General features: G+C 53.2%; 34 protein-coding genes and 3 long non-coding RNA genes across 72 annotated transcripts in view; 36 read left to right on the top strand and 1 right to left on the bottom strand.

Moving 5' to 3' along the window:
- PLSCR3 (phospholipid scramblase 3) overlaps positions 1-7,701 on the bottom strand; it is an 11,753-nt gene extending 4,052 nt beyond the window's left edge. For 4 of the 8 annotated variants that reach the window (XM_057536100.1, XM_057536102.1, XM_057536101.1 and 1 more), the window contains exons 1-4: positions 7,559-7,701; positions 7,226-7,257; positions 6,890-6,970; positions 48-225 (exon numbers count right to left, since the gene is read on the bottom strand). In XM_057536100.1, coding sequence (XP_057392083.1) covers positions 48-225; positions 6,890-6,970; positions 7,226-7,257; positions 7,559-7,643 — 376 coding nt within the window. In that variant the 5' untranslated portion in view covers positions 7,644-7,701. Of the gene's footprint in view, positions 1-47; positions 230-437; positions 5,759-6,555; positions 6,793-6,889; positions 6,971-7,225; positions 7,258-7,558 lie in introns of those variants that run through there. The other 4 variants (XM_007166442.2, XM_007166447.3, XM_007166446.2 and 1 more) reach the window with 4 other exon arrangements.
- Positions 7,702-8,483: 782 nt separating this feature from the next.
- On the top strand, positions 8,484-23,605 carry NLGN2 (neuroligin 2). Of its 3 annotated transcripts, none has more exons than XM_057536096.1 (8): positions 8,484-9,187; positions 11,622-12,322; positions 15,833-15,883; positions 18,018-18,167; positions 18,341-18,526; positions 18,649-18,841; positions 19,223-19,819; positions 20,621-23,605. In XM_057536096.1, the coding sequence occupies exons 2-8, from the start codon at positions 11,866-11,868 to the stop codon at positions 21,498-21,500; spliced, it is 2,514 nt and encodes an 837-aa protein (XP_057392079.1). In that variant the 5' UTR covers positions 8,484-9,187; positions 11,622-11,865; the 3' UTR covers positions 21,501-23,605. The 3 variants fall into 3 exon arrangements, with proteins under 3 accessions (XP_057392079.1, XP_057392078.1, XP_057392080.1); XM_057536095.1 differs by lacking the exon at positions 8,484-9,187 and adding an exon at positions 11,221-11,303; XM_057536097.1 differs by lacking the exons at positions 8,484-9,187; positions 15,833-15,883 and adding an exon at positions 11,221-11,303.
- A 545-nt stretch (positions 23,606-24,150) lies between these two features.
- Positions 24,151-25,473, top strand: SPEM1 (spermatid maturation 1). The gene is made up of 3 exons (XM_057536716.1): positions 24,151-24,294; positions 24,394-24,451; positions 24,651-25,473. Exons 1-3 carry the CDS (start codon positions 24,151-24,153, stop codon positions 25,373-25,375), a joined length of 927 nt encoding a protein of 308 aa, XP_057392699.1. The 3' UTR covers positions 25,376-25,473.
- Positions 25,474-27,494: 2,021 nt separating this feature from the next.
- On the top strand, positions 27,495-29,227 carry SPEM2 (SPEM family member 2). Its single transcript, XM_057535417.1, has 3 exons — positions 27,495-27,632; positions 27,784-27,841; positions 27,975-29,227. Exons 1-3 carry the CDS (start codon positions 27,495-27,497, stop codon positions 29,225-29,227), a joined length of 1,449 nt encoding a protein of 482 aa, XP_057391400.1.
- A 204-nt stretch (positions 29,228-29,431) lies between these two features.
- LOC130705924 (uncharacterized protein SPEM3-like) lies at positions 29,432-32,853 on the top strand. Its single transcript, XM_057536199.1, has 3 exons — positions 29,432-29,736; positions 30,279-30,336; positions 30,455-32,853. Exon 3 carries the CDS (start codon positions 30,487-30,489, stop codon positions 32,851-32,853), a length of 2,367 nt encoding a protein of 788 aa, XP_057392182.1. The 5' UTR covers positions 29,432-29,736; positions 30,279-30,336; positions 30,455-30,486.
- Positions 32,854-35,083: 2,230 nt separating this feature from the next.
- On the top strand, positions 35,084-37,970 carry LOC130705853 (transmembrane protein 102-like). Its single transcript, XM_057535389.1, has 2 exons — positions 35,084-35,865; positions 35,967-37,970. The coding sequence occupies exons 1-2, from the start codon at positions 35,652-35,654 to the stop codon at positions 37,286-37,288; spliced, it is 1,536 nt and encodes a 511-aa protein (XP_057391372.1). The 5' UTR covers positions 35,084-35,651; the 3' UTR covers positions 37,289-37,970.
- Positions 37,971-38,454: 484 nt separating this feature from the next.
- Positions 38,455-44,393, top strand: LOC130705854 (fibroblast growth factor 11). 3 transcript variants are annotated; one of them, XM_057535398.1, is made up of 6 exons: positions 38,455-38,710; positions 39,379-39,619; positions 41,273-41,383; positions 41,588-41,691; positions 42,313-42,511; positions 42,779-44,393. In XM_057535398.1, the coding sequence occupies exons 2-6, from the start codon at positions 39,427-39,429 to the stop codon at positions 42,955-42,957; spliced, it is 786 nt and encodes a 261-aa protein (XP_057391381.1). In that variant the 5' UTR covers positions 38,455-38,710; positions 39,379-39,426; the 3' UTR covers positions 42,958-44,393. The 3 variants fall into 3 exon arrangements, with proteins under 3 accessions (XP_057391381.1, XP_057391382.1, XP_057391383.1); XM_057535399.1 differs by having other exon boundaries at positions 38,455-39,619; positions 42,397-42,511; XM_057535400.1 differs by lacking the exon at positions 41,588-41,691 and having other exon boundaries at positions 38,455-39,573.
- A 157-nt stretch (positions 44,394-44,550) lies between these two features.
- On the top strand, positions 44,551-46,296 carry LOC130705923 (thialysine N-epsilon-acetyltransferase-like). The gene is made up of 4 exons (XM_057536198.1): positions 44,551-44,669; positions 45,664-45,777; positions 45,948-45,999; positions 46,136-46,296. Exons 2-4 carry the CDS (start codon positions 45,712-45,714, stop codon positions 46,294-46,296), a joined length of 279 nt encoding a protein of 92 aa, XP_057392181.1. The 5' UTR covers positions 44,551-44,669; positions 45,664-45,711.
- Positions 46,297-46,571: 275 nt separating this feature from the next.
- LOC130705855 (uncharacterized) lies at positions 46,572-48,496 on the top strand. The gene is made up of 3 exons (XR_009006234.1): positions 46,572-46,603; positions 46,737-47,048; positions 48,158-48,496. It is a non-coding gene; the product is annotated as an uncharacterized LOC130705855 (long non-coding RNA).
- A 6,534-nt stretch (positions 48,497-55,030) lies between these two features.
- Positions 55,031-66,151, top strand: LOC103012543 (RNA-binding protein FXR2-like). Of its 6 annotated transcripts, none has more exons than XR_009006233.1 (8): positions 55,040-55,486; positions 61,227-61,279; positions 61,630-61,723; positions 62,523-62,594; positions 62,709-62,857; positions 63,112-63,205; positions 64,093-64,169; positions 64,490-64,599. XR_009006233.1 is itself a non-coding variant. In XM_057535393.1 (8 exons), the coding sequence occupies exons 1-7, from the start codon at positions 55,406-55,408 to the stop codon at positions 63,322-63,324; spliced, it is 564 nt and encodes a 187-aa protein (XP_057391376.1). In that variant the 5' UTR covers positions 55,040-55,405; the 3' UTR covers positions 63,325-63,339; positions 64,093-64,239. The 6 variants fall into 6 exon arrangements, 5 of the variants coding, with proteins under 5 accessions (XP_057391373.1, XP_057391378.1, XP_057391376.1 ...); XM_057535393.1 differs by lacking the exon at positions 64,490-64,599 and adding an exon at positions 63,304-63,339 and having other exon boundaries at positions 64,093-64,239; XM_057535390.1 differs by lacking the exon at positions 64,093-64,169 and having other exon boundaries at positions 55,031-55,486; positions 64,490-65,766.
- A 4,122-nt stretch (positions 66,152-70,273) lies between these two features.
- On the top strand, positions 70,274-73,207 carry LOC130705852 (transmembrane protein 102). Its single transcript, XM_057535388.1, has 2 exons — positions 70,274-71,050; positions 71,152-73,207. The coding sequence occupies exons 1-2, from the start codon at positions 70,837-70,839 to the stop codon at positions 72,471-72,473; spliced, it is 1,536 nt and encodes a 511-aa protein (XP_057391371.1). The 5' UTR covers positions 70,274-70,836; the 3' UTR covers positions 72,474-73,207.
- A 1,376-nt stretch (positions 73,208-74,583) lies between these two features.
- On the top strand, positions 74,584-78,484 carry LOC130704555 (fibroblast growth factor 11). Of its 2 annotated transcripts, none has more exons than XM_057535397.1 (5): positions 74,584-74,802; positions 76,454-76,564; positions 76,769-76,872; positions 77,578-77,692; positions 77,960-78,484. In XM_057535397.1, exons 1-5 carry the CDS (start codon positions 74,610-74,612, stop codon positions 78,136-78,138), a joined length of 702 nt encoding a protein of 233 aa, XP_057391380.1. In that variant the 5' UTR covers positions 74,584-74,609; the 3' UTR covers positions 78,139-78,484. The 2 variants fall into 2 exon arrangements, with proteins under 2 accessions (XP_057391380.1, XP_057391379.1); XM_057535396.1 differs by having other exon boundaries at positions 77,494-77,692.
- A 1,779-nt stretch (positions 78,485-80,263) lies between these two features.
- On the top strand, positions 80,264-83,210 carry LOC130705929 (thialysine N-epsilon-acetyltransferase-like). Its single transcript, XM_057536229.1, has 6 exons — positions 80,264-80,844; positions 81,015-81,066; positions 81,203-81,286; positions 81,386-81,487; positions 81,630-81,670; positions 81,804-83,210. The coding sequence occupies exons 1-6, from the start codon at positions 80,779-80,781 to the stop codon at positions 81,969-81,971; spliced, it is 513 nt and encodes a 170-aa protein (XP_057392212.1). The 5' UTR covers positions 80,264-80,778; the 3' UTR covers positions 81,972-83,210.
- Positions 83,211-90,098: 6,888 nt separating this feature from the next.
- Positions 90,099-100,835, top strand: LOC130705953 (RNA-binding protein FXR2-like). 6 transcript variants are annotated; one of them, XM_057536398.1, is made up of 8 exons: positions 90,107-90,552; positions 96,307-96,359; positions 96,710-96,803; positions 97,206-97,277; positions 97,392-97,540; positions 97,795-97,888; positions 97,987-98,022; positions 98,777-98,923. In XM_057536398.1, the coding sequence occupies exons 1-7, from the start codon at positions 90,472-90,474 to the stop codon at positions 98,005-98,007; spliced, it is 564 nt and encodes a 187-aa protein (XP_057392381.1). In that variant the 5' UTR covers positions 90,107-90,471; the 3' UTR covers positions 98,008-98,022; positions 98,777-98,923. The 6 variants fall into 6 exon arrangements, 5 of the variants coding, with proteins under 5 accessions (XP_057392378.1, XP_057392381.1, XP_057392382.1 ...); XR_009006353.1 differs by lacking the exon at positions 97,987-98,022 and adding an exon at positions 99,174-99,308 and having other exon boundaries at positions 90,108-90,552; positions 98,777-98,853; XM_057536395.1 differs by lacking the exons at positions 97,987-98,022; positions 98,777-98,923 and adding an exon at positions 99,174-100,440 and having other exon boundaries at positions 90,099-90,552.
- A 4,122-nt stretch (positions 100,836-104,957) lies between these two features.
- LOC130705856 (transmembrane protein 102) lies at positions 104,958-107,871 on the top strand. The gene is made up of 2 exons (XM_057535401.1): positions 104,958-105,734; positions 105,836-107,871. Exons 1-2 carry the CDS (start codon positions 105,521-105,523, stop codon positions 107,155-107,157), a joined length of 1,536 nt encoding a protein of 511 aa, XP_057391384.1. The 5' UTR covers positions 104,958-105,520; the 3' UTR covers positions 107,158-107,871.
- A 1,396-nt stretch (positions 107,872-109,267) lies between these two features.
- Positions 109,268-113,169, top strand: LOC103011271 (fibroblast growth factor 11). 2 transcript variants are annotated; one of them, XM_057535409.1, is made up of 5 exons: positions 109,268-109,486; positions 111,138-111,248; positions 111,453-111,556; positions 112,262-112,376; positions 112,644-113,169. In XM_057535409.1, the coding sequence occupies exons 1-5, from the start codon at positions 109,294-109,296 to the stop codon at positions 112,820-112,822; spliced, it is 702 nt and encodes a 233-aa protein (XP_057391392.1). In that variant the 5' UTR covers positions 109,268-109,293; the 3' UTR covers positions 112,823-113,169. The 2 variants fall into 2 exon arrangements, with proteins under 2 accessions (XP_057391392.1, XP_007166475.2); XM_007166413.2 differs by having other exon boundaries at positions 112,178-112,376.
- Positions 113,170-114,789: 1,620 nt separating this feature from the next.
- On the top strand, positions 114,790-117,736 carry LOC103017109 (thialysine N-epsilon-acetyltransferase). Its single transcript, XM_007166433.3, has 6 exons — positions 114,790-115,370; positions 115,541-115,592; positions 115,729-115,812; positions 115,912-116,013; positions 116,156-116,196; positions 116,330-117,736. Exons 1-6 carry the CDS (start codon positions 115,305-115,307, stop codon positions 116,495-116,497), a joined length of 513 nt encoding a protein of 170 aa, XP_007166495.2. The 5' UTR covers positions 114,790-115,304; the 3' UTR covers positions 116,498-117,736.
- A 6,887-nt stretch (positions 117,737-124,623) lies between these two features.
- LOC130705858 (RNA-binding protein FXR2-like) lies at positions 124,624-135,360 on the top strand. 6 transcript variants are annotated; one of them, XM_057535407.1, is made up of 8 exons: positions 124,632-125,077; positions 130,833-130,885; positions 131,236-131,329; positions 131,732-131,803; positions 131,918-132,066; positions 132,321-132,414; positions 132,513-132,548; positions 133,302-133,448. In XM_057535407.1, exons 1-7 carry the CDS (start codon positions 124,997-124,999, stop codon positions 132,531-132,533), a joined length of 564 nt encoding a protein of 187 aa, XP_057391390.1. In that variant the 5' UTR covers positions 124,632-124,996; the 3' UTR covers positions 132,534-132,548; positions 133,302-133,448. The 6 variants fall into 6 exon arrangements, 5 of the variants coding, with proteins under 5 accessions (XP_057391387.1, XP_057391390.1, XP_057391391.1 ...); XR_009006235.1 differs by lacking the exon at positions 132,513-132,548 and adding an exon at positions 133,699-133,833 and having other exon boundaries at positions 124,633-125,077; positions 133,302-133,378; XM_057535404.1 differs by lacking the exons at positions 132,513-132,548; positions 133,302-133,448 and adding an exon at positions 133,699-134,965 and having other exon boundaries at positions 124,624-125,077.
- Positions 135,361-139,482: 4,122 nt separating this feature from the next.
- On the top strand, positions 139,483-142,416 carry LOC130705857 (transmembrane protein 102-like). Its single transcript, XM_057535403.1, has 2 exons — positions 139,483-140,259; positions 140,361-142,416. The coding sequence occupies exons 1-2, from the start codon at positions 140,046-140,048 to the stop codon at positions 141,680-141,682; spliced, it is 1,536 nt and encodes a 511-aa protein (XP_057391386.1). The 5' UTR covers positions 139,483-140,045; the 3' UTR covers positions 141,683-142,416.
- Positions 142,417-143,792: 1,376 nt separating this feature from the next.
- On the top strand, positions 143,793-147,694 carry LOC130704563 (fibroblast growth factor 11). Of its 2 annotated transcripts, none has more exons than XM_057535411.1 (5): positions 143,793-144,011; positions 145,663-145,773; positions 145,978-146,081; positions 146,787-146,901; positions 147,169-147,694. In XM_057535411.1, exons 1-5 carry the CDS (start codon positions 143,819-143,821, stop codon positions 147,345-147,347), a joined length of 702 nt encoding a protein of 233 aa, XP_057391394.1. In that variant the 5' UTR covers positions 143,793-143,818; the 3' UTR covers positions 147,348-147,694. The 2 variants fall into 2 exon arrangements, with proteins under 2 accessions (XP_057391394.1, XP_057391393.1); XM_057535410.1 differs by having other exon boundaries at positions 146,703-146,901.
- Positions 147,695-149,313: 1,619 nt separating this feature from the next.
- LOC103012822 (thialysine N-epsilon-acetyltransferase) lies at positions 149,314-150,414 on the top strand. Its single transcript, XM_007166421.3, has 3 exons — positions 149,314-149,895; positions 150,066-150,117; positions 150,254-150,414. The coding sequence occupies exons 1-3, from the start codon at positions 149,830-149,832 to the stop codon at positions 150,412-150,414; spliced, it is 279 nt and encodes a 92-aa protein (XP_007166483.2). The 5' UTR covers positions 149,314-149,829.
- Positions 150,415-150,689: 275 nt separating this feature from the next.
- On the top strand, positions 150,690-152,615 carry LOC130705934 (uncharacterized). The gene is made up of 3 exons (XR_009006332.1): positions 150,690-150,721; positions 150,855-151,166; positions 152,276-152,615. It is a non-coding gene; the product is annotated as an uncharacterized LOC130705934 (long non-coding RNA).
- A 6,478-nt stretch (positions 152,616-159,093) lies between these two features.
- LOC130705875 (neuroligin-2-like) lies at positions 159,094-180,463 on the top strand. Of its 2 annotated transcripts, XM_057535766.1 has the most exons (13): positions 159,094-159,599; positions 165,347-165,399; positions 165,750-165,843; positions 166,246-166,317; positions 166,432-166,580; positions 166,835-166,928; positions 168,695-168,827; positions 172,338-172,388; positions 174,876-175,025; positions 175,199-175,384; positions 175,507-175,699; positions 176,081-176,677; positions 177,479-180,463. In XM_057535766.1, the coding sequence occupies exons 1-13, from the start codon at positions 159,519-159,521 to the stop codon at positions 178,356-178,358; spliced, it is 2,733 nt and encodes a 910-aa protein (XP_057391749.1). In that variant the 5' UTR covers positions 159,094-159,518; the 3' UTR covers positions 178,359-180,463. The 2 variants fall into 2 exon arrangements, with proteins under 2 accessions (XP_057391749.1, XP_057391750.1); XM_057535767.1 differs by lacking the exon at positions 172,338-172,388.
- A 179-nt stretch (positions 180,464-180,642) lies between these two features.
- Positions 180,643-183,598, top strand: LOC130705922 (spermatid maturation protein 1-like). Its single transcript, XM_057536193.1, has 4 exons — positions 180,643-180,799; positions 180,923-181,143; positions 181,252-181,309; positions 181,509-183,598. Exons 1-4 carry the CDS (start codon positions 180,643-180,645, stop codon positions 182,231-182,233), a joined length of 1,161 nt encoding a protein of 386 aa, XP_057392176.1. The 3' UTR covers positions 182,234-183,598.
- A 752-nt stretch (positions 183,599-184,350) lies between these two features.
- LOC130705862 (uncharacterized protein SPEM2-like) lies at positions 184,351-186,098 on the top strand. Its single transcript, XM_057535419.1, has 3 exons — positions 184,351-184,488; positions 184,640-184,697; positions 184,831-186,098. Exons 1-3 carry the CDS (start codon positions 184,351-184,353, stop codon positions 186,096-186,098), a joined length of 1,464 nt encoding a protein of 487 aa, XP_057391402.1.
- A 765-nt stretch (positions 186,099-186,863) lies between these two features.
- On the top strand, positions 186,864-190,136 carry LOC130705921 (uncharacterized protein SPEM3-like). The gene is made up of 3 exons (XM_057536192.1): positions 186,864-186,867; positions 187,061-187,207; positions 187,326-190,136. The coding sequence occupies exons 1-3, from the start codon at positions 186,864-186,866 to the stop codon at positions 189,722-189,724; spliced, it is 2,550 nt and encodes an 849-aa protein (XP_057392175.1). The 3' UTR covers positions 189,725-190,136.
- A 516-nt stretch (positions 190,137-190,652) lies between these two features.
- On the top strand, positions 190,653-194,500 carry LOC103011967 (transmembrane protein 102). The gene is made up of 2 exons (XM_007166415.2): positions 190,653-192,343; positions 192,445-194,500. The coding sequence occupies exons 1-2, from the start codon at positions 192,130-192,132 to the stop codon at positions 193,764-193,766; spliced, it is 1,536 nt and encodes a 511-aa protein (XP_007166477.2). The 5' UTR covers positions 190,653-192,129; the 3' UTR covers positions 193,767-194,500.
- Positions 194,501-195,902: 1,402 nt separating this feature from the next.
- LOC130706015 (fibroblast growth factor 11) lies at positions 195,903-199,778 on the top strand. Of its 2 annotated transcripts, none has more exons than XM_057536879.1 (5): positions 195,903-196,095; positions 197,747-197,857; positions 198,062-198,165; positions 198,871-198,985; positions 199,253-199,778. In XM_057536879.1, exons 1-5 carry the CDS (start codon positions 195,903-195,905, stop codon positions 199,429-199,431), a joined length of 702 nt encoding a protein of 233 aa, XP_057392862.1. In that variant the 3' UTR covers positions 199,432-199,778. The 2 variants fall into 2 exon arrangements, with proteins under 2 accessions (XP_057392862.1, XP_057392861.1); XM_057536878.1 differs by having other exon boundaries at positions 198,787-198,985.
- Positions 199,779-201,399: 1,621 nt separating this feature from the next.
- Positions 201,400-203,852, top strand: LOC130705933 (thialysine N-epsilon-acetyltransferase). 3 transcript variants are annotated; one of them, XM_057536253.1, is made up of 7 exons: positions 201,400-201,979; positions 202,150-202,201; positions 202,338-202,421; positions 202,521-202,622; positions 202,765-202,805; positions 202,939-203,050; positions 203,135-203,852. In XM_057536253.1, exons 1-7 carry the CDS (start codon positions 201,914-201,916, stop codon positions 203,182-203,184), a joined length of 507 nt encoding a protein of 168 aa, XP_057392236.1. In that variant the 5' UTR covers positions 201,400-201,913; the 3' UTR covers positions 203,185-203,852. The 3 variants fall into 3 exon arrangements, with proteins under 3 accessions (XP_057392236.1, XP_057392237.1, XP_057392235.1); XM_057536252.1 differs by having other exon boundaries at positions 201,405-201,979; positions 202,939-203,852; XM_057536254.1 differs by lacking the exon at positions 202,338-202,421 and having other exon boundaries at positions 201,402-201,979; positions 202,939-203,852.
- Positions 203,853-211,261: 7,409 nt separating this feature from the next.
- On the top strand, positions 211,262-232,162 carry LOC130705881 (neuroligin-2-like). 2 transcript variants are annotated; one of them, XM_057535797.1, is made up of 13 exons: positions 211,262-211,681; positions 217,419-217,471; positions 217,822-217,915; positions 218,318-218,389; positions 218,504-218,652; positions 218,907-219,000; positions 220,765-220,897; positions 224,401-224,451; positions 226,575-226,724; positions 226,898-227,083; positions 227,206-227,398; positions 227,780-228,376; positions 229,178-232,162. In XM_057535797.1, the coding sequence occupies exons 1-13, from the start codon at positions 211,601-211,603 to the stop codon at positions 230,055-230,057; spliced, it is 2,733 nt and encodes a 910-aa protein (XP_057391780.1). In that variant the 5' UTR covers positions 211,262-211,600; the 3' UTR covers positions 230,058-232,162. The 2 variants fall into 2 exon arrangements, with proteins under 2 accessions (XP_057391780.1, XP_057391781.1); XM_057535798.1 differs by lacking the exon at positions 224,401-224,451.
- A 545-nt stretch (positions 232,163-232,707) lies between these two features.
- On the top strand, positions 232,708-234,030 carry LOC130705980 (spermatid maturation protein 1-like). Its single transcript, XM_057536717.1, has 3 exons — positions 232,708-232,851; positions 232,951-233,008; positions 233,208-234,030. The coding sequence occupies exons 1-3, from the start codon at positions 232,708-232,710 to the stop codon at positions 233,930-233,932; spliced, it is 927 nt and encodes a 308-aa protein (XP_057392700.1). The 3' UTR covers positions 233,933-234,030.
- Positions 234,031-236,051: 2,021 nt separating this feature from the next.
- On the top strand, positions 236,052-237,784 carry LOC130705861 (uncharacterized protein SPEM2-like). The gene is made up of 3 exons (XM_057535418.1): positions 236,052-236,189; positions 236,341-236,398; positions 236,532-237,784. Exons 1-3 carry the CDS (start codon positions 236,052-236,054, stop codon positions 237,782-237,784), a joined length of 1,449 nt encoding a protein of 482 aa, XP_057391401.1.
- A 204-nt stretch (positions 237,785-237,988) lies between these two features.
- LOC130705920 (uncharacterized protein SPEM3-like) lies at positions 237,989-241,410 on the top strand. Its single transcript, XM_057536189.1, has 3 exons — positions 237,989-238,293; positions 238,836-238,893; positions 239,012-241,410. The coding sequence occupies exon 3, from the start codon at positions 239,044-239,046 to the stop codon at positions 241,408-241,410; it is 2,367 nt and encodes a 788-aa protein (XP_057392172.1). The 5' UTR covers positions 237,989-238,293; positions 238,836-238,893; positions 239,012-239,043.
- Positions 241,411-243,641: 2,231 nt separating this feature from the next.
- On the top strand, positions 243,642-246,528 carry LOC130705957 (transmembrane protein 102-like). The gene is made up of 2 exons (XM_057536480.1): positions 243,642-244,423; positions 244,525-246,528. The coding sequence occupies exons 1-2, from the start codon at positions 244,210-244,212 to the stop codon at positions 245,844-245,846; spliced, it is 1,536 nt and encodes a 511-aa protein (XP_057392463.1). The 5' UTR covers positions 243,642-244,209; the 3' UTR covers positions 245,847-246,528.
- Positions 246,529-247,012: 484 nt separating this feature from the next.
- Positions 247,013-252,951, top strand: LOC103014123 (fibroblast growth factor 11). 2 transcript variants are annotated; one of them, XM_057536483.1, is made up of 6 exons: positions 247,013-247,268; positions 247,937-248,177; positions 249,831-249,941; positions 250,146-250,249; positions 250,871-251,069; positions 251,337-252,951. In XM_057536483.1, exons 2-6 carry the CDS (start codon positions 247,985-247,987, stop codon positions 251,513-251,515), a joined length of 786 nt encoding a protein of 261 aa, XP_057392466.1. In that variant the 5' UTR covers positions 247,013-247,268; positions 247,937-247,984; the 3' UTR covers positions 251,516-252,951. The 2 variants fall into 2 exon arrangements, with proteins under 2 accessions (XP_057392466.1, XP_057392468.1); XM_057536485.1 differs by having other exon boundaries at positions 247,013-248,177; positions 250,955-251,069.
- Positions 252,952-253,108: 157 nt separating this feature from the next.
- Positions 253,109-254,854, top strand: LOC130705918 (thialysine N-epsilon-acetyltransferase-like). The gene is made up of 4 exons (XM_057536186.1): positions 253,109-253,227; positions 254,222-254,335; positions 254,506-254,557; positions 254,694-254,854. The coding sequence occupies exons 2-4, from the start codon at positions 254,270-254,272 to the stop codon at positions 254,852-254,854; spliced, it is 279 nt and encodes a 92-aa protein (XP_057392169.1). The 5' UTR covers positions 253,109-253,227; positions 254,222-254,269.
- A 275-nt stretch (positions 254,855-255,129) lies between these two features.
- LOC130705958 (uncharacterized) lies at positions 255,130-257,054 on the top strand. Its single transcript, XR_009006360.1, has 3 exons — positions 255,130-255,161; positions 255,295-255,606; positions 256,716-257,054. It is a non-coding gene; the product is annotated as an uncharacterized LOC130705958 (long non-coding RNA).
- The last annotated feature ends 5,205 nt before the right edge of the window (positions 257,055-262,259 follow it).

The following is a 262,259-nucleotide window of genomic DNA, read 5'->3' as shown; positions in this document are numbered from 1 at the left end:
CCGTGGGGGGTAGGATAACGGAGACCCTCGGCCTTGCGCCCACTTACCTGCCATGGGAGAGGGGCGAGGGTTCGCGGGATGTCGGTGTCCCGCAGGCTTAGTTCTAGAAGTGGAGGCAAGCTCGGAGACAGCCAGACAGACACAAAGACAGACACAAAGATGGACAGGCAAACGCAGAGAGGCAGCTGCGCCCAGCGCCGGCCCAGGGTCTCTAGGGCGGCGCGTCTGACTCGGGGAGAAACCGAAAGTGTCAGCGGGCAAGGCGGGGGCCCTGGGACCCTGGATTCCCTCAGGGGCCCCAGAACCGCCCCCTCCCTTTGTTCTCCCATTCTCCGCGGAGGCGGCTGTTGGCAGACGGCAGGACAGATGGACCCGCGGTCAGACCGACGGCCCCACCTCGAGGGAGGTCTCCTGACCCCTCTGTTCCCCCTGCTCACCTGAAGCCCCTAGAATAGCCCGGGTGCCCAGCACTCGGCTGCTCTCGGGAGCTGGTGGAGGCGGGCCCCGGAGCTGACTCCACCCCGCGACCCGTCCAGGCCCCGCCCCTCCCAACCTGAGCAGAGCGCCTGCGCAGGAAGAATGCCGGCTCTCCTGCGGCGCCGGGGACTCCAGGCCACCCGCTCCACGTCTTGGCGGGCGTCCCCGCCCTTTCCGCTCGGATGCAGAAGCCCAGAGAGGAAGCTCGCCTGGGAGGGTAGCCGGGTGAGCCCTAGCCCTGCGACTCCCGCCAGGCCTGCGAGCGTAGAGTGGTCAGTGCCCCTTGGTGGGAACGAGGGCCGCTTGCGCGGCGCTGGAGCCCAGGCTCCTCCTCCCGAGGGCGGTTCGGGCCTCGCTGACGCAGCGGAACACCCTGCACGCTCACCCATTGGCTTCTAGGACTGACTCCTGGCTCCCCTTCTGCCTCCCTGGGGCTACCTTGCCAGTCTCCTTTCCCTGACGTAGCAGTGACCCACACAGACCCGTTGCAATTATAGTACTTCCTTCAGGCGCCCCCAGCCACACGGGGGATAGACTGCCAGACAGTGTCAGTAACGAGTGGGCGTGAGGTGAGGCTCAGGGGGGCCAGAGGAGGCAGCGCGGTCCGCAGGAAAGCCTTCTCCCAACAAGAATCGCTTCTTTCGCTTTGAGTCCTGAGCCCAGGCCCGCAGGTGTGAGGAAGTCCTGCGCCTTGGGGGCCTATAGGCTGAGCGGCAAGAGATGAGTTCAGAGAGAGTCCGGCCCACGTGCACAGAGGGCCTTGTGGGAGCTGCGCTTTGGCCCCCAGGGCAGCGGGGAGCCCACTGAAAGATTTTCAGACAGAGTGAGGAGGTCAGATGTTTTAGGAAAACCATTTAACCTGCATGGTGGAGACCAACAGAGGCCCCCAGGCTGGGTTGGCAGTAGTCTGGGGGAGAGGATGGTTGTGATAGTGTGGACAGACAGAAGTGGCAGATTTTGGAGATATTTAGACAATAATATAGAACTTGTTTGGGAAGTGAGATGTGGAGGTGAGGAGTCCAGGATGACCTCAGGTGCCTGTCTGGTGACCAGGCAGATGGAGGTCTCACCCATCAAGATGAACATGGGGAGAAGCAGGTTTGGCGGCTCCTTTGTCCCTATGTCCATGTTCCTCTGGGCTGGTCCTACAGCTTCAGTCATCATCTTCAAACCCAAATGCTGGACCTCTCCCCTGGTATCCCTTAGTGCCTCAGATTCTACCTGGCCCAAACCACGCGCCAGCCTCCACCAAAACATACAGACATACAGAAGTTCAGTTATTCAACAGAGATTTAATGAGCCCCTACTATATGTCAGACAGGTAATAGAAGTATTTAGCAGTTTAAAAAAATTCCCAGTCTCCTGGGGTTTACATTTTAGTGGGGAAGAGACAGACAATGTACATAAAATACATCAGAAGTCAGACGGTGACACGTGCTATAAAGAAAAATAGAGCAGGATAAGAAGGACAGAGAATGGTGGACAAGAGTTGCAATTTTATAGGGGGCAGACTAGAAGGTGATGGCTGAGCAAAGACCTAAAGGAGGTCAAGGATTAAGCCATGCAGACTTCTGGGTGAAGAGCTTTTCAGGCAGAGGGAACAAGGGCAAAGGCTCTGAGGTAGAAGTGTGCCTTGTTTGTTCAGTGAACCAAAAGGCCAGTGTGGCTGGAATGGAATGAATGAGGGGGAGGAAAGAGAGGTCACAGGAGGCCAGATCACATACAGCCCTATAGACCATTGGCTTCTACTCTGAGTGAAATGGAAAGTGTTGGAGGGTTTGGCCAGAGAAGAGACATGAGATTTACATACTGAAACAGTGGTCCTCAACCCTGGCCACAAGTTCGAATCATCTGGGGTGCTGTAAAAATACCTCTAGCTGGGCCCTGCTTCATATCAATTACATTAGAATATCTGGGGTGAGGTGCAGACATAGGAACTTTTTGAGAATTCCCCAGCAGATTTTAAATTGCAGCTAAGGCTGAGGATGACAGTGTTAGAAGGATTTCTCTCTGTCTCTCTCTCAGGCTGCTTTGTCCGCAGTACGCTGTAGGTAGGCAAGGGCAGAGGGAAGTTCTTTCAGAAAGCTAGATGAGATTCGCAGGTGGCGTGGACCAGCTGCCAGAGTGGTAGCAATGGATGTGGTGAGAAATGGTCAGTTTCCAGTTATGTATTTGAGCCAACAGGACTTAATGATGGCTTGAATATAGGATGTGAGGAAAAGGGAAGTCAAAGTTGACTCAGGCTTGGCCCAGGAGAACCTTCACTCTTACTGCTTTGTCATTTCCTGCTTGCCCACTCCATCCTGAGCTCCAGGCACTCCAGTTCTCCTCTTGACTTGTTACCAGTATAATCTTGTCCCTTTTTTTGGTGAACTATGCATGCTGAAAACCCAGCAAATGCGCCAAAGTCTTACCAGTCCCCTAAGGCAAACAAGCCCACCTCAGTATCTACTTGTAACACTGAACACATTGTATCAAATTATTTTTTAAAGGGTCTGTCTCCACTGCTGAAATCTGAGTTTCTTGGTATGTACAAGAAGGAAAAAACTCAGCCTTGGGAACTGGACAGAAGAGAGTTTGAATCACAGCTTCCCCAGGTCCTGGCTGTATGATACAGAAGTTGCTTCACCTCTCTTAGCTTCACTTTCCACTGACTTGCAGGACTGTTGAGAAGACTGGACACAATGTGCAGCAATAATAGGGACCAATTACCACGTGGTCCTTATTTATCTTGGTTTCCCAAGAGTCTGACCCACAGGGAGGATCAAAGCAAAGGTATTAGGGATATATTACATGGACAGTGGCCATGCCAAATGTCAGGGTCTCCTCCAGCTGGAGGTTCCCTGTGCTCCAGATGCTGCCTGAGATAAAGGGTGGATGGAAATGCAGCAAGGGCACTGGACTGGGAGGTAGGAGCCAGGGGATCCAGTGTCGGCTCTGCCACTGGCACTCTGGGCCACTCTGGAGGTCCCCCTGAGGCCTTATTTTACTCTATTTTATTTTATTTTGGCCGCACCGTGCGGCTCGTAGGATCTTAGTTCCCCGACCAGGGATTGAACCCAGGCCCACAGCAGTGAACTCACAGAGCCCTAACCACTGGACTGCCAGGGAATTCCTTTTTTTTTTTTTTTTTTCATTTACTTATTTGGCTGCACTGGGTCTTGGTTGCGGCACGCGGGACCTTCATTCCAGCATGTGGGATCTTTTTTTTAGTTGTGGCCTGTGGGCTCTTTAGCTGCAGCATGCGAACTCTCAGTTGCACATGTGGGGTCTAGTTCCCTGACCAGGGATCGAACCCAGGCCCCCTGCATTGGGAGCGTGGAGTCTTAGCCACTGGACCACCAGGGAAGTCCCTCCCCTCATCTTTAAAATGAAGTGATATTGTGATCCTCTACTAATACACCTCAAGTATATGCCTCCTCCCTGGATATAAATGCTTCAGTGGCTCCCCATTGCCCTCAGAAGGGTCCAACCTGTCAGCACAAGGCATTCCACCATTTGGCCCCGTCTGTTCTCATCTTTCACTACTGACCCTCTCATGATCTTCAAGCCAGCCACCAGCAATTCTTTCTGGTCTTGAAGGCACAGGGCTCTCTTGCCTCCAAAGCTCTTGCCTTGGTCTGGAACACGCCGCTCTCCCTCATCATCACTTAACTCCTGCAGGTCTCCACTGTACACTGTACTACACTGCAGCTGCTACAGGGATCTGGAACTTAGCCAGGACTAGGGTCGGAGAGAAATTCTGGATTTAGAAATATGCAGACTGTAATTAAAGCTATGGGGCCAAATGAAATTACCTAGAAATCATCTCACTCAGCTAAACGGTCTGCACTTTTTTGAATGCACACCGTCAGAAAAATTAAGTATGTGCCCCCCAGTATACTATACAGATATGTACGTTTATAAAATATACACAAAAACAGAAATTTTAAAAGGTGAAATTAAAATATGTATACCTATGAGTTCTACTTTTTTTAAAATTAAAATTTGGAAACCATTGATTTAAACTGGGTATAGACAAGAAGCTGGCAAAGGAGCCACAGAGATAGGGAAGACCAGGAGTGGTGTCAGAGAAGGAACAGGATGTGTTTGAGGACAGTGTGGCCAACTGTGTCAAATGCTGCAGAGGCTGAGGAAGATGAGACTGAAAATCATCCACTGGGTCTGGCAACCAAGAGGTCATAGTGATTCATGGGATCCTTCCAAGGGCATCTATGGGGAAGAGATGGGATAGAAGACTGACCAGAGTGGGTTGCAGAGTAAACTTGAGGCCAGATCTCTCTCCTGAGCTCAGACACCTCCTTGAGCTCCCAACTACCTGCTTGGTGCCTCCACTTGGTTGTCTCCCAGGCATTTCAGAAGCAACATGTCCAAAACTGACCTCCTGATCTGCCTCCCTCTAATCTGCCCCACCCTTCAGTGTTTCTCATCTAAGTCACAGCACCTCCATCCAACCTGGTGCGTAAACCAGAAATCTCCCTCTCATTCACCCCTTCTGAATTGAACATTTTTACCACCTCTTCCACCCTCGGCCAAGCCACCATCACCATCTCACACCTGGACCTCTTTAGTGGCCTCCTGGCTGGTTTCCCTGTTGCCATCCTTGCTGTCCTCTGATTGGTTCTCCAGATCTTTTAAACACATAAATCAGATCCTAGCACTCTCTCACTTTAAACCTTTCAGTGACTTACTGTTGCGCTGCAAATAAATTCCGAGTGCCTCACCACACCACACGTCAGCCACGCTGCTTTTGCTCTTTCTCCAACCCGCCCAGTTCTATCCTGCCTCAAGGATTTCAAACTGCTCCATTTCGGCCTGTTTGCCAGGTATTCTTTCTGCCAAAAACACACTTCCCCTCCGCTCTGCGCATGGTTAGTTCCAGCTTCAACAGGACCTCCTCTGCGAGGCCTTCCCATCTAAAGGGGCACACCCTCCACTGCCCCATTGTTCCAGCCCCCCTGTTCTTTTCTTTCAAGCACATAGCATACCTCACAGTGATATATTTGTGTTTAGTTGTTTAAGGTCTGTTACCAGTACCAGATGGGAAACCCCACGAGGGAAACACGGTGTCTGTCTCACGCACGGTTCAATTTCCTTGTAACATGTGTCTGTCTGACACATGACCAACACTTGATGAGCACTGGTTTAATAAAAATTGCCCACTAAATACCCTCCAGTTCTCTGCTGTAGGTGCTACTCCAGCCCGCCTTGCCACCTTTTCTCACTCCTCTTCTGCCTAAGTCAGAAACTCATCCCACACCGAGGACTCAGGTGGCCCCATACCCCTCCCCTCCCACCTCTGTCTCTTTGTTCACTGTTTCAGCCACACAACAGAGCTCTTTTAAGAATCATCTCAAGCACTGTGAAGCATTTTCTGACCCCCAATACATGATGTTCTGTCTCTGCTTTGAACCCCAGAGTATTCTGTAACTAATGACACCTCGTCCCGCCTTGCCTTAACCCTGACTTCTAGAGTAAGTGGGTGCTCAGAAAACCCTCTACCCGGATACCAAGGGGGAAAGGGGTGGGGTGGGAAGAATTGGGAGACTGGGATGGACACATATACATTATTGATATTATGTATAACATAGACAACTGATGGGAACATACTGTAGAGCACAGGGAATCCTACCTAATGCACCGTGGTAACCTAAATGGGAGGGAAGTCCAAAAGGGAGGGGATATCTGTATGTATACAGCTGATTCATTTTGTTGTGCAGTGGAGGCTAACACAACATTGTAAAGCAACTATACTCCAATAAAAAATTAAAAAGAAAAGAAAACCCACTACCCTACAGAAATCTAGTATTAATGCTAGTGAGCATTAGAACCACTAGATGAGCTTATTAGAATACAGACTGCCAGGCCCTGAGAGGGCTTTGGTAAGAATCTGCATTATTTCAAGCATTCTTTATGACTCTAATGTCCACCAGTTTAAGAACCTTATAACAAGTTAACTTGAAGTGAACCCTGACTCTCCACCCGGACCCAAGTCTCGCTGATGCGGTCTTAGGAAAGGGAAGGAGTTCAAAGGTTGACAATCCCTACCCTTCCTCCTTTAAGAGGTTAAGATGAACAAAGACTCCAAAGTTCTTTATTTGCCTTTCTCTTTTAATCTACTCCCTGCTCCACTTCTAAAAAGAAATACCCAGAAATTAAACACAAGGAAGCTCAAAGAGCCAAGGCAAGCCAGCCCAAGAGTAGCAGGCTCCCTCCCACAGGGGCCAAAGTCTGGACGCTGGGGTCTCCACTCAGAGCCTGGTAGTAAAACGTGGTGCAGAATAAGGTAGTTCCAGAAGCTAGCAGTAACCCGGCCTGAAGGAGATACAAGGTGGAATTCAGGCCAGTAAGAACAGGGCAGGCTAGAGGGAGTGGGTGGGGCTTGGTCAGGGTTAGGGGTGGGGGGAATTACCCAGAGGGGCTTTCTGCACAGGGGCACCCCTAACAGGGCCAGGCTGTGTAAGAAGTGGTGTTTGTTGGTCTTGTCAAAGAGCTGTAAGAAAAGGAGAAATGGGGGGACTTCCTAAGCAACGCAGGATCCCGGGGGGACACAACGGACAAGAGTTCGTCCTCCAACCCCACCTCTCAAGTCCCAGCTTGCCCCTCCCTCAGGCACCAGGCCTCAAGAATTGCATCCCTTGCCGCTACAAAGACCCGCGCCCCGTCCCTCCCCTCCTTCCCTCAGGGACCCCAGACTTTGTGCCCTCATAGGCCCCGAAGCCTAGGAGCCCCAGCGCAGTTACTTCACCTCCTTCCCGTAGGCATCCGGAAACTGGGCTCCTGTGGAAAGGAGAAGCAAAGGTTACCAGTCCTAGCGCCAACCTCGACCGCCACCACTCCCAGGGGGACCCAGGTGGACGCAGGAGAGAAAGGGCGCCCCCAGTAGGCTTCTAATTGGTGGAAGCACGCATTGGGCAGTTCTGGGAACCAACTGGGCCGGGCTGAGGGACTTTAAAAGGTTTAGGGCTCCGCGGGCCGTCTGGTCGATGGGAGGACCGACACTTCCCATAGACTCCGCCTCTGCACCAAACCCTAAAGATCGCCCCCAACACAATCCCAGCTCCATCCACAGCCCCCTGACCGTGCGCCCCGTAGGAGGCCAAGCCTAAGGCCCCAGCTCCGGACAAGGCGCCAAAGCGGCGGAAAGCAGCCCCCGGACCAGCCATGGCAGTGGACGGTCACGCGCCGGACGAACACCGCCCGGGCCACCCAAGAAGCCAGCCAATCCCGATCTCCCATGCAAATAAGGTCCACAGGTGCCCAATCCGGGCCGTGTTCATTTCAGCGTACAGGTCCTCACCCGGGTACTTGGGCCTTTGTAAAACCTCTGTTGAGTGGCGAAGACTTCTGGCGGGCGGAGAAACCAGAACCAATTAGGAGCTGAGGAGCGGAGCAGTGGAGGCGGGGTTGGGGGGCGGGAATAGAGGATTTGCGTCACGGATTGGCCCACTTTCCAAGTTGATAGCCTCTTTTAACACCTCGCCCCCCCACACACACCTCCGGCCAATTTCCAAAGATCCCGGTCCCCTTGCGAAGTTCCGCCCCTTTCCCCACAAGCTCCTCCTTTTCAGCTTTAAACCAGACCCACTCCCAAAAAGAGGCGGCCCCACGGATAGCGAAGCCCCACCCACCACCGTCAAATCCCGCCCACTACCCAAATGGCCCCTCCTCCAGAACCGAAGGCTCCGCCTTCATACGATGCACCGCCCCTTAGAGTTCACCCCCCTCCTTCCCCCCCACCCCCGGACTAACTGCGAGAACCCGGAGGGTGGGAGATAACGGTGTGTGTGGGGGGTGTCTCCACCCCGCCCTGCTGGCCTGCTTCGTCCATCCGTCGGTCTGTCCACTCCCGTCCCCTTCCACCTTCTCCAATCCCCCCCCCACAGTCTGGAGGGCGGGTGGGCAGGCGGGTGCGAGCGAGGGGTGTGCGCCGCTCTCTCGGCAGGGGGCGGGGGAGGCGGCCGCGCGGTGACGCGCGGGGCTGCTGCGGCTGCTCAGCCGGCGGATCATCACTCTCTGGCTGGGATGGACGCGGGGCGGGCGGGCCCTGGCGCGCGAGGCCAGGAGTCCGGGCCTCCCGGCTGCTGAGCGTTCCCCGAAGCCTACCCCTTACCTCCGCTTTCCCTCCTAGGATCTGTGCCGACCCCAGCCCCGGGGCTCCAGACTCGGCTCCCGCCCTCCTCTGACTCCCCGGACCTCCCCCTCCCTCCCGCCCTCGGGATCGACTAGATCCCTCCCCCTCCCTGAGGATTCCGGCTGGATCCCTGCCCCTGCACCGCGGATCCTGCGCTCCCGGGTTTTGGCCCTCTGGGGATTGCCGTGGACTCCTCCTCCCGTACCCGATCCCTTAGGATCCTCCGCCTGTACCGCCTTCTGGTCCCTCGAAGCCAGCCCACGGAGCCAGTGGATCCCCAATCCAGCCCTGTCCCGTTGCCTCCTCCTCCCTCCGCCGTCCCCACTGCGGGGTTCCCTGTTCTTGGGCTCCTCCTGACCCCATCCCCTACCTCTCCTTTCCCCGGGGATCGACTGGATCCCGGCCCCGCCCCCGGGGGCTGGGGCGATCTCCCTCCCCCGCCGGGTGAGGCGCTGCGGGCGGGGGCTGGGCCTGCGGGGCCGCGGGGGCTCAGAGGCCGCCGCCCCCCTCCCGAAGCCCGTCCGCCCCCTACTCAGAGCCCTGGATGGAAGCACCACGGCCCCAGGGCTGAGCCAGGTAGGAGCTAAGCCGGGCCGGGTGGAGGGGGCTGCGTGGCGGTCCATTGGGGTCTCCCTCTCCCCATCTCTCTCCCTGCGCCTGGTTTCCCCCAGCCTGCTCTGTCTGCGTGTCTCCGCCTAGGGATGCTCTCGCCGTGTCTCTGCGTCTCGGTCTCTTTGTCTCTGCCTCTCTCCAGCCCATGAATGATCCTTTGAATGGGCCCACAGACCCCGTGTGTTCCCATCTCCCCCTCCCCCTCCTTCTCCCCTTCCCGGCCAAGCCATTTTCCCCACTGCAGGAAGAAGGGGGGGCCTATGGCCTAAGCCCCCGTCCCTCAACTCTCCCCGACCGGGGGAGTCAGGCCTGGGCAGGAATGGAGCGAATAAGGCAGAGGGATGGGGGGGGGCAAGATGTGGCAGACAGAGATGAGGAGAGCAGCGGAGAGAAAATGGGGGAGACAGAAATAGGCAAAGAGAGAGAGAAATAGAAAGGGCTTGAGAGAGAAATTTGGGGAAGGGATTTGAAGGAGACAGAAAGATGAGAAACACCAAAGAGGGAGGTGTAGAAGAGAGAGATGAGAAAAGACTGAGGGGCGAGAGACTGAAGGCAAGAGCTGGAGCAAGCTGGAAGAGGCCGTGGAAAGATGCTCTGAGGGAGCGCTATGGAGAGGAGAGAGATGGGGGGGGGGGCTCCAGTGGGAGGGAAGAAAGGAGAGAAGCTGGCAGGGAGGAGGCCAGGGGCCCAAAGTACCTTAAGGGAGGGGGCTGACAGAGGCAGACCTTGTTCGCGGGAGGCGGAGGGGGCGAGTGGGGGAGGGGTGGCAAGGCCATGGAAGCAGAGTCCAGCCTGGCATAGGCAGAGGAGAACCTGGAGGAGCCAGCCCCAAGCCCTCTCCAGGTGATGGGGGAACAGGAGCTTAAGAGGACCTGAAGAAAGGGAGGGCATGACTGGGTGTGTGTGGTAAGGATTCCTGTGTCCTCATCTCTGGAATAAATTGACACCTGCAGAGAGCCAACCGCGGGCTGGTGCCTGGCTCTGAAAACCCTGCGTCAGCAAACAGCTCTGGCGGCTGTGGGGGGGACGGCGGGGGCTTGCTGAGATGACCTGGGTGTCTGCCCCTTCAGTCCGATCTGTTCCCTTGTCCTGCTCCTGCTGCCCTGAGCACCCAGGCATCAAGGCAGCAACTGTGGGGGCTAGCAAGGGGAAGGGGAGGTGAATAGCTGGGATGGGATGAGAAGAAGCCAAGGTTTGTCCCCAGGGCATGGGTCAAAATGCCATGCATGGAAGAAGAGGTGTCTGGGGTTCAAGGCTGTTCAAAACTGTGGGAGGGGAGCCATTGGTGGGTGCTTCTGATTCCCCCTAAAGCCACCTCAGCACCCCTTCTCCCTAGCCAGAGGCCTGGTCACTAGGGCTAGGTTCTGACTGGCCAACAAGGGGCAAGAGGCAGCTCTTTTAGGGTTCTCTAGGCCCCTAGTCTCCAGCTCCCCTCAACATATATACTTCTCCCTCTATGCAAAGGCTGGGGGAAACTCTAGCATTCTGACTCATGCCTCTGCTCTCCTCCTCATGCCCTGAATGGACCCCATAACCAACCCAGCCCCTTCCCCTCTTCTTCCAGACCCCCCCCCACCCCTACTCCAGGGTTAAAGCTGCAGCCTGTTGCCGAGGTAGCATTGCATTGCGGGGCAGCATCCTGTCGCCCGGCAACCGGCTGCAGAATCAGGCACCTGTCCCTGGATTTGCCCCTCCAGCATCCCCTCCCTGTCTAGCCCCTGCCTCAAGGCACCTTAACTTCTGAGGGGAGAAATGGAGAGGGCCTGGGGTGCAGGGGTCTCCCCCACTACACAAATCCTGCTAGAATGAGATGTTGAAGGGAGGGTAAGGTGCTGGGCTTGTGCAGTCCCAAGAAAGACCCAAGTCTGGCCTGGGGTGGGAGTTCAGTGCCATGAAATTACAGCTCAGGAGTGATTAACACGTATAAACAAACCCACCACTTCCTGCTAATTAATGACTTGGTATTTTTATTTTCTCTTCCTTGTCTATCTCATCCCTTCCAGGGAGGTGGGAACTGGGACTCCTGAGTCCCTGAGGAGAACCTGCCTGGGAGGGATAAACAGCTGGAAGGGGAAGTACTGTACTGGGTCTGGGGAGCTGACCCTCCTTCCCCTCTGGCGGTCCTAGACATTTAACACATCTGGACCTCACCCCGGCCTCAGACTTTTCTATCTGGGTCCCTGCTGAGGGGAGGGGTGGCTGGGGTGGGGGGGGGAGGTGCCAAGGGGCCTGAGGATGGAAGGAGGGGGGCGACTTGGTCTGAATTCCGAGCCACTAACCACCTTTCTCTTCTGTTTCCCCATTCTTGTCTGTCTGCCCCATCCAACTTCCCTTCCCTTCTTGCACCTCTTCTCTGTACTTTTCTGTCCGTCCGTCTGTCTGTCCCTCCTCCCCGCAGGTCGGGCCTGCCTTCACCTTCTCCCACTTCCTTCCCCTTCCCCACCCCTCGCCCCCTCCATGGAGAGGAACAGACCCCTTCTCTGTCCCGTCTAACCCAGGTCCCTCCCCACCCCCCTCCTCCCTCCCTTTCCCCCACCCCCTCCTCCCTCCTGGGGCGAGGGGGGCCTCCCTCCCTCTCCCCCCCCTTCTCTCTCTCTCCGAGGGGGGGGGTCCCGGGGAGGGAGGGGGGGTCCCCGATCAGCATGTGGCTCCTGGCGCTGTGTCTGGTGGGGCTGGCGGGGGCTCAGCGCGGGGGAGGGGGTCCCAGCGGCGGCGCCCCGGGCGGCCCGGGCCTGGGTCTCGGCAGCCTCGGGGAGGAGCGCTTCCCAGTGGTGAACACGGCCTACGGGCGAGTGCGCGGCGTGCGGCGCGAGCTCAACAACGAGATCCTGGGCCCGGTCGTGCAGTTCCTGGGCGTGCCCTACGCCACGCCCCCCCTGGGCGCCCGCCGCTTCCAGCCGCCCGAGGCCCCCGCCTCGTGGCCCGGCGTGCGCAACGCCACCACCCTGCCGCCCGCCTGCCCGCAGAACCTGCACGGGGCGCTGCCCGCCATCATGCTACCCGTGTGGTTCACCGACAACCTGGAGGCGGCCGCCACCTACGTGCAGAACCAGAGCGAGGACTGCCTGTACCTCAACCTCTACGTGCCCACCGAGGACGGTAAGGGCGCGGGCACCGGGTCGGGCCCCCGGTGGACACAGCCCACAGACGTCCATGCATACCCTCAGGCGCCGGCACGCCCCGGGCCGGGAGCTGGGCCTTCGCTGGGGCCGTGAGGGGCAGTGCGTCCCTGCGGGCTCTGCGTGGCCTCCCAGGGTGGTACGGGTCCCTGCTAGGCAGTCCCAGGAACGAATCCCACAGTCAGCCCAGAAGCTCTTTGTGCGCCCAGAGAGCCGATGGTGAGGGCAGCAGGCACTAGGCTGGGCCTACCCACCCCCTGCCCACAGAGGCACACACAGAGGGGACACTGAGGGCGATCAGGTGGTGGAGGCACCCATCATCAGCTGCCTAGACAGCCACTCCGGCTCTGCCGCATCTCCTGCGCCCAGGCCTGGGCTTGTCCCCAGCCACTACCCACTTGAGCTGCACCTCCACCTCAAGGACAGCAAAGACTCCTTCTCCCCAGGCCAGAATGGGCAGACGTCCTTCTGTCACATGCAGGGCCCCTCACCTGTGCTGAGTGCCTCTTCCCCAGGATGCTCTGTCCCCTGATCCCTATACACTCCTGAAGGATCAGGGAAGCTCCTTGCCAAGGGCCCCTCCACTCACAGCACAGCCCGCCCATCCCCAGCAGAACGCCTTCCGCGGGGCTCTGAGCTGGCTCTTCTTGACAATGAACTCTCTAGTTCACTACAGCACTGCTCATAGTCGCCAGCAGCAGTTCCCCACCAGCCAGCCTTCAGCACATCGAGACCAACCAGAGTCAGTACCTTCCAGCAGCCCACGGCAGAGGGTAATCAGCAGGCCTGCAGCCACCCCGACAGACCATCCTCACAAAGAGCCCCCACGTTATCCTTCCTACTCCCCGTGTCACCACTCCAAAACACCCGACACACACAGAGACCATCCACTCTGATAACACCCGCCACAGGCCATTTTCCAACAACTTTACATATAGGCTTGGTACCCAGGAACCCCACTGTACACCCTACACACCCAACACCCGCACATCATGAACTCAAGTCCCACTACAAGACCAGGAATTTCAAATACTCAACACTCAGGTCATGTACCCAACCGACCGGCACACTGACCTTGTGCTCTAGAATCCCACGTATCAAAATTCCCAGCACTTTCACACAGCATGGACGCCAACACTTGTCTGGAATTGTGTACCCTGTCACCCATCTAGACCTGTGCTCCCCAGTATCTCTGGGTATAGATCATGTACCCTAGTAACACCCATACACAGACCTTTACCCCAGTAACCCTGCTGCTGGATCATGTGCTCCAACAGGCTACTCACACCACAGTCCCCTACGTTCTCAACACCTCTCAGACATCACTTACCCCAACTCCTGCCTAGAGGTCATCAGTATCATACCTCAGGCTGTGACAGCACAGGTGGCAACCCTACACCCTACTCACACATCAAGTACTCCAACACCTCGCTCCCTGCACCCAGAGGACATGCCAATCACAGAACACCTCATGCACCTCAACACCATCACTACCCCTCCCCGTATAAGCCACGCCCCCTAGCCACCCATACACACAATGCACAGGAGTTTCTACTCCAATCCTGTTCAGATTCCAAGCACTCTGATAGACCACTTACCCCAATACATTCCACACATCTTCCCCAATATCCCAACACCCTCTGCCTCAGAGCCGTCCACTCTACCTTCCCTTGCCCTCTCATGGACCACCTACCCCAGCGCCCTCCTACCAGTGAATCATTCACCCCAGTGCCTCCAATAGGCCACCCATCTCAATGCTCTCCACTCGTGGACTCTCCACCCACATCTTCAGGTAGAAAGCTGTCTCGCCTGCAACGCCCCACTCAGTGGGCTATTGGCTCGTCACCCCTCATGTGAAACATTCACCCAGCACTTCCCACTAATGGACTGTCCACCCCAACACCTCCACACAAATTTCCCACCCTGCCCCCACCCCACCCATGCCCACACCTTCTGTATTTTTAACCATCGCTTATTGCAGACCTGCTTGGGGCTTGACACATTCAGGTGATCTCACTGAATCTTCACACTAGCTCTGGGAGGAAGAGGTTGACTCAGGCACACACACACACACACACACACACACACACACACACACAGTCATACACACTCACACACCCGCACACTTAATATTCTCACGCGCACATATGCCCTGCTGACTTCATCCCCATCCCCATCCCTATCCTGTCAGAGAAGAACAGGCCCTGATCCTAATGGGTCCCCTTGGGGCCATCACCACCATCTGGGAGAAGCCTTGCAGAGGCTGGCCTCAGCCTTACTGACCCATCCCTCCGCATGCTGGTCCCCAGGCCACTGAGGAGAAATTGATCAGCCTGGGGGAACCCCTCAGGCCTCTGGGTTCCAGCTCTCCCTTGACTAATCCCCCAATCTGAAAGAAGCCTAGAGCCAAACTCTGAGCCCAGTCTGGGGCCTTTCCTTGACAGGGGGCACACTTTGTGCCTCCCTGCACCTCCTGGCACCTTATATGTCGGGCTGGCTCAGGGCACTGTGTTTCCTATTCCCTATTTGTGGACTGAACCCCCAATTGGGGAGGGGGGCTTTTGGCATTAGAGCAGGGGTTGGTGGGGGGCTGGCGCCCCTGGTGGGGAGTTTACCATTTGTGGGGGAGGAGAGCAGGCCTGGGTAAGGGATGAGGTTGGAGAGGGGGGTCAGAGGGAAGAGGTGGAGTGGAGGGCAAGACCTGATGACCCCTTTCCCTGCTTCACCCCACACTGGGGAGATGGGGTGAGAAGTCAGGCTTGTGAGTGCGGATGGAAGAGAAATGCTGGCTGGTGAGAGGCTGGGATGTGGGCAGGCATCCCTCGCTGACCACCCCCCCGCTGGCCAGTGGAGAGCTGACGGCTTCCAGGGGCTGTGAGCTGTGGGGACGGGCTGCCCCAGCCCCATCCTACCCTCTGCCCGCCAGATTGGTCCAGAGGGAAGCAGAGTCCTTTCTGCTGGGACCCCTCCTCTCTACAGCCTGGGGGAGCGGGCAGGTGCTTGGCTGGTCCTGAAGAGGGCCTGCGTGAGTGGTGGCGCCCCCCGCCCCGGGTGGGGCACAGCTGGCCTTGGGCTCCCAGGCTCCCTGGTTGGCTTCCCCTCCCCTCCCCCCCCCACCCCACCTCTAACACCGGTTCATTTCCAGCAATTAGCAAACACTTGGACAAGCCAAATCCTTTCCAGCCAAATCAATATGTCTTAAGACAGGCCTCAGCCCACTCAGGCGCCCCCCCCCCCAAAACCAGCCTTTTCTTTGGGGCATGACTTTTTCCAGGGAGGGGAACAAAATTTGGGTTGTAGAAACGTTTTTCTCTTTTCTTGGTTTCTTTTTCTTGCAAACAAATTTTGCTTTTTTTGGCTTATTTTTTCTGCCCCTCACCCTCCCCTTTTCTGCTTTCTCTCCTCCCCTCCCCATCCACCACCTCCCCTCGACCCCCATCTTTCCCCACAAAATTGTCCTTTTTTCTCTGTTTTGTGTTCCCGGTCTTAGGTCCGCTCACAAAAAAACGTGACGAGGCGACGCTCAATCCGCCAGACACAGGTAGATTTAAAAATCCCGCTGCTGCATGTGGTTGCTGATGAGAGGAAGTTCTCGGCCCTGCCCCTAACTAAATGCCCTCACAGCCCTCAAGGCCCCTCAGTCGTTTTCCCAACTAAAAACGAAAAAGAAAAGAAAAGAAAAATTTGTAATAATTGGAAAAAAGAATTATGAAAACTTCAAACGAAATTTGAACAATGTTGGACCCACTAGAAAACCGGCAAGAAAAGCTTAAACATGGCGAAAATAAAGTGCAAAAAGAAATTGGAATGTCAGAAAAAAAACAAAAACCAAAAGACACCAAAGAATTGGATAAAATGTTTAGCTTGACAGACATTTGGACTGTTTTGAAACTTGTGAAATATAACATTTGAAAAAACAATTTTAATTTGGAGCAAAATAACATTTGAAAAAAACAAATTTAAGTTGGCAAATTGAGGACACAATTGAAACAGCAGAAACCTGCTACAGTTTCCAAAAAAAAGCCTGTCCGATGCAGAAAACGCACATTTGAAGCAAATTAAAGAATTTGGACATTTTTGAAAACAGGGCCCAATATCTTGAAGTTTCACCACAAAATTTTGAAAAAGTGCAAAGAACTTTTTTCTTTTTTTCTTTTTTTCCAAAAATGGATCTTTTTGGTTTCTTGTTTTTTTGTTTTTTTTTTCTTTTCTTGTTGAATCTGCCCCGAGAGCTTCTTGTTTTTTGGTTGTTGTTTTTTCTTTCTTTCTTCTTTCTTGATCCTGTTTTTTGTTGTTGGTTTTGAATTCTTGTTGCCCCAGCCCCCCTTCCTGCTCCTTCCCTTTCTGACTCCCCCTCCCCCCTCGCTGGGAGTGGAGGTGCTGGGTGGGCAGGAGCGGGGAGGAGTGAGGACATTTAGGACAGGACCTCGGAGGGAAGGAGACCAGCCTGAACTGTTGGAAGACCACTGGAGGTTCAGGAACAAAGGGAAGAATAGGATTTGGGGAGGACACAGAGAGGGCACTGCCCACCTAGGAGCTCCTGGCCAAAGTCAGGTGGAAGGAGGTGTCAGAGAAGGTCCTAAGAGACAGGAGGCAGGAAGCTGTCGGGGGGGGGGGGTGGAGGGGAGTGTCTCAGTGACCTGTTGGTTGACCTTCTGCCAGGAGGGAAGTCTCTAGCGGGATGAGGGAGGCGGGCAGAGGCACTGGGGACCAGCTGTGGAGGCCCAGGCCTGGATCTTATTTGCCGAGTGCCCAGGCTGGTCAGAGATTGCAGGTGTCAAGAAAGAGGAGGGCCTGGAGGCCAGGGGTGGTACCAGCACGGGCACTGTGGCTGCATCGTGGAGGAGCTGCAGGGGCAGGGACCCTGGCAAGCCCTCTCAGACTCCCACCCTCTTCCGGAATTAGTTACCCCTCAGTCCGGTCTGTAGTGCCTCAAGAGCCTTCTACATATGGGAGTGATCATGGGATCCTTTGGGGACATGGCAAGAGAGGGGTCCAGAACTCAGGACTTAGGCCAGTTTGGGGGGTCCGAGACTAGAGCTGCACCCTGGCTTCATTAAGCAGACTCTTTCCCACCCTGCAGCCTCCTGCCACAGTAATTAGGCTGGGGGTTGCCATGGTAACTGGGGAGGTGACCTAGAAAGGAATTAGGGCGGGGAGGAGACCAAGCCCCCAGGGACCCTAGGGCCTGGCACCCCCTCACCCACAGACCAGGCTACCATGTGGAGCTGAGGCCCAAGGCCTGAGTCGAAGGAAACGCCAGGACCCTCCCAGGATCTCTAGCTCTAGTGGCAGCTTTGGGAGCTCGCTCTTCTTAGGAGCAGGAAGGAGATTTGCTGTGTGTGTGTGGGGAGGGGTTCCCCTGGGTCCAGCAGATGCCCTGAGGAGGGCCAGCCCCCACCCCTGCCTCTGCTAGGCTTCTTGGAAGGTCTGCCAGGCATGTGGAGAAGTGCTGTGGGGCACACCGGCAGGAGGTGGGGAGAGATCTTCTGCCAGGGCTAGCTGGGGAGGGAGGGAGGGGAATCCGGTCTTGCCCCCCAGGGATGGGAGTGACATGTCCCCTGAGCTCCGGGCTGGAACTCGGCAGGCCTGGGAGGTGGGCGGTGCTGCTTCTGGTCTGACTGTGTCCTTGTCCCCCATCTCCCGGCCCACCCACCCGCCCCCTCCCCATGCAGATATCCGGGACTCCGGGAAGAAGCCGGTGATGCTGTTTCTGCATGGCGGCTCCTACATGGAGGGCACCGGGAACATGTTCGATGGCTCTGTCCTGGCCGCCTACGGCAACGTCATTGTAGCCACACTCAACTACCGGCTTGGGGTGCTCGGTGAGGGTGGGCAGCCAACTCTAGGGGCTGGAGTCTGGGAGGAGGGCCTGCCGGCAGGGTTCCTCTAAACCCAGCAGAAGCAGAATGGCTTCTGGGCTGGACTGAGCTGCCCAGAAAGAGGGCAAGGGTGCTGTGACACCCCCAGGAAGCCCCCTTTCTTCCTCTACCCCCAGGTTTTCTCAGCACTGGGGACCAGGCTGCAAAAGGCAACTATGGGCTCCTGGACCAGATCCAGGCCCTGCGCTGGCTCAGTGAGAACATTGCCCACTTTGGGGGCGACCCCGAGCGCATCACCATCTTCGGATCTGGGGCAGGGGCCTCCTGTGTCAACCTTCTGATCCTCTCCCACCATTCAGAAGGTACCAGCCACCTCCTCAGCCTGTCCCTCCTGTCCCCTTTCCCACACCCCCGACCCCACCAGGTCCCCCTTCTCCTCCATCAGGCTGATACAGCCCAGCCTAAAGCCTGCCTGTCCCAGCAGGGCTGTTCCAGAAGGCCATCGCCCAGAGTGGCACTGCCATTTCTAGCTGGTCTGTCAACTACCAGCCGCTCAAGTACACGCGGCTGCTGGCGGCCAAGGTGGGCTGTGACCGGGAGGACAGCGCCGAGGCCGTGGAGTGTCTGCGCCGGAAGCCTTCTCGGGAGCTGGTGGACCAGGACGTGCAGCCCGCCCGGTATGGGGGTGGGAGAGGGCCAGGTCCAGGCCTCCATTCTCCTTGCTGGTTCCAAGGAGGTTGAGGGTGAGAGGTGCCCGCAGGCCACAGGCATGCCATTTAACCAGGAGAGGTGGGCTTCAGGCCCCTCCTGGGGCCCTGCCTTCTCCCAGAAGCCTTCCCTAAGCGGAGGTGCCTAAACAGAGCCAGTGTGCACGAAGCTCCGTGAAGTGCTTGAGGGAGGACTTCCCGTGCGGCCAAGTACCCTGAAGGGCTCAGAAGGTTTTAACTAGGGGAGAGGGGTCTTCTGAGCAGAGGACTCAGCAGGCTGTGAGCTGAGAGCAGGCCGGTGAACAGGAGAGCAGGCCGGTGAACAGGTTTTTTTGCTCCCCTTCTCCCCAGCTACCATATCGCCTTTGGGCCCGTGGTGGACGGTGACGTAGTCCCCGATGACCCTGAGATCCTCATGCAGCAGGGAGAATTCCTCAACTACGACATGCTCATCGGTGTCAACCAGGGAGAGGGCCTCAAGTTCGTGGAAGACTCAGCAGAGAGCGAGGACGGCGTGTCCGCCAGCGCCTTCGACTTCACCGTCTCCAACTTTGTGGACAACCTGTATGGCTACCCAGAGGGCAAGGATGTGCTGCGGGAGACCATCAAGTTTATGTACACGGACTGGGCCGACAGGGACAATGGCGAGATGCGGCGCAAGACCCTGCTGGCGCTCTTTACCGACCACCAGTGGGTGGCACCGGCTGTGGCCACCGCCAAGTTGCACGCTGACTACCAGTCCCCTGTCTACTTTTACACCTTCTACCACCACTGCCAGGCTGAGGGCCGGCCCGAGTGGGCAGACGCAGCGCACGGGGACGAGCTACCCTACGTCTTTGGTGTGCCCATGGTGGGCGCCACCGACCTCTTCCCCTGCAACTTCTCCAAGAATGATGTCATGCTCAGTGCCGTGGTCATGACCTACTGGACCAACTTCGCCAAGACTGGGTGAGGGCCAGAGGGGCTGGGTTGGGCATCCCTGCAGGTCAGGGCACACACCCCCTCCATCCTCAGCCCCTTCTCTCCCTCTCCTTCACACGGCCATCATTCCTCCATCAAGGCACTCTTGCCTTCTCGACTCAGACACCTGCCGGACAGCTCCTCTGTGTGTGTTGGAGATTCAGAAGAGTTGGACAGAGAGGTCCCTGTCTTTTCTGGGGGGGCGGGCTCACTTGGTGCCTTTGGCTCTGTGTCTGTCTCTCCTTCCCTCCCTTGCCCACCCAGCTCTCTCCTTCTTCTCCCAGAGCTCGGCCCTCTGTCTGAGTGCTCCCATCTGTGTATCTGAGTGTGTGTGAGGGTTTGTGTCTGTCTGTCTATTGCTGTCTCTGCCTCTCTCTCTTGAAATCCATTGATATCTCTGTTTGCTTTGATCTGGTTACCCTGTACTCGCTAGTTTCCCCCTGGCTGTCTCTCATGTCCTTTTGTGTCTCTGTTTCCATATGTCTCTATCTCATTCAGTCTCAGACTCTGCCTCTGTCACTGGTGGTCTGTCTCTGCCCTCTCTGCCCCTCTGTCCTCATCTCAGACTGTCTCTGGCAGTCTGGCTTCATCCCTATTTGTCTGTCCGTCCGTCCGTCTCTGGCAATTTCTCTGTCTCTTTGTATCCGTCTGTGTCTCTCTTCCCGTCTCCCCAGCTCTCTGCATCTCTGTCCGTCTCTCTCCCCATTCCTCCCATAGCACGCCCCCACCCCCGCCTTTCATGGGAGCCTCACCCTTACTCCTCCTTTCCCTGCCCCCCTGTGTCCACAGCGACCCCAACCAGCCGGTGCCACAGGACACCAAGTTCATCCACACCAAGCCCAACCGCTTCGAGGAGGTGGTGTGGAGCAAGTTCAACAGCAAGGAGAAGCAGTACCTGCACATCGGCTTGAAGCCGCGCGTGCGCGACAACTACCGCGCCAACAAGGTGGCCTTCTGGCTGGAGCTCGTGCCGCACCTGCACAACCTGCACACGGAGCTCTTCACCACCACCACGCGCCTCCCTCCCTACGCCACGCGCTGGCCGCCGCGCCCGCCCCCTGGTGCCCCAGGCACTCGCCGCCCGCCGCCTCCGGCCACCCTGCCGCCCGAGCCCGAGCCTGAGTCGGGCCCCCGGGCCTACGACCGCTTCCCCGGGGACTCCCGAGACTACTCCACGGAGCTCAGCGTCACCGTGGCCGTGGGCGCCTCCCTCCTCTTCCTCAACATCCTCGCCTTCGCCGCCCTCTACTACAAGCGGGACCGGCGGCAAGAGCTGCGGTGCAGGCGGCTCAGCCCCCCCGGCGGCTCAGGCTCTGGCGTGCCCGGTGGGGGCCCGGGCCCCCTGCTCCCTGCGGCCGGCCGTGAGCTGCCACCCGAGGAGGAGCTGGTGTCGCTGCAGCTGAAGCGGGGTGGGGGTGTCGGGGCGGACCCTGCGGAGGCCCTGCGCCCCACCTGCCCGCCTGACTACACCCTGGCCCTGCGCCGGGCGCCGGACGATGTGCCTCTCTTGGCCCCCGGGGCCCTGACCCTGCTGCCCAGCGGCCTGGGGCCACCCCCTCCCCCGCCGCCCCCCTCCCTCCATCCCTTTGGGCCCTTCCCCCCGCCTCCCCCCACCGTTACCAGCCACAACAACACACTCCCCCATCCCCACTCCACCACTCGGGTATAGGGGGCAGCTCGGGGAGGCCCCCCTCCCCGGCCCTCCCGGCCCGCTCAGAAGGCAGGGAGGAGGACTTGGCGACAGGCTTTTGTCGTGTGGAGCTGTCACACGTCGAGGAGCTTTAGGTGGACGTGGGTTTCCTCGCCGGGATGTGTGCGCTTCTCCGGCGCGGAGTGGCCCGTTCTCTTCTCCGGACCTGGGCCTTTGAACAACTGGGGGGGTGTTTTTTCCCCTCCGTCGTCTGGACACCCGTCTTCGATGTGTGGAGACATGGAAGTATTTTCCCACGTGGAGGTGTGCTTTCTCACGAGGGGGTGTGTTTTCCCATGTGCAGGGTGAGGTTTTTTTGCCGCCCTGGACACATGTTGGCTCCCTCAAAGAATTTCTGCGGGGATTTGTGCCCCAGAATCCTGTTCCCTCATGCCTTCTCCCACCTCCTCCCTCCTCCCACCCCCTGGAGACCCTGGAAGTGGTGTGTTCACAAACAGCGACCCTTGGCCACCGGACGACGCAGGGTGGTGCCTGGGAAGTAGCGAGGAAATCACAGCCCCCCTGCCCTGCCCCCAGCCCTCCCGCCCCGGCGAAGCATGTGTATCCCCCGTGGCACAAGTGAGGTGAAGCACGGTCTCCCCGGGCAGGCCTCGCCTTCCACAGATGACAGACACACATTCCCTGCCGCGGGGAAGGGAGGAGATCCTGCATCCCTGTGCTGCCTGGGAACTTGTCTTCCCCTGGGTCCAGGATGCATTTCTGAGTGGAAACATGTTCTTGCATGTGGATGTATGTTTTCCCATGCAGACGGCCCCTTTCTCTCCAGCACTTCCCCGCATCTTAGGGCCTCAGGCCCAGCACTTAACTTCTCACACAGCCGGTGTGAAAGGACTTCAAAGTGACAGAAGCCGAGGGGGAGGGACAAACCCTGAGGAGATGAGCAGACCCTAAGCTCTGCCCTTCCTTCCCCTCGAGTTCGGGGGGTGGGGGGCTGCGTGGCACCTGCCACCTGCCACCCACAGAGGCCGTGCATGTTTGACCACAGCCCTCACCGCGGTCTGAGGGCAGCCCTTCTTCCCTCCGTCCTCAGACCGTCGCTCATCCGTGCCAAATGGGTGAGGTGGGTTTGAGGGGCGAAGACCCCCCGAAACGTGCCAAGGATTCCTCAGTCCTGGGCCAGGGCAGGTAGGATACAGGAGAGGGGGAGGTGGCAGCTAAAGGGGTCCCACCTGCGTCCCTCTTCTCACCATGTCTCATCCCTCCCTCTCTGCCCCTGTTTTCCCTCCCCCCTTCACTGTCCCCCTCTGAAGCCATCCCTTCCTGGTCTCAAACCAGCTTCTCCCCTCAGCTGCCCACCCCCTCCTTTGACCTGCCCCCTCGTCCCTGGGCCACCAGGGCTGAAGGAAAGGAGCAGTGGAGGGGGGAGGGGAGGAGAGCAGGGGAGAAAGGCTTTCCCGGACAGGTTGGGGGAGAGAACGGGGTCAGCTGTAGTGAGGAACAGATGGAGGGGGCAGTGGGGGACGGCGCTGGGGCAGACACTAGCAGGAAAGAATTTGATTTGAAGGGATGTGTGTAAGGTGACTGCCCAAAGAGAAACGGTTTGGGCCTCTGGGGAAAGGAACAATGTCGGGAAGGGTTTCAAGGGACACCAGACGAGAAGGAGCCAATCCTTGTCTGCTGGCATTTTGTGGGTTCATTAGTGCCAAATTTGAATGGGGAGTGGAGTGCTGTCTTCCACTGACACCCAAATCCAGAATCCCTGGTCTTGGCTCCCCAGAACTTTGCCTCCTGACTGTCCCTTCTGCCCCCACCTCCACCCATGGAAACTTAGTTCTTTTCCCACCCCTTCCCCTGCCTGGTCTAGCTCCTTTCCAAACAGCCCTGCCCTCTAAATGCTAGGGACCTGGGCCCTGAACCCTGTAGACAGATGCCCCCCAAACTGGGGCATGGGCGGGGGGCTGGGGGACTCATGATTCAGCCACGGACTCCAATGCCCAGCCCCTGTCCCCAGAACAATTCCTTGACAATCCCATGTCCCCACCCCAACCCTTCGCGGCTCTGTACACATTTTTAAACCTGGCAAAAGATGAAGAGAATATTGTAAATATAAAAGTTTAACTGTTGGATTTGCCTGCTGTTATGTTGGGAGGTAGGGGTGGGGCTCTAAAGAAACAAACCTTGGAGAAGTGACTCTGCCAGTGAGGGAGGAGGAGGGGGTCCGAGCCCACAGCCCTTTCCAGTGAACAGCTCTGAGGTCAGAGAGAAAGGGGGACTGGGTGCTGGGGTGAGGTGGTCATTGGTAATGGGGTTGTTTGGGGAGTTAAGATCAGGACCAGTGTCTGTGCAGAGGTCAGAGCCTGGCGTAGAGGACCAGGCAGGGGCTGATGAGGACAGACACCGAACAGGCCAGAGGGCCTATGGGCTGGTGCAGGTGGCTGGCTACAGGAGAGACGCGCAAGGTGAAGGGTTTGGCCCCTGCTAAGCCCTGGCCCAGGCTGGAGGGTCAAACACAGGCCCAGGACTCTCCCTCTTGGCACATTGTGAGGGAGAGCCCCACATCATTGTGACCCGCTTACCCCCAGGAGCCTCTGGGACAGGAAGGCGGCTGGTGGCACTGTGGTCACAGTGGGCTGGGAGTCTAGGGGCTCCGGTGGCCCTAGGGACCCCAATGGCCATGGCTGAGCAGCCCCGGCCCGAGTGGGCCTTGTGTCACAGCCCCAGCACCAACAACTGCCAGGACCTGGGCAACTCCATCCTGTTGCTACTGGGCCTCATCATCTGCGTTAACTTTGGCATCAATACGGTGACACTGGTCAGAGTGGGGCTGGGTGGGAGGGTGCTGGCAGGATGGCTGGGGGGCAGGCCGGGTGGCCGGGGCCTGCCTGGGGTCACTGTGTCCTCCCCCACCTAGGTCTGGCACGGATTCCGTGGCTTCTTACACCACGAGTTTCGTATTATTTGTGAGAAAGGTAAGTGGAGGATGGGGAGGTTGGGGAATAGGAAAGGCAGAAACCAGGTGTTCTAGCCCTGACCCTAAGCGGGCCCCTTCCCCTCCCGCTCTCCCCGCTCAGACACCATAACTATGCAGCTTCTCTTCCTGCACCCTGCCTCTCCATCCCTGGAGGAGCCAGGCTCCCCACCAGCCTCTCACCTGCCCCCCATCCACAGAAGCTTCTAAGTTATGCTCACCTGGGAAGCAGACCCAGCCCCCGAAGCAGAGCGCCCCTGCAGTCCGCCTTCGGTGCACCATGGACCCTGTGAAAATGACTGTGTCCCCCCCACCCACTCGCCGCCGTCGCCGTCGAGACTCTTCAGCATGCCGCGCCCACCGCCCTACAGCCTGGGCCCCTGACACTGACAGTGATGACGAGAAGCCCCCGCGTCAGCAGACAACAATCTGCTCCCACAACTGGGATTGCCCCAGGGACTGGGAAGGCCTTCAGTCCACCCAGAGGTTCTGGACTCCCTGGGCCCAGGATGCTGTGGAGCCGCCTACCCAGACCATCCGCTTCCAGCAAACTGTAGAGGGAAGGCCGCTCAAAAGAGAGATGCAGTCAGAGCTGGGCCTAGAGGCCTACGTGTACCCTGTGAACCCCCCGCCCCACAGCCCTCAGGCCCTGAGCCACAGGAACAGTGGAGGGGGGCCCCAGGCAGAACAGGGGCAGTGCTCGCCAGCCCAGCCACCCATCCTGGGCCCGGCCCACGTCCCAGACATCCCCCGGCGCCACTCCTCAGGGCGCGTAGCCTATAATGCCAGAGACTTGAGGCGGCGGCTGCGGGAGCTGACCAGGGAGTTGGAGGCCCTGTCCCACTGTTACCCCCTGGCCTCTGGATCCAGCACGGCTGAGGGGACGGGAAAGGCCTGGGTATACCGTTCCCTGACAGAGAAGTGACTGGGAGAAGAATAAAAAGAAGAGAGGAGGTGGTTTGTTGTGGTGTGGGGGGTGCCAGGGCCCACACAGCACCCAGAAGCCTGGTTGCTAAGGAAATGATCTCCCTGGCAACAGGGCCTAGAGAGCCCTGAGGACCCTCATCAACTTCTTAGCCTCACCAGGCCCTGTCCTCAGCCCTTTCCCAAGCCCTTCTTGGTTCCAAGGCTCCCACCTGCCTCTACTCTGTTCTTTAGTGCCCAGGGAAGCCCCCCAAATCCCATTCCAGATCCCCAGGCAGTACTGCACTTGAGTGGAGACCCTCATCCCCATGGCCTCAGTCTCTCTGGTAGGTCCGGCTCCTACCAGAGCCCAGGTTTAGGTTGCAACTACAGGTGAGGTGTGGTCCCTCTGAAGCCCTGGTTTCTTTGGGGAGGGATGGCTGAGAGTGAGGGTACCCAGGCCCTCACAGTTCCCCAGTCAGAACCCGAAGCTCCTGTACACTCAAGAAGGCTTGGAGCGGAGGATAAAATATTGAGCACACTCGCAAGGGCTGCCTCCACACAGCCCTCTGTGACCTCACGCCTCTGATTAGCACTTCCATGTCACAAATGAGGAGACTGAGGCTCAGAGACACCAAGTGACTTATTCGTGGTCACACGGACACCAAGGATCAACCTCATGGTCTCAGACACTCCGTCCCCCTGCTCCCACAGGTAGACTCCCATTGCTACTGAGTCAGCCTGGCCCATCAGAGTCTCCTCCCACCTTCCTCAGTTTCCCATGTAAACTCATCAGAATATTGCATCCACTGGACAGCAGGGAAACCCAGGCCCTACCTACTTCTAGACGGTTGGGATCACACACACGCACACAACTTGGGAACAAGGAGCCAGGTCGAAGGGACTAGACCTCACCTTCCATACCAGATGGGTTCCTGGAATGTGAACAGATAGGCCTTTTATGAATCACCCTGCTTCTCTGTTCATTTTCATTTGACTAACGTTATTGATCATTTTAAGCTGATTCCATTAAGTGGGTCTATATTGAGCACCTGCTATGTGTTTGGAGTCTTGATGGAAAATGCCCACTGGCTGTTTCTATTTCTTTCTTTCTTTTTTTTCTTTTTGACCATGCAGTGTGGTTTGCAGGATCTTAGTTCGCCAACCAGGGATTGAACTGGGGCCCTCAGCAATGAAAGCACGGAGTCCTAATCACTGGACCTCCCGGGAACTCCCTGTTCCTCTATATCTGTTGAGATGTTCATTGTGCAAACAAAATGACTTGAGGTTCCCCCGGTACCACTTTCACAGACCCCAGCAATGAACCCGGTTTATAATAGTAGATTCCTTTTGTCATATCAACAATTACATCTATTTTGTGCTTTGTGACTTTCATGTGGTTTTCTTAAGACAGCAGCTAACCGTTTTTCAACTCGGAGGGTTGGCTCAGTGGGAGGGCAGTTGGTTAGGAAGGAGAGAAACCATGGTTGGGGGTGGTCTCTGGCAAAGGTGGCAAACCCTTGCTCTGAAGCGAAGGGGCCAGTGGGCTCAGTGACCACCAACACCTAAGGCTGCAACCCCTGGCCAGGAAGGGGTGGGTACGGTGGGTGCTAGAGGGGTTATGACAGGGAAATGGGCAGGACAAGGAGGGGATGGTGCAGTGGGGCGACCCCAGAGGGGACTCTTACTGTCACTCATCCATCTAGTCACCCTTGCTGCTGGCCCCAAGCAGGCGTGGGTGGGGAATCCCAACAGGCTACATAAGCTGCCATAATGTCTCGAACAATGAAATGGAGGAAATCCTTTATGCATGATTCAGTCCCGATGAAGACTGTCTCTCATCTGTAGCAACCATGTTTGCAAATCAAGTTAAGCATGGCCCCATGGAGACAGAAGGACAGACTGAACTCTGGGGACTAAGCTCCATGTAGTGGGGCCGAGGGCAGAGATGGCCACATAAAGGGCCAGCTGAGTGGATGAAAGATTGGCCACCTCTGCATTGTGACTCCCTGCTACGTGCCTCATTATGACCATGCTCCCTCACCTGTTGGTGGGTGACCCCAGGTCCTGGCATGAGTGCAGTGTGGGTCAGGGCCGGTGGGGGGGTGGGGCGGCCCAGGTGGCCCTAGGAGCCCCCCACCATGGAAAACCAGCTCTGGTATGACAACCTGGGGTGCTGCCATCAATACCAAGAAAGTACCCAGAATGTGGAGGACTGCCTACTCCTGCTGCTAGGCCTTGTCATTCTTGTCAACATTGGGATCAACATGGCAGCTATGGTCAGCGATGGTTGGGGACCACCAGTAGGGGTGAAGAGGGCTGAGGGTGGGAACCAGCTGCAGCCTGCACCTCCGTCTGCAGGAACGGTCTTGGCTGGGACGGGGGTGAGGGTAGAGAGCCTGGCCTTCATTTTCACACACCTCCCCCCAGATATGGCATGGGATCCAGAATGCCTTAGACAAGACCATCTATTGGATTAATCAGAAAAGTAAGTACGGAAGACAGGTAGGGGGCACCCCGCCCCCGCCATTCCCAGGGCCCTAGAAACCCAGGGCCCCAGGTTCCCAACCCTGAACTCTTCTGACAGTTGCCCTGCCCTCACGGACTCTCGCCTCCCCCAGATGAAATCTCGCAGGCTTGTGAAAGTTTTCCCAAATATCCTCCAGCCAAGGCCCGAGACGTCCACATCCACTGCACCCTGGACCCTGTGGAAGTGAAAATGGCCCGGCCCACTTGCTACTCCTCGTCCTCCTACCATCATCTCCACAACCGTAGCCGCAGCTGCAGCCGCCGCCCCTGCAGCCACCAGCGGAGACCGAAGAACCGCACACAATTCCCCTACAGCCGCTCGGTCTTCCATAGGCTGCATCGCAGCCACAGGATGTCACAGCTGCAGCTGATGCCCTCCTTTGATCGGCAGGACCCGGACTCCTACCTGGAGGAGGAGGATGACCTTTCCTTCCCACAACCCAAGTACCCGCGGGGGTGCTGGGGAGGGCTCTACCAGCGGATGGGCCTGCCCTCCAACATGGGCCTCTGGGGCCGCCAGGGTGGGATCCTGGCCAGCCTGCCACCACCCTGTCTCTACCTGTCGCCCGAGCCGCGCCGCATGCCCAAGCGTGTGGAGGCCAAGTCCGAGCTAAGGCTGCAGTCCCTCGGGGCCCCCTGCTCACCATCCCGCATCTGGGGCAACGTGGAGGCTGACCAGTTCCCCTTGTCTCCACCACCTCCCCGACGGCTGCCCCCTAACCCCTCGTGGGTCCCTGGGGGGCACAGCACTTACCCCTCAAGGGGCCAGCTCCCGTATGACTCCTGGAATCAGCGGCGGCGTGGTCTGGAAGGCTCTGAGCCTCCATCCGCTCTGGTGCCTCGGGGCTGCCGGCCCGAAGCCCGGCAGCGCAACTCCCCCCAGGCCCACAAACGGAGCCTCCCCAGCTGTGCTCACAGACAGCCCAACGGCAGCCCGCACCCCTCCACGGAACACTTGAACTATTCCCGGGATCCGCACGAGGTACGGCGCCGGGCGGCCGAATGGGCCGAGATGCTGCCCGTGCGGCGCCCTCTGACCACCTCCGCCTCCCTCACGGTGCTGGCCGAGGCCTCGGACCGGCGGGCCCCGGCTCCCAGCTCAGCCCTGCTCGTCCGCTCCTCCCAGCCCCTGCCCGACGTCCAGGCTACCGAGCACCTTCCGCCCCGGCCCACCTTCATGCCACTCAGCCGGAACCCGGGGGGCAATGCCAACTACCAGGTGTATGACAGCCTGGAGCTGAAGCGGCAAGTGCGGGAGAGCCGAGCGCGGGCCAACTCGCTGCCGCCTTCCACCTCGGCCTCGAGGCCCCCTCTGCACGGGAGCCAGACTGGGAAAATGAACTGACCAGCAGCAAACGGGGGCGGGGGCGGGGGGCGGCAGGGCATGGAGAGAGGAATAAAGAGTGCAAGAGTCCAGGAAACATTGGTGGTCTGTGGCTTGGAAGCGCCACTCCTTCTGCCAGCCTGGGTCCCTGCCCTTGGCTTCCTGCAATAAGAAGCCAGTGTCCCCTTCTTGGCCCGAGGGTCCCCTTGGTTTAGTGGCCACAGTCCTGCCAGCAAGCCCCTCCTGGTCCGATACCATGCACTAAGTAGATCTGCAGCTGCAGACTCCAAACCACTGGTCTCTGGGCACCTCCTCTGTGTCTCAGCTGTCCCTGTCCCCAAAGAGCCTCATACAAGAAGCTGCTTCCAAACTGGGAGGTTCCACATCTGGGCAGGTCCAGCTCCACGCCCAGTGAAGGGCATGAAGAAGGCTGAGGCTCTGGACTCCAGCCAGGCCTTCCCCAGGGCTCTGAGGCCAAGGTCTTCCTAGTCTCAGGAGCGGCCAAGAGATGGAATGTGTCATTTGAACAAGTGAGTCACAGGGTGGTGAGTGAATGATTGACCGCTCGAGGGGAGGTGGGCCGGCCTCCGGGCCCTGTTTGACTGTCCAGGCTCAGCTTACCTGACCCTGGTTACCAGCGAATGCCACCCTGGCCCCTCCTTTTCCTCCCCCTCCCTCATTGTGACCCCAACCACCTGCCCCATTATGACCCAGTCCTTCTCCCCCTCTGGCTCCCAGTGAGTATGTGGAGGCCAGGGGGCCCAGGCAGTCCTGGGACCCGCGGCCATGGGTGAGCAAACCCACGACCGAGCCCAGCCGTGCTCTGGCACCAACCCCAGGAAATGCCAGGAACTAGGAGACTCAATTCTTCTGATCCTGGGCAGCTTCATCTTGCTCAACGTGGGGATCAATGTGGTGACTCTGGTCAGGGCAGGATCTGGGCAGTGGGGTTGGGGGAGCCCTGGGGTCTTGAAGGGGCTGAGGTGGGAGGGCTGCTGGGGTGTGGCCGGACAAGGGGTGGATTTCAGGGCTCACCCTGCTCCCGGCCTCCCCCCTCCCCTGCTTCCCTCAGCTCTGGAGGCCTCTGAAGCGCTCCTTGCGGACGCTTTTTCACCGTGTTTTCCCCAAAGGTGAGTGGGCGCCAGCGTGGGCTCAGGGGATGTGGGCCTGTCCCCTTTCTTCTATCCCTGCCTCGATTCTCAGCCCCTCAGGAACCCAGGCCCTGTCCCATCTCGCCTTTCCCCGCAGACAAGCAAGCCAGCTGTGTAGGCAGCCATCGCATGTGCATGCGCTGCTCCGTGGATCCCATGAACCTGCGCTCAAGCGTGTCTTCCCGCTTCCGCCATCGCCCAAGCTTCCTGCTCGGGCACCCAAACCACCTTGACTCGTGGATACGAGACACAAAAAATGAGAAGGCTTCTGGGTGCTGCTGGATGCCGCCTCAGTGTGGACGGGCTGGGGCTCCCATGGAGGCTCCACGGGGACTGTGGAAGGAGGGGGTAGTGGGAGCTGGCGAGGCCCCTCCGGTCACAGCCTTAAAGTCCCGAGCCACCTTTTACTCCAGGCAAGAGACATCTTCCAAGCTCCGCAGGATGAGCAAGGTGGACGTGCTTCCACTCCGCCTGCCCCAAGAGAGCAAGACGAAGACCCCAGACTATGACCCAGCCCAGGCCCCAGCCCGGGCCCAGACCCGCCCCCCAGTTCAGCCCCCTGCGCATGCTCCTGCCAAGGCCCAGACCTTCTCCTCAGCCCACCCCCCTGAGCACACCCCCCCCCAGGCCGAGAGCTGCTCCCGAGGCCACGCCCATGAGCACACTTCCGCCCAGGCCCAGGCCTTCTCCCCAGTGGACCCCACTGGGCGCACACCTGCCAAGGCCCAGACCTTCTCCTCTACCCACCCCTCTGAGCAGGCCCCACCTCAGGCCCAGACTTGCTCCACGTTCCACCCCCCCGAGCACACCACCCCCCAGGCCCAGACCCCCTCCCCAGCCCTCACCCCTGAGCACAGCCCTGCCCAGGTCCATGGCCCTGAGCATACCTCAGCCCATACCCCAGCCCAGGCCTCAGCCCAGTCCCTGGGCCACACTTCCGTCTACACCCTGACCCATGTTCATCTGACCTATACCCATGCCAACACTCTGGTCCCTCCCCCACCTTTGGCCCCAGTCCCTCCCCCAACTTCTGCCCCTGCTACTACTCCTGCCCTAGCCCCTACACCAGCCCCTGTCCCGATCTCTGCCACAACCTCTGTCCCAGTGCTGGTCATGGCCCTGACGACCACTCCAGTCCCTTCCACCACCCCTACCCCCATCCTAGCTTCTATTCCCTCTACCTTGTCTGCCTTCAGCCAAGGCCTCTCCTCCGGCCAGGTGGTCTACGATGCCCTCAGGGTAAAGCAGAACGTGGACCATGTGTGTCCCCCTCAGAACTCTGGGTACTCCAGAAAGGACTTGGGTACCGTCTCCAGGCCCCAAGAGGGGCATGGTCTGGTGAGCTCTGGTACAGCTGAGCAAACACTGAAGCAGTGTAGTGGGGACAGTGCCAAGCCCTCCACAGGATCCATACTGGGTTACCTGGAGTTGGGGAATATGGAATGGAAGATCTCAAATGATGCCAAAGACAAATTTGTGCAGTCCAAGACCTTCCCTTACTGCAGCTTCCATCCTTGCAGTTCTGAGAAGAGAAACACGGACCCCCAGGCTCCAGTCTACCCCAAATTCCTGGTGTACTCCAAGGATGCTGCACCTTCTCAACCTTGCTTCCATTCTCCAACCAGTGCCCAGAGCTCACCATGCGCCATGCCTCCACCATGCACTCTTTCTCTGCCTCTTGTTTCTCCCAGATCCTTTGTCCTTCATCAACACAGCAACCACCAGAAGCCCTCCGCCTTAATACAACCCCCCACCTTTCCCCCAACCTCCAAGTCTCCTCCGTCTGCCCTCTCTTCCCAGGGCCCCATCCCTCCCCAGTTATCCACTACGTCCCAAACCCCAAACCAGCCCCAACCCCCTGAACTTCGTGAGAGTCTAGGCCTCAACCAAGGCTCTGTCCTCCAAAGGACCCCAGGCCCTGCAAGAGAGTGTAGGGTTTCCAGAAACCCAGGCCTTACCCCAAATCCAGGCCTCCACAAGAACCCTCTAGGAACTGACTCTGTCCAAGCTTTGGGCCCACATCAGACCCCAAAGCTATTTAGGTCTGAGGCAGTTCCTCGAAAGGAGGATGCAGGGCAGCACATACCATGGACTTCTGTCCCACCCAGTCAGAACTCCTGCTCTCCCAAGGCTCAGTTGACCTACAATGACCTGCAAACCTTCTCAGAGGTACCTGTGCTGATTGAGCTGCAATCATCCTCCCGGCGAGCAGGCAGCCAAGACTGGGTGTACCACCCCATGGATACAGTTCCTCCAGCCTGCCAGAACTATCGCCAGATGTCTACGCCTCCCAAGACCAGCTGGAAGCCCTACTGTCCTGGGTCAGGCACCCGGCTAGGGCATGTGGTCTTCGACGCCCGCCAGAGACAGTTCAGAGCGGGCAGGGACAAATGCGAAGCTCTGTCTCCCAGGCGCCTTCACCGAGAGACATCCAACAACTCACCGGAGACCATCAAGGAGTGGGGATATCAGGGGACAGATATGCATGAGGAATGAAGAGACAAGAGAAGTGTTCTGTGGTTGTGTGAGGACATCCACCCCAGCCCCATCCCACAGGGCCTGATGAGGACTTAAACTATCCCTGCTTTCCCTCCATCGCTGTCTAGCTAAATCCGTTATCCCCAAGGCCCTAGAGCTGCATTGTCAATTACCGTAGCCACTAGCCAAATATGCCTATTAGAATATAAATTAGTTAAAATTAAGGAAAAGTAGTTCTGTTAAAAATTAAGTTAAAAAGTTAAAAATTCTCTTCCTCAGGGAACAGAATTTCCCTGGCGTCCAATTCTGTTCCCTGGTGGTCCAGTTGTTGGGACTTGGCGCTTTCACTGCTGTGGCCGGGGTTCAATCCCTGGTCGGGGAACTCAGACCCTGCAAGCTTCATGGCTTGGCCAAAAAAGAAAAAAATTCTGTTCCTCAGTGTCATGATCTTCTAAGTGCTCAGTAGTCACATGGAGCTAGCGGATATTGTATTGGACGGCACAGATTTAGAATGTTTCCATCATCATGGAAAATGCTATTGGAGAGCAGTGCTTTAGAGTTCAGAGCAATTTTCCTTTCCCTGTCACCCACCCCCAGCATCTTAAAGCTCCCCCAGAGCCCAGGGAACTTAGTTCTTTTTAGGGTGGCTCAGAAGCCACCCTCTGGGGGGGAGGTAAGATGTAGGCATGGACACCCAACGCCTGATTTCCCCAGACTGTGAGAAAGAGCCCAGGCTTCAGTTTTCCTGATCTGGTCTCTTGGGTCACGACCAGAGGTATGGAAACTTGCCTCCCCCGTTCTGGGCTGTGTTTGGGGCTCTTGGTTACTGAGGGAGAAGACCTCTCTTGGTCAGTGACTAGGAAACCTTGTGTTTTAGGCTCCCCAAATTGAGCCTTGGATTCTGACGGTGCCCTCCTTCATAGGCCTCTAACTTTCTCGAGGTGTCTCCACTTAATTTTCTTTTCTTTTTTTTTTTTTTTTAAATCTGATGGAGACTTTTTTTTTTTTTTTTTTAAGGATTTTTTCTTTTTAATTAATTAATTTATTTATTTTTGTCTGTATTGGGTCTTCGGTTCGTGCGAGGGCTTTCTCCAGTTGCGGCAAGCGGGGGCCACTCTTCATCGCGGTGCGGGGACCGCTCTTCATCGCGGTGCGCGGGCCTTTCTCCATCGCGGCCCCTCCCGTTGCGGGGCACAGGCTCCAGACGCGCAGGCTCAGCAATTGTGGCTCACGGGCCCAGCTGCTCCGTGGCATGTGGGATCTTCCCAGACCAGGGCTCGAACCCGTGTCCCCTGCATTAGCAGGCAGATTCTCAACCACTGCGCCACCAGGGAAGCCCTCCACTTAATTTTCTTGCCCATGGACTTAGGCCTAGTTCACTGTGGAGACAGACCCCTGGGAAAAAGGAATGTAAGAATTCCTGGTCCAGCATGCATTGGTCTAATCTGTGAGCGTGTCTCTGGTGTCCTAGCTTTCTGTCCTATTATTCTGGCTCCTAGTTTCAGCCTGGACTTAAGCTGTGTCCATGATAGCACTGGCCGCTGAAAGCAATTTCCTTCCCCTCATAGTTTTTCATTGCCCTGCCCTAGCCCAGCTGGAGTTTCCTCTGGACTTGATTTTCAGTCCTGATAACTCTTCTGTATACACACATAAGCTGCGAGATTGCAAAGTGTTTTCCCTGCCACCACTTGTGTGTCTGAGGTGGGCAACACTAATATGTCCCTTCCCTGAGTCAGATGTCCATCCCTGGGTCACTACAGGCACACTATCGGTGTGTTCTTGTCTAACATTACCACCACCGATTCCAAGGAGATACGTCCCAGCGGGAGAGCCCATTTCCAACACCTCTCTGGCTCAGCTCTGACCTTGGACAAGTCATGTGCACCCTTTCTAGGCTTGCAGTCTCACCTCTAAAATGAAGTTATAATTGCATGCAAGAACCCTTCTAGATTTAAATGACCAGGGCTCCTCTGCTCCCAAGTGAGATGTAGAGTCCCCTATTTCTCCGCATGCCCTAGTGTCTGTCCCTCATTATTGTTTGCTATTCAGATCCATCCTATTAGGCCTCTGTTCTAACCCCAAGGAGTGTTTGTGCAGTTGACCTGGCCTTGTAAAGACACAGAATAGTTTATCTGCATGGAAACTACAGCTTCCATCAGGCACTACTTGAACGGAACCGGAAAGGATGTGGCGGCGTGGCCCCAACGCCCTGGTAGTTTTGAAGACAAACTACAACTCCCAGGATAGCCGCGAGATCTCTGCAGAGCGAAAGGATGGACTGAACTCTGACTGGAGGCCGGGCTGCTCCGGAACCACCCCGACAGCCTCCAGAAAGGGGCGTGGTTATAATTTAGGGGCGTGGCCTTGCAGGCAGCAGGAAGAAGTTACCTGTTGAATCTTCCTATCCATTCTCTTCCCAGCCTTTGTAGCTACCCCTAAGAGGGAAGCCGTAAACCACTAGCCTCTTCTGAAAAAGAGGTAAGGGGACGTAGACAAGGGGCAGCGAAGGAGGCTACTGCATTCCTTAGGAGGGGCCAAACAGCTACTTTCTACCTGCTGAGTCAGGTGAACCGTTCCATGGGGGCGGGGACCAGCATATGAGAAAAGGGCAAGGACGGAGGAGGTGTTTATTTGTTCCCTTTCAAGACTAAATTTAGGGCCCTTCGTCTGCAGACCCATTGGCGCACTGTGCCTTGGGAACCCTCTTGGCCTCTGGAAGAGAAAAGAACGGGGGCCAGTTTTCCGCAGCAAAAGGAACGGCCCCTCTGGGCTTCCTCCCGTCTGTGTATTTCCTAGCCCCAAAACGACAGAGCCATATGGCTTCCGCGGTCTGGGGGAGTGCTCCCTGGTGGGGCCCACCGCCCCCAGCCCCAGCCCGGCCGCTCACGGACATCGACTTCTGCTCTGGGGCGCAGCTGCAAGAACTAACCCAGCTGATCCAGGAGCTGGGTGTGCAGGAGAGCTGGAGTGAAGGTCCCAAGCCAGGACCAGATCTCCTCCAGGCCAAGGACTTTGTTTTCTCTTTGCTTGGTAAGTAACCCTCCCAGCCTTCGGGAACTTGCAGCTCTCAGCTCCGCCTCACCCCGCCCCGGCTCTGGATCACGCCTTTATGATCCCTTCTCTTTCCTTAGGTCTCGTTCACCGCCGGGACCCTCGCTTTCCTCCACAGGCAGAGCTCTTGCTGCTTCGTGGCGGGATTCGCGAGGGCTCCCTGGATCTGGGGCCTGCGCCTCTAGGTCCCTACGCTCGGGGACCTCACTACGACGCCAGCTTCACCCTCCTGGTGCCCGTGCTTTCGCTAGATGGCACTGGGCAGGAGCTGCAACCGGACGTGGGATCCTGTTACGCATGGCTCTTCCTCCCAGAGCAAGTACGCGGAACCTCGGTCCGGGAGGCATGGCAGGATTGCCTAGGACCCCCAGTCCCAGGAGGACGTGATTCGATCCACCCAGCCCAAAGCAAACAAACTCCCAAGGATCCGCAAATCTCCGTGGACCAGCTGCACGGTGACGTCACTGAGCCTGAGGCACACGAGTCTTTGGAAAAATCACCTAGTAATGTTTCAGTGCCAGAATTGCCTCAACAAGACGTAACCGATGTTGACTTTCCTTCACCACTGAAAAAAACGAATGGTGACGTCACCAAAGCAGCCGACGTTAGCCCAGTGCCACAGCCGTCGGAGGCTCGGGAGGCATGGCCCACATTGTGCCCCGCCCAGGTGGCTGCCTGGTTCTTCGCTTCGCTGGCTGCGGTCGCTGAGTCCCTGTTTCCGGTCCCGGGTGCCCCGCGCTTGGTCCACGCAGCCCGCCACGCGGGGGTCACCACCATCCTCCTGGCTACGCCCGGGTCCCCGCGCCGCCTCCTGCTTTTCGACTTGATCCCCGTGGTGTCCGTGGCCGGCTGGCCCCAGGAGGCTCGGAGCCACTCGTGGGCCGGCCCGCTGGCCTCGGAGTCGTCTTCCTTCTACCTGGTGCCCGGCGGCGGCGGCACAGAGCGGCCGGGCGCCTCCGGATGGCAGCTCTGCTTCGCCCGCCAAGAGCTGGCGCTCAAGATGCGCATACCCGTTCCCCTGCTGCAAGCGCACGCGGCGGCCCAGGCGCTGCTGCGCCCGCTGGTGGCCGGGATTAGGGTCGCGGCGCCCTATCTCCTGCGGACGTTGCTCTACTGGGCGTGCGAGCGGCTGCCCGCGCTCTATGTGGCGCGACCCGAGAATGCGGGCGCCTGCTGCCTCGGGCTGCTGGATGAGCTGGGCCGGGTGCTCGAGGCTGGGACGCTGCCCCACTATTTTCTGAGTGGCCAAAAGCTCGGTGCGGGGGACGGCGCCGCTTCGCTGCTTGGGGCGTTGGCCCTGCTTCGCAGGGACCCTGCCCGCGCCCTGCGCGCCGCTGTAGAAGAGGCCAAGGCTGCACGCAAGGGGGGCGGCTTAGCCGGCGTGGGAGGCGGGGCCCATTAAAGACGCTGTTCCTACTAACCTGGAATGTGCTTCTGTTGGCCAGCGGGATGTGGAGGGGACTGCTCTCCCCTCACCTGGGAGACAGGCTGAGCGCCTTGGGCCCGAAGAACCCGTTCTAGAAGGCCTCCTCGCCGGTTCCTCCGCTTCCTCCCACCCTCCTCCCGCCGCATCCCTGGCACAGGTCGTTCCATTCTGGCCTCTCCACTTTCCAAATCTGTGGCCAGCACCCCTCCTGCTCCCGTGCAGCCTCTGGCATCCATCTCCCGCCAGTTCTTATGGTCTTTTCTCTTAGGAGTCAATAGGGATGGGGGTAACATATTTGCTGAAAAAACGTGTAAAGGAGAAAGGTATGGAGACCAGGGACTGACCAATTTGTCTCACACAAAAGCAGAGATATTAAGGAGGCCGGATTTCACCCCAGGCTAGACCTCACCACCACCGCTATCTCTTCAGTTATTCCCCCCACCTTCCTCATCCAGTTCTGTCCTCCATCCCGGGCAGTAGGGTCCCTTTCTCCATTCTCGGGGCATCTGCCATTCCATCTATCTAAGCCCAACCTCTCCCCCAATCCAGAGTTCCATTCAGTGGAGTCGCCTCCTTGTCCCTCCTCCTCTGAACCCCGAGACATGCGAGACATGCGGCCTTGTCTCGGCTCCACCTGTCTCTAAGACCGTCCCCACTCCCTGCCTCCAAGGGACCCCAGGGTTCCTCCCGCTCAGCTTCACCCCCCCCCCACCTCTTTCCCGGAGTCTCCACCCCCTGCCCCGCCCCCGGGCCGGCTCTCGGAGGAGGGGAGAGCTGCTGTCGCCGCCGCCGCCTCAGCTTCCCACAGCCGCTCCCGCTGCCGCCGCTGCCGCCGCTGCCGCCGCTCCGCTTGGTCCAGCCGCCAGGCCCAGTGCTCACTTCGCCAGACCAGGGCGCTCTGCGGAGACACCCTCACTCCTTCCTGGGGTCCGGGACGCCTAGCCGGGCGTGGGGGGAAGCTCCGCTTGCGGGGTACAGGGAGGGAGGAGCCTGGAACCAGAGCCAGCGCCAGCCGTCCCCGGATCGACAAGACAGGACAGGTTGAGGGGCGTCGGGGAAGGAAGAGGGGGTGCTATAGGCAGTCCCGGGGAGGACAAGGAAGCCCTGACGCAGAAAGCTCTGATGCGCTCTGCCTTATAGCGGGTCTGTTCACAGTTGGGGACCCGTGACAACGTGGGTGCACTCCTCTCTCGGGGGGCTGGTTGGATTGGAGGGCGTGGGATCTAAACAGCACCAGCTGTCCCCGAGGAAATTAGGGGCTGCCAGAAAAAAACAAAAAAGCCAAAAACCTATGCTCCTTATTCCGAGGTGACAGAGGGCCCTCCAGACAACCACCTGGTGTAACCACTAGGAAGGGCGGATTTGGAGGTGACTTCAAAAGGAGTGGAGGGTAACAAGGTGAGGAAAGGGGCTCAGCAGCTGGAACCCTGTGCCACTAGAAATGGGGGTGACTTGGTAAAGACCGGTATCGTCCAGAGACAGGGTCTGGGAACCTCTTCTTGCTGATTGGCGACAGTCTGGATATTTCAAGGCATAGTTTTTGGGGGATTTCAGTGAAAAAAAGTGGGGGATTCTTCACTTAGAGGGTGGCAAAGGAAAAGACACCAAGGTTGGGTTCTTCCTAGACACTGGCAGCACCCCAGCAGGGGTGGGGTGAGCTAATATCCCCAAAGCTAAGGACCCACACCCTTAAAATTACAAGAGTGGCTTTGGCAGGAGTGCAGGGCCCGGAAATAGGGTGGAAAGGTGCCTGGGGATATTGGAACCACATCCTGGAAAATGTGAGGGTCTTGGCTTTGGGATAGTGTTAGTGGGGGACAGGGACACTGGAGATCAGAGAAGGGGGAGTTTTCTGTGGGGGGCAAAGGTCGAGGGTGGGGTCAACTGAGAGGTACATAGGCTGCTGGGTCTGGCGAAGCCAGCACGAGGCCCAAGGGTGGGAGCTGGTGCCTGGGGTGGGGGTCGTCTAGGGCTTATCCTCAGGTCCCGTGGGTGAGGCGGCGAGTCGGACCGGAGAGGCAAGACCATGTCCTGGTGAGCTAGCGGGCTTCTCTGGGGGGGCCCAGCGCGCTCCGGGAGCCTGCCGGTTTTGGGGTGTCTCCTCCCGGGGCGCCATGGCGGCACCGGCCAGCAGCCTGATCCGGCAGAAGCGGGAGGTCCGCGAGCCCGGGGGCAGCCGGCCCGTGTCAGCGCAGCGGCGCGTGTGTCCCCGCGGCACCAAGTCCCTTTGCCAGAAGCAGCTCCTCATCCTGCTGTCCAAGGTGCGACTGTGCGGGGGGCGGCCCGCGCGGCCGGACCGCTGCCCGGGTGAGTGGCTGGGGCGGGGTCTCCGGGCCGGGGGTCTCTCTGCCTGGGAGGTTGAGGCCAGGGACTCGGAAGCGCGGGGCCCGACTGACGGCGGCTCCCCGAAAGTGAAAGGGGGTGCGCCTGGACCACAAACCCTCGGCCAGACGATGCCTCAGTTTCCCTTCTCTCTCGCCCATAACCCCGAGTCTCCTTGCTTTCGAGGGCAAGGGGAAGGCTTGAGGGGCTAAGCCTGGTGCCCCGAAGCCTGGCAGCTCCCGCTCGCCCCCCGTCCCAACACACGAGTCCCCACCCCCACCGTCCTCTGCCTACGTGCGGTCTCTCGCGATTCTTTCAATGCCGAGCGGAGGGGCCTGGGGGTTCCGGACGCCTGGGTCACCCCGAGGGTTTCTGCGGCTCCGGCAGCCCCGCCCCCGCCCCGCTTCTCCCGCTCCTCCGAGCCTTGGCTCCGTTCCTCCTCGCCGAGCTTGCCTGGCTCGGTACCAATCTCCCCAGCTCTCCCCGGGGTGTCCTTGCAGCTACCTCGCCAGTCCGCCCCTCTGTGGGCCTTCCTCCCGTGACCTGCACTTCAAGAAGGGAGCTGGGCACTCCCCCATGACCGCCTACGCGACTCCGAAATCGGGTCCCACGGGCTCAGGGGACCCTCTGCCGCGAGCAACTCAGACAACACTACACGGCTGGATACCCGCACGGAGACTGGGGGTCGTACCATCTACGAGGGGGTACCGGGAACTCGGCCGCAAGCGCCGGGGGAGGAGAGTTGTGAGGGTTAGCGTGTGGTCCCCGTCCAGGTGCGACAGGCGGGAAGTCCCTCTGGCCTCGCTCCCGCCCGCTCCCAGCTCCCCTAGGGGGAGACCCCCCCGCCCCCCGCTGGCGTCCTCCTCCCCCCGCCGCCGGCCCTCCGCAGTGGTACGGTCCGCAGCCCACCCTTTGAGTGGGACCCAGCCCCCACGTGAGTCAGCCTGCCTCACCAGCTCCCTGGCCCCCTCCCCCATTTCCTTGGTTTGCTACCGAATATCCCCCATCCCAGGCGGGTTACCTGGCTGAAGGGGAGAGGCTGAGCCTCAGGGAGGGCTGGGCCCCCGCGAGCCAGCAGACTGACAGACAGACAGACAGGTGGGTCAGTGTCAGACAGGCCGGCGCTGGGCCAAGGCGAGGCCCGCGAGAAGCGAGCGGCAGCCGCAGCAGCAGGTGCTGAGTCAGCGTCAGGCCCAGTCCCACCCCCACTCCTGAGGGGGCGCCCCTACCCTGGGGTCACCTTACTGCCCCCGCCATTCGCAAACACACTGCCGCTTCAGCAGCTCTGCCTGTCTCCCTTTGTCCTCTGCCTTTCCATGTATCTCTCCCCTTCCTCTACCTTCTTCTCCCCTCCCCCCATTCTGGTTGAGCTGTAGAGTAGGAATTAAGCCTTTAAATAAATTTCAGTCAAGTAAACTGAAAGCTGGTTAGAGGAAGCAGAAGGGACCCACACCCCAGCTTCCTCTGGAGTCAAAGAGAGGTGGGAGAGACCTTGCTTAGAGGGTCAGGGAGCTGGGGCCCTGGGACCCTCTTCCTTCCCTCCATCCTCCTTTCTTTCTCTCCTCTGATCCCGCCAAGTGTAGCAATGTTTCTGGGAACAGAGGTGTCATGTTCCAAGATGAATGTCTCTTTCTCCAGAGCCTCAGCTCAAAGGCATCGTCACCAAACTGTTCTGCTGCCAGGGTTTCTACCTCCAGGCGAAGCCCGACGGGAGTATCCAGGGCACCCCAGAGGACACCAGCTCTTTCAGTGAGAGGGGAAGCCAGCTGCTGGGTGGGAAGGGGGAGAGCAGGCATAGGAGATGACAATCCTATTGTGGCTTCAGGTTCTGTTGTTTTCAGTCTGGCTCTTTGACCCCGCAAAGGAAGAAGTAGAACTGGGACCAGAATTGAGGGGGGGCTCAGATGGGGATTGGAGGCTTGGGGTACTGATACCTCTTCTCTCCACCCCCAGCCCACTTCAAACTGATCCCTGTGGGGCTCCGTGTAGTCACCATCCAGAGTGCCAAGCTGGGTCACTACATGGCCATGAACGCTGAGGGGCTGCTCTACAGCTCGGTGAGACAAGGGGGCAGAGTGGCCTGGAGTCAGGGGACTCCCCTAGCTACAGCCTTCCCAATTGCAGATATTTTGCAGCTCAGGGCTTCCTCTCCCTCCAGCTCTTGCCGACACCCTGTCCTCACTGCCCGCTCCCAAGCACCTCCTCTAGGGTCCCTCCAATCCCTTCTCCTCCAATAGCCTCCTAAACACCCCCAGGCTCTTTGAATGTCCAACTCTTTCAACCTTTTAGGACCCCTGTGTCTTCTCCAACCTCCTCTAGACCTCATTATTACTCACTTCCCCAGAGTCATTCAGGATACTGGGGAAGGATTCAGGAACTCCTCCAAGCAGAAATTCCCTCCAGGTCCCCTGGATGGTGAGAGGTTGGGAGTAGAGCAGAGAGAAGTTATCTTCTTATTCCAGGCCCCCAGAAGTCTAGTTCCTGGCCCTCGGGGGCCACCAGACTCTTCCTCATCCTCCCTTTCTCCCAGTTCCTGCGTGGGCTCAGAAGTTGGCTCTCCCAGGCTCAAACGTATGGATTATATCCTGCCTTGTTCTTCCCAGGGCTCCCTTCTGTTCAGTGATGTGTCTTTTTGTCTTTCTGTCTGTGTGTGCCTTTCTGGGTCTTTGTCTCCTCAGCCACATTTCACAGCTGAGTGTCGCTTTAAGGAGTGCGTCTCTGAGAATTACTATGTCCTGTACGCCTCTGCTCTCTATCGCCAGCGTCGTTCTGGCCGGTCCTGGTACCTGGGCCTGGACAAGGAGGGCCGAGTCATGAAGGGAAATCGAGTCAAGAAGACCAAGGCAGCCGCCCACTTTGTGCCCAAGCTCCTGGAGGGTGAGTATGGACCCCCAGGGAAGAGGTGGACCACATGGGACGGTATTGACCTTGACATGGACATTTAGTGACACACAGCTAAGGGGCTGTAAGTGTTTTAAGAGGACACATGCTATGACAGGTCAAGCCAGGAAGGCTCTGGCCTTTGGAGGTTTGGGAAGCTCTCCTTCTGTGGGTTCCCAGAGGAGGATTGTAGGGGAAGGGAGCCCTTTCAGAGCTCTCTTGGTGCCTAACTCTCCTTCCTGCTCCTCTCTCTCCCCTTCACAGTGGCTGTGTACCGGGAGCCTTCTCTCCACAGTGTCCCTGAGACCTCCCCTTCCAGGCCCCCTGCCCCCTGCCATGCAGTCCCCGGACTGGAGGCTCCCTGCCCTCGCCACCACCACAGCCTGTCTCCCAGCCCTGCTTCTGGCCCTGCTCTCACCCCTGCTGCCACGCTCATGCCCTGAGCAGCCAGGTCCCACCAGGTGCTCTACCCAGAGGGAGCCTAGGGGCCGGCCGTGACTTCCGGGGCTGCTGAGACCCTCAGATCCTTGGGCCCGGGAAAGGGGTCAGAGAGGGGGATGTCTGAAAATGGTCCTGGCTGATCACTTCTTTCCTTCCACACTCACACCCTCCAAAGCCTTTTCCCGAGATGGCGCGGGGGGTTCCAAAACTGACAAAACCAGGGCATAAATCTTCTGCACCCCGGGCTCAGCCAGTTCCTGGAGCCCTTTGCCCTTTTCATGGCCACCAAGCCATAGATTTATAGGTCCACTGGAGCTCAGGATTAGTTTCCTTCTTTCCCTACTCCACCTTTTGCCTTGTTCCAGACAGGTTCTGGAACACCAGGCACCCCAGCCAGGGCCATTTCTGCACTCAGGGTCTGTGCTGGAACACAGGCATGCTGCCAGGCTCTGTCCTGGATCCATCAGGCTTCTGTCCTTCACCCAGATGGACCCCTGGTTTCCAAGTGGAGAGAGGCTGGATTTGGGCCCTGTCCAGCTGTTGGTCTTGGCCTGAATTGAGCCAGTCTCAGATCACCACAGGTTTAACTTTCTTACCCCAGAGACGCCCAATTCTAGAGCGTGATGTTCTAGACACGTACGGAGCCATACTTCCTTCTGAATCTCAGCTCTAGGACATAGACCACGACTCTCAGCCCTTCCCTCTAGGATGGAACTAGAGCCTATATAGCCATGTTATTGCTCTAGAGTAAGAGTTCTAGACCCACGCTCCCACCTTCTCTAGTGATACCTGTTAAGCAGGAGCTCTGGAAAGGACACAGCTATGATTCACAAAGAACTAAGTTCTGGATGGATCAAGAACCACTTCTTGTTTTCCCTAGACAATTTTCCAAAAATCTTATTCTTCCTATAGAATGCTAACCTTATTTTTTACATGCAGTTTCTAGCTCCTGCAACTCAGCTGGGGTCCTGCCAGGGAACAGAGGCTGAGGAAGGGCAGAGGAATTTTGGAAGGAATCCCTGGCTCATAGAAGGGCAGCTAGGATGGGGAAGGGGCCAGAACTATGGCATGACTGGACCTGTGCCTGGGTTGGGGGGACATGAACACTTAGCTACCTCAGCAGGAATTCCTTCCAGGTCCCCCTTAAAGCTGAGGTCTTTAGGGTAATGGGTCTAGAATAAAAAAGACAAATGGGACATAGCTTTGACCCCCCCCAAATGAGGAGACCCCAATTCAGCAATAAGTCCCACCCTTCTCCCCTACGGGTCAGGCTAAGGAGGGTGAGGGCCTCTTGGTCTCTAGACCTCATACACCCCTCCAGCTTCTAACTGAACAGAACTTGCTTTACCTCAGCTGGATGTCAGGTACCCAAAAAGGCTCTGCTCCCAGGGGACCGGTCTCCACTCCATGCTTTCTCAATTAAAGACGATTTATACAATTGAAGTGTTATCTGCCATCTGTGGGTAGCAGGCTTTGGCCGTTGCTCGGGGAGGGATCAAGTCCCAGGGGCGGGGCGGGGCGGGGCGGGTGGGCTGGGCTGCCCCCCAATAACAGGTGCACATTCCTGGGCGCCTCGTCCCTTCCCCTGCGCTGGCTGTCCTGGCGGCTCACCCAAGCGGACTCACTGAGCGACGCGGGCGGGCTATGACACCAGGGGCGCTGCTGCTGCTGCTGCTGCTGCTGCTGGGGGCGTTGGGGGCGCCGTTCGCCCCGGGTAAGTCTGGGCCTCAAAGGGGTAAGGTAAACATGAGATCTAGAAACAGTCATGCCCGGATCCCCAAGCAGCATCCTCCGTAAGGCCTAGAGCTGAGACATGGAATCCCAAATACTAGCTGGGTGACTGTGGGCAAGTCACCCCACCTGTGTTCTTTAGTGTCCTTGTCTGCAAAATGTGAAAAAATACCTACTTTCCGGAGCTACTGTGAATGAGGATGAATCGAGATGATACAGGCACGGTGCCTGGTATCTACTCTGAGCTCCTCCCTCAGTATTTTCCCAGGCCTCTGAGGCTTGCTGCATAGGGAGGTGCTGTCTCTGAGTGTGATTCAGTGGATACTAAGAGTCCTGGTCCCTTCTCCCCATTATCTTCTCTTAGCCGTCTACTACAAGGCCTAACCATTTACCAGTAGAAATTCATCACCCTCTCCCTGACCCATCTTAAAATACAAATGCCCCCAAGAGAAGTAACACTTTGAGCCAGTAGGCAAGAGCTGGAGGTCTTGGGGCTCACCCCGAGTCTGGATGGGCTGGAATGGGTGAGTTGGGGTGAAGGGTAGAGCAGGTAATCACTGCACACTTCAGTTAAAGAAGGAGGTATCTTTCGAGCCGTGGGGTTTCTCCAACGGAGGCTGGAACACCCAGATAACAACAACGAGGAAGCCTCGGCAGTCCAGCCTTGACCCCTGCGGGGAGTGCGGTCAAGATACCCGGCCATAGGGGCAGAGCTGGCGGGTGGGCGGGGACATGCCTGCTCTGCAAGCTGATTGGCTGGCAGGTGCGCGCTGGCGGGGCCCGAAATTAGGGGCTACCAGGCCGTGAGGACCGCTAGTCCCACCGCTCTCTCGGCCCCGCGGCAGCCGGAATCGGGCTTCTGCTTCCCAGCCCGCGGCGCCCCCACCACCTCGCTCCCCACCACTCCCCCGGCTTTCCGGGATCCGAATTTGGAGGCCCCTTAAAGGGTCCCCGTTGCTCTTCGCCCGGTCCTGCAGAACGGAAGTGGGGATCCTGGACTTCGGTCCCAGACGGTGGAGATCGGGATGGCTTCCGTGCTGATCCGAGAAGCCAAGGAGGGAGACTGTGGAAATATCCTGAGGCTGATTCGGGTGAGGGCTGCAGGCCGGAAACCGGGGTCCCAGAGGGGGTCAGAGCGGCGCTGCTGGAGTGGGGGCGGGAAGGAGGAGGTGGGAGCAGAGGGAGGAGCGCGCCCAGGGCTCCTGCTCTGGGAGCAGCGAGGCCCTCCTGCCTTAATCTAGCCTCTGTCCGCACGCTGTAGGAACTCGCTGAGTACGAGAAACTCTCAGACCAGGTGAAGATCAGTGAAGAAGGTACGGGCCCAACACCTGAGTCCTGACGGAGGCTGGGGTGGAAGTGACGGATGGGTTCCCCAGGCAGTAACTCCAGACTGGGCACACACCCAGGCCTTCTGTCTCTATCTCTTTGTCACAACTCCGATCTCTGCAGCCCTGAGAGCAGATGGCTTTGGAGAGAATCCTTTCTATCACTGTTTGGTAGCAGAGATTCTTCCTGTCCCCGGGGAGCCACAGGGTAAGAGCACCCCTATCTCAGAGGTGCCCTCTCCAGTCAGCCTCAAAGGTCTCTCCCCCAGGTGCCCAGCGGCCTGACCCTTCTTTTTTTCTCTCTCAGGGCCCTGTGCGGTGGGCTATGGGCTATACTACTTCATCTACAGCACATGGAAGGGACGAAACATTTATCTGGAAGACATCTACGTGAAGCCAGAGTATCGGGGTACTGGGCAGAGGCCAGGCTGGGAGAAAAGCAACCCATAGACTGGACCACCATCCCTTGCCTCTTAATCCTAGCCTATGGTCTTTTCTGATCCCCTTCAACTCAGACAATCCCTCTTTTTGTCTTTTTCTCCCCACATCAGGTCAGGGGGTTGGCTCCAAAATAATCAAAAAAGTGGCTGAGGTGAGGAGAGGGATGGAGCTACAAGCTGGGACCTGGCAAAGCAAAGCTGTATGGGAGGCACCTGGGTTGAATGGAGGGCGAGAAAGTCTTTTCCTTTTTGACCCAGGAAAGTGAGTGGTGTCTTCTCCCACAGGTGGCCCTGGATAAGGGCTGCTCCCAGTTCCGCCTGGCAGTCCTAGACTGGAACAAGGGGGCTATGGACTTGTATAAGGCCCTAGGAGCCCAAGATCTGACGGAAGCTGAAGGTTGGCACTGCTTTCGCTTTGAAGGAGAGGCGATGAGGGAGTTGGCAGGAAAGTGACGCCATCCCTTGGGGATCTCCATTTCAGCTTCTTCATCCCCACCAGCTCAAGCAGTCCTCAGAGACTGTCTCCACTGACCAAGGCCTCCCGGAAGGAAGGGAAGGAGGGTTGGAGGTGAATATTCCCAGATGGAAAGAACAGAGGTGAGGAAGAGGCAAGCCTTCCCACCTCCTTGTTAAGGGTGAAAAATAAATGAGAATTCCCATGTGTTGATGTGGTGTTGGGTGGAGGAATTGAGGATGTGACAAGCTTCAGCTATTACGACCCTTCCTCAGTGTTTTCTGGTCAGTGGATATTGCTCCTGGGGATAAAAGTGGGCCTAAGATGACTTTCACCCACAATGGACCAGAATATTGGCTCTGGCCTCTAGCATATATATCAGGCTTGTTGGTCAGGTTTGGGACCCAGACAAAGGCCTCCAGTGTCTGGACTGGGCTGTGTGGAATCCGAGACTGAGGCAGGCCCACCGACTCAACAGATGGAACAGGCTGCCACCTGGTGGCGGCATTCTAGGGACACTGGGAAGGACCACTGGCCCCAACTTTTTAAAAAATCCGCTCAGCTAGCGAGTGCTTTTTCTTTTTCAAAAGTCACAAAGCCTTTTTTTTCAGTTCAGCAGAACCAAAACAAACCTTTAGGACCCATGGAGACAAGAAGGGAAACAGGTTCATTTCCTACTTTCATAATATTTTATTATACAAGTAATGCAGGTTTGTTGTAGAGAAGTTTGAAGGGACATATAAAAATAAAATCCATAGCCTTACTTACATCTCTACTCTTAACCCTTTGGTACTGATTCCTTAGATTTTTTCAATGTACATATATACATATAATTAGTTAAGTATGTGGGGATTTATGGGATCAACTCTTTTGCAACCTGTTTTTTCATTTAACAATAAATCAGAAACATCTTCCTAAGTTATTAAACACATCCTCACTTTCAGTGGTAACATATTATTCCTTTTGTGGAGGAACCATTGGTTAAATGGTCATAATTTAGACACTGAAAGTGGACAAGCAGGTAACATAAATGTGTAAATTGTAAAACACAGGATCAATGGAGTCTAGAGAGTTGAAGATCCATCTTAAAATTCAAAAAAAAAAAAAATACAATTCAGCCAAACAACACTTCAAAGGCCCAAATTCTTCCAGAGTGGTGCCAGTTTTGGGCCCTTAAAACGAGTTTACAACAGATGGGCCTTTAGGACAAACTTGATTGAGAAATAATGAAGCTTGTCTGCCCCTTCCACAGATGGGAGCAAGAAGAATCCAGTTTCATGCCCTTGGCTCATCTAATCTGGCAGGGATGAATATCTTTTAAACATGAACAAGTTATCTTTTGATGGCACTTTTTAAACTTAACTCAGAATGAATTATTTCTGGAAGGACACACAAACAAGCAGAGAGTGGTTGCTTCCAGGGAGAGGAACTGGGTGTCCAGGTAACGGAAGGAAGGGGACTTTTCCCCATGCCACTTTGGATCTTCTGAATTTTGTGCCTCGCCCATGTAGTACTTCAGAAAAATGAATAAATAAAACTTTAAATACTAATGCAGAAGAAAAGATTATGAACTAGGAAACAATATTTCCAAAATGTATCTTGCCCCCGTCCTGTTTTGTCTTTGCTTTTCAGAGTTTACACTTGTTTTTTTGTTATTCGCTCACCCTGACCCAGATCTTACCAGTTTTCATAGGGTGTCTTTGCACCCCGGCATCAATCCATTCTGCAGCCACCCCATGGTCTCCCACCCACTCATCACTTCATTAACCTCCTGTAGGGTGATTCTATTAAGTGCTGGGGCTGACTAGTATGGAGTGAAAATCACCTGGGTTCTGTCCATTCCAGGGAGAACAGAGGGGAGGGCATTTAGGGGGAGGGATTTTTAAAGAAAGAATAGAGATAACTTAAAATATCTCTCAAATCTGTCCACATCCCTAACCCCACTTCCACTATCACCTCTCTTTGAAAATTGCTATAACCTCCTAACTGATCTCCCAGCCTCCTTCTGTAACTACCCCCCTTCCATGGGGTTATTTTTTTTTTAATCATAGATATACAGTATACTATTTAAAGTGTCAACTATCTCTACAAGACCTATATAAGAAAACAGTAGTCTCCCAATTCCCCAGCTCTTCAGAGTCAATCACTTTCAATTGAGTTTTTAAATTGTATTGTTATGGGGGGGGGGGGTTTGTATTCACCTTCATATTTCAAATTCAAAATGGCATACAGATATTGCTACTTTTTTGTTTTTTTTTTGGCCACATTGGGTCTTCGTTGCTGCACACGGGCTTTCTCTAGTTGCGGCGAGTGGGAGCTACTCTTCGTTGCGGTGCGCAGGCTTCTCATCGCAGTGGCTTCTCTTGTTGCGGAGCACGGGCTCTAGGCGCGTGGGCTTCAGTAGTTGTGGCGCACGGGCTTAGTTGCTCCGAGGACGTGGGATCTTCCCGGACCAGGGTTCGAACCCGTGTCCCCTAGCATTGGCAGGCGGATTCTTAACCACTGCGCCACCAGGGAAGTCCAGTTATTGCTACTTCTTGATGTTTCTGTTTCGAGCACTAGTATTGACCTCCCATTGCTAACCCTCTTTTCCAACCCCTCTTTCACCCCATCCCTACTTCCCATCCTCCCATCCCTCCAATATTATATCATAACTCTGGATGGATCTGTGTTTCATGTTTACATGTTATGATTATGCAAATGTTCTTCACAGTTGAACCATGTGGATTGTTATAGGTGTTTTTCTTTCTTGCATCATTTTTGTTTTCCCTGAAATTAATACTTGCCTTGTATCTTTTATTCATTTGCTTAGTTTTCTGTGTACTCTAATTTATCCCCCAATTCTCCCCTAGTTATGTTAATCTCTTCTTAAGAATATACAAACACGTAAGGAATTTGATCTATTTCATTTTGAAGAACTTTCTCACGGAGCCCTTAGACCTGCTCCAGCACACAGTCTGATCTTTAGGCTGTACTTTTGGAGTCCCCTTTCACATCCATCTTAGGGACCTTTGCCCCTCTCTTGACAGCCTGTTTCCCAGAACCTATGTACTCACCTTTCTCGGTTTATTTTGATGGAGCTTCTTGAGAAAGGATGCCTGGGAGGTAAATTTGTTGGAATCTTACAAGTCTGAAAATGTCTGGTCTGCTCTTGTACTTAATTGACAGTGTGGATGGGTATCAAATATTAGATTGGAAATAACTTACCCTAAGAATTTTGAAGGCATTTCTCCATTGTCTTCAAGCTTCAGAAACTGAAAGTTTGCTGTATTGCTGTTCAGAAACCTGAAATTTTTCTTATTCTGAATCCTATGTATGAAGCTTATTTTTATTTTCCTTCCCTCTTTCCCCAACCACAGCTTTTAGGAGCGTCTCTTTATCCTAGAATTCTGAAATCTTCCATGGAAATGTCTTAGTGTTTTCTCAGTGGGTCTTTGCAATCTGGAAACTCACGTTCTTCAGTTATGGAAACATTTAAAATTTTTATTATTATTTTTTGGATGATTTTCTCCCTCCTTTATCTCTGTGATCTTTCTGGAACTTTTGTTGTTATTCAGATGTTGAATCCCATGGACTAATCCTATAATTTAAAAAGAAATTTTTTTTCTTTCCTTTCTCCCCATCTTCATTTTCTGGCTCTACTTTCTGGGAGATTTCTTTAATTTCTATTTTCCAACCCTTCTACTGAAATTTTTAAAATTCCCTAATTGATTTTATTTATTTATTTTTCTTCCAGTTTTAATGAGATATAATTGACATAGCAGCACTGTATAAGTTTGTGTGCAGCATAATCATTTGATTTACATACATCATGAAGTGATTATCACAATAAGTTTAGTGAACATCTATCATCTCATATAGCTACAAAATTAAAGAAATAAAATTTTTTTGTGATGAGAACTTAACTTTCATATATATAACGTACAGCAATGTTAATTATATTTATCATGTTGTACATTACATACCTCCTTCTACTGAATTTTTATTTTTGCTCTCATGTTTTTAATTTCTAAGAGCTCTCTTATTCTCTGCATTTTAAAAACATTCTGTTTTTGTTTCATGGACATATGTTCTTTTCTCATCTGAGAATATTCATCATAGGTTTTTTTAAAAATGTTTTTCTCCTTGTGTAGTCTGTATTTCTTCTAAACGTTCTTTCTTTGTTTTGGCCTCCATCTTTCATTTTAAAGGCTTTCCTCAAATGTCTGGTAATCCTCAGTTGTCTGCTCATATTTAAGATCGGGACACTAAGGTACTGATTGGAAACTGTGAGTGTGTCTGTATGGGATGTAGGGAGGCATGTGGACCGTGAACTTTACTATAGGGTGAGCCGTGAGGCCATTTCCTTGAGGAACCCCTGATGTCAGTACCATTAGGTCTTTTTCCTTGTCTGGTTAGATTTCCCAGAGAAGATGCTTCCAAACTCCTGCCTGGAGGGTGTAAGCCTGGTTGTAGGTAATCTCAGAGCTGGGTGAAGAGGGAGTCTGGGGCAAGTCTCAACATTCAATCTGTAAACTTTCATTTAATCCCCATTTTCAGGATCTATCTAGCCATCCATCTATCAATCTATCCATCTTTCTATCTTCCTCTCTCAATCTCTCTGTGTATTTAGAAGTCCTAAGGCAGGACTATCCTGGCGGTCCAGTGGTTAAGACTCCGTGCTTCCACTGCACAGTGCATGGGTTCGATCCCTGGTCCAGGAACTAAGATCCCACATGCCATGCGGTGCGGCCAAAAAAAAAGAAAAAGAAGTCCTAAGGCAAGCTGGGGCATTCTGCTGACACACTCTGTATAGTCCAGCTAGAGTAATTTCACCTACAGGCAATTTCACCTAAAGGCAAGTTGGCTGAAAATCCAGTCACAGCTCCCACTGCTGTCAGCACAAAGTCCAAACTTCTGGCTAATCCCTCCAGGCTCTGGCCCAAATCCCCATTATCTGAAACATTATTCCAGCCTTTTTTCCCCAGCAAGTCAGTTCTGACCATGTTAGACTCTTTCCAGTACCTCAAATGCACTGTAGTCTCCCTTCTGGGCCTTCCGTACATGCCATTTCCCCATCTGAAATGCTGTTCCCCCTTTTCCCACTCTCATCCTTGGCCTGAATGAACAATGACTAAAGCAGATGAAAAAGAGCAAAAGTCAAATCTGAGAGGACTGTTGCTGCCAGAGGCTTGGAAATTGATGATGGTGCCATTTCCAAGACAAAATTCAGCCACTCCTGTTGCTTAAGGGTCCAAACCCAAACATTTTAGTCTGACAGCCAGCACTCCTGATAATCTGTCCCACTTAATTTCTCTAATTCTCCCTCCCTACTCCTCATCAGAATCACTGCTGATAGTCTAGTCCCTTTTATTATTTCTTTTTTTTTTTTTAATTTTATTTATTTATTTATTTATGGCTGTCTTGGGTCTTCGTTTCTGTGCGAGGGCTTTCTCCAATTGTGGCAAGTGGGGACCACTCTTCATCGCAGTGCGCGGGCCTCTCACTATCGCGGCCTCTCTTGTCGCGGAGCACAGGCTCCAGACACGCAGGCTCAGTAATTGTGGCTCACGGGCCCAGCTGCTCCGCGGCATGTGGGATCTTCCCAGACCAGGGCTCGAACCCGTGTCCCCTGCATTGGCAGGCGGATTCTTAACCACTGCGCCACTAGGGAAGCCCCCCCTTTTATTATTTCTGCTACCCTCGTTACTGATGTTCCTTCTCAGGCACTCTTGAAGGCACCTCTTCTTTTGCCAGCCCTTTATTTATTTCTTTGTTTCTTTGTTTAATTTTTGGACACGCTGCACGGCATGTGGGATCTTAGTTCCCCAACCAGGGATCCAACCGGTACCCTGCAGTGGAAGCATGGAGTTCTAACCACTGGACCACCAGGGAATTCCCTGCCAGCCCTTTAAATACTGTTGTAGTTGAGAGTTTTATCATGGACCCAATCCATTTCTAAGTCACTTTTCTTTAGACATCTAATTTTCTCTTATAGCTTTAACTATGTCTAATACGCTGATAATTCTCACATTCACCTCTCTAGCCCAGACGTCTCCTGGGCCACACACTAGTGTGTCCATTGACCTACAGGACATTGGTTCCTTCAGTTAATATTTGCCGTGCCAGGAACTGTGCTAAGTACTGAGTATACAATGCTGGGGACAAACAGACCTGGAACCCAGTCTCTGATCTCATAGGGCTTACTCACAGTGTGATGGCAGAAGACAGACGCTGGATAAATGATTAACATTACAACCATGATGTGTGCCACAAAGGAGTATGGGATGCTTTGGCAGTGTAAGGCAGGGGACCTAAACCAGTGTGGGCATAATGGAAGGCTAATGAAATTATATTTAAATTGGGATCTGAAAGAGAAGTTTGTTGAAGACAAGGGAACATGACCACCTGGATGGTGGACCCTCAAACTCAAAGAGCGCAATCAAACTCATTGAACTCATCAACTTCTCCTCCAAAACTTTTTCTCGTATGTTCTCTCTTCCATGACTGGCATCACCATGCACTCAGCAATCCAAGGTAGAAATCTGTGTTCCTCCCACTTCTTCACTGACTCCACCCCATCCTTATCACCAATTCTTGTTGATTCTATTGCAAATTTAACAGGCTCAAATCAACCTGTACCTCTGTTGCCCACAGCCCTAATCCAAGGCGGTCCTCAGCATCTTCCTCACCTGCAACAGCTCCTCACAGCTCTCACTGCCTTCTGGGATGCCCTTTCTCTTTAATCTATTCCCCACAGTTGTAAAACATAAATCTTATTACATTATACTACTGCTTTAAATCTTTCAGTGGCTCTCCAGTATGGATAAAGTGAAGACCATTTTCCTTAACCTGATTTACAAGTCCTTCACAGTCTAGCTTCCCTACTTCAAGCCAAACGCTATTTGAACTAGTTGTGGTTCCCCAAAGGACATGTTCTTTCTGCTCCTCTGCACCATTGTAGTTCTTGTTCTCTCAAGAATACTCTTACTGCACTTTTCCTCTAGCAAATGCCTATTTATCCCTCAAATCTCAATTTGCATCACCTCCCCTGCAGTAGTCTTTCCCTATCACTCTGAAGAACAACTGACCATTGTTCGTCTCCTTGGGATTCCCTCAAAACTTAGTCCTTATCTTTATCCCATGTTCAAATGAACTCCATGCACTTACTTGTTTAAATGTGTTTGTCTGCTCCTTCCCCAATATATTATAAAATCCTTGTTTTGGGGACCACATCTTGTCTTTGTATCCTTACGACCTACCACAGTGGATGGAACACAGTGAGGGCTACATAAATATTTGCTAAATGATTACTGCACAACACATGATCCTAATTTCTTGGCTATTTTATTCACTTCTATCGAAATTTCTTACTTATCTTAGTTTACGAATCCTAAGTTTCCCTTCTACTATCCTTTCTCCGTAACAATTTTTCCTCTTTTGGATTTTCTCCGCATTTAGATATCAAATCTTGTGCTAAGTTGCATTTGCCTTTCGGTACTGCCTTGAAATCTTTCTTTAACCTTTCTTTGTATGCATGACCAGAATCTTCTCAAGGCAAGAACGTGACTCTTAAACCGCATTGTGCAGAGATACAGAGGCTCAAGAGAGTCCAGTCCGCCTTGTGGACTGTAAAGCCCAGCGCATGCGCACCAGGCCCCCCCTTTTTTTTTTTTTTTTTTTTTTGCCTTTCGACAACTTTTTTTTTTTTTTTCCTTCGGAGCGTGCGCACCAAGAAACACAAAGGTGGGGAAAGTGACCAAGCAATCATTCAGGCGCATGCCCATCCCTAATTTGTACACGCCTGCTGGAGCGCACCGTGGTGAAGTGGGTGTGGTCTGACCAGGAGCATCAGAAGTCCAATCCGATTGAGTGAGCTCTGTCCCTCCCTCCCCATGATTGGTTAGCTCTCAGTGTTGTGGGGCGGGAAAAGGAAGAGACAGGGGCCGTGGAGAGGTGGGGTGGCCAGGAAAGAGAACCAGTCGGGTTCTGCGCAAGCGCAAGTAAGCGACCAGGAGGGGGCGTGAGAGAGTGAAGAGGAGTGTGGAAGCCCTGATGCGCTGGCCAGCGCGAGCTGGGTCGCCAGCCTTGACGCCTGCGCCTTGGCCTTCGGGGCCCGCGCGCGGCGGGCGGGTGCCCGGTGCGCCTGCGCAGTAGGCGGCGGCGGCAGGGGCAGGTGAAGGCCGTGGAGCGGCAGCGGCAGCAGCGGGTCCCGGGACTGAGGCAGCAGCGGGGGCAGCGGCGGGCGGAAGCTGAGGTGACGAAGGCGGCGGCGGCGGCGGCGGCGGCCGTTTCCCTCACGGTGGCGGAGACCAAGGCGGCGGCGGCGGACGGGGAGCGGCCCGGCCCCGGCCCCCTGCTCGTTGGCTGTGGCAGGGCCGCCGTGGGGCCAGCCCGGCTCCCGCCCCCCGCGGCTCCCCCTCCGGCTCCTCCTCCGGGGAGACGCCGGGGACCTGGCCCGGCCCGTACTCAGAGCGCTGCTGCAGCCGCCGCCGGGGGAGTCGGAGGCGGTGGCGGCGCCATGGGCGGCCTGGCCTCTGGGGGGGATGTGGAGCCGGGACTGCCGGTCGAGGTGCGCGGCTCCAACGGGGCCTTCTACAAGGTGAGGCGGCGCGCTGGCCGGGGACGCGGTCTTCAGCCCCCTCCCTCCAGCCAGAGCAGGGAAGAGTGGGGCGGGATCGACATTCTGGAGCTAAGCCCTGACCCTTAGAACCTTAGACCCATGCTCCCACCCGCGTCCGTCCTGGGGGGAGACCTCTAGAAGTTAACCCCTTTCTCTTAGTTTTGACCCCTCTATTACACCTGCTTTTACCCGCATCTCCGGGATTGAGCATCAGGGCATTATTGTACTTGGTTCAGCTCCCCTCCCAACCCCCCAGAAGAGACCCCATTTACCCAGCGTCTCGTTGACTTTTCCTGTCTCTGGTAGAAGATCTGCCTTGGATCTGAATCACGTCTTCCCCACAGTCCAAGCACATGGAGAATTCTCTTTATTCTCCACTATTACCCCCTTGGGAAGGCCGTCCCATATTAGATCTTTTCATCTTCCTCGGAGAGGCCTCTGCTTACTGGCTCTGGAAGACTCACCCCACTTTCATCTTATATTTCTGTTCCCACCCCAAGGAGAAACGGTCAGACTCTGTTTATGACATTTAGTATCTCTGACCTCAGGAACTCTGGGCTGTAGCCGTCTAGTTGCCTCATAGCCATAAGGTGGCACCTTTTCTCAAGTCTCTCACCCCACCCCTTTATTCCAAGACTAGCTGGTCTACTGTTTTACCCAGGGATGGTTTTGTATTTGTCACCTCACTTTGACCTCATACATTTAGATCATTCATACAGTTTCTTCATCTTGAGGAGTGTAAGCTTCATATCCCTGATCTCTAAAAGGGGATCTCACAAGGATTCCATCTGTTAATCTTCTTCTTAAGGATTTCCACTTCTAGAAGACTTTTGGCCAACTCGCCCAGTTTGGGAATCCACTAGCCTTTTTTTAAAGGAGAAGGAGACTATCTTTAAAAGATCCTTGTTTACTTCAGCTCCCCCGTTGCCCAGGATTGGGTTTTTTAGAACTCCTTTTATTACCACCTTTTAAATCTGTTCTGAATCTTATTTTTTAGGACATTTTTTTCCCATTTAGATTAAGCCAGAGGGAGACCCCTCTTGCCTCTCAGGAATTTTTCTTTATGTGACTGTTGTTATTTTGAACCTCTTTGGACTTTATGCCTGGAATTGTCTCAGAGACTTTCCTGATTCCTGTCTTCTCTCATTTTACCCTGAGGAGCAAGAGCAGAGTTATCTTATCATAACATTACTTGTGAGGAGAAGAACCCCCTTTCCTTCACTTCCCCTCAAGCCTTTCCTCCCATAATAGACCTCTCCACCTTCGTGCCCTTGGAAATGACTTTCTTGAACTCCTTCCCTGTGAAGTCATATCTTGCTATAACTATTTGCCCTTGGAGTAGGTTTCTGCCCCAACTTCGACTGGTAAGCTCAGTGTAGTCATTTTTGACCCATTCTAAATGCCTATTCATTTCTGCCTTACTTCCCTCACCAGATTTCTTTATATTCTTCAGTGCCTGTGGGTACCCACATCTATCTTAACTTAACCTCTCAATATAAGTCTTTAGCTTTTTATCCTAATATTTCTGTGTAATACCCAGAAACTACCTATTCCATTAGCCAGCTAAGATGGAAGAAGGAAGCTCCCAGCTGATTCTTTCTGTCATTTTTTTTCTGCATACTTTCCTAACTCATGGGACTTTTTCTTCTAGCCTGCCTCCATAGCATTTCTGTTTTCTTTGGCAAAGTTTCTTAATTCCTTTCTGATTCTGATAGAGTGCATTTGTCTCTTATATCCTTTTCCCCCAAACTTGCATTACCTTTATTGAAGTACCCTTCCTCATAAGATTTTAGCCTCATTTCCCACAGTATCTTGTCCTTCATCTGGGTCCTTCCCATCCCTAAGAAAAGTGATTCTTAAACTGAGCCTGAGATCAAGATATGATGTTTGCTTTTGTTCTAGGAAGCATGGGAGTCAGACACAGCTGGGAAAGATTGGTATCCAGTTCAAATTAACTGTGTGAGACTGCTGGGAAGGGACATGTTTCCCTTCCCACATATAAGTGTCCAACAGAAAATGTGTCTCTGAATCTTTCTCTTTTCTCCTGTGGGCTATGGCAGTGATAGACTTGATTGAGTGAATTGGGGCTAGGATGCTTTGAATCAGAGAATAGAGTTTGGACTTGAGCTGGAAGCCAGGTAATGTGGATTTTGTGTCCTGGCCACTTTAGCATTTTCTGCCCCATGCCTCAGTTGAAAACAACAGTAAATCCTTAAATTCAGACTAATCTTTCTTCAACGTTGAGTGCCATATAGATACTTGCCCAATCTGTCCTTGCTGCTGATTTAATATTCATGACTCAGCAAACTTCAGTGTGGTTCAAGGAGTGTTTACATTGCTTCTAGAACTATAAATTTGGGAAGGTTCTTTTCATCCCTCTCAGAATTGGGTCCTAGTGTTGTTGATCTTCTTCCAGGATAGAACTGCAAATGTCAGATCTGGGATCTAAGTTATCTTTTAGCTATCCCATCAGCTCTTCCTTTTCTGTCAGAACTTAATGTGTTTTGTTCTCTAAGCGGTGCTCTCCCAAATGAAATATCTGTTCACCTTCCAGGGCACAGTCATCCAACTTTCCAGACCTTACCTGGCTATCCCAATTCCAATTTCTTTGTTAAGGAATATGGCATCCTCACCTTCAACACGTGATTTTTATCCAGACCCTTCCTGATTTTCTTCTAGAACTCCCTCCTTTATTTTGAGAACCCAGGACTAGAAGATAGGTTGAAGGTGGGACCTAATTTTGTATCTTATAATTTGAGGAAAGTGAAGTACTTAGGAACCTAGGACTCTCACTTCCTCTGTCCAGTCCTAGGCTCTATAAGCCAAAGCTCCATAAGCCCTGGCCATTGAATTGAATTGAGTTATTATCCTTTGGATCTAGGTAGCCTTCTAGAGATTCACTCCACTGCTCTTGCCCTCCTCTGCTTATCTTCTCAATGAGCATGGACTGAGCAGAACTAGGAGCTCACTTTATACCACTGGTATTTTTGGAGGAAAAATACTGGGGTCATGTGGGTGGAATTAAGGAGCAGAGACTGACTTGGAATGTGAAGTTGAGGAGAAAGCTTGTTTTGGAGAATCTTTGAAGGAAAAAGACCCTAGAAGTATAAGAATGAGTGACGTTTAGTTGAACTGCTGAGTTATGTGAGGGAAAACTCCATTCTGAGCTTTGCATTTCTGCCTTGGGATCATGGTAGCTTGAAAAACCAGGGTAATGTTGCTACCTCTGCCTGAGGGCCAACCCTGACATGTTGGAGGAGAATTGGATTAGAGCTTTAGACATATCCTTTGTGAATGAGTGTATCTAGGAGTGGGGAGCTCTTTACAAAAGAGGCAGGCAAGTGATTCTCTTCCACTATGTTTTATCTCATCCCTGAAATGTTTTGAAAATAGCTAACTCTCTCTTGATAAACTGTTTCTAAAGCTTAGAGATAGACATTTTGGATAAAGAATTGGATAAAGTCAGCTGTAGAGGCTAGATGAAATGTTTAGAGAAATCCTTATAAAGGAAGAAAAGAGGAGGACACTTAAAAAGGAGCTAAGGAAAAAAGAAGAAAAAGAAAAAAAAAAAAAAGGAGCTAAGAGAAGAACCCAAAAGGGAAGAGAGGGATTCGGGCAAATAGAAGATGTGAGTGGAGAAGAGTAGGAATGGGTATTGATGGAGCTGAATGAAGAGTGGAAAAAATATTACAGAAGAAGGGAATGGCAGAGAAGGCTAAAGCATGGGTAAGTAAGAGGCTAGGCAGTAACCAGGAGTACTAATGCTGTGGGCAGAAGTAAGGCTCTAAGTAGTAAGACTCCATAACAAGGTCCTTTCCCGAAAGAAGAGAAAGATGACTGGTATCAAGAGTGAAATTTTAGGTTTAGATTTAAGGAAAAAACAGTGTATTAAGTGTTTATGATTGATCAGTTCTCTGAGGTGGGAGTGACACAAGTGTACATTTTTGGTGTTTTCTCTCCTAAGCTCATATTTTGTTCCTACCTGCAAAGCTCAGGAATTGTTCTTCATATATTAGCTTTTTGAAACCCCTAATTTTTAAAAAAATCTAATGAGGCATAATTGACGTACAATGAAGTACACCTATTTAAAGCATACAATTTGTTAAGTTTTGACAGATATATAAAACAAACCATCGCCACAATTTCTATCAATCCCAAAAGTCTTCCACCAACCACCAATGCCTTTTGTCATTATACATTAGTTTGCATTTTCTGATTTTTGACAGAAGCGAAAAGGCAATTCAGTAGAGAAAGGATAGTCTTTCAACACATTGTGCTCAAAGAAGTGCATATTCATAGGTTAAAAATGAAGTTTGATTGTATCTGGCACCATATACAAAATTTAACTCAAAATGGATCATTGACCTAAATGTAAAATAAAAACTATAAAACTCTAGACAAGGACGTTAGGTAAAGATTTCTTAGATATAAAACCAAAAGCTCAGATACAAAAGAACAAGTTGAAAAATTGGACTTACTCAAAATTAGGGATTGCTAATTTTGATAATGTGAAAAACAGGAGAGAAGGTAGGAAAATTGGGAGCACAGGGTTGAACGCATAGCTTTGGCTTCCTCAGTGAAGACAGAAAATAGGAGGTGGGGAATTCCCTGGCAGTCCAGTGGTTAGGGCTCAGAGCTTTCACTGCCTTGGCCAAAAAAAGAGAGAGAGAGAAAATAGGAGGTAGACCAGCGATTCCAGCTATTCAGTCATCCCTGTTCCTCTCCCTTGTCATCATCTCAAGTTTGGGGTCTTCTACAAATTTTATTACTCTTTTCAAATTCTTAGCAGTGTCCTAGCATTTAGAAATCTCACATCTTTTATTTATTTAATGGGCCGCACCGCTCAGCTTACAGGATTGCAGGATCGTAGTTCCTGACCAGGGGTTGAACCCTGGCCCACGGCAGTGAAAGTCCTAACCACTGGACCATCAGGGAATTCCCTCACATCTTTTAAATCCTAATTTTTCCTTTAGTAAGTTGTGTTTGTTTTGAATTTCTCCAGTGTTCTGATTATTTTCTTACGACCCAGGCATCAAGGCACCAAGTTCGCTCAGGCCTCTTGCTGTATTAGGAGCTAGACCCTTCCTCTCTTGGCAGAGCCTGATGTCCTCTAGGTGTTCCAGGACAACCTCACACTGTCTCATGGGATATTCTTAGCTTTGCTGAATGTTGTTGGTATTTTAATTGAACTCTGGCAAGCTGCTCAGCACTGCGTGAGGCAGACAGATAGGGAGGCCTCTGTGGGAGCCGTAGGAGACCACTAGTTTCCCGGCTGTTCTGATGCAGGTGATGTTTCTCCCTTCTACTTAATTTCTGTCTCATCTTATTTCCGGATTTTGCAACATTTCTTGCTACCTCAACATTCGTATTCCTTCACCAATACAGCTTTTTCTAGCCCTGTTTTTAGATTGCTTGTGTCCCCATCTAAAACTCTAGTTTAAAAAAAGAAAAAAAAAAAGGAGTTTTCTGGTGGCCCAGTGGTTAGGACTCTTGGCTTTCACTGCTGTGGCCCCGGGTTCAGTCCCTGGTTGGGGAACTGAGATCCCGCAAGCCACAAGGTGCGGGCAAAAAGAAAGAAAAAAAAAAAGAAAAGCAAACAAAAAACCTCTAGTTTAAGGCCCTCTAAAACTGTCTGTTCCCTTGATGGCTGAGGTGGTGGTTGATTGTGTTTTTTTTTTTTTTTTTTTTTTTTTTTACTTTGTTCTAAAATCCATTCTAGGGCTTTGTGAAGGATGTCCATGAAGACTCTGTCACCATCTTCTTTGAAAACAAGTAAGACCTTGGGAATAGAGAATCCAGCATACTAGGTCCTAGAAGGAGAGTGGAGAAGAGGGGGCGGCTGAGTCCCATGAGGCATGTATAATAGGTGGGGGAGAGCCAAGGGTTTGGGTGGGCAACTTATATGGATCCCAGGAGAGGAAATGGTGAGAGTGGGGGTCATTTGACTCCATATTTAGATTCTAGCAAGAGATGGAAGGCACCACTATGGAGCAGGGCCTGGAGTTTAGCGTCTAATCACCAGGGAAGGTGGAAAATGCCCAGTGGAGGAAGTAACCTCTTCCTGAAGAAACGGGCAACCACACTAGCCTGAATAGCTTTCATATCACTGTTTTCCCTTGCAGCTGGCAGAGTGAGAGACAAATTCCTTTCGGGGATGTCCGGCTACCACCTCCAGCTGACTATAATAAGGAGATCACAGAAGGGGATGAAGTGGAGGTAAGGTCGTTGGAGTCCACCTTTTCTAAATGTCCCTTTTCCCAGGATTCTGCATCTCCCTTACCCTGATACCAGTACCCTAGGCTCCTCACTGGTTGGTTCACGCTCCTTCCTCCATCCAGCTAGGCAGCCTGTGGAAGAGTGAAATGCAGCAGTTTTCTGTCCATCATTGCTGTGATCAGTCAAGCTGTCAGGGAGCTTCCTGTTTTCAGGAGATTCACTTTTCTTCCATTTATGATAACAGCATCTAAAATCCAGTGTTCTCTGATTTTAATTAGCAGCTCCTTCCTCTAGATTCCTTTATCTTAGTTTAGGATGCCTCCCAAGTGTCTTAATGCTCATTCCATTCTTGATGTTTTTGGATGGTCCTCAATATCTCTTTTTTTTTTTTTTTTTTTTTTTTTTTTTTTAAAGCAACTCTTTTTTTTTTTTTTTTTTTTTTTTTAAATTAATTATTTATTTATTTACCTATTCATTTTTGGCTGTGTTGGGTCTTCGGTTCGTGCGAGGGCTTTTCTCCAGTTGCGGCAAGCGGGGGCCACTCTTCATCGCGGTGCGGGGACCGGTCTTCATCGCGGTGCGCGGGCCTTTCTCCATCGCGGCCCCTCCCGTCGCGGGGCACAGGCTCCAGACGCGCAGGCTCAGCAATTGTGGCTCACGGGCCCAGCCGCTCCGTGGCATGTGGGATCTTCCCAGACCAGGGCTCGAACCCGTGTCCCCTGCATTAGCAGGCAGATTCTCAACCACTGCGCCACCAGGGAAGCCCTCAATATCTCTTTTATTTTCAACTTCTCTTCAGGTTTATTCTCGAGCCAATGAGCAAGAACCTTGTGGCTGGTGGCTGGCCCGGGTGCGGATGATGAAGGGAGATGTGAGTGATTGTCAAGGCCTTTGGAGAACTGCTGAAACACATATTTTAGTCAGAGAAAGGTGGGAGATAGAAACTCAGGTCATCCACAGCTTCTCCTTTCTTTCCTTCTGCCAGTTCTATGTCATTGAATATGCTGCCTGTGATGCCACTTACAATGAGATTGTCACCCTGGAACGGCTTCGGCCAGTTAATCCCAATCCCCTTGCAACCAAAGGCAGCTTCTTCAAGGTTACCATGGCTGTGCCTGAGGATCTGAGAGAGGCGTGAGTGTTTGGGATGTCGGGAGTGGGGGGCCCTCTTTACGGTCCTCATCTCTGCCCTTGTTTGTCCCAGCCTCCGCTCCCAGTTTCAGTGTTCTGTGTTCCTTAGGCCCTCTAGAGTCCCTTTTGCTCCCAGTTCCTCTGTTTCCTCATCCCTGTTCTTTTACTGCAGTCCTTATTTTTCTCAGTCCCTCTCTCTCTCCCCTTCAACTGTACTCTACACTCTGCCCTCTGAGCACGGTTCTCTTTCTCTGCAGCTGCTCCAATGAAAACGTCCATAAAGAGTTCAAGAAAGCATTGGGAGCAAACTGCATCTTTCTCAACATCACAAATAGTGAGCTCTTCATTCTGGTGAGTTTATTCTGCCTGAATTTCACCTAAGCCCTTTTCCCCTTTTAACAACTTTGCAAGAAGAGAAGAGGTAAAATGTGCTTATATTTATTTGTCAGAGAGGACTTTATTGCTCCTGACCTCTGTGGACCCAGGTTAGCCCTACCTTTCCTTAGTCTTTCTCATGTATGACCTTAGTTCTGATTCCCCCTAAAGCCACCTCAGCACCCCTTCTCCCTAGCCAGAGGCCTGGTCACTAGGGCTAGGTTCTGACTGGCCAACAAGGGGCAAGAGGCAGCTCTTTTAGGGTTCTCTAGGCCCCTAGTCTCCAGCTCCCCTCAACATATATACTTCTCCCTCTATGCAAAGGCTGGGGGAAACTCTAGCATTCTGACTCATGCCTCTGCTCTCCTCCTCATGCCCTGAATGGACCCCATAACCAACCCAGCCCCTTCCCCTCTTCTTCCAGACCCCCCCCCACCCCTACTCCAGGGTTAAAGCTGCAGCCTGTTGCCGAGGTAGCATTGCATTGCGGGGCAGCATCCTGTCGCCCGGCAACCGGCTGCAGAATCAGGCACCTGTCCCTGGATTTGCCCCTCCAGCATCCCCTCCCTGTCTAGCCCCTGCCTCAAGGCACCTTAACTTCTGAGGGGAGAAATGGAGAGGGCCTGGGGTGCAGGGGTCTCCCCCACTACACAAATCCTGCTAGAATGAGATGTTGAAGGGAGGGTAAGGTGCTGGGCTTGTGCAGTCCCAAGAAAGACCCAAGTCTGGCCTGGGGTGGGAGTTCAGTGCCATGAAATTACAGCTCAGGAGTGATTAACACGTATAAACAAACCCACCACTTCCTGCTAATTAATGACTTGGTATTTTTATTTTCTCTTCCTTGTCTATCTCATCCCTTCCAGGGAGGTGGGAACTGGGACTCCTGAGTCCCTGAGGAGAACCTGCCTGGGAGGGATAAACAGCTGGAAGGGGAAGTACTGTACTGGGTCTGGGGAGCTGACCCTCCTTCCCCTCTGGCGGTCCTAGACATTTAACACATCTGGACCTCACCCCGGCCTCAGACTTTTCTATCTGGGTCCCTGCTGAGGGGAGGGGTGGCTGGGGTGGGGGGGGGGGAGGTGCCAAGGGGCCTGAGGATGGAAGGAGGGGGGCGACTTGGTCTGAATTCCGAGCCACTAACCACCTGTCTCTTCTGTTTCCCCATTCTTGTCTGTCTGCCCCGTCCAACTTCCCTTCCCTTCTTGCACCTCTTCTCTGTATTTTTCTGTCCGTCCGTCTGTCTGTCCCTCCTCCCCGCAGGTCGGGCCTGCCTTCACCTTCTCCCACTTCCTTCCCCTTCCCCACCCCTCGCCCCCTCCATGGAGAGGAACAGACCCCTTCTCTGTCCCGTCTAACCCAGGTCCCTCCCCACACCCCTCCTCCCTCCCTTTCCCCCACCCCCTCCTCCCTCCTGGGGCGAGGGGGGCCTCCCTCCCTCTCCCCCCCTTCTCTCTCTCTCCGAGGGGGGGGTCCCGGGGAGGGAGGGGGGGTCCCCGATCAGCATGTTCGCTGCCGCCTTCCACCTCGGCCTCGAGGCCCCCTCTGCACGGGAGCCAGACTGGGAAAAATGAACTGACCAGCAGCAAACGGGGGCGGGGGCGGGGGGCGGCAGGGCATGGAGAGAGGAATAAAGAGCGCCAGAGTCCAGGAAACATTGGTGGTCTGTGGCTTGGAAGCGCCACTCCTTCTGCCAGCCTGGGTCCCTGCCCTTGGCTTCCTGCAATAAGAAGCCAGTGTCCTCTTCTTGGCCTGAGGGTCCCCTTGGTTTAGTGGCCACAGTCCTGCCAGCAAGCCCCTCCTGGTCCGATACCATGCACTAAGTAGATCTGCAGCTGCAGACTCCAAACCACTGGTCTCTGGGCACCTCCTCTGTGTCTCAGCTGTCCCTGTCCCCAAAGAGCCTCATACAAGAAGCTGCTTCCAAACTGGGAGGTTCCACATCTGGGCAGGTCCAGCTCCACGCCCAGTGAAGGGCATGAAGAAGGCTGAGGCTCTGGACTCCAGCCAGGCCTTCCCCAGGGCTCTGAGGCCAAGGTCTTCCTAGTCTCAGGAGCGGCCAAGAGATGGAATGTGTCATTTGAACAAGTGAGTCACAGGGTGGTGAGTGAATGATTGACCGCTCGAGGGGAGGTGGGCCGGCCTCCGGGCCCTGTTTGACTGTCCAGGCTCAGCTTACCTGACCCTGGTTACCAGCGAATGCCACCCTGGCCCCTCCTTTTCCTCCCCCTCCCTCATTGTGACCCCAACCACCTGCCCCATTATGACCCAGTCCTTCTCCCCCTCTGGCTCCCAGTGAGTATGTGGAGGCCAGGGGGCCCAGGCAGTCCTGGGACCCGCGGCCATGGGTGAGCAAACCCACGACCGAGCCCAGCCGTGCTCTGGCACCAACCCCAGGAAATGCCAGGAACTAGGAGACTCAATTCTTCTGATCCTGGGCAGCTTCATCTTGCTCAACGTGGGGATCAATGTGGTGACTCTGGTCAGGGCAGGATCTGGGCAGTGGGGTTGGGGGAGCCCTGGGGTCTTGAAGGGGCTGAGGTGGGAGGGCTGCTGGGGTGTGGCCGGACAAGGGGTGGATTTCAGGGCTCACCCTGCTCCCGGCCTCCCCCCTCCCCTGCTTCCCTCAGCTCTGGAGGCCTCTGAAGCGCTCCTTGCGGACGCTTTTTCACCGTGTTTTCCCCAAAGGTGAGTGGGCGCCAGCGTGGGCTCAGGGGATGTGGGCCTGTCCCCTTTCTTCTATCCCTGCCTCGATTCTCAGCCCCTCAGGAACCCAGGCCCTGTCCCATCTCGCCTTTCCCCGCAGACAAGCAAGCCAGCTGTGTAGGCAGCCATCGCATGTGCATGCGCTGCTCCGTGGATCCCATGAACCTGCGCTCAAGCGTGTCTTCCCGCTTCCGCCATCGCCCAAGCTTCCTGCTCGGGCACCCAAACCACCTTGACTCGTGGATACGAGACACAAAAAATGAGAAGGCTTCTGGGTGCTGCTGGATGCCGCCTCAGTGTGGACGGGCTGGGGCTCCCATGGAGGCTCCACGGGGACTGTGGAAGGAGGGGGTAGTGGGAGCTGGCGAGGCCCCTCCGGTCACAGCCTTAAAGTCCCGAGCCACCTTTTACTCCAGGCAAGAGACATCTTCCAAGCTCCGCAGGATGAGCAAGGTGGACGTGCTTCCACTCCGCCTGCCCCAAGAGAGCAAGACGAAGACCCCAGACTATGACCCAGCCCAGGCCCCAGCCCGGGCCCAGACCCGCCCCCCAGTTCAGCCCCCTGCGCATGCTCCTGCCAAGGCCCAGACCTTCTCCTCAGCCCACCCCCCTGAGCACACCCCCCCCCAGGCCGAGAGCTGCTCCCGAGGCCACGCCCATGAGCACACTTCCGCCCAGGCCCAGGCCTTCTCCCCAGTGGACCCCACTGGGCGCACACCTGCCAAGGCCCAGACCTTCTCCTCTACCCACCCCTCTGAGCAGGCCCCACCTCAGGCCCAGACTTGCTCCACGTTCCACCCCCCCGAGCACACCACCCCCCAGGCCCAGACCCCCTCCCCAGCCCTCACCCCTGAGCACAGCCCTGCCCAGGTCCATGGCCCTGAGCATACCTCAGCCCATACCCCAGCCCAGGCCTCAGCCCAGTCCCTGGGCCACACTTCCGTCTACACCCTGACCCATGTTCATCTGACCTATACCCATGCCAACACTCTGGTCCCTCCCCCACCTTTGGCCCCAGTCCCTCCCCCAACTTCTGCCCCTGCTACTACTCCTGCCCTAGCCCCTACACCAGCCCCTGTCCCGATCTCTGCCACAACCTCTGTCCCAGTGCTGGTCATGGCCCTGACGACCACTCCAGTCCCTTCCACCACCCCTACCCCCATCCTAGCTTCTATTCCCTCTACCTTGTCTGCCTTCAGCCAAGGCCTCTCCTCCGGCCAGGTGGTCTACGATGCCCGCAGGGTAAAGCAGAACGTGGACCATGTGTGTCCCCCTCAGAACTCTGGGTACTCCAGAAAGGACTTGGGTACCGTCTCCAGGCCCCAAGAGGGGCATGGTCTGGTGAGCTCTGGTACAGCTGAGCAAACACTGAAGCAGTGTAGTGGGGACAGTGCCAAGCCCTCCACAGGATCCATACTGGGTTACCTGGAGTTGGGGAATATGGAATGGAAGATCTCAAATGATGCCAAAGACAAATTTGTGCAGTCCAAGACCTTCCCTTACTGCAGCTTCCATCCTTGCAGTTCTGAGAAGAGAAACACGGACCCCCAGGCTCCAGTCTACCCCAAATTCCTGGTGTACTCCAAGGATGCTGCACCTTCTCAACCTTGCTTCCATTCTCCAACCAGTGCCCAGAGCTCACCATGCGCCATGCCTCCACCATGCACTCTTTCTCTGCCTCTTGTTTCTCCCAGATCCTTTGTCCTTCATCAACACAGCAACCACCAGAAGCCCTCCGCCTTAATACAACCCCCCACCTTTCCCCCAACCTCCAAGTCTCCTCCGTCTGCCCTCTCTTCCCAGGGCCCCATCCCTCCCCAGTTATCCACTACGTCCCAAACCCCAAACCAGCCCCAACCCCCTGAACTTCGTGAGAGTCTAGGCCTCAACCAAGGCTCTGTCCTCCAAAGGACCCCAGGCCCTGCAAGAGAGTGTAGGGTTTCCAGAAACCCAGGCCTTACCCCAAATCCAGGCCTCCACAAGAACCCTCTAGGAACTGACTCTGTCCAAGCTTTGGGCCCACATCAGACCCCAAAGCTATTTAGGTCTGAGGCAGTTCCTCGAAAGGAGGATGCAGGGCAGCACATACCATGGACTTCTGTCCCACCCAGTCAGAACTCCTGCTCTCCCAAGGCTCAGTTGACCTACAATGACCTGCAAACCTTCTCAGAGGTACCTGTGCTGATTGAGCTGCAATCATCCTCCCGGCGAGCAGGCAGCCAAGACTGGGTGTACCACCCCATGGATACAGTTCCTCCAGCCTGCCAGAACTATCGCCAGATGTCTACGCCTCCCAAGACCAGCTGGAAGCCCTACTGTCCTGGGTCAGGAACCCGGCTAGGGCATGTGGTCTTCGACGCCCGCCAGAGACAGTTCAGAGCGGGCAGGGACAAATGCGAAGCTCTGTCTCCCAGGCGCCTTCACCGAGAGACATCCAACAACTCACCGGAGACCATCAAGGAGTGGGGATATCAGGGGACAGATATGCATGAGGAATAAAGAGACAAGAGAAGTGTTCTGTGGTTGTGTGAGGACATCCACCCCAGCCCCATCCCACAGGGCCTGATGAGGACTTAAACTATCCCTGCTTTCCCTCCATCGCTGTCTAGCTAAATCCGTTATCCCCAAGGCCCTAGAGCTGCATTGTCAATTACAGTAGCCACTAGCCAAATATGCCTATTAGAATATAAATTAGTTAAAATTAAGGGAAAGTAATTCTGTTAAAAATTAAGTTAAAAAGTTAAAAATTCTCTTCCTCAGGGAACAGAATTTCCCTGGCGTCCAATTCTGTTCCCTGGTGGTCCAGTTGTTGGGACTTGGCGCTTTCACTGCTGTGGCCGGGGTTCAATCCCTGGTCGGGGAACTCAGACCCTGCAAGCTTCATGGCTTGGCCAAAAAAGAAAAAAATTCTGTTCCTCAGTGTCATGATCTTCTAAGTGCTCAGTAGTCACATGGAGCTAGCGGGTACTGTATTGGACGGCACAGATTTAGAACGTTTCCATCATCATGGAAAATGCTATTGGAGAGCAGTGCTTTAGAGTTTAGAGCAATTTTCCTTTCCCTGTCACCCACCCCCAGCATCTTAAAGCTCCCCCAGAGCCCAGGGAACTTAGTTCTTTTTAGGGTGGCTCAGAAGCCACCCTCTGGGGAGGAGGTAAGATGTAGGCATGGACACCCAACGCCTGATTTCCCCAGACTGTGAGAAAGAGCCCAGGCTTCAGTTTTCCTGATCTGGTCTCTTGGGTCACGACCAGAGGTATGGAAACTTGCCTCCCCCGTTCTGGGCTGTGTTTGGGGCTCTTGGTTACTGAGGGAGAAGACCTCTCTTGGTCAGTGACTAGGAAACCTTGTGTTTTAGGCTCCCCAAATTGAGCCTTGGATTCTGACGGTGCCCTCCTTCATAGGCCTCTAACTTTCTCAAGGTGTCTCCACTTAATTTTCTTGCCCATGGACTTAGGCCTAGTTCACTGTGGAGACAGACCCCTGGGAAAAAGGAATGTAAGAATTCCTGGTCCAGCATGCATTGGTCTAATCTGTGAGCGTGTCTCTGGTGTCCTAGCTTTCTGTCCTATTATTCTGGCTCCTAGTTTCAGCCTGGACTTAAGCTGTGTCCATGATAGCACTGGCCGCTGAAAGCAATTTCCTTCCCCTCATAATTTTTCATTGCCCTGCCCTAGCCCAGCTGGAGTTTCCTCTGGACTTGATTTTCAGTCCTGATAACTCTTCTGTATACACACATAAGCTGCGAGATTGCAAAGTGTTTTCCCTGCCACCACTTGTGTGTCTGAGGTGGGCAACACTAATATGTCCCTTCCCTGAGTCAGATGTCCATCCCTGGGTCACTACAGGCACACTATCGGTGTGTTCTTGTCTAACATTACCACCACCGATTCCAAGGAGATACGTCCCAGCGGGAGAGCCCATTTCCAACACCTCTCTGGCTCAGCTCTGACCTTGGACAAGTCATGTGCACCCTTTCTAGGCTTGCAGTCTCACCTCTAAAATGAAGTTATAATTGCATGCAAGAACCCTTCTAGATTTAAATGACCAGGGCTCCTCTGCTCCCAAGTGCGATGTAGAGTCCCCTATTTCTCCGCATGCCCTAGTGTCTGTCCCTCATTATTGTTTGCTATTCAGATCCATCCTATTAGGCCTCTGTTCTAACCCCAAGGAGTGTTTGTGCAGTTGACCTAGCCTTATAAAGACACAGAATAGTTTATCTGCATAGAAACTACAGCTTCCATCAGGCACTACTTGAACGGAACCGGAAAGGATGTGGCGGCGTGGCCCCAACGCCCTGGTAGTTTTGAAGACAAACTACAACCCCCCAGATAGCCGCGAAATCTCTGCAGAGCGAAAGGATGGACTGAACTCTGACTGGAGGCCGGGCTGCTCCGGAACCACCCCGACAGCCTCCAGAAAGGGGCGTGGTTATAATTTAGGGGCGTGGCCTTGCAGGCAGCAGGAAGAAGTTACCTGTTGAATCTTCCTATCCATTCTCTTCCCAGCCTTTGTAGCTACCCCTAAGAGGGAAGCCGTAAACCACTAGCCTCTTCTGAAAAAGAGGTAAGGGGACGTAGACAAGGGGCAGCGAAGGAGGCTACTGCATTCCTTAGGAGGGGCCAAACAGCTACTTTCTACCTGCTGAGTCAGGTGAACCGTTCCATGGGGGCGGGGACCAGCATATGAGAAAAGGGCAAGGACGGAGGAGGTGTTTATTTGTTCCCTTTCAAGACTAAATTTAGGGCCCTTCGTCTGCAGACCCATTGGCGCACTGTGCCTTGGGAACCCTCTTGGCCTCTGGAAGAGAAAAGAACGGGGGCCAGTTTTCCGCAGCAAAAGGAACGGCCCCTCTGGGCTTCCTCCCGTCTGTGTATTTCCTAGCCCCAAAACGACAGAGCCATATGGCTTCCGCGGTCTGGGGGAGTGCTCCCTGGTGGGGCCCACCGCCCCCAGCCCCAGCCCGGCCGCTCACGGACATCGACTTCTGCTCTGGGGCGCAGCTGCAAGAACTAACCCAGCTGATCCAGGAGCTGGGTGTGCAGGAGAGCTGGAGTGAAGGTCCCAAGCCAGGACCAGATCTCCTCCAGGCCAAGGACTTTGTTTTCTCTTTGCTTGGTAAGTAACCCTCCCAGCCTTCGGGAACTTGCAGCTCTCAGCTCCGCCTCACCCCGCCCCGGCTCTGGATCACGCCTTTATGATCCCTTCTCTTTCCTTAGGTCTCGTTCACCGCCGGGACCCTCGCTTTCCTCCACAGGCAGAGCTCTTGCTGCTTCGTGGCGGGATTCGCGAGGGCTCCCTGGATCTGGGGCCTGCGCCTCTAGGTCCCTACGCTCGGGGACCTCACTACGACGCCAGCTTCACCCTCCTGGTGCCCGTGCTTTCGCTAGATGGCACTGGGCAGGAGCTGCAACCGGACGTGGGATCCTGTTACGCATGGCTCTTCCTCCCAGAGCAAGTACGCGGAACCTCGGTCCGGGAGGCATGGCAGGATTGCCTAGGACCCCCAGTCCCAGGAGGACGTGATTCGATCCACCCAGCCCAAAGCAAACAAACTCCCAAGGATCCGCAAATCTCCGTGGACCAGCTGCACGGTGACGTCACTGAGCCTGAGGCACACGAGTCTTTGGAAAAATCACCTAGTAATGTTTCAGTGCCAGAATTGCCTCAACAAGACGTAACCGATGTTGACTTCCCCTCACCACTGAAAAAAACGAATGGTGACGTCACCAAAGCAGCCGACGTTAGCCCAGTGCCACAGCCGTCGGAGGCTCGGGAGGCATGGCCCACATTGTGCCCCGCCCAGGTGGCTGCCTGGTTCTTTGCTTCGCTGGCTGCGGTCGCTGAGTCCCTGTTTCCGGTCCCGGGTGCCCCGCGCTTGGTCCACGCAGCCCGCCACGCGGGGGTCACCACCATCCTCCTGGCTACGCCCGGGTCCCCGCGCCGCCTCCTGCTATTCGACCTGATCCCCGTGGTGTCCGTGGCCGGCTGGCCCCAGGAGGCTCGGAGCCACTCGTGGGCCGGCCCGCTGGCCTCGGAGTCGTCTTCCTTCTACCTGGTGCCCGGCGGCGGCGGCACAGAGCGGCCGGGCGCCTCCGGATGGCAGCTCTGCTTCGCCCGCCAAGAGCTGGCGCTCAAGATGCGCATACCCGTTCCCCTGCTGCAAGCGCACGCGGCGGCCCAGGCGCTGCTGCGCCCGCTGGTGGCCGGGACTAGGGTCGCGGCGCCCTATCTCCTGCGGACGTTGCTCTACTGGGCGTGCGAGCGGCTGCCCGCGCTCTATCTGGCGCGACCCGAGAATGCGGGCGCCTGCTGCCTCGGGCTGCTGGATGAGCTGGGCCGGGTGCTCGAGGCTGGGACGCTGCCCCACTATTTTCTGAGTGGCCAAAAGCTCGGTGCGGGGGACGGCGCCGCTTCGTTGCTCGGGGCGTTGGCCCTGCTTCGCAGGGACCCTGCCCGCGCCCTGCGCGCCGCTGTAGAAGAGGCCAAGGCTGCACGCAAGGGGGGCGGCTTAGCCGGCGTGGGAGGCGGCGCCCATTAAAGACGCTGTTCCTACTAACCTGGAATGTGCTTCTGTTGGCCAGCGGGATGTGGAGGGGACTGCTCTCCCCTCACCTGGGAGACAGGCTGAGCGCCTTGGGCCCGAAGAACCCGTTCTAGAAGGCCTCCTCGCCGGTTCCTCCGCTTCCTCCCACCCTCCTCCCGCCGCATCCCTGGCACAGGTCGTTCCATTCTGGCCTCTCCACTTTCCAAATCTGTGGCCAGCACCCCTCCTGCTCCCGTGCAGCCTCTGGCATCCATCTCCCGCCAGTTCTTATGGTCTTTTCTCTTAGGAGTCAATAGGGATGGGGGTAACATATTTGCTGAAAAAACGTGTAAAGGAGAAAGGTATGGAGACCAGGGACTGACCAATTTGTCTCACACAAAAGCAGAGATATTAAGGAGGCCGGATTTCACCCCAGGCTAGACCTCACCACCACCGCTATCTCTTCAGTTATTCCCCCCACCTTCCTCATCCAGTTCTGTCCTCCATCCCGGGCAGTAGGGTCCCTTTCTCCATTCTCGGGGCATCTGCCATTCCATCTATCTAAGCCCAACCTCTCCCCCAATCCAGAGTTCCATTCAGTGGAGTCGCCTCCTTGTCCCTCCTCCTCTGAACCCCGAGACATGCGAGACATGCGGCCTTGTCTCGGCTCCACCTGTCTCTAAGACCGTCCCCACTCCCTGCCTCCAAGGAACCCCAGGGTTCCTCCCGCCCAGCTTCACCCCCCCCACCTCTTTCCCGGAGTCTCCACCCCCTGCCCCGCCCCCGGGCCGGCTCTCGGAGGAGGGGAGAGCTGCTGTCGCCGCCGCCGCCTCAGCTTCCCACAGCCGCTCCCGCTGCCGCCGCTGCCGCCGCTGCCGCCGCTCCGCTTGGTCCAGCCGCCAGGCCCAGTGCTCACTTCGCCAGACCAGGGCGCTCTGCGGAGACACCCTCACTCCTTCCTGGGGTCCGGGACGCCTAGCCGGGCGTGGGGGGAAGCTCCGCTTGCGGGGTACAGGGAGGGAGGAGCCTGGAACCAGAGCCAGCGCCAGCCGTCCCCGGATCGACAAGACAGGACAGGTTGAGGGGCGTCGGGGAAGGAAGAGGGGGTGCTATAGGCAGTCCCGGGGAGGACAAGGAAGCCCTGTCGCAGAAAGCTCTGATGCGCTCTGCCTTATAGCGGGTCTGTTCACAGTTGGGGACCCGTGACAACGTGGGTGCACTCCTCTCTCGGGGGGCTGGTTGGATTGGAGGGCGTGGGATCTAAACAGCACCAGCTGTCCCCGAGGAAATTAGGGGCTGCCAGAAAAAAACAAAAAAGCCAAAAACCTATGCTCCTTATTCCGAGGTGACAGAGGGCCCTCCAGACAACCACCTGGTGTAACCACTAGGAAGGGCGGATTTGGAGGTGACTTCAAAAGGAGTGGAGGGTAACAAGGTGAGGAAAGGGGCTCAGCAGCTGGAACCCTGTGCCACTAGAAATGGGGGTGACTTGGTAAAAACCGGTATCGTCCAGAGACAGGGTCTGGGAACCTCTTCTTGCTGATTGGCGACAGTCTGGATATTTCAAGGCATAGTTTTTGGGGGATTTCAGTGAAAAAAAGTGGGGGATTCCTCACGTAGAGGGTGGCAAAGGAAAAGACACCAAGGTTGGGTTCTTCCTAGACACTGGCAGCACCCCAGCAGGGGTGGGGTGAGCTAATATCCCCAAAGCTAAGGACCCACACCCTTAAAATTACAAGAGTGGCTTTGGCAGGAGTGCAGGGCCCGGAAATAGGGTGGAAAGGTGCCTGGGGATATTGGAACCACATCCTGGAAAATGTGAGGGTCTTGGCTTTGGGATAGTGTTAGTGGGGGACAGGGACACTGGAGATCAGAGAAGGGGGAGTTTTCTGTGGGGGGCAAAGGTCGAGGGTGGGGTCAACTGAGAGGTACATAGGCTGCTGGGTCTGGCGAAGCTAGCACGAGGCCCAAGGGTGGGAGCTGGTGCCTGGGGTGGGGGTCGTCTAGGGCTTATCCTCAGGTCCCGTGGGTGAGGCGGCGAGTCGGACCGGAGAGGCAAGACCATGTCCTGGTGAGCTAGCGGGCTTCTCTGGGGGCGCCCAGCGCGCTCCGGGAGCCTGCCGGTTTTGGGGTGTCTCCTCCGGGGGCGCCATGGCGGCACCGGCCAGCAGCCTGATCCGGCAGAAGCGGGAGGTCCGCGAGCCCGGGGGCAGCCGGCCCGTGTCAGCGCAGCGGCGCGTGTGTCCCCGCGGCACCAAGTCCCTTTGCCAGAAGCAGCTCCTCATCCTGCTGTCCAAGGTGCGACTGTGCGGGGGGCGGCCCGCGCGGCCGGACCGCTGCCCGGGTGAGTGGCTGGGGCGGGGTCTCCGGGCCGGGGGTCTCTCTGCCTGGGAGGTTGAGGCCAGGGACTCGGAAGAGCGGGGCCCGACTGACGGCGGCTCCCCGAAAGTGAAAGGGGGTGCGCCTGGACCACAAACCCTCGGCCAGACGATGCCTCAGTTTCCCTTCTCTCTCGCCCATAACCCCGAGTCTCCTTGCTTTCGAGGGCAAGGGGAAGGCTTGAGGGGCTAAGCCTGGTGCCCCGAAGCCTGGCAGCTCCCGCTCGCCCCCCTCCCAACACACGAGTCCCCACCCCCACCGTCCTCTGCCTACGTGCGGTCTCTCGCGATTCTTTCAATGCCGAGCGGAGGGGCCTGGGGGTTCCGGACGCCTGGGTCACCCCGAGGGTTTCTGCGGCTCCGGCAGCCCCGCCCCCGCCCCGCTTCTCTCGCTCCTCCGAGCCTTGGCTCCGTTCCTCCTCGCCGAGCTTGCCTGGCTCGGTACCAATCTCCCCAGCTCTCCCCGGGGTGTCCTTGCAGCTACCTCGCCAGTCCGCCCCTCTGTGCGCCCTCCTCCCGTGACCTGCACTTCAAGAAGGGAGCTGGGCACTCCCCCATGACCGCCTACGCGACTCCGAAATCGGGTCCCACGGGCTCAGGGGACCCTCTGCCGCGAGCAACTCAGACAACACTACACGGCTGGATACCCGCACGGAGACTGGGGGTCGTACCATCTACGAGGGGGTACCGGGAACTCGGCCGCAAGCGCCGGGGGAGGAGAGTTGTGAGGGTTAGCGTGTGGTCCCCGTCCAGGTGCGACAGGCGGGAAGTCCCTCTGGCCTCGCTCCCGCCCGCTCCCAGCTCCCCTAGGGGGAGACCCCCCCGCCCCCCGCTGGCGTCCTCCTCCCCCCGCCGCCGGCCCTCCGCAGTGGTACGGTCCGCAGCCCACCCTTTGAGTGGGACCCAGCCCCCACGTGAGTCAGCCTGCCTCACCAGCTCCCTGGCCCCTCCCCCATTTCCTTGGTTTGCTACCGAATATCCCCCATCCCAGGCGGGTTACCTGGCTGAAGGGGAGAGGCTGAGCCTCAGGGAGGGCTGGGCCCCCGCGAGCCAGCAGACTGACAGACAGACAGACAGGTGGGTCAGTGTCAGACAGGCCGGCGCTGGGCCAAGGCGAGGCCCGCGAGAAGCGAGCGGCAGCCGCAGCAGCAGGTGCTGAGTCAGCGTCAGGCCCAGTCCCACCCCCACTCCTGAGGGGGCGCCCCTACCCTGGGGTCACCTTACTGCCCCCGCCATTCGCAAACACACTGCCGCTTCAGCAGCTCTGCCTGTCTCCCTTTGTCCTCTGCCTTTCCATGTATCTCTCCCCTTCCTCTACCTTCTTCTCCCCTCCCCCCATTCTGGTTGAGCTGTAGAGTAGGAATTAAGCCTTTAAATAAATTTCAGTCAAGTAAACTGAAAGCTGGTTAGAGGAAGCAGAAGGGACCCACACCCCAGCTTCCTCTGGAGTCAAAGAGAGGTGGGAGAGACCTTGCTTAGAGGGTCAGGGAGCTGGGGCCCTGGGACCCTCTTCCTTCCCTCCATCCTCCTTTCTTTCTCTCCTCTGATCCCGCCAAGTGTAGCAATGTTTCTGGGAACAGAGGTGTCATGTTCCAAGATGAATGTCTCTTTCTCCAGAGCCTCAGCTCAAAGGCATCGTCACCAAACTGTTCTGCTGCCAGGGTTTCTACCTCCAGGCGAAGCCCGACGGGAGTATCCAGGGCACCCCAGAGGACACCAGCTCTTTCAGTGAGAGGGGAAGCCAGCTGCTGGGTGGGAAGGGGGAGAGCAGGCATAGGAGATGACAATCCTATTGTGGCTTCAGGTTCTGTTGTTTTCAGTCTGGCTCTTTGACCCCGCAAAGGAAGAAGTAGAACTGGGACCAGAATTGAGGGGGGGCTCAGATGGGGATTGGAGGCTTGGGGTACTGATACCTCTTCTCTCCACCCCCAGCCCACTTCAAACTGATCCCTGTGGGGCTCCGTGTAGTCACCATCCAGAGTGCCAAGCTGGGTCACTACATGGCCATGAACGCTGAGGGGCTGCTCTACAGCTCGGTGAGACAAGGGGGCAGAGTGGCCTGGAGTCAGGGGACTCCCCTAGCTACAGCCTTCCCAATTGCAGATATTTTGCAGCTCAGGGCTTCCTCTCCCTCCAGCTCTTGCCGACACCCTGTCCTCACTGCCCGCTCCCAAGCACCTCCTCTAGGGTCCCTCCAATCCCTTCTCCTCCAATAGCCTCCTAAACACCCCCAGGCTCTTTGAATGTCCAACTCTTTCAACCTTTTAGGACCCCTGTGTCTTCTCCAACCTCCTCTAGACCTCATTATTACTCACTTCCCCAGAGTCATTCAGGATACTGGGGAAGGATTCAGGAACTCCTCCAAGCAGAAATTCCCTCCAGGTCCCCTGGATGGTGAGAGGTTGGGAGTAGAGCAGAGAGAAGTTATCTTCTTATTCCAGGCCCCCAGAAGTCTAGTTCCTGGCCCTCGGGGGCCACCAGACTCTTCCTCATCCTCCCTTTCTCCCAGTTCCTGCGTGGGCTCAGAAGTTGGCTCTCCCAGGCTCAAACGTATGGATTATATCCTGCCTTGTTCTTCCCAGGGCTCCCTTCTGTTCAGTGATGTGTCTTTTTGTCTTTCTGTCTGTGTGTGCCTTTCTGGGTCTTTGTCTCCTCAGCCACATTTCACAGCTGAGTGTCGCTTTAAGGAGTGCGTCTCTGAGAATTACTATGTCCTGTACGCCTCTGCTCTCTATCGCCAGCGTCGTTCTGGCCGGTCCTGGTACCTGGGCCTGGACAAGGAGGGCCGAGTCATGAAGGGAAATCGAGTCAAGAAGACCAAGGCAGCCGCCCACTTTGTGCCCAAGCTCCTGGAGGGTGAGTATGGACCCCCAGGGAAGAGGTGGACCACATGGGACGGTATTGACCTTGACATGGACATTTAGTGACACACAGCTAAGGGGCTGTAAGTGTTTTAAGAGGACACATGCTATGACAGGTCAAGCCAGGAAGGCTCTGGCCTTTGGAGGTTTGGGAAGCTCTCCTTCTGTGGGTTCCCAGAGGAGGATTGTAGGGGAAGGGAGCCCTTTCAGAGCTCTCTTGGTGCCTAACTCTCCTTCCTGCTCCTCTCTCTCCCCTTCACAGTGGCTGTGTACCGGGAGCCTTCTCTCCACAGTGTCCCTGAGACCTCCCCTTCCAGGCCCCCTGCCCCCTGCCATGCAGTCCCCGGACTGGAGGCTCCCTGCCCTCGCCACCACCACAGCCTGTCTCCCAGCCCTGCTTCTGGCCCTGCTCTAACCCCTGCTGCCACGCTCATGCCCTGAGCAGCCAGGTCCCACCAGGTGCTCTACCCAGAGGGAGCCTAGGGGCCGGCCGTGACTTCCGGGGCTGCTGAGACCCTCAGATCCTTGGGCCCGGGAAAGGGGTCAGAGAGGGGGCTGTCTGAAAATGGTCCTGGCTGATCACTTCTTTCCTTCCACACTCACACCCTCCAAAGCCTTTTCCCGAGATGGCGCGGGGGGTTCCAAAACTGACAAAACCAGGGCATAAATCTTCTGCACCCCGGGCTCAGCCAGTTCCTGGAGCCCTTTGCCCTTTTCATGGCCACCAAGCCATAGATTTATAGGTCCACTGGAGCTCAGGATTAGTTTCCTTCTTTCCCTACTCCACCTTTTGCCTGGTTCCAGACAGGTTCTGGAACACCAGGCACCCCAGCCAGGGCCATTTCTTTTTTTTTTTTTTTTTCCACACACACACACTGTATTTTATTTTTACAAGAGATAGATAGACTGACACCAAGCATTGTACATGGATGACCACAACAAAAGCAACAATGATTGCAATTACCAAACATGAAACACACTTATACTATGTCATAATATTGACATTCAGTCCAGTAATCCTCCACTGTAACAGCTCCTTTACTTTGCAGTGAAAATTGATTTGTATATTCTTTTCCTCTGAGTCCTTGTGGGATTTTTTTTTTTTTAATTCAGACAGAAAGTCACAAAAATTATACTCATCCTCATCAGTTCACTCAGTCCCATGTAATTAATTTCTTTTTTTTCATCTTGATCTTTTGTTAGCAGTTTTATGAGTTCATCAGTTTTTCATTAGAGTTCTGAAAATGCTTATTCATTCAGTTCAGCAGTACAGTCAGTTACCAGAAACCTGTACTTGTCAGAGTCTTTTCCATGAATTTCTTGGAGATGAAACTCTTTTATAGGAACATATTTGCAAAATCATCAGAGTACACCCAGAACTGTCTGTAAATGACAAAAGACTTAAAAATGACCATGGTTAAAGATTTGATGAAAGTTCATAATAATGCAGTTGACAAGAAAATTAGTTATTTCTGAGATATACATTTTAAAGTAATAACTAGGATTATTACTTATAACATTATACCAGAACATATAAGATTTTTAGACGTTTCCTGTAATGTCTGAAACATTTATATTAACATATTTCCATACATATTTCCATACAAATACAAATATAAGATTTTTAGAAATTTCATGTAATGTCTGAAACATTTATATTAACATATTTCCATACATATTTCCATACAAATACAAATATAAGATTTTTAGAAATTTCATGTAATGTCTGAAACATTTATATTAACATATTTCCATACATATTTCCATACAAATACAAATATAAGATTTTTAGAAATTTCATGTAATGTCTGAAACATTTATATTAACATATTTCCATACATATTTCCATACAAATACAAGATTTTTAGAAATTTCATGTAATGTCTGAAACATTTATATTAACATATTTCCATACATATTTCCATACAAATACAAATATAAGATTTTTAGAAATTTCATGTAATGTCTGAAACATTTATATTAACATATTTCCATACAAATAACCCAATGAAAGTTTAGTATTAGTTGTTTTGTTTGTTTTTTTATACTGCAGGTTCTTATTAGGCATCAGTTTTATACACATCAGTGTATACATGTCAATCCCAATCGCCCAATTCAGCACATCACCATCCCCACCTCATCGCAGTTTTCCCCCCTTGGTGTCCATATGTCCAAGTCACCCCACCTGTGTTCTTTAGTGTCCTTGTCTGCAAAATGTGAAAAAATACCTACTTTCCGGAGCTACTGTGAATGAGGATGAATCGAGATGATACAGGCACGGTGCCTGGTATCTACTCTGAGCTCCTCCCTCAGTATTTTCCCAGGCCTCTGAGGCTTGCTGCATAGGGAGGTGCTGTCTCTGAGTGTGATTCAGTGGATACTAAGAGTCCTGGTCCCTTCTCCCCATTATCTTCTCTTAGCCGTCTACTACAAGGCCTAACCATTTACCAGTAGAAATTCATCACCCTCTCCCTGACCCATCTTAAAATACAAATGCCCCCAAGAGAAGTAACACTTTGAGCCAGTAGGCAAGAGCTGGAGGTCTTGGGGCTCACCCCGAGTCTGGATGGGCTGGAATGGGTGAGTTGGGGTGAAGGGTAGAGCAGGTAATCACTGCACACTTCAGTTAAAGAAGGAGGTATCTTTCGAGCCGTGGGGTTTCTCCAACGGAGGCTGGAACACCCAGATAACAACAACGAGGAAGCCTCGGCAGTCCAGCCTTGACCCCTGCGGGGAGTGCGGTCAAGATACCCGGCCATAGGGGCAGAGCTGGCGGGTGGGCGGGGACATGCCTGCTCTGCAAGCTGATTGGCTGGCAGGTGCGCGCTGGCGGGGCCCGAAATTAGGGGCTACCAGGCCGTGAGGACCGCTAGTCCCACCGCTCTCTCGGCCCCGCGGCAGCCGGAATCGGGCTTCTGCTTCCCAGCCCGCGGCGCCCCCACCACCTCGCTCCCCACCACTCCCCCGGCTTTCCGGGATCCGAATTTGGAGGCCCCTTAAAGGGTCCCCGTTGCTCTTCGCCCGGTCCTGCAGAACGGAAGTGGGGATCCTGGACTTCGGTCCCAGACGGTGGAGATCGGGATGGCTTCCGTGCTGATCCGAGAAGCCAAGGAGGGAGACTGTGGAAATATCCTGAGGCTGATTCGGGTGAGGGCTGCAGGCCGGAAACCGGGGTCCCAGAGGGGGTCAGAGCGGCGCTGCTGGAGTGGGGGCGGGAAGGAGGAGGTGGGAGCAGAGGGAGGAGCGCGCCCAGGGCTCCTGCTCTGGGAGCAGCGAGGCCCTCCTGCCTTAATCTAGCCTCTGTCCGCACGCTGTAGGAACTCGCTGAGTACGAGAAACTCTCAGACCAGGTGAAGATCAGTGAAGAAGGTACGGGCCCAACACCTGAGTCCTGACGGAGGCTGGGGTGGAAGTGACGGATGGGTTCCCCAGGCAGTAACTCCAGACTGGGCACACACCCAGGCCTTCTGTCTCTATCTCTTTGTCACAACTCCGATCTCTGCAGCCCTGAGAGCAGATGGCTTTGGAGAGAATCCTTTCTATCACTGTTTGGTAGCAGAGATTCTTCCTGTCCCCGGGGAGCCACAGGGTAAGAGCACCCCTATCTCAGAGGTGCCCTCTCCAGTCAGCCTCAAAGGTCTCTCCCCCAGGTGCCCAGCGGCCTGACCCTTCTTTTTTTCTCTCTCAGGGCCCTGTGCGGTGGGCTATGGGCTATACTACTTCATCTACAGCACATGGAAGGGACGAAACATTTATCTGGAAGACATCTACGTGAAGCCAGAGTATCGGGGTACTGGGCAGAGGCCAGGCTGGGAGAAAAGCAACCCATAGACTGGACCACCATCCCTTGCCTCTTAATCCTAGCCTATGGTCTTTTCTGATCCCCTTCAACTCAGACAATCCCTCTTTTTGTCTTTTTCTCCCCACATCAGGTCAGGGGATTGGCTCCAAAATAATCAAAAAAGTGGCTGAGGTGAGGAGAGGGATGGAGCTACAAGCTGGGACCTGGCAAAGCAAAGCTGTATGGGAGGCACCTGGGTTGAATGGAGGGCGAGAAAGTCTTTTCCTTTTTGACCCAGGAAAGTGAGTGGTGTCTTCTCCCACAGGTGGCCCTGGATAAGGGCTGCTCCCAGTTCCGCCTGGCAGTCCTAGACTGGAACAAGGGGGCTATGGACTTGTATAAGGCCCTAGGAGCCCAAGATCTGACGGAAGCTGAAGGTTGGCACTGCTTTCGCTTTGAAGGAGAGGCGATGAGGGAGTTGGCAGGAAAGTGACGCCATCCCTTGGGGATCTCCATTTCAGCTTCTTCATCCCCACCAGCTCAAGCAGTCCTCAGAGACTGTCTCCACTGACCAAGGCCTCCCGGAAGGAAGGGAAGGAGGGTTGGAGGTGAATATTCCCAGATGGAAAGAACAGAGGTGAGGAAGAGGCAAGCCTTCCCACCTCCTTGTTAAGGGTGAAAAATAAATGAGAATTCCCATGTGTTGATGTGGTGTTGGGTGGAGGAATTGAGGATGTGACAAGCTTCAGCTATTACGACCCTTCCTCAGTGTTTTCTGGTCAGTGGATATTGCTCCTGGGGATAAAAGTGGGCCTAAGATGACTTTCACCCACAATGGACCAGAATATTGGCTCTGGCCTCTAGCATATATATCAGGCTTGTTGGTCAGGTTTGGGACCCAGACAAAGGCCTCCAGTGTCTGGACTGGGCTGTGTGGAATCCGAGACTGAGGCAGGCCCACCGACTCAACAGATGGAACAGGCTGCCACCTGGTGGCGGCATTCTAGGGACACTGGGAAGGACCACTGGCCCCAACTTTTTAAAAAATCCGCTCAGCTAGCGAGTGCTTTTTCTTTTTCAAAAGTCACAAAGCCTTTTTTTTCAGTTCAGCAGAACCAAAACAAACCTTTAGGACCCATGGAGACAAGAAGGGAAACAGGTTCATTTCCTACTTTCATAATATTTTATTATACAAGTAATGCAGGTTTGTTGTAGAGAAGTTTGAAGGGACATATAAAAATAAAATCCATAGCCTTACTTACATCTCTACTCTTAACCCTTTGGTACTGATTCCTTAGATTTTTTCAATGTACATATATACATATAATTAGTTAAGTATGTGGGGATTTATGGGATCAACTCTTTTGCAACCTGTTTTTTCATTTAACAATAAATCAGAAACATCTTCCTAAGTTATTAAACACATCCTCACTTTCAGTGGTAACATATTATTCCTTTTGTGGAGGAACCATTGGTTAAATGGTCATAATTTAGACACTGAAAGTGGACAAGCAGGTAACATAAATGTGTAAATTGTAAAACACAGGATCAATGGAGTCTAGAGAGTTGAAGATCCATCTTAAAATTCAAAAAAAAAAAAAATACAATTCAGCCAAACAACACTTCAAAGGCCCAAATTCTTCCAGAGTGGTGCCAGTTTTGGGCCCTTAAAACGAGTTTACAACAGATGGGCCTTTAGGACAAACTTGATTGAGAAATAATGAAGCTTGTCTGCCCCTTCCACAGATGGGAGCAAGAAGAATCCAGTTTCATGCCCTTGGCTCATCTAATCTGGCAGGGATGAATATCTTTTAAACATGAACAAGTTATCTTTTGATGGCACTTTTTAAACTTAACTCAGAATGAATTATTTCTGGAAGGACACACAAACAAGCAGAGAGTGGTTGCTTCCAGGGAGAGGAACTGGGTGTCCAGGTAACGGAAGGAAGGGGACTTTTCCCCATGCCACTTTGGATCTTCTGAATTTTGTGCCTCGCCCATGTAGTACTTCAGAAAAATGAATAAATAAAACTTTAAATACTAATGCAGAAGAAAAGATTATGAACTAGGAAACAATATTTCCAAAATGTATCTTGCCCCCGTCCTGTTTTGTCTTTGCTTTTCAGAGTTTACACTTGTTTTTTTGTTATTCGCTCACCCTGACCCAGATCTTACCAGTTTTCATAGGGTGTCTTTGCACCCCGGCATCAATCCATTCTGCAGCCACCCCATGGTCTCCCACCCACTCATCACTTCATTAACCTCCTGTAGGGTGATTCTATTAAGTGCTGGGGCTGACTAGTATGGAGTGAAAATCACCTGGGTTCTGTCCATTCCAGGGAGAACAGAGGGGAGGGCATTTAGGGGGAGGGATTTTTAAAGAAAGAATAGAGATAACTTAAAATATCTCTCAAATCTGTCCACATCCCTAACCCCACTTCCACTATCACCTCTCTTTGAAAATTGCTATAACCTCCTAACTGATCTCCCAGCCTCCTTCTGTAACTACCCCCCTTCCATGGGGTTATTTTTTTTTTAATCATAGATATACAGTATACTATTTAAAGTGTCAACTATCTCTACAAGACCTATATAAGAAAACAGTAGTCTCCCAATTCCCCAGCTCTTCAGAGTCAATCACTTTCAATTGAGTTTTTAAATTGTATTGTTATGGGGGGGGGGGGTTTGTATTCACCTTCATATTTCAAATTCAAAATGGCATACAGATATTGCTACTTTTTTGTTTTTTTTTTGGCCACATTGGGTCTTCGTTGCTGCACACGGGCTTTCTCTAGTTGCGGCGAGTGGGAGCTACTCTTCGTTGCGGTGCGCAGGCTTCTCATCGCAGTGGCTTCTCTTGTTGCGGAGCACGGGCTCTAGGCGCGTGGGCTTCAGTAGTTGTGGCGCACGGGCTTAGTTGCTCCGAGGACGTGGGATCTTCCCGGACCAGGGTTCGAACCCGTGTCCCCTAGCATTGGCAGGCGGATTCTTAACCACTGCGCCACCAGGGAAGTCCAGTTATTGCTACTTCTTGATGTTTCTGTTTCGAGCACTAGTATTGACCTCCCATTGCTAACCCTCTTTTCCAACCCCTCTTTCACCCCATCCCTACTTCCCATCCTCCCATCCCTCCAATATTATATCATAACTCTGGATGGATCTGTGTTTCATGTTTACATGTTATGATTATGCAAATGTTCTTCACAGTTGAACCATGTGGATTGTTATAGGTGTTTTTCTTTCTTGCATCATTTTTGTTTTCCCTGAAATTAATACTTGCCTTGTATCTTTTATTCATTTGCTTAGTTTTCTGTGTACTCTAATTTATCCCCCAATTCTCCCCTAGTTATGTTAATCTCTTCTTAAGAATATACAAACACGTAAGGAATTTGATCTATTTCATTTTGAAGAACTTTCTCACGGAGCCCTTAGACCTGCTCCAGCACACAGTCTGATCTTTAGGCTGCACTTTTGGAGTCCCCTTTCACATCCATCTTAGGGACCTTTGCCCCTCTCTTGACAGCCTGTTTCCCAGAACCTATGTACTCACCTTTCTCGGTTTATTTTGATGGAGCTTCTTGAGAAAGGATGCCTGGGAGGTAAATTTGTTGGAATCTTACAAGTCTGAAAATGTCTGGTCTGCTCTTGTACTTAATTGACAGTGTGGATGGGTATCAAATATTAGATTGGAAATAACTTACCCTAAGAATTTTGAAGGCATTTCTCCATTGTCTTCAAGCTTCAGAAACTGAAAGTTTGCTGTATTGCTGTTCAGAAACCTGAAATTTTTCTTATTCTGAATCCTATGTATGAAGCTTATTTTTATTTTCCTTCCCTCTTTCCCCAACCACAGCTTTTAGGAGCGTCTCTTTATCCTAGAATTCTGAAATCTTCCATGGAAATGTCTTAGTGTTTTCTCAGTGGGTCTTTGCAATCTGGAAACTCACGTTCTTCAGTTATGGAAACATTTAAAATTTTTATTATTATTTTTTGGATGATTTTCTCCCTCCTTTATCTCTGTGATCTTTCTGGAACTTTTGTTGTTATTCAGATGTTGAATCCCATGGACTAATCCTATAATTTAAAAAGAAATTTTTTTTCTTTCCTTTCTCCCCATCTTCATTTTCTGGCTCTACTTTCTGGGAGATTTCTTTAATTTCTATTTTCCAACCCTTCTACTGAAATTTTTAAAATTCCCTAATTGATTTTATTTATTTATTTTTCTTCCAGTTTTAATGAGATATAATTGACATAGCAGCACTGTATAAGTTTGTGTGCAGCATAATCATTTGATTTACATACATCATGAAGTGATTATCACAATAAGTTTAGTGAACATCTATCATCTCATATAGCTACAAAATTAAAGAAATAAAATTTTTTTGTGATGAGAACTTAACTTTCATATATATAACGTACAGCAATGTTAATTATATTTATCATGTTGTACATTACATACCTCCTTCTACTGAATTTTTATTTTTGCTCTCATGTTTTTAATTTCTAAGAGCTCTCTTATTCTCTGCATTTTAAAAACATTCTGTTTTTGTTTCATGGACATATGTTCTTTTCTCATCTGAGAATATTCATCATAGGTTTTTTTAAAAATGTTTTTCTCCTTGTGTAGTCTGTATTTCTTCTAAACGTTCTTTCTTTGTTTTGGCCTCCATCTTTCATTTTAAAGGCTTTCCTCAAATGTCTGGTAATCCTCAGTTGTCTGCTCATATTTAAGATCGGGACACTAAGGTACTGATTGGAAACTGTGAGTGTGTCTGTATGGGATGTAGGGAGGCATGTGGACCGTGAACTTTACTATAGGGTGAGCCGTGAGGCCATTTCCTTGAGGAACCCCTGATGTCAGTACCATTAGGTCTTTTTCCTTGTCTGGTTAGATTTCCCAGAGAAGATGCTTCCAAACTCCTGCCTGGAGGGTGTAAGCCTGGTTGTAGGTAATCTCAGAGCTGGGTGAAGAGGGAGTCTGGGGCAAGTCTCAACATTCAATCTGTAAACTTTCATTTAATCCCCATTTTCAGGATCTATCTAGCCATCCATCTATCAATCTATCCATCTTTCTATCTTCCTCTCTCAATCTCTCTGTGTATTTAGAAGTCCTAAGGCAGGACTATCCTGGCGGTCCAGTGGTTAAGACTCCGTGCTTCCACTGCACAGTGCATGGGTTCGATCCCTGGTCCAGGAACTAAGATCCCACATGCCATGCGGTGCGGCCAAAAAAAAAGAAAAAGAAGTCCTAAGGCAAGCTGGGGCATTCTGCTGACACACTCTGTATAGTCCAGCTAGAGTAATTTCACCTACAGGCAATTTCACCTAAAGGCAAGTTGGCTGAAAATCCAGTCACAGCTCCCACTGCTGTCAGCACAAAGTCCAAACTTCTGGCTAATCCCTCCAGGCTCTGGCCCAAATCCCCATTATCTGAAACATTATTCCAGCCTTTTTTCCCCAGCAAGTCAGTTCTGACCATGTTAGACTCTTTCCAGTACCTCAAATGCACTGTAGTCTCCCTTCTGGGCCTTCCGTACATGCCATTTCCCCATCTGAAATGCTGTTCCCCCTTTTCCCACTCTCATCCTTGGCCTGAATGAACAATGACTAAAGCAGATGAAAAAGAGCAAAAGTCAAATCTGAGAGGACTGTTGCTGCCAGAGGCTTGGAAATTGATGATGGTGCCATTTCCAAGACAAAATTCAGCCACTCCTGTTGCTTAAGGGTCCAAACCCAAACATTTTAGTCTGACAGCCAGCACTCCTGATAATCTGTCCCACTTAATTTCTCTAATTCTCCCTCCCTACTCCTCATCAGAATCACTGCTGATAGTCTAGTCCCTTTTATTATTTCTTTTTTTTTTTTTAATTTTATTTATTTATTTATTTATGGCTGTCTTGGGTCTTCGTTTCTGTGCGAGGGCTTTCTCCAATTGTGGCAAGTGGGGACCACTCTTCATCGCAGTGCGCGGGCCTCTCACTATCGCGGCCTCTCTTGTCGCGGAGCACAGGCTCCAGACACGCAGGCTCAGTAATTGTGGCTCACGGGCCCAGCTGCTCCGCGGCATGTGGGATCTTCCCAGACCAGGGCTCGAACCCGTGTCCCCTGCATTGGCAGGCGGATTCTTAACCACTGCGCCACTAGGGAAGCCCCCCCTTTTATTATTTCTGCTACCCTCGTTACTGATGTTCCTTCTCAGGCACTCTTGAAGGCACCTCTTCTTTTGCCAGCCCTTTATTTATTTCTTTGTTTCTTTGTTTAATTTTTGGACACGCTGCACGGCATGTGGGATCTTAGTTCCCCAACCAGGGATCCAACCGGTACCCTGCAGTGGAAGCATGGAGTTCTAACCACTGGACCACCAGGGAATTCCCTGCCAGCCCTTTAAATACTGTTGTAGTTGAGAGTTTTATCATGGACCCAATCCATTTCTAAGTCACTTTTCTTTAGACATCTAATTTTCTCTTATAGCTTTAACTATGTCTAATACGCTGATAATTCTCACATTCACCTCTCTAGCCCAGACGTCTCCTGGGCCACACACTAGTGTGTCCATTGACCTACAGGACATTGGTTCCTTCAGTTAATATTTGCCGTGCCAGGAACTGTGCTAAGTACTGAGTATACAATGCTGGGGACAAACAGACCTGGAACCCAGTCTCTGATCTCATAGGGCTTACTCACAGTGTGATGGCAGAAGACAGACGCTGGATAAATGATTAACATTACAACCATGATGTGTGCCACAAAGGAGTATGGGATGCTTTGGCAGTGTAAGGCAGGGGACCTAAACCAGTGTGGGCATAATGGAAGGCTAATGAAATTATATTTAAATTGGGATCTGAAAGAGAAGTTTGTTGAAGACAAGGGAACATGACCACCTGGATGGTGGACCCTCAAACTCAAAGAGCGCAATCAAACTCATTGAACTCATCAACTTCTCCTCCAAAACTTTTTCTCGTATGTTCTCTCTTCCATGACTGGCATCACCATGCACTCAGCAATCCAAGGTAGAAATCTGTGTTCCTCCCACTTCTTCACTGACTCCACCCCATCCTTATCACCAATTCTTGTTGATTCTATTGCAAATTTAACAGGCTCAAATCAACCTGTACCTCTGTTGCCCACAGCCCTAATCCAAGGCGGTCCTCAGCATCTTCCTCACCTGCAACAGCTCCTCACAGCTCTCACTGCCTTCTGGGATGCCCTTTCTCTTTAATCTATTCCCCACAGTTGTAAAACATAAATCTTATTACATTATACTACTGCTTTAAATCTTTCAGTGGCTCTCCAGTATGGATAAAGTGAAGACCATTTTCCTTAACCTGATTTACAAGTCCTTCACAGTCTAGCTTCCCTACTTCAAGCCAAACGCTATTTGAACTAGTTGTGGTTCCCCAAAGGACATGTTCTTTCTGCTCCTCTGCACCATTGTAGTTCTTGTTCTCTCAAGAATACTCTTACTGCACTTTTCCTCTAGCAAATGCCTATTTATCCCTCAAATCTCAATTTGCATCACCTCCCCTGCAGTAGTCTTTCCCTATCACTCTGAAGAACAACTGACCATTGTTCGTCTCCTTGGGATTCCCTCAAAACTTAGTCCTTATCTTTATCCCATGTTCAAATGAACTCCATGCACTTACTTGTTTAAATGTGTTTGTCTGCTCCTTCCCCAATATATTATAAAATCCTTGTTTTGGGGACCACATCTTGTCTTTGTATCCTTACGACCTACCACAGTGGATGGAACACAGTGAGGGCTACATAAATATTTGCTAAATGATTACTGCACAACACATGATCCTAATTTCTTGGCTATTTTATTCACTTCTATCGAAATTTCTTACTTATCTTAGTTTACGAATCCTAAGTTTCCCTTCTACTATCCTTTCTCCGTAACAATTTTTCCTCTTTTGGATTTTCTCCGCATTTAGATATCAAATCTTGTGCTAAGTTGCATTTGCCTTTCGGTACTGCCTTGAAATCTTTCTTTAACCTTTCTTTGTATGCATGACCAGAATCTTCTCAAGGCAAGAACGTGACTCTTAAACCGCATTGTGCAGAGATACAGAGGCTCAAGAGAGTCCAGTCCGCCTTGTGGACTGTAAAGCCCAGCGCATGCGCACCAGGCCCCCCTTTTTTTTTTTTTTTTTTTTTTGCCTTTCGACAACTTTTTTTTTTTTTTTCCTTCGGAGCGTGCGCACCAAGAAACACAAAGGTGGGGAAAGTGACCAAGCAATCATTCAGGCGCATGCCCATCCCTAATTTGTACACGCCTGCTGGAGCGCACCGTGGTGAAGTGGGTGTGGTCTGACCAGGAGCATCAGAAGTCCAATCCGATTGAGTGAGCTCTGTCCCTCCCTCCCCATGATTGGTTAGCTCTCAGTGTTGTGGGGCGGGAAAAGGAAGAGACAGGGGCCGTGGAGAGGTGGGGTGGCGAGGAAAGAGAACCAGTCGGGTTCTGCGCAAGCGCAAGTAAGCGACCAGGAGGGGGCGTGAGAGAGTGAAGAGGAGTGTGGAAGCCCTGATGCGCTGGCCAGCGCGAGCTGGGTCGCCAGCCTTGACGCCTGCGCCTTGGCCTTCGGGGCCCGCGCGCGGCGGGCGGGTGCCCGGTGCGCCTGCGCAGTAGGCGGCGGCGGCAGGGGCAGGTGAAGGCCGTGGAGCGGCAGCGGCAGCAGCGGGTCCCGGGACTGAGGCAGCAGCGGGGGCAGCGGCGGGCGGAAGCTGAGGTGACGAAGGCGGCGGCGGCGGCGGCGGCGGCCGTTTCCCTCACGGTGGCGGAGACCAAGGCGGCGGCGGCGGACGGGGAGCGGCCCGGCCCCGGCCCCCTGCTCGTTGGCTGTGGCAGGGCCGCCGTGGGGCCAGCCCGGCTCCCGCCCCCCGCGGCTCCCCCTCCGGCTCCTCCTCCGGGGAGACGCCGGGGACCTGGCCCGGCCCGTACTCAGAGCGCTGCTGCAGCCGCCGCCGGGGGAGTCGGAGGCGGTGGCGGCGCCATGGGCGGCCTGGCCTCTGGGGGGGATGTGGAGCCGGGACTGCCGGTCGAGGTGCGCGGCTCCAACGGGGCCTTCTACAAGGTGAGGCGGCGCGCTGGCCGGGGACGCGGTCTTCAGCCCCCTCCCTCCAGCCAGAGCAGGGAAGAGTGGGGCGGGATCGACATTCTGGAGCTAAGCCCTGACCCTTAGAACCTTAGACCCATGCTCCCACCCGCGTCCGTCCTGGGGGGAGACCTCTAGAAGTTAACCCCTTCCTCTTAGTTTTGACCCCTCTATTACACCTGCTTTTACCCGCATCTCCGGGATTGAGCATCAGGGCATTATTGTACTTGGTTCAGCTCCCCTCCCAACCCCCCAGAAGAGACCCCATTTACCCAGCGTCTCGTTGACTTTTCCTGTCTCTGGTAGAAGATCTGCCTTGGATCTGAATCACGTCTTCCCCACAGTCCAAGCACATGGAGAATTCTCTTTATTCTCCACTATTACCCCCTTGGGAAGGCCGTCCCATATTAGATCTTTTCATCTTCCTCGGAGAGGCCTCTGCTTACTGGCTCTGGAAGACTCACCCCACTTTCATCTTATATTTCTGTTCCCACCCCAAGGAGAAACGGTCAGACTCTGTTTATGACATTTAGTATCTCTGACCTCAGGAACTCTGGGCTGTAGCCGTCTAGTTGCCTCATAGCCATAAGGTGGCACCTTTTCTCAAGTCTCTCACCCCACCCCTTTATTCCAAGACTAGCTGGTCTACTGTTTTACCCAGGGATGGTTTTGTATTTGTCACCTCACTTTGACCTCATACATTTAGATCATTCATACAGTTTCTTCATCTTGAGGAGTGTAAGCTTCATATCCCTGATCTCTAAAAGGGGATCTCACAAGGATTCCATCTGTTAATCTTCTTCTTAAGGATTTCCACTTCTAGAAGACTTTTGGCCAACTCGCCCAGTTTGGGAATCCACTAGCCTTTTTTTAAAGGAGAAGGAGACTATCTTTAAAAGATCCTTGTTTACTTCAGCTCCCCCGTTGCCCAGGATTGGGTTTTTTAGAACTCCTTTTATTACCACCTTTTAAATCTGTTCTGAATCTTATTTTTTAGGACATTTTTTTCCCATTTAGATTAAGCCAGAGGGAGACCCCTCTTGCCTCTCAGGAATTTTTCTTTATGTGACTGTTGTTATTTTGAACCTCTTTGGACTTTATGCCTGGAATTGTCTCAGAGACTTTCCTGATTCCTGTCTTCTCTCATTTTACCCTGAGGAGCAAGAGCAGAGTTATCTTATCATAACATTACTTGTGAGGAGAAGAACCCCCTTTCCTTCACTTCCCCTCAAGCCTTTCCTCCCATAATAGACCTCTCCACCTTCGTGCCCTTGGAAATGACTTTCTTGAACTCCTTCCCTGTGAAGTCATATCTTGCTATAACTGGAAAGGGTCTCATATTTGCCCTTGGAGTAGGTTTCTGCCCCAACTTCGACTGGTAAGCTCAGTGTAGTCATTTTTGACCCATTCTAAATGCCTATTCATTTCTGCTTTACTTCCCTCACCAGATTTCTTTATATTCTTCAGTGCCTGTGGGTACCCACATCTATCTTAACTTAACCTCTCAATATAAGTCTTTAGCTTTTTATCCTAATATTTCTGTGTAATACCCAGAAACTACCTATTCCATTAGCCAGCTAAGATGGAAGAAGGAAGCTCCCAGCTGATTCTTTCTGTCATTTTTTTTCTGCATACTTTCCTAACTCATGGGACTTTTTCTTCTAGCCTGCCTCCATAGCATTTCTGTTTTCTTTGGCAAAGTTTCTTAATTCCTTTCTGATTCTGATAGAGTGCATTTGTCTCTTATATCCTTTTCCCCCAAACTTGCATTACCTTTATTGAAGTACCCTTCCTCATAAGATTTTAGCCTCATTTCCCACAGTATCTTGTCCTTCATCTGGGTCCTTCCCATCCCTAAGAAAAGTGATTCTTAAACTGAGCCTGAGATCAAGATATGATGTTTGCTTTTGTTCTAGGAAGCATGGGAGTCAGACACAGCTGGGAAAGATTGGTATCCAGTTCAAATTAACTGTGTGAGACTGCTGGGAAGGGACATGTTTCCCTTCCCACATATAAGTGTCCAACAGAAAATGTGTCTCTGAATCTTTCTCTTTTCTCCTGTGGGCTATGGCAGTGATAGACTTGATTGAGTGAATTGGGGCTAGGATGCTTTGAATCAGAGAATAGAGTTTGGACTTGAGCTGGAAGCCAGGTAATGTGGATTTTGTGTCCTGGCCACTTTAGCATTTTCTGCCCCATGCCTCAGTTGAAAACAACAGTAAATCCTTAAATTCAGACTAATCTTTCTTCAACGTTGAGTGCCATATAGATACTTGCCCAATCTGTCCTTGCTGCTGATTTAATATTCATGACTCAGCAAACTTCAGTGTGGTTCAAGGAGTGTTTACATTGCTTCTAGAACTATAAATTTGGGAAGGTTCTTTTCATCCCTCTCAGAATTGGGTCCTAGTGTTGTTGATCTTCTTCCAGGATAGAACTGCAAATGTCAGATCTGGGATCTAAGTTATCTTTTAGCTATCCCATCAGCTCTTCCTTTTCTGTCAGAACTTAATGTGTTTTGTTCTCTAAGCGGTGCTCTCCCAAATGAAATATCTGTTCACCTTCCAGGGCACAGTCATCCAACTTTCCAGACCTTACCTGGCTATCCCAATTCCAATTTCTTTGTTAAGGAATATGGCATCCTCACCTTCAACACGTGATTTTTATCCAGACCCTTCCTGATTTTCTTCTAGAACTCCCTCCTTTATTTTGAGAACCCAGGACTAGAAGATAGGTTGAAGGTGGGACCTAATTTTGTATCTTATAATTTGAGGAAAGTGAAGTACTTAGGAACCTAGGACTCTCACTTCCTCTGTCCAGTCCTAGGCTCTATAAGCCAAAGCTCCATAAGCCCTGGCCATTGAATTGAATTGAGTTATTATCCTTTGGATCTAGGTAGCCTTCTAGAGATTCACTCCACTGCTCTTGCCCTCCTCTGCTTATCTTCTCAATGAGCATGGACTGAGCAGAACTAGGAGCTCACTTTATACCACTGGTATTTTTGGAGGAAAAATACTGGGGTCATGTGGGTGGAATTAAGGAGCAGAGACTGACTTGGAATGTGAAGTTGAGGAGAAAGCTTGTTTTGGAGAATCTTTGAAGGAAAAAGACCCTAGAAGTATAAGAATGAGTGACGTTTAGTTGAACTGCTGAGTTATGTGAGGGAAAACTCCATTCTGAGCTTTGCATTTCTGCCTTGGGATCATGGTAGCTTGAAAAACCAGGGTAATGTTGCTACCTCTGCCTGAGGGCCAACCCTGACATGTTGGAGGAGAATTGGATTAGAGCTTTAGACATATCCTTTGTGAATGAGTGTATCTAGGAGTGGGGAGCTCTTTACAAAAGAGGCAGGCAAGTGATTCTCTTCCACTATGTTTTATCTCATCCCTGAAATGTTTTGAAAATAGCTAACTCTCTCTTGATAAACTGTTTCTAAAGCTTAGAGATAGACATTTTGGATAAAGAATTGGATAAAGTCAGCTGTAGAGGCTAGATGAAATGTTTAGAGAAATCCTTATAAAGGAAGAAAAGAGGAGGACACTTAAAAAGGAGCTAAGGAAAAAAGAAGAAAAAGAAAAAAAAAAAAAAGGAGCTAAGAGAAGAACCCAAAAGGGAAGAGAGGGATTCGGGCAAATAGAAGATGTGAGTGGAGAAGAGTAGGAATGGGTATTGATGGAGCTGAATGAAGAGTGGAAAAAATATTACAGAAGAAGGGAATGGCAGAGAAGGCTAAAGCATGGGTAAGTAAGAGGCTAGGCAGTAACCAGGAGTACTAATGCTGTGGGCAGAAGTAAGGCTCTAAGTAGTAAGACTCCATAACAAGGTCCTTTCCCGAAAGAAGAGAAAGATGACTGGTATCAAGAGTGAAATTTTAGGTTTAGATTTAAGGAAAAAACAGTGTATTAAGTGTTTATGATTGATCAGTTCTCTGAGGTGGGAGTGACACAAGTGTACATTTTTGGTGTTTTCTCTCCTAAGCTCATATTTTGTTCCTACCTGCAAAGCTCAGGAATTGTTCTTCATATATTAGCTTTTTGAAACCCCTAATTTTTAAAAAAATCTAATGAGGCATAATTGACGTACAATGAAGTACACCTATTTAAAGCATACAATTTGTTAAGTTTTGACAGATATATAAAACAAACCATCGCCACAATTTCTATCAATCCCAAAAGTCTTCCACCAACCACCAATGCCTTTTGTCATTATACATTAGTTTGCATTTTCTGATTTTTGACAGAAGCGAAAAGGCAATTCAGTAGAGAAAGGATAGTCTTTCAACACATTGTGCTCAAAGAAGTGCATATTCATAGGTTAAAAATGAAGTTTGATTGTATCTGGCACCATATACAAAATTTAACTCAAAATGGATCATTGACCTAAATGTAAAATAAAAACTATAAAACTCTAGACAAGGACGTTAGGTAAAGATTTCTTAGATATAAAACCAAAAGCTCAGATACAAAAGAACAAGTTGAAAAATTGGACTTACTCAAAATTAGGGATTGCTAATTTTGATAATGTGAAAAACAGGAGAGAAGGTAGGAAAATTGGGAGCACAGGGTTGAACGCATAGCTTTGGCTTCCTCAGTGAAGACAGAAAATAGGAGGTGGGGAATTCCCTGGCAGTCCAGTGGTTAGGGCTCAGAGCTTTCACTGCCTTGGCCAAAAAAAGAGAGAGAGAGAAAATAGGAGGTAGACCAGCGATTCCAGCTATTCAGTCATCCCTGTTCCTCTCCCTTGTCATCATCTCAAGTTTGGGGTCTTCTACAAATTTTATTACTCTTTTCAAATTCTTAGCAGTGTCCTAGCATTTAGAAATCTCACATCTTTTATTTATTTAATGGGCCGCACCGCTCAGCTTACAGGATTGCAGGATCGTAGTTCCTGACCAGGGGTTGAACCCTGGCCCACGGCAGTGAAAGTCCTAACCACTGGACCATCAGGGAATTCCCTCACATCTTTTAAATCCTAATTTTTCCTTTAGTAAGTTGTGTTTGTTTTGAATTTCTCCAGTGTTCTGATTATTTTCTTACGACCCAGGCATCAAGGCACCAAGTTCGCTCAGGCCTCTTGCTGTATTAGGAGCTAGACCCTTCCTCTCTTGGCAGAGCCTGATGTCCTCTAGGTGTTCCAGGACAACCTCACACTGTCTCATGGGATATTCTTAGCTTTGCTGAATGTTGTTGGTATTTTAATTGAACTCTGGCAAGCTGCTCAGCACTGCGTGAGGCAGACAGATAGGGAGGCCTCTGTGGGAGCCGTAGGAGACCACTAGTTTCCCGGCTGTTCTGATGCAGGTGATGTTTCTCCCTTCTACTTAATTTCTGTCTCATCTTATTTCCGGATTTTGCAACATTTCTTGCTACCTCAACATTCGTATTCCTTCACCAATACAGCTTTTTCTAGCCCTGTTTTTAGATTGCTTGTGTCCCCATCTAAAACTCTAGTTTAAAAAAAGAAAAAAAAAAAGGAGTTTTCTGGTGGCCCAGTGGTTAGGACTCTTGGCTTTCACTGCTGTGGCCCCGGGTTCAGTCCCTGGTTGGGGAACTGAGATCCTGCAAGCCACAAGGTGCGGGCAAAAAGAAAGAAAAAAAAAAAGAAAAGCAAACAAAAAACCTCTAGTTTAAGGCCCTCTAAAACTGTCTGTTCCCTTGATGGCTGAGGTGGTGGTTGATTGTGTTTTTTTTTTTTTTTTTTTTTTTTTTTACTTTGTTCTAAAATCCATTCTAGGGCTTTGTGAAGGATGTCCATGAAGACTCTGTCACCATCTTCTTTGAAAACAAGTAAGACCTTGGGAATAGAGAATCCAGCATACTAGGTCCTAGAAGGAGAGTGGAGAAGAGGGGGCGGCTGAGTCCCATGAGGCATGTATAATAGGTGGGGGAGAGCCAAGGGTTTGGGTGGGCAACTTATATGGATCCCAGGAGAGGAAATGGTGAGAGTGGGGGTCATTTGACTCCATATTTAGATTCTAGCAAGAGATGGAAGGCACCACTATGGAGCAGGGCCTGGAGTTTAGCGTCTAATCACCAGGGAAGGTGGAAAATGCCCAGTGGAGGAAGTAACCTCTTCCTGAAGAAACGGGCAACCACACTAGCCTGAATAGCTTTCATATCACTGTTTTCCCTTGCAGCTGGCAGAGTGAGAGACAAATTCCTTTCGGGGATGTCCGGCTACCACCTCCAGCTGACTATAATAAGGAGATCACAGAAGGGGATGAAGTGGAGGTAAGGTCGTTGGAGTCCACCTTTTCTAAATGTCCCTTTTCCCAGGATTCTGCATCTCCCTTACCCTGATACCAGTACCCTAGGCTCCTCACTGGTTGGTTCACGCTCCTTCCTCCATCCAGCTAGGCAGCCTGTGGAAGAGTGAAATGCAGCAGTTTTCTGTCCATCATTGCTGTGATCAGTCAAGCTCTCAGGGAGCTTCCTGTTTTCAGGAGATTCACTTTTCTTCCATTTATGATAACAGCATCTAAAATCCAGTGTTCTCTGATTTTAATTAGCAGCTCCTTCCTCTAGATTCCTTTATCTTAGTTTAGGATGCCTCCCAAGTGTCTTAATGCTCATTCCATTCTTGATGTTTTTGGATGGTCCTCAATATCTCTTTTATTTTCAACTTCTCTTCAGGTTTATTCTCGAGCCAATGAGCAAGAACCTTGTGGCTGGTGGCTGGCCCGGGTGCGGATGATGAAGGGAGATGTGAGTGATTGTCAAGGCCTTTGGAGAACTGCTGAAACACATATTTTAGTCAGAGAAAGGTGGGAGATAGAAACTCAGGTCATCCACAGCTTCTCCTTTCTTTCCTTCTGCCAGTTCTATGTCATTGAATATGCTGCCTGTGATGCCACTTACAATGAGATTGTCACCCTGGAACGGCTTCGGCCAGTTAATCCCAATCCCCTTGCAACCAAAGGCAGCTTCTTCAAGGTTACCATGGCTGTGCCTGAGGATCTGAGAGAGGCGTGAGTGTTTGGGATGTCGGGAGTGGGGGGCCCTCTTTACGGTCCTCATCTCTGCCCTTGTTTGTCCCAGCCTCCGCTCCCAGTTTCAGTGTTCTGTGTTCCTTAGGCCCTCTAGAGTCCCTTTTGCTCCCAGTTCCTCTGTTTCCTCATCCCTGTTCTTTTACTGCAGTCCTTATTTTTCTCAGTCCCTCTCTCTCTCCCCTTCAACTGTACTCTACACTCTGCCCTCTGAGCACGGTTCTCTTTCTCTGCAGCTGCTCCAATGAAAACGTCCATAAAGAGTTCAAGAAAGCATTGGGAGCAAACTGCATCTTTCTCAACATCACAAATAGTGAGCTCTTCATTCTGGTGAGTTTATTCTGCCTGAATTTCACCTAAGCCCTTTTCCCCTTTTAACAACTTTGCAAGAAGAGAAGAGGTAAAATGTGCTTATATTTATTTGTCAGAGAGGACTTTATTGCTCCTGACCTCTGTGGACCCAGGTTAGCCCTACCTTTCCTTAGTCTTTCTCATGTATGACCTTAGTTCTGATTCCCCCTAAAGCCACCTCAGCACCCCTTCTCCCTAGCCAGAGGCCTGGTCACTAGGGCTAGGTTCTGACTGGCCAACAAGGGGCAAGAGGCAGCTCTTTTAGGGTTCTCTAGGCCCCTAGTCTCCAGCTCCCCTCAACATATATACTTCTCCCTCTATGCAAAGGCTGGGGGAAACTCTAGCATTCTGACTCATGCCTCTGCTCTCCTCCTCATGCCCTGAATGGACCCCATAACCAACCCAGCCCCTTCCCCTCTTCTTCCAGACCCCCCCCCCACCCCTACTCCAGGGTTAAAGCTGCAGCCTGTTGCCGAGGTAGCATTGCATTGCGGGGCAGCATCCTGTCGCCCGGCAACCGGCTGCAGAATCAGGCACCTGTCCCTGGATTTGCCCCTCCAGCATCCCCTCCCTGTCTAGCCCCTGCCTCAAGGCACCTTAACTTCTGAGGGGAGAAATGGAGAGGGCCTGGGGTGCAGGGGTCTCCCCCACTACACAAATCCTGCTAGAATGAGATGTTGAAGGGAGGGTAAGGTGCTGGGCTTGTGCAGTCCCAAGAAAGACCCAAGTCTGGCCTGGGGTGGGAGTTCAGTGCCATGAAATTACAGCTCAGGAGTGATTAACACGTATAAACAAACCCACCACTTCCTGCTAATTAATGACTTGGTATTTTTATTTTCTCTTCCTTGTCTATCTCATCCCTTCCAGGGAGGTGGGAACTGGGACTCCTGAGTCCCTGAGGAGAACCTGCCTGGGAGGGATAAACAGCTGGAAGGGGAAGTACTGTACTGGGTCTGGGGAGCTGACCCTCCTTCCCCTCTGGCGGTCCTAGACATTTAACACATCTGGACCTCACCCCGGCCTCAGACTTTTCTATCTGGGTCCCTGCTGAGGGGAGGGGTGGCTGGGGTGGGGGGGGGGGAGGTGCCAAGGGGCCTGAGGATGGAAGGAGGGGGGCGACTTGGTCTGAATTCCGAGCCACTAACCACCTGTCTCTTCTGTTTCCCCATTCTTGTCTGTCTGCCCCGTCCAACTTCCCTTCCCTTCTTGCACCTCTTCTCTGTATTTTTCTGTCCGTCCGTCTGTCTGTCCCTCCTCCCCGCAGGTCGGGCCTGCCTTCACCTTCTCCCACTTCCTTCCCCTTCCCCACCCCTCGCCCCCTCCATGGAGAGGAACAGACCCCTTCTCTGTCCCGTCTAACCCAGGTCCCTCCCCACACCCCTCCTCCCTCCCTTTCCCCCACCCCCTCCTCCCTCCTGGGGCGAGGGGGGCCTCCCTCCCTCTCCCCCCCTTCTCTCTCTCTCCGAGGGGGGGGTCCCGGGGAGGGAGGGGGGGTCCCCGATCAGCATGTTCGCTGCCGCCTTCCACCTCGGCCTCGAGGCCCCCTCTGCACGGGAGCCAGACTGGGAAAAATGAACTGACCAGCAGCAAACGGGGGCGGGGGCGGGGGGCGGCAGGGCATGGAGAGAGGAATAAAGAGCGCCAGAGTCCAGGAAACATTGGTGGTCTGTGGCTTGGAAGCGCCACTCCTTCTGCCAGCCTGGGTCCCTGCCCTTGGCTTCCTGCAATAAGAAGCCAGTGTCCTCTTCTTGGCCTGAGGGTCCCCTTGGTTTAGTGGCCACAGTCCTGCCAGCAAGCCCCTCCTGGTCCGATACCATGCACTAAGTAGATCTGCAGCTGCAGACTCCAAACCACTGGTCTCTGGGCACCTCCTCTGTGTCTCAGCTGTCCCTGTCCCCAAAGAGCCTCATACAAGAAGCTGCTTCCAAACTGGGAGGTTCCACATCTGGGCAGGTCCAGCTCCACGCCCAGTGAAGGGCATGAAGAAGGCTGAGGCTCTGGACTCCAGCCAGGCCTTCCCCAGGGCTCTGAGGCCAAGGTCTTCCTAGTCTCAGGAGCGGCCAAGAGATGGAATGTGTCATTTGAACAAGTGAGTCACAGGGTGGTGAGTGAATGATTGACCGCTCGAGGGGAGGTGGGCCGGCCTCCGGGCCCTGTTTGACTGTCCAGGCTCAGCTTACCTGACCCTGGTTACCAGCGAATGCCACCCTGGCCCCTCCTTTTCCTCCCCCTCCCTCATTGTGACCCCAACCACCTGCCCCATTATGACCCAGTCCTTCTCCCCCTCTGGCTCCCAGTGAGTATGTGGAGGCCAGGGGGCCCAGGCAGTCCTGGGACCCGCGGCCATGGGTGAGCAAACCCACGACCGAGCCCAGCCGTGCTCTGGCACCAACCCCAGGAAATGCCAGGAACTAGGAGACTCAATTCTTCTGATCCTGGGCAGCTTCATCTTGCTCAACGTGGGGATCAATGTGGTGACTCTGGTCAGGGCAGGATCTGGGCAGTGGGGTTGGGGGAGCCCTGGGGTCTTGAAGGGGCTGAGGTGGGAGGGCTGCTGGGGTGTGGCCGGACAAGGGGTGGATTTCAGGGCTCACCCTGCTCCCGGCCTCCCCCCTCCCCTGCTTCCCTCAGCTCTGGAGGCCTCTGAAGCGCTCCTTGCGGACGCTTTTTCACCGTGTTTTCCCCAAAGGTGAGTGGGCGCCAGCGTGGGCTCAGGGGATGTGGGCCTGTCCCCTTTCTTCTATCCCTGCCTCGATTCTCAGCCCCTCAGGAACCCAGGCCCTGTCCCATCTCGCCTTTCCCCGCAGACAAGCAAGCCAGCTGTGTAGGCAGCCATCGCATGTGCATGCGCTGCTCCGTGGATCCCATGAACCTGCGCTCAAGCGTGTCTTCCCGCTTCCGCCATCGCCCAAGCTTCCTGCTCGGGCACCCAAACCACCTTGACTCGTGGATACGAGACACAAAAAATGAGAAGGCTTCTGGGTGCTGCTGGATGCCGCCTCAGTGTGGACGGGCTGGGGCTCCCATGGAGGCTCCACGGGGACTGTGGAAGGAGGGGGTAGTGGGAGCTGGCGAGGCCCCTCCGGTCACAGCCTTAAAGTCCCGAGCCACCTTTTACTCCAGGCAAGAGACATCTTCCAAGCTCCGCAGGATGAGCAAGGTGGACGTGCTTCCACTCCGCCTGCCCCAAGAGAGCAAGACGAAGACCCCAGACTATGACCCAGCCCAGGCCCCAGCCCGGGCCCAGACCCGCCCCCCAGTTCAGCCCCCTGCGCATGCTCCTGCCAAGGCCCAGACCTTCTCCTCAGCCCACCCCCCTGAGCACACCCCCCCCCAGGCCGAGAGCTGCTCCCGAGGCCACGCCCATGAGCACACTTCCGCCCAGGCCCAGGCCTTCTCCCCAGTGGACCCCACTGGGCGCACACCTGCCAAGGCCCAGACCTTCTCCTCTACCCACCCCTCTGAGCAGGCCCCACCTCAGGCCCAGACTTGCTCCACGTTCCACCCCCCCGAGCACACCACCCCCCAGGCCCAGACCCCCTCCCCAGCCCTCACCCCTGAGCACAGCCCTGCCCAGGTCCATGGCCCTGAGCATACCTCAGCCCATACCCCAGCCCAGGCCTCAGCCCAGTCCCTGGGCCACACTTCCGTCTACACCCTGACCCATGTTCATCTGACCTATACCCATGCCAACACTCTGGTCCCTCCCCCACCTTTGGCCCCAGTCCCTCCCCCAACTTCTGCCCCTGCTACTACTCCTGCCCTAGCCCCTACACCAGCCCCTGTCCCGATCTCTGCCACAACCTCTGTCCCAGTGCTGGTCATGGCCCTGACGACCACTCCAGTCCCTTCCACCACCCCTACCCCCATCCTAGCTTCTATTCCCTCTACCTTGTCTGCCTTCAGCCAAGGCCTCTCCTCCGGCCAGGTGGTCTACGATGCCCGCAGGGTAAAGCAGAACGTGGACCATGTGTGTCCCCCTCAGAACTCTGGGTACTCCAGAAAGGACTTGGGTACCGTCTCCAGGCCCCAAGAGGGGCATGGTCTGGTGAGCTCTGGTACAGCTGAGCAAACACTGAAGCAGTGTAGTGGGGACAGTGCCAAGCCCTCCACAGGATCCATACTGGGTTACCTGGAGTTGGGGAATATGGAATGGAAGATCTCAAATGATGCCAAAGACAAATTTGTGCAGTCCAAGACCTTCCCTTACTGCAGCTTCCATCCTTGCAGTTCTGAGAAGAGAAACACGGACCCCCAGGCTCCAGTCTACCCCAAATTCCTGGTGTACTCCAAGGATGCTGCACCTTCTCAACCTTGCTTCCATTCTCCAACCAGTGCCCAGAGCTCACCATGCGCCATGCCTCCACCATGCACTCTTTCTCTGCCTCTTGTTTCTCCCAGATCCTTTGTCCTTCATCAACACAGCAACCACCAGAAGCCCTCCGCCTTAATACAACCCCCCACCTTTCCCCCAACCTCCAAGTCTCCTCCGTCTGCCCTCTCTTCCCAGGGCCCCATCCCTCCCCAGTTATCCACTACGTCCCAAACCCCAAACCAGCCCCAACCCCCTGAACTTCGTGAGAGTCTAGGCCTCAACCAAGGCTCTGTCCTCCAAAGGACCCCAGGCCCTGCAAGAGAGTGTAGGGTTTCCAGAAACCCAGGCCTTACCCCAAATCCAGGCCTCCACAAGAACCCTCTAGGAACTGACTCTGTCCAAGCTTTGGGCCCACATCAGACCCCAAAGCTATTTAGGTCTGAGGCAGTTCCTCGAAAGGAGGATGCAGGGCAGCACATACCATGGACTTCTGTCCCACCCAGTCAGAACTCCTGCTCTCCCAAGGCTCAGTTGACCTACAATGACCTGCAAACCTTCTCAGAGGTACCTGTGCTGATTGAGCTGCAATCATCCTCCCGGCGAGCAGGCAGCCAAGACTGGGTGTACCACCCCATGGATACAGTTCCTCCAGCCTGCCAGAACTATCGCCAGATGTCTACGCCTCCCAAGACCAGCTGGAAGCCCTACTGTCCTGGGTCAGGAACCCGGCTAGGGCATGTGGTCTTCGACGCCCGCCAGAGACAGTTCAGAGCGGGCAGGGACAAATGCGAAGCTCTGTCTCCCAGGCGCCTTCACCGAGAGACATCCAACAACTCACCGGAGACCATCAAGGAGTGGGGATATCAGGGGACAGATATGCATGAGGAATAAAGAGACAAGAGAAGTGTTCTGTGGTTGTGTGAGGACATCCACCCCAGCCCCATCCCACAGGGCCTGATGAGGACTTAAACTATCCCTGCTTTCCCTCCATCGCTGTCTAGCTAAATCCGTTATCCCCAAGGCCCTAGAGCTGCATTGTCAATTACAGTAGCCACTAGCCAAATATGCCTATTAGAATATAAATTAGTTAAAATTAAGGGAAAGTAATTCTGTTAAAAATTAAGTTAAAAAGTTAAAAATTCTCTTCCTCAGGGAACAGAATTTCCCTGGCGTCCAATTCTGTTCCCTGGTGGTCCAGTTGTTGGGACTTGGCGCTTTCACTGCTGTGGCCGGGGTTCAATCCCTGGTCGGGGAACTCAGACCCTGCAAGCTTCATGGCTTGGCCAAAAAAGAAAAAAATTCTGTTCCTCAGTGTCATGATCTTCTAAGTGCTCAGTAGTCACATGGAGCTAGCGGGTACTGTATTGGACGGCACAGATTTAGAACGTTTCCATCATCATGGAAAATGCTATTGGAGAGCAGTGCTTTAGAGTTTAGAGCAATTTTCCTTTCCCTGTCACCCACCCCCAGCATCTTAAAGCTCCCCCAGAGCCCAGGGAACTTAGTTCTTTTTAGGGTGGCTCAGAAGCCACCCTCTGGGGAGGAGGTAAGATGTAGGCATGGACACCCAACGCCTGATTTCCCCAGACTGTGAGAAAGAGCCCAGGCTTCAGTTTTCCTGATCTGGTCTCTTGGGTCACGACCAGAGGTATGGAAACTTGCCTCCCCCGTTCTGGGCTGTGTTTGGGGCTCTTGGTTACTGAGGGAGAAGACCTCTCTTGGTCAGTGACTAGGAAACCTTGTGTTTTAGGCTCCCCAAATTGAGCCTTGGATTCTGACGGTGCCCTCCTTCATAGGCCTCTAACTTTCTCAAGGTGTCTCCACTTAATTTTCTTGCCCATGGACTTAGGCCTAGTTCACTGTGGAGACAGACCCCTGGGAAAAAGGAATGTAAGAATTCCTGGTCCAGCATGCATTGGTCTAATCTGTGAGCGTGTCTCTGGTGTCCTAGCTTTCTGTCCTATTATTCTGGCTCCTAGTTTCAGCCTGGACTTAAGCTGTGTCCATGATAGCACTGGCCGCTGAAAGCAATTTCCTTCCCCTCATAATTTTTCATTGCCCTGCCCTAGCCCAGCTGGAGTTTCCTCTGGACTTGATTTTCAGTCCTGATAACTCTTCTGTATACACACATAAGCTGCGAGATTGCAAAGTGTTTTCCCTGCCACCACTTGTGTGTCTGAGGTGGGCAACACTAATATGTCCCTTCCCTGAGTCAGATGTCCATCCCTGGGTCACTACAGGCACACTATCGGTGTGTTCTTGTCTAACATTACCACCACCGATTCCAAGGAGATACGTCCCAGCGGGAGAGCCCATTTCCAACACCTCTCTGGCTCAGCTCTGACCTTGGACAAGTCATGTGCACCCTTTCTAGGCTTGCAGTCTCACCTCTAAAATGAAGTTATAATTGCATGCAAGAACCCTTCTAGATTTAAATGACCAGGGCTCCTCTGCTCCCAAGTGCGATGTAGAGTCCCCTATTTCTCCGCATGCCCTAGTGTCTGTCCCTCATTATTGTTTGCTATTCAGATCCATCCTATTAGGCCTCTGTTCTAACCCCAAGGAGTGTTTGTGCAGTTGACCTAGCCTTATAAAGACACAGAATAGTTTATCTGCATAGAAACTACAGCTTCCATCAGGCACTACTTGAACGGAACCGGAAAGGATGTGGCGGCGTGGCCCCAACGCCCTGGTAGTTTTGAAGACAAACTACAACCCCCCAGATAGCCGCGAAATCTCTGCAGAGCGAAAGGATGGACTGAACTCTGACTGGAGGCCGGGCTGCTCCGGAACCACCCCGACAGCCTCCAGAAAGGGGCGTGGTTATAATTTAGGGGCGTGGCCTTGCAGGCAGCAGGAAGAAGTTACCTGTTGAATCTTCCTATCCATTCTCTTCCCAGCCTTTGTAGCTACCCCTAAGAGGGAAGCCGTAAACCACTAGCCTCTTCTGAAAAAGAGGTAAGGGGACGTAGACAAGGGGCAGCGAAGGAGGCTACTGCATTCCTTAGGAGGGGCCAAACAGCTACTTTCTACCTGCTGAGTCAGGTGAACCGTTCCATGGGGGCGGGGACCAGCATATGAGAAAAGGGCAAGGACGGAGGAGGTGTTTATTTGTTCCCTTTCAAGACTAAATTTAGGGCCCTTCGTCTGCAGACCCATTGGCGCACTGTGCCTTGGGAACCCTCTTGGCCTCTGGAAGAGAAAAGAACGGGGGCCAGTTTTCCGCAGCAAAAGGAACGGCCCCTCTGGGCTTCCTCCCGTCTGTGTATTTCCTAGCCCCAAAACGACAGAGCCATATGGCTTCCGCGGTCTGGGGGAGTGCTCCCTGGTGGGGCCCACCGCCCCCAGCCCCAGCCCGGCCGCTCACGGACATCGACTTCTGCTCTGGGGCGCAGCTGCAAGAACTAACCCAGCTGATCCAGGAGCTGGGTGTGCAGGAGAGCTGGAGTGAAGGTCCCAAGCCAGGACCAGATCTCCTCCAGGCCAAGGACTTTGTTTTCTCTTTGCTTGGTAAGTAACCCTCCCAGCCTTCGGGAACTTGCAGCTCTCAGCTCCGCCTCACCCCGCCCCGGCTCTGGATCACGCCTTTATGATCCCTTCTCTTTCCTTAGGTCTCGTTCACCGCCGGGACCCTCGCTTTCCTCCACAGGCAGAGCTCTTGCTGCTTCGTGGCGGGATTCGCGAGGGCTCCCTGGATCTGGGGCCTGCGCCTCTAGGTCCCTACGCTCGGGGACCTCACTACGACGCCAGCTTCACCCTCCTGGTGCCCGTGCTTTCGCTAGATGGCACTGGGCAGGAGCTGCAACCGGACGTGGGATCCTGTTACGCATGGCTCTTCCTCCCAGAGCAAGTACGCGGAACCTCGGTCCGGGAGGCATGGCAGGATTGCCTAGGACCCCCAGTCCCAGGAGGACGTGATTCGATCCACCCAGCCCAAAGCAAACAAACTCCCAAGGATCCGCAAATCTCCGTGGACCAGCTGCACGGTGACGTCACTGAGCCTGAGGCACACGAGTCTTTGGAAAAATCACCTAGTAATGTTTCAGTGCCAGAATTGCCTCAACAAGACGTAACCGATGTTGACTTCCCCTCACCACTGAAAAAAACGAATGGTGACGTCACCAAAGCAGCCGACGTTAGCCCAGTGCCACAGCCGTCGGAGGCTCGGGAGGCATGGCCCACATTGTGCCCCGCCCAGGTGGCTGCCTGGTTCTTTGCTTCGCTGGCTGCGGTCGCTGAGTCCCTGTTTCCGGTCCCGGGTGCCCCGCGCTTGGTCCACGCAGCCCGCCACGCGGGGGTCACCACCATCCTCCTGGCTACGCCCGGGTCCCCGCGCCGCCTCCTGCTATTCGACCTGATCCCCGTGGTGTCCGTGGCCGGCTGGCCCCAGGAGGCTCGGAGCCACTCGTGGGCCGGCCCGCTGGCCTCGGAGTCGTCTTCCTTCTACCTGGTGCCCGGCGGCGGCGGCACAGAGCGGCCGGGCGCCTCCGGATGGCAGCTCTGCTTCGCCCGCCAAGAGCTGGCGCTCAAGATGCGCATACCCGTTCCCCTGCTGCAAGCGCACGCGGCGGCCCAGGCGCTGCTGCGCCCGCTGGTGGCCGGGACTAGGGTCGCGGCGCCCTATCTCCTGCGGACGTTGCTCTACTGGGCGTGCGAGCGGCTGCCCGCGCTCTATCTGGCGCGACCCGAGAATGCGGGCGCCTGCTGCCTCGGGCTGCTGGATGAGCTGGGCCGGGTGCTCGAGGCTGGGACGCTGCCCCACTATTTTCTGAGTGGCCAAAAGCTCGGTGCGGGGGACGGCGCCGCTTCGTTGCTCGGGGCGTTGGCCCTGCTTCGCAGGGACCCTGCCCGCGCCCTGCGCGCCGCTGTAGAAGAGGCCAAGGCTGCACGCAAGGGGGGCGGCTTAGCCGGCGTGGGAGGCGGCGCCCATTAAAGACGCTGTTCCTACTAACCTGGAATGTGCTTCTGTTGGCCAGCGGGATGTGGAGGGGACTGCTCTCCCCTCACCTGGGAGACAGGCTGAGCGCCTTGGGCCCGAAGAACCCGTTCTAGAAGGCCTCCTCGCCGGTTCCTCCGCTTCCTCCCACCCTCCTCCCGCCGCATCCCTGGCACAGGTCGTTCCATTCTGGCCTCTCCACTTTCCAAATCTGTGGCCAGCACCCCTCCTGCTCCCGTGCAGCCTCTGGCATCCATCTCCCGCCAGTTCTTATGGTCTTTTCTCTTAGGAGTCAATAGGGATGGGGGTAACATATTTGCTGAAAAAACGTGTAAAGGAGAAAGGTATGGAGACCAGGGACTGACCAATTTGTCTCACACAAAAGCAGAGATATTAAGGAGGCCGGATTTCACCCCAGGCTAGACCTCACCACCACCGCTATCTCTTCAGTTATTCCCCCCACCTTCCTCATCCAGTTCTGTCCTCCATCCCGGGCAGTAGGGTCCCTTTCTCCATTCTCGGGGCATCTGCCATTCCATCTATCTAAGCCCAACCTCTCCCCCAATCCAGAGTTCCATTCAGTGGAGTCGCCTCCTTGTCCCTCCTCCTCTGAACCCCGAGACATGCGAGACATGCGGCCTTGTCTCGGCTCCACCTGTCTCTAAGACCGTCCCCACTCCCTGCCTCCAAGGAACCCCAGGGTTCCTCCCGCCCAGCTTCACCCCCCCCACCTCTTTCCCAGAGTCTCCACCCCCTGCCCCGCCCCCGGGCCGGCTCTCGGAGGAGGGGAGAGCTGCTGTCGCCGCCGCCGCCTCAGCTTCCCACAGCCGCTCCCGCTGCCGCCGCTGCCGCCGCTGCCGCCGCTCCGCTTGGTCCAGCCGCCAGGCCCAGTGCTCACTTCGCCAGACCAGGGCGCTCTGCGGAGACACCCTCACTCCTTCCTGGGGTCCGGGACGCCTAGCCGGGCGTGGGGGGAAGCTCCGCTTGCGGGGTACAGGGAGGGAGGAGCCTGGAACCAGAGCCAGCGCCAGCCGTCCCCGGATCGACAAGACAGGACAGGTTGAGGGGCGTCGGGGAAGGAAGAGGGGGTGCTATAGGCAGTCCCGGGGAGGACAAGGAAGCCCTGTCGCAGAAAGCTCTGATGCGCTCTGCCTTATAGCGGGTCTGTTCACAGTTGGGGACCCGTGACAACGTGGGTGCACTCCTCTCTCGGGGGGCTGGTTGGATTGGAGGGCGTGGGATCTAAACAGCACCAGCTGTCCCCGAGGAAATTAGGGGCTGCCAGAAAAAAACAAAAAAGCCAAAAACCTATGCTCCTTATTCCGAGGTGACAGAGGGCCCTCCAGACAACCACCTGGTGTAACCACTAGGAAGGGCGGATTTGGAGGTGACTTCAAAAGGAGTGGAGGGTAACAAGGTGAGGAAAGGGGCTCAGCAGCTGGAACCCTGTGCCACTAGAAATGGGGGTGACTTGGTAAAAACCGGTATCGTCCAGAGACAGGGTCTGGGAACCTCTTCTTGCTGATTGGCGACAGTCTGGATATTTCAAGGCATAGTTTTTGGGGGATTTCAGTGAAAAAAAGTGGGGGATTCCTCACGTAGAGGGTGGCAAAGGAAAAGACACCAAGGTTGGGTTCTTCCTAGACACTGGCAGCACCCCAGCAGGGGTGGGGTGAGCTAATATCCCCAAAGCTAAGGACCCACACCCTTAAAATTACAAGAGTGGCTTTGGCAGGAGTGCAGGGCCCGGAAATAGGGTGGAAAGGTGCCTGGGGATATTGGAACCACATCCTGGAAAATGTGAGGGTCTTGGCTTTGGGATAGTGTTAGTGGGGGACAGGGACACTGGAGATCAGAGAAGGGGGAGTTTTCTGTGGGGGGCAAAGGTCGAGGGTGGGGTCAACTGAGAGGTACATAGGCTGCTGGGTCTGGCGAAGCTAGCACGAGGCCCAAGGGTGGGAGCTGGTGCCTGGGGTGGGGGTCGTCTAGGGCTTATCCTCAGGTCCCGTGGGTGAGGCGGCGAGTCGGACCGGAGAGGCAAGACCATGTCCTGGTGAGCTAGCGGGCTTCTCTGGGGGCGCCCAGCGCGCTCCGGGAGCCTGCCGGTTTTGGGGTGTCTCCTCCGGGGGCGCCATGGCGGCACCGGCCAGCAGCCTGATCCGGCAGAAGCGGGAGGTCCGCGAGCCCGGGGGCAGCCGGCCCGTGTCAGCGCAGCGGCGCGTGTGTCCCCGCGGCACCAAGTCCCTTTGCCAGAAGCAGCTCCTCATCCTGCTGTCCAAGGTGCGACTGTGCGGGGGGCGGCCCGCGCGGCCGGACCGCTGCCCGGGTGAGTGGCTGGGGCGGGGTCTCCGGGCCGGGGGTCTCTCTGCCTGGGAGGTTGAGGCCAGGGACTCGGAAGAGCGGGGCCCGACTGACGGCGGCTCCCCGAAAGTGAAAGGGGGTGCGCCTGGACCACAAACCCTCGGCCAGACGATGCCTCAGTTTCCCTTCTCTCTCGCCCATAACCCCGAGTCTCCTTGCTTTCGAGGGCAAGGGGAAGGCTTGAGGGGCTAAGCCTGGTGCCCCGAAGCCTGGCAGCTCCCGCTCGCCCCCCTCCCAACACACGAGTCCCCACCCCCACCGTCCTCTGCCTACGTGCGGTCTCTCGCGATTCTTTCAATGCCGAGCGGAGGGGCCTGGGGGTTCCGGACGCCTGGGTCACCCCGAGGGTTTCTGCGGCTCCGGCAGCCCCGCCCCCGCCCCGCTTCTCCCGCTCCTCCGAGCCTTGGCTCCGTTCCTCCTCGCCGAGCTTGCCTGGCTCGGTACCAATCTCCCCAGCTCTCCCCGGGGTGTCCTTGCAGCTACCTCGCCAGTCCGCCCCTCTGTGCGCCCTCCTCCCGTGACCTGCACTTCAAGAAGGGAGCTGGGCACTCCCCCATGACCGCCTACGCGACTCCGAAATCGGGTCCCACGGGCTCAGGGGACCCTCTGCCGCGAGCAACTCAGACAACACTACACGGCTGGATACCCGCACGGAGACTGGGGGTCGTACCATCTACGAGGGGGTACCGGGAACTCGGCCGCAAGCGCCGGGGGAGGAGAGTTGTGAGGGTTAGCGTGTGGTCCCCGTCCAGGTGCGACAGGCGGGAAGTCCCTCTGGCCTCGCTCCCGCCCGCTCCCAGCTCCCCTAGGGGGAGACCCCCCCGCCCCCCGCTGGCGTCCTCCTCCCCCCGCCGCCGGCCCTCCGCAGTGGTACGGTCCGCAGCCCACCCTTTGAGTGGGACCCAGCCCCCACGTGAGTCAGCCTGCCTCACCAGCTCCCTGGCCCCTCCCCCATTTCCTTGGTTTGCTACCGAATATCCCCCATCCCAGGCGGGTTACCTGGCTGAAGGGGAGAGGCTGAGCCTCAGGGAGGGCTGGGCCCCCGCGAGCCAGCAGACTGACAGACAGACAGACAGGTGGGTCAGTGTCAGACAGGCCGGCGCTGGGCCAAGGCGAGGCCCGCGAGAAGCGAGCGGCAGCCGCAGCAGCAGGTGCTGAGTCAGCGTCAGGCCCAGTCCCACCCCCACTCCTGAGGGGGCGCCCCTACCCTGGGGTCACCTTACTGCCCCCGCCATTCGCAAACACACTGCCGCTTCAGCAGCTCTGCCTGTCTCCCTTTGTCCTCTGCCTTTCCATGTATCTCTCCCCTTCCTCTACCTTCTTCTCCCCTCCCCCCATTCTGGTTGAGCTGTAGAGTAGGAATTAAGCCTTTAAATAAATTTCAGTCAAGTAAACTGAAAGCTGGTTAGAGGAAGCAGAAGGGACCCACACCCCAGCTTCCTCTGGAGTCAAAGAGAGGTGGGAGAGACCTTGCTTAGAGGGTCAGGGAGCTGGGGCCCTGGGACCCTCTTCCTTCCCTCCATCCTCCTTTCTTTCTCTCCTCTGATCCCGCCAAGTGTAGCAATGTTTCTGGGAACAGAGGTGTCATGTTCCAAGATGAATGTCTCTTTCTCCAGAGCCTCAGCTCAAAGGCATCGTCACCAAACTGTTCTGCTGCCAGGGTTTCTACCTCCAGGCGAAGCCCGACGGGAGTATCCAGGGCACCCCAGAGGACACCAGCTCTTTCAGTGAGAGGGGAAGCCAGCTGCTGGGTGGGAAGGGGGAGAGCAGGCATAGGAGATGACAATCCTATTGTGGCTTCAGGTTCTGTTGTTTTCAGTCTGGCTCTTTGACCCCGCAAAGGAAGAAGTAGAACTGGGACCAGAATTGAGGGGGGGCTCAGATGGGGATTGGAGGCTTGGGGTACTGATACCTCTTCTCTCCACCCCCAGCCCACTTCAAACTGATCCCTGTGGGGCTCCGTGTAGTCACCATCCAGAGTGCCAAGCTGGGTCACTACATGGCCATGAACGCTGAGGGGCTGCTCTACAGCTCGGTGAGACAAGGGGGCAGAGTGGCCTGGAGTCAGGGGACTCCCCTAGCTACAGCCTTCCCAATTGCAGATATTTTGCAGCTCAGGGCTTCCTCTCCCTCCAGCTCTTGCCGACACCCTGTCCTCACTGCCCGCTCCCAAGCACCTCCTCTAGGGTCCCTCCAATCCCTTCTCCTCCAATAGCCTCCTAAACACCCCCAGGCTCTTTGAATGTCCAACTCTTTCAACCTTTTAGGACCCCTGTGTCTTCTCCAACCTCCTCTAGACCTCATTATTACTCACTTCCCCAGAGTCATTCAGGATACTGGGGAAGGATTCAGGAACTCCTCCAAGCAGAAATTCCCTCCAGGTCCCCTGGATGGTGAGAGGTTGGGAGTAGAGCAGAGAGAAGTTATCTTCTTATTCCAGGCCCCCAGAAGTCTAGTTCCTGGCCCTCGGGGGCCACCAGACTCTTCCTCATCCTCCCTTTCTCCCAGTTCCTGCGTGGGCTCAGAAGTTGGCTCTCCCAGGCTCAAACGTATGGATTATATCCTGCCTTGTTCTTCCCAGGGCTCCCTTCTGTTCAGTGATGTGTCTTTTTGTCTTTCTGTCTGTGTGTGCCTTTCTGGGTCTTTGTCTCCTCAGCCACATTTCACAGCTGAGTGTCGCTTTAAGGAGTGCGTCTCTGAGAATTACTATGTCCTGTACGCCTCTGCTCTCTATCGCCAGCGTCGTTCTGGCCGGTCCTGGTACCTGGGCCTGGACAAGGAGGGCCGAGTCATGAAGGGAAATCGAGTCAAGAAGACCAAGGCAGCCGCCCACTTTGTGCCCAAGCTCCTGGAGGGTGAGTATGGACCCCCAGGGAAGAGGTGGACCACATGGGACGGTATTGACCTTGACATGGACATTTAGTGACACACAGCTAAGGGGCTGTAAGTGTTTTAAGAGGACACATGCTATGACAGGTCAAGCCAGGAAGGCTCTGGCCTTTGGAGGTTTGGGAAGCTCTCCTTCTGTGGGTTCCCAGAGGAGGATTGTAGGGGAAGGGAGCCCTTTCAGAGCTCTCTTGGTGCCTAACTCTCCTTCCTGCTCCTCTCTCTCCCCTTCACAGTGGCTGTGTACCGGGAGCCTTCTCTCCACAGTGTCCCTGAGACCTCCCCTTCCAGGCCCCCTGCCCCCTGCCATGCAGTCCCCGGACTGGAGGCTCCCTGCCCTCGCCACCACCACAGCCTGTCTCCCAGCCCTGCTTCTGGCCCTGCTCTCACCCCTGCTGCCACGCTCATGCCCTGAGCAGCCAGGTCCCACCAGGTGCTCTACCCAGAGGGAGCCTAGGGGCCGGCCGTGACTTCCGGGGCTGCTGAGACCCTCAGATCCTTGGGCCCGGGAAAGGGGTCAGAGAGGGGGATGTCTGAAAATGGTCCTGGCTGATCACTTCTTTCCTTCCACACTCACACCCTCCAAAGCCTTTTCCCGAGATGGCGCGGGGGGTTCCAAAACTGACAAAACCAGGGCATAAATCTTCTGCACCCCGGGCTCAGCCAGTTCCTGGAGCCCTTTGCCCTTTTCATGGCCACCAAGCCATAGATTTATAGGTCCACTGGAGCTCAGGATTAGTTTCCTTCTTTCCCTACTCCACCTTTTGCCTGGTTCCAGACAGGTTCTGGAACACCAGGCACCCCAGCCAGGGCCATTTCTTTTTTTTTTTTTTTTTCCACACACACACACTGTATTTTATTTTTACAAGAGATAGATAGACTGACACCAAGCATTGTACATGGATGACCACAACAAAAGCAACAATGATTGCAATTACCAAACATGAAACACACTTATACTATGTCATAATATTGACATTCAGTCCAGTAATCCTCCACTGTAACAGCTCCTTTACTTTGCAGTGAAAATTGATTTGTATATTCTTTTCCTCTGAGTCCTTGTGGGATTTTTTTTTTTTTAATTCAGACAGAAAGTCACAAAAATTATACTCATCCTCATCAGTTCACTCAGTCCCATGTAATTAATTTCTTTTTTTTCATCTTGATCTTTTGTTAGCAGTTTTATGAGTTCATCAGTTTTTCATTAGAGTTCTGAAAATGCTTATTCATTCAGTTCAGCAGTACAGTCAGTTACCAGAAACCTGTACTTGTCAGAGTCTTTTCCATGAATTTCTTGGAGATGAAACTCTTTTATAGGAACATATTTGCAAAATCATCAGAGTACACCCAGAACTGTCTGTAAATGACAAAAGACTTAAAAATGACCATGGTTAAAGATTTGATGAAAGTTCATAATAATGCAGTTGACAAGAAAATTAGTTATTTCTGAGATATACATTTTAAAGTAATAACTAGGATTATTACTTATAACATTATACCAGAACATATAAGATTTTTAGACGTTTCCTGTAATGTCTGAAACATTTATATTAACATATTTCCATACATATTTCCATACAAATACAAATATAAGATTTTTAGAAATTTCATGTAATGTCTGAAACATTTATATTAACATATTTCCATACATATTTCCATACAAATACAAATATAAGATTTTTAGAAATTTCATGTAATGTCTGAAACATTTATATTAACATATTTCCATACATATTTCCATACAAATACAAATATAAGATTTTTAGAAATTTCATGTAATGTCTGAAACATTTATATTAACATATTTCCATACAAATAACCCAATGAAAGTTTAGTATTAGTTGTTTTGTTTGTTTTTTTATACTGCAGGTTCTTATTAGGCATCAGTTTTATACACATCAGTGTATACATGTCAATCCCAATCGCCCAATTCAGCACATCACCATCCCCACCTCATCGCAGTTTTCCCCCCTTGGTGTCCATATGTCCAAGTCACCCCACCTGTGTTCTTTAGTGTCCTTGTCTGCAAAATGTGAAAAAATACCTACTTTCCGGAGCTACTGTGAATGAGGATGAATCGAGATGATACAGGCACGGTGCCTGGTATCTACTCTGAGCTCCTCCCTCAGTATTTTCCCAGGCCTCTGAGGCTTGCTGCATAGGGAGGTGCTGTCTCTGAGTGTGATTCAGTGGATACTAAGAGTCCTGGTCCCTTCTCCCCATTATCTTCTCTTAGCCGTCTACTACAAGGCCTAACCATTTACCAGTAGAAATTCATCACCCTCTCCCTGACCCATCTTAAAATACAAATGCCCCCAAGAGAAGTAACACTTTGAGCCAGTAGGCAAGAGCTGGAGGTCTTGGGGCTCACCCCGAGTCTGGATGGGCTGGAATGGGTGAGTTGGGGTGAAGGGTAGAGCAGGTAATCACTGCACACTTCAGTTAAAGAAGGAGGTATCTTTCGAGCCGTGGGGTTTCTCCAACGGAGGCTGGAACACCCAGATAACAACAACGAGGAAGCCTCGGCAGTCCAGCCTTGACCCCTGCGGGGAGTGCGGTCAAGATACCCGGCCATAGGGGCAGAGCTGGCGGGTGGGCGGGGACATGCCTGCTCTGCAAGCTGATTGGCTGGCAGGTGCGCGCTGGCGGGGCCCGAAATTAGGGGCTACCAGGCCGTGAGGACCGCTAGTCCCACCGCTCTCTCGGCCCCGCGGCAGCCGGAATCGGGCTTCTGCTTCCCAGCCCGCGGCGCCCCCACCACCTCGCTCCCCACCACTCCCCCGGCTTTCCGGGATCCGAATTTGGAGGCCCCTTAAAGGGTCCCCGTTGCTCTTCGCCCGGTCCTGCAGAACGGAAGTGGGGATCCTGGACTTCGGTCCCAGACGGTGGAGATCGGGATGGCTTCCGTGCTGATCCGAGAAGCCAAGGAGGGAGACTGTGGAAATATCCTGAGGCTGATTCGGGTGAGGGCTGCAGGCCGGAAACCGGGGTCCCAGAGGGGGTCAGAGCGGCGCTGCTGGAGTGGGGGCGGGAAGGAGGAGGTGGGAGCAGAGGGAGGAGCGCGCCCAGGGCTCCTGCTCTGGGAGCAGCGAGGCCCTCCTGCCTTAATCTAGCCTCTGTCCGCACGCTGTAGGAACTCGCTGAGTACGAGAAACTCTCAGACCAGGTGAAGATCAGTGAAGAAGGTACGGGCCCAACACCTGAGTCCTGACGGAGGCTGGGGTGGAAGTGACGGATGGGTTCCCCAGGCAGTAACTCCAGACTGGGCACACACCCAGGCCTTCTGTCTCTATCTCTTTGTCACAACTCCGATCTCTGCAGCCCTGAGAGCAGATGGCTTTGGAGAGAATCCTTTCTATCACTGTTTGGTAGCAGAGATTCTTCCTGTCCCCGGGGAGCCACAGGGTAAGAGCACCCCTATCTCAGAGGTGCCCTCTCCAGTCAGCCTCAAAGGTCTCTCCCCCAGGTGCCCAGCGGCCTGACCCTTCTTTTTTTCTCTCTCAGGGCCCTGTGCGGTGGGCTATGGGCTATACTACTTCATCTACAGCACATGGAAGGGACGAAACATTTATCTGGAAGACATCTACGTGAAGCCAGAGTATCGGGGTACTGGGCAGAGGCCAGGCTGGGAGAAAAGCAACCCATAGACTGGACCACCATCCCTTGCCTCTTAATCCTAGCCTATGGTCTTTTCTGATCCCCTTCAACTCAGACAATCCCTCTTTTTGTCTTTTTCTCCCCACATCAGGTCAGGGGATTGGCTCCAAAATAATCAAAAAAGTGGCTGAGGTGAGGAGAGGGATGGAGCTACAAGCTGGGACCTGGCAAAGCAAAGCTGTATGGGAGGCACCTGGGTTGAATGGAGGGCGAGAAAGTCTTTTCCTTTTTGACCCAGGAAAGTGAGTGGTGTCTTCTCCCACAGGTGGCCCTGGATAAGGGCTGCTCCCAGTTCCGCCTGGCAGTCCTAGACTGGAACAAGGGGGCTATGGACTTGTATAAGGCCCTAGGAGCCCAAGATCTGACGGAAGCTGAAGGTTGGCACTGCTTTCGCTTTGAAGGAGAGGCGATGAGGGAGTTGGCAGGAAAGTGACGCCATCCCTTGGGGATCTCCATTTCAGCTTCTTCATCCCCACCAGCTCAAGCAGTCCTCAGAGACTGTCTCCACTGACCAAGGCCTCCCGGAAGGAAGGGAAGGAGGGTTGGAGGTGAATATTCCCAGATGGAAAGAACAGAGGTGAGGAAGAGGCAAGCCTTCCCACCTCCTTGTTAAGGGTGAAAAATAAATGAGAATTCCCATGTGTTGATGTGGTGTTGGGTGGAGGAATTGAGGATGTGACAAGCTTCAGCTATTACGACCCTTCCTCAGTGTTTTCTGGTCAGTGGATATTGCTCCTGGGGATAAAAGTGGGCCTAAGATGACTTTCACCCACAATGGACCAGAATATTGGCTCTGGCCTCTAGCATATATATCAGGCTTGTTGGTCAGGTTTGGGACCCAGACAAAGGCCTCCAGTGTCTGGACTGGGCTGTGTGGAATCCGAGACTGAGGCAGGCCCACCGACTCAACAGATGGAACAGGCTGCCACCTGGTGGCGGCATTCTAGGGACACTGGGAAGGACCACTGGCCCCAACTTTTTAAAAAATCCGCTCAGCTAGCGAGTGCTTTTTCTTTTTCAAAAGTCACAAAGCCTTTTTTTTCAGTTCAGCAGAACCAAAACAAACCTTTAGGACCCATGGAGACAAGAAGGGAAACAGGTTCATTTCCTACTTTCATAATATTTTATTATACAAGTAATGCAGGTTTGTTGTAGAGAAGTTTGAAGGGACATATAAAAATAAAATCCATAGCCTTACTTACATCTCTACTCTTAACCCTTTGGTACTGATTCCTTAGATTTTTTCAATGTACATATATACATATAATTAGTTAAGTATGTGGGGATTTATGGGATCAACTCTTTTGCAACCTGTTTTTTCATTTAACAATAAATCAGAAACATCTTCCTAAGTTATTAAACACATCCTCACTTTCAGTGGTAACATATTATTCCTTTTGTGGAGGAACCATTGGTTAAATGGTCATAATTTAGACACTGAAAGTGGACAAGCAGGTAACATAAATGTGTAAATTGTAAAACACAGGATCAATGGAGTCTAGAGAGTTGAAGATCCATCTTAAAATTCAAAAAAAAAAAAAATACAATTCAGCCAAACAACACTTCAAAGGCCCAAATTCTTCCAGAGTGGTGCCAGTTTTGGGCCCTTAAAACGAGTTTACAACAGATGGGCCTTTAGGACAAACTTGATTGAGAAATAATGAAGCTTGTCTGCCCCTTCCACAGATGGGAGCAAGAAGAATCCAGTTTCATGCCCTTGGCTCATCTAATCTGGCAGGGATGAATATCTTTTAAACATGAACAAGTTATCTTTTGATGGCACTTTTTAAACTTAACTCAGAATGAATTATTTCTGGAAGGACACACAAACAAGCAGAGAGTGGTTGCTTCCAGGGAGAGGAACTGGGTGTCCAGGTAACGGAAGGAAGGGGACTTTTCCCCATGCCACTTTGGATCTTCTGAATTTTGTGCCTCGCCCATGTAGTACTTCAGAAAAATGAATAAATAAAACTTTAAATACTAATGCAGAAGAAAAGATTATGAACTAGGAAACAATATTTCCAAAATGTATCTTGCCCCCGTCCTGTTTTGTCTTTGCTTTTCAGAGTTTACACTTGTTTTTTTGTTATTCGCTCACCCTGACCCAGATCTTACCAGTTTTCATAGGGTGTCTTTGCACCCCGGCATCAATCCATTCTGCAGCCACCCCATGGTCTCCCACCCACTCATCACTTCATTAACCTCCTGTAGGGTGATTCTATTAAGTGCTGGGGCTGACTAGTATGGAGTGAAAATCACCTGGGTTCTGTCCATTCCAGGGAGAACAGAGGGGAGGGCATTTAGGGGGAGGGATTTTTAAAGAAAGAATAGAGATAACTTAAAATATCTCTCAAATCTGTCCACATCCCTAACCCCACTTCCACTATCACCTCTCTTTGAAAATTGCTATAACCTCCTAACTGATCTCCCAGCCTCCTTCTGTAACTACCCCCCTTCCATGGGGTTATTTTTTTTTTAATCATAGATATACAGTATACTATTTAAAGTGTCAACTATCTCTACAAGACCTATATAAGAAAACAGTAGTCTCCCAATTCCCCAGCTCTTCAGAGTCAATCACTTTCAATTGAGTTTTTAAATTGTATTGTTATGGGGGGGGGGGGTTTGTATTCACCTTCATATTTCAAATTCAAAATGGCATACAGATATTGCTACTTTTTTGTTTTTTTTTTGGCCACATTGGGTCTTCGTTGCTGCACACGGGCTTTCTCTAGTTGCGGCGAGTGGGAGCTACTCTTCGTTGCGGTGCGCAGGCTTCTCATCGCAGTGGCTTCTCTTGTTGCGGAGCACGGGCTCTAGGCGCGTGGGCTTCAGTAGTTGTGGCGCACGGGCTTAGTTGCTCCGAGGACGTGGGATCTTCCCGGACCAGGGTTCGAACCCGTGTCCCCTAGCATTGGCAGGCGGATTCTTAACCACTGCGCCACCAGGGAAGTCCAGTTATTGCTACTTCTTGATGTTTCTGTTTCGAGCACTAGTATTGACCTCCCATTGCTAACCCTCTTTTCCAACCCCTCTTTCACCCCATCCCTACTTCCCATCCTCCCATCCCTCCAATATTATATCATAACTCTGGATGGATCTGTGTTTCATGTTTACATGTTATGATTATGCAAATGTTCTTCACAGTTGAACCATGTGGATTGTTATAGGTGTTTTTCTTTCTTGCATCATTTTTGTTTTCCCTGAAATTAATACTTGCCTTGTATCTTTTATTCATTTGCTTAGTTTTCTGTGTACTCTAATTTATCCCCCAATTCTCCCCTAGTTATGTTAATCTCTTCTTAAGAATATACAAACACGTAAGGAATTTGATCTATTTCATTTTGAAGAACTTTCTCACGGAGCCCTTAGACCTGCTCCAGCACACAGTCTGATCTTTAGGCTGTACTTTTGGAGTCCCCTTTCACATCCATCTTAGGGACCTTTGCCCCTCTCTTGACAGCCTGTTTCCCAGAACCTATGTACTCACCTTTCTCGGTTTATTTTGATGGAGCTTCTTGAGAAAGGATGCCTGGGAGGTAAATTTGTTGGAATCTTACAAGTCTGAAAATGTCTGGTCTGCTCTTGTACTTAATTGACAGTGTGGATGGGTATCAAATATTAGATTGGAAATAACTTACCCTAAGAATTTTGAAGGCATTTCTCCATTGTCTTCAAGCTTCAGAAACTGAAAGTTTGCTGTATTGCTGTTCAGAAACCTGAAATTTTTCTTATTCTGAATCCTATGTATGAAGCTTATTTTTATTTTCCTTCCCTCTTTCCCCAACCACAGCTTTTAGGAGCGTCTCTTTATCCTAGAATTCTGAAATCTTCCATGGAAATGTCTTAGTGTTTTCTCAGTGGGTCTTTGCAATCTGGAAACTCACGTTCTTCAGTTATGGAAACATTTAAAATTTTTATTATTATTTTTTGGATGATTTTCTCCCTCCTTTATCTCTGTGATCTTTCTGGAACTTTTGTTGTTATTCAGATGTTGAATCCCATGGACTAATCCTATAATTTAAAAAGAAATTTTTTTTCTTTCCTTTCTCCCCATCTTCATTTTCTGGCTCTACTTTCTGGGAGATTTCTTTAATTTCTATTTTCCAACCCTTCTACTGAAATTTTTAAAATTCCCTAATTGATTTTATTTATTTATTTTTCTTCCAGTTTTAATGAGATATAATTGACATAGCAGCACTGTATAAGTTTGTGTGCAGCATAATCATTTGATTTACATACATCATGAAGTGATTATCACAATAAGTTTAGTGAACATCTATCATCTCATATAGCTACAAAATTAAAGAAATAAAATTTTTTTGTGATGAGAACTTAACTTTCATATATATAACGTACAGCAATGTTAATTATATTTATCATGTTGTACATTACATACCTCCTTCTACTGAATTTTTATTTTTGCTCTCATGTTTTTAATTTCTAAGAGCTCTCTTATTCTCTGCATTTTAAAAACATTCTGTTTTTGTTTCATGGACATATGTTCTTTTCTCATCTGAGAATATTCATCATAGGTTTTTTTAAAAATGTTTTTCTCCTTGTGTAGTCTGTATTTCTTCTAAACGTTCTTTCTTTGTTTTGGCCTCCATCTTTCATTTTAAAGGCTTTCCTCAAATGTCTGGTAATCCTCAGTTGTCTGCTCATATTTAAGATCGGGACACTAAGGTACTGATTGGAAACTGTGAGTGTGTCTGTATGGGATGTAGGGAGGCATGTGGACCGTGAACTTTACTATAGGGTGAGCCGTGAGGCCATTTCCTTGAGGAACCCCTGATGTCAGTACCATTAGGTCTTTTTCCTTGTCTGGTTAGATTTCCCAGAGAAGATGCTTCCAAACTCCTGCCTGGAGGGTGTAAGCCTGGTTGTAGGTAATCTCAGAGCTGGGTGAAGAGGGAGTCTGGGGCAAGTCTCAACATTCAATCTGTAAACTTTCATTTAATCCCCATTTTCAGGATCTATCTAGCCATCCATCTATCAATCTATCCATCTTTCTATCTTCCTCTCTCAATCTCTCTGTGTATTTAGAAGTCCTAAGGCAGGACTATCCTGGCGGTCCAGTGGTTAAGACTCCGTGCTTCCACTGCACAGTGCATGGGTTCGATCCCTGGTCCAGGAACTAAGATCCCACATGCCATGCGGTGCGGCCAAAAAAAAAGAAAAAGAAGTCCTAAGGCAAGCTGGGGCATTCTGCTGACACACTCTGTATAGTCCAGCTAGAGTAATTTCACCTACAGGCAATTTCACCTAAAGGCAAGTTGGCTGAAAATCCAGTCACAGCTCCCACTGCTGTCAGCACAAAGTCCAAACTTCTGGCTAATCCCTCCAGGCTCTGGCCCAAATCCCCATTATCTGAAACATTATTCCAGCCTTTTTTCCCCAGCAAGTCAGTTCTGACCATGTTAGACTCTTTCCAGTACCTCAAATGCACTGTAGTCTCCCTTCTGGGCCTTCCGTACATGCCATTTCCCCATCTGAAATGCTGTTCCCCCTTTTCCCACTCTCATCCTTGGCCTGAATGAACAATGACTAAAGCAGATGAAAAAGAGCAAAAGTCAAATCTGAGAGGACTGTTGCTGCCAGAGGCTTGGAAATTGATGATGGTGCCATTTCCAAGACAAAATTCAGCCACTCCTGTTGCTTAAGGGTCCAAACCCAAACATTTTAGTCTGACAGCCAGCACTCCTGATAATCTGTCCCACTTAATTTCTCTAATTCTCCCTCCCTACTCCTCATCAGAATCACTGCTGATAGTCTAGTCCCTTTTATTATTTCTTTTTTTTTTTTTAATTTTATTTATTTATTTATTTATGGCTGTCTTGGGTCTTCGTTTCTGTGCGAGGGCTTTCTCCAATTGTGGCAAGTGGGGACCACTCTTCATCGCAGTGCGCGGGCCTCTCACTATCGCGGCCTCTCTTGTCGCGGAGCACAGGCTCCAGACACGCAGGCTCAGTAATTGTGGCTCACGGGCCCAGCTGCTCCGCGGCATGTGGGATCTTCCCAGACCAGGGCTCGAACCCGTGTCCCCTGCATTGGCAGGCGGATTCTTAACCACTGCGCCACTAGGGAAGCCCCCCCTTTTATTATTTCTGCTACCCTCGTTACTGATGTTCCTTCTCAGGCACTCTTGAAGGCACCTCTTCTTTTGCCAGCCCTTTATTTATTTCTTTGTTTCTTTGTTTAATTTTTGGACACGCTGCACGGCATGTGGGATCTTAGTTCCCCAACCAGGGATCCAACCGGTACCCTGCAGTGGAAGCATGGAGTTCTAACCACTGGACCACCAGGGAATTCCCTGCCAGCCCTTTAAATACTGTTGTAGTTGAGAGTTTTATCATGGACCCAATCCATTTCTAAGTCACTTTTCTTTAGACATCTAATTTTCTCTTATAGCTTTAACTATGTCTAATACGCTGATAATTCTCACATTCACCTCTCTAGCCCAGACGTCTCCTGGGCCACACACTAGTGTGTCCATTGACCTACAGGACATTGGTTCCTTCAGTTAATATTTGCCGTGCCAGGAACTGTGCTAAGTACTGAGTATACAATGCTGGGGACAAACAGACCTGGAACCCAGTCTCTGATCTCATAGGGCTTACTCACAGTGTGATGGCAGAAGACAGACGCTGGATAAATGATTAACATTACAACCATGATGTGTGCCACAAAGGAGTATGGGATGCTTTGGCAGTGTAAGGCAGGGGACCTAAACCAGTGTGGGCATAATGGAAGGCTAATGAAATTATATTTAAATTGGGATCTGAAAGAGAAGTTTGTTGAAGACAAGGGAACATGACCACCTGGATGGTGGACCCTCAAACTCAAAGAGCGCAATCAAACTCATTGAACTCATCAACTTCTCCTCCAAAACTTTTTCTCGTATGTTCTCTCTTCCATGACTGGCATCACCATGCACTCAGCAATCCAAGGTAGAAATCTGTGTTCCTCCCACTTCTTCACTGACTCCACCCCATCCTTATCACCAATTCTTGTTGATTCTATTGCAAATTTAACAGGCTCAAATCAACCTGTACCTCTGTTGCCCACAGCCCTAATCCAAGGCGGTCCTCAGCATCTTCCTCACCTGCAACAGCTCCTCACAGCTCTCACTGCCTTCTGGGATGCCCTTTCTCTTTAATCTATTCCCCACAGTTGTAAAACATAAATCTTATTACATTATACTACTGCTTTAAATCTTTCAGTGGCTCTCCAGTATGGATAAAGTGAAGACCATTTTCCTTAACCTGATTTACAAGTCCTTCACAGTCTAGCTTCCCTACTTCAAGCCAAACGCTATTTGAACTAGTTGTGGTTCCCCAAAGGACATGTTCTTTCTGCTCCTCTGCACCATTGTAGTTCTTGTTCTCTCAAGAATACTCTTACTGCACTTTTCCTCTAGCAAATGCCTATTTATCCCTCAAATCTCAATTTGCATCACCTCCCCTGCAGTAGTCTTTCCCTATCACTCTGAAGAACAACTGACCATTGTTCGTCTCCTTGGGATTCCCTCAAAACTTAGTCCTTATCTTTATCCCATGTTCAAATGAACTCCATGCACTTACTTGTTTAAATGTGTTTGTCTGCTCCTTCCCCAATATATTATAAAATCCTTGTTTTGGGGACCACATCTTGTCTTTGTATCCTTACGACCTACCACAGTGGATGGAACACAGTGAGGGCTACATAAATATTTGCTAAATGATTACTGCACAACACATGATCCTAATTTCTTGGCTATTTTATTCACTTCTATCGAAATTTCTTACTTATCTTAGTTTACGAATCCTAAGTTTCCCTTCTACTATCCTTTCTCCGTAACAATTTTTCCTCTTTTGGATTTTCTCCGCATTTAGATATCAAATCTTGTGCTAAGTTGCATTTGCCTTTCGGTACTGCCTTGAAATCTTTCTTTAACCTTTCTTTGTATGCATGACCAGAATCTTCTCAAGGCAAGAACGTGACTCTTAAACCGCATTGTGCAGAGATACAGAGGCTCAAGAGAGTCCAGTCCGCCTTGTGGACTGTAAAGCCCAGCGCATGCGCACCAGGCCCCCCTTTTTTTTTTTTTTTTTTTTTGCCTTTCGACAACTTTTTTTTTTTTTTTCCTTCGGAGCGTGCGCACCAAGAAACACAAAGGTGGGGAAAGTGACCAAGCAATCATTCAGGCGCATGCCCATCCCTAATTTGTACACGCCTGCTGGAGCGCACCGTGGTGAAGTGGGTGTGGTCTGACCAGGAGCATCAGAAGTCCAATCCGATTGAGTGAGCTCTGTCCCTCCCTCCCCATGATTGGTTAGCTCTCAGTGTTGTGGGGCGGGAAAAGGAAGAGACAGGGGCCGTGGAGAGGTGGGGTGGCGAGGAAAGAGAACCAGTCGGGTTCTGCGCAAGCGCAAGTAAGCGACCAGGAGGGGGCGTGAGAGAGTGAAGAGGAGTGTGGAAGCCCTGATGCGCTGGCCAGCGCGAGCTGGGTCGCCAGCCTTGACGCCTGCGCCTTGGCCTTCGGGGCCCGCGCGCGGCGGGCGGGTGCCCGGTGCGCCTGCGCAGTAGGCGGCGGCGGCAGGGGCAGGTGAAGGCCGTGGAGCGGCAGCGGCAGCAGCGGGTCCCGGGACTGAGGCAGCAGCGGGGGCAGCGGCGGGCGGAAGCTGAGGTGACGAAGGCGGCGGCGGCGGCGGCGGCGGCCGTTTCCCTCACGGTGGCGGAGACCAAGGCGGCGGCGGCGGACGGGGAGCGGCCCGGCCCCGGCCCCCTGCTCGTTGGCTGTGGCAGGGCCGCCGTGGGGCCAGCCCGGCTCCCGCCCCCCGCGGCTCCCCCTCCGGCTCCTCCTCCGGGGAGACGCCGGGGACCTGGCCCGGCCCGTACTCAGAGCGCTGCTGCAGCCGCCGCCGGGGGAGTCGGAGGCGGTGGCGGCGCCATGGGCGGCCTGGCCTCTGGGGGGGATGTGGAGCCGGGACTGCCGGTCGAGGTGCGCGGCTCCAACGGGGCCTTCTACAAGGTGAGGCGGCGCGCTGGCCGGGGACGCGGTCTTCAGCCCCCTCCCTCCAGCCAGAGCAGGGAAGAGTGGGGCGGGATCGACATTCTGGAGCTAAGCCCTGACCCTTAGAACCTTAGACCCATGCTCCCACCCGCGTCCGTCCTGGGGGGAGACCTCTAGAAGTTAACCCCTTCCTCTTAGTTTTGACCCCTCTATTACACCTGCTTTTACCCGCATCTCCGGGATTGAGCATCAGGGCATTATTGTACTTGGTTCAGCTCCCCTCCCAACCCCCCAGAAGAGACCCCATTTACCCAGCGTCTCGTTGACTTTTCCTGTCTCTGGTAGAAGATCTGCCTTGGATCTGAATCACGTCTTCCCCACAGTCCAAGCACATGGAGAATTCTCTTTATTCTCCACTATTACCCCCTTGGGAAGGCCGTCCCATATTAGATCTTTTCATCTTCCTCGGAGAGGCCTCTGCTTACTGGCTCTGGAAGACTCACCCCACTTTCATCTTATATTTCTGTTCCCACCCCAAGGAGAAACGGTCAGACTCTGTTTATGACATTTAGTATCTCTGACCTCAGGAACTCTGGGCTGTAGCCGTCTAGTTGCCTCATAGCCATAAGGTGGCACCTTTTCTCAAGTCTCTCACCCCACCCCTTTATTCCAAGACTAGCTGGTCTACTGTTTTACCCAGGGATGGTTTTGTATTTGTCACCTCACTTTGACCTCATACATTTAGATCATTCATACAGTTTCTTCATCTTGAGGAGTGTAAGCTTCATATCCCTGATCTCTAAAAGGGGATCTCACAAGGATTCCATCTGTTAATCTTCTTCTTAAGGATTTCCACTTCTAGAAGACTTTTGGCCAACTCGCCCAGTTTGGGAATCCACTAGCCTTTTTTTAAAGGAGAAGGAGACTATCTTTAAAAGATCCTTGTTTACTTCAGCTCCCCCGTTGCCCAGGATTGGGTTTTTTAGAACTCCTTTTATTACCACCTTTTAAATCTGTTCTGAATCTTATTTTTTAGGACATTTTTTTCCCATTTAGATTAAGCCAGAGGGAGACCCCTCTTGCCTCTCAGGAATTTTTCTTTATGTGACTGTTGTTATTTTGAACCTCTTTGGACTTTATGCCTGGAATTGTCTCAGAGACTTTCCTGATTCCTGTCTTCTCTCATTTTACCCTGAGGAGCAAGAGCAGAGTTATCTTATCATAACATTACTTGTGAGGAGAAGAACCCCCTTTCCTTCACTTCCCCTCAAGCCTTTCCTCCCATAATAGACCTCTCCACCTTCGTGCCCTTGGAAATGACTTTCTTGAACTCCTTCCCTGTGAAGTCATATCTTGCTATAACTGGAAAGGGTCTCATATTTGCCCTTGGAGTAGGTTTCTGCCCCAACTTCGACTGGTAAGCTCAGTGTAGTCATTTTTGACCCATTCTAAATGCCTATTCATTTCTGCTTTACTTCCCTCACCAGATTTCTTTATATTCTTCAGTGCCTGTGGGTACCCACATCTATCTTAACTTAACCTCTCAATATAAGTCTTTAGCTTTTTATCCTAATATTTCTGTGTAATACCCAGAAACTACCTATTCCATTAGCCAGCTAAGATGGAAGAAGGAAGCTCCCAGCTGATTCTTTCTGTCATTTTTTTTCTGCATACTTTCCTAACTCATGGGACTTTTTCTTCTAGCCTGCCTCCATAGCATTTCTGTTTTCTTTGGCAAAGTTTCTTAATTCCTTTCTGATTCTGATAGAGTGCATTTGTCTCTTATATCCTTTTCCCCCAAACTTGCATTACCTTTATTGAAGTACCCTTCCTCATAAGATTTTAGCCTCATTTCCCACAGTATCTTGTCCTTCATCTGGGTCCTTCCCATCCCTAAGAAAAGTGATTCTTAAACTGAGCCTGAGATCAAGATATGATGTTTGCTTTTGTTCTAGGAAGCATGGGAGTCAGACACAGCTGGGAAAGATTGGTATCCAGTTCAAATTAACTGTGTGAGACTGCTGGGAAGGGACATGTTTCCCTTCCCACATATAAGTGTCCAACAGAAAATGTGTCTCTGAATCGTTCTCTTTTCTCCTGTGGGCTATGGCAGTGATAGACTTGATTGAGTGAATTGGGGCTAGGATGCTTTGAATCAGAGAATAGAGTTTGGACTTGAGCTGGAAGCCAGGTAATGTGGATTTTGTGTCCTGGCCACTTTAGCATTTTCTGCCCCATGCCTCAGTTGAAAACAACAGTAAATCCTTAAATTCAGACTAATCTTTCTTCAACGTTGAGTGCCATATAGATACTTGCCCAATCTGTCCTTGCTGCTGATTTAATATTCATGACTCAGCAAACTTCAGTGTGGTTCAAGGAGTGTTTACATTGCTTCTAGAACTATAAATTTGGGAAGGTTCTTTTCATCCCTCTCAGAATTGGGTCCTAGTGTTGTTGATCTTCTTCCAGGATAGAACTGCAAATGTCAGATCTGGGATCTAAGTTATCTTTTAGCTATCCCATCAGCTCTTCCTTTTCTGTCAGAACTTAATGTGTTTTGTTCTCTAAGCGGTGCTCTCCCAAATGAAATATCTGTTCACCTTCCAGGGCACAGTCATCCAACTTTCCAGACCTTACCTGGCTATCCCAATTCCAATTTCTTTGTTAAGGAATATGGCATCCTCACCTTCAACACGTGATTTTTATCCAGACCCTTCCTGATTTTCTTCTAGAACTCCCTCCTTTATTTTGAGAACCCAGGACTAGAAGATAGGTTGAAGGTGGGACCTAATTTTGTATCTTATAATTTGAGGAAAGTGAAGTACTTAGGAACCTAGGACTCTCACTTCCTCTGTCCAGTCCTAGGCTCTATAAGCCAAAGCTCCATAAGCCCTGGCCATTGAATTGAATTGAGTTATTATCCTTTGGATCTAGGTAGCCTTCTAGAGATTCACTCCACTGCTCTTGCCCTCCTCTGCTTATCTTCTCAATGAGCATGGACTGAGCAGAACTAGGAGCTCACTTTATACCACTGGTATTTTTGGAGGAAAAATACTGGGGTCATGTGGGTGGAATTAAGGAGCAGAGACTGACTTGGAATGTGAAGTTGAGGAGAAAGCTTGTTTTGGAGAATCTTTGAAGGAAAAAGACCCTAGAAGTATAAGAATGAGTGACGTTTAGTTGAACTGCTGAGTTATGTGAGGGAAAACTCCATTCTGAGCTTTGCATTTCTGCCTTGGGATCATGGTAGCTTGAAAAACCAGGGTAATGTTGCTACCTCTGCCTGAGGGCCAACCCTGACATGTTGGAGGAGAATTGGATTAGAGCTTTAGACATATCCTTTGTGAATGAGTGTATCTAGGAGTGGGGAGCTCTTTACAAAAGAGGCAGGCAAGTGATTCTCTTCCACTATGTTTTATCTCATCCCTGAAATGTTTTGAAAATAGCTAACTCTCTCTTGATAAACTGTTTCTAAAGCTTAGAGATAGACATTTTGGATAAAGAATTGGATAAAGTCAGCTGTAGAGGCTAGATGAAATGTTTAGAGAAATCCTTATAAAGGAAGAAAAGAGGAGGACACTTAAAAAGGAGCTAAGGAAAAAAGAAGAAAAAGAAAAAAAAAAAAAAGGAGCTAAGAGAAGAACCCAAAAGGGAAGAGAGGGATTCGGGCAAATAGAAGATGTGAGTGGAGAAGAGTAGGAATGGGTATTGATGGAGCTGAATGAAGAGTGGAAAAAATATTACAGAAGAAGGGAATGGCAGAGAAGGCTAAAGCATGGGTAAGTAAGAGGCTAGGCAGTAACCAGGAGTACTAATGCTGTGGGCAGAAGTAAGGCTCTAAGTAGTAAGACTCCATAACAAGGTCCTTTCCCGAAAGAAGAGAAAGATGACTGGTATCAAGAGTGAAATTTTAGGTTTAGATTTAAGGAAAAAACAGTGTATTAAGTGTTTATGATTGATCAGTTCTCTGAGGTGGGAGTGACACAAGTGTACATTTTTGGTGTTTTCTCTCCTAAGCTCATATTTTGTTCCTACCTGCAAAGCTCAGGAATTGTTCTTCATATATTAGCTTTTTGAAACCCCTAATTTTTAAAAAAATCTAATGAGGCATAATTGACGTACAATGAAGTACACCTATTTAAAGCATACAATTTGTTAAGTTTTGACAGATATATAAAACAAACCATCGCCACAATTTCTATCAATCCCAAAAGTCTTCCACCAACCACCAATGCCTTTTGTCATTATACATTAGTTTGCATTTTCTGATTTTTGACAGAAGCGAAAAGGCAATTCAGTAGAGAAAGGATAGTCTTTCAACACATTGTGCTCAAAGAAGTGCATATTCATAGGTTAAAAATGAAGTTTGATTGTATCTGGCACCATATACAAAATTTAACTCAAAATGGATCATTGACCTAAATGTAAAATAAAAACTATAAAACTCTAGACAAGGACGTTAGGTAAAGATTTCTTAGATATAAAACCAAAAGCTCAGATACAAAAGAACAAGTTGAAAAATTGGACTTACTCAAAATTAGGGATTGCTAATTTTGATAATGTGAAAAACAGGAGAGAAGGTAGGAAAATTGGGAGCACAGGGTTGAACGCATAGCTTTGGCTTCCTCAGTGAAGACAGAAAATAGGAGGTGGGGAATTCCCTGGCAGTCCAGTGGTTAGGGCTCAGAGCTTTCACTGCCTTGGCCAAAAAAAGAGAGAGAGAGAAAATAGGAGGTAGACCAGCGATTCCAGCTATTCAGTCATCCCTGTTCCTCTCCCTTGTCATCATCTCAAGTTTGGGGTCTTCTACAAATTTTATTACTCTTTTCAAATTCTTAGCAGTGTCCTAGCATTTAGAAATCTCACATCTTTTATTTATTTAATGGGCCGCACCGCTCAGCTTACAGGATTGCAGGATCGTAGTTCCTGACCAGGGGTTGAACCCTGGCCCACGGCAGTGAAAGTCCTAACCACTGGACCATCAGGGAATTCCCTCACATCTTTTAAATCCTAATTTTTCCTTTAGTAAGTTGTGTTTGTTTTGAATTTCTCCAGTGTTCTGATTATTTTCTTACGACCCAGGCATCAAGGCACCAAGTTCGCTCAGGCCTCTTGCTGTATTAGGAGCTAGACCCTTCCTCTCTTGGCAGAGCCTGATGTCCTCTAGGTGTTCCAGGACAACCTCACACTGTCTCATGGGATATTCTTAGCTTTGCTGAATGTTGTTGGTATTTTAATTGAACTCTGGCAAGCTGCTCAGCACTGCGTGAGGCAGACAGATAGGGAGGCCTCTGTGGGAGCCGTAGGAGACCACTAGTTTCCCGGCTGTTCTGATGCAGGTGATGTTTCTCCCTTCTACTTAATTTCTGTCTCATCTTATTTCCGGATTTTGCAACATTTCTTGCTACCTCAACATTCGTATTCCTTCACCAATACAGCTTTTTCTAGCCCTGTTTTTAGATTGCTTGTGTCCCCATCTAAAACTCTAGTTTAAAAAAAGAAAAAAAAAAAGGAGTTTTCTGGTGGCCCAGTGGTTAGGACTCTTGGCTTTCACTGCTGTGGCCCCGGGTTCAGTCCCTGGTTGGGGAACTGAGATCCTGCAAGCCACAAGGTGCGGGCAAAAAGAAAGAAAAAAAAAAAGAAAAGCAAACAAAAAACCTCTAGTTTAAGGCCCTCTAAAACTGTCTGTTCCCTTGATGGCTGAGGTGGTGGTTGATTGTGTTTTTTTTTTTTTTTTTTTTTTTTTTTTACTTTGTTCTAAAATCCATTCTAGGGCTTTGTGAAGGATGTCCATGAAGACTCTGTCACCATCTTCTTTGAAAACAAGTAAGACCTTGGGAATAGAGAATCCAGCATACTAGGTCCTAGAAGGAGAGTGGAGAAGAGGGGGCGGCTGAGTCCCATGAGGCATGTATAATAGGTGGGGGAGAGCCAAGGGTTTGGGTGGGCAACTTATATGGATCCCAGGAGAGGAAATGGTGAGAGTGGGGGTCATTTGACTCCATATTTAGATTCTAGCAAGAGATGGAAGGCACCACTATGGAGCAGGGCCTGGAGTTTAGCGTCTAATCACCAGGGAAGGTGGAAAATGCCCAGTGGAGGAAGTAACCTCTTCCTGAAGAAACGGGCAACCACACTAGCCTGAATAGCTTTCATATCACTGTTTTCCCTTGCAGCTGGCAGAGTGAGAGACAAATTCCTTTCGGGGATGTCCGGCTACCACCTCCAGCTGACTATAATAAGGAGATCACAGAAGGGGATGAAGTGGAGGTAAGGTCGTTGGAGTCCACCTTTTCTAAATGTCCCTTTTCCCAGGATTCTGCATCTCCCTTACCCTGATACCAGTACCCTAGGCTCCTCACTGGTTGGTTCACGCTCCTTCCTCCATCCAGCTAGGCAGCCTGTGGAAGAGTGAAATGCAGCAGTTTTCTGTCCATCATTGCTGTGATCAGTCAAGCTGTCAGGGAGCTTCCTGTTTTCAGGAGATTCACTTTTCTTCCATTTATGATAACAGCATCTAAAATCCAGTGTTCTCTGATTTTAATTAGCAGCTCCTTCCTCTAGATTCCTTTATCTTAGTTTAGGATGCCTCCCAAGTGTCTTAATGCTCATTCCATTCTTGATGTTTTTGGATGGTCCTCAATATCTCTTTTATTTTCAACTTCTCTTCAGGTTTATTCTCGAGCCAATGAGCAAGAACCTTGTGGCTGGTGGCTGGCCCGGGTGCGGATGATGAAGGGAGATGTGAGTGATTGTCAAGGCCTTTGGAGAACTGCTGAAACACATATTTTAGTCAGAGAAAGGTGGGAGATAGAAACTCAGGTCATCCACAGCTTCTCCTTTCTTTCCTTCTGCCAGTTCTATGTCATTGAATATGCTGCCTGTGATGCCACTTACAATGAGATTGTCACCCTGGAACGGCTTCGGCCAGTTAATCCCAATCCCCTTGCAACCAAAGGCAGCTTCTTCAAGGTTACCATGGCTGTGCCTGAGGATCTGAGAGAGGCGTGAGTGTTTGGGATGTCGGGAGTGGGGGGCCCTCTTTACGGTCCTCATCTCTGCCCTTGTTTGTCCCAGCCTCCGCTCCCAGTTTCAGTGTTCTGTGTTCCTTAGGCCCTCTAGAGTCCCTTTTGCTCCCAGTTCCTCTGTTTCCTCATCCCTGTTCTTTTACTGCAGTCCTTATTTTTCTCAGTCCCTCTCTCTCTCCCCTTCAACTGTACTCTACACTCTGCCCTCTGAGCACGGTTCTCTTTCTCTGCAGCTGCTCCAATGAAAACGTCCATAAAGAGTTCAAGAAAGCATTGGGAGCAAACTGCATCTTTCTCAACATCACAAATAGTGAGCTCTTCATTCTGGTGAGTTTATTCTGCCTGAATTTCACCTAAGCCCTTTTCCCCTTTTAACAACTTTGCAAGAAGAGAAGAGGTAAAATGTGCTTATATTTATTTGTCAGAGAGGACTTTATTGCTCCTGACCTCTGTGGACCCAGGTTAGCCCTACCTTTCCTTAGTCTTTCTCATGTATGACCTTAGTTCTGATTCCCCCTAAAGCCACCTCAGCACCCCTTCTCCCTAGCCAGAGGCCTGGTCACTAGGGCTAGGTTCTGACTGGCCAACAAGGGGCAAGAGGCAGCTCTTTTAGGGTTCTCTAGGCCCCTAGTCTCCAGCTCCCCTCAACATATATACTTCTCCCTCTATGCAAAGGCTGGGGGAAACTCTAGCATTCTGACTCATGCCTCTGCTCTCCTCCTCATGCCCTGAATGGACCCCATAACCAACCCAGCCCCTTCCCCTCTTCTTCCAGACCCCCCCCCACCCCTACTCCAGGGTTAAAGCTGCAGCCTGTTGCCGAGGTAGCATTGCATTGCGGGGCAGCATCCTGTCGCCTGGCAACCGGCTGCAGAATCAGGCACCTGTCCCTGGATTTGCCCCTCCAGCATCCCCTCCCTGTCTAGCCCCTGCCTCAAGGCACCTTAACTTCTGAGGGGAGAAATGGAGAGGGCCTGGGGTGCAGGGGTCTCCCCCACTACACAAATCCTGCTAGAATGAGATGTTGAAGGGAGGGTAAGGTGCTGGGCTTGTGCAGTCCCAAGAAAGACCCAAGTCTGGCCTGGGGTGGGAGTTCAGTGCCATGAAATTACAGCTCAGGAGTGATTAACACGTATAAACAAACCCACCACTTCCTGCTAATTAATGACTTGGTATTTTTATTTTCTCTTCCTTGTCTATCTCATCCCTTCCAGGGAGGTGGGAACTGGGACTCCTGAGTCCCTGAGGAGAACCTGCCTGGGAGGGATAAACAGCTGGAAGGGGAAGTACTGTACTGGGTCTGGGGAGCTGACCCTCCTTCCCCTCTGGCGGTCCTAGACATTTAACACATCTGGACCTCACCCCGGCCTCAGACTTTTCTATCTGGGTCCCTGCTGAGGGGAGGGGTGGCTGGGGTGGGGGGGGGGGAGGTGCCAAGGGGCCTGAGGATGGAAGGAGGGGGGCGACTTGGTCTGAATTCCGAGCCACTAACCACCTGTCTCTTCTGTTTCCCCATTCTTGTCTGTCTGCCCCGTCCAACTTCCCTTCCCTTCTTGCACCTCTTCTCTGTATTTTTCTGTCCGTCCGTCTGTCTGTCCCTCCTCCCCGCAGGTCGGGCCTGCCTTCACCTTCTCCCACTTCCTTCCCCTTCCCCACCCCTCGCCCCCTCCATGGAGAGGAACAGACCCCTTCTCTGTCCCGTCTAACCCAGGTCCCTCCCCACACCCCTCCTCCCTCCCTTTCCCCCACCCCCTCCTCCCTCCTGGGGCGAGGGGGGCCTCCCTCCCTCTCCCCCCCTTCTCTCTCTCTCCGAGGGGGGGGTCCCGGGGAGGGAGGGGGGGTCCCCGATCAGCATGTTCGCTGCCGCCTTCCACCTCGGCCTCGAGGCCCCCTCTGCACGGGAGCCAGACTGGGAAAAATGAACTGACCAGCAGCAAACGGGGGCGGGGGCGGGGGGCGGCAGGGCATGGAGAGAGGAATAAAGAGCGCCAGAGTCCAGGAAACATTGGTGGTCTGTGGCTTGGAAGCGCCACTCCTTCTGCCAGCCTGGGTCCCTGCCCTTGGCTTCCTGCAATAAGAAGCCAGTGTCCTCTTCTTGGCCTGAGGGTCCCCTTGGTTTAGTGGCCACAGTCCTGCCAGCAAGCCCCTCCTGGTCCGATACCATGCACTAAGTAGATCTGCAGCTGCAGACTCCAAACCACTGGTCTCTGGGCACCTCCTCTGTGTCTCAGCTGTCCCTGTCCCCAAAGAGCCTCATACAAGAAGCTGCTTCCAAACTGGGAGGTTCCACATCTGGGCAGGTCCAGCTCCACGCCCAGTGAAGGGCATGAAGAAGGCTGAGGCTCTGGACTCCAGCCAGGCCTTCCCCAGGGCTCTGAGGCCAAGGTCTTCCTAGTCTCAGGAGCGGCCAAGAGATGGAATGTGTCATTTGAACAAGTGAGTCACAGGGTGGTGAGTGAATGATTGACCGCTCGAGGGGAGGTGGGCCGGCCTCCGGGCCCTGTTTGACTGTCCAGGCTCAGCTTACCTGACCCTGGTTACCAGCGAATGCCACCCTGGCCCCTCCTTTTCCTCCCCCTCCCTCATTGTGACCCCAACCACCTGCCCCATTATGACCCAGTCCTTCTCCCCCTCTGGCTCCCAGTGAGTATGTGGAGGCCAGGGGGCCCAGGCAGTCCTGGGACCCGCGGCCATGGGTGAGCAAACCCACGACCGAGCCCAGCCGTGCTCTGGCACCAACCCCAGGAAATGCCAGGAACTAGGAGACTCAATTCTTCTGATCCTGGGCAGCTTCATCTTGCTCAACGTGGGGATCAATGTGGTGACTCTGGTCAGGGCAGGATCTGGGCAGTGGGGTTGGGGGAGCCCTGGGGTCTTGAAGGGGCTGAGGTGGGAGGGCTGCTGGGGTGTGGCCGGACAAGGGGTGGATTTCAGGGCTCACCCTGCTCCCGGCCTCCCCCCTCCCCTGCTTCCCTCAGCTCTGGAGGCCTCTGAAGCGCTCCTTGCGGACGCTTTTTCACCGTGTTTTCCCCAAAGGTGAGTGGGCGCCAGCGTGGGCTCAGGGGATGTGGGCCTGTCCCCTTTCTTCTATCCCTGCCTCGATTCTCAGCCCCTCAGGAACCCAGGCCCTGTCCCATCTCGCCTTTCCCCGCAGACAAGCAAGCCAGCTGTGTAGGCAGCCATCGCATGTGCATGCGCTGCTCCGTGGATCCCATGAACCTGCGCTCAAGCGTGTCTTCCCGCTTCCGCCATCGCCCAAGCTTCCTGCTCGGGCACCCAAACCACCTTGACTCGTGGATACGAGACACAAAAAATGAGAAGGCTTCTGGGTGCTGCTGGATGCCGCCTCAGTGTGGACGGGCTGGGGCTCCCATGGAGGCTCCACGGGGACTGTGGAAGGAGGGGGTAGTGGGAGCTGGCGAGGCCCCTCCGGTCACAGCCTTAAAGTCCCGAGCCACCTTTTACTCCAGGCAAGAGACATCTTCCAAGCTCCGCAGGATGAGCAAGGTGGACGTGCTTCCACTCCGCCTGCCCCAAGAGAGCAAGACGAAGACCCCAGACTATGACCCAGCCCAGGCCCCAGCCCGGGCCCAGACCCGCCCCCCAGTTCAGCCCCCTGCGCATGCTCCTGCCAAGGCCCAGACCTTCTCCTCAGCCCACCCCCCTGAGCACACCCCCCCCCAGGCCGAGAGCTGCTCCCGAGGCCACGCCCATGAGCACACTTCCGCCCAGGCCCAGGCCTTCTCCCCAGTGGACCCCACTGGGCGCACACCTGCCAAGGCCCAGACCTTCTCCTCTACCCACCCCTCTGAGCAGGCCCCACCTCAGGCCCAGACTTGCTCCACGTTCCACCCCCCCGAGCACACCACCCCCCAGGCCCAGACCCCCTCCCCAGCCCTCACCCCTGAGCACAGCCCTGCCCAGGTCCATGGCCCTGAGCATACCTCAGCCCATACCCCAGCCCAGGCCTCAGCCCAGTCCCTGGGCCACACTTCCGTCTACACCCTGACCCATGTTCATCTGACCTATACCCATGCCAACACTCTGGTCCCTCCCCCACCTTTGGCCCCAGTCCCTCCCCCAACTTCTGCCCCTGCTACTACTCCTGCCCTAGCCCCTACACCAGCCCCTGTCCCGATCTCTGCCACAACCTCTGTCCCAGTGCTGGTCATGGCCCTGACGACCACTCCAGTCCCTTCCACCACCCCTACCCCCATCCTAGCTTCTATTCCCTCTACCTTGTCTGCCTTCAGCCAAGGCCTCTCCTCCGGCCAGGTGGTCTACGATGCCCGCAGGGTAAAGCAGAACGTGGACCATGTGTGTCCCCCTCAGAACTCTGGGTACTCCAGAAAGGACTTGGGTACCGTCTCCAGGCCCCAAGAGGGGCATGGTCTGGTGAGCTCTGGTACAGCTGAGCAAACACTGAAGCAGTGTAGTGGGGACAGTGCCAAGCCCTCCACAGGATCCATACTGGGTTACCTGGAGTTGGGGAATATGGAATGGAAGATCTCAAATGATGCCAAAGACAAATTTGTGCAGTCCAAGACCTTCCCTTACTGCAGCTTCCATCCTTGCAGTTCTGAGAAGAGAAACACGGACCCCCAGGCTCCAGTCTACCCCAAATTCCTGGTGTACTCCAAGGATGCTGCACCTTCTCAACCTTGCTTCCATTCTCCAACCAGTGCCCAGAGCTCACCATGCGCCATGCCTCCACCATGCACTCTTTCTCTGCCTCTTGTTTCTCCCAGATCCTTTGTCCTTCATCAACACAGCAACCACCAGAAGCCCTCCGCCTTAATACAACCCCCCACCTTTCCCCCAACCTCCAAGTCTCCTCCGTCTGCCCTCTCTTCCCAGGGCCCCATCCCTCCCCAGTTATCCACTACGTCCCAAACCCCAAACCAGCCCCAACCCCCTGAACTTCGTGAGAGTCTAGGCCTCAACCAAGGCTCTGTCCTCCAAAGGACCCCAGGCCCTGCAAGAGAGTGTAGGGTTTCCAGAAACCCAGGCCTTACCCCAAATCCAGGCCTCCACAAGAACCCTCTAGGAACTGACTCTGTCCAAGCTTTGGGCCCACATCAGACCCCAAAGCTATTTAGGTCTGAGGCAGTTCCTCGAAAGGAGGATGCAGGGCAGCACATACCATGGACTTCTGTCCCACCCAGTCAGAACTCCTGCTCTCCCAAGGCTCAGTTGACCTACAATGACCTGCAAACCTTCTCAGAGGTACCTGTGCTGATTGAGCTGCAATCATCCTCCCGGCGAGCAGGCAGCCAAGACTGGGTGTACCACCCCATGGATACAGTTCCTCCAGCCTGCCAGAACTATCGCCAGATGTCTACGCCTCCCAAGACCAGCTGGAAGCCCTACTGTCCTGGGTCAGGAACCCGGCTAGGGCATGTGGTCTTCGACGCCCGCCAGAGACAGTTCAGAGCGGGCAGGGACAAATGCGAAGCTCTGTCTCCCAGGCGCCTTCACCGAGAGACATCCAACAACTCACCGGAGACCATCAAGGAGTGGGGATATCAGGGGACAGATATGCATGAGGAATAAAGAGACAAGAGAAGTGTTCTGTGGTTGTGTGAGGACATCCACCCCAGCCCCATCCCACAGGGCCTCATGAGGACTTAAACTATCCCTGCTTTCCCTCCATCGCTGTCTAGCTAAATCCGTTATCCCCAAGGCCCTAGAGCTGCATTGTCAATTACAGTAGCCACTAGCCAAATATGCCTATTAGAATATAAATTAGTTAAAATTAAGGGAAAGTAATTCTGTTAAAAATTAAGTTAAAAAGTTAAAAATTCTCTTCCTCAGGGAACAGAATTTCCCTGGCGTCCAATTCTGTTCCCTGGTGGTCCAGTTGTTGGGACTTGGCGCTTTCACTGCTGTGGCCGGGGTTCAATCCCTGGTCGGGGAACTCAGACCCTGCAAGCTTCATGGCTTGGCCAAAAAAGAAAAAAATTCTGTTCCTCAGTGTCATGATCTTCTAAGTGCTCAGTAGTCACATGGAGCTAGCGGGTACTGTATTGGACGGCACAGATTTAGAACGTTTCCATCATCATGGAAAATGCTATTGGAGAGCAGTGCTTTAGAGTTTAGAGCAATTTTCCTTTCCCTGTCACCCACCCCCAGCATCTTAAAGCTCCCCCAGAGCCCAGGGAACTTAGTTCTTTTTAGGGTGGCTCAGAAGCCACCCTCTGGGGAGGAGGTAAGATGTAGGCATGGACACCCAACGCCTGATTTCCCCAGACTGTGAGAAAGAGCCCAGGCTTCAGTTTTCCTGATCTGGTCTCTTGGGTCACGACCAGAGGTATGGAAACTTGCCTCCCCCGTTCTGGGCTGTGTTTGGGGCTCTTGGTTACTGAGGGAGAAGACCTCTCTTGGTCAGTGACTAGGAAACCTTGTGTTTTAGGCTCCCCAAATTGAGCCTTGGATTCTGACGGTGCCCTCCTTCATAGGCCTCTAACTTTCTCAAGGTGTCTCCACTTAATTTTCTTGCCCATGGACTTAGGCCTAGTTCACTGTGGAGACAGACCCCTGGGAAAAAGGAATGTAAGAATTCCTGGTCCAGCATGCATTGGTCTAATCTGTGAGCGTGTCTCTGGTGTCCTAGCTTTCTGTCCTATTATTCTGGCTCCTAGTTTCAGCCTGGACTTAAGCTGTGTCCATGATAGCACTGGCCGCTGAAAGCAATTTCCTTCCCCTCATAATTTTTCATTGCCCTGCCCTAGCCCAGCTGGAGTTTCCTCTGGACTTGATTTTCAGTCCTGATAACTCTTCTGTATACACACATAAGCTGCGAGATTGCAAAGTGTTTTCCCTGCCACCACTTGTGTGTCTGAGGTGGGCAACACTAATATGTCCCTTCCCTGAGTCAGATGTCCATCCCTGGGTCACTACAGGCACACTATCGGTGTGTTCTTGTCTAACATTACCACCACCGATTCCAAGGAGATACGTCCCAGCGGGAGAGCCCATTTCCAACACCTCTCTGGCTCAGCTCTGACCTTGGACAAGTCATGTGCACCCTTTCTAGGCTTGCAGTCTCACCTCTAAAATGAAGTTATAATTGCATGCAAGAACCCTTCTAGATTTAAATGACCAGGGCTCCTCTGCTCCCAAGTGCGATGTAGAGTCCCCTATTTCTCCGCATGCCCTAGTGTCTGTCCCTCATTATTGTTTGCTATTCAGATCCATCCTATTAGGCCTCTGTTCTAACCCCAAGGAGTGTTTGTGCAGTTGACCTAGCCTTATAAAGACACAGAATAGTTTATCTGCATAGAAACTACAGCTTCCATCAGGCACTACTTGAACGGAACCGGAAAGGATGTGGCGGCGTGGCCCCAACGCCCTGGTAGTTTTGAAGACAAACTACAACCCCCCAGATAGCCGCGAAATCTCTGCAGAGCGAAAGGATGGACTGAACTCTGACTGGAGGCCGGGCTGCTCCGGAACCACCCCGACAGCCTCCAGAAAGGGGCGTGGTTATAATTTAGGGGCGTGGCCTTGCAGGCAGCAGGAAGAAGTTACCTGTTGAATCTTCCTATCCATTCTCTTCCCAGCCTTTGTAGCTACCCCTAAGAGGGAAGCCGTAAACCACTAGCCTCTTCTGAAAAAGAGGTAAGGGGACGTAGACAAGGGGCAGCGAAGGAGGCTACTGCATTCCTTAGGAGGGGCCAAACAGCTACTTTCTACCTGCTGAGTCAGGTGAACCGTTCCATGGGGGCGGGGACCAGCATATGAGAAAAGGGCAAGGACGGAGGAGGTGTTTATTTGTTCCCTTTCAAGACTAAATTTAGGGCCCTTCGTCTGCAGACCCATTGGCGCACTGTGCCTTGGGAACCCTCTTGGCCTCTGGAAGAGAAAAGAACGGGGGCCAGTTTTCCGCAGCAAAAGGAACGGCCCCTCTGGGCTTCCTCCCGTCTGTGTATTTCCTAGCCCCAAAACGACAGAGCCATATGGCTTCCGCGGTCTGGGGGAGTGCTCCCTGGTGGGGCCCACCGCCCCCAGCCCCAGCCCGGCCGCTCACGGACATCGACTTCTGCTCTGGGGCGCAGCTGCAAGAACTAACCCAGCTGATCCAGGAGCTGGGTGTGCAGGAGAGCTGGAGTGAAGGTCCCAAGCCAGGACCAGATCTCCTCCAGGCCAAGGACTTTGTTTTCTCTTTGCTTGGTAAGTAACCCTCCCAGCCTTCGGGAACTTGCAGCTCTCAGCTCCGCCTCACCCCGCCCCGGCTCTGGATCACGCCTTTATGATCCCTTCTCTTTCCTTAGGTCTCGTTCACCGCCGGGACCCTCGCTTTCCTCCACAGGCAGAGCTCTTGCTGCTTCGTGGCGGGATTCGCGAGGGCTCCCTGGATCTGGGGCCTGCGCCTCTAGGTCCCTACGCTCGGGGACCTCACTACGACGCCAGCTTCACCCTCCTGGTGCCCGTGCTTTCGCTAGATGGCACTGGGCAGGAGCTGCAACCGGACGTGGGATCCTGTTACGCATGGCTCTTCCTCCCAGAGCAAGTACGCGGAACCTCGGTCCGGGAGGCATGGCAGGATTGCCTAGGACCCCCAGTCCCAGGAGGACGTGATTCGATCCACCCAGCCCAAAGCAAACAAACTCCCAAGGATCCGCAAATCTCCGTGGACCAGCTGCACGGTGACGTCACTGAGCCTGAGGCACACGAGTCTTTGGAAAAATCACCTAGTAATGTTTCAGTGCCAGAATTGCCTCAACAAGACGTAACCGATGTTGACTTCCCCTCACCACTGAAAAAAACGAATGGTGACGTCACCAAAGCAGCCGACGTTAGCCCAGTGCCACAGCCGTCGGAGGCTCGGGAGGCATGGCCCACATTGTGCCCCGCCCAGGTGGCTGCCTGGTTCTTTGCTTCGCTGGCTGCGGTCGCTGAGTCCCTGTTTCCGGTCCCGGGTGCCCCGCGCTTGGTCCACGCAGCCCGCCACGCGGGGGTCACCACCATCCTCCTGGCTACGCCCGGGTCCCCGCGCCGCCTCCTGCTATTCGACCTGATCCCCGTGGTGTCCGTGGCCGGCTGGCCCCAGGAGGCTCGGAGCCACTCGTGGGCCGGCCCGCTGGCCTCGGAGTCGTCTTCCTTCTACCTGGTGCCCGGCGGCGGCGGCACAGAGCGGCCGGGCGCCTCCGGATGGCAGCTCTGCCTCGCCCGCCAAGAGCTGGCGCTCAAGATGCGCATACCCGTTCCCCTGCTGCAAGCGCACGCGGCGGCCCAGGCGCTGCTGCGCCCGCTGGTGGCCGGGACTAGGGTCGCGGCGCCCTATCTCCTGCGGACGTTGCTCTACTGGGCGTGCGAGCGGCTGCCCGCGCTCTATCTGGCGCGACCCGAGAATGCGGGCGCCTGCTGCCTCGGGCTGCTGGATGAGCTGGGCCGGGTGCTCGAGGCTGGGACGCTGCCCCACTATTTTCTGAGTGGCCAAAAGCTCGGTGCGGGGGACGGCGCCGCTTCGTTGCTCGGGGCGTTGGCCCTGCTTCGCAGGGACCCTGCCCGCGCCCTGCGCGCCGCTGTAGAAGAGGCCAAGGCTGCACGCAAGGGGGGCGGCTTAGCCGGCGTGGGAGGCGGCGCCCATTAAAGACGCTGTTCCTACTAACCTGGAATGTGCTTCTGTTGGCCAGCGGGATGTGGAGGGGACTGCTCTCCCCTCACCTGGGAGACAGGCTGAGCGCCTTGGGCCCGAAGAACCCGTTCTAGAAGGCCTCCTCGCCGGTTCCTCCGCTTCCTCCCACCCTCCTCCCGCCGCATCCCTGGCACAGGTCGTTCCATTCTGGCCTCTCCACTTTCCAAATCTGTGGCCAGCACCCCTCCTGCTCCCGTGCAGCCTCTGGCATCCATCTCCCGCCAGTTCTTATGGTCTTTTCTCTTAGGAGTCAATAGGGATGGGGGTAACATATTTGCTGAAAAAACGTGTAAAGGAGAAAGGTATGGAGACCAGGGACTGACCAATTTGTCTCACACAAAAGCAGAGATATTAAGGAGGCCGGATTTCACCCCAGGCTAGACCTCACCACCACCGCTATCTCTTCAGTTATTCCCCCCACCTTCCTCATCCAGTTCTGTCCTCCATCCCGGGCAGTAGGGTCCCTTTCTCCATTCTCGGGGCATCTGCCATTCCATCTATCTAAGCCCAACCTCTCCCCCAATCCAGAGTTCCATTCAGTGGAGTCGCCTCCTTGTCCCTCCTCCTCTGAACCCCGAGACATGCGAGACATGCGGCCTTGTCTCGGCTCCACCTGTCTCTAAGACCGTCCCCACTCCCTGCCTCCAAGGAACCCCAGGGTTCCTCCCGCCCAGCTTCACCCCCCCCACCTCTTTCCCGGAGTCTCCACCCCCTGCCCCGCCCCCGGGCCGGCTCTCGGAGGAGGGGAGAGCTGCTGTCGCCGCCGCCGCCTCAGCTTCCCACAGCCGCTCCCGCTGCCGCCGCTGCCGCCGCTGCCGCCGCTCCGCTTGGTCCAGCCGCCAGGCCCAGTGCTCACTTCGCCAGACCAGGGCGCTCTGCGGAGACACCCTCACTCCTTCCTGGGGTCCGGGACGCCTAGCCGGGCGTGGGGGGAAGCTCCGCTTGCGGGGTACAGGGAGGGAGGAGCCTGGAACCAGAGCCAGCGCCAGCCGTCCCCGGATCGACAAGACAGGACAGGTTGAGGGGCGTCGGGGAAGGAAGAGGGGGTGCTATAGGCAGTCCCGGGGAGGACAAGGAAGCCCTGTCGCAGAAAGCTCTGATGCGCTCTGCCTTATAGCGGGTCTGTTCACAGTTGGGGACCCGTGACAACGTGGGTGCACTCCTCTCTCGGGGGGCTGGTTGGATTGGAGGGCGTGGGATCTAAACAGCACCAGCTGTCCCCGAGGAAATTAGGGGCTGCCAGAAAAAAACAAAAAAGCCAAAAACCTATGCTCCTTATTCCGAGGTGACAGAGGGCCCTCCAGACAACCACCTGGTGTAACCACTAGGAAGGGCGGATTTGGAGGTGACTTCAAAAGGAGTGGAGGGTAACAAGGTGAGGAAAGGGGCTCAGCAGCTGGAACCCTGTGCCACTAGAAATGGGGGTGACTTGGTAAAGACCGGTATCGTCCAGAGACAGGGTCTGGGAACCTCTTCTTGCTGATTGGCGACAGTCTGGATATTTCAAGGCATAGTTTTTGGGGGATTTCAGTGAAAAAAAGTGGGGGATTCCTCACGTAGAGGGTGGCAAAGGAAAAGACACCAAGGTTGGGTTCTTCCTAGACACTGGCAGCACCCCAGCAGGGGTGGGGTGAGCTAATATCCCCAAAGCTAAGGACCCACACCCTTAAAATTACAAGAGTGGCTTTGGCAGGAGTGCAGGGCCCGGAAATAGGGTGGAAAGGTGCCTGGGGATATTGGAACCACATCCTGGAAAATGTGAGGGTCTTGGCTTTGGGATAGTGTTAGTGGGGGACAGGGACACTGGAGATCAGAGAAGGGGGAGTTTTCTGTGGGGGGCAAAGGTCGAGGGTGGGGTCAACTGAGAGGTACATAGGCTGCTGGGTCTGGCGAAGCTAGCACGAGGCCCAAGGGTGGGAGCTGGTGCCTGGGGTGGGGGTCGTCTAGGGCTTATCCTCAGGTCCCGTGGGTGAGGCGGCGAGTCGGACCGGAGAGGCAAGACCATGTCCTGGTGAGCTAGCGGGCTTCTCTGGGGGCGCCCAGCGCGCTCCGGGAGCCTGCCGGTTTTGGGGTGTCTCCTCCGGGGGCGCCATGGCGGCACCGGCCAGCAGCCTGATCCGGCAGAAGCGGGAGGTCCGCGAGCCCGGGGGCAGCCGGCCCGTGTCAGCGCAGCGGCGCGTGTGTCCCCGCGGCACCAAGTCCCTTTGCCAGAAGCAGCTCCTCATCCTGCTGTCCAAGGTGCGACTGTGCGGGGGGCGGCCCGCGCGGCCGGACCGCTGCCCGGGTGAGTGGCTGGGGCGGGGTCTCCGGGCCGGGGGTCTCTCTGCCTGGGAGGTTGAGGCCAGGGACTCGGAAGAGCGGGGCCCGACTGACGGCGGCTCCCCGAAAGTGAAAGGGGGTGCGCCTGGACCACAAACCCTCGGCCAGACGATGCCTCAGTTTCCCTTCTCTCTCGCCCATAACCCCGAGTCTCCTTGCTTTCGAGGGCAAGGGGAAGGCTTGAGGGGCTAAGCCTGGTGCCCCGAAGCCTGGCAGCTCCCGCTCGCCCCCCTCCCAACACACGAGTCCCCACCCCCACCGTCCTCTGCCTACGTGCGGTCTCTCGCGATTCTTTCAATGCCGAGCGGAGGGGCCTGGGGGTTCCGGACGCCTGGGTCACCCCGAGGGTTTCTGCGGCTCCGGCAGCCCCGCCCCCGCCCCGCTTCTCCCGCTCCTCCGAGCCTTGGCTCCGTTCCTCCTCGCCGAGCTTGCCTGGCTCGGTACCAATCTCCCCAGCTCTCCCCGGGGTGTCCTTGCAGCTACCTCGCCAGTCCGCCCCTCTGTGCGCCCTCCTCCCGTGACCTGCACTTCAAGAAGGGAGCTGGGCACTCCCCCATGACCGCCTACGCGACTCCGAAATCGGGTCCCACGGGCTCAGGGGACCCTCTGCCGCGAGCAACTCAGACAACACTACACGGCTGGATACCCGCACGGAGACTGGGGGTCGTACCATCTACGAGGGGGTACCGGGAACTCGGCCGCAAGCGCCGGGGGAGGAGAGTTGTGAGGGTTAGCGTGTGGTCCCCGTCCAGGTGCGACAGGCGGGAAGTCCCTCTGGCCTCGCTCCCGCCCGCTCCCAGCTCCCCTAGGGGGAGACCCCCCCGCCCCCCGCTGGCGTCCTCCTCCCCCCGCCGCCGGCCCTCCGCAGTGGTACGGTCCGCAGCCCACCCTTTGAGTGGGACCCAGCCCCCACGTGAGTCAGCCTGCCTCACCAGCTCCCTGGCCCCTCCCCCATTTCCTTGGTTTGCTACCGAATATCCCCCATCCCAGGCGGGTTACCAGGCTGAAGGGGAGAGGCTGAGCCTCAGGGAGGGCTGGGCCCCCGCGAGCCAGCAGACTGACAGACAGACAGACAGGTGGGTCAGTGTCAGACAGGCCGGCGCTGGGCCAAGGCGAGGCCCGCGAGAAGCGAGCGGCAGCCGCAGCAGCAGGTGCTGAGTCAGCGTCAGGCCCAGTCCCACCCCCACTCCTGAGGGGGCGCCCCTACCCTGGGGTCACCTTACTGCCCCCCACATTCGCAAACACACTGCCGCTTCAGCAGCTCTGCCTGTCTCCCTTTGTCCTCTGCCTTTCCATGTATCTCTCCCCTTCCTCTACCTTCTTCTCCCCTCCCCCCATTCTGGTTGAGCTGTAGAGTAGGAATTAAGCCTTTAAATAAATTTCAGTCAAGTAAACTGAAAGCTGGTTAGAGGAAGCAGAAGGGACCCACACCCCAGCTTCCTCTGGAGTCAAAGAGAGGTGGGAGAGACCTTGCTTAGAGGGTCAGGGAGCTGGGGCCCTGGGACCCTCTTCCTTCCCTCCATCCTCCTTTCTTTCTCTCCTCTGATCCCGCCAAGTGTAGCAATGTTTCTGGGAACAGAGGTGTCATGTTCCAAGATGAATGTCTCTTTCTCCAGAGCCTCAGCTCAAAGGCATCGTCACCAAACTGTTCTGCTGCCAGGGTTTCTACCTCCAGGCGAAGCCCGACGGGAGTATCCAGGGCACCCCAGAGGACACCAGCTCTTTCAGTGAGAGGGGAAGCCAGCTGCTGGGTGGGAAGGGGGAGAGCAGGCATAGGAGATGACAATCCTATTGTGGCTTCAGGTTCTGTTGTTTTCAGTCTGGCTCTTTGACCCCGCAAAGGAAGAAGTAGAACTGGGACCAGAATTGAGGGGGGGCTCAGATGGGGATTGGAGGCTTGGGGTACTGATACCTCTTCTCTCCACCCCCAGCCCACTTCAAACTGATCCCTGTGGGGCTCCGTGTAGTCACCATCCAGAGTGCCAAGCTGGGTCACTACATGGCCATGAACGCTGAGGGGCTGCTCTACAGCTCGGTGAGACAAGGGGGCAGAGTGGCCTGGAGTCAGGGGACTCCCCTAGCTACAGCCTTCCCAATTGCAGATATTTTGCAGCTCAGGGCTTCCTCTCCCTCCAGCTCTTGCCGACACCCTGTCCTCACTGCCCGCTCCCAAGCACCTCCTCTAGGGTCCCTCCAATCCCTTCTCCTCCAATAGCCTCCTAAACACCCCCAGGCTCTTTGAATGTCCAACTCTTTCAACCTTTTAGGACCCCTGTGTCTTCTCCAACCTCCTCTAGACCTCATTATTACTCACTTCCCCAGAGTCATTCAGGATACTGGGGAAGGATTCAGGAACTCCTCCAAGCAGAAATTCCCTCCAGGTCCCCTGGATGGTGAGAGGTTGGGAGTAGAGCAGAGAGAAGTTATCTTCTTATTCCAGGCCCCCAGAAGTCTAGTTCCTGGCCCTCGGGGGCCACCAGACTCTTCCTCATCCTCCCTTTCTCCCAGTTCCTGCGTGGGCTCAGAAGTTGGCTCTCCCAGGCTCAAACGTATGGATTATATCCTGCCTTGTTCTTCCCAGGGCTCCCTTCTGTTCAGTGATGTGTCTTTTTGTCTTTCTGTCTGTGTGTGCCTTTCTGGGTCTTTGTCTCCTCAGCCACATTTCACAGCTGAGTGTCGCTTTAAGGAGTGCGTCTCTGAGAATTACTATGTCCTGTACGCCTCTGCTCTCTATCGCCAGCGTCGTTCTGGCCGGTCCTGGTACCTGGGCCTGGACAAGGAGGGCCGAGTCATGAAGGGAAATCGAGTCAAGAAGACCAAGGCAGCCGCCCACTTTGTGCCCAAGCTCCTGGAGGGTGAGTATGGACCCCCAGGGAAGAGGTGGACCACATGGGACGGTATTGACCTTGACATGGACATTTAGTGACACACAGCTAAGGGGCTGTAAGTGTTTTAAGAGGACACATGCTATGACAGGTCAAGCCAGGAAGGCTCTGGCCTTTGGAGGTTTGGGAAGCTCTCCTTCTGTGGGTTCCCAGAGGAGGATTGTAGGGGAAGGGAGCCCTTTCAGAGCTCTCTTGGTGCCTAACTCTCCTTCCTGCTCCTCTCTCTCCCCTTCACAGTGGCTGTGTACCGGGAGCCTTCTCTCCACAGTGTCCCTGAGACCTCCCCTTCCAGGCCCCCTGCCCCCTGCCATGCAGTCCCCGGACTGGAGGCTCCCTGCCCTCGCCACCACCACAGCCTGTCTCCCAGCCCTGCTTCTGGCCCTGCTCTCACCCCTGCTGCCACGCTCATGCCCTGAGCAGCCAGGTCCCACCAGGTGCTCTACCCAGAGGGAGCCTAGGGGCCGGCCGTGACTTCCGGGGCTGCTGAGACCCTCAGATCCTTGGGCCCGGGAAAGGGGTCAGAGAGGGGGATGTCTGAAAATGGTCCTGGCTGATCACTTCTTTCCTTCCACACTCACACCCTCCAAAGCCTTTTCCCGAGATGGCGCGGGGGGTTCCAAAACTGACAAAACCAGGGCATAAATCTTCTGCACCCCGGGCTCAGCCAGTTCCTGGAGCCCTTTGCCCTTTTCATGGCCACCAAGCCATAGATTTATAGGTCCACTGGAGCTCAGGATTAGTTTCCTTCTTTCCCTACTCCACCTTTTGCCTGGTTCCAGACAGGTTCTGGAACACCAGGCACCCCAGCCAGGGCCATTTCTTTTTTTTTTTTTTTTTCCACACACACACACTGTATTTTATTTTTACAAGAGATAGATAGACTGACACCAAGCATTGTACATGGATGACCACAACAAAAGCAACAATGATTGCAATTACCAAACATGAAACACACTTATACTATGTCATAATATTGACATTCAGTCCAGTAATCCTCCACTGTAACAGCTCCTTTACTTTGCAGTGAAAATTGATTTGTATATTCTTTTCCTCTGAGTCCTTGTGGGATTTTTTTTTTTTTAATTCAGACAGAAAGTCACAAAAATTATACTCATCCTCATCAGTTCACTCAGTCCCATGTAATTAATTTCTTTTTTTTCATCTTGATCTTTTGTTAGCAGTTTTATGAGTTCATCAGTTTTTCATTAGAGTTCTGAAAATGCTTATTCATTCAGTTCAGCAGTACAGTCAGTTACCAGAAACCTGTACTTGTCAGAGTCTTTTCCATGAATTTCTTGGAGATGAAACTCTTTTATAGGAACATATTTGCAAAATCATCAGAGTACACCCAGAACTGTCTGTAAATGACAAAAGACTTAAAAATGACCATGGTTAAAGATTTGATGAAAGTTCATAATAATGCAGTTGACAAGAAAATTAGTTATTTCTGAGATATACATTTTAAAGTAATAACTAGGATTATTACTTATAACATTATACCAGAACATATAAGATTTTTAGACGTTTCCTGTAATGTCTGAAACATTTATATTAACATATTTCCATACATATTTCCATACAAATACAAATATAAGATTTTTAGAAATTTCATGTAATGTCTGAAACATTTATATTAACATATTTCCATACATATTTCCATACAAATACAAATATAAGATTTTTAGAAATTTCATGTAATGTCTGAAACATTTATATTAACATATTTCCATACATATTTCCATACAAATACAAATATAAGATTTTTAGAAATTTCATGTAATGTCTGAAACATTTATATTAACATATTTCCATACAAATAACCCAATGAAAGTTTAGTATTAGTTGTTTTGTTTGTTTTTTTATACTGCAGGTTCTTATTAGGCATCAGTTTTATACACATCAGTGTATACATGTCAATCCCAATCGCCCAATTCAGCACATCACCATCCCCACCTCATCGCAGTTTTCCCCCCTTGGTGTCCATATGTCCAAGTCACCCCACCTGTGTTCTTTAGTGTCCTTGTCTGCAAAATGTGAAAAAATACCTACTTTCCGGAGCTACTGTGAATGAGGATGAATCGAGATGATACAGGCACGGTGCCTGGTATCTACTCTGAGCTCCTCCCTCAGTATTTTCCCAGGCCTCTGAGGCTTGCTGCATAGGGAGGTGCTGTCTCTGAGTGTGATTCAGTGGATACTAAGAGTCCTGGTCCCTTCTCCCCATTATCTTCTCTTAGCCGTCTACTACAAGGCCTAACCATTTACCAGTAGAAATTCATCACCCTCTCCCTGACCCATCTTAAAATACAAATGCCCCCAAGAGAAGTAACACTTTGAGCCAGTAGGCAAGAGCTGGAGGTCTTGGGGCTCACCCCGAGTCTGGATGGGCTGGAATGGGTGAGTTGGGGTGAAGGGTAGAGCAGGTAATCACTGCACACTTCAGTTAAAGAAGGAGGTATCTTTCGAGCCGTGGGGTTTCTCCAACGGAGGCTGGAACACCCAGATAACAACAACGAGGAAGCCTCGGCAGTCCAGCCTTGACCCCTGCGGGGAGTGCGGTCAAGATACCCGGCCATAGGGGCAGAGCTGGCGGGTGGGCGGGGACATGCCTGCTCTGCAAGCTGATTGGCTGGCAGGTGCGCGCTGGCGGGGCCCGAAATTAGGGGCTACCAGGCCGTGAGGACCGCTAGTCCCACCGCTCTCTCGGCCCCGCGGCAGCCGGAATCGGGCTTCTGCTTCCCAGCCCGCGGCGCCCCCACCACCTCGCTCCCCACCACTCCCCCGGCTTTCCGGGATCCGAATTTGGAGGCCCCTTAAAGGGTCCCCGTTGCTCTTCGCCCGGTCCTGCAGAACGGAAGTGGGGATCCTGGACTTCGGTCCCAGACGGTGGAGATCGGGATGGCTTCCGTGCTGATCCGAGAAGCCAAGGAGGGAGACTGTGGAAATATCCTGAGGCTGATTCGGGTGAGGGCTGCAGGCCGGAAACCGGGGTCCCAGAGGGGGTCAGAGCGGCGCTGCTGGAGTGGGGGCGGGAAGGAGGAGGTGGGAGCAGAGGGAGGAGCGCGCCCAGGGCTCCTGCTCTGGGAGCAGCGAGGCCCTCCTGCCTTAATCTAGCCTCTGTCCGCACGCTGTAGGAACTCGCTGAGTACGAGAAACTCTCAGACCAGGTGAAGATCAGTGAAGAAGGTACGGGCCCAACACCTGAGTCCTGACGGAGGCTGGGGTGGAAGTGACGGATGGGTTCCCCAGGCAGTAACTCCAGACTGGGCACACACCCAGGCCTTCTGTCTCTATCTCTTTGTCACAACTCCGATCTCTGCAGCCCTGAGAGCAGATGGCTTTGGAGAGAATCCTTTCTATCACTGTTTGGTAGCAGAGATTCTTCCTGTCCCCGGGGAGCCACAGGGTAAGAGCACCCCTATCTCAGAGGTGCCCTCTCCAGTCAGCCTCAAAGGTCTCTCCCCCAGGTGCCCAGCGGCCTGACCCTTCTTTTTTTCTCTCTCAGGGCCCTGTGCGGTGGGCTATGGGCTATACTACTTCATCTACAGCACATGGAAGGGACGAAACATTTATCTGGAAGACATCTACGTGAAGCCAGAGTATCGGGGTACTGGGCAGAGGCCAGGCTGGGAGAAAAGCAACCCATAGACTGGACCACCATCCCTTGCCTCTTAATCCTAGCCTATGGTCTTTTCTGATCCCCTTCAACTCAGACAATCCCTCTTTTTGTCTTTTTCTCCCCACATCAGGTCAGGGGGTTGGCTCCAAAATAATCAAAAAAGTGGCTGAGGTGAGGAGAGGGATGGAGCTACAAGCTGGGACCTGGCAAAGCAAAGCTGTATGGGAGGCACCTGGGTTGAATGGAGGGCGAGAAAGTCTTTTCCTTTTTGACCCAGGAAAGTGAGTGGTGTCTTCTCCCACAGGTGGCCCTGGATAAGGGCTGCTCCCAGTTCCGCCTGGCAGTCCTAGACTGGAACAAGGGGGCTATGGACTTGTATAAGGCCCTAGGAGCCCAAGATCTGACGGAAGCTGAAGGTTGGCACTGCTTTCGCTTTGAAGGAGAGGCGATGAGGGAGTTGGCAGGAAAGTGACGCCATCCCTTGGGGATCTCCATTTCAGCTTCTTCATCCCCACCAGCTCAAGCAGTCCTCAGAGACTGTCTCCACTGACCAAGGCCTCCCGGAAGGAAGGGAAGGAGGGTTGGAGGTGAATATTCCCAGATGGAAAGAACAGAGGTGAGGAAGAGGCAAGCCTTCCCACCTCCTTGTTAAGGGTGAAAAATAAATGAGAATTCCCATGTGTTGATGTGGTGTTGGGTGGAGGAATTGAGGATGTGACAAGCTTCAGCTATTACGACCCTTCCTCAGTGTTTTCTGGTCAGTGGATATTGCTCCTGGGGATAAAAGTGGGCCTAAGATGACTTTCACCCACAATGGACCAGAATATTGGCTCTGGCCTCTAGCATATATATCAGGCTTGTTGGTCAGGTTTGGGACCCAGACAAAGGCCTCCAGTGTCTGGACTGGGCTGTGTGGAATCCGAGACTGAGGCAGGCCCACCGACTCAACAGATGGAACAGGCTGCCACCTGGTGGCGGCATTCTAGGGACACTGGGAAGGACCACTGGCCCCAACTTTTTAAAAAATCCGCTCAGCTAGCGAGTGCTTTTTCTTTTTCAAAAGTCACAAAGCCTTTTTTTTCAGTTCAGCAGAACCAAAACAAACCTTTAGGACCCATGGAGACAAGAAGGGAAACAGGTTCATTTCCTACTTTCATAATATTTTATTATACAAGTAATGCAGGTTTGTTGTAGAGAAGTTTGAAGGGACATATAAAAATAAAATCCATAGCCTTACTTACATCTCTACTCTTAACCCTTTGGTACTGATTCCTTAGATTTTTTCAATGTACATATATACATATAATTAGTTAAGTATGTGGGGATTTATGGGATCAACTCTTTTGCAACCTGTTTTTTCATTTAACAATAAATCAGAAACATCTTCCTAAGTTATTAAACACATCCTCACTTTCAGTGGTAACATATTATTCCTTTTGTGGAGGAACCATTGGTTAAATGGTCATAATTTAGACACTGAAAGTGGACAAGCAGGTAACATAAATGTGTAAATTGTAAAACACAGGATCAATGGAGTCTAGAGAGTTGAAGATCCATCTTAAAATTCAAAAAAAAAAAAAATACAATTCAGCCAAACAACACTTCAAAGGCCCAAATTCTTCCAGAGTGGTGCCAGTTTTGGGCCCTTAAAACGAGTTTACAACAGATGGGCCTTTAGGACAAACTTGATTGAGAAATAATGAAGCTTGTCTGCCCCTTCCACAGATGGGAGCAAGAAGAATCCAGTTTCATGCCCTTGGCTCATCTAATCTGGCAGGGATGAATATCTTTTAAACATGAACAAGTTATCTTTTGATGGCACTTTTTAAACTTAACTCAGAATGAATTATTTCTGGAAGGACACACAAACAAGCAGAGAGTGGTTGCTTCCAGGGAGAGGAACTGGGTGTCCAGGTAACGGAAGGAAGGGGACTTTTCCCCATGCCACTTTGGATCTTCTGAATTTTGTGCCTCGCCCATGTAGTACTTCAGAAAAATGAATAAATAAAACTTTAAATACTAATGCAGAAGAAAAGATTATGAACTAGGAAACAATATTTCCAAAATGTATCTTGCCCCCGTCCTGTTTTGTCTTTGCTTTTCAGAGTTTACACTTGTTTTTTTGTTATTCGCTCACCCTGACCCAGATCTTACCAGTTTTCATAGGGTGTCTTTGCACCCCGGCATCAATCCATTCTGCAGCCACCCCATGGTCTCCCACCCACTCATCACTTCATTAACCTCCTGTAGGGTGATTCTATTAAGTGCTGGGGCTGACTAGTATGGAGTGAAAATCACCTGGGTTCTGTCCATTCCAGGGAGAACAGAGGGGAGGGCATTTAGGGGGAGGGATTTTTAAAGAAAGAATAGAGATAACTTAAAATATCTCTCAAATCTGTCCACATCCCTAACCCCACTTCCACTATCACCTCTCTTTGAAAATTGCTATAACCTCCTAACTGATCTCCCAGCCTCCTTCTGTAACTACCCCCCTTCCATGGGGTTATTTTTTTTTTAATCATAGATATACAGTATACTATTTAAAGTGTCAACTATCTCTACAAGACCTATATAAGAAAACAGTAGTCTCCCAATTCCCCAGCTCTTCAGAGTCAATCACTTTCAATTGAGTTTTTAAATTGTATTGTTATGGGGGGGGGGTTTGTATTCACCTTCATATTTCAAATTCAAAATGGCATACAGATATTGCTACTTTTTTGTTTTTTTTTTGGCCACATTGGGTCTTCGTTGCTGCACACGGGCTTTCTCTAGTTGCGGCGAGTGGGAGCTACTCTTCGTTGCGGTGCGCAGGCTTCTCATCGCAGTGGCTTCTCTTGTTGCGGAGCACGGGCTCTAGGCGCGTGGGCTTCAGTAGTTGTGGCGCACGGGCTTAGTTGCTCCGAGGACGTGGGATCTTCCCGGACCAGGGTTCGAACCCGTGTCCCCTAGCATTGGCAGGCGGATTCTTAACCACTGCGCCACCAGGGAAGTCCAGTTATTGCTACTTCTTGATGTTTCTGTTTCGAGCACTAGTATTGACCTCCCATTGCTAACCCTCTTTTCCAACCCCTCTTTCACCCCATCCCTACTTCCCATCCTCCCATCCCTCCAATATTATATCATAACTCTGGATGGATCTGTGTTTCATGTTTACATGTTATGATTATGCAAATGTTCTTCACAGTTGAACCATGTGGATTGTTATAGGTGTTTTTCTTTCTTGCATCATTTTTGTTTTCCCTGAAATTAATACTTGCCTTGTATCTTTTATTCATTTGCTTAGTTTTCTGTGTACTCTAATTTATCCCCCAATTCTCCCCTAGTTATGTTAATCTCTTCTTAAGAATATACAAACACGTAAGGAATTTGATCTATTTCATTTTGAAGAACTTTCTCACGGAGCCCTTAGACCTGCTCCAGCACACAGTCTGATCTTTAGGCTGCACTTTTGGAGTCCCCTTTCACATCCATCTTAGGGACCTTTGCCCCTCTCTTGACAGCCTGTTTCCTAGAACCTATGTACTCACCTTTCTCGGTTTATTTTGATGGAGCTTCTTGAGAAAGGATGCCTGGGAGGTAAATTTGTTGGAATCTTACAAGTCTGAAAATGTCTGGTCTGCTCTTGTACTTAATTGACAGTGTGGATGGGTATCAAATATTAGATTGGAAATAACTTACCCTAAGAATTTTGAAGGCATTTCTCCATTGTCTTCAAGCTTCAGAAACTGAAAGTTTGCTGTATTGCTGTTCAGAAACCTGAAATTTTTCTTATTCTGAATCCTATGTATGAAGCTTATTTTTATTTTCCTTCCCTCTTTCCCCAACCACAGCTTTTAGGAGCGTCTCTTTATCCTAGAATTCTGAAATCTTCCATGGAAATGTCTTAGTGTTTTCTCAGTGGGTCTTTGCAATCTGGAAACTCACGTTCTTCAGTTATGGAAACATTTAAAATTTTTATTATTATTTTTTGGATGATTTTCTCCCTCCTTTATCTCTGTGATCTTTCTGGAACTTTTGTTGTTATTCAGATGTTGAATCCCATGGACTAATCCTATAATTTAAAAAGAAATTTTTTTTCTTTCCTTTCTCCCCATCTTCATTTTCTGGCTCTACTTTCTGGGAGATTTCTTTAATTTCTATTTTCCAACCCTTCAACTGAAATTTTTAAAATTCCCTAATTGATTTTATTTATTTATTTTTCTTCCAGTTTTAATGAGATATAATTGACATAGCAGCACTGTATAAGTTTGTGTGCAGCATAATCATTTGATTTACATACATCATGAAGTGATTATCACAATAAGTTTAGTGAACATCTATCATCTCATATAGCTACAAAATTAAAGAAATAAAATTTTTTGTGATGAGAACTTAACTTTCATATATATAACGTACAGCAATGTTAATTATATTTATCATGTTGTACATTACATACCTCCTTCTACTGAATTTTTATTTTTGCTCTCATGTTTTTAATTTCTAAGAGCTCTCTTATTCTCTGCATTTTAAAAACATTCTGTTTTTGTTTCATGGACATATGTTCTTTTCTCATCTGAGAATATTCATCATAGGTTTTTTTTAAAATGTTTTTCTCCTTGTGTAGTCTGTATTTCTTCTAAACGTTCTTTCTTTGTTTTGGCCTCCATCTTTCATTTTAAAGGCTTTCCTCAAATGTCTGGTAATCCTCAGTTGTCTGCTCATATTTAAGATCGGGACACTAAGGTACTGATTGGAAACTGTGAGTGTGTCTGTATGGGATGTAGGGAGGCATGTGGACCGTGAACTTTACTATAGGGTGAGCCGTGAGGCCATTTCCTTGAGGAACCCCTGATGTCAGTACCATTAGGTCTTTTTCCTTGTCTGGTTAGATTTCCCAGAGAAGATGCTTCCAAACTCCTGCCTGGAGGGTGTAAGCCTGGTTGTAGGTAATCTCAGAGCTGGGTGAAGAGGGAGTCTGGGGCAAGTCTCAACATTCAATCTGTAAACTTTCATTTAATCCCCATTTTCAGGATCTATCTAGCCATCCATCTATCAATCTATCCATCTTTCTATCTTCCTCTCTCAATCTCTCTGTGTATTTAGAAGTCCTAAGGCAGGACTATCCTGGCGGTCCAGTGGTTAAGACTCCGTGCTTCCACTGCACAGTGCATGGGTTCGATCCCTGGTCCAGGAACTAAGATCCCACATGCCATGCGGTGCGGCCAAAAAAAAAGAAAAAGAAGTCCTAAGGCAAGCTGGGGCATTCTGCTGACACACTCTGTATAGTCCAGCTAGAGTAATTTCACCTACAGGCAATTTCACCTAAAGGCAAGTTGGCTGAAAATCCAGTCACAGCTCCCACTGCTGTCAGCACAAAGTCCAAACTTCTGGCTAATCCCTCCAGGCTCTGGCCCAAATCCCCATTATCTGAAACATTATTCCAGCCTTTTTTCCCCAGCAAGTCAGTTCTGACCATGTTAGACTCTTTCCAGTACCTCAAATGCACTGTAGTCTCCCTTCTGGGCCTTCCGTACATGCCATTTCCCCATCTGAAATGCTGTTCCCCCTTTTCCCACTCTCATCCTTGGCCTGAATGAACAATGACTAAAGCAGATGAAAAAGAGCAAAAGTCAAATCTGAGAGGACTGTTGCTGCCAGAGGCTTGGAAATTGATGATGGTGCCATTTCCAAGACAAAATTCAGCCACTCCTGTTGCTTAAGGGTCCAAACCCAAACATTTTAGTCTGACAGCCAGCACTCCTGATAATCTGTCCCACTTAATTTCTCTAATTCTCCCTCCCTACTCCTCATCAGAATCACTGCTGATAGTCTAGTCCCTTTTATTATTTCTTTTTTTTTTTAAATTTTATTTATTTATTTATTTATGGCTGTCTTGGGTCTTCGTTTCTGTGCGAGGGCTTTCTCCAATTGTGGCAAGTGGGGACCACTCTTCATCGCAGTGCGCGGGCCTCTCACTATCGCGGCCTCTCTTGTCGCGGAGCACAGGCTCCAGACACGCAGGCTCAGTAATTGTGGCTCACGGGCCCAGCTGCTCCGCGGCATGTGGGATCTTCCCAGACCAGGGCTCGAACCCGTGTCCCCTGCATTGGCAGGCGGATTCTTAACCACTGCGCCACTAGGGAAGCCCCCCCTTTTATTATTTCTGCTACCCTCGTTACTGATGTTCCTTCTCAGGCACTCTTGAAGGCACCTCTTCTTTTGCCAGCCCTTTATTTATTTCTTTGTTTCTTTGTTTAATTTTTGGACACGCTGCACGGCATGTGGGATCTTAGTTCCCCAACCAGGGATCCAACCGGTACCCTGCAGTGGAAGCATGGAGTTCTAACCACTGGACCACCAGGGAATTCCCTGCCAGCCCTTTAAATACTGTTGTAGTTGAGAGTTTTATCATGGACCCAATCCATTTCTAAGTCACTTTTCTTTAGACATCTAATTTTCTCTTATAGCTTTAACTATGTCTAATACGCTGATAATTCTCACATTCACCTCTCTAGCCCAGACGTCTCCTGGGCCACACACTAGTGTGTCCATTGACCTACAGGACATTGGTTCCTTCAGTTAATATTTGCCGTGCCAGGAACTGTGCTAAGTACTGAGTATACAATGCTGGGGACAAACAGACCTGGAACCCAGTCTCTGATCTCATAGGGCTTACTCACAGTGTGATGGCAGAAGACAGACGCTGGATAAATGATTAACATTACAACCATGATGTGTGCCACAAAGGAGTATGGGATGCTTTGGCAGTGTAAGGCAGGGGACCTAAACCAGTGTGGGCATAATGGAAGGCTAATGAAATTATATTTAAATTGGGATCTGAAAGAGAAGTTTGTTGAAGACAAGGGAACATGACCACCTGGATGGTGGACCCTCAAACTCAAAGAGCGCAATCAAACTCATTGAACTCATCAACTTCTCCTCCAAAACTTTTTCTCGTATGTTCTCTCTTCCATGACTGGCATCACCATGCACTCAGCAATCCAAGGTAGAAATCTGTGTTCCTCCCACTTCTTCACTGACTCCACCCCATCCTTATCACCAATTCTTGTTGATTCTATTGCAAATTTAACAGGCTCAAATCAACCTGTACCTCTGTTGCCCACAGCCCTAATCCAAGGCGGTCCTCAGCATCTTCCTCACCTGCAACAGCTCCTCACAGCTCTCACTGCCTTCTGGGATGCCCTTTCTCTTTAATCTATTCCCCACAGTTGTAAAACATAAATCTTATTACATTATACTACTGCTTTAAATCTTTCAGTGGCTCTCCAGTATGGATAAAGTGAAGACCATTTTCCTTAACCTGATTTACAAGTCCTTCACAGTCTAGCTTCCCTACTTCAAGCCAAACGCTATTTGAACTAGTTGTGGTTCCCCAAAGGACATGTTCTTTCTGCTCCTTTGCACCATTGTAGTTCTTGTTCTCTCAAGAATACTCTTACTGCACTTTTCCTCTAGCAAATGCCTATTTATCCCTCAAATCTCAATTTGCATCACCTCCCCTGCAGTAGTCTTTCCCTATCACTCTGAAGAACAACTGACCATTGTTCGTCTCCTTGGGATTCCCTCAAAACTTAGTCCTTATCTTTATCCCATGTTCAAATGAACTCCATGCACTTACTTGTTTAAATGTGTTTGTCTGCTCCTTCCCCAATATATTATAAAATCCTTGTTTTGGGGACCACATCTTGTCTTTGTATCCTTACGACCTACCACAGTGGATGGAACACAGTGAGGGCTACATAAATATTTGCTAAATGATTACTGCACAACACATGATCCTAATTTCTTGGCTATTTTATTCACTTCTATCGAAATTTCTTACTTATCTTAGTTTACGAATCCTAAGTTTCCCTTCTACTATCCTTTCTCCGTAACAATTTTTCCTCTTTTGGATTTTCTCCGCATTTAGATATCAAATCTTGTGCTAAGTTGCATTTGCCTTTCGGTACTGCCTTGAAATCTTTCTTTAACCTTTCTTTGTATGCATGACCAGAATCTTCTCAAGGCAAGAACGTGACTCTTAAACCGCATTGTGCAGAGATACAGAGGCTCAAGAGAGTCCAGTCCGCCTTGTGGACTGTAAAGCCCAGCGCATGCGCACCAGGCCCCCCTTTTTTTTTTTTTTTTTTTTTTGCCTTTCGACAACTTTTTTTTTTTTTTTCCTTCGGAGCGTGCGCACCAAGAAACACAAAGGTGGGGAAAGTGACCAAGCAATCATTCAGGCGCATGCCCATCCCTAATTTGTACACGCCTGCTGGAGCGCACCGTGGTGAAGTGGGTGTGGTCTGACCAGGAGCATCAGAAGTCCAATCCGATTGAGTGAGCTCTGTCCCTCCCTCCCCATGATTGGTTAGCTCTCAGTGTTGTGGGGCGGGAAAAGGAAGAGACAGGGGCCGTGGAGAGGTGGGGTGGCGAGGAAAGAGAACCAGTCGGGTTCTGCGCAAGCGCAAGTAAGCGACCAGGAGGGGGCGTGAGAGAGTGAAGAGGAGTGTGGAAGCCCTGATGCGCTGGCCAGCGCGAGCTGGGTCGCCAGCCTTGACGCCTGCGCCTTGGCCTTCGGGGCCCGCGCGCGGCGGGCGGGTGCCCGGTGCGCCTGCGCAGTAGGCGGCGGCGGCAGGGGCAGGTGAAGGCCGTGGAGCGGCAGCGGCAGCAGCGGGTCCCGGGACTGAGGCAGCAGCGGGGGCAGCGGCGGGCGGAAGCTGAGGTGACGAAGGCAGCGGCGGCGGCGGCGGCGGCCGTTTCCCTCACGGTGGCGGAGACCAAGGCGGCGGCGGCGGACGGGGAGCGGCCCGGCCCCGGCCCCCTGCTCGTTGGCTGTGGCAGGGCCGCCGTGGGGCCAGCCCGGCTCCCGCCCCCCGCGGCTCCCCCTCCGGCTCCTCCTCCGGGGAGACGCCGGGGACCTGGCCCGGCCCGTACTCAGAGCGCTGCTGCAGCCGCCGCCGGGGGAGTCGGAGGCGGTGGCGGCGCCATGGGCGGCCTGGCCTCTGGGGGGGATGTGGAGCCGGGACTGCCGGTCGAGGTGCGCGGCTCCAACGGGGCCTTCTACAAGGTGAGGCGGCGCGCTGGCCGGGGACGCGGTCTTCAGCCCCCTCCCTCCAGCCAGAGCAGGGAAGAGTGGGGCGGGATCGACATTCTGGAGCTAAGCCCTGACCCTTAGAACCTTAGACCCATGCTCCCACCCGCGTCCGTCCTGGGGGGAGACCTCTAGAAGTTAACCCCTTCCTCTTAGTTTTGACCCCTCTATTACACCTGCTTTTACCCGCATCTCCGGGATTGAGCATCAGGGCATTATTGTACTTGGTTCAGCTCCCCTCCCAACCCCCCAGAAGAGACCCCATTTACCCAGCGTCTCGTTGACTTTTCCTGTCTCTGGTAGAAGATCTGCCTTGGATCTGAATCACGTCTTCCCCACAGTCCAAGCACATGGAGAATTCTCTTTATTCTCCACTATTACCCCCTTGGGAAGGCCGTCCCATATTAGATCTTTTCATCTTCCTCGGAGAGGCCTCTGCTTACTGGCTCTGGAAGACTCACCCCACTTTCATCTTATATTTCTGTTCCCACCCCAAGGAGAAACGGTCAGACTCTGTTTATGACATTTAGTATCTCTGACCTCAGGAACTCTGGGCTGTAGCCGTCTAGTTGCCTCATAGCCATAAGGTGGCACCTTTTCTCAAGTCTCTCACCCCACCCCTTTATTCCAAGACTAGCTGGTCTACTGTTTTACCCAGGGATGGTTTTGTATTTGTCACCTCACTTTGACCTCATACATTTAGATCATTCATACAGTTTCTTCATCTTGAGGAGTGTAAGCTTCATATCCCTGATCTCTAAAAGGGGATCTCACAAGGATTCCATCTGTTAATCTTCTTCTTAAGGATTTCCACTTCTAGAAGACTTTTGGCCAACTCGCCCAGTTTGGGAATCCACTAGCCTTTTTTTAAAGGAGAAGGAGACTATCTTTAAAAGATCCTTGTTTACTTCAGCTCCCCCGTTGCCCAGGATTGGGTTTTTTAGAACTCCTTTTATTACCACCTTTTAAATCTGTTCTGAATCTTATTTTTTAGGACATTTTTTTCCCATTTAGATTAAGCCAGAGGGAGACCCCTCTTGCCTCTCAGGAATTTTTCTTTATGTGACTGTTGTTATTTTGAACCTCTTTGGACTTTATGCCTGGAATTGTCTCAGAGACTTTCCTGATTCCTGTCTTCTCTCATTTTACCCTGAGGAGCAAGAGCAGAGTTATCTTATCATAACATTACTTGTGAGGAGAAGAACCCCCTTTCCTTCACTTCCCCTCAAGCCTTTCCTCCCATAATAGACCTCTCCACCTTCGTGCCCTTGGAAATGACTTTCTTGAACTCCTTCCCTGTGAAGTCATATCTTGCTATAACTGGAAAGGGTCTCATATTTGCCCTTGGAGTAGGTTTCTGCCCCAACTTCGACTGGTAAGCTCAGTGTAGTCATTTTTGACCCATTCTAAATGCCTATTCATTTCTGCCTTACTTCCCTCACCAGATTTCTTTATATTCTTCAGTGCCTGTGGGTACCCACATCTATCTTAACTTAACCTCTCAATATAAGTCTTTAGCTTTTTATCCTAATATTTCTGTGTAATACCCAGAAACTACCTATTCCATTAGCCAGCTAAGATGGAAGAAGGAAGCTCCCAGCTGATTCTTTCTGTCATTTTTTTTCTGCATACTTTCCTAACTCATGGGACTTTTTCTTCTAGCCTGCCTCCATAGCATTTCTGTTTTCTTTGGCAAAGTTTCTTAATTCCTTTCTGATTCTGATAGAGTGCATTTGTCTCTTATATCCTTTTCCCCCAAACTTGCATTACCTTTATTGAAGTACCCTTCCTCATAAGATTTTAGCCTCATTTCCCACAGTATCTTGTCCTTCATCTGGGTCCTTCCCATCCCTAAGAAAAGTGATTCTTAAACTGAGCCTGAGATCAAGATATGATGTTTGCTTTTGTTCTAGGAAGCATGGGAGTCAGACACAGCTGGGAAAGATTGGTATCCAGTTCAAATTAACTGTGTGAGACTGCTGGGAAGGGACATGTTTCCCTTCCCACATATAAGTGTCCAACAGAAAATGTGTCTCTGAATCGTTCTCTTTTCTCCTGTGGGCTATGGCAGTGATAGACTTGATTGAGTGAATTGGGGCTAGGATGCTTTGAATCAGAGAATAGAGTTTGGACTTGAGCTGGAAGCCAGGTAATGTGGATTTTGTGTCCTGGCCACTTTAGCATTTTCTGCCCCATGCCTCAGTTGAAAACAACAGTAAATCCTTAAATTCAGACTAATCTTTCTTCAACGTTGAGTGCCATATAGATACTTGCCCAATCTGTCCTTGCTGCTGATTTAATATTCATGACTCAGCAAACTTCAGTGTGGTTCAAGGAGTGTTTACATTGCTTCTAGAACTATAAATTTGGGAAGGTTCTTTTCATCCCTCTCAGAATTGGGTCCTAGTGTTGTTGATCTTCTTCCAGGATAGAACTGCAAATGTCAGATCTGGGATCTAAGTTATCTTTTAGCTATCCCATCAGCTCTTCCTTTTCTGTCAGAACTTAATGTGTTTTGTTCTCTAAGCGGTGCTCTCCCAAATGAAATATCTGTTCACCTTCCAGGGCACAGTCATCCAACTTTCCAGACCTTACCTGGCTATCCCAATTCCAATTTCTTTGTTAAGGAATATGGCATCCTCACCTTCAACACGTGATTTTTATCCAGACCCTTCCTGATTTTCTTCTAGAACTCCCTCCTTTATTTTGAGAACCCAGGACTAGAAGATAGGTTGAAGGTGGGACCTAATTTTGTATCTTATAATTTGAGGAAAGTGAAGTACTTAGGAACCTAGGACTCTCACTTCCTCTGTCCAGTCCTAGGCTCTATAAGCCAAAGCTCCATAAGCCCTGGCCATTGAATTGAATTGAGTTATTATCCTTTGGATCTAGGTAGCCTTCTAGAGATTCACTCCACTGCTCTTGCCCTCCTCTGCTTATCTTCTCAATGAGCATGGACTGAGCAGAACTAGGAGCTCACTTTATACCACTGGTATTTTTGGAGGAAAAATACTGGGGTCATGTGGGTGGAATTAAGGAGCAGAGACTGACTTGGAATGTGAAGTTGAGGAGAAAGCTTGTTTTGGAGAATCTTTGAAGGAAAAAGACCCTAGAAGTATAAGAATGAGTGACGTTTAGTTGAACTGCTGAGTTATGTGAGGGAAAACTCCATTCTGAGCTTTGCATTTCTGCCTTGGGATCATGGTAGCTTGAAAAACCAGGGTAATGTTGCTACCTCTGCCTGAGGGCCAACCCTGACATGTTGGAGGAGAATTGGATTAGAGCTTTAGACATATCCTTTGTGAATGAGTGTATCTAGGAGTGGGGAGCTCTTTACAAAAGAGGCAGGCAAGTGATTCTCTTCCACTATGTTTTATCTCATCCCTGAAATGTTTTGAAAATAGCTAACTCTCTCTTGATAAACTGTTTCTAAAGCTTAGAGATAGACATTTTGGATAAAGAATTGGATAAAGTCAGCTGTAGAGGCTAGATGAAATGTTTAGAGAAATCCTTATAAAGGAAGAAAAGAGGAGGACACTTAAAAAGGAGCTAAGGAAAAAAGAAGAAAAAGAAAAAAAAAAAAAAGGAGCTAAGAGAAGAACCCAAAAGGGAAGAGAGGGATTCGGGCAAATAGAAGATGTGAGTGGAGAAGAGTAGGAATGGGTATTGATGGAGCTGAATGAAGAGTGGAAAAAATATTACAGAAGAAGGGAATGGCAGAGAAGGCTAAAGCATGGGTAAGTAAGAGGCTAGGCAGTAACCAGGAGTACTAATGCTGTGGGCAGAAGTAAGGCTCTAAGTAGTAAGACTCCATAACAAGGTCCTTTCCCGAAAGAAGAGAAAGATGACTGGTATCAAGAGTGAAATTTTAGGTTTAGATTTAAGGAAAAAACAGTGTATTAAGTGTTTATGATTGATCAGTTCTCTGAGGTGGGAGTGACACAAGTGTACATTTTTGGTGTTTTCTCTCCTAAGCTCATATTTTGTTCCTACCTGCAAAGCTCAGGAATTGTTCTTCATATATTAGCTTTTTGAAACCCCTAATTTTTAAAAAAATCTAATGAGGCATAATTGACGTACAATGAAGTACACCTATTTAAAGCATACAATTTGTTAAGTTTTGACAGATATATAAAACAAACCATCGCCACAATTTCTATCAATCCCAAAAGTCTTCCACCAACCACCAATGCCTTTTGTCATTATACATTAGTTTGCATTTTCTGATTTTTGACAGAAGCGAAAAGGCAATTCAGTAGAGAAAGGATAGTCTTTCAACACATTGTGCTCAAAGAAGTGCATATTCATAGGTTAAAAATGAAGTTTGATTGTATCTGGCACCATATACAAAATTTAACTCAAAATGGATCATTGACCTAAATGTAAAATAAAAACTATAAAACTCTAGACAAGGACGTTAGGTAAAGATTTCTTAGATATAAAACCAAAAGCTCAGATACAAAAGAACAAGTTGAAAAATTGGACTTACTCAAAATTAGGGATTGCTAATTTTGATAATGTGAAAAACAGGAGAGAAGGTAGGAAAATTGGGAGCACAGGGTTGAACGCATAGCTTTGGCTTCCTCAGTGAAGACAGAAAATAGGAGGTGGGGAATTCCCTGGCAGTCCAGTGGTTAGGGCTCAGAGCTTTCACTGCCTTGGCCAAAAAAAGAGAGAGAGAGAAAATAGGAGGTAGACCAGCGATTCCAGCTATTCAGTCATCCCTGTTCCTCTCCCTTGTCATCATCTCAAGTTTGGGGTCTTCTACAAATTTTATTACTCTTTTCAAATTCTTAGCAGTGTCCTAGCATTTAGAAATCTCACATCTTTTATTTATTTAATGGGCCGCACCGCTCAGCTTACAGGATTGCAGGATCGTAGTTCCTGACCAGGGGTTGAACCCTGGCCCACGGCAGTGAAAGTCCTAACCACTGGACCATCAGGGAATTCCCTCACATCTTTTAAATCCTAATTTTTCCTTTAGTAAGTTGTGTTTGTTTTGAATTTCTCCAGTGTTCTGATTATTTTCTTACGACCCAGGCATCAAGGCACCAAGTTCGCTCAGGCCTCTTGCTGTATTAGGAGCTAGACCCTTCCTCTCTTGGCAGAGCCTGATGTCCTCTAGGTGTTCCAGGACAACCTCACACTGTCTCATGGGATATTCTTAGCTTTGCTGAATGTTGTTGGTATTTTAATTGAACTCTGGCAAGCTGCTCAGCACTGCGTGAGGCAGACAGATAGGGAGGCCTCTGTGGGAGCCGTAGGAGACCACTAGTTTCCCGGCTGTTCTGATGCAGGTGATGTTTCTCCCTTCTACTTAATTTCTGTCTCATCTTATTTCCGGATTTTGCAACATTTCTTGCTACCTCAACATTCGTATTCCTTCACCAATACAGCTTTTTCTAGCCCTGTTTTTAGATTGCTTGTGTCCCCATCTAAAACTCTAGTTTAAAAAAAGAAAAAAAAAAAGGGAGTTTTCTGGTGGCCCAGTGGTTAGGACTCTTGGCTTTCACTGCTGTGGCCCCGGGTTCAGTCCCTGGTTGGGGAACTGAGATCCCGCAAGCCACAAGGTGCGGGCAAAAAGAAAGAAAAAAAAAAAGAAAAGCAAACAAAAAACCTCTAGTTTAAGGCCCTCTAAAACTGTCTGTTCCCTTGATGGCTGAGGTGGTGGTTGATTGTGTTTTTTTTTTTTTTTTTTTACTTTGTTCTAAAATCCATTCTAGGGCTTTGTGAAGGATGTCCATGAAGACTCTGTCACCATCTTCTTTGAAAACAAGTAAGACCTTGGGAATAGAGAATCCAGCATACTAGGTCCTAGAAGGAGAGTGGAGAAGAGGGGGCGGCTGAGTCCCATGAGGCATGTATAATAGGTGGGGGAGAGCCAAGGGTTTGGGTGGGCAACTTATATGGATCCCAGGAGAGGAAATGGTGAGAGTGGGGGTCATTTGACTCCATATTTAGATTCTAGCAAGAGATGGAAGGCACCACTATGGAGCAGGGCCTGGAGTTTAGCGTCTAATCACCAGGGAAGGTGGAAAATGCCCAGTGGAGGAAGTAACCTCTTCCTGAAGAAACGGGCAACCACACTAGCCTGAATAGCTTTCATATCACTGTTTTCCCTTGCAGCTGGCAGAGTGAGAGACAAATTCCTTTCGGGGATGTCCGGCTACCACCTCCAGCTGACTATAATAAGGAGATCACAGAAGGGGATGAAGTGGAGGTAAGGTCGTTGGAGTCCACCTTTTCTAAATGTCCCTTTTCCCAGGATTCTGCATCTCCCTTACCCTGATACCAGTACCCTAGGCTCCTCACTGGTTGGTTCACGCTCCTTCCTCCATCCAGCTAGGCAGCCTGTGGAAGAGTGAAATGCAGCAGTTTTCTGTCCATCATTGCTGTGATCAGTCAAGCTGTCAGGGAGCTTCCTGTTTTCAGGAGATTCACTTTTCTTCCATTTATGATAACAGCATCTAAAATCCAGTGTTCTCTGATTTTAATTAGCAGCTCCTTCCTCTAGATTCCTTTATCTTAGTTTAGGATGCCTCCCAAGTGTCTTAATGCTCATTCCATTCTTGATGTTTTTGGATGGTCCTCAATATCTCTTTTATTTTCAACTTCTCTTCAGGTTTATTCTCGAGCCAATGAGCAAGAACCTTGTGGCTGGTGGCTGGCCCGGGTGCGGATGATGAAGGGAGATGTGAGTGATTGTCAAGGCCTTTGGAGAACTGCTGAAACACATATTTTAGTCAGAGAAAGGTGGGAGATAGAAACTCAGGTCATCCACAGCTTCTCCTTTCTTTCCTTCTGCCAGTTCTATGTCATTGAATATGCTGCCTGTGATGCCACTTACAATGAGATTGTCACCCTGGAACGGCTTCGGCCAGTTAATCCCAATCCCCTTGCAACCAAAGGCAGCTTCTTCAAGGTTACCATGGCTGTGCCTGAGGATCTGAGAGAGGCGTGAGTGTTTGGGATGTCGGGAGTGGGGGGCCCTCTTTACGGTCCTCATCTCTGCCCTTGTTTGTCCCAGCCTCCGCTCCCAGTTTCAGTGTTCTGTGTTCCTTAGGCCCTCTAGAGTCCCTTTTGCTCCCAGTTCCTCTGTTTCCTCATCCCTGTTCTTTTACTGCAGTCCTTATTTTTCTCAGTCCCTCTCTCTCTCCCCTTCAACTGTACTCTACACTCTGCCCTCTGAGCACGGTTCTCTTTCTCTGCAGCTGCTCCAATGAAAACGTCCATAAAGAGTTCAAGAAAGCATTGGGAGCAAACTGCATCTTTCTCAACATCACAAATAGTGAGCTCTTCATTCTGGTGAGTTTATTCTGCCTGAATTTCACCTAAGCCCTTTTCCCCTTTTAACAACTTTGCAAGAAGAGAAGAGGTAAAATGTGCTTATATTTATTTGTCAGAGAGGACTTTATTGCTCCTGACCTCTGTGGACCCAGGTTAGCCCTACCTTTCCTTAGTCTTTCTCATGTATGACCTTAATTCTGATTCCCCCTAAAGCCACCTCAGCACCCCTTCTCCCTAGCCAGAGGCCTGGTCACTAGGGCTAGGTTCTGACTGGCCAACAAGGGGCAAGAGGCAGCTCTTTTAGGGTTCTCTAGGCCCCTAGTCTCCAGCTCCCCTCAACATATATACTTCTCCCTCTATGCAAAGGCTGGGGGAAACTCTAGCATTCTGACTCATGCCTCTGCTCTCCTCCTCATGCCCTGAATGGACCCCATAACCAACCCAGCCCCTTCCCCTCTTCTTCTAGACGCCCCCCCCCCCCCACTCCAGGGTTAAAGCTGCAGCCTGTTGCCGAGGTAGCATTGCGGGGCAGCATCCTGTCGCCCGGCAACCGGCTGCAGAATCAGGCACCTGTCCCTGGATTTGCCCCTCCAGCATCCCCTCCCTGTCTAGCCCCTGCCTCAAGGCACCTTAACTTCTGAGGGGAGAAATGGAGAGGGCCTGGGGTGCAGGGGTCTCCCCCACTACACAAATCCTGCTAGAATGAGATGTTGAAGGGAGGGTAAGGTGCTGGGCTTGTGCAGTCCCAAGAAAGACCCAAGTCTGGCCTGGGGTGGGAGTTCAGTGCCATGAAATTACAGCTCAGGAGTGATTAACATATACCGTATAAACAAACCCACCGCTAATTAATGACTTGGTATTTTTATTTTCTCTTCCTTGTCTATCTCATCCCTTCCAGGGAGGTGGGAACTGGGACTCCTGAGTCCCTGAGGAGAACCTGCCTGGGAGGGATAAACAGCTGGAAGGGGAAGTACTGTACTGGGTCTGGGGAGCTGACCCTCCTTCCCCTCTGGCGGTCCTAGACATTTAACACATCTGGACCTCACCCCGGCCTCAGACTTTTCTATCTGGGTCCCTGCTGAGGGGAGGGGTGGCTGGGGTGGGGGGGGGGGAGGTGCCAAGGGGCCTGAGGATGGAAGGAGGGGGGCGACTTGGTCTGAATTCCGAGCCACTAACCACCTGTCTCTTCTGTTTCCCCATTCTTGTCTGTCTGCCCCGTCCAACTTCCCTTCCCTTCTTGCACCTCTTCTCTGTATTTTTCTGTCCGTCCGTCTGTCTGTCCCTCCTCCCCGCAGGTCGGGCCTGCCTTCACCTTCTCCCACTTCCTTCCCCTTCCCCACCCCTCGCCCCCTCCATGGAGAGGAACAGACCCCTTCTCTGTCCCGTCTAACCCAGGTCCCTCCCCACCCCCCTCCTCCCTCCCTTTCCCCCACCCCCTCCTCCCTCCTGGGGCGAGGGGGGGCCTCCCTCCCTCTCCCCCCCCTTCTCTCTCTCTCCGAGGGGGGGGTCCCCGATCAGCATGTGGCTCCTGGCGCTGTGTCTGGTGGGGCTGGCGGGGGCTCAGCGCGGGGGAGGGGGTCCCAGCGGCGGCGCCCCGGGCGGCCCGGGCCTGGGTCTCGGCAGCCTCGGGGAGGAGCGCTTCCCAGTGGTGAACACGGCCTACGACGAGATCCTGGGCCCGGTCGTGCAGTTCCTGGGCGTGCCCTACGCCACGCCCCCCCTGGGCGCCCGCCTCGTGGCCCGGCGTGCGCAACGCCACCACCCTGCCGCCCGCCTGCCCGCAGAACCTGCACGCGGCGCTGCCCGCCATCATGCTACCCGTGTGGTTCACCGACAACCTGGAGGCGGCCGCCACCTACGTGCAGAACCAGAGCGAGGACTGCCTGTACCTCAACCTCTACGTGCCCACCGAGGACGGTAAGGGCGCGGGCACCGGGTCGGGCCCCCGGTGGACACAGCCCACAGACGTCCATGCATACCCTCAGGCGCCGGCACGCCCCGGGCCGGGAGCTGGGCCTTCGCCGGGGCCGTGAGGGGCAGTGCGTCCCTGCGGGCTCTGCGTGGCCTCCCAGGGTGGTACGGGTCCCTGCTAGGCAGTCCCAGGAACGAATCCCACAGTCAGCCCAGAAGCTCTTTGTGCGCCCAGAGAGCCGATGGCGAGGGCAGCAGGCACTAGGCTGGGCCTACCCACCCCCTGCCCACAGAGGCACACACAGAGGGGACACTGAGGGCGATCAGGTGGTGGAGGCACCCATCATCAGCTGCCTAGGCAGCCACTCCGGCTCTGCCGCATCTCCTGCGCCCAGGCCTGGGCTTGTCCCCAGCCACTACCCACTTGAGCTGCACCTCCACCTCAAGGACAGCAAAGACTCCTTCTCCCCAGGCCAGAATGGGCAGACGTCCTTCTGTCACATGCAGGGCCCCTCACCTGTGCTGAGTGCCTCTTCCCCAGGATGCTCTGTCCCCTGATCCCTTATACACTCCTGAAGGATCAGGGAAGCTCCTTGCCAAGGGCCCCTCCACTCACAGCACAGCCCGCCCATCCCCAGCAGAACGCCTTCCGCGGGGCTCTGAGCTGGCTCTTCTTGACAATGAACTCTCTAGTTCACTACAGCACTGCTCATAGTCGCCAGCAGCAGTTCCCCACCAGCCAGCCTTCAGCACATCGAGACCAACCAGAGTCAGTACCTTCCAGCAGCCCACGGCAGAGGGTAATCAGCAGGCCTGCAGCCACCCCGACAGACCATCCTCACAAAGAGCCCCCACGTTATCCTTCCTACTCCCCGTGTCACCACTCCAAAACACCCGACACACACAGAGACCATCCACTCTGATAACACCCGCCACAGGCCATTTTCCAACAACTTTACATATAGGCTTGGTACCCAGGAACCCCACTGTACACCCTACACACCCAACACCCGCACATCATGAACTCAAGTCCCACTACAAGACCAGGAATTTCAAATACTCAACACTCAGGTCATGTACCCAACCGACCGGCACACTGACCTTGTGCTCTAGAATCCCACGTATCAAAATTCCCAGCACTTTCACACAGCATGGACGCCAACACTTGTCTGGAATTGTGTACCCTGTCACCCATCTAGACCTGTGCTCCCCAGTATCTCTGGGTATAGATCATGTACCCTAGTAACACCCATACACAGACCTTTACCCCAGTAACCCTGCAGCTGGATCATGTGCTCCAACAGGCTACTCACACCACAGTCCCCTACGTTCTCAACACCTCTCAGACATCACTTACCCCAACTCCTGCCTAGAGGTCATCAGTATCATACCTCAGGCTGTGACAGCACAGGTGGCAACCCTACACCCTACTCACACATCAAGTACTCCAACACCTCGCTCCCTGCACCCAGAGGACATGCCAATCACAGAACACCTCATGCACCTCAACACCATCACTACCCCTCCCCGTATAAGCCACGCCCCCTAGCCACCCATACACACAATGCACAGAAGTTTCTACTCCAATCCTGTTCAGATTCCAAGCACTCTGATAGACCACTTACCCCAATACATTCCACACATCTTCCCCAATATCCCAACACCCTCTGCCTCAGAGCCGTCCACTCTACCTTCCCTTGCCCTCTCATGGACCACCTACCCCAGCGCCCTCCTACCAGTGAATCATTCACCCCAGTGCCTCCAATAGGCCAGCCATCTCAATGCTCTCCACTCGTGGACTCTCCACCCACATCTTCAGGTAGAAAGCTGTCTCGCCTGCAACGCCCCACTCAGTGGGCTATTGGCTCGTCACCCCTCATGTGAAACATTCACCCAGCACTTCCCACTAATGGACTGTCCACCCCAACACCTCCACACAAATTTCCCACCCTGCCCCCACCCCACCCATGCCCACACCTTCTGTATTTTTAACCATCACTTATTGCAGACCTGCTTGGGGCTTGACACGTTCAGGTGATCTCACTGAATCTTCACACTAGCTCTGGGAGGAAGAGGTTGACTCAGGCACACACACACACACACACACACACACACACACACACTCATACACACTCACACACCCGCACACTTAATATTCTCACGCGCACATATGCCCTGCTGACTTCATCCCCATCCCCATCCCTATCCTGTCAGAGAAGAACAGGCCCTGATCCTAATGGGTCCCCTTGGGGCCATCACCACCATCTGGGAGAAGCCTTGCAGAGGCTGGCCTCAGCCTTACTGACCCATCCCTCCGCATGCTGGTCCCCAGGCCACTGAGGAGAAATTGATCAGCCTGGGGGAACCCCTCAGGCCTCTGGGTTCCAGCTCTCCCTTGACTAATCCCCCAATCTGAAAGAAGCCTAGAGCCAAACTCTGAGCCCAGTCTGGGGCCTTTCCTTGACAGGGGGCACACTTTGTGCCTCCCTGCACCTCCTGGCACCTTATATGTCGGGCTGGCTCAGGGCACTGTGTTTCCTATTCCCTATTTGTGGACTGAACCCCCAATTGGGGAGGGGGGCTTTTGGCATTAGAGCAGGGGTTGGTGGGGGGCTGGCGCCCCTGGTGGGGAGTTTACCATTTGTGGGGGAGGAGAGCAGGCCTGGGTAAGGGATGAGGTTGGGGAGGGGGGTCAGAGGGAAGAGGTGGAGTGGAGGGCAAGACCTGATGACCCCTTTCCCTGCTTCACCCCACACTGGGGAGATGGGGTGAGAAGTCAGGCTTGTGAGTGCGGATGGAAGAGAAATGCTGGCTGGTGAGAGGCTGGGATGTGGGCAGGCATCCCTCGCTGACCACCCCCCCGCTGGCCAGTGGAGAGCTGACGGCTTCCAGGGGCTGTGAGCTGTGGGGACGGGCTGCCCCAGCCCCATCCTACCCTCTGCCCGCCAGATTGGTCCAGAGGGAAGCAGAGTCCTTTCTGCTGGGACCCCTCCTCTCTACAGCCTGGGGGAGCGGGCAGGTGCTTGGCTGGTCCTGAAGAGGGCCTGCGTGAGTGGTGGCGCCCCCCGCCCCGGGTGGGGCACAGCTGGCCTTGGGCTCCCAGGCTCCCTGGTTGGCTTCCCCTCCCCTCCCCCCCCCCCACCCCACCTCTAACACCGGTTCATTTCCAGCAATTAGCAAACACTTGGACAAGCCAAATCCTTTCCAGCCAAATCAATATGTCTTAAGACAGGCCTCAGCCCACTCAGGCACCCCACCCCCCCAAAACCAGCCTTTTCTTTGGGGCATGACTTTTTCCGGGGAGGGGAACAAAATTTGGGTTGTAGAAACGTTTTTCTCTTTTCTTGGTTTCTTTTTCTTGCAAACAAATTTTGCTTTTTTTGGCTTATTTTTTCTGCCCCTCACCCTCCCCTTTTCTGCTTTCTCTCCTCCCCTCCCCATCCACCACCTCCCTTCGACCCCCATCTTTCCCCACAAAATTGTCCTTTTTTCTCTGTTTTGTGTTCCCGGTCTTAGGTCTGCTCACAAAAAAACGTGACGAGGCGACGCTCAATCCGCCAGACACAGGTAGATTTAAAAATCCCGCTGCTGCATGTGGTTGCTGATGAGAGGAAGTTCTCGGCCCTGCCCCTAACTAAATGCCCTCACAGCCCTCAAGGCCCCTCAGTCGTTTTCCCAACTAAAAATGAAAAAGAAAAGAAAAGAAAAATTTGTAATAATTGGAAAAAAGAATTATGAAAACTTCAAACGAAATTTGAACAATGTTGGACCCACTAGAAAACCGGCAAGAAAAGCTTAAACATGGCGAAAATAAAGTGCAAAAAGAAATTGGAATGTCAGAAAAAAAACAAAAACCAAAAAACACCAAAGAATTGGATAAAATGTTTAGCTTGACAGACATTTGGACTGTTTTGAAACTTGTGAAATATAACATTTGAAAAAACAATTTTAATTTGGAGCAAAAATAACATTTGAAAAAAACAAATTTAAGTTGGCAAATTGATGACACAATTGAAACAGCAGAAACCTGCTACAGTTTCCAAAAAAAAGCCTGTCCGATGCAGAAAACGCACATTTGAAGCAAATTAAAGAATTTGGACATTTTTGAAAACAGGGCCCAATATCTTGAAGTTTCACCACAAAATTTTGAAAAAGTGCCAAGAACTTTTTTTTTTTTTCTTTTTTTTTTTTAAAGTTTTACTTGATTTTATTTATTTTATTTATTTATTTATTTATTTTTGGCTGTGTTGGGTCTTCGGTTCGTGCGAGGGCTTTCTCCAGTTGCGGCAAGCGGGGGCCACTCTTCATCGCGGTGCGGGGACCGCTCTTCATCGCGGTGCGCGGGCCTTTCTCCATCGCGGCCCCTCCCGTTGCGGGGCACAGGCTCCAGACGCGCAGGCTCAGCAATTGTGGCTCACGGGCCCAGCTGCTCCGTGGCATGTGGGATCTTCCCAGACCAGGGCTCGAACCCGTGTCCCCTGCATTAGCAGGCAGATTCTCAACCACTGCGCCACCAGGGAAGCCCGAACTTTTTTCTTTTTTTCCAAAAATGGATCTTTTTGGTTTCTTGTTTTTTTGTTTTTTTTTTCTTTTCTTGTTGAATCTGCCCCGAGAGCTTCTTGTTTTTTGGTTGTTGTTTTTTCTTTCTTTCTTCTTTCTTGATCCTGTTTTTTGTTGTTGGTTTTGAATTCTTGTCGCCCCAGCCCCCCTTCCTGCTCCTTCCCTTTCTGACTCCCCCTCCCCCCTCGCTGGGAGTGGAGGTGCTGGGTGGGCAGGAGCGGGGAGGAGTGAGGACATTTAGGACAGGACCTCGGAGGGAAGGAGACCAGCCTGAACTGTTGGAAGACCACTGGAGGTTCAGGAACAAAGGGAAGAATAGGATTTGGGGAGGACACAGAGAGGGCACTGCCCACCTAGGAGCTCCTGGCCAAAGTCAGGTGGAAGGAGGTGTCAGAGAAGGTCCTAAGAGACAGGAGGCAGGAAGCTGTCTGGGGGGGTGGAGGGGAGTGTCTCAGTGACCTGTTGGTTGACCTTCTGCCAGGAGGGAAGTCTCCAGCGGGATGAGGGAGGCGGGCAGAGGCACTGGGGACCAGCTGTGGAGGCCCAGGCCTGGATCTTATTTGCCGAGTGCCCAGGCTGGTCAGAGATTGCAGGTGTCAAGAAAGAGGAGGGCCTGGAGGCCAGGGGTGGTGCCAGCACGGGCACTGTGGCTGCATCGTGGAGGAGCTGCAGGGGCAGGGACCCTGGCAAGCCCTCTCAGACTCCCACCCTCTTCCGGAATTAGTTACCCCTCAGTCCGGTCTGTAGTGCCTCAAGAGCCTTCTACATATGGGAGTGATCATGGGATCCTTTGGGGACATGGCAAGAGAGGGGTCCAGAACTCAGGACTTAGGCCAGTTTGGGGGGTCCGAGACTAGAGCTGCACCCTGGCTTCATTAAGCAGACTCTTTCCCACCCTGCAGCCTCCTGCCACAGTAATTAGGCTGGGGGTTGCCATGGTAACTGGGGAGGTGACCTAGAAAGGAATTAGGGCGGGGAGGAGACCAAGCCCCCAGGGACCCTAGGGCCTGGCACCCCCTCACCCACAGACCAGGCTACCATGTGGAGCTGAGGCCCAAGGCCTGAGTCGAAGGAAACGCCAGGACCCTCCCAGGATCTCTAGCTCTAGTGGCAGCTTTGGGAGCTCGCTCTTCTTAGGAGCAGGAAGGAGATTTGCTGTGTGTGTGTGGGGAGGGGTTCCCCTGGGTCCAGCAGATGCCCTGAGGAGGGCCAGCCCCCACCCCTGCCTCTGCTAGGCTTCTTGGAAGGTCTGCCAGGCATGTGGAGAAGTGCTGTGGGGCACACCGGCAGGAGGTGGGGAGGGATCTTCTGCCAGGGCTAGCTGGGGAGGGAGGGAGGGGAATCCGGTCTTGCCCCCCAGGGATGGGAGTGACATGTCCCCTGAGCTCCGGGCTGGAACTCGGCAGGCCTGGGAGGTGGGCGGTGCTGCTTCTGGTCTGACTGTGTCCTTGTCCCCCATCTCCCGGCCCACCCACCCGCCCCCTCCCCACGCAGATATCCGGGACTCCGGGAAGAAGCCGGTGATGCTGTTTCTGCATGGCGGCTCCTACATGGAGGGCACCGGGAACATGTTCGATGGCTCTGTCCTGGCCGCCTACGGCAACGTCATTGTAGCCACACTCAACTACCGGCTTGGGGTGCTCGGTGAGGGTGGGCAGCCAACTCTAGGGGCTGGAGTCTGGGAGGAGGGCCTGCCGGCAGGGTTCCTCTAAACCCAGCAGAAGCAGAATGGCTTCTGGGCTGGACTGAGCTGCCCAGAAAGAGGGCAAGGGTGCTGTGACACCCCCAGGAAGCCCCCTTTCTTCCTCTACCCCCAGGTTTTCTCAGCACTGGGGACCAGGCTGCAAAAGGCAACTATGGGCTCCTGGACCAGATCCAGGCCCTGCGCTGGCTCAGTGAGAACATTGCCCACTTTGGGGGCGACCCCGAGCGCATCACCATCTTCGGATCTGGGGCAGGGGCCTCCTGTGTCAACCTTCTGATCCTCTCCCACCGTTCAGAAGGTACCAGCCACCTCCTCAGCCTGTCCCTCCTGTCCCCTTTCCCACACCCCCGACCCCACCAGGTCCCCCTTCTCCTCCATCAGGCTGATACAGCCCAGCCTAAAGCCTGCCTGTCCCACCAGGGCTGTTCCAGAAGGCCATCGCCCAGAGTGGCACTGCCATTTCTAGCTGGTCTGTCAACTACCAGCCGCTCAAGTACACGCGGCTGCTGGCGGCCAAGGTGGGCTGTGACCGGGAGGACAGCGCCGAGGCCGTGGAGTGTCTGCGCCGGAAGCCTTCTCGGGAGCTGGTGGACCAGGACGTGCAGCCCGCCCGGTATGGGGGTGGGAGAGGGCCAGGTCCAGGCCTCCATTCTCCTTGCTGGTTCCAAGGAGGTTGAGGGTGAGAGGTGCCCGCAGGCCACAGGCATGCCATTTAACCAGGAGAGGTGGGCTTCAAGCCCCTCCTGGGGCCCTGCCTTCTCCCAGAAGCCTTCCCTAAGCGGAGGTGCCTAAACAGAGCCAGTGTGCACGAAGCTCCGTGAAGTGCTTGAGGGAGGACTTCCCGTGCGGCCAAGTACCCTGAAGGGCTCAGAAGGTTTTAACTAGGGGAGAGGGGTCTTCTGAGCAGAGGACTCAGCAGGCTGTGAGCTGAGAGCAGGCCGGTGAACAGGAGAGCAGGCCGGTGAACAGGTTTTTTTGCTCCCCTTCTCCCCAGCTACCATATCGCCTTTGGGCCCGTGGTGGACGGTGACGTAGTCCCCGATGACCCTGAGATCCTCATGCAGCAGGGAGAATTCCTCAACTACGACATGCTCATCGGTGTCAACCAGGGAGAGGGCCTCAAGTTCGTGGAAGACTCAGCAGAGAGCGAGGACGGCGTGTCCGCCAGCGCCTTCGACTTCACCGTCTCCAACTTTGTGGACAACCTGTATGGCTACCCAGAGGGCAAGGATGTGCTGCGGGAGACCATCAAGTTTATGTACACGGACTGGGCCGACAGGGACAATGGCGAGATGCGGCGCAAGACCCTGCTGGCGCTCTTTACCGACCACCAGTGGGTGGCACCGGCTGTGGCCACCGCCAAGTTGCACGCTGACTACCAGTCCCCTGTCTACTTTTACACCTTCTACCACCACTGCCAGGCTGAGGGCCGGCCCGAGTGGGCAGACGCAGCGCACGGGGACGAGCTACCCTACGTCTTTGGTGTGCCCATGGTGGGCGCCACCGACCTCTTCCCCTGCAACTTCTCCAAGAATGATGTCATGCTCAGTGCCGTGGTCATGACCTACTGGACCAACTTCGCCAAGACTGGGTGAGGGCCAGAGGGGCTGGGTTGGGCATCCCTGCAGGTCAGGGCACACACCCCCTCCATCCTCAGCCCCTTCTCTCCCTCTCCTTCACACGGCCATCATTCCTCCATCAAGGCACTCTTGCCTTCTCGACTCAGACACCTGCCGGACAGCTCCTCTGTGTGTGTTGGAGATTCAGAAGAGTTGGACAGAGAGGTCCCTGTCTTTTCTGGGGGGGCGGGCTCACTTGGTGCCTTTGGCTCTGTGTCTGTCTCTCCTTCCCTCCCTTGCCCACCCAGCTCTCTCCTTCTTCTCCCAGAGCTCGGCCCTCTGTCTGAGTGCTCCCATCTGTGTATCTGAGTGTGTGTGAGGGTTTGTGTCTGTCTGTCTATTGCTGTCTCTGCCTCTCTCTCTTGAAATCCATTGATATCTCTGTTTGCTTTGATCTGGTTACCCTGTACTCGCTAGTTTCCCCCTGGCTGTCTCTCATGTCCTTTTGTGTCTCTGTTTCCATATGTCTCTATCTCATTCAGTCTCAGACTCTGCCTCTGTCACTGGTGGTCTGTCTCTGCCCTCTCTGCCCCTCTGTCCTCATCTCAGACTGTCTCTGGCAGTCTGGCTTCATCCCTATTTGTCTGTCCGTCCGTCCGTCTCTGGCAATTTCTCTGTCTCTTTGTATCCGTCTGTGTCTCTCTTCCCGTCTCCCCAGCTCTCTGCATCTCTGTCCGTCTCTCTCCCCATTCCTCCCATAGCACGCCCCCACCCCCGCCTTTCATGGGAGCCTCACCCTTACTCCTCCTTTCCCTGCCCCCCTGTGTCCACAGCGACCCCAACCAGCCGGTGCCACAGGACACCAAGTTCATCCACACCAAGCCCAACCGCTTCGAGGAGGTGGTGTGGAGCAAGTTCAACAGCAAGGAGAAGCAGTACCTGCACATCGGCTTGAAGCCGCGCGTGCGCGACAACTACCGCGCCAACAAGGTGGCCTTCTGGCTGGAGCTCGTGCCGCACCTGCACAACCTGCACACGGAGCTCTTCACCACCACCACGCGCCTCCCTCCCTACGCCACGCGCTGGCCGCCGCGCCCGCCCCCTGGTGCCCCAGGCACTCGCCGCCCGCCGCCTCCGGCCACCCTGCCGCCCGAGCCCGAGCCTGAGTCGGGCCCCCGGGCCTACGACCGCTTCCCCGGGGACTCCCGAGACTACTCCACGGAGCTCAGCGTCACCGTGGCCGTGGGCGCCTCCCTCCTCTTCCTCAACATCCTCGCCTTCGCCGCCCTCTACTACAAGCGGGACCGGCGGCAAGAGCTGCGGTGCAGGCGGCTCAGCCCCCCCGGCGGCTCAGGCTCTGGCGTGCCCGGTGGGGGCCCGGGCCCCCTGCTCCCTGCGGCCGGCCGTGAGCTGCCACCCGAGGAGGAGCTGGTGTCGCTGCAGCTGAAGCGGGGTGGGGGTGTCGGGGCGGACCCTGCGGAGGCCCTGCGCCCCACCTGCCCGCCTGACTACACCCTGGCCCTGCGCCGGGCGCCGGACGATGTGCGTCTCTTGGCCCCCGGGGCCCTGACCCTGCTGCCCAGCGGCCTGGGGCCACCCCCTCCCCCGCCGCCCCCCTCCCTCCATCCCTTTGGGCCCTTCCCCCCGCCTCCCCCCACCGTTACCAGCCACAACAACACACTCCCCCATCCCCACTCCACCACTCGGGTATAGGGGGCAGCTCGGGGAGGCCCCCCTCCCCGGCCCTCCCGGCCCGCTCAGAAGGCAGGGAGGAGGACTTGGCGACAGGCTTTTGTCGTGTGGAGCTGTCACACGTCGAGGAGCTTTAGGTGGACGTGGGTTTCCTCGCCGGGATGTGTGCGCTTCTCCGGCGCGGAGTGGCCCGTTCTCTTCTCCGGACCTGGGCCTTTGAACAACTGGGGGGGTGTTTTTTCCCCTCCGTCGTCTGGACACCCGTCTTCGATGTGTGGAGACATGGAAGTATTTTCCCACGTGGAGGTGTGCTTTCTCACGAGGGGGTGTGTTTTCCCATGTGCAGGGTGAGGTTTTTTTGCCGCCCTGGACACATGTTGGCTCCCTCAAAGAATTTCTGCGGGGATTTGTGCCCCAGAATCCTGTTCCCTCATGCCTTCTCCCACCTCCTCCCTCCTCCCACCCCCTGGAGACCCTGGAAGTGGTGTGTTCACAAACAGCGACCCTTGGCCACCGGACGATGCAGGGTGGTGCCTGGGAAGTAGCGAGGAAATCACAGCCCCCCTTCCCTGCCCCCAGCCCTCCCGCCCCGGCGAAGCATGTGTATCCCCCGTGGCACAAGTGAGGTGAAGCACGGTCTCCCCGGGCAGGCCTCGCCTTCCACAGATGACAGACACACATTCCCTGCCGCGGGGAAGGGAGGAGATCCTGCATCCCTGTGCTGCCTGGGAACTTGTCTTCCCCTGGGTCCAGGATGCATTTCTGAGTGGAAACATGTTCTTGCATGTGGATGTATGTTTTCCCATGCAGACGGCCCCTTTCTCTCCAGCACTTCCCCGCATCTTAGGGCCTCAGGCCCAGCACTTAACTTCTCACACAGCCGGTGTGAAAGGACTTCAAAGTGACAGAAGCCGAGGGGGAGGGACAAACCCTGAGGAGATGAGCAGACCCTAAGCTCTGCCCTTCCTTCCCCTCGAGTTCGGGGGGTGGGGGGCTGCGTGGCACCTGCCACCTGCCACCCACAGAGGCCGTGCATGTTTGACCACAGCCCTCACCGCGGTCTGAGGGCAGCCCTTCTTCCCTCCGTCCTCAGACCGTCGCTCATCCGTGCCAAATGGGTGAGGTGGGTTTGAGGGGCGAAGACCCCCCGAAACGTGCCAAGGATTCCTCAGTCCTGGGCCAGGGCAGGTAGGATACAGGAGAGGGGGAGGTGGCAGCTAAAGGGGTCCCACCTGCGTCCCTCTTCTCACCATGTCTCATCCCTCCCTCTCTGCCCCTGTTTTCCCTCCCCCCTTCACTGTCCCCCTCTGAAGCCATCCCTTCCTGGTCTCAAACCAGCTTCTCCCCTCAGCTGCCCACCCCCTCCTTTGACCTGCCCCCTCGTCCCTGGGCCACCAGGGCTGAAGGAAAGGAGCAGTGGAGGGGGGAGGGGAGGAGAGCAGGGGAGAAAGGCTTTCCCGGACAGGTTGGGGGAGAGAACGGGGTCAGCTGTAGTGAGGAACAGATGGAGGGGGCAGTGGGGGACGGCGCTGGGGCAGACACTAGCAGGAAAGAATTTGATTTGAAGGGATGTGTGTAAGGTGACTGCCCAAAGAGAAACGGTTTGGGCCTCTGGGGAAAGGAACAATGTCGGGAAGGGTTTCAAGGGACACCAGACGAGAAGGAGCCAATCCTTGTCTGCTGGCATTTTGTGGGTTCATTAGTGCCAAATTTGAATGGGGAGTGGAGTGCTGTCTTCCACTGACACCCAAATCCAGAATCCCTGGTCTTGGCTCCCCAGAACTTTGCCTCCTGACTGTCCCTTCTGCCCCCACCTCCACCCATGGAAACTTAGTTCTTTTCCCACCCCTTCCCCTGCCTGGTCTAGCTCCTTTCCAAACAGCCCTGCCCTCTAAATGCTAGGGACCTGGGCCCTGAACCCTGTAGACAGATGCCCCCCAAACTGGGGCATGGGCGGGGGGCTGGGGGACTCATGATTCAGCCACGGACTCCAATGCCCAGCCCCTGTCCCCAGAACAATTCCTTGACAATCCCATGTCCCCACCCCAACCCTTCGCGGCTCTGTACACATTTTTAAACCTGGCAAAAGATGAAGAGAATATTGTAAATATAAAAGTTTAACTGTTGGATTTGCCTGCTGTTATGTTGGGAGGTAGGGGTGGGGCTCTAAAGAAACAAACCTTGGAGAAGTGACTCTGCCAGTGAGGGAGGAGGAGGGGGTCCGAGCCCACAGCCCTTTCCAGTGAACAGCTCTGAGGTCAGAGAGAAAGGGGGACTGGGTGCTGGGGTGAGGTGGTCATTGGTAATGGGGTTGTTTGGGGAGTTAAGATCAGGACCAGTGTCTGTGCAGAGGTCAGAGCCTGGCGTAGAGGACCAGGCAGGGGCTGATGAGGACAGACACCGAACAGGCCAGAGGGCCTATGGGCTGGTGCAGGTGGCTGGCTACAGGAGAGACGCGCAAGGTGAAGGGTTTGGCCCCTGCTAAGCCCTGGCCCAGGCTGGAGGGTCAAACACAGGCCCAGGACTCTCCCTCTTGGCACATTGTGAGGGAGAGCCCCACATCATTGTGACCCGCTTACCCCCAGGAGCCTCTGGGACAGGAAGGCGGCTGGTGGCACTGTGGTCACAGTGGGCTGGGAGTCTAGGGGCTCCGGTGGCCCTAGGGACCCCAATGGCCATGGCTGAGCAGCCCCGGCCCGAGTGGGCCTTGTGTCACAGCCCCAGCACCAACAACTGCCAGGACCTGGGCAACTCCATCCTGTTGCTACTGGGCCTCATCATCTGCGTTAACTTTGGCATCAATACGGTGACACTGGTCAGAGTGGGGCTGGGTGGGAGGGTGCTGGCAGGATGGCTGGGGGGCAGGCCGGGTGGCCGGGGCCTGCCTGGGGTCACTGTGTCCTCCCCCACCTAGGTCTGGCACGGATTCCGTGGCTTCTTACACCACGAGTTTCGTATTATTTGTGAGAAAGGTAAGTGGAGGATGGGGAGGTTGGGGAATAGGAAAGGCAGAAACCAGGTGTTCTAGCCCTGACCCTAAGCGGGCCCCTTCCCCTCCCGCTCTCCCCGCTCAGACACCATAACTATGCAGCTTCTCTTCCTGCACCCTGCCTCTCCATCCCTGGAGGAGCCAGGCTCCCCACCAGCCTCTCACCTGCCCCCCATCCACAGAAGCTTCTAAGTTATGCTCACCTGGGAAGCAGACCCAGCCCCCGAAGCAGAGCGCCCCTGCAGTCCGCCTTCGGTGCACCATGGACCCTGTGAAAATGACTGTGTCCCCCCCACCCACTCGCCGCCGTCGCCGTCGAGACTCTTCAGCATGCCGCGCCCACCGCCCTACAGCCTGGGCCCCTGACACTGACAGTGATGACGAGAAGCCCCCGCGTCAGCAGACAACAATCTGCTCCCACAACTGGGATTGCCCCAGGGACTGGGAAGGCCTTCAGTCCACCCAGAGGTTCTGGACTCCCTGGGCCCAGGATGCTGTGGAGCCGCCTACCCAGACCATCCGCTTCCAGCAAACTGTAGAGGGAAGGCCGCTCAAAAGAGAGATGCAGTCAGAGCTGGGCCTAGAGGCCTACGTGTACCCTGTGAACCCCCCGCCCCACAGCCCTCAGGCCCTGAGCCACAGGAACAGTGGAGGGGGGCCCCAGGCAGAACAGGGGCAGTGCTCGCCAGCCCAGCCACCCATCCTGGGCCCGGCCCACGTCCCAGACATCCCCCGGCGCCACTCCTCAGGGCGCGTAGCCTATAATGCCAGAGACTTGAGGCGGCGGCTGCGGGAGCTGACCAGGGAGTTGGAGGCCCTGTCCCACTGTTACCCCCTGGCCTCTGGATCCAGCACGGCTGAGGGGACGGGAAAGGCCTGGGTATACCGTTCCCTGACAGAGAAGTGACTGGGAGAAGAATAAAAAGAAGAGAGGAGGTGGTTTGTTGTGGTGTGGGGGGTGCCAGGGCCCACACAGCACCCAGAAGCCTGGTTGCTAAGGAAATGATCTCCCTGGCAACAGGGCCTAGAGAGCCCTGAGGACCCTCATCAACCTCTTGGCCTCACCAGGCCCTGTCCTCAGCCCTTTCCCAAGCCCTTCTTGGTTCCAAGGCTCCCACCTGCCTCTACTCTGTTCTTTAGTGCCCAGGGAAGCCCCCCAAATCCCATTCCAGATCCCCAGGCAGTACTGCACTTGAGTGGAGACCCTCATCCCCATGGCCTCAGTCTCTCAGAGGTCCGGCTCCTACCAGAGCCCAGGTTTAGGCTGCAACTACAGGTGAGGTGTGGTCCCTCTGAAGCCCTGGTTTCTTTGGGGAGGGATGGCTGAGAGTGAGGGTACCCAGGCCCTCACAGTTCCCCAGTCAGAACCCGAAGCTCCTGTACACTCAAGAAGGCTTGGAGCGGAGGATAAAATATTGAGGACACTCGCAAGGGCTGCCTCCACACAGCCCTCTGTGACCTCACTCCTCTGATTAGCACTTCCATGTCACAAATGAGGAGACTGAGGCTCAGAGACACCAAGTGACTTATTCGTGGTCACACGGACACCAAGGATCAACCTCATGGTCTCAGACACTCCGTCCCCCTGCTCCCACAGGTAGATTCCCATTGCTACTGAGTCAGCCTGGCCCATCAGAGTCTCCTCCCACCTTCCTCAGTTTCCCATGTAAACTCATCAGAATATTGCATCCACTGGACAGCAGGGAAACCCAGGCCCTACCTACTTCTAGACGGTTGGGATCACACACACGCACACAACTTGGGAACAAGGAGCCAGGTCGAAGGGACTAGACCTCACCTTCCATACCAGATGGGTTCCTGGAATGTGAACAGATAGGCCTTTTATGAATCACCCTGCTTCTCTGTTCATTTTCATTTGACTAACGTTATTGATCATTTTAAGCTGATTCCATTAAGTGGGTCTATATTGAGCACCTGCTATGTGTTTGGAGTCTTGATGGAAAATGCCCACTGGCTGTTTCTATTTCTTTCTTTCTTTTTTTTCTTTTTGACCATGCAGTGTGGTTTGCAGGATCTTAGTTCGCCAACTAGGGATTGAACTGGGGCCCTCAGCAATGAAAGCACGGAGTCCTAATCACTGGACCTCCCGGGAACTCCCTGTTCCTCTATATCTGTTGAGATGTTCATTGTGCAAACAAAATGACTTGAGGTTCCCCCGGTACCACTTTCACAGACCCCAGCAATGAACCCGGTTTATAATAGTAGATTCCTTTTGTCATATCAACAATTACATCTATTTTGTGCTTTGTGACTTTTATGTGGTTTTCTTAAGACAGCAGCTAACCGTTTTTCAACTCGGAGGGTTGGCTCAGTGGGAGGGCAGTTGGTTAGGAAGGAGAGAAACCATGGTTGGGGGTGGTCTCTGGCAAAGGTGGCAAACCCTTGCTCTGAAGCGAAGGGGCCAGTGGGCTCAGTGACCACCAACACCTAAGGCTGCAACCCCTGGCCAGGAAGGGGTGGGTACGGTGGGTGCTAGAGGGGTTATGACAGGGAAATGGGCAGGACAAGGAGGGGATGGTGCAGCGGGGCGACCCCAGAGGGGACTCTTACTGTCACTCATCCATCTAGTCACCCTTGCTGCTGGCCCCAAGCAGGCGTGGGTGGGGAATCCCAACAGGCTACATAAGCTGCCATAATGTCTCGAACAATGAAATGGAGGAAATCCTTTATGCATGATTCAGTCCCGATGAAGACTGTCTCTCATCTGTAGCAACCATGTTTGCAAATCAAGTTAAGCATGGCCCCATGGAGACAGAAGGACAGACTGAACTCTGGGGACTAAGCTCCATGTAGTGGGGCCGAGGGCAGAGATGGCCACATAAAGGGCCAGCTGAGTGGATGAAAGATTGGCCACCTCTGCATTGTGACTCCCTGCTACGTGCCTCATTATGACCATGCTCCCTCACCTGTTGGTGGGTGACCCCAGGTCCTGGCATGAGTGCAGTGTGGGTCAGGGCCGGTGGGGGGGTGGGGCGGCCCAGGTGGCCCTAGGAGCCCCCCACCATGGAAAACCAGCTCTGGTATGACAACCTGGGGTGCTGCCATCAATACCAAGAAAGTACCCAGAATGTGGAGGACTGCCTACTCCTGCTGCTAGGCCTTGTCATTCTTGTCAACATTGGGATCAACATGGCAGCTATGGTCAGCGATGGTTGGGGACCACCAGTAGGGGTGAAGAGGGCTGAGGGTGGGAACCAGCTGCAGCCTGCACCTCCGTCTGCAGGAACGGTCTTGGCTGGGACGGGGGTGAGGGTAGAGAGCCTGGCCTTCATTTTCACACACCTCCCCCCAGATATGGCATGGGATCCAGAATGCCTTAGACAAGACCATCTATTGGATTAATCAGAAAAGTAAGTACGGAAGACAGGTAGGGGGCACCCCGCCCCCGCCATTCCCAGGGCCCTAGAAACCCAGGGCCCCAGGTTCCCAACCCTGAACTCTTCTGACAGTTGCCCTGCCCTCACGGACTCTCGCCTCCCCCAGATGAAATCTCGCAGGCTTGTGAAAGTTTTCCCAAATATCCTCCAGCCAAGGCCCGAGACGTCCACATCCACTGCACCCTGGACCCTGTGGAAGTGAAAATGGCCCGGCCCACTTGCTACTCCTCGTCCTCCTACCATCATCTCCACAACCGTAGCCGCAGCTGCAGCCGCCGCCCCTGCAGCCGCCGCCCCTGCAGCCACCAGCGGAGACCGAAGAACCGCACACAATTCCCCTACAGCCGCTCGGTCTTCCATAGGCTGCATCGCAGCCACAGGATGTCACAGCTGCAGCTGATGCCCTCCTTTGATCGGGAGGACCCGGACTCCTACCTGGAGGAGGAGGATGACCTTTCCTTCCCACAACCCAAGTACCCGCGGGGGTGCTGGGGAGGGCTCTACCAGCAGATGGGCCTGCCCTCCAACATGGGCCTCTGGGGCCGCCAGGGTGGGATCCTGGCCAGCCTGCCACCACCCTGTCTCTACCTGTCGCCCGAGCCGCGCCGCATGCCCAAGCGTGTGGAGGCCAAGTCCGAGCTAAGGCTGCAGTCCCTCGGGGCCCCCTGCTCACCATCCCGCATCTGGGGCAACGTGGAGGCTGACCAGTTCCCCTTGTCTCCACCACCTCCCCGACGGCTGCCCCCTAACCCCTCGTGGGTCCCTGGGGGGCACAGCACTTACCCCTCAAGGGGCCAGCTCCCGTATGACTCCTGGAATCAGCGGCGGCGTGGTCTGGAAGGCTCTGAGCCTCCATCCGCTCTGGTGCCTCGGGGCTGCCGGCCCGAAGCCCGGCAGCGCAACTCCCCCCAGGCCCACAAACGGAGCCTCCCCAGCTGTGCTCACAGACAGCCCAACGGCAGCCCGCACCCCTCCACGGAACACTTGAACTATTCCCGGGATCCGCACGAGGTACGGCGCCGGGCGGCCGAATGGGCCGAGATGCTGCCCGTGCGGCGCCCTCTGACCACCTCCGCCTCCCTCACGGTGCTGGCCGAGGCCTCGGACCGGCGGGCCCCGGCTCCCAGCTCAGCCCTGCTCGTCCGCTCCTCCCAGCCCCTGCCCGACGTCCAGGCTACCGAGCACCTTCCGCCCCGGCCCACCTTCATGCCACTCAGCCGGAACCCGGGGGGCAATGCCAACTACCAGGTGTATGACAGCCTGGAGCTGAAGCGGCAAGTGCGGGAGAGCCGAGCGCGGGCCAACTCGCTGCCGCCTTCCACCTCGGCCTCGAGGCCCCCTCTGCACGGGAGCCAGACTGGGAAAATGAACTGACCAGCAGCAAACGGGGGCGGGGGCGGGGGGCGGCAGGGCATGGAGAGAGGAATAAAGAGTGCAAGAGTCCAGGAAACATTGGTGGTCTGTGGCTTGGAAGCGCCACTCCTTCTGCCAGCCTGGGTCCCTGCCCTTGGCTTCCTGCAATAAGAAGCCAGTGTCCCCTTCTTGGCCCGAGGGTCCCCTTGGTTTAGTGGCCACAGTCCTGCCAGCAAGCCCCTCCTGGTCCGATACCATGCACTAAGTAGATCTGCAGCTGCAGACTCCAAACCACTGGTCTCTGGGCACCTCCTCTGTGTCTCAGCTGTCCCTGTCCCCAAAGAGCCTCATACAAGAAGCTGCTTCCAAACTGGGAGGTTCCACATCTGGGCAGGTCCAGCTCCACGCCCAGTGAAGGGCATGAAGAAGGCTGAGGCTCTGGACTCCAGCCAGGCCTTCCCCAGGGCTCTGAGGCCAAGGTCTTCCTAGTCTCAGGAGCGGCCAAGAGATGGAATGTGTCATTTGAACAAGTGAGTCACAGGGTGGTGAGTGAATGATTGACCGCTCGAGGGGAGGTGGGCCGGCCTCCGGGCCCTGTTTGACTGTCCAGGCTCAGCTTACCTGACCCTAGTTACCAGCGAATGCCACCCTGGGCCCTCCTTTTCCTCCCCCTCCCTCATTGTGACCCCAACCACCTGCCCCATTATGACCCAGTCCTTCTCCCCCTCTGGCTCCCAGTGAGTATGTGGAGGCCAGGGGGCCCAGGCAGTCCTGGGACCCGCGGCCATGGGTGAGCAAACCCACGACCGAGCCCAGCCGTGCTCTGGCACCAACCCCAGGAAATGCCAGGAACTAGGAGACTCAATTCTTCTGATCCTGGGCAGCTTCATCTTGCTCAACGTGGGGATCAACGTGGTGACTCTGGTCAGGGCAGGATCTGGGCAGTGGGGTTGGGGGAGCCCTGGGGTCTTGAAGGGGCTGAGGTGGGAGGGCTGCTGGGGTGTGGCCGGACAAGGGGTGGATTTCAGGGCTCACCCTGCTCCCGGCCTCCCCCCTCCCCTGCTTCCCTCAGCTCTGGAGGCCTCTGAAGCGCTCCTTGCGGACGCTTTTTCACCGTGTTTTCCCCAAAGGTGAGTGGGCGCCAGCGTGGGCTCAGGGGATGTGGGCCTGTCCCCTTTCTTCTATCCCTGCCTCGATTCTCAGCCCCTCAGGAACCCAGGCCCTGTCCCATCTCGCCTTTCCCCGCAGACAAGCAAGCCAGCTGTGTAGGCAGCCATCGCATGTGCATGCGCTGCTCCGTGGATCCCATGAACCTGCGCTCAAGCGTGTCTTCCCGCTTCCGCCATCGCCCAAGCTTCCTGCTCGGGCACCCAAACCACCTTGACTCGTGGATACCAGACACAAAAAATGAGAAGGCTTCTGGGTGCTGCTGGATGCCGCCTCAGTGTGGACGGGCTGGGGCTCCCATGGAGGCTCCACGGGGACTGTGGAAGGAGGGGGTAGTGGGAGCTGGCGAGGCCCCTCCGGTCACAGCCTTAAAGTCCCGAGCCACCTTTTACTCCAGGCAAGAGACATCTTCCAAGCTCCGCAGGATGAGCAAGGTGGACGTGCTTCCACTCCGCCTGCCCCAAGAGAGCAAGACGAAGACCCCAGACTATGACCCAGCCCAGGCCCCAGCCCGGGCCCAGACCCGCCCCCCAGTTCAGCCCCCTGCGCATGCTCCTGCCAAGGCCCAGACCTTCTCCTCAGCCCACCCCCCTGAGCACACCCCCCCCCAGGCCGAGAGCTGCTCCCGAGGCCACGCCCATGAGCACACTTCCGCCCAGGCCCAGGCCTTCTCCCCAGTGGACCCCACTGGGCGCACACCTGCCAAGGCCCAGACCTTCTCCTCTACCCACCCCTCTGAGCAGGCCCCACCTCAGGCCCAGACTTGCTCCACGTTCCACCCCCCCGAGCACACCACCCCCCAGGCCCAGACCCCCTCCCCAGCCCTCACCCCTGAGCACAGCCCTGCCCAGGTCCATGGCCCTGAGCATACCTCAGCCCATACCCCAGCCCAGGCCTCAGCCCAGTCCCTGGGCCACACTTCCGTCTACACCCTGACCCATGCTCATCTGACCTATACCCATGCCAACACTCTGGTCCCTCCCCCACCTTCGGCCCCAGTCCCTCCCCCAACTTCTGCCCCTGCTACTACTCCTGCCCTAGCCCCTACACCAGCCCCTGTCCCGATCTCTGCCACAACCTCTGTCCCAGTGCTGGTCATGGCCCTGACGACCACTCCAGTCCCTTCCACCACCCCTACCCCCATCCTAGCTTCTATTCCCTCTACCTTGTCTGCCTTCAGCCAAGGCCTCTCCTCCGGCCAGGTGGTCTACGATGCCCGCAGGGTAAAGCAGAACGTGGACCATGTGTGTCCCCCTCAGAACTCTGGGTACTCCAGAAAGGACTTGGGTACCGTCTCCAGGCCCCAAGAGGGGCATGGTCTGGTGAGCTCTGGTACAGCTGAGCAAACACTGAAGCAGTGTAGTGGGGACAGTGCCAAGCCCTCCACAGGATCCATACTGGGTTACCTGGAGTTGGGGAATATGGAATGGAAGATCTCAAATGATGCCAAAGACAAATTTGTGCAGTCCAAGACCTTCCCTTACTGCAGCTTCCATCCTTGCAGTTCTGAGAAGAGAAACACGGACCCCCAGGCTCCAGTCTACCCCAAATTCCTGGTGTACTCCAAGGATGCTGCACCTTCTCAACCTTGCTTCCATTCTCCAACCAGTGCCCAGAGCTCACCATGCGCCATGCCTCCACCATGCACTCTTTCTCTGCCTCTTGTTTCTCCCAGATCCTTTGTCCTTCATCAACACAGCAACCACCAGAAGCCCTCCGCCTTAATACAACCCCCCACCTTTCCCCCAACCTCCAAGTCTCCTCCGTCTGCCCTCTCTTCCCAGGGCCCCATCCCTCCCCAGTTATCCACTACGTCCCAAACCCCAAACCAGCCCCAACCCCCTGAACTTCGTGAGAGTCTAGGCCTCAACCAAGGCTCTGTCCTCCAAAGGACCCCAGGCCCTGCAAGAGAGTGTAGGGTTTCCAGAAACCCAGGCCTTACCCCAAATCCAGGCCTCCACAAGAACCCTCTAGGAACTGACTCTGTCCAAGCTTTGGGCCCACATCAGACCCCAAAGCTATTTAGGTCTGAGGCAGTTCCTCGAAAGGAGGATGCAGGGCAGCACATACCATGGACTTCTGTCCCACCCAGTCAGAACTCCTGCTCTCCCAAGGCTCAGTTGACCTACAATGACCTGCAAACCTTCTCAGAGGTACCTGTGCTGATTGAGCTGCAATCATCCTCCCGGCGAGCAGGCAGCCAAGACTGGGTGTACCACCCCATGGATACAGTTCCTCCAGCCTGCCAGAACTATCGCCAGATGTCTACGCCTCCCAAGACCAGCTGGAAGCCCTACTGTCCTGGGTCAGGAACCCGGCTAGGGCATGTGGTCTTCGACGCCCGCCAGAGACAGTTCAGAGCGGGCAGGGACAAATGCGAAGCTCTGTCTCCCAGGCGCCTTCACCGAGAGACATCCAACAACTCACCGGAGACCATCAAGGAGTGGGGATATCAGGGGACAGATATGCATGAGGAATAAAGAGACAAGAGAAGTGTTCTGTGGTTGTGTGAGGACATCCACCCCAGCCCCATCCCACAGGGCCTCATGAGGACTTAAACTATCCCTGCTTTCCCTCCATCGCTGTCTAGCTAAATCCGTTATCCCCAAGGCCCTAGAGCTGCATTGTCAATTACAGTAGCCACTAGCCAAATATGCCTATTAGAATATAAATTAGTTAAAATTAAGGGAAAGTAATTCTGTTAAAAATTAAGTTAAAAAGTTAAAAATTCTCTTCCTCAGGGAACAGAATTTCCCTGGCGTCCAATTCTGTTCCCTGGTGGTCCAGTTGTTGGGACTTGGCGCTTTCACTGCTGTGGCCGGGGTTCAATCCCTGGTCGGGGAACTCAGACCCTGCAAGCTTCATGGCTTGGCCAAAAAAGAAAAAAATTCTGTTCCTCAGTGTCATGATCTTCTAAGTGCTCAGTAGTCACATGGAGCTAGCGGGTACTGTATTGGACGGCACAGATTTAGAACGTTTCCATCATCATGGAAAATGCTATTGGAGAGCAGTGCTTTAGAGTTTAGAGCAATTTTCCTTTCCCTGTCACCCACCCCCAGCATCTTAAAGCTCCCCCAGAGCCCAGGGAACTTAGTTCTTTTTAGGGTGGCTCAGAAGCCACCCTCTGGGGAGGAGGTAAGATGTAGGCATGGACACCCAACGCCTGATTTCCCCAGACTGTGAGAAAGAGCCCAGGCTTCAGTTTTCCTGATCTGGTCTCTTGGGTCACGACCAGAGGTATGGAAACTTGCCTCCCCCGTTCTGGGCTGTGTTTGGGGCTCTTGGTTACTGAGGGAGAAGACCTCTCTTGGTCAGTGACTAGGAAACCTTGTGTTTTAGGCTCCCCAAATTGAGCCTTGGATTCTGACGGTGCCCTCCTTCATAGGCCTCTAACTTTCTCGAGGTGTCTCCACTTAATTTTCTTGCCCATGGACTTAGGCCTAGTTCACTGTGGAGACAGACCCCTGGGAAAAAGGAATGTAAGAATTCCTGGTCCAGCATGCATTGGTCTAATCTGTGAGCGTGTCTCTGGTGTCCTAGCTTTCTGTCCTATTATTCTGGCTCCTAGTTTCAGCCTGGACTTAAGCTGTGTCCATGATAGCACTGGCCGCTGAAAGCAATTTCCTTCCCCTCATAATTTTTCATTGCCCTGCCCTAGCCCAGCTGGAGTTTCCTCTGGACTTGATTTTCAGTCCTGATAACTCTTCTGTATACACACATAAGCTGCGAGATTGCAAAGTGTTTTCCCTGCCACCACTTGTGTGTCTGAGGTGGGCAACACTAATATGTCCCTTCCCTGAGTCAGATGTCCATCCCTGGGTCACTACAGGCACACTATCGGTGTGTTCTTGTCTAACATTACCACCACCGATTCCAAGGAGATACGTCCCAGCGGGAGAGCCCATTTCCAACACCTCTCTGGCTCAGCTCTGACCTTGGACAAGTCATGTGCACCCTTTCTAGGCTTGCAGTCTCACCTCTAAAATGAAGTTATAATTGCATGCAAGAACCCTTCTAGATTTAAATGACCAGGGCTCCTCTGCTCCCAAGTGCGATGTAGAGTCCCCTATTTCTCCGCATGCCCTAGTGTCTGTCCCTCATTATTGTTTGCTATTCAGATCCATCCTATTAGGCCTCTGTTCTAACCCCAAGGAGTGTTTGTGCGGTTGACCTGGCCTTATAAAGACACAGAATAGTTTATCTGCATAGAAACTACAGCTTCCATCAGGCACTACTTGAACGGAACCGGAAAGGATGTGGCGGCGTGGCCCCAACGCCCTGGTAGTTTTGAAGACAAACTACAACCCCCCAGATAGCCGCGAAATCTCTGCAGAGCGAAAGGATGGACTGAACTCTGACTGGAGGCCGGGCTGCTCCGGAACCACCCCGACAGCCTCCAGAAAGGGGCGTGGTTATAATTTAGGGGCGTGGCCTTGCAGGCAGCAGGAAGAAGTTACCTGTTGAATCTTCCTATCCATTCTCTTCCCAGCCTTTGTAGCTACCCCTAAGAGGGAAGCCGTAAACCACTAGCCTCTTCTGAAAAAGAGGTAAGGGGACGTAGACAAGGGGCAGCGAAGGAGGCTACTGCATTCCTTAGGAGGGGCCAAACAGCTACTTTCTACCTGCTGAGTCAGGTGAACCGTTCCATGGGGGCGGGGACCAGCATATGAGAAAAGGGCAAGGACGGAGGAGGTGTTTATTTGTTCCCTTTCAAGACTAAATTTAGGGCCCTTCGTCTGCAGACCCATTGGCGCACTGTGCCTTGGGAACCCTCTTGGCCTCTGGAAGAGAAAAGAACGGGGGCCAGTTTTCCGCAGCAAAAGGAACGGCCCCTCTGGGCTTCCTCCCGTCTGTGTATTTCCTAGCCCCAAAACGACAGAGCCATATGGCTTCCGCGGTCTGGGGGAGTGCTCCCTGGTGGGGCCCACCGCCCCCAGCCCCAGCCCGGCCGCTCACGGACATCGACTTCTGCTCTGGGGCGCAGCTGCAAGAACTAACCCAGCTGATCCAGGAGCTGGGTGTGCAGGAGAGCTGGAGTGAAGGTCCCAAGCCAGGACCAGATCTCCTCCAGGCCAAGGACTTTGTTTTCTCTTTGCTTGGTAAGTAACCCTCCCAGCCTTCGGGAACTTGCAGCTCTCAGCTCCGCCTCACCCCGCCCCGGCTCTGGATCACGCCTTTATGATCCCTTCTCTTTCCTTAGGTCTCGTTCACCGCCGGGACCCTCGCTTTCCTCCACAGGCAGAGCTCTTGCTGCTTCGTGGCGGGATTCGCGAGGGCTCCCTGGATCTGGGGCCTGCGCCTCTAGGTCCCTACGCTCGGGGACCTCACTACGACGCCAGCTTCACCCTCCTGGTGCCCGTGCTTTCGCTAGATGGCACTGGGCAGGAGCTGCAACCGGACGTGGGATCCTGTTACGCATGGCTCTTCCTCCCAGAGCAAGTACGCGGAACCTCGGTCCGGGAGGCATGGCAGGATTGCCTAGGACCCCCAGTCCCAGGAGGACGTGATTCGATCCACCCAGCCCAAAGCAAACAAACTCCCAAGGATCCGCAAATCTCCGTGGACCAGCTGCACGGTGACGTCACTGAGCCTGAGGCACACGAGTCTTTGGAAAAATCACCTAGTAATGTTTCAGTGCCAGAATTGCCTCAACAAGACGTAACCGATGTTGACTTCCCCTCACCACTGAAAAAAACGAATGGTGACGTCACCAAAGCAGCCGACGTTAGCCCAGTGCCACAGCCGTCGGAGGCTCGGGAGGCATGGCCCACATTGTGCCCCGCCCAGGTGGCTGCCTGGTTCTTTGCTTCGCTGGCTGCGGTCGCTGAGTCCCTGTTTCCGGTCCCGGGTGCCCCGCGCTTGGTCCACGCAGCCCGCCACGCGGGGGTCACCACCATCCTCCTGGCTACGCCCGGGTCCCCGCGCCGCCTCCTGCTATTCGACCTGATCCCCGTGGTGTCCGTGGCCGGCTGGCCCCAGGAGGCTCGGAGCCACTCGTGGGCCGGCCCGCTGGCCTCGGAGTCGTCTTCCTTCTACCTGGTGCCCGGCGGCGGCGGCACAGAGCGGCCGGGCGCCTCCGGATGGCAGCTCTGCTTCGCCCGCCAAGAGCTGGCGCTCAAGATGCGCATACCCGTTCCCCTGCTGCAAGCGCACGCGGCGGCCCAGGCGCTGCTGCGCCCGCTGGTGGCCGGGACTAGGGTCGCGGCGCCCTATCTCCTGCGGACGTTGCTCTACTGGGCGTGCGAGCGGCTGCCCGCGCTCTATCTGGCGCGACCCGAGAATGCGGGCGCCTGCTGCCTCGGGCTGCTGGATGAGCTGGGCCGGGTGCTCGAGGCTGGGACGCTGCCCCACTATTTTCTGAGTGGCCAAAAGCTCGGTGCGGGGGACGGCGCCGCTTCGTTGCTCGGGGCGTTGGCCCTGCTTCGCAGGGACCCTGCCCGCGCCCTGCGCGCCGCTGTAGAAGAGGCCAAGGCTGCACGCAAGGGGGGCGGCTTAGCCGGCGTGGGAGGCGGCGCCCATTAAAGACGCTGTTCCTACTAACCTGGAATGTGCTTCTGTTGGCCAGCGGGATGTGGAGGGGACTGCTCTCCCCTCACCTGGGAGACAGGCTGAGCGCCTTGGGCCCGAAGAACCCGTTCTAGAAGGCCTCCTCGCCGGTTCCTCCGCTTCCTCCCACCCTCCTCCCGCCGCATCCCTGGCACAGGTCGTTCCATTCTGGCCTCTCCACTTTCCAAATCTGTGGCCAGCACCCCTCCTGCTCCCGTGCAGCCTCTGGCATCCATCTCCCGCCAGTTCTTATGGTCTTTTCTCTTAGGAGTCAATAGGGATGGGGGTAACATATTTGCTGAAAAAACGTGTAAAGGAGAAAGGTATGGAGACCAGGGACTGACCAATTTGTCTCACACAAAAGCAGAGATATTAAGGAGGCCGGATTTCACCCCAGGCTAGACCTCACCACCACCGCTATCTCTTCAGTTATTCCCCCCACCTTCCTCATCCAGTTCTGTCCTCCATCCCGGGCAGTAGGGTCCCTTTCTCCATTCTCGGGGCATCTGCCATTCCATCTATCTAAGCCCAACCTCTCCCCCAATCCAGAGTTCCATTCAGTGGAGTCGCCTCCTTGTCCCTCCTCCTCTGAACCCCGAGACATGCGAGACATGCGGCCTTGTCTCGGCTCCACCTGTCTCTAAGACCGTCCCCACTCCCTGCCTCCAAGGAACCCCAGGGTTCCTCCCGCCCAGCTTCACCCCCCCCACCTCTTTCCCGGAGTCTCCACCCCCTGCCCCGCCCCCGGGCCGGCTCTCGGAGGAGGGGAGAGCTGCTGTCGCCGCCGCCGCCTCAGCTTCCCACAGCCGCTCCCGCTGCCGCCGCTGCCGCCGCTGCCGCCGCTCCGCTTGGTCCAGCCGCCAGGCCCAGTGCTCACTTCGCCAGACCAGGGCGCTCTGCGGAGACACCCTCACTCCTTCCTGGGGTCCGGGACGCCTAGCCGGGCGTGGGGGGAAGCTCCGCTTGCGGGGTACAGGGAGGGAGGAGCCTGGAACCAGAGCCAGCGCCAGCCGTCCCCGGATCGACAAGACAGGACAGGTTGAGGGGCGTCGGGGAAGGAAGAGGGGGTGCTATAGGCAGTCCCGGGGAGGACAAGGAAGCCCTGTCGCAGAAAGCTCTGATGCGCTCTGCCTTATAGCGGGTCTGTTCACAGTTGGGGACCCGTGACAACGTGGGTGCACTCCTCTCTCGGGGGGCTGGTTGGATTGGAGGGCGTGGGATCTAAACAGCACCAGCTGTCCCCGAGGAAATTAGGGGCTGCCAGAAAAAAACAAAAAAGCCAAAAACCTATGCTCCTTATTCCGAGGTGACAGAGGGCCCTCCAGACAACCACCTGGTGTAACCACTAGGAAGGGCGGATTTGGAGGTGACTTCAAAAGGAGTGGAGGGTAACAAGGTGAGGAAAGGGGCTCAGCAGCTGGAACCCTGTGCCACTAGAAATGGGGGTGACTTGGTAAAGACCGGTATCGTCCAGAGACAGGGTCTGGGAACCTCTTCTTGCTGATTGGCGACAGTCTGGATATTTCAAGGCATAGTTTTTGGGGGATTTCAGTGAAAAAAAGTGGGGGATTCCTCACGTAGAGGGTGGCAAAGGAAAAGACACCAAGGTTGGGTTCTTCCTAGACACTGGCAGCACCCCAGCAGGGGTGGGGTGAGCTAATATCCCCAAAGCTAAGGACCCACACCCTTAAAATTACAAGAGTGGCTTTGGCAGGAGTGCAGGGCCCGGAAATAGGGTGGAAAGGTGCCTGGGGATATTGGAACCACATCCTGGAAAATGTGAGGGTCTTGGCTTTGGGATAGTGTTAGTGGGGGACAGGGACACTGGAGATCAGAGAAGGGGGAGTTTTCTGTGGGGGGCAAAGGTCGAGGGTGGGGTCAACTGAGAGGTACATAGGCTGCTGGGTCTGGCGAAGCTAGCACGAGGCCCAAGGGTGGGAGCTGGTGCCTGGGGTGGGGGTCGTCTAGGGCTTATCCTCAGGTCCCGTGGGTGAGGCGGCGAGTCGGACCGGAGAGGCAAGACCATGTCCTGGTGAGCTAGCGGGCTTCTCTGGGGGCGCCCAGCGCGCTCCGGGAGCCTGCCGGTTTTGGGGTGTCTCCTCCGGGGGCGCCATGGCGGCACCGGCCAGCAGCCTGATCCGGCAGAAGCGGGAGGTCCGCGAGCCCGGGGGCAGCCGGCCCGTGTCAGCGCAGCGGCGCGTGTGTCCCCGCGGCACCAAGTCCCTTTGCCAGAAGCAGCTCCTCATCCTGCTGTCCAAGGTGCGACTGTGCGGGGGGCGGCCCGCGCGGCCGGACCGCTGCCCGGGTGAGTGGCTGGGGCGGGGTCTCCGGGCCGGGGGTCTCTCTGCCTGGGAGGTTGAGGCCAGGGACTTGGAAGAGCGGGGCCCGACTGACGGCGGCTCCCCGAAAGTGAAAGGGGGTGCGCCTGGACCACAAACCCTCGGCCAGACGATGCCTCAGTTTCCCTTCTCTCTCGCCCATAACCCCGAGTCTCCTTGCTTTCGAGGGCAAGGGGAAGGCTTGAGGGGCTAAGCCTGGTGCCCCGAAGCCTGGCAGCTCCCGCTCGCCCCCCTCCCAACACACGAGTCCCCACCCCCACCGTCCTCTGCCTACGTGCGGTCTCTCGCGATTCTTTCAATGCCGAGCGGAGGGGCCTGGGGGTTCCGGACGCCTGGGTCACCCCGAGGGTTTCTGCGGCTCCGGCAGCCCCGCCCCCGCCCCGCTTCTCCCGCTCCTCCGAGCCTTGGCTCCGTTCCTCCTCGCCGAGCTTGCCTGGCTCGGTACCAATCTCCCCAGCTCTCCCCGGGGTGTCCTTGCAGCTACCTCGCCAGTCCGCCCCTCTGTGCGCCCTCCTCCCGTGACCTGCACTTCAAGAAGGGAGCTGGGCACTCCCCCATGACCGCCTACGCGACTCCGAAATCGGGTCCCACGGGCTCAGGGGACCCTCTGCCGCGAGCAACTCAGACAACACTACACGGCTGGATACCCGCACGGAGACTGGGGGTCGTACCATCTACGAGGGGGTACCGGGAACTCGGCCGCAAGCGCCGGGGGAGGAGAGTTGTGAGGGTTAGCGTGTGGTCCCCGTCCAGGTGCGACAGGCGGGAAGTCCCTCTGGCCTCGCTCCCGCCCGCTCCCAGCTCCCCTAGGGGGAGACCCCCCCGCCCCCCGCTGGCGTCCTCCTCCCCCCGCCGCCGGCCCTCCGCAGTGGTACGGTCCGCAGCCCACCCTTTGAGTGGGACCCAGCCCCCACGTGAGTCAGCCTGCCTCACCAGCTCCCTGGCCCCTCCCCCATTTCCTTGGTTTGCTACCGAATATCCCCCATCCCAGGCGGGTTACCTGGCTGAAGGGGAGAGGTTGAGCCTCAGGGAGGGCTGGGCCCCCGCGAGCCAGCAGACTGACAGACAGACAGACAGGTGGGTCAGTGTCAGACAGGCCGGCGCTGGGCCAAGGCGAGGCCCGCGAGAAGCGAGCGGCAGCCGCAGCAGCAGGTGCTGAGTCAGCGTCAGGCCCAGTCCCACCCCCACTCCTGAGGGGGCGCCCCTACCCTGGGGTCACCTTACTGCCCCCCACATTCGCAAACACACTGCCGCTTCAGCAGCTCTGCCTGTCTCCCTTTGTCCTCTGCCTTTCCATGTATCTCTCCCCTTCCTCTACCTTCTTCTCCCCTCCCCCCATTCTGGTTGAGCTGTAGAGTAGGAATTAAGCCTTTAAATAAATTTCAGTCAAGTAAACTGAAAGCTGGTTAGAGGAAGCAGAAGGGACCCACACCCCAGCTTCCTCTGGAGTCAAAGAGAGGTGGGAGAGACCTTGCTTAGAGGGTCAGGGAGCTGGGGCCCTGGGACCCTCTTCCTTCCCTCCATCCTCCTTTCTTTCTCTCCTCTGATCCCGCCAAGTGTAGCAATGTTTCTGGGAACAGAGGTGTCATGTTCCAAGATGAATGTCTCTTTCTCCAGAGCCTCAGCTCAAAGGCATCGTCACCAAACTGTTCTGCTGCCAGGGTTTCTACCTCCAGGCAAAGCCCGACGGGAGTATCCAGGGCACCCCAGAGGACACCAGCTCTTTCAGTGAGAGGGGAAGCCAGCTGCTGGGTGGGAAGGGGGAGAGCAGGCATAGGAGATGACAATCCTATTGTGGCTTCAGGTTCTGTTGTTTTCAGTCTGGCTCTTTGACCCCGCAAAGGAAGAAGTAGAACTGGGACCAGAATTGAGGGGGGGCTCAGATGGGGATTGGAGGCTTGGGGTACTGATACCTCTTCTCTCCACCCCCAGCCCACTTCAAACTGATCCCTGTGGGGCTCCGTGTAGTCACCATCCAGAGTGCCAAGCTGGGTCACTACATGGCCATGAACGCTGAGGGGCTGCTCTACAGCTCGGTGAGACAAGGGGGCAGAGTGGCCTGGAGTCAGGGGACTCCCCTAGCTACAGCCTTCCCAATTGCAGATATTTTGCAGCTCAGGGCTTCCTCTCCCTCCAGCTCTTGCCGACACCCTGTCCTCACTGCCCGCTCCCAAGCACCTCCTCTAGGGTCCCTCCAATCCCTTCTCCTCCAATAGCCTCCTAAACACCCCCAGGCTCTTTGAATGTCCAACTCTTTCAACCTTTTAGGACCCCTGTGTCTTCTCCAACCTCCTCTAGACCTCATTATTACTCACTTCCCCAGAGTCATTCAGGATACTGGGGAAGGATTCAGGAACTCCTCCAAGCAGAAATTCCCTCCAGGTCCCCTGGATGGTGAGAGGTTGGGAGTAGAGCAGAGAGAAGTTATCTTCTTATTCCAGGCCCCCAGAAGTCTAGTTCCTGGCCCTCGGGGGCCACCAGACTCTTCCTCATCCTCCCTTTCTCCCAGTTCCTGCGTGGGCTCAGAAGTTGGCTCTCCCAGGCTCAAACGTATGGATTATATCCTGCCTTGTTCTTCCCAGGGCTCCCTTCTGTTCAGTGATGTGTCTTTTTGTCTTTCTGTCTGTGTGTGCCTTTCTGGGTCTTTGTCTCCTCAGCCACATTTCACAGCTGAGTGTCGCTTTAAGGAGTGCGTCTCTGAGAATTACTATGTCCTGTACGCCTCTGCTCTCTATCGCCAGCGTCGTTCTGGCCGGTCCTGGTACCTGGGCCTGGACAAGGAGGGCCGAGTCATGAAGGGAAATCGAGTCAAGAAGACCAAGGCAGCCGCCCACTTTGTGCCCAAGCTCCTGGAGGGTGAGTATGGACCCCCAGGGAAGAGGTGGACCACATGGGACGGTATTGACCTTGACATGGACATTTAGTGACACACAGCTAAGGGGCTGTAAGTGTTTTAAGAGGACACATGCTATGACAGGTCAAGCCAGGAAGGCTCTGGCCTTTGGAGGTTTGGGAAGCTCTCCTTCTGTGGGTTCCCAGAGGAGGATTGTAGGGGAAGGGAGCCCTTTCAGAGCTCTCTTGGTGCCTAACTCTCCTTCCTGCTCCTCTCTCTCCCCTTCACAGTGGCTGTGTACCGGGAGCCTTCTCTCCACAGTGTCCCTGAGACCTCCCCTTCCAGGCCCCCTGCCCCCTGCCATGCAGTCCCCGGACTGGAGGCTCCCTGCCCTCGCCACCACCACAGCCTGTCTCCCAGCCCTGCTTCTGGCCCTGCTCTCACCCCTGCTGCCACGCTCATGCCCTGAGCAGCCAGGTCCCACCAGGTGCTCTACCCAGAGGGAGCCTAGGGGCCGGCCGTGACTTCCGGGGCTGCTGAGACCCTCAGATCCTTGGGCCCGGGAAAGGGGTCAGAGAGGGGGATGTCTGAAAATGGTCCTGGCTGATCACTTCTTTCCTTCCACACTCACACCCTCCAAAGCCTTTTCCCGAGATGGCGCGGGGGGTTCCAAAACTGACAAAACCAGGGCATAAATCTTCTGCACCCCGGGCTCAGCCAGTTCCTGGAGCCCTTTGCCCTTTTCATGGCCACCAAGCCATAGATTTATAGGTCCACTGGAGCTCAGGATTAGTTTCCTTCTTTCCCTACTCCACCTTTTGCCTGGTTCCAGACAGGTTCTGGAACACCAGGCACCCCAGCCAGGGCCATTTCTTTTTTTTTTTTTTTTTCCACACACACACACTGTATTTTATTTTTACAAGAGATAGATAGACTGACACCAAGCATTGTACATGGATGACCACAACAAAAGCAACAATGATTGCAATTACCAAACATGAAACACACTTATACTATGTCATAATATTGACATTCAGTCCAGTAATCCTCCACTGTAACAGCTCCTTTACTTTGCAGTGAAAATTGATTTGTATATTCTTTTCCTCTGAGTCCTTGTGGGATTTTTTTTTTTTTAATTCAGACAGAAAGTCACAAAAATTATACTCATCCTCATCAGTTCACTCAGTCCCATGTAATTAATTTCTTTTTTTTCATCTTGATCTTTTGTTAGCAGTTTTATGAGTTCATCAGTTTTTCATTAGAGTTCTGAAAATGCTTATTCATTCAGTTCAGCAGTACAGTCAGTTACCAGAAACCTGTACTTGTCAGAGTCTTTTCCATGAATTTCTTGGAGATGAAACTCTTTTATAGGAACATATTTGCAAAATCATCAGAGTACACCCAGAACTGTCTGTAAATGACAAAAGACTTAAAAATGACCATGGTTAAAGATTTGATGAAAGTTCATAATAATGCAGTTGACAAGAAAATTAGTTATTTCTGAGATATACATTTTAAAGTAATAACTAGGATTATTACTTATAACATTATACCAGAACATATAAGATTTTTAGACGTTTCCTGTAATGTCTGAAACATTTATATTAACATATTTCCATACATATTTCCATACAAATACAAATATAAGATTTTTAGAAATTTCATGTAATGTCTGAAACATTTATATTAACATATTTCCATACATATTTCCATACAAATACAAATATAAGATTTTTAGAAATTTCATGTAATGTCTGAAACATTTATATTAACATATTTCCATACATATTTCCATACAAATACAAATATAAGATTTTTAGAAATTTCATGTAATGTCTGAAACATTTATATTAACATATTTCCATACAAATAACCCAATGAAAGTTTAGTATTAGTTGTTTTGTTTGTTTTTTTATACTGCAGGTTCTTATTAGGCATCAGTTTTATACACATCAGTGTATACATGTCAATCCCAATCGCCCAATTCAGCACATCACCATCCCCACCTCATCGCAGTTTTCCCCCCTTGGTGTCCATATGTCCAAGTCACCCCACCTGTGTTCTTTAGTGTCCTTGTCTGCAAAATGTGAAAAAATACCTACTTTCCGGAGCTACTGTGAATGAGGATGAATCGAGATGATACAGGCACGGTGCCTGGTATCTACTCTGAGCTCCTCCCTCAGTATTTTCCCAGGCCTCTGAGGCTTGCTGCATAGGGAGGTGCTGTCTCTGAGTGTGATTCAGTGGATACTAAGAGTCCTGGTCCCTTCTCCCCATTATCTTCTCTTAGCCGTCTACTACAAGGCCTAACCATTTACCAGTAGAAATTCATCACCCTCTCCCTGACCCATCTTAAAATACAAATGCCCCCAAGAGAAGTAACACTTTGAGCCAGTAGGCAAGAGCTGGAGGTCTTGGGGCTCACCCCGAGTCTGGATGGGCTGGAATGGGTGAGTTGGGGTGAAGGGTAGAGCAGGTAATCACTGCACACTTCAGTTAAAGAAGGAGGTATCTTTCGAGCCGTGGGGTTTCTCCAACGGAGGCTGGAACACCCAGATAACAACAACGAGGAAGCCTCGGCAGTCCAGCCTTGACCCCTGCGGGGAGTGCGGTCAAGATACCCGGCCATAGGGGCAGAGCTGGCGGGTGGGCGGGGACATGCCTGCTCTGCAAGCTGATTGGCTGGCAGGTGCGCGCTGGCGGGGCCCGAAATTAGGGGCTACCAGGCCGTGAGGACCGCTAGTCCCACCGCTCTCTCGGCCCCGCGGCAGCCGGAATCGGGCTTCTGCTTCCCAGCCCGCGGCGCCCCCACCACCTCGCTCCCCACCACTCCCCCGGCTTTCCGGGATCCGAATTTGGAGGCCCCTTAAAGGGTCCCCGTTGCTCTTCGCCCGGTCCTGCAGAACGGAAGTGGGGATCCTGGACTTCGGTCCCAGACGGTGGAGATCGGGATGGCTTCCGTGCTGATCCGAGAAGCCAAGGAGGGAGACTGTGGAAATATCCTGAGGCTGATTCGGGTGAGGGCTGCAGGCCGGAAACCGGGGTCCCAGAGGGGGTCAGAGCGGCGCTGCTGGAGTGGGGGCGGGAAGGAGGAGGTGGGAGCAGAGGGAGGAGCGCGCCCAGGGCTCCTGCTCTGGGAGCAGCGAGGCCCTCCTGCCTTAATCTAGCCTCTGTCCGCACGCTGTAGGAACTCGCTGAGTACGAGAAACTCTCAGACCAGGTGAAGATCAGTGAAGAAGGTACGGGCCCAACACCTGAGTCCTGACGGAGGCTGGGGTGGAAGTGACGGATGGGTTCCCCAGGCAGTAACTCCAGACTGGGCACACACCCAGGCCTTCTGTCTCTATCTCTTTGTCACAACTCCGATCTCTGCAGCCCTGAGAGCAGATGGCTTTGGAGAGAATCCTTTCTATCACTGTTTGGTAGCAGAGATTCTTCCTGTCCCCGGGGAGCCACAGGGTAAGAGCACCCCTATCTCAGAGGTGCCCTCTCCAGTCAGCCTCAAAGGTCTCTCCCCCAGGTGCCCAGCGGCCTGACCCTTCTTTTTTTCTCTCTCAGGGCCCTGTGTGGTGGGCTATGGGCTATACTACTTCATCTACAGCACATGGAAGGGACGAAACATTTATCTGGAAGACATCTACGTGAAGCCAGAGTATCGGGGTACTGGGCAGAGGCCAGGCTGGGAGAAAAGCAACCCATAGACTGGACCACCATCCCTTGCCTCTTAATCCTAGCCTATGGTCTTTTCTGATCCCCTTCAACTCAGACAATCCCTCTTTTTGTCTTTTTCTCCCCACATCAGGTCAGGGGATTGGCTCCAAAATAATCAAAAAAGTGGCTGAGGTGAGGAGAGGGATGGAGCTACAAGTTGGGACCTGGCAAAGCAAAGCTGTATGGGAGGCACCTGGGTTGAATGGAGGGCGAGAAAGTCTTTTCCTTTTTGACCCAGGAAAGTGAGTGGTGTCTTCTCCCACAGGTGGCCCTGGATAAGGGCTGCTCCCAGTTCCGCCTGGCAGTCCTAGACTGGAACAAGGGGGCTATGGACTTGTATAAGGCCCTAGGAGCCCAAGATCTGACGGAAGCTGAAGGTTGGCACTGCTTTCGCTTTGAAGGAGAGGCGATGAGGGAGTTGGCAGGAAAGTGACGCCATCCCTTGGGGATCTCCATTTCAGCTTCTTCATCCCCACCAGCTCAAGCAGTCCTCAGAGACTGTCTCCACTGACCAAGGCCTCCCGGAAGGAAGGGAAGGAGGGTTGGAGGTGAATATTCCCAGATGGAAAGAACAGAGGTGAGGAAGAGGCAAGCCTTCCCACCTCCTTGTTAAGGGTGAAAAATAAATGAGAATTCCCATGTGTTGATGTGGTGTTGGGTGGAGGAATTGAGGATGTGACAAGCTTCAGCTATTACGACCCTTCCTCAGTGTTTTCTGGTCAGTGGATATTGCTCCTGGGGATAAAAGTGGGCCTAAGATGACTTTCACCCACAATGGACCAGAATATTGGCTCTGGCCTCTAGCATATATATCAGGCTTGTTGGTCAGGTTTGGGACCCAGACAAAGGCCTCCAGTGTCTGGACTGGGCTGTGTGGAATCCGAGACTGAGGCAGGCCCACCGACTCAACAGATGGAACAGGCTGCCACCTGGTGGCGGCATTCTAGGGACACTGGGAAGGACCACTGGCCCCAACTTTTTAAAAAATCCGCTCAGCTAGCGAGTGCTTTTTCTTTTTCAAAAGTCACAAAGCCTTTTTTTTCAGTTCAGCAGAACCAAAACAAACCTTTAGGACCCATGGAGACAAGAAGGGAAACAGGTTCATTTCCTACTTTCATAATATTTTATTATACAAGTAATGCAGGTTTGTTGTAGAGAAGTTTGAAGGGACATATAAAAATAAAATCCATAGCCTTACTTACGTCTCTACTCTTAACCCTTTGGTACTGATTCCTTAGATTTTTTCAATGTACATATATACATATAATTAGTTAAGTATGTGGGGATTTATGGGATCAACTCTTTTGCAACCTGTTTTTTCATTTAACAATAAATCAGAAACATCTTCCTAAGTTATTAAACACATCCTCACTTTCAGTGGTAACATATTATTCCTTTTGTGGAGGAACCATTGGTTAAATGGTCATAATTTAGACACTGAAAGTGGACAAGCAGGTAACATAAATGTGTAAATTGTAAAACACAGGATCAATGGAGTCTAGAGAGTTGAAGATCCATCTTAAAATTCAAAAAAAAAAAAAAATACAATTCAGCCAAACAACACTTCAAAGGCCCAAATTCTTCCAGAGTGGTGCCAGTTTTGGGCCCTTAAAACGAGTTTACAACAGATGGGCCTTTAGGACAAACTTGATTGAGAAATAATGAAGCTTGTCTGCCCCTTCCACAGATGGGAGCAAGAAGAATCCAGTTTCATGCCTTTGGCTCATCTAATCTGGCAGGGATGAATATCTTTTAAACATGAACAAGTTATCTTTTGATGGCACTTTTTAAACTTAACTCAGAATGAATTATTTCTGGAAGGACACACAAACAAGCAGAGAGTGGTTGCTTCCAGGGAGAGGAACTGGGTGTCCAGGTAACGGAAGGAAGGGGACTTTTCCCCATGCCACTTTGGATCTTCTGAATTTTGTGCCTCGCCCATGTAGTACTTCAGAAAAATGAATAAATAAAACTTTAAATACTAATGCAGAAGAAAAGATTATGAACTAGGAAACAATATTTCCAAAATGTATCTTGCCCCCGTCCTGTTTTGTCTTTGCTTTTCAGAGTTTACACTTGTTTTTTTGTTATTCGCTCACCCTGACCCAGATCTTACCAGTTTTCATAGGGTGTCTTTGCACCCCGGCATCAATCCATTCTGCAGCCACCCCATGGTCTCCCACCCACTCATCACTTCATTAACCTCCTGTAGGGTGATTCTATTAAGTGCTGGGGCTGACTAGTATGGAGTGAAAATCACCTGGGTTCTGTCCATTCCAGGGAGAACAGAGGGGAGGGCATTTAGGGGGAGGGATTTTTAAAGAAAGAATAGAGATAACTTAAAATATCTCTCAAATCTGTCCACATCCCTAACCCCACTTCCACTATCACCTCTCTTTGAAAATTGCTATAACCTCCTAACTGATCTCCCAGCCTCCTTCTGTAACTACCCCCCTTCCATGGGGTTATTTTTTTTTTAATCATAGATATACAGTATACTATTTAAAGTGTCAACTATCTCTACAAGACCTATATAAGAAAACAGTAGTCTCCCAATTCCCCAGCTCTTCAGAGTCAATCACTTTCAATTGAGTTTTTAAATTGTATTGTTATGGGGGGGGGGGGTTTGTATTCACCTTCATATTTCAAATTCAAAATGGCATACAGATATTGCTACTTTTTTGTTTTTTTTTTGGCCACATTGGGTCTTCGTTGCTGCACACGGGCTTTCTCTAGTTGCGGCGAGTGGGAGCTACTCTTCGTTGCGGTGCGCAGGCTTCTCATCGCAGTGGCTTCTCTTGTTGCGGAGCACGGGCTCTAGGCGCGTGGGCTTCAGTAGTTGTGGCGCACGGGCTTAGTTGCTCCGAGGACGTGGGATCTTCCCGGACCAGGGTTCGAACCCGTGTCCCCTAGCATTGGCAGGCGGATTCTTAACCACTGCGCCACCAGGGAAGTCCAGTTATTGCTACTTCTTGATGTTTCTGTTTCGAGCACTAGTATTGACCTCCCATTGCTAACCCTCTTTTCCAACCCCTCTTTCACCCCATCCCTACTTCCCATCCTCCCATCCCTCCAATATTATATCATAACTCTGGATGGATCTGTGTTTCATGTTTACATGTTATGATTATGCAAATGTTCTTCACAGTTGAACCATGTGGATTGTTATAGGTGTTTTTCTTTCTTGCATCATTTTTGTTTTCCCTGAAATTAATACTTGCCTTGTATCTTTTATTCATTTGCTTAGTTTTCTGTGTACTCTAATTTATCCCCCAATTCTCCCCTAGTTATGTTAATCTCTTCTTAAGAATATACAAACACGTAAGGAATTTGATCTATTTCATTTTGAAGAACTTTCTCACGGAGCCCTTAGACCTGCTCCAGCACACAGTCTGATCTTTAGGCTGCACTTTTGGAGTCCCCTTTCACATCCATCTTAGGGACCTTTGCCCCTCTCTTGACAGCCTGTTTCCCAGAACCTATGTACTCACCTTTCTCGGTTTATTTTGATGGAGCTTCTTGAGAAAGGATGCCTGGGAGGTAAATTTGTTGGAATCTTACAAGTCTGAAAATGTCTGGTCTGCTCTTGTACTTAATTGACAGTGTGGATGGGTATCAAATATTAGATTGGAAATAACTTACCCTAAGAATTTTGAAGGCATTTCTCCATTGTCTTCAAGCTTCAGAAACTGAAAGTTTGCTGTATTGCTGTTCAGAAACCTGAAATTTTTCTTATTCTGAATCCTATGTATGAAGCTTATTTTTATTTTCCTTCCCTCTTTCCCCAACCACAGCTTTTAGGAGCGTCTCTTTATCCTAGAATTCTGAAATCTTCCATGGAAATGTCTTAGTGTTTTCTCAGTGGGTCTTTGCAATCTGGAAACTCACGTTCTTCAGTTATGGAAACATTTAAAATTTTTATTATTATTTTTTGGATGATTTTCTCCCTCCTTTATCTCTGTGATCTTTCTGGAACTTTTGTTGTTATTCAGATGTTGAATCCCATGGACTAATCCTATAATTTAAAAAGAAATTTTTTTTCTTTCCTTTCTCCCCATCTTCATTTTCTGGCTCTACTTTCTGGGAGATTTCTTTAATTTCTATTTTCCAACCCTTCTACTGAAATTTTTAAAATTCCCTAATTGATTTTATTTATTTATTTTTCTTCCAGTTTTAATGAGATATAATTGACATAGCAGCACTGTATAAGTTTGTGTGCAGCATAATCATTTGATTTACATACATCATGAAGTGATTATCACAATAAGTTTAGTGAACATCTATCATCTCATATAGCTACAAAATTAAAGAAATAAAATTTTTTGTGATGAGAACTTAACTTTCATATATATAACGTACAGCAATGTTAATTTATCATGTTGTACATTACATACCTCCTTCTACTGAATTTTTATTTTTGCTCTCATGTTTTTAATTTCTAAGAGCTCTCTTATTCTCTGCATTTTAAAAACATTCTGTTTTTGTTTCATGGACATATGTTCTTTTCTCATCTGAGAATATTCATCATAGGTTTTTTTAAAAATGTTTTTCTCCTTGTGTAGTCTGTATTTCTTCTAAACGTTCTTTCTTTGTTTTGGCCTCCATCTTTCATTTTAAAGGCTTTCCTCAAATGTCTGGTAATCCTCAGTTGTCTGCTCATATTTAAGATCGGGACACTAAGGTACTGATTGGAAACTGTGAGTGTGTCTGTATGGGATGTAGGGAGGCATGTGGACCGTGAACTTTACTATAGGGTGAGCCGTGAGGCCATTTCCTTGAGGAACCCCTGATGTCAGTACCATTAGGTCTTTTTCCTTGTCTGGTTAGATTTCCCAGAGAAGATGCTTCCAAACTCCTGCCTGGAGGGTGTAAGCCTGGTTGTAGGTAATCTCAGAGCTGGGTGAAGAGGGAGTCTGGGGCAAGTCTCAACATTCAATCTGTAAACTTTCATTTAATCCCCATTTTCAGGATCTATCTAGCCATCCATCTATCAATCTATCCATCTTTCTATCTTCCTCTCTCAATCTCTCTGTGTATTTAGAAGTCCTAAGGCAGGACTATCCTGGCGGTCCAGTGGTTAAGACTCCGTGCTTCCACTGCACAGTGCATGGGTTCGATCCCTGGTCCAGGAACTAAGATCCCACATGCCATGCGGTGCGGCCAAAAAAAAAGAAAAAGAAGTCCTAAGGCAAGCTGGGGCATTCTGCTGACACACTCTGTATAGTCCAGCTAGAGTAATTTCACCTACAGGCAATTTCACCTAAAGGCAAGTTGGCTGAAAATCCAGTCACAGCTCCCACTGCTGTCAGCACAAAGTCCAAACTTCTGGCTAATCCCTCCAGGCTCTGGCCCAAATCCCCATTATCTGAAACATTATTCCAGCCTTTTTTCCCCAGCAAGTCAGTTCTGACCATGTTAGACTCTTTCCAGTACCTCAAATGCACTGTAGTCTCCCTTCTGGGCCTTCCGTACATGCCATTTCCCCATCTGAAATGCTGTTCCCCCTTTTCCCACTCTCATCCTTGGCCTGAATGAACAATGACTAAAGCAGATGAAAAAGAGCAAAAGTCAAATCTGAGAGGACTGTTGCTGCCAGAGGCTTGGAAATTGATGATGGTGCCATTTCCAAGACAAAATTCAGCCACTCCTGTTGCTTAAGGGTCCAAACCCAAACATTTTAGTCTGACAGCCAGCACTCCTGATAATCTGTCCCACTTAATTTCTCTAATTCTCCCTCCCTACTCCTCATCAGAATCACTGCTGATAGTCTAGTCCCTTTTATTATTTCTTTTTTTTTTTTAATTTTATTTATTTATTTATTTATGGCTGTCTTGGGTCTTCGTTTCTGTGCGAGGGCTTTCTCCAATTGTGGCAAGTGGGGACCACTCTTCATCGCAGTGCGCGGGCCTCTCACTATCGCGGCCTCTCTTGTCGCGGAGCACAGGCTCCAGACACGCAGGCTCAGTAATTGTGGCTCACGGGCCCAGCTGCTCCGCGGCATGTGGGATCTTCCCAGACCAGGGCTCGAACCCGTGTCCCCTGCATTGGCAGGCGGATTCTTAACCACTGCGCCACTAGGGAAGCCCCCCCTTTTATTATTTCTGCTACCCTCGTTACTGATGTTCCTTCTCAGGCACTCTTGAAGGCACCTCTTCTTTTGCCAGCCCTTTATTTATTTGTTTGTTTCTTTGTTTAATTTTTGGACACGCTGCACGGCATGTGGGATCTTAGTTCCCCAACCAGGGATCCAACCGGTACCCTGCAGTGGAAGCATGGAGTTCTAACCACTGGACCACCAGGGAATTCCCTGCCAGCCCTTTAAATACTGTTGTAGTTGAGAGTTTTATCATGGACCCAATCCATTTCTAAGTCACTTTTCTTTAGACATCTAATTTTCTCTTATAGCTTTAACTATGTCTAATACGCTGATAATTCTCACATTCACCTCTCTAGCCCAGACGTCTCCTGGGCCACACACTAGTGTGTCCATTGACCTACAGGACATTGGTTCCTTCAGTTAATATTTGCCGTGCCAGGAACTGTGCTAAGTACTGAGTATACAATGCTGGGGACAAACAGACCTGGAACCCAGTCTCTGATCTCATAGGGCTTACTCACAGTGTGATGGCAGAAGACAGACGCTGGATAAATGATTAACATTACAACCATGATGTGTGCCACAAAGGAGTATGGGATGCTTTGGCAGTGTAAGGCAGGGGACCTAAACCAGTGTGGGCATAATGGAAGGCTAATGAAATTATATTTAAATTGGGATCTGAAAGAGAAGTTTGTTGAAGACAAGGGAACATGACCACCTGGATGGTGGACCCTCAAACTCAAAGAGCGCAATCAAACTCATTGAACTCATCAACTTCTCCTCCAAAACTTTTTCTCGTATGTTCTCTCTTCCATGACTGGCATCACCATGCACTCAGCAATCCAAGGTAGAAATCTGTGTTCCTCCCACTTCTTCACTGACTCCACCCCATCCTTATCACCAATTCTTGTTGATTCTATTGCAAATTTAACAGGCTCAAATCAACCTGTACCTCTGTTGCCCACAGCCCTAATCCAAGGCGGTCCTCAGCATCTTCCTCACCTGCAACAGCTCCTCACAGCTCTCACTGCCTTCTGGGATGCCCTTTCTCTTTAATCTATTCCCCACAGTTGTAAAACATAAATCTTATTACATTATACTACTGCTTTAAATCTTTCAGTGGCTCTCCAGTATGGATAAAGTGAAGACCATTTTCCTTAACCTGATTTACAAGTCCTTCACAGTCTAGCTTCCCTACTTCAAGCCAAACGCTATTTGAACTAGTTGTGGTTCCCCAAAGGACATGTTCTTTCTGCTCCTCTGCACCATTGTAGTTCTTGTTCTCTCAAGAATACTCTTACTGCACTTTTCCTCTAGCAAATGCCTATTTATCCCTCAAATCTCAATTTGCATCACCTCCCCTGCAGTAGTCTTTCCCTATCACTCTGAAGAACAACTGACCATTGTTCGTCTCCTTGGGATTCCCTCAAAACTTAGTCCTTATCTTTATCCCATGTTCAAATGAACTCCATGCACTTACTTGTTTAAATGTGTTTGTCTGCTCCTTCCCCAATATATTATAAAATCCTTGTTTTGGGGACCACATCTTGTCTTTGTATCCTTACGACCTACCACAGTGGATGGAACACAGTGAGGGCTACATAAATATTTGCTAAATGATTACTGCACAACACATGATCCTAATTTCTTGGCTATTTTATTCACTTCTATCGAAATTTCTTACTTATCTTAGTTTACGAATCCTAAGTTTCCCTTCTACTATCCTTTCTCCGTAACAAGTTTTCCTCTTTTGGATTTTCTCCGCATTTAGATATCAAATCTTGTGCTAAGTTGCATTTGCCTTTCGGTACTGCCTTGAAATCTTTCTTTAACCTTTCTTTGTATGCATGACCAGAATCTTCTCAAGGCAAGAACGTGACTCTTAAACCGCATTGTGCAGAGATACAGAGGCTCAAGAGAGTCCAGTCCGCCTTGTGGACTGTAAAGCCCAGCGCATGCGCACCAGGCCCCCCTTTTTTTTTTTTTTTTTTTTTTGCCTTTCGACAACTTTTTTTTTTTTTTTCCTTCGGAGCGTGCGCACCAAGAAACACAAAGGTGGGGAAAGTGACCAAGCAATCATTCAGGCGCATGCCCATCCCTAATTTGTACACGCCTGCTGGAGCGCACCGTGGTGAAGTGGGTGTGGTCTGACCAGGAGCATCAGAAGTCCAATCCGATTGAGTGAGCTCTGTCCCTCCCTCCCCATGATTGGTTAGCTCTCAGTGTTGTGGGGCGGGAAAAGGAAGAGACAGGGGCCGTGGAGAGGTGGGGTGGCGAGGAAAGAGAACCAGTCGGGTTCTGCGCAAGCGCAAGTAAGCGACCAGGAGGGGGCGTGAGAGAGTGAAGAGGAGTGTGGAAGCCCTGATGCGCTGGCCAGCGCGAGCTGGGTCGCCAGCCTTGACGCCTGCGCCTTGGCCTTCGGGGCCCGCGCGCGGCGGGCGGGTGCCCGGTGCGCCTGCGCAGTAGGCGGCGGCGGCAGGGGCAAGTGAAGGCCGTGGAGCGGCAGCGGCAGCAGCGGGTCCCGGGACTGAGGCAGCAGCGGGGGCAGCGGCGGGCGGAAGCTGAGGTGACGAAGGCAGCGGCGGCGGCGGCGGCGGCCGTTTCCCTCACGGTGGCGGAGACCAAGGCGGCGGCGGCGGACGGGGAGCGGCCCGGCCCCGGCCCCCTGCTCGTTGGCTGTGGCAGGGCCGCCGTGGGGCCAGCCCGGCTCCCGCCCCCCGCGGCTCCCCCTCCGGCTCCTCCTCCGGGGAGACGCCGGGGACCTGGCCCGGCCCGTACTCAGAGCGCTGCTGCAGCCGCCGCCGGGGGAGTCGGAGGCGGTGGCGGCGCCATGGGCGGCCTGGCCTCTGGGGGGGATGTGGAGCCGGGACTGCCGGTCGAGGTGCGCGGCTCCAACGGGGCCTTCTACAAGGTGAGGCGGCGCGCTGGCCGGGGACGCGGTCTTCAGCCCCCTCCCTCCAGCCAGAGCAGGGAAGAGTGGGGCGGGATCGACATTCTGGAGCTAAGCCCTGACCCTTAGAACCTTAGACCCATGCTCCCACCCGCGTCCGTCCTGGGGGGAGACCTCTAGAAGTTAACCCCTTCCTCTTAGTTTTGACCCCTCTATTACACCTGCTTTTACCCGCATCTCCGGGATTGAGCATCAGGGCATTATTGTACTTGGTTCAGCTCCCCTCCCAACCCCCCAGAAGAGACCCCATTTACCCAGCGTCTCGTTGACTTTTCCTGTCTCTGGTAGAAGATCTGCCTTGGATCTGAATCACGTCTTCCCCACAGTCCAAGCACATGGAGAATTCTCTTTATTCTCCACTATTACCCCCTTGGGAAGGCCGTCCCATATTAGATCTTTTCATCTTCCTCGGAGAGGCCTCTGCTTACTGGCTCTGGAAGACTCACCCCACTTTCATCTTATATTTCTGTTCCCACCCCAAGGAGAAACGGTCAGACTCTGTTTATGACATTTAGTATCTCTGACCTCAGGAACTCTGGGCTGTAGCCGTCTAGTTGCCTCATAGCCATAAGGTGGCACCTTTTCTCAAGTCTCTCACCCCACCCCTTTATTCCAAGACTAGCTGGTCTACTGTTTTACCCAGGGATGGTTTTGTATTTGTCACCTCACTTTGACCTCATACATTTAGATCATTCATACAGTTTCTTCATCTTGAGGAGTGTAAGCTTCATATCCCTGATCTCTAAAAGGGGATCTCACAAGGATTCCATCTGTTAATCTTCTTCTTAAGGATTTCCACTTCTCGAAGACTTTTGGCCAACTCGCCCAGTTTGGGAATCCACTAGCCTTTTTTTAAAGGAGAAGGAGACTATCTTTAAAAGATCCTTGTTTACTTCAGCTCCCCCGTTGCCCAGGATTGGGTTTTTTAGAACTCCTTTTATTACCACCTTTTAAATCTGTTCTGAATCTTATTTTTTAGGACATTTTTTTCCCATTTAGATTAAGCCAGAGGGAGACCCCTCTTGCCTCTCAGGAATTTTTCTTTATGTGACTGTTGTTATTTTGAACCTCTTTGGACTTTATGCCTGGAATTGTCTCAGAGACTTTCCTGATTCCTGTCTTCTCTCATTTTACCCTGAGGAGCAAGAGCAGAGTTATCTTATCATAACATTACTTGTGAGGAGAAGAACCCCCTTTCCTTCACTTCCCCTCAAGCCTTTCCTCCCATAATAGACCTCTCCACCTTCGTGCCCTTGGAAATGACTTTCTTGAACTCCTTCCCTGTGAAGTCATATCTTGCTATAACTATTTGCCCTTGGAGTAGGTTTCTGCCCCAACTTCGACTGGTAAGCTCAGTGTAGTCATTTTTGACCCATTCTAAATGCCTATTCATTTCTGCCTTACTTCCCTCACCAGATTTCTTTATATTCTTCAGTGCCTGTGGGTACCCACATCTATCTTAACTTAACCTCTCAATATAAGTCTTTAGCTTTTTATCCTAATATTTCTGTGTAATACCCAGAAACTACCTATTCCATTAGCCAGCTAAGATGGAAGAAGGAAGCTCCCAGCTGATTCTTTCTGTCATTTTTTTTCTGCATACTTTCCTAACTCATGGGACTTTTTCTTCTAGCCTGCCTCCATAGCATTTCTGTTTTCTTTGGCAAAGTTTCTTAATTCCTTTCTGATTCTGATAGAGTGCATTTGTCTCTTATATCCTTTTCCCCCAAACTTGCATTACCTTTATTGAAGTACCCTTCCTCATAAGATTTTAGCCTCATTTCCCACAGTATCTTGTCCTTCATCTGGGTCCTTCCCATCCCTAAGAAAAGTGATTCTTAAACTGAGCCTGAGATCAAGATATGATGTTTGCTTTTGTTCTAGGAAGCATGGGAGTCAGACACAGCTGGGAAAGATTGGTATCCAGTTCAAATTAACTGTGTGAGACTGCTGGGAAGGGACATGTTTCCCTTCCCACATATAAGTGTCCAACAGAAAATGTGTCTCTGAATCTTTCTCTTTTCTCCTGTGGGCTATGGCAGTGATAGACTTGATTGAGTGAATTGGGGCTAGGATGCTTTGAATCAGAGAATAGAGTTTGGACTTGAGCTGGAAGCCAGGTAATGTGGATTTTGTGTCCTGGCCACTTTAGCATTTTCTGCCCCATGCCTCAGTTGAAAACAACAGTAAATCCTTAAATTCAGACTAATCTTTCTTCAACGTTGAGTGCCATATAGATACTTGCCCAATCTGTCCTTGCTGCTGATTTAATATTCATGACTCAGCAAACTTCAGTGTGGTTCAAGGAGTGTTTACATTGCTTCTAGAACTATAAATTTGGGAAGGTTCTTTTCATCCCTCTCAGAATTGGGTCCTAGTGTTGTTGATCTTCTTCCAGGATAGAACTGCAAATGTCAGATCTGGGATCTAAGTTATCTTTTAGCTATCCCATCAGCTCTTCCTTTTCTGTCAGAACTTAATGTGTTTTGTTCTCTAAGCGGTGCTCTCCCAAATGAAATATCTGTTCACCTTCCAGGGCACAGTCATCCAACTTTCCAGACCTTACCTGGCTATCCCAATTCCAATTTCTTTGTTAAGGAATATGGCATCCTCACCTTCAACACGTGATTTTTATCCAGACCCTTCCTGATTTTCTTCTAGAACTCCCTCCTTTATTTTGAGAACCCAGGACTAGAAGATAGGTTGAAGGTGGGACCTAATTTTGTATCTTATAATTTGAGGAAAGTGAAGTACTTAGGAACCTAGGACTCTCACTTCCTCTGTCCAGTCCTAGGCTCTATAAGCCAAAGCTCCATAAGCCCTGGCCATTGAATTGAATTGAGTTATTATCCTTTGGATCTAGGTAGCCTTCTAGAGATTCACTCCACTGCTCTTGCCCTCCTCTGCTTATCTTCTCAATGAGCATGGACTGAGCAGAACTAGGAGCTCACTTTATACCACTGGTATTTTTGGAGGAAAAATACTGGGGTCATGTGGGTGGAATTAAGGAGCAGAGACTGACTTGGAATGTGAAGTTGAGGAGAAAGCTTGTTTTGGAGAATCTTTGAAGGAAAAAGACCCTAGAAGTATAAGAATGAGTGACGTTTAGTTGAACTGCTGAGTTATGTGAGGGAAAACTCCATTCTGAGCTTTGCATTTCTGCCTTGGGATCATGGTAGCTTGAAAAACCAGGGTAATGTTGCTACCTCTGCCTGAGGGCCAACCCTGACATGTTGGAGGAGAATTGGATTAGAGCTTTAGACATATCCTTTGTGAATGAGTGTATCTAGGAGTGGGGAGCTCTTTACAAAAGAGGCAGGCAAGTGATTCTCTTCCACTATGTTTTATCTCATCCCTGAAATGTTTTGAAAATAGCTAACTCTCTCTTGATAAACTGTTTCTAAAGCTTAGAGATAGACATTTTGGATAAAGAATTGGATAAAGTCAGCTGTAGAGGCTAGATGAAATGTTTAGAGAAATCCTTATAAAGGAAGAAAAGAGGAGGACACTTAAAAAGGAGCTAAGGAAAAAAGAAGAAAAAGAAAAAAAAAAAAAAGGAGCTAAGAGAAGAACCCAAAAGGGAAGAGAGGGATTCGGGCAAATAGAAGATGTGAGTGGAGAAGAGTAGGAATGGGTATTGATGGAGCTGAATGAAGAGTGGAAAAAATATTACAGAAGAAGGGAATGGCAGAGAAGGCTAAAGCATGGGTAAGTAAGAGGCTAGGCAGTAACCAGGAGTACTAATGCTGTGGGCAGAAGTAAGGCTCTAAGTAGTAAGACTCCATAACAAGGTCCTTTCCCGAAAGAAGAGAAAGATGACTGGTATCAAGAGTGAAATTTTAGGTTTAGATTTAAGGAAAAAACAGTGTATTAAGTGTTTATGATTGATCAGTTCTCTGAGGTGGGAGTGACACAAGTGTACATTTTTGGTGTTTTCTCTCCTAAGCTCATATTTTGTTCCTACCTGCAAAGCTCAGGAATTGTTCTTCATATATTAGCTTTTTGAAACCCCTAATTTTTAAAAAAATCTAATGAGGCATAATTGACGTACAATGAAGTACACCTATTTAAAGCATACAATTTGTTAAGTTTTGACAGATATATAAAACAAACCATCGCCACAATTTCTATCAATCCCAAAAGTCTTCCACCAACCACCAATGCCTTTTGTCATTATACATTAGTTTGCATTTTCTGATTTTTGACAGAAGCGAAAAGGCAATTCAGTAGAGAAAGGATAGTCTTTCAACACATTGTGCTCAAAGAAGTGCATATTCATAGGTTAAAAATGAAGTTTGATTGTATCTGGCACCATATACAAAATTTAACTCAAAATGGATCATTGACCTAAATGTAAAATAAAAACTATAAAACTCTAGACAAGGACGTTAGGTAAAGATTTCTTAGATATAAAACCAAAAGCTCAGATACAAAAGAACAAGTTGAAAAATTGGACTTACTCAAAATTAGGGATTGCTAATTTTGATAATGTGAAAAACAGGAGAGAAGGTAGGAAAATTGGGAGCACAGGGTTGAACGCATAGCTTTGGCTTCCTCAGTGAAGACAGAAAATAGGAGGTGGGGAATTCCCTGGCAGTCCAGTGGTTAGGGCTCAGAGCTTTCACTGCCTTGGCCAAAAAAAGAGAGAGAGAGAAAATAGGAGGTAGACCAGCGATTCCAGCTATTCAGTCATCCCTGTTCCTCTCCCTTGTCATCATCTCAAGTTTGGGGTCTTCTACAAATTTTATTACTCTTTTCAAATTCTTAGCAGTGTCCTAGCATTTAGAAATCTCACATCTTTTATTTATTTAATGGGCCGCACCGCTCAGCTTACAGGATTGCAGGATCGTAGTTCCTGACCAGGGGTTGAACCCTGGCCCACGGCAGTGAAAGTCCTAACCACTGGACCATCAGGGAATTCCCTCACATCTTTTAAATCCTAATTTTTCCTTTAGTAAGTTGTGTTTGTTTTGAATTTCTCCAGTGTTCTGATTATTTTCTTACGACCCAGGCATCAAGGCACCAAGTTCGCTCAGGCCTCTTGCTGTATTAGGAGCTAGACCCTTCCTCTCTTGGCAGAGCCTGATGTCCTCTAGGTGTTCCAGGACAACCTCACACTGTCTCATGGGATATTCTTAGCTTTGCTGAATGTTGTTGGTATTTTAATTGAACTCTGGCAAGCTGCTCAGCACTGCGTGAGGCAGACAGATAGGGAGGCCTCTGTGGGAGCCGTAGGAGACCACTAGTTTCCCGGCTGTTCTGATGCAGGTGATGTTTCTCCCTTCTACTTAATTTCTGTCTCATCTTATTTCCGGATTTTGCAACATTTCTTGCTACCTCAACATTCGTATTCCTTCACCAATACAGCTTTTTCTAGCCCTGTTTTTAGATTGCTTGTGTCCCCATCTAAAACTCTAGTTTAAAAAAAGAAAAAAAAAAAGGGAGTTTTCTGGTGGCCCAGTGGTTAGGACTCTTGGCTTTCACTGCTGTGGCCCCGGGTTCAGTCCCTGGTTGGGGAACTGAGATCCCGCAAGCCACAAGGTGCGGGCAAAAAGAAAGAAAAAAAAAAAGAAAAGCAAACAAAAAAACTCTAGTTTAAGGCCCTCTAAAACTGTCTGTTCCCTTGATGGCTGAGGTGGTGGTTGATTGTCATTTTTTTTTTTTTTTTTTTTTTACTTTGTTCTAAAATCCATTCTAGGGCTTTGTGAAGGATGTCCATGAAGACTCTGTCACCATCTTCTTTGAAAACAAGTAAGACCTTGGGAATAGAGAATCCAGCATACTAGGTCCTAGAAGGAGAGTGGAGAAGAGGGGGCGGCTGAGTCCCATGAGGCATGTATAATAGGTGGGGGAGAGCCAAGGGTTTGGGTGGGCAACTTATATGGATCCCAGGAGAGGAAATGGTGAGAGTGGGGGTCATTTGACTCCATATTTAGATTCTAGCAAGAGATGGAAGGCACCACTATGGAGCAGGGCCTGGAGTTTAGCGTCTAATCACCAGGGAAGGTGGAAAATGCCCAGTGGAGTAAGTAACCTCTTCCTGAAGAAACGGGCAACCACACTAGCCTGAATAGCTTTCATATCACTGTTTTCCCTTGCAGCTGGCAGAGTGAGAGACAAATTCCTTTCGGGGATGTCCGGCTACCACCTCCAGCTGACTATAATAAGGAGATCACAGAAGGGGATGAAGTGGAGGTAAGGTCGTTGGAGTCCACCTTTTCTAAATGTCCCTTTTCCCAGGATTCTGCATCTCCCTTACCCTGATACCAGTACCCTAGGCTCCTCACTGGTTGGTTCACGCTCCTTCCTCCATCCAGCTAGGCAGCCTGTGGAAGAGTGAAATGCAGCAGTTTTCTGTCCATCATTGCTGTGATCAGTCAAGCTCTCAGGGAGCTTCCTGTTTTCAGGAGATTCACTTTTCTTCCATTTATGATAACAGCATCTAAAATCCAGTGTTCTCTGATTTTAATTAGCAGCTCCTTCCTCTAGATTCCTTTATCTTAGTTTAGGATGCCTCCCAAGTGTCTTAATGCTCATTCCATTCTTGATGTTTTTGGATGGTCCTCAATATCTCTTTTATTTTCAACTTCTCTTCAGGTTTATTCTCGAGCCAATGAGCAAGAACCTTGTGGCTGGTGGCTGGCCCGGGTGCGGATGATGAAGGGAGATGTGAGTGATTGTCAAGGCCTTTGGAGAACTGCTGAAACACATATTTTAGTCAGAGAAAGGTGGGAGATAGAAACTCAGGTCATCCACAGCTTCTCCTTTCTTTCCTTCTGCCAGTTCTATGTCATTGAATATGCTGCCTGTGATGCCACTTACAATGAGATTGTCACCCTGGAACGGCTTCGGCCAGTTAATCCCAATCCCCTTGCAACCAAAGGCAGCTTCTTCAAGGTTACCATGGCTGTGCCTGAGGATCTGAGAGAGGCGTGAGTGTTTGGGATGTCGGGAGTGGGGGGCCCTCTTTACGGTCCTCATCTCTGCCCTTGTTTGTCCCAGCCTCCGCTCCCAGTTTCAGTGTTCTGTGTTCCTTAGGCCCTCTAGAGTCCCTTTTGCTCCCAGTTCCTCTGTTTCCTCATCCCTGTTCTTTTACTGCAGTCCTTATTTTTCTCAGTCCCTCTCTCTCTCCCCTTCAACTGTACTCTACACTCTGCCCTCTGAGCACGGTTCTCTTTCTCTGCAGCTGCTCCAATGAAAACGTCCATAAAGAGTTCAAGAAAGCATTGGGAGCAAACTGCATCTTTCTCAACATCACAAATAGTGAGCTCTTCATTCTGGTGAGTTTATTCTGCCTGAATTTCACCTAAGCCCTTTTCCCCTTTTAACAACTTTGCAAGAAGAGAAGAGGTAAAATGTGCTTATATTTATTTGTCAGAGAGGACTTTATTGCTCCTGACCTCTGTGGACCCAGGTTAGCCCTACCTTTCCTTAGTCTTTCTCATGTATGACCTTAATTCTGATTCCCCCTAAAGCCACCTCAGCACCCCTTCTCCCTAGCCAGAGGCCTGGTCACTAGGGCTAGGTTCTGACTGGCCAACAAGGGGCAAGAGGCAGCTCTTTTAGGGTTCTCTAGGCCCCTAGTCTCCAGCTCCCCTCAACATATATACTTCTCCCTCTATGCAAAGGCTGGGGGAAACTCTAGCATTCTGACTCATGCCTCTGCTCTCCTCCTCATGCCCTGAATGGACCCCATAACCAACCCAGCCCCTTCCCCTCTTCTTCTAGACGCCCCCCCCCCCCCCAGGGTTAAAGCTGCAGCCTGTTGCCGAGGTAGCATTGCGGGGCAGCATCCTGTCGCCCGGCAACCGGCTGCAGAATCAGGCACCTGTCCCTGGATTTGCCCCTCCAGCATCCCCTCCCTGTCTAGCCCCTGCCTCAAGGCACCTTAACTTCTGAGGGGAGAAATGGAGAGGGCCTGGGGTGCAGGGGTCTCCCCCACTACACAAATCCTGCTAGAATGAGATGTTGAAGGGAGGGTAAGGTGCTGGGCTTGTGCAGTCCCAAGAAAGACCCAAGTCTGGCCTGGGGTGGGAGTTCAGTGCCATGAAATTACAGCTCAGGAGTGATTAACACGTATAAACAAACCCACCACTTCCTGCTAATTAATGACTTGGTATTTTTATTTTCTCTTCCTTGTCTATCTCATCCCTTCCAGGGAGGTGGGAACTGGGACTCCTGAGTCCCTGAGGAGAACCTGCCTGGGAGGGATAAACAGCTGGAAGGGGAAGTACTGTACTGGGTCTGGGGAGCTGACCCTCCTTCCCCTCTGGCGGTCCTAGACATTTAACACATCTGGACCTCACCCCGGCCTCAGACTTTTCTATCTGGGTCCCTGCTGAGGGGAGGGGTGGCTGGGGTGGGGGGGGGGGAGGTGCCAAGGGGCCTGAGGATGGAAGGAGGGGGGCGACTTGGTCTGAATTCCGAGCCACTAACCACCTGTCTCTTCTGTTTCCCCATTCTTGTCTGTCTGCCCCGTCCAACTTCCCTTCCCTTCTTGCACCTCTTCTCTGTATTTGTCTGTCTGTCCCTCCTCCCCGCAGGTCGGGCCTGCCTTCACCTTCTCCCACTTCCTTCCCCTTCCCCACCCCTCGCCCCCTCCATGGAGAGGAACAGACCCCTTCTCTGTCCCGTCTAACCCAGGTCCCTCCCCACCCCCCTCCTCCCTCCCTTTCCCCCACCCCCTCCTCCCTCCTGGGGTGAGGGGGGCCTCCCTCCCTCTCCCCCCCCTTCTCTCTCTCTCCGAGGGGGGGGGTCCCCGATCAGCATGTGGCTCCTGGCGCTGTGTCTGGTGGGGCTGGCGGGGGCTCAGCGCGGGGGAGGGGGTCCCAGCGGCGGCGCCCCGGGCGGCCCGGGCCTGGGTCTCGGCAGCCTCGGGGAGGAGCGCTTCCCAGTGGTGAACACGGCCTACGACGAGATCCTGGGCCCTGGGCCCGGGCCCGGTCGTGCAGTTCCTGGGCGTGCCCTACGCCACGCCCCCCCGGGCGCCCGCCTCGTGGCCCGGCGTGCGCAACGCCACCACCCTGCCGCCCGCCTGCCCGCAGAACCTGCACGCGGCGCTGCCCGCCATCATGCTACCCGTGTGGTTCACCGACAACCTGGAGGCGGCCGCCACCTACGTGCAGAACCAGAGCGAGGACTGCCTGTACCTCAACCTCTACGTGCCCACCGAGGACGGTAAGGGCGCGGGCACCGGGTCGGGCCCCCGGTGGACACAGCCCACAGACGTCCATGCATACCCTCAGGCGCCGGCACGCCCCGGGCCGGGAGCTGGGCCTTCGCCGGGGCCGTGAGGGGCAGTGCGTCCCTGCGGGCTCTGCGTGGCCTCCCAGGGTGGTACGGGTCCCTGCTAGGCAGTCCCAGGAACGAATCCCACAGTCAGCCCAGAAGCTCTTTGTGCGCCCAGAGAGCCGATGGCGAGGGCAGCAGGCACTAGGCTGGGCCTACCCACCCCCTGCCCACAGAGGCACACACAGAGGGGACACTGAGGGCGATCAGGTGGTGGAGGCACCCATCATCAGCTGCCTAGGCAGCCACTCCGGCTCTGCCGCATCTCCTGCGCCCAGGCCTGGGCTTGTCCCCAGCCACTACCCACTTGAGCTGCACCTCCACCTCAAGGACAGCAAAGACTCCTTCTCCCCAGGCCAGAATGGGCAGACGTCCTTCTGTCACATGCAGGGCCCCTCACCTGTGCTGAGTGCCTCTTCCCCAGGATGCTCTGTCCCCTGATCCCTTATACACTCCTGAAGGATCAGGGAAGCTCCTTGCCAAGGGCCCCTCCACTCACAGCACAGCCCGCCCATCCCCAGCAGAACGCCTTCCGCGGGGCTCTGAGCTGGCTCTTCTTGACAATGAACTCTCTAGTTCACTACAGCACTGCTCATAGTCGCCAGCAGCAGTTCCCCACCAGCCAGCCTTCAGCACATCGAGACCAACCAGAGTCAGTACCTTCCAGCAGCCCACGGCAGAGGGTAATCAGCAGGCCTGCAGCCACCCCGACAGACCATCCTCACAAAGAGCCCCCACGTTATCCTTCCTACTCCCCGTGTCACCACTCCAAAACACCCGACACACACAGAGACCATCCACTCTGATAACACCCGCCACAGGCCATTTTCCAACAACTTTACATATAGGCTTGGTACCCAGGAACCCCACTGTACACCCTACACACCCAACACCCGCACATCATGAACTCAAGTCCCACTACAAGACCAGGAATTTCAAATACTCAACACTCAGGTCATGTACCCAACCGACCGGCACACTGACCTTGTGCTCTAGAATCCCACGTATCAAAATTCCCAGCACCTTCACACAGCATGGACGCCAACACTTGTCTGGAATTGTGTACCCTGTCACCCATCTAGACCTGTGCTCCCCAGTATCTCTGGGTATAGATCATGTACCCTAGTAACACCCATACACAGACCTTTACCCCAGTAACCCTGCAGCTGGATCATGTGCTCCAACAGGCTACTCACACCACAGTCCCCTACGTTCTCAACACCTCTCAGACATCACTTACCCCAACTCCTGCCTAGAGGTCATCAGTATCATACCTCAGGCTGTGACAGCACAGGTGGCAACCCTACACCCTACTCACACATCAAGTACTCCAACACCTCGCTCCCTGCACCCAGAGGACATGCCAATCACAGAACACCTCATGCACCTCAACACCATCACTACCCCTCCCCGTATAAGCCACGCCCCCTAGCCACCCATACACACAATGCACAGAAGTTTCTACTCCAATCCTGTTCAGATTCCAAGCACTCTGATAGACCACTTACCCCAATACATTCCACACATCTTCCCCAATATTCCAACACCCTCTGCCTCAGAGCCGTCCACTCTACCTTCCCTTGCCCTCTCATGGACCACCTACCCCAGCGCCCTCCTACCAGTGAATCATTCACCCCAGTGCCTCCAATAGGCCACCCATCTCAATGCTCTCCACTCGTGGACTCTCCACCCACATCTTCAGGTAGAAAGCTGTCTCGCCTGCAACGCCCCACTCAGTGGGCTATTGGCTCGTCACCCCTCATGTGAAACATTCACCCAGCACTTCCCACTAATGGACTGTCCACCCCAACACCTCCACACAAATTTCCCACCCTGCCCCCACCCCACCCATGCCCACACCTTCTGTATTTTTAACCATCGCTTATTGCAGACCTGCTTGGGGCTTGACACGTTCAGGTGATCTCACTGAATCTTCACACTAGCTCTGGGAGGAAGAGGTTGACTCAGACACACACACACACACACACACACACACACACTCATACACACTCACACACCCGCACACTTAATATTCTCACGCGCACATATGCCCTGCTGACTTCATCCCCATCCCCATCCCTATCCTGTCAGAGAAGAACAGGCCCTGATCCTAATGGGTCCCCTTGGGGCCATCACCACCATCTGGGAGAAGCCTTGCAGAGGCTGGCCTCAGCCTTACTGACCCATCCCTCCGCATGCTGGTCCCCAGGCCACTGAGGAGAAATTGATCAGCCTGGGGGAACCCCTCAGGCCTCTGGGTTCCAGCTCTCCCTTGACTAATCCCCCAATCTGAAAGAAGCCTAGAGCCAAACTCTGAGCCCAGTCTGGGGCCTTTCCTTGACAGGGGGCACACTTTGTGCCTCCCTGCACCTCCTGGCACCTTATATGTCGGGCTGGCTCAGGGCACTGTGTTTCCTATTCCCTATTTGTGGACTGAACCCCCAATTGGGGAGGGGGGCTTTTGGCATTAGAGCAGGGGTTGGTGGGGGGCTGGCGCCCCTGGTGGGGAGTTTACCATTTGTGGGGGAGGAGAGCAGGCCTGGGTAAGGGATGAGGTTGGGGAGGGGGGTCAGAGGGAAGAGGTGGAGTGGAGGGCAAGACCTGATGACCCCTTTCCCTGCTTCACCCCACACTGGGGAGATGGGGTGAGAAGTCAGGCTTGTGAGTGCGGATGGAAGAGAAATGCTGGCTGGTGAGAGGCTGGGATGTGGGCAGGCATCCCTCGCTGACCACCCCCCCGCTGGCCAGTGGAGAGCTGACGGCTTCCAGGGGCTGTGAGCTGTGGGGACGGGCTGCCCCAGCCCCATCCTACCCTCTGCCCGCCAGATTGGTCCAGAGGGAAGCAGAGTCCTTTCTGCTGGGACCCCTCCTCTCTACAGCCTGGGGGAGCGGGCAGGTGCTTGGCTGGTCCTGAAGAGGGCCTGCGTGAGTGGTGGCGCCCCCCGCCCCGGGTGGGGCACAGCTGGCCTTGGGCTCCCAGGCTCCCTGGTTGGCTTCCCCTCCCCTCCCCCCCCCCACCCCACCTCTAACACCGGTTCATTTCCAGCAATTAGCAAACACTTGGACAAGCCAAATCCTTTCCAGCCAAATCAATATGTCTTAAGACAGGCCTCAGCCCACTCAGGCACCCCACCCCCCCAAAACCAGCCTTTTCTTTGGGGCATGACTTTTTCCGGGGAGGGGAACAAAATTTGGGTTGTAGAAACGTTTTTCTCTTTTCTTGGTTTCTTTTTCTTGCAAACAAATTTTGCTTTTTTTGGCTTATTTTTTCTGCCCCTCACCCTCCCCTTTTCTGCTTTCTCTCCTCCCCTCCCCATCCACCACCTCCCTTCGACCCCCATCTTTCCCCACAAAATTGTCCTTTTTTCTCTGTTTTGTGTTCCCGGTCTTAGGTCTGCTCACAAAAAAACGTGACGAGGCGACGCTCAATCCGCCAGACACAGGTAGATTTAAAAATCCCGCTGCTGCATGTGGTTGCTGATGAGAGGAAGTTCTCGGCCCTGCCCCTAACTAAATGCCCTCACAGCCCTCAAGGCCCCTCAGTCGTTTTCCCAACTAAAAATGAAAAAGAAAAGAAAAGAAAAATTTGTAATAATTGGAAAAAAGAATTATGAAAACTTCAAACGAAATTTGAACAATGTTGGACCCACTAGAAAACCGGCAAGAAAAGCTTAAACATGGCGAAAATAAAGTGCAAAAAGAAATTGGAATGTCAGAAAAAAAACAAAAACCAAAAAACACCAAAGAATTGGATAAAATGTTTAGCTTGACAGACATTTGGACTGTTTTGAAACTTGTGAAATATAACATTTGAAAAAACAATTTTAATTTGGAGCAAAAATAACATTTGAAAAAAACAAATTTAAGTTGGCAAATTGATGACACAATTGAAACAGCAGAAACCTGCTACAGTTTCCAAAAAAAAGCCTGTCCGATGCAGAAAACGCACATTTGAAGCAAATTAAAGAATTTGGACATTTTTGAAAACAGGGCCCAATATCTTGAAGTTTCACCACAAAATTTTGAAAAAGTGCCAAGAACTTTTTTCTTTTTTTCCAAAAATGGATCTTTTTGGTTTCTTGTTTTTTTGTTTTTTTTTTCTTTTCTTGTTGAATCTGCCCCGAGAGCTTCTTGTTTTTTGGTTGTTGTTTTTTCTTTCTTTCTTCTTTCTTGATCCTGTTTTTTGTTGTTGGTTTTGAATTCTTGTCGCCCCAGCCCCCCTTCCTGCTCCTTCCCTTTCTGACTCCCCCTCCCCCCTCGCTGGGAGTGGAGGTGCTGGGTGGGCAGGAGCGGGGAGGAGTGAGGACATTTAGGACAGGACCTCGGAGGGAAGGAGACCAGCCTGAACTGTTGGAAGACCACTGGAGGTTCAGGAACAAAGGGAAGAATAGGATTTGGGGAGGACACAGAGAGGGCACTGCCCACCTAGGAGCTCCTGGCCAAAGTCAGGTGGAAGGAGGTGTCAGAGAAGGTCCTAAGAGACAGGAGGCAGGAAGCTGTCTGGGGGGGTGGAGGGGAGTGTCTCAGTGACCTGTTGGTTGACCTTCTGCCAGGAGGGAAGTCTCCAGCGGGATGAGGGAGGCGGGCAGAGGCACTGGGGACCAGCTGTGGAGGCCCAGGCCTGGATCTTATTTGCCGAGTGCCCAGGCTGGTCAGAGATTGCAGGTGTCAAGAAAGAGGAGGGCCTGGAGGCCAGGGGTGGTGCCAGCACGGGCACTGTGGCTGCATCGTGGAGGAGCTGCAGGGGCAGGGACCCTGGCAAGCCCTCTCAGACTCCCACCCTCTTCCGGAATTAGTTACCCCTCAGTCCGGTCTGTAGTGCCTCAAGAGCCTTCTACATATGGGAGTGATCATGGGATCCTTTGGGGACATGGCAAGAGAGGGGTCCAGAACTCAGGACTTAGGCCAGTTTGGGGGGTCCGAGACTAGAGCTGCACCCTGGCTTCATTAAGCAGACTCTTTCCCACCCTGCAGCCTCCTGCCACAGTAATTAGGCTGGGGGTTGCCATGGTAACTGGGGAGGTGACCTAGAAAGGAATTAGGGCGGGGAGGAGACCAAGCCCCCAGGGACCCTAGGGCCTGGCACCCCCTCACCCACAGACCAGGCTACCATGTGGAGCTGAGGCCCAAGGCCTGAGTCGAAGGAAACGCCAGGACCCTCCCAGGATCTCTAGCTCTAGTGGCAGCTTTGGGAGCTCGCTCTTCTTAGGAGCAGGAAGGAGATTTGCTGTGTGTGTGTGGGGAGGGGTTCCCCTGGGTCCAGCAGATGCCCTGAGGAGGGCCAGCCCCCACCCCTGCCTCTGCTAGGCTTCTTGGAAGGTCTGCCAGGCATGTGGAGAAGTGCTGTGGGGCACACCGGCAGGAGGTGGGGAGGGATCTTCTGCCAGGGCTAGCTGGGGAGGGAGGGAGGGGAATCCGGTCTTGCCCCCCAGGGATGGGAGTGACATGTCCCCTGAGCTCCGGGCTGGAACTCGGCAGGCCTGGGAGGTGGGCGGTGCTGCTTCTGGTCTGACTGTGTCCTTGTCCCCCATCTCCCGGCCCACCCACCCGCCCCCTCCCCACGCAGATATCCGGGACTCCGGGAAGAAGCCGGTGATGCTGTTTCTGCATGGCGGCTCCTACATGGAGGGCACCGGGAACATGTTCGATGGCTCTGTCCTGGCCGCCTACGGCAACGTCATTGTAGCCACACTCAACTACCGGCTTGGGGTGCTCGGTGAGGGTGGGCAGCCAACTCTAGGGGCTGGAGTCTGGGAGGAGGGCCTGCCGGCAGGGTTCCTCTAAACCCAGCAGAAGCAGAATGGCTTCTGGGCTGGACTGAGCTGCCCAGAAAGAGGGCAAGGGTGCTGTGACACCCCCAGGAAGCCCCCTTTCTTCCTCTACCCCCAGGTTTTCTCAGCACTGGGGACCAGGCTGCAAAAGGCAACTATGGGCTCCTGGACCAGATCCAGGCCCTGCGCTGGCTCAGTGAGAACATTGCCCACTTTGGGGGCGACCCCGAGCGCATCACCATCTTCGGATCTGGGGCAGGGGCCTCCTGTGTCAACCTTCTGATCCTCTCCCACCGTTCAGAAGGTACCAGCCACCTCCTCAGCCTGTCCCTCCTGTCCCCTTTCCCACACCCCCGACCCCACCAGGTCCCCCTTCTCCTCCATCAGGCTGATACAGCCCAGCCTAAAGCCTGCCTGTCCCACCAGGGCTGTTCCAGAAGGCCATCGCCCAGAGTGGCACTGCCATTTCTAGCTGGTCTGTCAACTACCAGCCGCTCAAGTACACGCGGCTGCTGGCGGCCAAGGTGGGCTGTGACCGGGAGGACAGCGCCGAGGCCGTGGAGTGTCTGCGCCGGAAGCCTTCTCGGGAGCTGGTGGACCAGGACGTGCAGCCCGCCCGGTATGGGGGTGGGAGAGGGCCAGGTCCAGGCCTCCATTCTCCTTGCTGGTTCCAAGGAGGTTGAGGGTGAGAGGTGCCCGCAGGCCACAGGCATGCCATTTAACCAGGAGAGGTGGGCTTCAAGCCCCTCCTGGGGCCCTGCCTTCTCCCAGAAGCCTTCCCTAAGCGGAGGTGCCTAAACAGAGCCAGTGTGCACGAAGCTCCGTGAAGTGCTTGAGGGAGGACTTCCCGTGCGGCCAAGTACCCTGAAGGGCTCAGAAGGTTTTAACTAGGGGAGAGGGGTCTTCTGAGCAGAGGACTCAGCAGGCTGTGAGCTGAGAGCAGGCCGGTGAACAGGAGAGCAGGCCGGTGAACAGGTTTTTTTGCTCCCCTTCTCCCCAGCTACCATATCGCCTTTGGGCCCGTGGTGGACGGTGACGTAGTCCCCGATGACCCTGAGATCCTCATGCAGCAGGGAGAATTCCTCAACTACGACATGCTCATCGGTGTCAACCAGGGAGAGGGCCTCAAGTTCGTGGAAGACTCAGCAGAGAGCGAGGACGGCGTGTCCGCCAGCGCCTTCGACTTCACCGTCTCCAACTTTGTGGACAACCTGTATGGCTACCCAGAGGGCAAGGATGTGCTGCGGGAGACCATCAAGTTTATGTACACGGACTGGGCCGACAGGGACAATGGCGAGATGCGGCGCAAGACCCTGCTGGCGCTCTTTACCGACCACCAGTGGGTGGCACCGGCTGTGGCCACCGCCAAGTTGCACGCTGACTACCAGTCCCCTGTCTACTTTTACACCTTCTACCACCACTGCCAGGCTGAGGGCCGGCCCGAGTGGGCAGACGCAGCGCACGGGGACGAGCTACCCTACGTCTTTGGTGTGCCCATGGTGGGCGCCACCGACCTCTTCCCCTGCAACTTCTCCAAGAATGATGTCATGCTCAGTGCCGTGGTCATGACCTACTGGACCAACTTCGCCAAGACTGGGTGAGGGCCAGAGGGGCTGGGTTGGGCATCCCTGCAGGTCAGGGCACACACCCCCTCCATCCTCAGCCCCTTCTCTCCCTCTCCTTCACACGGCCATCATTCCTCCATCAAGGCACTCTTGCCTTCTCGACTCAGACACCTGCCGGACAGCTCCTCTGTGTGTGTTGGAGATTCAGAAGAGTTGGACAGAGAGGTCCCTGTCTTTTCTGGGGGGGCGGGCTCACTTGGTGCCTTTGGCTCTGTGTCTGTCTCTCCTTCCCTCCCTTGCCCACCCAGCTCTCTCCTTCTTCTCCCAGAGCTCGGCCCTCTGTCTGAGTGCTCCCATCTGTGTATCTGAGTGTGTGTGAGGGTTTGTGTCTGTCTGTCTATTGCTGTCTCTGCCTCTCTCTCTTGAAATCCATTGATATCTCTGTTTGCTTTGATCTGGTTACCCTGTACTCGCTAGTTTCCCCCTGGCTGTCTCTCATGTCCTTTTGTGTCTCTGTTTCCATATGTCTCTATCTCATTCAGTCTCAGACTCTGCCTCTGTCACTGGTGGTCTGTCTCTGCCCTCTCTGCCCCTCTGTCCTCATCTCAGACTGTCTCTGGCAGTCTGGCTTCATCCCTATTTGTCTGTCCGTCCGTCCGTCTCTGGCAATTTCTCTGTCTCTTTGTATCCGTCTGTGTCTCTCTTCCCGTCTCCCCAGCTCTCTGCATCTCTGTCCGTCTCTCTCCCCATTCCTCCCATAGCACGCCCCCACCCCCGCCTTTCATGGGAGCCTCACCCTTACTCCTCCTTTCCCTGCCCCCCTGTGTCCACAGCGACCCCAACCAGCCGGTGCCACAGGACACCAAGTTCATCCACACCAAGCCCAACCGCTTCGAGGAGGTGGTGTGGAGCAAGTTCAACAGCAAGGAGAAGCAGTACCTGCACATCGGCTTGAAGCCGCGCGTGCGCGACAACTACCGCGCCAACAAGGTGGCCTTCTGGCTGGAGCTCGTGCCGCACCTGCACAACCTGCACACGGAGCTCTTCACCACCACCACGCGCCTCCCTCCCTACGCCACGCGCTGGCCGCCGCGCCCGCCCCCTGGTGCCCCAGGCACTCGCCGCCCGCCGCCTCCGGCCACCCTGCCGCCCGAGCCCGAGCCTGAGTCGGGCCCCCGGGCCTACGACCGCTTCCCCGGGGACTCCCGAGACTACTCCACGGAGCTCAGCGTCACCGTGGCCGTGGGCGCCTCCCTCCTCTTCCTCAACATCCTCGCCTTCGCCGCCCTCTACTACAAGCGGGACCGGCGGCAAGAGCTGCGGTGCAGGCGGCTCAGCCCCCCCGGCGGCTCAGGCTCTGGCGTGCCCGGTGGGGGCCCGGGCCCCCTGCTCCCTGCGGCCGGCCGTGAGCTGCCACCCGAGGAGGAGCTGGTGTCGCTGCAGCTGAAGCGGGGTGGGGGTGTCGGGGCGGACCCTGCGGAGGCCCTGCGCCCCACCTGCCCGCCTGACTACACCCTGGCCCTGCGCCGGGCGCCGGACGATGTGCGTCTCTTGGCCCCCGGGGCCCTGACCCTGCTGCCCAGCGGCCTGGGGCCACCCCCTCCCCCGCCGCCCCCCTCCCTCCATCCCTTTGGGCCCTTCCCCCCGCCTCCCCCCACCGTTACCAGCCACAACAACACACTCCCCCATCCCCACTCCACCACTCGGGTATAGGGGGCAGCTCGGGGAGGCCCCCCTCCCCGGCCCTCCCGGCCCGCTCAGAAGGCAGGGAGGAGGACTTGGCGACAGGCTTTTGTCGTGTGGAGCTGTCACACGTCGAGGAGCTTTAGGTGGACGTGGGTTTCCTCGCCGGGATGTGTGCGCTTCTCCGGCGCGGAGTGGCCCGTTCTCTTCTCCGGACCTGGGCCTTTGAACAACTGGGGGGGTGTTTTTTCCCCTCCGTCGTCTGGACACCCGTCTTCGATGTGTGGAGACATGGAAGTATTTTCCCACGTGGAGGTGTGCTTTCTCACGAGGGGGTGTGTTTTCCCATGTGCAGGGTGAGGTTTTTTTGCCGCCCTGGACACATGTTGGCTCCCTCAAAGAATTTCTGCGGGGATTTGTGCCCCAGAATCCTGTTCCCTCATGCCTTCTCCCACCTCCTCCCTCCTCCCACCCCCTGGAGACCCTGGAAGTGGTGTGTTCACAAACAGCGACCCTTGGCCACCGGACGATGCAGGGTGGTGCCTGGGAAGTAGCGAGGAAATCACAGCCCCCCTGCCCTGCCCCCAGCCCTCCCGCCCCGGCGAAGCATGTGTATCCCCCGTGGCACAAGTGAGGTGAAGCACGGTCTCCCCGGGCAGGCCTCGCCTTCCACAGATGACAGACACACATTCCCTGCCGCGGGGAAGGGAGGAGATCCTGCATCCCTGTGCTGCCTGGGAACTTGTCTTCCCCTGGGTCCAGGATGCATTTCTGAGTGGAAACATGTTCTTGCATGTGGATGTATGTTTTCCCATGCAGACGGCCCCTTTCTCTCCAGCACTTCCCCGCATCTTAGGGCCTCAGGCCCAGCACTTAACTTCTCACACAGCCGGTGTGAAAGGACTTCAAAGTGACAGAAGCCGAGGGGGAGGGACAAACCCTGAGGAGATGAGCAGACCCTAAGCTCTGCCCTTCCTTCCCCTCGAGTTCGGGGGGTGGGGGGCTGCGTGGCACCTGCCACCTGCCACCCACAGAGGCCGTGCATGTTTGACCACAGCCCTCACCGCGGTCTGAGGGCAGCCCTTCTTCCCTCCGTCCTCAGACCGTCGCTCATCCGTGCCAAATGGGTGAGGTGGGTTTGAGGGGCGAAGACCCCCCGAAACGTGCCAAGGATTCCTCAGTCCTGGGCCAGGGCAGGTAGGATACAGGAGAGGGGGAGGTGGCAGCTAAAGGGGTCCCACCTGCGTCCCTCTTCTCACCATGTCTCATCCCTCCCTCTCTGCCCCTGTTTTCCCTCCCCCCTTCACTGTCCCCCTCTGAAGCCATCCCTTCCTGGTCTCAAACCAGCTTCTCCCCTCAGCTGCCCACCCCCTCCTTTGACCTGCCCCCTCGTCCCTGGGCCACCAGGGCTGAAGGAAAGGAGCAGTGGAGGGGGGAGGGGAGGAGAGCAGGGGAGAAAGGCTTTCCCGGACAGGTTGGGGGAGAGAACGGGGTCAGCTGTAGTGAGGAACAGATGGAGGGGGCAGTGGGGGACGGCGCTGGGGCAGACACTAGCAGGAAAGAATTTGATTTGAAGGGATGTGTGTAAGGTGACTGCCCAAAGAGAAACGGTTTGGGCCTCTGGGGAAAGGAACAATGTCGGGAAGGGTTTCAAGGGACACCAGACGAGAAGGAGCCAATCCTTGTCTGCTGGCATTTTGTGGGTTCATTAGTGCCAAATTTGAATGGGGAGTGGAGTGCTGTCTTCCACTGACACCCAAATCCAGAATCCCTGGTCTTGGCTCCCCAGAACTTTGCCTCCTGACTGTCCCTTCTGCCCCCACCTCCACCCATGGAAACTTAGTTCTTTTCCCACCCCTTCCCCTGCCTGGTCTAGCTCCTTTCCAAACAGCCCTGCCCTCTAAATGCTAGGGACCTGGGCCCTGAACCCTGTAGACAGATGCCCCCCAAACTGGGGCATGGGCGGGGGGCTGGGGGACTCATGATTCAGCCACGGACTCCAATGCCCAGCCCCTGTCCCCAGAACAATTCCTTGACAATCCCATGTCCCCACCCCAACCCTTCGCGGCTCTGTACACATTTTTAAACCTGGCAAAAGATGAAGAGAATATTGTAAATATAAAAGTTTAACTGTTGGATTTGCCTGCTGTTATGTTGGGAGGTAGGGGTGGGGCTCTAAAGAAACAAACCTTGGAGAAGTGACTCTGCCAGTGAGGGAGGAGGAGGGGGTCCGAGCCCACAGCCCTTTCCAGTGAACAGCTCTGAGGTCAGAGAGAAAGGGGGACTGGGTGCTGGGGTGAGGTGGTCATTGGTAATGGGGTTGTTTGGGGAGTTAAGATCAGGACCAGTGTCTGTGCAGAGGTCAGAGCCTGGCGTAGAGGACCAGGCAGGGGCTGATGAGGACAGACACCGAACAGGCCAGAGGGCCTATGGGCTGGTGCAGGTGGCTGGCTACAGGAGAGACGCGCAAGGTGAAGGGTTTGGCCCCTGCTAAGCCCTGGCCCAGGCTGGAGGGTCAAACACAGGCCCAGGACTCTCCCTCTTGGCACATTGTGAGGGAGAGCCCCACATCATTGTGACCCGCTTACCCCCAGGAGCCTCTGGGACAGGAAGGCGGCTGGTGGCACTGTGGTCACAGTGGGCTGGGAGTCTAGGGGCTCCGGTGGCCCTAGGGACCCCAATGGCCATGGCTGAGCAGCCCCGGCCCGAGTGGGCCTTGTGTCACAGCCCCAGCACCAACAACTGCCAGGACCTGGGCAACTCCATCCTGTTGCTACTGGGCCTCATCATCTGCGTTAACTTTGGCATCAATACGGTGACACTGGTCAGAGTGGGGCTGGGTGGGAGGGTGCTGGCAGGATGGCTGGGGGGCAGGCCGGGTGGCCGGGGCCTGCCTGGGGTCACTGTGTCCTCCCCCACCTAGGTCTGGCACGGATTCCGTGGCTTCTTACACCACGAGTTTCGTATTATTTGTGAGAAAGGTAAGTGGAGGATGGGGAGGTTGGGGAATAGGAAAGGCAGAAACCAGGTGTTCTAGCCCTGACCCTAAGCGGGCCCCTTCCCCTCCCGCTCTCCCCGCTCAGACACCATAACTATGCAGCTTCTCTTCCTGCACCCTGCCTCTCCATCCCTGGAGGAGCCAGGCTCCCCACCAGCCTCTCACCTGCCCCCCATCCACAGAAGCTTCTAAGTTATGCTCACCTGGGAAGCAGACCCAGCCCCCGAAGCAGAGCGCCCCTGCAGTCCGCCTTCGGTGCACCATGGACCCTGTGAAAATGACTGTGTCCCCCCCACCCACTCGCCGCCGTCGCCGTCGAGACTCTTCAGCATGCCGCGCCCACCGCCCTACAGCCTGGGCCCCTGACACTGACAGTGATGACGAGAAGCCCCCGCGTCAGCAGACAACAATCTGCTCCCACAACTGGGATTGCCCCAGGGACTGGGAAGGCCTTCAGTCCACCCAGAGGTTCTGGACTCCCTGGGCCCAGGATGCTGTGGAGCCGCCTACCCAGACCATCCGCTTCCAGCAAACTGTAGAGGGAAGGCCGCTCAAAAGAGAGATGCAGTCAGAGCTGGGCCTAGAGGCCTACGTGTACCCTGTGAACCCCCCGCCCCACAGCCCTCAGGCCCTGAGCCACAGGAACAGTGGAGGGGGGCCCCAGGCAGAACAGGGGCAGTGCTCGCCAGCCCAGCCACCCATCCTGGGCCCGGCCCACGTCCCAGACATCCCCCGGCGCCACTCCTCAGGGCGCGTAGCCTATAATGCCAGAGACTTGAGGCGGCGGCTGCGGGAGCTGACCAGGGAGTTGGAGGCCCTGTCCCACTGTTACCCCCTGGCCTCTGGATCCAGCACGGCTGAGGGGACGGGAAAGGCCTGGGTATACCGTTCCCTGACAGAGAAGTGACTGGGAGAAGAATAAAAAGAAGAGAGGAGGTGGTTTGTTGTGGTGTGGGGGGTGCCAGGGCCCACACAGCACCCAGAAGCCTGGTTGCTAAGGAAATGATCTCCCTGGCAACAGGGCCTAGAGAGCCCTGAGGACCCTCATCAACTTCTTAGCCTCACCAGGCCCTGTCCTCAGCCCTTTCCCAAGCCCTTCTTGGTTCCAAGGCTCCCACCTGCCTCTACTCTGTTCTTTAGTGCCCAGGGAAGCCCCCCAAATCCCATTCCAGATCCCCAGGCAGTACTGCACTTGAGTGGAGACCCTCATCCCCATGGCCTCAGTCTCTCTGGTAGGTCCGGCTCCTACCAGAGCCCAGGTTTAGGTTGCAACTACAGGTGAGGTGTGGTCCCTCTGAAGCCCTGGTTTCTTTGGGGAGGGATGGCTGAGAGTGAGGGTACCCAGGCCCTCACAGTTCCCCAGTCAGAACCCGAAGCTCCTGTACACTCAAGAAGGCTTGGAGCGGAGGATAAAATATTGAGCACACTCGCAAGGGCTGCCTCCACACAGCCCTCTGTGACCTCACGCCTCTGATTAGCACTTCCATGTCACAAATGAGGAGACTGAGGCTCAGAGACACCAAGTGACTTATTCGTGGTCACACGGACACCAAGGATCAACCTCATGGTCTCAGACACTCCGTCCCCCTGCTCCCACAGGTAGACTCCCATTGCTACTGAGTCAGCCTGGCCCATCAGAGTCTCCTCCCACCTTCCTCAGTTTCCCATGTAAACTCATCAGAATATTGCATCCACTGGACAGCAGGGAAACCCAGGCCCTACCTACTTCTAGACGGTTGGGATCACACACACGCACACAACTTGGGAACAAGGAGCCAGGTCGAAGGGACTAGACCTCACCTTCCATACCAGATGGGTTCCTGGAATGTGAACAGATAGGCCTTTTATGAATCACCCTGCTTCTCTGTTCATTTTCATTTGACTAACGTTATTGATCATTTTAAGCTGATTCCATTAAGTGGGTCTATATTGAGCACCTGCTATGTGTTTGGAGTCTTGATGGAAAATGCCCACTGGCTGTTTCTATTTCTTTCTTTCTTTTTTTTCTTTTTGACCATGCAGTGTGGTTTGCAGGATCTTAGTTCGCCAACCAGGGATTGAACTGGGGCCCTCAGCAATGAAAGCACGGAGTCCTAATCACTGGACCTCCCGGGAACTCCCTGTTCCTCTATATCTGTTGAGATGTTCATTGTGCAAACAAAATGACTTGAGGTTCCCCCGGTACCACTTTCACAGACCCCAGCAATGAACCCGGTTTATAATAGTAGATTCCTTTTGTCATATCAACAATTACATCTATTTTGTGCTTTGTGACTTTCATGTGGTTTTCTTAAGACAGCAGCTAACCGTTTTTCAACTCGGAGGGTTGGCTCAGTGGGAGGGCAGTTGGTTAGGAAGGAGAGAAACCATGGTTGGGGGTGGTCTCTGGCAAAGGTGGCAAACCCTTGCTCTGAAGCGAAGGGGCCAGTGGGCTCAGTGACCACCAACACCTAAGGCTGCAACCCCTGGCCAGGAAGGGGTGGGTACGGTGGGTGCTAGAGGGGTTATGACAGGGAAATGGGCAGGACAAGGAGGGGATGGTGCAGTGGGGCGACCCCAGAGGGGACTCTTACTGTCACTCATCCATCTAGTCACCCTTGCTGCTGGCCCCAAGCAGGCGTGGGTGGGGAATCCCAACAGGCTACATAAGCTGCCATAATGTCTCGAACAATGAAATGGAGGAAATCCTTTATGCATGATTCAGTCCCGATGAAGACTGTCTCTCATCTGTAGCAACCATGTTTGCAAATCAAGTTAAGCATGGCCCCATGGAGACAGAAGGACAGACTGAACTCTGGGGACTAAGCTCCATGTAGTGGGGCCGAGGGCAGAGATGGCCACATAAAGGGCCAGCTGAGTGGATGAAAGATTGGCCACCTCTGCATTGTGACTCCCTGCTACGTGCCTCATTATGACCATGCTCCCTCACCTGTTGGTGGGTGACCCCAGGTCCTGGCATGAGTGCAGTGTGGGTCAGGGCCGGTGGGGGGGTGGGGCGGCCCAGGTGGCCCTAGGAGCCCCCCACCATGGAAAACCAGCTCTGGTATGACAACCTGGGGTGCTGCCATCAATACCAAGAAAGTACCCAGAATGTGGAGGACTGCCTACTCCTGCTGCTAGGCCTTGTCATTCTTGTCAACATTGGGATCAACATGGCAGCTATGGTCAGCGATGGTTGGGGACCACCAGTAGGGGTGAAGAGGGCTGAGGGTGGGAACCAGCTGCAGCCTGCACCTCCGTCTGCAGGAACGGTCTTGGCTGGGACGGGGGTGAGGGTAGAGAGCCTGGCCTTCATTTTCACACACCTCCCCCCAGATATGGCATGGGATCCAGAATGCCTTAGACAAGACCATCTATTGGATTAATCAGAAAAGTAAGTACGGAAGACAGGTAGGGGGCACCCCGCCCCCGCCATTCCCAGGGCCCTAGAAACCCAGGGCCCCAGGTTCCCAACCCTGAACTCTTCTGACAGTTGCCCTGCCCTCACGGACTCTCGCCTCCCCCAGATGAAATCTCGCAGGCTTGTGAAAGTTTTCCCAAATATCCTCCAGCCAAGGCCCGAGACGTCCACATCCACTGCACCCTGGACCCTGTGGAAGTGAAAATGGCCCGGCCCACTTGCTACTCCTCGTCCTCCTACCATCATCTCCACAACCGTAGCCGCAGCTGCAGCCGCCGCCCCTGCAGCCACCAGCGGAGACCGAAGAACCGCACACAATTCCCCTACAGCCGCTCGGTCTTCCATAGGCTGCATCGCAGCCACAGGATGTCACAGCTGCAGCTGATGCCCTCCTTTGATCGGCAGGACCCGGACTCCTACCTGGAGGAGGAGGATGACCTTTCCTTCCCACAACCCAAGTACCCGCGGGGGTGCTGGGGAGGGCTCTACCAGCGGATGGGCCTGCCCTCCAACATGGGCCTCTGGGGCCGCCAGGGTGGGATCCTGGCCAGCCTGCCACCACCCTGTCTCTACCTGTCGCCCGAGCCGCGCCGCATGCCCAAGCGTGTGGAGGCCAAGTCCGAGCTAAGGCTGCAGTCCCTCGGGGCCCCCTGCTCACCATCCCGCATCTGGGGCAACGTGGAGGCTGACCAGTTCCCCTTGTCTCCACCACCTCCCCGACGGCTGCCCCCTAACCCCTCGTGGGTCCCTGGGGGGCACAGCACTTACCCCTCAAGGGGCCAGCTCCCGTATGACTCCTGGAATCAGCGGCGGCGTGGTCTGGAAGGCTCTGAGCCTCCATCCGCTCTGGTGCCTCGGGGCTGCCGGCCCGAAGCCCGGCAGCGCAACTCCCCCCAGGCCCACAAACGGAGCCTCCCCAGCTGTGCTCACAGACAGCCCAACGGCAGCCCGCACCCCTCCACGGAACACTTGAACTATTCCCGGGATCCGCACGAGGTACGGCGCCGGGCGGCCGAATGGGCCGAGATGCTGCCCGTGCGGCGCCCTCTGACCACCTCCGCCTCCCTCACGGTGCTGGCCGAGGCCTCGGACCGGCGGGCCCCGGCTCCCAGCTCAGCCCTGCTCGTCCGCTCCTCCCAGCCCCTGCCCGACGTCCAGGCTACCGAGCACCTTCCGCCCCGGCCCACCTTCATGCCACTCAGCCGGAACCCGGGGGGCAATGCCAACTACCAGGTGTATGACAGCCTGGAGCTGAAGCGGCAAGTGCGGGAGAGCCGAGCGCGGGCCAACTCGCTGCCGCCTTCCACCTCGGCCTCGAGGCCCCCTCTGCACGGGAGCCAGACTGGGAAAATGAACTGACCAGCAGCAAACGGGGGCGGGGGCGGGGGGCGGCAGGGCATGGAGAGAGGAATAAAGAGTGCAAGAGTCCAGGAAACATTGGTGGTCTGTGGCTTGGAAGCGCCACTCCTTCTGCCAGCCTGGGTCCCTGCCCTTGGCTTCCTGCAATAAGAAGCCAGTGTCCCCTTCTTGGCCCGAGGGTCCCCTTGGTTTAGTGGCCACAGTCCTGCCAGCAAGCCCCTCCTGGTCCGATACCATGCACTAAGTAGATCTGCAGCTGCAGACTCCAAACCACTGGTCTCTGGGCACCTCCTCTGTGTCTCAGCTGTCCCTGTCCCCAAAGAGCCTCATACAAGAAGCTGCTTCCAAACTGGGAGGTTCCACATCTGGGCAGGTCCAGCTCCACGCCCAGTGAAGGGCATGAAGAAGGCTGAGGCTCTGGACTCCAGCCAGGCCTTCCCCAGGGCTCTGAGGCCAAGGTCTTCCTAGTCTCAGGAGCGGCCAAGAGATGGAATGTGTCATTTGAACAAGTGAGTCACAGGGTGGTGAGTGAATGATTGACCGCTCGAGGGGAGGTGGGCCGGCCTCCGGGCCCTGTTTGACTGTCCAGGCTCAGCTTACCTGACCCTGGTTACCAGCGAATGCCACCCTGGCCCCTCCTTTTCCTCCCCCTCCCTCATTGTGACCCCAACCACCTGCCCCATTATGACCCAGTCCTTCTCCCCCTCTGGCTCCCAGTGAGTATGTGGAGGCCAGGGGGCCCAGGCAGTCCTGGGACCCGCGGCCATGGGTGAGCAAACCCACGACCGAGCCCAGCCGTGCTCTGGCACCAACCCCAGGAAATGCCAGGAACTAGGAGACTCAATTCTTCTGATCCTGGGCAGCTTCATCTTGCTCAACGTGGGGATCAACGTGGTGACTCTGGTCAGGGCAGGATCTGGGCAGTGGGGTTGGGGGAGCCCTGGGGTCTTGAAGGGGCTGAGGTGGGAGGGCTGCTGGGGTGTGGCCGGACAAGGGGTGGATTTCAGGGCTCACCCTGCTCCCGGCCTCCCCCCTCCCCTGCTTCCCTCAGCTCTGGAGGCCTCTGAAGCGCTCCTTGCGGACGCTTTTTCACCGTGTTTTCCCCAAAGGTGAGTGGGCGCCAGCGTGGGCTCAGGGGATGTGGGCCTGTCCCCTTTCTTCTATCCCTGCCTCGATTCTCAGCCCCTCAGGAACCCAGGCCCTGTCCCATCTCGCCTTTCCCCGCAGACAAGCAAGCCAGCTGTGTAGGCAGCCATCGCATGTGCATGCGCTGCTCCGTGGATCCCATGAACCTGCGCTCAAGCGTGTCTTCCCGCTTCCGCCATCGCCCAAGCTTCCTGCTCGGGCACCCAAACCACCTTGACTCGTGGATACGAGACACAAAAAATGAGAAGGCTTCTGGGTGCTGCTGGATGCCGCCTCAGTGTGGACGGGCTGGGGCTCCCATGGAGGCTCCACGGGGACTGTGGAAGGAGGGGGTAGTGGGAGCTGGCGAGGCCCCTCCGGTCACAGCCTTAAAGTCCCGAGCCACCTTTTACTCCAGGCAAGAGACATCTTCCAAGCTCCGCAGGATGAGCAAGGTGGACGTGCTTCCACTCCGCCTGCCCCAAGAGAGCAAGACGAAGACCCCAGACTATGACCCAGCCCAGGCCCCAGCCCGGGCCCAGACCCGCCCCCCAGTTCAGCCCCCTGCGCATGCTCCTGCCAAGGCCCAGACCTTCTCCTCAGCCCACCCCCCTGAGCACACCCCCCCCCAGGCCGAGAGCTGCTCCCGAGGCCACGCCCATGAGCACACTTCCGCCCAGGCCCAGGCCTTCTCCCCAGTGGACCCCACTGGGCGCACACCTGCCAAGGCCCAGACCTTCTCCTCTACCCACCCCTCTGAGCAGGCCCCACCTCAGGCCCAGACTTGCTCCACGTTCCACCCCCCCGAGCACACCACCCCCCAGGCCCAGACCCCCTCCCCAGCCCTCACCCCTGAGCACAGCCCTGCCCAGGTCCATGGCCCTGAGCATACCTCAGCCCATACCCCAGCCCAGGCCTCAGCCCAGTCCCTGGGCCACACTTCCGTCTACACCCTGACCCATGTTCATCTGACCTATACCCATGCCAACACTCTGGTCCCTCCCCCACCTTTGGCCCCAGTCCCTCCCCCAACTTCTGCCCCTGCTACTACTCCTGCCCTAGCCCCTACACCAGCCCCTGTCCCGATCTCTGCCACAACCTCTGTCCCAGTGCTGGTCATGGCCCTGACGACCACTCCAGTCCCTTCCACCACCCCTACCCCCATCCTAGCTTCTATTCCCTCTACCTTGTCTGCCTTCAGCCAAGGCCTCTCCTCCGGCCAGGTGGTCTACGATGCCCTCAGGGTAAAGCAGAACGTGGACCATGTGTGTCCCCCTCAGAACTCTGGGTACTCCAGAAAGGACTTGGGTACCGTCTCCAGGCCCCAAGAGGGGCATGGTCTGGTGAGCTCTGGTACAGCTGAGCAAACACTGAAGCAGTGTAGTGGGGACAGTGCCAAGCCCTCCACAGGATCCATACTGGGTTACCTGGAGTTGGGGAATATGGAATGGAAGATCTCAAATGATGCCAAAGACAAATTTGTGCAGTCCAAGACCTTCCCTTACTGCAGCTTCCATCCTTGCAGTTCTGAGAAGAGAAACACGGACCCCCAGGCTCCAGTCTACCCCAAATTCCTGGTGTACTCCAAGGATGCTGCACCTTCTCAACCTTGCTTCCATTCTCCAACCAGTGCCCAGAGCTCACCATGCGCCATGCCTCCACCATGCACTCTTTCTCTGCCTCTTGTTTCTCCCAGATCCTTTGTCCTTCATCAACACAGCAACCACCAGAAGCCCTCCGCCTTAATACAACCCCCCACCTTTCCCCCAACCTCCAAGTCTCCTCCGTCTGCCCTCTCTTCCCAGGGCCCCATCCCTCCCCAGTTATCCACTACGTCCCAAACCCCAAACCAGCCCCAACCCCCTGAACTTCGTGAGAGTCTAGGCCTCAACCAAGGCTCTGTCCTCCAAAGGACCCCAGGCCCTGCAAGAGAGTGTAGGGTTTCCAGAAACCCAGGCCTTACCCCAAATCCAGGCCTCCACAAGAACCCTCTAGGAACTGACTCTGTCCAAGCTTTGGGCCCACATCAGACCCCAAAGCTATTTAGGTCTGAGGCAGTTCCTCGAAAGGAGGATGCAGGGCAGCACATACCATGGACTTCTGTCCCACCCAGTCAGAACTCCTGCTCTCCCAAGGCTCAGTTGACCTACAATGACCTGCAAACCTTCTCAGAGGTACCTGTGCTGATTGAGCTGCAATCATCCTCCCGGCGAGCAGGCAGCCAAGACTGGGTGTACCACCCCATGGATACAGTTCCTCCAGCCTGCCAGAACTATCGCCAGATGTCTACGCCTCCCAAGACCAGCTGGAAGCCCTACTGTCCTGGGTCAGGCACCCGGCTAGGGCATGTGGTCTTCGACGCCCGCCAGAGACAGTTCAGAGCGGGCAGGGACAAATGCGAAGCTCTGTCTCCCAGGCGCCTTCACCGAGAGACATCCAACAACTCACCGGAGACCATCAAGGAGTGGGGATATCAGGGGACAGATATGCATGAGGAATGAAGAGACAAGAGAAGTGTTCTGTGGTTGTGTGAGGACATCCACCCCAGCCCCATCCCACAGGGCCTGATGAGGACTTAAACTATCCCTGCTTTCCCTCCATCGCTGTCTAGCTAAATCCGTTATCCCCAAGGCCCTAGAGCTGCATTGTCAATTACCGTAGCCACTAGCCAAATATGCCTATTAGAATATAAATTAGTTAAAATTAAGGAAAAGTAGTTCTGTTAAAAATTAAGTTAAAAAGTTAAAAATTCTCTTCCTCAGGGAACAGAATTTCCCTGGCGTCCAATTCTGTTCCCTGGTGGTCCAGTTGTTGGGACTTGGCGCTTTCACTGCTGTGGCCGGGGTTCAATCCCTGGTCGGGGAACTCAGACCCTGCAAGCTTCATGGCTTGGCCAAAAAAGAAAAAAATTCTGTTCCTCAGTGTCATGATCTTCTAAGTGCTCAGTAGTCACATGGAGCTAGCGGATATTGTATTGGACGGCACAGATTTAGAATGTTTCCATCATCATGGAAAATGCTATTGGAGAGCAGTGCTTTAGAGTTCAGAGCAATTTTCCTTTCCCTGTCACCCACCCCCAGCATCTTAAAGCTCCCCCAGAGCCCAGGGAACTTAGTTCTTTTTAGGGTGGCTCAGAAGCCACCCTCTGGGGGGGAGGTAAGATGTAGGCATGGACACCCAACGCCTGATTTCCCCAGACTGTGAGAAAGAGCCCAGGCTTCAGTTTTCCTGATCTGGTCTCTTGGGTCACGACCAGAGGTATGGAAACTTGCCTCCCCCGTTCTGGGCTGTGTTTGGGGCTCTTGGTTACTGAGGGAGAAGACCTCTCTTGGTCAGTGACTAGGAAACCTTGTGTTTTAGGCTCCCCAAATTGAGCCTTGGATTCTGACGGTGCCCTCCTTCATAGGCCTCTAACTTTCTCGAGGTGTCTCCACTTAATTTTCTTTTCTTTTTTTTTTTTTTTTAAATCTGATGGAGACTTTTTTTTTTTTTTTTTTTAAGGATTTTTTCTTTTTAATTAATTAATTTATTTATTTTTGTCTGTATTGGGTCTTCGGTTCGTGCGAGGGCTTTCTCCAGTTGCGGCAAGCGGGGGCCACTCTTCATCGCGGTGCGGGGACCGCTCTTCATCGCGGTGCGCGGGCCTTTCTCCATCGCGGCCCCTCCCGTTGCGGGGCACAGGCTCCAGACGCGCAGGCTCAGCAATTGTGGCTCACGGGCCCAGCTGCTCCGTGGCATGTGGGATCTTCCCAGACCAGGGCTCGAACCCGTGTCCCCTGCATTAGCAGGCAGATTCTCAACCACTGCGCCACCAGGGAAGCCCTCCACTTAATTTTCTTGCCCATGGACTTAGGCCTAGTTCACTGTGGAGACAGACCCCTGGGAAAAAGGAATGTAAGAATTCCTGGTCCAGCATGCATTGGTCTAATCTGTGAGCGTGTCTCTGGTGTCCTAGCTTTCTGTCCTATTATTCTGGCTCCTAGTTTCAGCCTGGACTTAAGCTGTGTCCATGATAGCACTGGCCGCTGAAAGCAATTTCCTTCCCCTCATAGTTTTTCATTGCCCTGCCCTAGCCCAGCTGGAGTTTCCTCTGGACTTGATTTTCAGTCCTGATAACTCTTCTGTATACACACATAAGCTGCGAGATTGCAAAGTGTTTTCCCTGCCACCACTTGTGTGTCTGAGGTGGGCAACACTAATATGTCCCTTCCCTGAGTCAGATGTCCATCCCTGGGTCACTACAGGCACACTATCGGTGTGTTCTTGTCTAACATTACCACCACCGATTCCAAGGAGATACGTCCCAGCGGGAGAGCCCATTTCCAACACCTCTCTGGCTCAGCTCTGACCTTGGACAAGTCATGTGCACCCTTTCTAGGCTTGCAGTCTCACCTCTAAAATGAAGTTATAATTGCATGCAAGAACCCTTCTAGATTTAAATGACCAGGGCTCCTCTGCTCCCAAGTGAGATGTAGAGTCCCCTATTTCTCCGCATGCCCTAGTGTCTGTCCCTCATTATTGTTTGCTATTCAGATCCATCCTATTAGGCCTCTGTTCTAACCCCAAGGAGTGTTTGTGCAGTTGACCTGGCCTTGTAAAGACACAGAATAGTTTATCTGCATGGAAACTACAGCTTCCATCAGGCACTACTTGAACGGAACCGGAAAGGATGTGGCGGCGTGGCCCCAACGCCCTGGTAGTTTTGAAGACAAACTACAACTCCCAGGATAGCCGCGAGATCTCTGCAGAGCGAAAGGATGGACTGAACTCTGACTGGAGGCCGGGCTGCTCCGGAACCACCCCGACAGCCTCCAGAAAGGGGCGTGGTTATAATTTAGGGGCGTGGCCTTGCAGGCAGCAGGAAGAAGTTACCTGTTGAATCTTCCTATCCATTCTCTTCCCAGCCTTTGTAGCTACCCCTAAGAGGGAAGCCGTAAACCACTAGCCTCTTCTGAAAAAGAGGTAAGGGGACGTAGACAAGGGGCAGCGAAGGAGGCTACTGCATTCCTTAGGAGGGGCCAAACAGCTACTTTCTACCTGCTGAGTCAGGTGAACCGTTCCATGGGGGCGGGGACCAGCATATGAGAAAAGGGCAAGGACGGAGGAGGTGTTTATTTGTTCCCTTTCAAGACTAAATTTAGGGCCCTTCGTCTGCAGACCCATTGGCGCACTGTGCCTTGGGAACCCTCTTGGCCTCTGGAAGAGAAAAGAACGGGGGCCAGTTTTCCGCAGCAAAAGGAACGGCCCCTCTGGGCTTCCTCCCGTCTGTGTATTTCCTAGCCCCAAAACGACAGAGCCATATGGCTTCCGCGGTCTGGGGGAGTGCTCCCTGGTGGGGCCCACCGCCCCCAGCCCCAGCCCGGCCGCTCACGGACATCGACTTCTGCTCTGGGGCGCAGCTGCAAGAACTAACCCAGCTGATCCAGGAGCTGGGTGTGCAGGAGAGCTGGAGTGAAGGTCCCAAGCCAGGACCAGATCTCCTCCAGGCCAAGGACTTTGTTTTCTCTTTGCTTGGTAAGTAACCCTCCCAGCCTTCGGGAACTTGCAGCTCTCAGCTCCGCCTCACCCCGCCCCGGCTCTGGATCACGCCTTTATGATCCCTTCTCTTTCCTTAGGTCTCGTTCACCGCCGGGACCCTCGCTTTCCTCCACAGGCAGAGCTCTTGCTGCTTCGTGGCGGGATTCGCGAGGGCTCCCTGGATCTGGGGCCTGCGCCTCTAGGTCCCTACGCTCGGGGACCTCACTACGACGCCAGCTTCACCCTCCTGGTGCCCGTGCTTTCGCTAGATGGCACTGGGCAGGAGCTGCAACCGGACGTGGGATCCTGTTACGCATGGCTCTTCCTCCCAGAGCAAGTACGCGGAACCTCGGTCCGGGAGGCATGGCAGGATTGCCTAGGACCCCCAGTCCCAGGAGGACGTGATTCGATCCACCCAGCCCAAAGCAAACAAACTCCCAAGGATCCGCAAATCTCCGTGGACCAGCTGCACGGTGACGTCACTGAGCCTGAGGCACACGAGTCTTTGGAAAAATCACCTAGTAATGTTTCAGTGCCAGAATTGCCTCAACAAGACGTAACCGATGTTGACTTTCCTTCACCACTGAAAAAAACGAATGGTGACGTCACCAAAGCAGCCGACGTTAGCCCAGTGCCACAGCCGTCGGAGGCTCGGGAGGCATGGCCCACATTGTGCCCCGCCCAGGTGGCTGCCTGGTTCTTCGCTTCGCTGGCTGCGGTCGCTGAGTCCCTGTTTCCGGTCCCGGGTGCCCCGCGCTTGGTCCACGCAGCCCGCCACGCGGGGGTCACCACCATCCTCCTGGCTACGCCCGGGTCCCCGCGCCGCCTCCTGCTTTTCGACTTGATCCCCGTGGTGTCCGTGGCCGGCTGGCCCCAGGAGGCTCGGAGCCACTCGTGGGCCGGCCCGCTGGCCTCGGAGTCGTCTTCCTTCTACCTGGTGCCCGGCGGCGGCGGCACAGAGCGGCCGGGCGCCTCCGGATGGCAGCTCTGCTTCGCCCGCCAAGAGCTGGCGCTCAAGATGCGCATACCCGTTCCCCTGCTGCAAGCGCACGCGGCGGCCCAGGCGCTGCTGCGCCCGCTGGTGGCCGGGATTAGGGTCGCGGCGCCCTATCTCCTGCGGACGTTGCTCTACTGGGCGTGCGAGCGGCTGCCCGCGCTCTATGTGGCGCGACCCGAGAATGCGGGCGCCTGCTGCCTCGGGCTGCTGGATGAGCTGGGCCGGGTGCTCGAGGCTGGGACGCTGCCCCACTATTTTCTGAGTGGCCAAAAGCTCGGTGCGGGGGACGGCGCCGCTTCGCTGCTTGGGGCGTTGGCCCTGCTTCGCAGGGACCCTGCCCGCGCCCTGCGCGCCGCTGTAGAAGAGGCCAAGGCTGCACGCAAGGGGGGCGGCTTAGCCGGCGTGGGAGGCGGGGCCCATTAAAGACGCTGTTCCTACTAACCTGGAATGTGCTTCTGTTGGCCAGCGGGATGTGGAGGGGACTGCTCTCCCCTCACCTGGGAGACAGGCTGAGCGCCTTGGGCCCGAAGAACCCGTTCTAGAAGGCCTCCTCGCCGGTTCCTCCGCTTCCTCCCACCCTCCTCCCGCCGCATCCCTGGCACAGGTCGTTCCATTCTGGCCTCTCCACTTTCCAAATCTGTGGCCAGCACCCCTCCTGCTCCCGTGCAGCCTCTGGCATCCATCTCCCGCCAGTTCTTATGGTCTTTTCTCTTAGGAGTCAATAGGGATGGGGGTAACATATTTGCTGAAAAAACGTGTAAAGGAGAAAGGTATGGAGACCAGGGACTGACCAATTTGTCTCACACAAAAGCAGAGATATTAAGGAGGCCGGATTTCACCCCAGGCTAGACCTCACCACCACCGCTATCTCTTCAGTTATTCCCCCCACCTTCCTCATCCAGTTCTGTCCTCCATCCCGGGCAGTAGGGTCCCTTTCTCCATTCTCGGGGCATCTGCCATTCCATCTATCTAAGCCCAACCTCTCCCCCAATCCAGAGTTCCATTCAGTGGAGTCGCCTCCTTGTCCCTCCTCCTCTGAACCCCGAGACATGCGAGACATGCGGCCTTGTCTCGGCTCCACCTGTCTCTAAGACCGTCCCCACTCCCTGCCTCCAAGGGACCCCAGGGTTCCTCCCGCTCAGCTTCACCCCCCCCCCACCTCTTTCCCGGAGTCTCCACCCCCTGCCCCGCCCCCGGGCCGGCTCTCGGAGGAGGGGAGAGCTGCTGTCGCCGCCGCCGCCTCAGCTTCCCACAGCCGCTCCCGCTGCCGCCGCTGCCGCCGCTGCCGCCGCTCCGCTTGGTCCAGCCGCCAGGCCCAGTGCTCACTTCGCCAGACCAGGGCGCTCTGCGGAGACACCCTCACTCCTTCCTGGGGTCCGGGACGCCTAGCCGGGCGTGGGGGGAAGCTCCGCTTGCGGGGTACAGGGAGGGAGGAGCCTGGAACCAGAGCCAGCGCCAGCCGTCCCCGGATCGACAAGACAGGACAGGTTGAGGGGCGTCGGGGAAGGAAGAGGGGGTGCTATAGGCAGTCCCGGGGAGGACAAGGAAGCCCTGACGCAGAAAGCTCTGATGCGCTCTGCCTTATAGCGGGTCTGTTCACAGTTGGGGACCCGTGACAACGTGGGTGCACTCCTCTCTCGGGGGGCTGGTTGGATTGGAGGGCGTGGGATCTAAACAGCACCAGCTGTCCCCGAGGAAATTAGGGGCTGCCAGAAAAAAACAAAAAAGCCAAAAACCTATGCTCCTTATTCCGAGGTGACAGAGGGCCCTCCAGACAACCACCTGGTGTAACCACTAGGAAGGGCGGATTTGGAGGTGACTTCAAAAGGAGTGGAGGGTAACAAGGTGAGGAAAGGGGCTCAGCAGCTGGAACCCTGTGCCACTAGAAATGGGGGTGACTTGGTAAAGACCGGTATCGTCCAGAGACAGGGTCTGGGAACCTCTTCTTGCTGATTGGCGACAGTCTGGATATTTCAAGGCATAGTTTTTGGGGGATTTCAGTGAAAAAAAGTGGGGGATTCTTCACTTAGAGGGTGGCAAAGGAAAAGACACCAAGGTTGGGTTCTTCCTAGACACTGGCAGCACCCCAGCAGGGGTGGGGTGAGCTAATATCCCCAAAGCTAAGGACCCACACCCTTAAAATTACAAGAGTGGCTTTGGCAGGAGTGCAGGGCCCGGAAATAGGGTGGAAAGGTGCCTGGGGATATTGGAACCACATCCTGGAAAATGTGAGGGTCTTGGCTTTGGGATAGTGTTAGTGGGGGACAGGGACACTGGAGATCAGAGAAGGGGGAGTTTTCTGTGGGGGGCAAAGGTCGAGGGTGGGGTCAACTGAGAGGTACATAGGCTGCTGGGTCTGGCGAAGCCAGCACGAGGCCCAAGGGTGGGAGCTGGTGCCTGGGGTGGGGGTCGTCTAGGGCTTATCCTCAGGTCCCGTGGGTGAGGCGGCGAGTCGGACCGGAGAGGCAAGACCATGTCCTGGTGAGCTAGCGGGCTTCTCTGGGGGGGCCCAGCGCGCTCCGGGAGCCTGCCGGTTTTGGGGTGTCTCCTCCCGGGGCGCCATGGCGGCACCGGCCAGCAGCCTGATCCGGCAGAAGCGGGAGGTCCGCGAGCCCGGGGGCAGCCGGCCCGTGTCAGCGCAGCGGCGCGTGTGTCCCCGCGGCACCAAGTCCCTTTGCCAGAAGCAGCTCCTCATCCTGCTGTCCAAGGTGCGACTGTGCGGGGGGCGGCCCGCGCGGCCGGACCGCTGCCCGGGTGAGTGGCTGGGGCGGGGTCTCCGGGCCGGGGGTCTCTCTGCCTGGGAGGTTGAGGCCAGGGACTCGGAAGCGCGGGGCCCGACTGACGGCGGCTCCCCGAAAGTGAAAGGGGGTGCGCCTGGACCACAAACCCTCGGCCAGACGATGCCTCAGTTTCCCTTCTCTCTCGCCCATAACCCCGAGTCTCCTTGCTTTCGAGGGCAAGGGGAAGGCTTGAGGGGCTAAGCCTGGTGCCCCGAAGCCTGGCAGCTCCCGCTCGCCCCCCGTCCCAACACACGAGTCCCCACCCCCACCGTCCTCTGCCTACGTGCGGTCTCTCGCGATTCTTTCAATGCCGAGCGGAGGGGCCTGGGGGTTCCGGACGCCTGGGTCACCCCGAGGGTTTCTGCGGCTCCGGCAGCCCCGCCCCCGCCCCGCTTCTCCCGCTCCTCCGAGCCTTGGCTCCGTTCCTCCTCGCCGAGCTTGCCTGGCTCGGTACCAATCTCCCCAGCTCTCCCCGGGGTGTCCTTGCAGCTACCTCGCCAGTCCGCCCCTCTGTGGGCCTTCCTCCCGTGACCTGCACTTCAAGAAGGGAGCTGGGCACTCCCCCATGACCGCCTACGCGACTCCGAAATCGGGTCCCACGGGCTCAGGGGACCCTCTGCCGCGAGCAACTCAGACAACACTACACGGCTGGATACCCGCACGGAGACTGGGGGTCGTACCATCTACGAGGGGGTACCGGGAACTCGGCCGCAAGCGCCGGGGGAGGAGAGTTGTGAGGGTTAGCGTGTGGTCCCCGTCCAGGTGCGACAGGCGGGAAGTCCCTCTGGCCTCGCTCCCGCCCGCTCCCAGCTCCCCTAGGGGGAGACCCCCCCGCCCCCCGCTGGCGTCCTCCTCCCCCCGCCGCCGGCCCTCCGCAGTGGTACGGTCCGCAGCCCACCCTTTGAGTGGGACCCAGCCCCCACGTGAGTCAGCCTGCCTCACCAGCTCCCTGGCCCCCTCCCCCATTTCCTTGGTTTGCTACCGAATATCCCCCATCCCAGGCGGGTTACCTGGCTGAAGGGGAGAGGCTGAGCCTCAGGGAGGGCTGGGCCCCCGCGAGCCAGCAGACTGACAGACAGACAGACAGGTGGGTCAGTGTCAGACAGGCCGGCGCTGGGCCAAGGCGAGGCCCGCGAGAAGCGAGCGGCAGCCGCAGCAGCAGGTGCTGAGTCAGCGTCAGGCCCAGTCCCACCCCCACTCCTGAGGGGGCGCCCCTACCCTGGGGTCACCTTACTGCCCCCGCCATTCGCAAACACACTGCCGCTTCAGCAGCTCTGCCTGTCTCCCTTTGTCCTCTGCCTTTCCATGTATCTCTCCCCTTCCTCTACCTTCTTCTCCCCTCCCCCCATTCTGGTTGAGCTGTAGAGTAGGAATTAAGCCTTTAAATAAATTTCAGTCAAGTAAACTGAAAGCTGGTTAGAGGAAGCAGAAGGGACCCACACCCCAGCTTCCTCTGGAGTCAAAGAGAGGTGGGAGAGACCTTGCTTAGAGGGTCAGGGAGCTGGGGCCCTGGGACCCTCTTCCTTCCCTCCATCCTCCTTTCTTTCTCTCCTCTGATCCCGCCAAGTGTAGCAATGTTTCTGGGAACAGAGGTGTCATGTTCCAAGATGAATGTCTCTTTCTCCAGAGCCTCAGCTCAAAGGCATCGTCACCAAACTGTTCTGCTGCCAGGGTTTCTACCTCCAGGCGAAGCCCGACGGGAGTATCCAGGGCACCCCAGAGGACACCAGCTCTTTCAGTGAGAGGGGAAGCCAGCTGCTGGGTGGGAAGGGGGAGAGCAGGCATAGGAGATGACAATCCTATTGTGGCTTCAGGTTCTGTTGTTTTCAGTCTGGCTCTTTGACCCCGCAAAGGAAGAAGTAGAACTGGGACCAGAATTGAGGGGGGGCTCAGATGGGGATTGGAGGCTTGGGGTACTGATACCTCTTCTCTCCACCCCCAGCCCACTTCAAACTGATCCCTGTGGGGCTCCGTGTAGTCACCATCCAGAGTGCCAAGCTGGGTCACTACATGGCCATGAACGCTGAGGGGCTGCTCTACAGCTCGGTGAGACAAGGGGGCAGAGTGGCCTGGAGTCAGGGGACTCCCCTAGCTACAGCCTTCCCAATTGCAGATATTTTGCAGCTCAGGGCTTCCTCTCCCTCCAGCTCTTGCCGACACCCTGTCCTCACTGCCCGCTCCCAAGCACCTCCTCTAGGGTCCCTCCAATCCCTTCTCCTCCAATAGCCTCCTAAACACCCCCAGGCTCTTTGAATGTCCAACTCTTTCAACCTTTTAGGACCCCTGTGTCTTCTCCAACCTCCTCTAGACCTCATTATTACTCACTTCCCCAGAGTCATTCAGGATACTGGGGAAGGATTCAGGAACTCCTCCAAGCAGAAATTCCCTCCAGGTCCCCTGGATGGTGAGAGGTTGGGAGTAGAGCAGAGAGAAGTTATCTTCTTATTCCAGGCCCCCAGAAGTCTAGTTCCTGGCCCTCGGGGGCCACCAGACTCTTCCTCATCCTCCCTTTCTCCCAGTTCCTGCGTGGGCTCAGAAGTTGGCTCTCCCAGGCTCAAACGTATGGATTATATCCTGCCTTGTTCTTCCCAGGGCTCCCTTCTGTTCAGTGATGTGTCTTTTTGTCTTTCTGTCTGTGTGTGCCTTTCTGGGTCTTTGTCTCCTCAGCCACATTTCACAGCTGAGTGTCGCTTTAAGGAGTGCGTCTCTGAGAATTACTATGTCCTGTACGCCTCAGCTCTCTATCGCCAGCGTCGTTCTGGCCGGTCCTGGTACCTGGGCCTGGACAAGGAGGGCCGAGTCATGAAGGGAAATCGAGTCAAGAAGACCAAGGCAGCCGCCCACTTTGTGCCCAAGCTCCTGGAGGGTGAGTATGGACCCCCAGGGAAGAGGTGGACCACATGGGACGGTATTGACCTTGACATGGACATTTAGTGACACACAGCTAAGGGGCTGTAAGTGTTTTAAGAGGACACATGCTATGACAGGTCAAGCCAGGAAGGCTCTGGCCTTTGGAGGTTTGGGAAGCTCTCCTTCTGTGGGTTCCCAGAGGAGGATTGTAGGGGAAGGGAGCCCTTTCAGAGCTCTCTTGGTGCCTAACTCTCCTTCCTGCTCCTCTCTCTCCCCTTCACAGTGGCTGTGTACCGGGAGCCTTCTCTCCACAGTGTCCCTGAGACCTCCCCTTCCAGGCCCCCTGCCCCCTGCCATGCAGTCCCCGGACTGGAGGCTCCCTGCCCTCGCCACCACCACAGCCTGTCTCCCAGCCCTGCTTCTGGCCCTGCTCTCACCCCTGCTGCCACGCTCATGCCCTGAGCAGCCAGGTCCCACCAGGTGCTCTACCCAGAGGGAGCCTAGGGGCCGGCCGTGACTTCCGGGGCTGCTGAGACCCTCAGATCCTTGGGCCCGGGAAAGGGGTCAGAGAGGGGGATGTCTGAAAATGGTCCTGGCTGATCACTTCTTTCCTTCCACACTCACACCCTCCAAAGCCTTTTCCCGAGATGGCGCGGGGGGTTCCAAAACTGACAAAACCAGGGCATAAATCTTCTGCACCCCGGGCTCAGCCAGTTCCTGGAGCCCTTTGCCCTTTTCATGGCCACCAAGCCATAGATTTATAGGTCCACTGGAGCTCAGGATTAGTTTCCTTCTTTCCCTACTCCACCTTTTGCCTTGTTCCAGACAGGTTCTGGAACACCAGGCACCCCAGCCAGGGCCATTTCTGCACTCAGGGTCTGTGCTGGAACACAGGCATGCTGCCAGGCTCTGTCCTGGATCCATCAGGCTTCTGTCCTTCACCCAGATGGACCCCTGGTTTCCAAGTGGAGAGAGGCTGGATTTGGGCCCTGTCCAGCTGTTGGTCTTGGCCTGAATTGAGCCAGTCTCAGATCACCACAGGTTTAACTTTCTTACCCCAGAGACGCCCAATTCTAGAGCGTGATGTTCTAGACACGTACGGAGCCATACTTCCTTCTGAATCTCAGCTCTAGGACATAGACCACGACTCTCAGCCCTTCCCTCTAGGATGGAACTAGAGCCTATATAGCCATGTTATTGCTCTAGAGTAAGAGTTCTAGACCCACGCTCCCACCTTCTCTAGTGATACCTGTTAAGCAGGAGCTCTGGAAAGGACACAGCTATGATTCACAAAGAACTAAGTTCTGGATGGATCAAGAACCACTTCTTGTTTTCCCTAGACAATTTTCCAAAAATCTTATTCTTCCTATAGAATGCTAACCTTATTTTTTACATGCAGTTTCTAGCTCCTGCAACTCAGCTGGGGTCCTGCCAGGGAACAGAGGCTGAGGAAGGGCAGAGGAATTTTGGAAGGAATCCCTGGCTCATAGAAGGGCAGCTAGGATGGGGAAGGGGCCAGAACTATGGCATGACTGGACCTGTGCCTGGGTTGGGGGGACATGAACACTTAGCTACCTCAGCAGGAATTCCTTCCAGGTCCCCCTTAAAGCTGAGGTCTTTAGGGTAATGGGTCTAGAATAAAAAAGACAAATGGGACATAGCTTTGACCCCCCCCAAATGAGGAGACCCCAATTCAGCAATAAGTCCCACCCTTCTCCCCTACGGGTCAGGCTAAGGAGGGTGAGGGCCTCTTGGTCTCTAGACCTCATACACCCCTCCAGCTTCTAACTGAACAGAACTTGCTTTACCTCAGCTGGATGTCAGGTACCCAAAAAGGCTCTGCTCCCAGGGGACCGGTCTCCACTCCATGCTTTCTCAATTAAAGACGATTTATACAATTGAAGTGTTATCTGCCATCTGTGGGTAGCAGGCTTTGGCCGTTGCTCGGGGAGGGATCAAGTCCCAGGGGCGGGGCGGGGCGGGGCGGGTGGGCTGGGCTGCCCCCCAATAACAGGTGCACATTCCTGGGCGCCTCGTCCCTTCCCCTGCGCTGGCTGTCCTGGCGGCTCACCCAAGCGGACTCACTGAGCGACGCGGGCGGGCTATGACACCAGGGGCGCTGCTGCTGCTGCTGCTGCTGCTGCTGGGGGCGTTGGGGGCGCCGTTCGCCCCGGGTAAGTCTGGGCCTCAAAGGGGTAAGGTAAACATGAGATCTAGAAACAGTCATGCCCGGATCCCCAAGCAGCATCCTCCGTAAGGCCTAGAGCTGAGACATGGAATCCCAAATACTAGCTGGGTGACTGTGGGCAAGTCACCCCACCTGTGTTCTTTAGTGTCCTTGTCTGCAAAATGTGAAAAAATACCTACTTTCCGGAGCTACTGTGAATGAGGATGAATCGAGATGATACAGGCACGGTGCCTGGTATCTACTCTGAGCTCCTCCCTCAGTATTTTCCCAGGCCTCTGAGGCTTGCTGCATAGGGAGGTGCTGTCTCTGAGTGTGATTCAGTGGATACTAAGAGTCCTGGTCCCTTCTCCCCATTATCTTCTCTTAGCCGTCTACTACAAGGCCTAACCATTTACCAGTAGAAATTCATCACCCTCTCCCTGACCCATCTTAAAATACAAATGCCCCCAAGAGAAGTAACACTTTGAGCCAGTAGGCAAGAGCTGGAGGTCTTGGGGCTCACCCCGAGTCTGGATGGGCTGGAATGGGTGAGTTGGGGTGAAGGGTAGAGCAGGTAATCACTGCACACTTCAGTTAAAGAAGGAGGTATCTTTCGAGCCGTGGGGTTTCTCCAACGGAGGCTGGAACACCCAGATAACAACAACGAGGAAGCCTCGGCAGTCCAGCCTTGACCCCTGCGGGGAGTGCGGTCAAGATACCCGGCCATAGGGGCAGAGCTGGCGGGTGGGCGGGGACATGCCTGCTCTGCAAGCTGATTGGCTGGCAGGTGCGCGCTGGCGGGGCCCGAAATTAGGGGCTACCAGGCCGTGAGGACCGCTAGTCCCACCGCTCTCTCGGCCCCGCGGCAGCCGGAATCGGGCTTCTGCTTCCCAGCCCGCGGCGCCCCCACCACCTCGCTCCCCACCACTCCCCCGGCTTTCCGGGATCCGAATTTGGAGGCCCCTTAAAGGGTCCCCGTTGCTCTTCGCCCGGTCCTGCAGAACGGAAGTGGGGATCCTGGACTTCGGTCCCAGACGGTGGAGATCGGGATGGCTTCCGTGCTGATCCGAGAAGCCAAGGAGGGAGACTGTGGAAATATCCTGAGGCTGATTCGGGTGAGGGCTGCAGGCCGGAAACCGGGGTCCCAGAGGGGGTCAGAGCGGCGCTGCTGGAGTGGGGGCGGGAAGGAGGAGGTGGGAGCAGAGGGAGGAGCGCGCCCAGGGCTCCTGCTCTGGGAGCAGCGAGGCCCTCCTGCCTTAATCTAGCCTCTGTCCGCACGCTGTAGGAACTCGCTGAGTACGAGAAACTCTCAGACCAGGTGAAGATCAGTGAAGAAGGTACGGGCCCAACACCTGAGTCCTGACGGAGGCTGGGGTGGAAGTGACGGATGGGTTCCCCAGGCAGTAACTCCAGACTGGGCACACACCCAGGCCTTCTGTCTCTATCTCTTTGTCACAACTCCGATCTCTGCAGCCCTGAGAGCAGATGGCTTTGGAGAGAATCCTTTCTATCACTGTTTGGTAGCAGAGATTCTTCCTGTCCCCGGGGAGCCACAGGGTAAGAGCACCCCTATCTCAGAGGTGCCCTCTCCAGTCAGCCTCAAAGGTCTCTCCCCCAGGTGCCCAGCGGCCTGACCCTTCTTTTTTTCTCTCTCAGGGCCCTGTGCGGTGGGCTATGGGCTATACTACTTCATCTACAGCACATGGAAGGGACGAAACATTTATCTGGAAGACATCTACGTGAAGCCAGAGTATCGGGGTACTGGGCAGAGGCCAGGCTGGGAGAAAAGCAACCCATAGACTGGACCACCATCCCTTGCCTCTTAATCCTAGCCTATGGTCTTTTCTGATCCCCTTCAACTCAGACAATCCCTCTTTTTGTCTTTTTCTCCCCACATCAGGTCAGGGGGTTGGCTCCAAAATAATCAAAAAAGTGGCTGAGGTGAGGAGAGGGATGGAGCTACAAGCTGGGACCTGGCAAAGCAAAGCTGTATGGGAGGCACCTGGGTTGAATGGAGGGCGAGAAAGTCTTTTCCTTTTTGACCCAGGAAAGTGAGTGGTGTCTTCTCCCACAGGTGGCCCTGGATAAGGGCTGCTCCCAGTTCCGCCTGGCAGTCCTAGACTGGAACAAGGGGGCTATGGACTTGTATAAGGCCCTAGGAGCCCAAGATCTGACGGAAGCTGAAGGTTGGCACTGCTTTCGCTTTGAAGGAGAGGCGATGAGGGAGTTGGCAGGAAAGTGACGCCATCCCTTGGGGATCTCCATTTCAGCTTCTTCATCCCCACCAGCTCAAGCAGTCCTCAGAGACTGTCTCCACTGACCAAGGCCTCCCGGAAGGAAGGGAAGGAGGGTTGGAGGTGAATATTCCCAGATGGAAAGAACAGAGGTGAGGAAGAGGCAAGCCTTCCCACCTCCTTGTTAAGGGTGAAAAATAAATGAGAATTCCCATGTGTTGATGTGGTGTTGGGTGGAGGAATTGAGGATGTGACAAGCTTCAGCTATTACGACCCTTCCTCAGTGTTTTCTGGTCAGTGGATATTGCTCCTGGGGATAAAAGTGGGCCTAAGATGACTTTCACCCACAATGGACCAGAATATTGGCTCTGGCCTCTAGCATATATATCAGGCTTGTTGGTCAGGTTTGGGACCCAGACAAAGGCCTCCAGTGTCTGGACTGGGCTGTGTGGAATCCGAGACTGAGGCAGGCCCACCGACTCAACAGATGGAACAGGCTGCCACCTGGTGGCGGCATTCTAGGGACACTGGGAAGGACCACTGGCCCCAACTTTTTAAAAAATCCGCTCAGCTAGCGAGTGCTTTTTCTTTTTCAAAAGTCACAAAGCCTTTTTTTTCAGTTCAGCAGAACCAAAACAAACCTTTAGGACCCATGGAGACAAGAAGGGAAACAGGTTCATTTCCTACTTTCATAATATTTTATTATACAAGTAATGCAGGTTTGTTGTAGAGAAGTTTGAAGGGACATATAAAAATAAAATCCATAGCCTTACTTACATCTCTACTCTTAACCCTTTGGTACTGATTCCTTAGATTTTTTCAATGTACATATATACATATAATTAGTTAAGTATGTGGGGATTTATGGGATCAACTCTTTTGCAACCTGTTTTTTCATTTAACAATAAATCAGAAACATCTTCCTAAGTTATTAAACACATCCTCACTTTCAGTGGTAACATATTATTCCTTTTGTGGAGGAACCATTGGTTAAATGGTCATAATTTAGACACTGAAAGTGGACAAGCAGGTAACATAAATGTGTAAATTGTAAAACACAGGATCAATGGAGTCTAGAGAGTTGAAGATCCATCTTAAAATTCAAAAAAAAAAAAAATACAATTCAGCCAAACAACACTTCAAAGGCCCAAATTCTTCCAGAGTGGTGCCAGTTTTGGGCCCTTAAAACGAGTTTACAACAGATGGGCCTTTAGGACAAACTTGATTGAGAAATAATGAAGCTTGTCTGCCCCTTCCACAGATGGGAGCAAGAAGAATCCAGTTTCATGCCCTTGGCTCATCTAATCTGGCAGGGATGAATATCTTTTAAACATGAACAAGTTATCTTTTGATGGCACTTTTTAAACTTAACTCAGAATGAATTATTTCTGGAAGGACACACAAACAAGCAGAGAGTGGTTGCTTCCAGGGAGAGGAACTGGGTGTCCAGGTAACGGAAGGAAGGGGACTTTTCCCCATGCCACTTTGGATCTTCTGAATTTTGTGCCTCGCCCATGTAGTACTTCAGAAAAATGAATAAATAAAACTTTAAATACTAATGCAGAAGAAAAGATTATGAACTAGGAAACAATATTTCCAAAATGTATCTTGCCCCCGTCCTGTTTTGTCTTTGCTTTTCAGAGTTTACACTTGTTTTTTTGTTATTCGCTCACCCTGACCCAGATCTTACCAGTTTTCATAGGGTGTCTTTGCACCCCGGCATCAATCCATTCTGCAGCCACCCCATGGTCTCCCACCCACTCATCACTTCATTAACCTCCTGTAGGGTGATTCTATTAAGTGCTGGGGCTGACTAGTATGGAGTGAAAATCACCTGGGTTCTGTCCATTCCAGGGAGAACAGAGGGGAGGGCATTTAGGGGGAGGGATTTTTAAAGAAAGAATAGAGATAACTTAAAATATCTCTCAAATCTGTCCACATCCCTAACCCCACTTCCACTATCACCTCTCTTTGAAAATTGCTATAACCTCCTAACTGATCTCCCAGCCTCCTTCTGTAACTACCCCCCTTCCATGGGGTTATTTTTTTTTTTAATCATAGATATACAGTATACTATTTAAAGTGTCAACTATCTCTACAAGACCTATATAAGAAAACAGTAGTCTCCCAATTCCCCAGCTCTTCAGAGTCAATCACTTTCAATTGAGTTTTTAAATTGTATTGTTATGGGGGGGGGGGGTTTGTATTCACCTTCATATTTCAAATTCAAAATGGCATACAGATATTGCTACTTTTTTGTTTTTTTTTTGGCCACATTGGGTCTTCGTTGCTGCACACGGGCTTTCTCTAGTTGCGGCGAGTGGGAGCTACTCTTCGTTGCGGTGCGCAGGCTTCTCATCGCAGTGGCTTCTCTTGTTGCGGAGCACGGGCTCTAGGCGCGTGGGCTTCAGTAGTTGTGGCGCACGGGCTTAGTTGCTCCGAGGACGTGGGATCTTCCCGGACCAGGGTTCGAACCCGTGTCCCCTAGCATTGGCAGGCGGATTCTTAACCACTGCGCCACCAGGGAAGTCCAGTTATTGCTACTTCTTGATGTTTCTGTTTCGAGCACTAGTATTGACCTCCCATTGCTAACCCTCTTTTCCAACCCCTCTTTCACCCCATCCCTACTTCCCATCCTCCCATCCCTCCAATATTATATCATAACTCTGGATGGATCTGTGTTTCATGTTTACATGTTATGATTATGCAAATGTTCTTCACAGTTGAACCATGTGGATTGTTATAGGTGTTTTTCTTTCTTGCATCATTTTTGTTTTCCCTGAAATTAATACTTGCCTTGTATCTTTTATTCATTTGCTTAGTTTTCTGTGTACTCTAATTTATCCCCCAATTCTCCCCTAGTTATGTTAATCTCTTCTTAAGAATATACAAACACGTAAGGAATTTGATCTATTTCATTTTGAAGAACTTTCTCACGGAGCCCTTAGACCTGCTCCAGCACACAGTCTGATCTTTAGGCTGCACTTTTGGAGTCCCCTTTCACATCCATCTTAGGGACCTTTGCCCCTCTCTTGACAGCCTGTTTCCCAGAACCTATGTACTCACCTTTCTCGGTTTATTTTGATGGAGCTTCTTGAGAAAGGATGCCTGGGAGGTAAATTTGTTGGAATCTTACAAGTCTGAAAATGTCTGGTCTGCTCTTGTACTTAATTGACAGTGTGGATGGGTATCAAATATTAGATTGGAAATAACTTACCCTAAGAATTTTGAAGGCATTTCTCCATTGTCTTCAAGCTTCAGAAACTGAAAGTTTGCTGTATTGCTGTTCAGAAACCTGAAATTTTTCTTATTCTGAATCCTATGTATGAAGCTTATTTTTATTTTCCTTCCCTCTTTCCCCAACCACAGCTTTTAGGAGCGTCTCTTTATCCTAGAATTCTGAAATCTTCCATGGAAATGTCTTAGTGTTTTCTCAGTGGGTCTTTGCAATCTGGAAACTCACGTTCTTCAGTTATGGAAACATTTAAAATTTTTATTATTATTTTTTGGATGATTTTCTCCCTCCTTTATCTCTGTGATCTTTCTGGAACTTTTGTTGTTATTCAGATGTTGAATCCCATGGACTAATCCTATAATTTAAAAAGAAATTTTTTTTCTTTCCTTTCTCCCCATCTTCATTTTCTGGCTCTACTTTCTGGGAGATTTCTTTAATTTCTATTTTCCAACCCTTCTACTGAAATTTTTAAAATTCCCTAATTGATTTTATTTATTTATTTTTCTTCCAGTTTTAATGAGATATAATTGACATAGCAGCACTGTATAAGTTTGTGTGCAGCATAATCATTTGATTTACATACATCATGAAGTGATTATCACAATAAGTTTAGTGAACATCTATCATCTCATATAGCTACAAAATTAAAGAAATAAAATTTTTTGTGATGAGAACTTAACTTTCATATATATAACGTACAGCAATGTTAATTATATTTATCATGTTGTACATTACATACCTCCTTCTACTGAATTTTTATTTTTGCTCTCATGTTTTTAATTTCTAAGAGCTCTCTTATTCTCTGCATTTTAAAAACATTCTGTTTTTGTTTCATGGACATATGTTCTTTTCTCATCTGAGAATATTCATCATAGGTTTTTTTAAAAATGTTTTTCTCCTTGTGTAGTCTGTATTTCTTCTAAACGTTCTTTCTTTGTTTTGGCCTCCATCTTTCATTTTAAAGGCTTTCCTCAAATGTCTGGTAATCCTCAGTTGTCTGCTCATATTTAAGATCGGGACACTAAGGTACTGATTGGAAACTGTGAGTGTGTCTGTATGGGATGTAGGGAGGCATGTGGACCGTGAACTTTACTATAGGGTGAGCCGTGAGGCCATTTCCTTGAGGAACCCCTGATGTCAGTACCATTAGGTCTTTTTCCTTGTCTGGTTAGATTTCCCAGAGAAGATGCTTCCAAACTCCTGCCTGGAGGGTGTAAGCCTGGTTGTAGGTAATCTCAGAGCTGGGTGAAGAGGGAGTCTGGGGCAAGTCTCAACATTCAATCTGTAAACTTTCATTTAATCCCCATTTTCAGGATCTATCTAGCCATCCATCTATCAATCTATCCATCTTTCTATCTTCCTCTCTCAATCTCTCTGTGTATTTAGAAGTCCTAAGGCAGGACTATCCTGGCGGTCCAGTGGTTAAGACTCCGTGCTTCCACTGCACAGTGCATGGGTTCGATCCCTGGTCCAGGAACTAAGATCCCACATGCCATGCGGTGCGGCCAAAAAAAAAGAAAAAGAAGTCCTAAGGCAAGCTGGGGCATTCTGCTGACACACTCTGTATAGTCCAGCTAGAGTAATTTCACCTACAGGCAATTTCACCTAAAGGCAAGTTGGCTGAAAATCCAGTCACAGCTCCCACTGCTGTCAGCACAAAGTCCAAACTTCTGGCTAATCCCTCCAGGCTCTGGCCCAAATCCCCATTATCTGAAACATTATTCCAGCCTTTTTTCCCCAGCAAGTCAGTTCTGACCATGTTAGACTCTTTCCAGTACCTCAAATGCACTGTAGTCTCCCTTCTGGGCCTTCCGTACATGCCATTTCCCCATCTGAAATGCTGTTCCCCCTTTTCCCACTCTCATCCTTGGCCTGAATGAACAATGACTAAAGCAGATGAAAAAGAGCAAAAGTCAAATCTGAGAGGACTGTTGCTGCCAGAGGCTTGGAAATTGATGATGGTGCCATTTCCAAGACAAAATTCAGCCACTCCTGTTGCTTAAGGGTCCAAACCCAAACATTTTAGTCTGACAGCCAGCACTCCTGATAATCTGTCCCACTTAATTTCTCTAATTCTCCCTCCCTACTCCTCATCAGAATCACTGCTGATAGTCTAGTCCCTTTTATTATTTCTTTTTTTTTTTTAATTTTATTTATTTATTTATTTATGGCTGTCTTGGGTCTTCGTTTCTGTGCGAGGGCTTTCTCCAATTGTGGCAAGTGGGGACCACTCTTCATCGCAGTGCGCAGGCCTCTCACTATCGCGGCCTCTCTTGTCGCGGAGCACAGGCTCCAGACACGCAGGCTCAGTAATTGTGGCTCACGGGCCCAGCTGCTCCGCGGCATGTGGGATCTTCCCAGACCAGGGCTCGAACCCGTGTCCCCTGCATTGGCAGGCGGATTCTTAACCACTGCGCCACTAGGGAAGCCCCCCCTTTTATTATTTCTGCTACCCTCGTTACTGATGTTCCTTCTCAGGCACTCTTGAAGGCACCTCTTCTTTTGCCAGCCCTTTATTTATTTGTTTGTTTCTTTGTTTAATTTTTGGACACGCTGCACGGCATGTGGGATCTTAGTTCCCCAACCAGGGATCCAACCGGTACCCTGCAGTGGAAGCATGGAGTTCTAACCACTGGACCACCAGGGAATTCCCTGCCAGCCCTTTAAATACTGTTGTAGTTGAGAGTTTTATCATGGACCCAATCCATTTCTAAGTCACTTTTCTTTAGACATCTAATTTTCTCTTATAGCTTTAACTATGTCTAATACGCTGATAATTCTCACATTCACCTCTCTAGCCCAGACGTCTCCTGGGCCACACACTAGTGTGTCCATTGACCTACAGGACATTGGTTCCTTCAGTTAATATTTGCCGTGCCAGGAACTGTGCTAAGTACTGAGTATACAATGCTGGGGACAAACAGACCTGGAACCCAGTCTCTGATCTCATAGGGCTTACTCACAGTGTGATGGCAGAAGACAGACGCTGGATAAATGATTAACATTACAACCATGATGTGTGCCACAAAGGAGTATGGGATGCTTTGGCAGTGTAAGGCAGGGGACCTAAACCAGTGTGGGCATAATGGAAGGCTAATGAAATTATATTTAAATTGGGATCTGAAAGAGAAGTTTGTTGAAGACAAGGGAACATGACCACCTGGATGGTGGACCCTCAAACTCAAAGAGCGCAATCAAACTCATTGAACTCATCAACTTCTCCTCCAAAACTTTTTCTCGTATGTTCTCTCTTCCATGACTGGCATCACCATGCACTCAGCAATCCAAGGTAGAAATCTGTGTTCCTCCCACTTCTTCACTGACTCCACCCCATCCTTATCACCAATTCTTGTTGATTCTATTGCAAATTTAACAGGCTCAAATCAACCTGTACCTCTGTTGCCCACAGCCCTAATCCAAGGCGGTCCTCAGCATCTTCCTCACCTGCAACAGCTCCTCACAGCTCTCACTGCCTTCTGGGATGCCCTTTCTCTTTAATCTATTCCCCACAGTTGTAAAACATAAATCTTATTACATTATACTACTGCTTTAAATCTTTCAGTGGCTCTC

Source organism: Balaenoptera acutorostrata, chromosome 20, assembly GCF_949987535.1.
Source record: "Balaenoptera acutorostrata chromosome 20, mBalAcu1.1, whole genome shotgun sequence".
Lineage (NCBI taxonomy): Eukaryota > Metazoa > Chordata > Mammalia > Artiodactyla > Balaenopteridae > Balaenoptera > Balaenoptera acutorostrata.
This window is presented reverse-complemented; position numbering and strand designations above follow the sequence as displayed.

Coding starts and splice junctions, on each gene's coding strand:
- LOC130705862 (XM_057535419.1), top strand. CDS start 184,351: ATGGAAAACCAGCTCTGGTATGACAACCTGGGGTGCTGCCATCAATAC. Junction 184,489..184,639: donor GGATCAACATGGCAGCTATG/GTCAGCGATGGT, acceptor ACCTCCCCCCAG/ATATGGCATGGGATCCAGAA. Junction 184,698..184,830: donor CTATTGGATTAATCAGAAAA/GTAAGTACGGAA, acceptor CGCCTCCCCCAG/ATGAAATCTCGCAGGCTTGT.
- LOC103011967 (XM_007166415.2), top strand. CDS start 192,130: ATGGCTTCCGCGGTCTGGGGGAGTGCTCCCTGGTGGGGCCCACCGCCC. Junction 192,344..192,444: donor CTTTGTTTTCTCTTTGCTTG/GTAAGTAACCCT, acceptor CTCTTTCCTTAG/GTCTCGTTCACCGCCGGGAC.
- LOC130705957 (XM_057536480.1), top strand. CDS start 244,210: ATGGCTTCCGCGGTCTGGGGGAGTGCTCCCTGGTGGGGCCCACCGCCC. Junction 244,424..244,524: donor CTTTGTTTTCTCTTTGCTTG/GTAAGTAACCCT, acceptor CTCTTTCCTTAG/GTCTCGTTCACCGCCGGGAC.
- LOC103014123 (XM_057536483.1), top strand. CDS start 247,985: ATGGCGGCACCGGCCAGCAGCCTGATCCGGCAGAAGCGGGAGGTCCGC. Junction 249,942..250,145: donor AGAGGACACCAGCTCTTTCA/GTGAGAGGGGAA, acceptor CTCCACCCCCAG/CCCACTTCAAACTGATCCCT. Junction 250,250..250,870: donor AGGGGCTGCTCTACAGCTCG/GTGAGACAAGGG, acceptor TTGTCTCCTCAG/CCACATTTCACAGCTGAGTG.
- LOC130705881 (XM_057535797.1), top strand. CDS start 211,601: ATGGGCGGCCTGGCCTCTGGGGGGGATGTGGAGCCGGGACTGCCGGTC. Junction 211,682..217,418: donor CCAACGGGGCCTTCTACAAG/GTGAGGCGGCGC, acceptor AATCCATTCTAG/GGCTTTGTGAAGGATGTCCA. Junction 227,399..227,779: donor CAGGACGTGCAGCCCGCCCG/GTATGGGGGTGG, acceptor CCTTCTCCCCAG/CTACCATATCGCCTTTGGGC.
- LOC130705854 (XM_057535398.1), top strand. CDS start 39,427: ATGGCGGCACCGGCCAGCAGCCTGATCCGGCAGAAGCGGGAGGTCCGC. Junction 41,384..41,587: donor AGAGGACACCAGCTCTTTCA/GTGAGAGGGGAA, acceptor CTCCACCCCCAG/CCCACTTCAAACTGATCCCT. Junction 42,512..42,778: donor TGTGCCCAAGCTCCTGGAGG/GTGAGTATGGAC, acceptor TCCCCTTCACAG/TGGCTGTGTACCGGGAGCCT.
- LOC130705852 (XM_057535388.1), top strand. CDS start 70,837: ATGGCTTCCGCGGTCTGGGGGAGTGCTCCCTGGTGGGGCCCACCGCCC. Junction 71,051..71,151: donor CTTTGTTTTCTCTTTGCTTG/GTAAGTAACCCT, acceptor CTCTTTCCTTAG/GTCTCGTTCACCGCCGGGAC.
- LOC130705858 (XM_057535404.1), top strand. CDS start 124,997: ATGGGCGGCCTGGCCTCTGGGGGGGATGTGGAGCCGGGACTGCCGGTC. Junction 131,804..131,917: donor TGCGGATGATGAAGGGAGAT/GTGAGTGATTGT, acceptor TCCTTCTGCCAG/TTCTATGTCATTGAATATGC. Junction 132,067..132,320: donor CCTGAGGATCTGAGAGAGGC/GTGAGTGTTTGG, acceptor CTTTCTCTGCAG/CTGCTCCAATGAAAACGTCC.
- LOC130706015 (XM_057536878.1), top strand. CDS start 195,903: ATGGCGGCACCGGCCAGCAGCCTGATCCGGCAGAAGCGGGAGGTCCGC. Junction 197,858..198,061: donor AGAGGACACCAGCTCTTTCA/GTGAGAGGGGAA, acceptor CTCCACCCCCAG/CCCACTTCAAACTGATCCCT. Junction 198,166..198,786: donor AGGGGCTGCTCTACAGCTCG/GTGAGACAAGGG, acceptor TTGTCTCCTCAG/CCACATTTCACAGCTGAGTG.
- LOC130705861 (XM_057535418.1), top strand. CDS start 236,052: ATGGAAAACCAGCTCTGGTATGACAACCTGGGGTGCTGCCATCAATAC. Junction 236,190..236,340: donor GGATCAACATGGCAGCTATG/GTCAGCGATGGT, acceptor ACCTCCCCCCAG/ATATGGCATGGGATCCAGAA. Junction 236,399..236,531: donor CTATTGGATTAATCAGAAAA/GTAAGTACGGAA, acceptor CGCCTCCCCCAG/ATGAAATCTCGCAGGCTTGT.
- LOC130705929 (XM_057536229.1), top strand. CDS start 80,779: ATGGCTTCCGTGCTGATCCGAGAAGCCAAGGAGGGAGACTGTGGAAAT. Junction 80,845..81,014: donor ATATCCTGAGGCTGATTCGG/GTGAGGGCTGCA, acceptor CGCACGCTGTAG/GAACTCGCTGAGTACGAGAA. Junction 81,287..81,385: donor TGTCCCCGGGGAGCCACAGG/GTAAGAGCACCC, acceptor TTTCTCTCTCAG/GGCCCTGTGCGGTGGGCTAT.
- LOC130705953 (XM_057536395.1), top strand. CDS start 90,472: ATGGGCGGCCTGGCCTCTGGGGGGGATGTGGAGCCGGGACTGCCGGTC. Junction 96,360..96,709: donor ACCATCTTCTTTGAAAACAA/GTAAGACCTTGG, acceptor TTTCCCTTGCAG/CTGGCAGAGTGAGAGACAAA. Junction 97,889..99,173: donor ATAGTGAGCTCTTCATTCTG/GTGAGTTTATTC, acceptor TCCTCCCCGCAG/GTCGGGCCTGCCTTCACCTT.
- LOC130705922 (XM_057536193.1), top strand. CDS start 180,643: ATGGGGTTGTTTGGGGAGTTAAGATCAGGACCAGTGTCTGTGCAGAGG. Junction 180,800..180,922: donor CTACAGGAGAGACGCGCAAG/GTGAAGGGTTTG, acceptor GCTTACCCCCAG/GAGCCTCTGGGACAGGAAGG. Junction 181,310..181,508: donor TCGTATTATTTGTGAGAAAG/GTAAGTGGAGGA, acceptor CCCCATCCACAG/AAGCTTCTAAGTTATGCTCA.
- LOC130705980 (XM_057536717.1), top strand. CDS start 232,708: ATGGCCATGGCTGAGCAGCCCCGGCCCGAGTGGGCCTTGTGTCACAGC. Junction 232,852..232,950: donor GCATCAATACGGTGACACTG/GTCAGAGTGGGG, acceptor TCCCCCACCTAG/GTCTGGCACGGATTCCGTGG. Junction 233,009..233,207: donor TCGTATTATTTGTGAGAAAG/GTAAGTGGAGGA, acceptor CCCCATCCACAG/AAGCTTCTAAGTTATGCTCA.
- SPEM1 (XM_057536716.1), top strand. CDS start 24,151: ATGGCCATGGCTGAGCAGCCCCGGCCCGAGTGGGCCTTGTGTCACAGC. Junction 24,295..24,393: donor GCATCAATACGGTGACACTG/GTCAGAGTGGGG, acceptor TCCCCCACCTAG/GTCTGGCACGGATTCCGTGG. Junction 24,452..24,650: donor TCGTATTATTTGTGAGAAAG/GTAAGTGGAGGA, acceptor CCCCATCCACAG/AAGCTTCTAAGTTATGCTCA.
- LOC130705920 (XM_057536189.1), top strand. CDS start 239,044: ATGTGCATGCGCTGCTCCGTGGATCCCATGAACCTGCGCTCAAGCGTG.
- LOC130705853 (XM_057535389.1), top strand. CDS start 35,652: ATGGCTTCCGCGGTCTGGGGGAGTGCTCCCTGGTGGGGCCCACCGCCC. Junction 35,866..35,966: donor CTTTGTTTTCTCTTTGCTTG/GTAAGTAACCCT, acceptor CTCTTTCCTTAG/GTCTCGTTCACCGCCGGGAC.
- LOC103017109 (XM_007166433.3), top strand. CDS start 115,305: ATGGCTTCCGTGCTGATCCGAGAAGCCAAGGAGGGAGACTGTGGAAAT. Junction 115,371..115,540: donor ATATCCTGAGGCTGATTCGG/GTGAGGGCTGCA, acceptor CGCACGCTGTAG/GAACTCGCTGAGTACGAGAA. Junction 115,593..115,728: donor GGTGAAGATCAGTGAAGAAG/GTACGGGCCCAA, acceptor CGATCTCTGCAG/CCCTGAGAGCAGATGGCTTT.
- LOC130705933 (XM_057536252.1), top strand. CDS start 201,914: ATGGCTTCCGTGCTGATCCGAGAAGCCAAGGAGGGAGACTGTGGAAAT. Junction 201,980..202,149: donor ATATCCTGAGGCTGATTCGG/GTGAGGGCTGCA, acceptor CGCACGCTGTAG/GAACTCGCTGAGTACGAGAA. Junction 202,202..202,337: donor GGTGAAGATCAGTGAAGAAG/GTACGGGCCCAA, acceptor CGATCTCTGCAG/CCCTGAGAGCAGATGGCTTT.
- LOC130705875 (XM_057535766.1), top strand. CDS start 159,519: ATGGGCGGCCTGGCCTCTGGGGGGGATGTGGAGCCGGGACTGCCGGTC. Junction 166,581..166,834: donor CCTGAGGATCTGAGAGAGGC/GTGAGTGTTTGG, acceptor CTTTCTCTGCAG/CTGCTCCAATGAAAACGTCC. Junction 175,700..176,080: donor CAGGACGTGCAGCCCGCCCG/GTATGGGGGTGG, acceptor CCTTCTCCCCAG/CTACCATATCGCCTTTGGGC.
- LOC130705923 (XM_057536198.1), top strand. CDS start 45,712: ATGGCTTCCGTGCTGATCCGAGAAGCCAAGGAGGGAGACTGTGGAAAT. Junction 45,778..45,947: donor ATATCCTGAGGCTGATTCGG/GTGAGGGCTGCA, acceptor CGCACGCTGTAG/GAACTCGCTGAGTACGAGAA. Junction 46,000..46,135: donor GGTGAAGATCAGTGAAGAAG/GTACGGGCCCAA, acceptor CGATCTCTGCAG/CCCTGAGAGCAGATGGCTTT.
- SPEM2 (XM_057535417.1), top strand. CDS start 27,495: ATGGAAAACCAGCTCTGGTATGACAACCTGGGGTGCTGCCATCAATAC. Junction 27,633..27,783: donor GGATCAACATGGCAGCTATG/GTCAGCGATGGT, acceptor ACCTCCCCCCAG/ATATGGCATGGGATCCAGAA. Junction 27,842..27,974: donor CTATTGGATTAATCAGAAAA/GTAAGTACGGAA, acceptor CGCCTCCCCCAG/ATGAAATCTCGCAGGCTTGT.
- LOC130705857 (XM_057535403.1), top strand. CDS start 140,046: ATGGCTTCCGCGGTCTGGGGGAGTGCTCCCTGGTGGGGCCCACCGCCC. Junction 140,260..140,360: donor CTTTGTTTTCTCTTTGCTTG/GTAAGTAACCCT, acceptor CTCTTTCCTTAG/GTCTCGTTCACCGCCGGGAC.
- LOC130704555 (XM_057535396.1), top strand. CDS start 74,610: ATGGCGGCACCGGCCAGCAGCCTGATCCGGCAGAAGCGGGAGGTCCGC. Junction 74,803..76,453: donor GCGGCCGGACCGCTGCCCGG/GTGAGTGGCTGG, acceptor CTCTTTCTCCAG/AGCCTCAGCTCAAAGGCATC. Junction 76,873..77,493: donor AGGGGCTGCTCTACAGCTCG/GTGAGACAAGGG, acceptor TTGTCTCCTCAG/CCACATTTCACAGCTGAGTG.
- LOC103012543 (XM_057535390.1), top strand. CDS start 55,406: ATGGGCGGCCTGGCCTCTGGGGGGGATGTGGAGCCGGGACTGCCGGTC. Junction 61,280..61,629: donor ACCATCTTCTTTGAAAACAA/GTAAGACCTTGG, acceptor TTTCCCTTGCAG/CTGGCAGAGTGAGAGACAAA. Junction 63,206..64,489: donor ATAGTGAGCTCTTCATTCTG/GTGAGTTTATTC, acceptor TCCTCCCCGCAG/GTCGGGCCTGCCTTCACCTT.
- LOC130705856 (XM_057535401.1), top strand. CDS start 105,521: ATGGCTTCCGCGGTCTGGGGGAGTGCTCCCTGGTGGGGCCCACCGCCC. Junction 105,735..105,835: donor CTTTGTTTTCTCTTTGCTTG/GTAAGTAACCCT, acceptor CTCTTTCCTTAG/GTCTCGTTCACCGCCGGGAC.
- LOC130705924 (XM_057536199.1), top strand. CDS start 30,487: ATGTGCATGCGCTGCTCCGTGGATCCCATGAACCTGCGCTCAAGCGTG.
- NLGN2 (XM_057536096.1), top strand. CDS start 11,866: ATGTGGCTCCTGGCGCTGTGTCTGGTGGGGCTGGCGGGGGCTCAGCGC. Junction 12,323..15,832: donor CTACGTGCCCACCGAGGACG/GTAAGGGCGCGG, acceptor TCCCGGTCTTAG/GTCCGCTCACAAAAAAACGT. Junction 19,820..20,620: donor ACCAACTTCGCCAAGACTGG/GTGAGGGCCAGA, acceptor CTGTGTCCACAG/CGACCCCAACCAGCCGGTGC.
- LOC130704563 (XM_057535410.1), top strand. CDS start 143,819: ATGGCGGCACCGGCCAGCAGCCTGATCCGGCAGAAGCGGGAGGTCCGC. Junction 144,012..145,662: donor GCGGCCGGACCGCTGCCCGG/GTGAGTGGCTGG, acceptor CTCTTTCTCCAG/AGCCTCAGCTCAAAGGCATC. Junction 146,082..146,702: donor AGGGGCTGCTCTACAGCTCG/GTGAGACAAGGG, acceptor TTGTCTCCTCAG/CCACATTTCACAGCTGAGTG.
- LOC103012822 (XM_007166421.3), top strand. CDS start 149,830: ATGGCTTCCGTGCTGATCCGAGAAGCCAAGGAGGGAGACTGTGGAAAT. Junction 149,896..150,065: donor ATATCCTGAGGCTGATTCGG/GTGAGGGCTGCA, acceptor CGCACGCTGTAG/GAACTCGCTGAGTACGAGAA. Junction 150,118..150,253: donor GGTGAAGATCAGTGAAGAAG/GTACGGGCCCAA, acceptor CGATCTCTGCAG/CCCTGAGAGCAGATGGCTTT.
- LOC130705921 (XM_057536192.1), top strand. Junction 187,208..187,325: donor TCACCGTGTTTTCCCCAAAG/GTGAGTGGGCGC, acceptor CTTTCCCCGCAG/ACAAGCAAGCCAGCTGTGTA.
- LOC103011271 (XM_007166413.2), top strand. CDS start 109,294: ATGGCGGCACCGGCCAGCAGCCTGATCCGGCAGAAGCGGGAGGTCCGC. Junction 111,249..111,452: donor AGAGGACACCAGCTCTTTCA/GTGAGAGGGGAA, acceptor CTCCACCCCCAG/CCCACTTCAAACTGATCCCT. Junction 111,557..112,177: donor AGGGGCTGCTCTACAGCTCG/GTGAGACAAGGG, acceptor TTGTCTCCTCAG/CCACATTTCACAGCTGAGTG.
- LOC130705918 (XM_057536186.1), top strand. CDS start 254,270: ATGGCTTCCGTGCTGATCCGAGAAGCCAAGGAGGGAGACTGTGGAAAT. Junction 254,336..254,505: donor ATATCCTGAGGCTGATTCGG/GTGAGGGCTGCA, acceptor CGCACGCTGTAG/GAACTCGCTGAGTACGAGAA. Junction 254,558..254,693: donor GGTGAAGATCAGTGAAGAAG/GTACGGGCCCAA, acceptor CGATCTCTGCAG/CCCTGAGAGCAGATGGCTTT.